The sequence below is a fragment of the Cnephaeus nilssonii genome (genome assembly GCF_951640355.1).
Source record: "Cnephaeus nilssonii genome assembly, chromosome: 2".
NCBI lineage: Eukaryota > Metazoa > Chordata > Mammalia > Chiroptera > Vespertilionidae > Cnephaeus > Cnephaeus nilssonii.
Window position 1 is genome coordinate 13006243 of NC_137073.1, and position 246441 is coordinate 13252683.

The 246441-nt window shown below is 56.5% G+C and overlaps 21 protein-coding genes and 1 pseudogene across 46 annotated transcripts; 12 read left to right on the forward strand and 10 right to left on the reverse strand.

Annotated features, from left to right (window-relative positions):
- Nucleotides 1–3553: 3553 nt before the first annotated feature.
- On the forward strand, nucleotides 3554–32251 carry RAB40C (RAB40C, member RAS oncogene family). Of its 3 annotated transcripts, none has more exons than XM_079799559.1 (7): nucleotides 3554–3754; nucleotides 4507–4732; nucleotides 22851–22911; nucleotides 23502–23562; nucleotides 29026–29103; nucleotides 29394–29616; nucleotides 30470–32251. In XM_079799559.1, the coding sequence occupies exons 2-7, from the start codon at nucleotides 4591–4593 to the stop codon at nucleotides 30748–30750; spliced, it is 846 nt and encodes a 281-aa protein (XP_079655685.1). In that variant the 5' UTR covers nucleotides 3554–3754; nucleotides 4507–4590; the 3' UTR covers nucleotides 30751–32251. The 3 variants fall into 3 exon arrangements, with proteins under 3 accessions (XP_079655685.1, XP_079655683.1, XP_079655684.1); XM_079799557.1 differs by lacking the exon at nucleotides 3554–3754 and adding an exon at nucleotides 4319–4366; XM_079799558.1 differs by lacking the exon at nucleotides 3554–3754 and adding an exon at nucleotides 4338–4386.
- A 1076-nt stretch (nucleotides 32252–33327) lies between these two features.
- On the forward strand, nucleotides 33328–35932 carry WFIKKN1 (WAP, follistatin/kazal, immunoglobulin, kunitz and netrin domain containing 1). The gene is made up of 2 exons (XM_079798491.1): nucleotides 33328–33681; nucleotides 34254–35932. Exons 1-2 carry the CDS (start codon nucleotides 33511–33513, stop codon nucleotides 35724–35726), a joined length of 1644 nt encoding a protein of 547 aa, XP_079654617.1. The 5' UTR covers nucleotides 33328–33510; the 3' UTR covers nucleotides 35727–35932.
- A 310-nt stretch (nucleotides 35933–36242) lies between these two features.
- METTL26 (methyltransferase like 26) lies at nucleotides 36243–37851 on the reverse strand. Of its 3 annotated transcripts, XM_079799994.1 has the most exons (6): nucleotides 37609–37851; nucleotides 37316–37478; nucleotides 37058–37117; nucleotides 36695–36762; nucleotides 36534–36612; nucleotides 36250–36460 (listed from the first exon to the last, which is right to left on the reverse strand). In XM_079799994.1, the coding sequence occupies exons 1-6, from the start codon at nucleotides 37803–37805 to the stop codon at nucleotides 36413–36415; spliced, it is 615 nt and encodes a 204-aa protein (XP_079656120.1). In that variant the 5' UTR covers nucleotides 37806–37851; the 3' UTR covers nucleotides 36250–36412. The 3 variants fall into 3 exon arrangements, with proteins under 3 accessions (XP_079656121.1, XP_079656120.1, XP_079656122.1); XM_079799995.1 differs by lacking the exons at nucleotides 36695–36762; nucleotides 37058–37117 and having other exon boundaries at nucleotides 36243–36460; XM_079799996.1 differs by lacking the exons at nucleotides 36695–36762; nucleotides 37058–37117; nucleotides 37316–37478.
- Nucleotides 37852–58709: 20858 nt separating this feature from the next.
- Nucleotides 58710–63866, forward strand: MCRIP2 (MAPK regulated corepressor interacting protein 2). The gene is made up of 5 exons (XM_079783545.1): nucleotides 58710–58872; nucleotides 58982–59099; nucleotides 62795–62922; nucleotides 63152–63253; nucleotides 63486–63866. The coding sequence occupies exons 1-5, from the start codon at nucleotides 58821–58823 to the stop codon at nucleotides 63554–63556; spliced, it is 471 nt and encodes a 156-aa protein (XP_079639671.1). The 5' UTR covers nucleotides 58710–58820; the 3' UTR covers nucleotides 63557–63866.
- Nucleotides 63867–64665: 799 nt separating this feature from the next.
- WDR90 (WD repeat domain 90) lies at nucleotides 64666–81424 on the forward strand. 7 transcript variants are annotated; one of them, XM_079783043.1, is made up of 42 exons: nucleotides 64668–64767; nucleotides 65040–65131; nucleotides 65258–65434; nucleotides 65525–65630; nucleotides 65885–66055; nucleotides 66327–66441; nucleotides 66524–66591; nucleotides 66912–67015; nucleotides 67090–67302; nucleotides 67738–67806; nucleotides 68643–68753; nucleotides 68828–68973; nucleotides 69042–69099; nucleotides 69735–69853; nucleotides 70026–70169; nucleotides 70251–70381; nucleotides 70448–70564; nucleotides 70839–71074; nucleotides 71301–71440; nucleotides 71634–71764; nucleotides 72239–72369; nucleotides 72745–72906; nucleotides 73094–73222; nucleotides 73391–73521; nucleotides 73601–73665; nucleotides 73827–74024; nucleotides 74110–74274; nucleotides 74560–74657; nucleotides 75240–75342; nucleotides 75467–75588; nucleotides 75753–75912; nucleotides 76016–76206; nucleotides 76295–76463; nucleotides 76603–76714; nucleotides 76881–77052; nucleotides 79467–79589; nucleotides 79777–79951; nucleotides 80060–80190; nucleotides 80287–80430; nucleotides 80506–80625; nucleotides 80712–80796; nucleotides 81131–81424. In XM_079783043.1, the coding sequence occupies exons 1-42, from the start codon at nucleotides 64758–64760 to the stop codon at nucleotides 81286–81288; spliced, it is 5502 nt and encodes a 1833-aa protein (XP_079639169.1). In that variant the 5' UTR covers nucleotides 64668–64757; the 3' UTR covers nucleotides 81289–81424. The 7 variants fall into 7 exon arrangements, with proteins under 7 accessions (XP_079639164.1, XP_079639165.1, XP_079639166.1 ...); XM_079783044.1 differs by having other exon boundaries at nucleotides 73827–73958; nucleotides 74092–74274; XM_079783038.1 differs by having other exon boundaries at nucleotides 64666–64767; nucleotides 80287–80625.
- A 486-nt stretch (nucleotides 81425–81910) lies between these two features.
- On the forward strand, nucleotides 81911–88044 carry RHOT2 (ras homolog family member T2). 2 transcript variants are annotated; one of them, XM_079791972.1, is made up of 19 exons: nucleotides 81911–82004; nucleotides 82127–82185; nucleotides 82298–82379; nucleotides 82473–82516; nucleotides 83436–83489; nucleotides 83966–84018; nucleotides 84095–84203; nucleotides 84434–84535; nucleotides 84609–84707; nucleotides 84837–84945; nucleotides 85030–85150; nucleotides 85434–85518; nucleotides 85607–85749; nucleotides 85837–85937; nucleotides 86019–86149; nucleotides 86273–86353; nucleotides 86473–86595; nucleotides 86712–86914; nucleotides 87470–87746. In XM_079791972.1, the coding sequence occupies exons 1-19, from the start codon at nucleotides 81968–81970 to the stop codon at nucleotides 87594–87596; spliced, it is 1863 nt and encodes a 620-aa protein (XP_079648098.1). In that variant the 5' UTR covers nucleotides 81911–81967; the 3' UTR covers nucleotides 87597–87746. The 2 variants fall into 2 exon arrangements, with proteins under 2 accessions (XP_079648098.1, XP_079648099.1); XM_079791973.1 differs by lacking the exons at nucleotides 81911–82004; nucleotides 82127–82185 and having other exon boundaries at nucleotides 86712–86918; nucleotides 87470–88044.
- Nucleotides 88045–88149: 105 nt separating this feature from the next.
- On the forward strand, nucleotides 88150–93827 carry RHBDL1 (rhomboid like 1). 3 transcript variants are annotated; one of them, XM_079791995.1, is made up of 8 exons: nucleotides 88150–89921; nucleotides 90356–90529; nucleotides 90730–90954; nucleotides 91023–91171; nucleotides 91276–91388; nucleotides 91464–91564; nucleotides 91639–91699; nucleotides 91784–93827. In XM_079791995.1, exons 1-8 carry the CDS (start codon nucleotides 89508–89510, stop codon nucleotides 92053–92055), a joined length of 1509 nt encoding a protein of 502 aa, XP_079648121.1. In that variant the 5' UTR covers nucleotides 88150–89507; the 3' UTR covers nucleotides 92056–93827. The 3 variants fall into 3 exon arrangements, with proteins under 3 accessions (XP_079648121.1, XP_079648122.1, XP_079648123.1); XM_079791996.1 differs by having other exon boundaries at nucleotides 90356–90517; XM_079791997.1 differs by having other exon boundaries at nucleotides 90356–90490.
- A 148-nt stretch (nucleotides 93828–93975) lies between these two features.
- STUB1 (STIP1 homology and U-box containing protein 1) lies at nucleotides 93976–96098 on the forward strand. The gene is made up of 7 exons (XM_079760596.1): nucleotides 93976–94257; nucleotides 94754–94952; nucleotides 95041–95206; nucleotides 95410–95497; nucleotides 95636–95692; nucleotides 95776–95892; nucleotides 95964–96098. The coding sequence occupies exons 1-7, from the start codon at nucleotides 94099–94101 to the stop codon at nucleotides 96087–96089; spliced, it is 912 nt and encodes a 303-aa protein (XP_079616722.1). The 5' UTR covers nucleotides 93976–94098; the 3' UTR covers nucleotides 96090–96098.
- A 266-nt stretch (nucleotides 96099–96364) lies between these two features.
- Nucleotides 96365–98032, reverse strand: JMJD8 (jumonji domain containing 8). The gene is made up of 9 exons (XM_079760605.1): nucleotides 97918–98032; nucleotides 97748–97843; nucleotides 97506–97554; nucleotides 97327–97423; nucleotides 97175–97240; nucleotides 96958–97077; nucleotides 96804–96871; nucleotides 96591–96725; nucleotides 96365–96502 (listed from the first exon to the last, which is right to left on the reverse strand). Exons 1-9 carry the CDS (start codon nucleotides 98010–98012, stop codon nucleotides 96422–96424), a joined length of 807 nt encoding a protein of 268 aa, XP_079616731.1. The 5' UTR covers nucleotides 98013–98032; the 3' UTR covers nucleotides 96365–96421.
- A 248-nt stretch (nucleotides 98033–98280) lies between these two features.
- On the reverse strand, nucleotides 98281–103886 carry WDR24 (WD repeat domain 24). Of its 3 annotated transcripts, none has more exons than XM_079760568.1 (9): nucleotides 103600–103886; nucleotides 102737–103219; nucleotides 101075–101252; nucleotides 100255–100927; nucleotides 99602–99720; nucleotides 99403–99524; nucleotides 99203–99307; nucleotides 98782–99122; nucleotides 98281–98654 (listed from the first exon to the last, which is right to left on the reverse strand). In XM_079760568.1, exons 2-9 carry the CDS (start codon nucleotides 103215–103217, stop codon nucleotides 98301–98303), a joined length of 2373 nt encoding a protein of 790 aa, XP_079616694.1. In that variant the 5' UTR covers nucleotides 103218–103219; nucleotides 103600–103886; the 3' UTR covers nucleotides 98281–98300. The 3 variants fall into 3 exon arrangements, with proteins under 3 accessions (XP_079616694.1, XP_079616692.1, XP_079616693.1); XM_079760566.1 differs by having other exon boundaries at nucleotides 103597–103886; XM_079760567.1 differs by having other exon boundaries at nucleotides 102737–103886.
- A 1902-nt stretch (nucleotides 103887–105788) lies between these two features.
- On the reverse strand, nucleotides 105789–117771 carry FBXL16 (F-box and leucine rich repeat protein 16). 4 transcript variants are annotated; one of them, XM_079792277.1, is made up of 6 exons: nucleotides 117478–117771; nucleotides 109957–110615; nucleotides 108735–109243; nucleotides 108372–108456; nucleotides 107955–108018; nucleotides 105789–107654 (listed from the first exon to the last, which is right to left on the reverse strand). In XM_079792277.1, the coding sequence occupies exons 2-6, from the start codon at nucleotides 110599–110601 to the stop codon at nucleotides 107506–107508; spliced, it is 1452 nt and encodes a 483-aa protein (XP_079648403.1). In that variant the 5' UTR covers nucleotides 110602–110615; nucleotides 117478–117771; the 3' UTR covers nucleotides 105789–107505. The 4 variants fall into 4 exon arrangements, 3 of the variants coding, with proteins under 3 accessions (XP_079648403.1, XP_079648404.1, XP_079648405.1); XM_079792278.1 differs by having other exon boundaries at nucleotides 117473–117771; XR_013814652.1 differs by having other exon boundaries at nucleotides 107571–107654; nucleotides 107955–108263.
- A 6213-nt stretch (nucleotides 117772–123984) lies between these two features.
- On the forward strand, nucleotides 123985–128577 carry METRN (meteorin, glial cell differentiation regulator; the record flags this gene model as incomplete). The annotated part of the gene is given in 5 exon segments (XM_079780580.1): nucleotides 123985–124077; nucleotides 124328–124565; nucleotides 124568–124741; nucleotides 125625–125684; nucleotides 125776–128577. Coding segments are annotated over 5 exon segments (882 nt in total). The 3' UTR covers nucleotides 126093–128577.
- A 739-nt stretch (nucleotides 128578–129316) lies between these two features.
- On the reverse strand, nucleotides 129317–134331 carry LOC307110234 (SET domain-containing protein 9-like; annotated as a pseudogene). The gene is made up of 3 exons: nucleotides 134292–134331; nucleotides 130054–130285; nucleotides 129317–129828 (listed from the first exon to the last, which is right to left on the reverse strand). The product of its transcript is annotated as an SET domain-containing protein 9-like (transcript).
- Nucleotides 134198–136459, forward strand: ANTKMT (adenine nucleotide translocase lysine methyltransferase). The gene is made up of 5 exons (XM_079797172.1): nucleotides 134198–135142; nucleotides 135449–135553; nucleotides 135648–135788; nucleotides 135996–136046; nucleotides 136174–136459. Exons 1-5 carry the CDS (start codon nucleotides 134981–134983, stop codon nucleotides 136393–136395), a joined length of 681 nt encoding a protein of 226 aa, XP_079653298.1. The 5' UTR covers nucleotides 134198–134980; the 3' UTR covers nucleotides 136396–136459.
- Nucleotides 136443–140247, reverse strand: CCDC78 (coiled-coil domain containing 78). Its single transcript, XM_079789241.1, has 11 exons — nucleotides 140104–140247; nucleotides 139782–139901; nucleotides 139607–139693; nucleotides 139223–139375; nucleotides 139070–139126; nucleotides 138880–138941; nucleotides 138697–138775; nucleotides 138079–138590; nucleotides 137902–138020; nucleotides 136760–136940; nucleotides 136443–136660 (listed from the first exon to the last, which is right to left on the reverse strand). Exons 1-11 carry the CDS (start codon nucleotides 140161–140163, stop codon nucleotides 136549–136551), a joined length of 1542 nt encoding a protein of 513 aa, XP_079645367.1. The 5' UTR covers nucleotides 140164–140247; the 3' UTR covers nucleotides 136443–136548.
- A 1187-nt stretch (nucleotides 140248–141434) lies between these two features.
- On the forward strand, nucleotides 141435–143498 carry HAGHL (hydroxyacylglutathione hydrolase like; the record flags this gene model as incomplete). The annotated part of the gene is given in 6 exon segments (XM_079789254.1): nucleotides 141435–141481; nucleotides 141729–141851; nucleotides 141939–141973; nucleotides 142250–142348; nucleotides 142435–142865; nucleotides 142867–143498. Coding segments are annotated over 6 exon segments (885 nt in total). The 3' UTR covers nucleotides 143017–143498.
- A 190-nt stretch (nucleotides 143499–143688) lies between these two features.
- CIAO3 (cytosolic iron-sulfur assembly component 3) lies at nucleotides 143689–153000 on the reverse strand. Of its 3 annotated transcripts, none has more exons than XM_079760220.1 (11): nucleotides 152657–153000; nucleotides 150941–151036; nucleotides 149045–149188; nucleotides 148593–148725; nucleotides 147888–148022; nucleotides 147467–147585; nucleotides 147128–147257; nucleotides 145768–145840; nucleotides 145191–145328; nucleotides 144516–144673; nucleotides 143689–144396 (listed from the first exon to the last, which is right to left on the reverse strand). In XM_079760220.1, exons 2-11 carry the CDS (start codon nucleotides 151019–151021, stop codon nucleotides 144158–144160), a joined length of 1350 nt encoding a protein of 449 aa, XP_079616346.1. In that variant the 5' UTR covers nucleotides 151022–151036; nucleotides 152657–153000; the 3' UTR covers nucleotides 143689–144157. The 3 variants fall into 3 exon arrangements, with proteins under 3 accessions (XP_079616346.1, XP_079616347.1, XP_079616345.1); XM_079760221.1 differs by having other exon boundaries at nucleotides 152646–153000; XM_079760219.1 differs by lacking the exon at nucleotides 152657–153000 and adding an exon at nucleotides 152291–152401 and having other exon boundaries at nucleotides 143690–144396.
- A 127-nt stretch (nucleotides 153001–153127) lies between these two features.
- Nucleotides 153128–176221, forward strand: MSLN (mesothelin). 4 transcript variants are annotated; one of them, XM_079760183.1, is made up of 11 exons: nucleotides 153128–153366; nucleotides 172939–173023; nucleotides 173628–173671; nucleotides 173774–173873; nucleotides 174146–174324; nucleotides 174422–174577; nucleotides 174679–174821; nucleotides 174900–175027; nucleotides 175440–175493; nucleotides 175754–175940; nucleotides 176014–176221. In XM_079760183.1, the coding sequence occupies exons 1-11, from the start codon at nucleotides 153217–153219 to the stop codon at nucleotides 176204–176206; spliced, it is 1419 nt and encodes a 472-aa protein (XP_079616309.1). In that variant the 5' UTR covers nucleotides 153128–153216; the 3' UTR covers nucleotides 176207–176221. The 4 variants fall into 4 exon arrangements, with proteins under 4 accessions (XP_079616309.1, XP_079616310.1, XP_079616307.1 ...); XM_079760184.1 differs by lacking the exon at nucleotides 153128–153366 and adding an exon at nucleotides 170389–170528; XM_079760181.1 differs by lacking the exon at nucleotides 153128–153366 and adding an exon at nucleotides 171974–172487.
- Nucleotides 176222–176400: 179 nt separating this feature from the next.
- Nucleotides 176401–187695, reverse strand: LOC307092735 (mesothelin-like protein). 2 transcript variants are annotated; one of them, XM_079760154.1, is made up of 16 exons: nucleotides 186462–187693; nucleotides 185650–185721; nucleotides 184703–184823; nucleotides 183613–183733; nucleotides 181425–181510; nucleotides 181136–181262; nucleotides 180870–181063; nucleotides 180442–180532; nucleotides 180082–180235; nucleotides 179606–179799; nucleotides 179376–179531; nucleotides 179142–179269; nucleotides 178109–178239; nucleotides 177940–178034; nucleotides 177456–177696; nucleotides 176407–177013 (listed from the first exon to the last, which is right to left on the reverse strand). In XM_079760154.1, the coding sequence occupies exons 1-16, from the start codon at nucleotides 186508–186510 to the stop codon at nucleotides 176898–176900; spliced, it is 2076 nt and encodes a 691-aa protein (XP_079616280.1). In that variant the 5' UTR covers nucleotides 186511–187693; the 3' UTR covers nucleotides 176407–176897. The 2 variants fall into 2 exon arrangements, with proteins under 2 accessions (XP_079616281.1, XP_079616280.1); XM_079760155.1 differs by lacking the exon at nucleotides 177456–177696 and having other exon boundaries at nucleotides 176401–177013; nucleotides 186462–187695.
- A 1093-nt stretch (nucleotides 187696–188788) lies between these two features.
- On the reverse strand, nucleotides 188789–191264 carry RPUSD1 (RNA pseudouridine synthase domain containing 1; the record flags this gene model as incomplete). The annotated part of the gene is made up of 5 exons (XM_079760252.1): nucleotides 188789–189757; nucleotides 190268–190369; nucleotides 190507–190609; nucleotides 190702–190825; nucleotides 190924–191264. 5 exons carry the CDS (start codon nucleotides 191262–191264, stop codon nucleotides 189336–189338), a joined length of 1092 nt encoding a protein of 363 aa, XP_079616378.1. The 3' UTR covers nucleotides 188789–189335.
- A 380-nt stretch (nucleotides 191265–191644) lies between these two features.
- CHTF18 (chromosome transmission fidelity factor 18) lies at nucleotides 191645–200871 on the forward strand (the record flags this gene model as incomplete). The annotated part of the gene is made up of 22 exons (XM_079760141.1): nucleotides 191645–192245; nucleotides 192429–192602; nucleotides 192686–192836; nucleotides 193013–193181; nucleotides 193577–193669; nucleotides 193763–193815; nucleotides 193949–194078; nucleotides 194538–194747; nucleotides 195269–195366; nucleotides 195604–195727; nucleotides 195812–195963; nucleotides 196143–196236; nucleotides 196656–196754; nucleotides 196831–196961; nucleotides 197241–197412; nucleotides 198277–198501; nucleotides 198598–198747; nucleotides 198842–198972; nucleotides 199560–199704; nucleotides 199808–199939; nucleotides 200347–200404; nucleotides 200478–200871. The coding sequence occupies 22 exons, from the start codon at nucleotides 191645–191647 to the stop codon at nucleotides 200612–200614; spliced, it is 3429 nt and encodes a 1142-aa protein (XP_079616267.1). The 3' UTR covers nucleotides 200615–200871.
- A 150-nt stretch (nucleotides 200872–201021) lies between these two features.
- Nucleotides 201022–202455, reverse strand: GNG13 (G protein subunit gamma 13). Its single transcript, XM_079760268.1, has 2 exons — nucleotides 201470–202455; nucleotides 201022–201288 (listed from the first exon to the last, which is right to left on the reverse strand). The coding sequence occupies exons 1-2, from the start codon at nucleotides 201679–201681 to the stop codon at nucleotides 201183–201185; spliced, it is 318 nt and encodes a 105-aa protein (XP_079616394.1). The 5' UTR covers nucleotides 201682–202455; the 3' UTR covers nucleotides 201022–201182.
- Between the last annotated feature and the right edge of the window lie 43986 nt (nucleotides 202456–246441).

A 246441-nucleotide genomic window follows, 5' to 3' on the forward strand; every position in this document is an offset into this window, starting at 1 on the left:
GCTTCATCCTTGGCCTGAGGTCCCTCAATGGTTGGGATGCTGTCCTGTCCCTTCCTCAGTCCCCTAGGCCAGGCCTGGCACCCAGTGGGCCCCAGATGTCCATGCACAAAAGTATGCCGCTGAGGGGGAAGCCAGCTACTCTGTCCACAAGGCCTCCTGGGCACCAGATAGTGGGATCTCTCTGGCAATCCTTCCTCAACTGGGCCCTGCTGCCCCAGACCCTATGGATACCTTTTTGCTCTGAGGCTGGGGTTCTGAGGTGCAGGATCTCAGCAAAGGACCTGAAGCCCCTGACAGGAGGTTGCCTAGGCCTGCTTCCAGAATCACCCTGTGGAGAGGCTCCCAACCTACAAAGCAGGAATGGCTGCACCTGCTCCACAGGCCTCGCTGGGGAAGGTCAAGTCAGAAAATGTGCATGCTGAGCCCACCTCCTCATTTGTCCTGGTGGAGAACAGGCAGCAGAGCCTGCAGCTGCTGGAGCCCCTTCAGGGAGTTCCTGAGAGGTAAGGAAGGCGCTTTTGATTTAAATTCTCTGGAAAGATGATAATAGCTTCTCATCTACAAAGCATCCAGTCTCTGGAGAGGGGACTGGGTGACTTCAGAGCAGGAAGTGGGCAGGCAAGGGAGAGGCAGGCTCAAGGCTGGGCACAGTGACTCCTGGCCTGTTGACCCCAAGGGCCCTCCCTGTCCTGCCAGGTGGAGGTCAAGGGTGAACAAGCACTAGCTGCTGGGTCCCCCTGTGCTGCAACAGTCAGTGCTCAGTCCCTGGCCCCTCTGGCGACTCAGTCCCCCACCTCTGACCAGCTCAGGGCCAGTAAGACCGCCTGCTGGCTGTTTCTGTAAACATTGTGTGTGTGGGTGGATGTGCCTTTTTCATAAACATGGGAGGCTGTGTCTGCTGTAATCCAGGGACAGCCATTTCTGGGGGAGGGGACATGGCCTGAAGAAGCGCACAAGCAGGACCATCAGGGTTCCTAGTGGCCCTGCCCAACCCTGGCTAGCCTCTACCATCAAGTGTCCTAGCTTCCTGCTTCCCCAGAGAGCCAGGAGGACACCTGGAGAGCCTCTCACTGAAGGCAGGTGAGGAAGGCCCAGGCACTCATCAGGGGCTGCCCACCAAACAGAGGGACCTGCTCCTTAGGAAGCCTCCCCAGGCACCAGCCAAAATAAAAGGCAGCATCCACATGGCTCACAGTCCAGGAAAGGCTGTGCAGCTTTGGGGTGGGGGTGGGGGGTCACTCAGTGTGGTGCTGCCCATGAAAGGGTTTGCTCTCTGTGAAGTCCACCTGCTATTGAAGGCATGGCATGGATGCGGTGACCCCTTGGGAGGAAAGTTCTTACTGCCCCTTCCTCGCCTGCTGGAAGGACATGCTAGCCAGGCTGCCCTCGGTGCAACACACTGGGGCCTGTTTGCTGTGTTGCTCCCTCTGCACAGTTCTGCTTAGGAAGCTCTAACTCCCATGTGGCTTCTCCCTAGCCCACACCACTCGGCCTGATCTAGTAAGGGCTGCACTTGGCTCCGTTTTGACAACTTTTATTATTTTTTTCAACATGTATTAAGGGGTATTTTACATATAAAGTTCACCCATTTTGAGTGCACAATTGAATTATTTGTAACTTTACAAAGTAGTACAACTATCACCAATTTTATTATTTTTAATGTTTATATTGGTTTCAGAGAAGAAGGAAGAGAGAGAGAGAAATAGTAACATCAATAATGAGAGAGAATCCTCAATCAGCTGCCTCCTGCACACCCCCTACTGGGGATCTAGCCGGAAACCTGGGCATGGGCATTCCTTTTTATAAATGAATATAGACATTGTGTGGATAATACCACATTTTGTTTATCCGTTGATCTGTTAATGGTTGTTTTGGTTGTTTCCACCTTTTGATGATTGTGAATAATGCTGCTGTTGAACATTCATATACAAATTTCTGTGGACATGTTTTCATTTCTCTAGAAGTGGAATTGCTACATTGTAAGGTACTTTTATGCTTAACTTTTTGAGTTATAAATTACATATCATATGTGAATATGGTCTCATAAAATGGTCATCATTTGTAGGTTGGGGGCCTGTCTATGGTGTGGCTCAGTTGGATGGAACATCATCCTGTAGACCGAAAGGTTGTGGGTTGGTTCCCCAGTCAGGGCACATACGGAAGACCAATTGATGTTTCTCTGTCAGATTGATGTTTCTCTCTCTTTCTCGCCTTTCCTCTCTCTCTAAAAATCAATAAAAACATTATCCAGCCCTAGCTGATTTGGCTCAGTGGATAGAGTGTTGGCCTGAAGACTGAAGGGTCCCGGTTCGATTGTGGTCAAGGGTTTGTACCTCGGTTGCAGGCTCAATCCCTGACCCTGGTGGGGGCATGTAGTGGGAGGCAACCAATCAATGTATCTCTCTCACAGGGATGTTTCTGTCTCTCCCCCTCCCTTCCTCTTTCTAAAAATCAATGGAAAAATATCCTCAGGTGAGGATTAACCAAACACACACACACACACACACACACACACACACACACACACACACACACAAACATATCCTCTGGTGAGGATTTTAAAAATGTCATAAATGAAGAGAAAGTCACCCCAGAGGAAACAATGCTGTCCCTTTGTTGAGTATCCTTCCAGACCTAATCCTACACAAGCATTCCATTTATCTAGAGTGAAAACGATTTGTTAGGTTTTATTAATCACAAATGTTGAAATTACACTGGGCATACTGTAGTAATTTGCTTTCTTCTCTTCTGCACCTTATGTTGCTTACCTGGTTAATCTAACAGTTCCCTGTCAGTTTCCTGACTTTCAATCATCACTACAATGCTGCAGTGAAATTCTCTGAGCTCCTTTCCGAGGTTTTCTCCATGCTAAATCAGACATAGAATTATTAGCCAGTCCAACCTCCCTCCCTGAGGGCTGTTCCCCAAGATTACTTGTTTATTCTCACATCCATATCCTGGCCCACAAACGATGTTGCCAATCTGGTGGGTGAAAAGGGTATTGTTTTACTTTAATTTTCATTTCGAAGAGTGAAAACATCTTCACACATGTTCACAGGCTTCTCATACTTCCTTGCCCATTAGGAAAATTACCCATCTATCCTGTAAACAATCCCAAAGTCACTTCCTCCTGGAAGCCTCCGTAGTCGTGGGCCCTCCAGAATCCCCTCACCTGGGCTGACCCGAACTCAGCTGGGCATCTAGGCTCGGGCACGTGGAGGCAGAGTCTTGTCAGTCCGCTGCTGGAGCCTGTGCTGCTATCGCCTCTGACGGCTGAAGAGTCACCCGCCCGCGGAGCCCCCGAGTTCTGGAACGTTAGACCTTCACAGCCACGCGCTGTGACCTACGACCTTGCGAAGGGCAGACGCCCCGGACAGAACCAGCCGTCAGCTCTCAGAACCCACTCGGAAGGGCCGCGCCCACCTCCCGGGCCCGGCCACCGCCCCCACCTCGGGCCCACCCACTTTGGCAGCGGAAGTCCCACCTCTCTAGAGTCCCCAGTGCTGATTGGACGCTTTTGCCCGCCCAGGCCACGCCCCCACCACGGGAGGGCGGCTTCCGCGAGCGCAATTCCAGGGGGCCAACCCGCGCTCTGTGGGATCTCTGCGGCAGCAGCCCGCCGCAGCTTACTAGGGGGTTTAGTCCTCCCGGACCCAGCCGCGTCACCTCAGCCCGGGGACCGCCACCATCCAGCTCCGGTCCATTGGAAGAAGGGGGCGTATGCAAACAACCTGCTGTCCCAAGCTCCTCATTGGTGAGTGTGTAGTGAAGAGAACGGGAAGCAGAGGGTGGGCTTAGAGGAACGTGATTGACGTGCTGTTGGTCCAGTGGCTCTGGGAGGATAGGCAGAGGTGGCCAATGACGACGTGGAGGGGCGGGACAGATGTGAGGTGTGGGCAGTGGGCGGGATTGCGGGTGGTTCCATGACGCTCCAGCTCTGTAGTGATGCTGACTGACGTGCAGGTGGACCAGTGGTTCTGGGAAAGAGGGAGGCGAGTGCCCAATGGCGACAGCGAGAAGGCGAGGCGGCTGAAATCTCCGCAACTCTGTATGGGGAACGGTAGGGGAGGGGGGAGCGGGCAGCCATGACAGACGTGTACAGAGACCAATGATATCAGGAAAGGGTCGGTGGGCGACCAATGGAGATCGCAGAGAGGTGGGATGGGGCGGTGATGGGGCGGAGTGACCGGAGGCTTTGGTACACTGTGTGGGAAATGGTGGGGGCGGGCGTACGTGAAAGACGTGCATGCACACCAATGGATGAGGGCGGGCAGGAGGCGGGTGGCCAATGGCGGCGCGTGGTCTGGGGGCGGGGCGGGGCTGCTCGGCGCGGTGCGGGAAGCGGCGGGGCGGCGGCATCGCTGAGGTGAGGCGGCCGCGGAGCAGGTGCGGGTGGCGGGTGCGCTTGGGCTCTGCGCCCTGGGCGGTCGGTGAGGCAGTGGGGTGGTCGGGCCCTCGCAGACCGTGCCTCGCCTTTCCCCACTCACCCACGCCCGATCCCCGCAGATCTGTCGAAGGCCTCCTCCCCGCCGTGCTCCCGCGGCCGGCGCCGTGGGCATGCGGGCGCGGCCTGCGCGCGCGTGAGCGAGGATGGGGACGCAGGGCAGTCCGGTCAAAAGCTACGACTACCTCCTCAAGTTCCTGCTGGTGGGCGACAGCGATGTGGGCAAGGGCGAGATCCTGGAAAGCCTACAGGACGGCGCGGCCGAATCCCCGTACGCCTACAGCAACGGTAAGGAGGCCCGCCGCTGGCCTGTCCTCGGGGAGCCGCTCCTTGTCCCCTCCCGGGAAGGGCTCAGGGTATTCGGCAGGGCTCGCCCTGCTGGGCCCAGTGCTGCTTGGAGGCGGCGTGAGCACCACGCAGCCCCCCCAGCAGTTAGCTGGCCTGGGAGGCGGACTTGATCTGCCACCTCCTGTCACGTAGGGTCTGTAATGAGAACTGCGCCAGCCAGCCATTTGCCCTACCCGGTTAGACTGCAATTAGGAGCCAGGCATCAGCGCCTTGCCTTTCTTCATCTCTTCACTGTGGTTAAAGCCTAACACTGTCTGGCAAGGAGCAGGCCTGTGGCAATTTGCAATCTGTTTTCTTTCTCACCATTTTCAACTCTAATGGAGGCCCGAGGCTGGGAGAAAGCAGCTGGATCCTGAGCTTACAGCTTGGCACCTTTAAGAATCAGCTTGAGGCCTTTTCAGAGGCTAAGGGCTTAATGGGAGGCTGAGATTTTGCTGTGAGCCTTCGGAGAAGGGCTTTCATGACCGAGTAGCTTTGTGGCTTCTGGGTGACAACTGACCTAGGAAGTGTGTGGAAAAAAAATGTGCAGGAGCTGGAGGAAGGATGTAAGGGGGCGAGCATCCAGTGCTGGAGGTCTCACGAGGGCCGGGGTTCTCTGCGGTCCGGGTGGAGGACCTATGACAAGGTGTGCCAGGTATGGCCAGGGTTTTCTCAACAACCCTGTGGAGTGTGTGCACAGATGGGGCAGGGGTGGGGCGAACGGGTGGGACTCAAAGGCAGGCTTTTCAGTGTTTACTCAGTGCTCAGGGAATCAACACCTTGTTGCAGAAGAAAATGCATTATTAAATTTTCTTTTAAAATTTCTGGTTGCGTAACTAAAATACACATCGCCAGCACTTGTCTGAGCTCCCCTTAATTTACATATTTAACAAAGTTATTTTGGCCAAGAAGCCCTGTAGCCAGTTCCACCTCTGCAATGGGGGCCTTGTCCCAGGCCACACAGGGTGTTTCTGTAGGAGAACCAGGGACTCTGCTTATAGTATGTCATCATCCAGTCTCTTCAAGGTCCTTTTGTGCTTCAGGAAGTTCTGTCTTGTCTAACTAATTTGACTTCAAGTCCTTGCTCTCCACACTCTGTTGCTTTATTTCTTGGGTTCTTGTCAGTCCTGTCTGACTGCTCTGAGCATTTGCTCTTTGCTAAATTGCTTGCCTGTGGGCAGCGGAGAGTGTGGACCCAGCTTTTCCCACCCTTTCGATTTAGGACTTGTCAAGATTGGATTACCTGGGCTGGCTGAATGCCCTTCCTGCTGTAACAGCTTCAGCAGTGGGCAGCTGTGCCAGATTCATGCTGTGCCACCTCCCGAAGCACATGCTTTCAGCCCTAGAGGAGACATCTGGAAGGGCAAGAAAGGAGGAACTCTGGGTTTGTTTTTAGGTGAGGGAGCAAAAGTGTGAGGCCCAGCAGGGGTGGGAGAGGGAGGGCCTTGGTTGGGGCTTTAGCAGGCCCCTTCACCAGCCACTGCCACCTTAATGGACACTTGGCAGCTACTGTTGAGGTGCTTTTCCATTGGTAGTGTTGCTTCCTGGAGCCCTGCGCCTGGGCTGCTGGTATATGAGAAGGGTGTGAGAGGGTTTGGGCTTCATTAGGGGCAGCAGTATTTTCCTGGGACATAGGTTTGCACTTCTGAGGGTCAACTTAGCTCCACCATCAGGTACTCCAGCCGGTGCAGTGAGCATTCAGAGAACACAGAGCCACTAGCTGGAGAGATAGGAACTGCCTTCTGTCCCCTCTGTCAAGTTGCAGGGCATTGCCACATTTCCTATGACATGCTGACTGAGTAAAGAGTGGAGACCTGCCTGAGGTAGCAGGGATGTTTGGTCCAGTGTAGGGCCATCTGCCAGAAAAGAAGAAGAAAGCCCACTTTTAGAAAGGTTCTATGTCCTGTTAGGGCCAGGGCACACTCATAGGTTACCGTGGGTCCCCCATAGCATTAAGCGGAGAAGGCAGAGCACCTGTCCCCTGTTTCTAGGGGCCCTCGAGGTGAAGACATGCACAGTGGGTCTTTGTGGTCAGTGCATTGGCTCACTGACCCCAGGGCCTACTGTTCGTTATCAGGGTGAAGGTGGTGACCTGAGCACACTTCTTTCTGCTCCCCTGAAGGCTTCCTAAGGGGGAGTGTTGGGAGTTTTGGAAGCTCTGGAGCCGCTGGTTCTCAGGATTCAGCATCATGGGAATTTTTCCTTTGAAAAATTTGTAGTATTCAGGAGTTGTGTGTTTTTTTATTTCTGGCCCTCTTACAAAGGATATACATGTATTTCTTTTTCCCCTTTGTTGTTAAAAGCCCTCAGCATATTTCTAGGCTTCTTGTTTTTAGCCTAAACGTTTATGGTTCTTCTGTCTAGGAGCAGATGACACATGGCATGTGACAGGTGTGTAACTAAACCCTTTCCTTGGGCCACCCAGATGATTTACCCACATTGAAGTCTTGTCTAGCTTGTTCCTCCGACATGTATGTGATTGCACGTCGCTCTCAGCAGCTTCATAAACATGTGAGTCATCAAGACAGTCTTTTCTAGCGCTGGCACCTGAAGTAGTGATGAGCCCTATGTGCCAACATGCCAACCCCTGCAAGAGCCCACAGTGGCTCTTGGACTCTGGTGATGCTAATGTGCACTGTGCTTACAGGTTTCCGTAGAATTAGAAACCTTCTTCTCAGGAGGTTTACGTTTTTCTTAATACATAGCAGCAGTTTTAGGGGAGAGTCTGTGCTCTCCTTGGACAGAGCAGAACACTTTGCATAGAGGTTCTACCAGGCCATCTGCTGGGGAAATATGCGCCAGAGCATAAGCGACAAGGAGTCTGGGTTGTGGAAGTTGGCAGGAAGAAAGTAGAGCGTTCCATGAGCAGCTTCTATTCCTGAGTGCACTGCCTGATCTGACTCTGCTGCAAGGCTGTGGGCCCCCAAGGCAGTGTGCTGGGTGCACCCCGGTGCATAGCCCACCCGTCTTATCTAGGGTGATGAAGGTCCTGGTCAAGACACTTGTGTCCTCTGCGCCTTCGCTCTCACGGATCTTTATGTTGAGGGTCAATAGGAAGATGCGATATAGTTGATATGTCTGCATCTTGAAAGACTTGAAAATAGGAATAACTCCATCTCTCTCTGTCTGCTAATCGGGGGGTCAGTGTTGTGGGAGCTGCTGAGTATATAGGATGCTCATGTCCTTTGAGCCCAGGGCACACAGAGAGGGAAGAAGGAGGTCCGATGAACAGGAGGAGTGAGACAGTTGTGACAGGTATGGATAAAGTCGGGCAAGCACTGAGATCTGCCACTAATATTTGAGTCTGCTGGTTTGTTCGTCCGTCCTTCCTTCCTTCCTTCCTTCCTTCCTTCCTTCCTCTCTCTCTCTCTCTCTCTCTCTCTAAAATATGGGTCTTAATAAGCTTTTAAAGGTTTTCTTTTTTTAAAATATATTTTTATTGATTTCAGAGAGGAAGGGAGAGGGAGAGATAGAAACATCAATGATGAGAAAGAATCATTGATTGGCTGCCTCCTGCATGCCCCCCACTGGGGATTGAGCCCACCACCCGGGCATGTGCCCTTGACCGGAAGCAAACCTGGGACCCTTCAGTCTGCAAGCTGATGTTCTATCCACTGAGCCAAACTGGCTAGGGCCCTACTGGTTATTTCTATGTTAGTACTGTGCCTGTGGGGGGAGGCTGCTGTGTGCCTGCACCCCTACGGTGCCAGAGTGTGGGCTATGGCCCATGTCAGCAACCCAGCAGCTGGGCCTGAGCTCGCCCTGTCCCCCGCTCCATGGCTTTTCACTGGACAATTCCAAATGTCTCTTTTCACCTGGCTGCAAGTGGGTTTCAGTCCTCAGTTCAAATTTCAGAGTACATGGTGTCTTCAAACACTTCTCCATACCGTTCCCTGAGTCAGGACGTGCCTCTGGCCTGTACACCCTGGTCCTCAACAGTAGCATGGGAACTGCACACCAGAGGCACTAACTAGATGTGTGTTCTAAATGAAAGAGCAGCCTGTATGCAGCATCCCCATTCTGACGGGCACCTCACAACCCCTCCCAGTCCCTCTCTCCCTCCTACTTGGTTGGGTTCTCAAGTCTGGCTTTTGCCCACTTTCTGGGTCATTTATTGGGGTTTGCCTTCTCTCTGTCTGATGCCAGATTCTGAGGTGGGTGTTGGCCTGAGTGATATGTGTTAGGCCCAGGGCTGAGCTCCTCGGCGCTGCTCCTCATCTAGTCTTCACTGCCATCCTGTGATGCAGGTACCATCACCATCTCATTTTACAAATGAGGAACTAAGGCTCAGACCGGCTGAGAGCCTGCAGCTATCAGGCAGCATGGGGCCTGGCACCACTGTCTTATGTGCTGGCTGTGTGACCCCCTCCTTCAGGAGTCTGGCACTTAGATTGGTGGGAGTGACCTTCTTCTCACTAGGTACTCTTGTGCTCTTGCCCTCACCTCCACCCTGGGCCTGACTCCTCTCTCCGGTGACCCTCCTCTAGTGCTTCCCTGTGCGTTTGGCTTACTTGTTCTTAGTGCATCCCAACCTGTACGCCTTCCTTCTACTGGTACCTCTGTCCCTGGTCCTGGGGCTGCCTTCTTCCTCTGATTAGAATTAGAAACCTTCTTCTCAGGACCAGTCACTGAGGCCCATTTTTTCCCTTCACTACATTGCTCCTGCCCTGCTGCCTCCCTCCTGTCTGCATCCAACAGAGCAGCAGAAGCCCGAGAGCTTCCAGGTCACCCGCCAACCACAGGTTTACAGAGAGGTTTCCAGAAGGCCACAAAGGGCCACACATAGACCCATCTGTGCCTGTCTACCCCTTTGCCAGAGGCACTCACCCGCTGTGTGTGATGTACTAGTAAAGATCAGCCCGAGGGGGGAGGGGGAACAGGTTACCTTATCTGCTTCAGATTATGCTAACTTGGCTGATTTGAAAGTTGGACTGGTGTGGCCTTTCCTAAATTTTCAGAAAACGGTTGCGTAGGCAGAATATTTTTAGTGTTTAAGTTTTTCCCCAATCTTTAGCACTTTCTGTAAGCTAAGCAGTTAATAGAGCAAATGTTCTACTGTGCAGAGCTGGGTCCCTCACTCAAGGTTGTGTGGTAATAGCGACACTGCTGTGTCGTGTTGTGTATATGTAATGTCATTGTTCCCATTAACAAGAGTATTTATGTCTTGTATGATGAACTAAGTGGAAATATGTTACAGGAAGTGGGGAAGACGATGAGAAAGTCTTGTAGGCACTTTTGCCTCCTGTTCTGTATGAATTGCAGTTGGCAAAGTGTGAAGTTGGTGGTCCCTGAGAAGCTAGCCACTTACTTGGTCTGGGGCATGGGTGAGGAGGAGGAGGAGAAGGGATGGAGTTGTAGTTAGGCCTGCGTAGTGGGCAGCACTTATAATGGGGGTGGCATGCCTCTTGATGGGTTGTTGTGGGACCTGGGGCCACATCAGTCAGGGCGTCCTTCGTTGGGTGTTTGGAGAGGTCTTCTCAATGTCTAGCACCCTGGCTTGGAGCAAATTGCCGAAAAAAATGGGAGAAGGGAGGGGAGATGGCTTGTGGGGCAGAATTTAGTGCCCTGGGCCCTAAGGAGCAGATGTTGAGACTGTGAGTGCAGACATCAGAGACCACTAGGTGTGTGGGGTCATCATTAGGATGGGAAGTGAGGGTAAATACAGTGAATAAAGTGAACTTGAACTTTGAGGAAGTAACCGAGGGAATATTGCCAAGATGGGAATATTGAGTATCTCATTGACTGTGGACATGTGCCCTTCAGAGGGTAGAGGAGGGATGGGGGACAGGTAAACTCGACACTGATGGAGAAGGTGAAGACCCAAGGACCTAAGCAGGATGGTGGGCATGACCAGATAAGTTTTGGCCCCTCAAGGCATTAGGTGTTGATGTCCCAGAGGGGTATGGCACTTTAGTTAGACTCACAAGAGGGAGGTGATTCATGCCTGGGGCGGGCAGTGCTAGGAAAGACGTCTTCAGGATGGTAAAGAGGGAGGCAAGGTGAGGAGTGGTCTAAACAAGGGAAGCAAGGGGCGTAGTGTCAGGAGGCCAACATTCCGAGAGAGGGAGTCCTCCACTACAGAGAAGGTGTCCCAGCATCTTTAAGGAAGAACAGAGAATGGAAGAAGGCCCAAGTGCTGGAAAGGCAAGCACTCCACAGATTTTGAAGTGTCACAGTGTGGACAGCTGGGTGCCAGATCTCTGGGCAGGTGAATAAATGTCAACCCTAGACCGATCTAAGCTGGGTGATGAGCAGGTGTTTGTGAGCCCAGGAAGCCACCAGGTGGTTCCTAGCTTGAGTAGCAACACTGTGGCTGAGGCGGGTCTGTGTTCCTTCTGGCAGTTCTTGGGGTCATTAGCTGGTTCATTACCAGCCTGGACCTTCCCAGGCAGCAGTTGTCTGTCAACTAGGCCAAGGCAGGGTGAGTGCCTGCTACTCAGGTCTCCGCTGGGAGAGATGGGTGACAGCTTGTTATCAGGACTTAGTTGCTTTGTACAGCCTTGAGTGACTGAAGGAACATGATGATATCTAACAGGGTGCTGAGGTTCTGTGTTTAGGTCCAAGAATCACTGCAGAGGAATTGGGAGCTCTAACTTGGCAGCAGCAGTGACTGTCCCCCCCCCCCCCCCCCCCCCCTGCCCAGGAACCATTGCTGGTATCCATCCCAAAGCCTCTGGGGATGCACCACTTAGCACTTGTTCAGTGCGTCTCCTCTAGTTACCTAATCATTTTGTGTTGATTTCTGTTTCCTATTTGGTCCCCTCTCTTCCTGGATCCAGTGTTGGCAGGCCTCAAACTGTTGGAAGGCTTTAGGAGCTGAGTCTGGTTTTCTTAAAGACTCAAGGTGTGGCCCTAACCGGTTTGGCTCAGTGGATAGAGCGTCGGCTTGCAGACTGAAAGGTTCCGGGTTCGATTTCAGTCAAGGGCATGTACCTTGGTTGCGGGCACATCCCTTGTAGGAGGTGTGCAGGAGGCAGCTGATCGATGTTTCTCTCTCATCCATGTTTCTAACTCTCTATCTTTCTCCCTTCCTCTCTGTAAAAAATCAATAAAATATATTATTAAAAAAAAAAAAAAGACTCAAGGTGTGCAAGGCACAGATCTCAGGAGTAGTGTGGCAGATAGTCCTCATCAGCCTGCAGAAGCTGCCACACTGTCTTGAGGCACAGATCTCCCACAAGAGTCGACGGTCTTGAGTTCATGCTCACACTCATGCTTGCATGCACACATGTACATGCATACTGCTCTCTTGGTTACTGGGGCTGCAGTGACTTGATTTGGTCCAGAGCAGCAGTGATCAGGCCCCTTGATGGATAGGAACAACTTGGTGACAGTGTCATCAGTGGGAGTATTTTTCTTATTTTAAGTCACTTGGCCAGGGCCATACAAAGAGTCACAGGAGATTCTAATGAAACAGTGATTTTCAACCTTTTTCATCTCATGGACACATAAAGTAATTACTAAAATTCTGCAGCACACCAAAAAATGTATTTTTTGCTGATCTGACCAAAAAAAAAAAAAAAGGTATAGTTTTTATTTATTTGCACTGGACAGCTATTGTGAAATTCTTGCAGCTCACCGGTTGAAAATTGCTGTAATGAAAAATACATGGAAAGATGTTTAACCTTAAAATCAAATAGGATGAAACACTCACCTGTAAGTCTATCACAGAGTTAAGTCTGATAACACTCAACACTAAAAGTGCACAGGGGCGTGTGTGTGGTGCTCTGTAAGGGACTCTGCAACATATCCAGAGCCTTAAAGCAGCCTTCCCTTTTACTTCCCAAGTAATTAGAAATGTCTCCTGGAGAATAATAAGGGACACAACTAGAGGAAATCAAGGTTTTGTATTTGTTTATTAAAAAAAATAAATAAATAAAAACTGCAATAGCCAAAGGGTCCAACAGAAGAAATATTCATAGGATGAGATTATTATACAGCCTTTAAAAGTGTTGGTTTGGAGGAATATTTAATGAATATTCAATAATATGGGGTAATCTCTGATATTTTAAGTGGGGAAAATGTATGCTTAATTATATAGTATATCTATGGGTGTCAAATGAAAGAGATTTGTGGAGTGAAATACATGAAAACATTAACAGTGGTTATCTCTGTTTGGGGGTTATGAATAATTTTTTTAAATGTCCTGTATTTCGCCTGTTTCTGTGTGTGGATGTGCTTGTGTGTTTTTATTATGGACAGCAGGAAGCTTTGGTTTGGTTTGGTCTGGTGTGGTTTTTAAGGCAAAGGAAAAGCTCTTCCTTCACAGGAAACCAGTCCACAAACTGCTCTAGTGTTTCTCCCAAAACCCGGCATGCCAGTGCAGACACAAAGGCATTTTGAAATGTATTAGGTAACTTCTGCTTTCTTTTCGTCCCTCACCAGGCAGCTCCGCCTTTCTTCTCTGTCCTTAGTGACAGACTTGTTCATGCGCCTGTGGTGGTAAACTTGGCCCAGAGAAGGGCAGGCATCAGAGACCTGAAGATCATCCTTGTTCCCAGAATATCTGTGCAGTCAGCACGGTATGGATTGGGTGTTCACACCTGGCTTTGATCTGTATTCAGCACTATCTTGTAGGGTAATTCAGGTCCTCGTGGTCAAAAGCCCTACTAATCTAACTCTGAGCAGGTCAACATGCTGTGGGTTTACTTTTAAAAAAATAATAAATGTTATTGACATATACTTGATATACAAGAAAATACACCCATTTTTAAGTATATATTTAAGTTAGATGAGTTTGACAAGTGTATATTCTATAATAATCTATAATAATAAAAGCATAATATGCTAATTAGACCAGACAGCCGAACGACCTTCCAGACGTCATTCCAGATGTCTGCGGTGAGGGCTGAGGCAGAGGCAGTTAAGGGCGATGAGGCAGGCAGACAAAGTGGTTAGGGGTGATTAGGCAGGCAGGCAGATGAGCAGTTAGGAGCCAGCGAGTCCTGGATTGCGAGAGGGATGTCCTGGATTGCAAGAGGGTGCAGGCCGGGCTGAGGAACCCCCTACACACACACTGTGCATGAATTTCGTGCACTGGGCCTCTAATATCTGTATGACTATTGCTGTAATTGAGACCTAGAACATTTTCACCACTCCTAAAAGTTCTCTCCTGCCCCTTGGAAGTCAGTCCCATAGCCCCAGCCCCCATGGTCTGCTTCCTGTCACTCTAGGGTACTTTTGCCTCTCCAGAACTTCCTGTAAATTGAATCATACAGTATAGTCTTCCTTACTTTGGTTTGTTTCACTCAGGATAATGTATGTGAAATTCGTTCATACCCCTGGTATTTATTTCTTTTTGTTCCCAAATAGCATTCCTTTGCACGAACATACCTTAATTTGTTTACCTATTGATACAGTTTTGGTTATTTACTGACTTTGGCTATTGTGAATAATGCTGCTATAAACACTCTTATACAAATCTTTTAAACATTTTTTAAATTTTTATTTTTTTTGGTAAAATATACATATTTATCATACGTTTCTAAGTGTATGGTTCAAGTGGCATGAAGCGCATTCTCAATGCACAAGTCCTTGTGTGTCTGCTTAACTTACAAGAACTTGCGTCCTAAACTGTGTCCTAAAGTGACTCTGTCATTTTGAGTTCCCACCAGCAACATGTGAGAGTTCCATGCTCTACACCTTGGCCAATGTTTGATGTTGTCAGTCTTTCCTTCTTTTGATCAACTTTATTGAGGTATCATTTATGCACCAAAAGCCTGTATCCATTTTAAAATTTGAAGTTTAATGAGTTTGACAGGCGTGCACACTTGAGAAACCATGGCCACATTCAGTCTTGTGCTCTTAGCATACCAACCCCCTTTGCCCCCAGACCTGGCAACCACTGACCTTTATGTTATAGACTAGTTTGCATTTCTAGGTTTTCTATAAATAGAATCACACCATATGTACTCTTGTGTCTCTGTCTTCTTTATTTCTCCATTTTTTTGTGAGGTTCAGCCATGCTATTGTGTGTAGTTGTAGTTCACTCCTTTGTTTTGTATAGATTTCACTGTGAGTACTGCCATGTGTTTATTCTTCTGCAGGTGGGCTTTTGGATAGTTTCTATGTTTGAGTTATTCTGAATAGTGTTCCTATGAAAATGATCATACAGTAAGGTGACCAGATTTTAACATTGGTAAAGCGGGACACCATTGACCCGGGGGCCGGGGGGGGGGGGGGGGGGCGGGAGGGATAGAGAGTTAGAAACATCGATGAGAGAGAAACATCGATCAGCTGCCTCTTGCACACACCCTACTGGGGATGTGCCCGCAACCAAGGTACATGCTCTTGACCGGAATCGAACCTGGGACCCTTGACTCCGCAGGCTGACGCTCTATCCACTGAGCCAGACCGGTTTCGGCCCGGGGGGGGGGGGGGGGAGTTCTTGATTAAAAATTTGGTCTATATTGGTTTTTTTAATAAAAGGAAATTCACTTCTTAGATCATCGTTGAATTTGCATCCTCTTTTCTTACTCATTGTGTTAAAAATCTAAAAAAAATAATTTAAAATTATATTATAAATTATTATATACATATTGCTTAAAAACACAGTAAGTAGGTACATAATTACATGAACATATTGTATTGTTAGTTTATAATTTAAATTAATTTGATTGTTATAAAGTAACTATATTTTAAAAATTATTTTAATCCTATATTTCTTTCTAAATAATAACAATACTAACTTGTATTATTTTTCCTCTGAATTTGCCGTAACGTAAGTCGTAAGTGTCACTTTCAAGGCCGGCGCTAGACTTTTTGCCGCCACTATAAAATATAAATAATACGAGTACTGTCTGCTAAATTCAAGAAAATTTATGTATTTATGAAATAAACAAATTACTTACCTAAATTATCTGAATAGCTGATTTGTAATGACATCACTTGTTTAACTAGCTTACTAGCATGCAGTACGATGTGTATCATCTGAGAGACAGTTACAAAATGTTTTTGTCGTTGCCAATCCCAAAAAATGCCATTGTTCATTAAGTCCTAACAATGGTGGTCGAATTCTAACAACTGATCAACAATGCGAACTTTGATAAGCAGTTCTCGATAATCAGTTCTCAACAATTATTTGTTATTATTAAAGTTTAACATTATAAAATTAACAAAAATAATATAAAACTCATATCCTGGCTAAATAGCCACATGGCCGCCGAAAACCGTATATTCCCTTCCCGTTCTCCTGCCGTTCCCTAGCTTGTCGTGCATTCTTTCCAAAAATCGGGACTTTTTTAAAACGCCGTGGGACAAATTGTTAAAAATCGGGACTGTCCCGCCAAAAGCGGGACGTCTGGTCACCTTATCATACAGGCACACCTCGGAAATATTGTGAGTTCGGTTCCAGATCACCTTAGTAAAGCGAGTTGTAATCTTTTTGCTGGTGAAGGGTCTTACCTTCAATTTGTAAAAAATGCACACTTGTATAGAGCAATAAAATGAAGTCTGCCTGTACATGTTTTTGGTCCACATATGCATGCATTTCTGTCAGGGATACCATGGAGTAGGATTTCTGGGTTGTTGGGTATTCATATATTCAGCCTTATTAAATATCACCATACAATTTTCCAAAGCAGTTGAACAGTTTCTATCCCATCAGGAGGGTATAAAATTTCCGTTTGCTCCACATTCTGCTTTCATTTCAGTAGATGCCTGTTTCTTTTTTTTTTTTTTAACATTTAAAAAAAATGTATCTTTATTGATTTTAGAGAGGAAGGGAGAGGGGAAGAGAGATAGAAACATCAATGATGAGAGAGAATCATTGATTGGCTGCCTCCTGCATGTCCCCTACTGAGGATCAAGCCCACAACCGAGGCATGTGCCCTTTACCAGAATCAAACCTGGGACCCTTTAGTCCGCAGGCTGACACTATCCACTGAGCCAAACCAGCTAGGGCAGATGCCTGTTTCTTTATAACAGCCATATAACCTCCATTTTGTGGATCATCTTCTGTTATTTAACCATCTACAGTAGATAGATTTTTTTTAGTTTGTATCCAGTTTATTTGTAATAAAAAATATAAGTAGTAAATAGCCTTTAATTACGTTTATACTTGGATATTTCTTTTTTTGTTACTGCTATAACATTATCTTAGAGTTTTGCATGTAGGTCATAAGTCAACAGTCAAGTTGCTTTCTGCAGGTTCTATGGGAGGTCTCTTTCCTTGCTCTTTTAGTTGCTGGCAGAATTCAGTTCTTTGCATTATAGGACTAAAGTCCCTTTTCTTTGGTAGCTGTAAACTGAGGGCCATGCCAACTTCTAGAGATTATTCTTCACTTGTGTTCCCCTTCCTCCATCTTCTAAGTGATGTTAAGATCCCTCCCAGTCTTTGAGTCTCTCTTTTCTCTCTCCTTCCATCTCATCTCCCTGACTCATCCAGGAAAGGGTCCCCACCTTTAAGGACTCAAGTAATGACATTGGGTCCACCAGGATAACTCAGAATCCTCTTCCTTCTCAAGGCCCATGACCCCAGTCACATCTGCAAAGTCCCTTGGCCCAGTAGGAAGCATGTTCACAGATTCCAGGAATTAGGATGTGGGCATCTCCGGGCCGTTACTCTGTTACCACACCTTTATAAAAAGTTCTCTTGTTGTTTTGATAGATTTTTATAGCTACAGTGGCTGGTCAGAGGAGTGTATGTTTTCTATAATTGGTATTAGTTATTGCTGTGGACCGAATGTGTCTCCCCACCCCCTAAACTTCATATGTACAAACCTAATCCTCAAGGCAATGGTATTAGGAGATAGGGGCTTAGGGAAGTGACTAGTTCTTGAGGGTGGGACCTCATGAATTGAATAGTGCCTTATAAAAGACTCCACAGAGTTCCCTTGCCCCTTCTGCCTTGTGAGGACACAGCAAGAGGTCAGCCGTCTGTGAACAAGGAAGTGGGCTCTCACTAGACATCAACTTTGCTAGAACCTTATCTTGGACATCCAGTCTTCAGAACTGTGAGAAATAAATTTCTGTTGTTTATAAGCTCCCCACTCTGTAATATTCTGTTATAGCATCCAAGAAATTACCACAAACTGAGCATCTTAAAGGAGCACCCAGCCCTAACCGATTTGGTTCAGTGGATAGAGCAGACTGAAGGGTCCCGGGTTTGATTCTGGTCAAGGGCATGTACATTGGTTGCGGGCACATCCCCGGTAGGGGGTGTGCAGGAGGCAGCTGGTCGATGTTTCTCTCTCATCGATGTTTCTAGCTCTCTATCCCTCTCCCTTCCTCTCTGTAAAAAATCAATAAAAATATATTTTAAAAAAATAAAATAAAATAAAACATCCAGCAATCTTGATTTATGCACCCAAAACAAAGCTGATGGTGGATCTCAGACAGTTGAGCAGACCTCTGAGAATTTTTGGTTTTTGTTCATGTGTCTTTGTTCCCTTGCCCTGATTACCTTGTAATTTCCTAGGGCTTTAGTGAGGGTGGGTTTACTTGGGGGTCAGTTGTCCTGTGTCAGTGCTAACAGATATGCGAGCATTGTGAACCTCTGAAGGAAGGGACGTAGAGGAGGAAATTGTGACTTCCAGCTTGCTCTGTCCCAAGACTCCTGATGGAACACTGTGCCTTGACTTCAGCCAGCAGAGTGGCTGCTGTGCTGTGCAGATTAGCTGGCCCAAGAAGAGTGGATTGTGCAGATTATTTTTTATAGTCTGGCCACATGACCATGGATGTCCCACTCATGTGGTCTGTGTCCCGGTCTGGAGTATGGCAGGGCAGGTGAAGACAGAGCTGATGTCCTGTTTGTCAGTGCCACCCAGCCCAAAGCCTTCTTCCCATGTGTCCCCACGACTCTGCTTACAGCTCCTGATGAAGTGGGTCTCAGTGGGCAGGAGGGGTGCCCTGGTGAACTCTCCTAATCACCAGGTCAAGGGTGACTGTCAGAAAATAAAGTGACTTTCTAGAAAATTGAGACTTTAATGATAATTTTTGTACCATTCCTCCTTCCTCCTCCACCTCTTTTCTCTGAAATTGTACTTTGAAATACCTCTTCGAAGGACAGCAGTCAGCAGACAGATAATTATAATGTTCCTGCAACTTCAGCCTCCGTCAGCATTTTTCTGGAGCCAGTGATCTGCTTTGTGCTCCTCCCTGCCTTGGCTGTTGTCAAGGGACAAATAGGGTCATGAGGGATATCACTGGGACATGAGGCCAGTGATGCAGGGACATGGTGTGGAGAGGACGCCAGCATGTGCCATACTGAGCCCAGGCATGTCCTTCTGGCCCATTGCTTTGCAGCATCCCCTTTACTGTTCTTAAAAGAAATGAAATTCATAGATAATGTATTCTACTTATAGTCAAAACTAAAATAGACATGTGCACATATACATATACCTGTAATATAAAGGGGAAAGAAAGGGTGCAAGGTGTTGTAAGTCATTTGTATTTCAGTAGGTCAGTGCTGGGATACAGTTGTGCTAAATGCTGAGAAGATGACCGTTACAATGTACCTGCTGTAGGTGTCACTATGGGTGATGAGACTTCTCTTGGTAAATTTATGAACAAAACCCTGTCTCCTGTGATTTGCAAGGTGGTGGCAGCCCTGCAAAACATGGCACAGGCAGCTTGGCATCATGAGTCCATTAGCTCCTGGAACAATGCCTGCTGTATAATAGAAATTTAGAAGGTAATTCGTGTCAGGTATTCACTCCCTTTAGAAACCCCATGAAACAATAGAAAATGCATTCTTAAAAACTTGCCATCAGGTTAGAGAAGTTGACAATTTGGGAAGCAGGTGCCATTGCCACAGCTGAGTGCAGAGAACTAAAGCCTGGGCTGTGAGGGGCCGGCATGGATCCTGTAGCTCTGGACCTTGCACCCCATGTCTCCAGGCCCCTTGAACTTTCAAGGAGGACAGGCTGAAATAAGGGCAGGGGCTGAATGGCTGGGTGGCCCACAGCAAGGACACAGAGGTCTACCCTCTGAGAGAATCAGGCACGGTGGAGGCCAAGTGTAAGTCTGTTCCAAATGAGGAGACCCTGGCTGCCCCTCATCCTTAGTGCTCAGGTAGGAGCCCTGTGGCAGCAGACAGTCTTTGTTGGAATAGTCATCAGTCCAAGTGACATGAGCGTCACGCTCCTCAAAGTTCCTGGCAGCTTTACTAGTATTGTAAGCCCAGGTCACAAGGCAGAGTCACTTAGAACTTCCCATGGTTTTTTTTTTTTTGGTTTTTTTTCCCCCCATGGGTTTTTAATCCTCACCCAAGTATATGTTTTTTATTGATTTGAGAGAGAGAGAAACATTGATTGGTTGCTTCCAGTACACAGCCCAACCAGGGATTGAACCTGTAACCGGGCATGTGCCCTGACCAGGAATCAAACCTGCATGGGACGACACTCCAACCAACTGAGCCACACCAGCCAGGGCTCCTAAAGGTTTTTAGGATCTCTGAGGAGTGAACGGACAGCCAAGGGCCACCGCAGGTGAGGAAGACATTCGAGAACCTTAACCTTGTAATTAATGTTGTCTGACATAAAGAATTACTGCATCCAAGAACAGGATCCTGTTAGAAAGGAACATTCCAGAAAACCAGAAAGAGCTTTTAAAATAACAGAATTTTAAAAAATATCTTAGAAGGGCTGGAAGATTAAGTTGAAGGCATTTTCCAGAAAATGGAACAAAACGATAACGATGGGGGAATAGAGGAGAAAACTGACCATTAGCCCAGGTGTCACTCCCTGGCTAATGGGAGGCCAGGATGTGGGACAGAGGAGCATGTGGTTAGAGGGGTGAACTGGGGGCCTGAAGGGCTCCTGGGTTCCCTGCACAGAGAGTGAAAAATACCCCCCAGAACACTGGACAGATAAAGCCCTGAAAGCTTTCATAGTAAGAAGGTCATATGAGAAGGGCTAGGAATCAGAACTACTCTTTTCCCCTAAGAGCCTCTGGTCACCTGCTGGTGGCCTCCCCTGTGTCCATCCAGGGAGTGTCTGCAGTCCTAGGGTCTGAGACCTGGTCATCCCATGTGTGAGCTGCTTCCGTCCCCAAGAAGCCTGCTCAACCCCTGTGCACCAGCAGTGGTTCTAGGCCCATAGCTGATTTCTGTTCTGAATGGTCATGACTGTGCTGTACAGGGCATTAAATTTTTTTCTACTATGTTTTTATTGATTTTAGACAGAGGAAGGGAGAGAAAGAGAAATAGCACTGGCTGCCTCTTGCATGCCCCCTATTGGGGCATACTGTTTTCTGGGTAAGTGCCCTGACTGGGAAATTGGACCTGTGACTTCTTGGTGTATGGAATGATGCTCAACCAACAGCCATGCCGGCCAGGGCAGGATTAAATGTTTTGAATGAAGCCTCTGGTCATCGTTTTTCAAAGTGGGTGATTGAAATTCTTCAGCAACAAATCTTCAGACCAAAGAATTGTCAGAGCTGATTCGTAGTGAAGTTTGGTTGGCGCCTATCTTTGTTTACAGCAGGGAGATTCTGTCTTCCTACCTGCCTCTCTCTTTGGACTTGCTATGTTTATATTTTCTATTAATTTATAAAGCACACTGTTATTTTTTATCCAGATTTGGGACGTGGTGGGGTGGGGGGCAGAATAAGCTTGAAGAATATACTTGAATTTTAATTTTTCAATATCCAAGTGAGTATGTCAGCCGAGGAGTTCTCCATGCATACCATCTCCCTCTCCCCTTCCTCCCCCACCCGCCCCACCACACTTTGACTTCCTGGACTTACTGCCCACTTGACTCACACAGGTGCTCAGCCTTCCTGGGAGTGCGCATGCTGGAGCCAGGCATGGAGTCCACCTTTCCTTAGAGGCCCGGGCTGGCACCAGAGGGCTCCAGAGAGCACAGTCACTCTGAGACCAAATCACTTTAATGGTGTCGTTGCTCAGCCATCAAACTGAACTTCAGCTTTTCCTCTGCTGTGTTCCCTGAGAATCTTGTTCTCTAATGAGCCCTCTGACCCAGTGTAGGTGGGTAGCTCTGCAGCAGAAGGGGTGTTGGGAGGACAGCGGCCCCTCCTTGTTACCAGTTCCCACTCTGAGTAACTGTCCCCACTGGTGCCATGTGTGTGTTTGGCAGTGTTGAGCAGAGCTGTGGGAGAGTAGGGATGGGGTGTCCTTTCTGACACAGACCACAATTAATGACCTGATGTGCTGGGTGGAACTCAGGTACATGGGTCTGCAAAGTGCTGGATGTGGGAGGGAGCCCAGAGGTGGGAGGAGTGTGGGAGCCTTCTCCCTGTACCCTGTCACCTCCTGAGTTCTGAGCCTGTATTGCCTAGAAGATGGGCACCCACACCCAGCCTCCCTGGAAATTACCCTCATGGGGTCCATCTCACAGAAGCTGTGGAGACAGGATTGAGAGGAGGCAAGTCCTGGCCAAATCTGTGCTTCCTGTTTGACAGAATTCCAGGAGCTTCCACCCAAAGAATCTGGTTATCAGGAGATGAGAGCTGGGGGAGGGGCAAATGCTGAGACGGTATGGTGGAGGCAGGCCTGAGTTTTGTTTCTTCCTGAAGAATAGTTCTTTCACATGAAACTATGTGCCAGAGAATCTCCTCTCACTTTAAAAAATATTGTGGTAAAATATACATAACATGAAATCAGTTGAAGATCTTACATGTAATGTAACATGTCCAGCACTGTCCCTGATCCTACCAACTTCTCTTGGACTGACTTTTTCCCATAAAAGTAAAAAATATTAAAAGCTAACGATATGGCATGCATAGGTTCTGCAGAGAGCTCTCCAGAGAAATGGATTTAGAAATTACTTTACCCTTAATAATATTCTAGGCACACTCCAATTGTCAGTACTTAGGGGCTATGGTGAATCCAAGAACTCGGAAATTTCTCTACTTGTGATCCACATAAAGTAGGTCAGTTGGAGATGAGCCGTCCTCCTGCAGGCCTGCTGAGCTCTACTCCTGTGCCATCCTCCCTTTGACTGCCGCTGTAGTGCCCAGCACGTCTGGGTCCCGGGGCTGGAGCCACAAGAAGGCTCCAACTGGTCGTCTGTTCTCCGTGACTGACTCCACTAGCCTGTAGAGACTGAGTGCTGGCAAGGCGGATCCTGGCCGGCTCCTCTCCAGGCGTCCCCTTCAGCCGCCCTTTGCTTTCTTGCAGGGATCGACTACAAGACGACTACCATCCTGCTGGATGGCCGGCGGGTCAAGCTGGAGCTCTGGTGAGTCGGGCTGTGTGGGATTGCGGTGCCTGGGGCTGGGGGACAGCACTTCAGCGTTTTAGCTGGAGCCTCAGAAGCTAAATGAAGTAAGTCAAGAATCCTTAAAGGAACAGGAAGGAAGGAGTCCTGTTAACATTTTAAGTGGAATAGCTGTTAAAGAGGTCCTGTGTAAACATGGAATGGGTTCTGCTCTGTGATGTAGAAACCAAAAGGTCCAGAGCTGTTTGTTCTGATAGAGCCCAGCTCCCTTTACCCATACTCATTTCCACGGTAGCCACAGCCCCCCTTCGCTCCCTTTTACTGGGCTATACATCTTCCAGAGCCTTGAAGTTGAGATGTGAATTCCCATAGGTGTGGGGTTCTCCAGCCTGGCAGGGTGGTCTCCTAGAGCAGCGTCTCCAACCGGTGGTCCGCGGACACTGGTGGTCCATGAGGTCCGAAAGGTTGGCGACAGCTGTCCTAGAGCACTCAGGCCCACAGAGGTTGGCCAGTGTAAGCTGTGGAGGGGGCGGGAGAGCACCTTGTAGGGATCACGCTGCGCATGCCAGGGTCCCACAGGACACATCCCACTGACTCCCCCTGTGTTTCAGGGACACGTCGGGCCAAGGCAGGTTCTGCACCATCTTCAGGTCCTACTCCAGGGGCGCACAGGTAAGACCAGCAATACTGCCAGTGTTGCTCTCCAGAGGGGCAAGGCATACTTCTGTGCTGTCAGACCCCATGTGTGTGACTCTTAACAGGTTTTTATGTTGGGGCCTCAGCTGTCAGAGGGCACTAGGTCCCGTCCCTCCCCTCCCCCCCCCCCCTTGTTCCTACTCTGAGTTCCACCCAGTACTGTGGAGACTCCACTTAGTCACCTGGTTCACTAGGAATCAAAAGTGACTTCCCTGTCACCCAGGACCTCCATGTATGGAGCGAGGAGGCTGCTGGGGCAGCCAGTCCATCACAGGGCTAGGGGCTCCCAGGGCGGGCTGGGCTGTGTTCCTAATCAGGACTGTGGGGACTGAGATTTGGAGCCACTCTGGGAAGGGCTGCTCATAGAGACAGGGTGTTAGCAAAGAGCAGGAGATGGAGGCTATCCAGGGTTGCCATGGAAGTATACCCAAGTTTGGGTCAGTGTATGGGGGTGCAAGGGCACCCTGAGAGCTGTACAGGGCCATTCTGGGGGTGGGGGATGTGGGGGCTCGCTTATCCTCTGGACTCCCCGAGAGTGTTCTAAGGAGAGGGGAGAAGTAGTTGCAAGAACCGGCCAATTAAAGGCTGTTGCTGCTGTGTCAATGTGAGGAGTCTGATCAGTTCTGTCTGTAATTCAGAGCAGGCCATGACCCACCCCCACAGACTTCTGGAATTGCCAAGGAGACCCCCCAAGTTTAAACCTGCTCTACACACCAGGCAGGGTCCTCTACCGGGAGCAGCACTCCTGTGAGAGGGGGCACTTGGGCAGGTTTTGGGGCCTCTCACTGTGTGGGGCATGAACTCCAGGTGGGTCTGCACTCAGCAGAAGCAGGGGCTTTCTGTCACCCCCTCACTCTGGCTTGGGCTCATGGGGAGCGCCATGGGATGTCCTTTTAGCTTTGTTAGTCAGAATTGATGAAGACTGCAGCTACCTATTTGGCACTCTGCACTCCTGCTGATCTTGGTGCTGCATGAGACCCGAGGAGGCTGAGAGGGAGAGAAGTCTGTGGCAGGGGTCTGGCTGAATCTGCTTAGGTGTTGTTAGGGACCCCCCGACCTGTGCCTTCCTCCAGGGTCTTCCTCAGTAGGGGCCTTTTAGACATGGTGGGAGGCAGGGAGATACTGGATGTGGCCTTCTCTCCTCAATGGGGGTGCCGAGGACCCCCAAGCTGGGCTTGGCAGCACTTGTCCTGGGAGCATCTACAGAGGTGTGGGTGATAGCACCTGGAGCCTTAGCCTGATGGTCCCCCAGTGTGTGTGGTGTTGGGGGCCGGTAGGGGTGGTGCTTCATCTAGCAGTTCCACCTGGAGCAGCTAATCCTAAACAATCAAGGTGTGGATCACAGCTTGGGGACGTTTGTCAGCACCAGAGGTGAGGTTGAATAGCCAGAACTGCCTGCAGAACCCAGTGCCTTTAGATGAAAGCATCCCATGGGTCCCTTTCTCTTTTTAAATAAGTGACTGCATATGTAATTTTATACATACAAGATTAGAAAGCTGTGTTCCAGCGGTGCTGTTAGCCCGAATGACGGGATGGCTGAGTTCTGTTGTCTGCCTTATGCTTTTGAGCATCTCCTAATTGTCTACAATAAACACATACTACTTTTGAAATAAAAAAGAAAATGAAAGGATAAGGGGGTAGTTCTTGGGTTGTGATAATGAAGGGCATTTGGGAAACCTCAGGAAGGCGCTGAGATTAAACCTGAGAGGGCTCAACTGATCTGCGCACTCTGGCTATGAACGTGGAACAGTCTGAATACAGTTGTTTCTGTTCAGCTAATTGAGGACACCTAACAAGCTTGGGCATTTGTCAGCATATACAGTATTTCAGGGAAGCAAGCACTGAGTCACTTTCGGTTCTCTCCAAAGCATCCAGTCCAGTTGGTTGTGTATTTGTTGTTGCTCTTGCTTTAATTCTGGAGGTTCTTGTCAATTCTGGGCTGAAGGAGCCAATTGCACATTTCGGGCCTGAGTGGTGAGTAGTGGGGTCTGAGCTCAACTCTGCCCTCCTGTGCTCTTATTGTGGTGGCTTGTTCTGCTCTGTCCCATTTCCATCCTACCTGATGGTGGCAGCACAGATGTGAAGGCAGCATCCAGAGTAGACCGCCTGGTTTTGCTGCTGTGTGGCCCCTGATGGTACATTGAGTTGCAGGACCGTCCTTCCCAGTCAAGTTTTATATTTCCAGTCACTTTCCCACTCTTGGTTAAGACTGGAGAGACCTTATGGGGTCCCTCAGGGCCCACGTTACAAAAGCCACCACCGCCCTAACTGGTTTGGCTCAGTGAATAGAGTGTCGGCCTGCGGACTGAAAGGTCCCGGGTTCGATTCCAGTCAAGGGCATGTACCTTGGTTGTGGGCACATCCCCTGTGGGAGGTGTGCAGGAGGCAGCTGATCGATGTTTCTAACTCTCTATCCCTCTCCCTTTCTCTCTGTAAAAAATCAATAAAATATATTTAAAAAAAAAAAAAAAGCCACCACCAACCCGACTGCTGTCATCTGTTCTGCAACAGGACAGTCTTGTAGTTCTTACCATGAGAAATAACCTTTCTTAAAAGTTTTTTTTTAATTTCAGAGAGGAAGGGAAAGGGGGGGGGGGGAGAGAGAGAGAGAGAGAGAGAGAGAGAGAGAGAGAGAGAGAGAGAGAGAGAGAACACGCGCAGAGACATCAATGATGAGAGAGAATCATTGATCAGCTGCCTCCTGAACATCTCCTACTGGGGAACAAGCCTGCAACCCAGGCTTGTGCCCTGACCGGGAAGGGAATCAAACCTTCCTGGTTCATAGGCTCAACCACTGAGCAACACCAGCTGAACAAGAAATAACCTTTCTGTCCCTGACCTCCTGTATGCATGACCCTTGTTTTGTGTTGCCGAGATCTGATGTGGCCACTCATGTCCCTGGGAGGCTAGTGCCTCTGCTACTGAAGAGAGCAGGTCCCCGGGGCGCAGTGTGCTAAGAGAGCTGGAGACGGGGGTGGGGTGGGTGTCCTGTTTAGTTGAGGGTTTGGGGGTCAGCTGGAAGCGCAGGTCTCCTTCTGGATAGAGATGAGTTTGTCCACACAAAAAGGGGTTTCAAGGTGTGGGGTGTGCATTTAACCATGCAGTGAGTGCTGGTTAGGCCGATCAGGTGGGTGGGCATATGGCTCAGGAACCATGTAACAGTTGCTCCTCATTTTCAGTACGTCACTCTGGGCAGAGCCTAAGTGCTTGTGGGGCTGGGGCAGAGGCTTCCACTTGCAGTCTGAGTTCCTTGGGAGCTCCACCGTACAAATGCATGACACACGCCAAAACTGGATTGAATTGTTTTTGTTTTTTTTTGTTAATCCTCACCTGAGGATATTTTTTTGTTTATTTTTTATTTTGAGAGAGAGTAGAAGGGAGAGAGAGACATCAATATGAGAGAGACACATCAATTGGTTGCCTCCTACACATACCCTGACCAGAGCCGGAGATCAAACCTGCAACTCAAATATGTGCCCCTTGAACCTGAGACCCTTCAGTGTGTGAGCCGATGCTCTAACCACTGAGCTACCGGCCAAGCTAGTTTAAGCTTTTCAATGTTACATAGATAAGCAAAAGCAAGAGGATAAGCCCTCATCCAGCTTTTCAAAATGTGGTTACATCCTAGGAAACATTTTCTGTGTGGTGTGCTCTATGTTTATATTTCTATTTTTAAATACCATACTGCCCTGGCCAGTGTGGTTCATTGGATAGAGCATCAGCCTATGCACTGAACGGTAGCAGGCTCGAATCTGGTCAGGGGCACATACTTGGGTTGCAGGCCCTTGTTGGGATATGTGCAGGTGGCAACCAATAGATGTATCTCTCTTACATTGTATCTCTCTCTCTCCCCCTACCTCCCCTCCCATTCTCTTTAAAAATCAATGGAAGAATATCCTCAGGGGAGGATTAACAAAAAACAAACACCATATTATACATATTATCTGGGATCCCTGCTGCTCACTATGCAGTCTGTTGTGCACCTGCCCGGGATCAGCATGTGTGCACCTCACCTTATTCAGCAGCCCCCACTGCGTAGGCAGTTTGTTTCCTGCTGTGCTGACCATCTGTGAGGGCTGATCTTGGGGCACATTCTCAGTCATTTCTTAGGAGGGGATTTGGAGGGTCGATGGCACGTCTCCATCCAACCCCAGACCAGAGGGCTTTGTTCCCTGTTCCCCAAGCAGCAGGACTCACTCCCGCTACCCCATGGTTCCCTTCCAGTTTTATTCTCTGTCCCCAACAAACTGGTTTGTGCAAGTGGGCTCAAGGTAGGGGGATCTTTCCTTCTAATCATAGCCCTTCCACCTGGGGAGGTAGGCAGCTGTTTGTTCTATACGAAGCTTTCCGTCCAGAGGGCCACTGGATGGGCGTTCAGTAATTTCTACATTCCTCTTAACAGGACCTAGGGGCTACATTTAAGTCTTCCAAAATTTGAAGAACATTTTTTAAGGAGAAAGGCTTTAAAATCACCCAATTTGAGGTGGAAATATCCTGTGCCTTCCATCTCAGGTGCACTCTTTTCCTGTCTCTGTGTGTTGGGAACATAGGCTGAATGAAGACACGGTGGGGCAGGGAGGGTTGTGAGCCTGCTTCAGAGCCTGCTCCAGATGGGCGGTGTGAGGGTCTGGGGCACTCTCGGGAGTCACTCTCCTAAGGCCTATGAGAGGTCACTGCTGAGACATTCAGAGCAGATGGAGACAGCCTAGAGCTGAGCTCTGAGTAATTAGTCTCTAAGGGATGTGACAGGAAAGTCTGTAGCAAGCCCTCTGCTGGCCAGTGGAGCTGCACATGCAGCTGCTGGAGTAACTCATGTCCTGCTCTGCAAGTTTGGGCTGGAAAACTCAGGAACACCTTTGCTCAGCTCCCCTGGGGCCCCAAGGAAGAGTGCACTGTTAGAGTGTCAGGCACGTCGTCCACATCTGCCTACCAGGATTACCCACAGGGTCTACCCCACACTGTAGATCTGCATGCATCTGCTTTAGCTCCCATGACTTTCAAATGGTCACAGGATAGTGCTTCCTGTGTGCTTGGAGGAAAGGAGTTGAAAAAATGCCACTTCTGCCCTAGCCAAGTCCCCAAGGGGAGGGAGAGGGCAGCATTGAGCCTATGAGATCCTTGACCATGGATGACATTGCTGCCACCCCACATAAGGGTGTCCACGGCCACATGGACCTGGCCAAGGCGAGAAGACACAGTGTCCAACACCAGAGACCCCTCTTAAATATGACAGGGTGTCTCACAGTACATTGTCCACACTGCCATGTGTTAAGTAACCTGTACAATCCCCTGAAAGATATCTGGCTGTGCCAAGTGTCCCTGCCCTGCCCTGCCTGTCCTAGGAGGAAGGGTGCATGTCCATGCCGGGGCCCATGCCAAAACAAGAGGCCTCCATCTGGCCGACCCCTCAGCCTTGTGACACCCTTGTCTTCCTTACAGGGGATCCTCCTGGTATATGATATCACCAACCGCTGGTCCTTTGATGGCATTGACCGGTGGATCAAGGAGATTGATGAGGTAGGTGTGCACCTGTGGACACCCCCTTCCATGGTATTCCTCCCCAGGGCACGTGTGCTCCCATCCCCACAAGAGCCTTTGTGGCCCCCATTTGCTGCTTCTCCCGTGGCCCCAGGTCTGTGCGTCCTTTCTTGCATCCATGGCACTTGAAGGTCGGGGTCTCATGCCTCAAGAGGCCATGGCTCATGGGTCTGAGCCTCACCTCATCATAGAATTGGGATGGGGACAGCCAAGAGGGGGGCATCCTGGGTTCATACCTGTGCTGAGTCTTCTGCCCCGCCCCCCCCCAGCATGCACCTGGGGTCCCCCGGATCCTGGTTGGGAACCGGCTGCACCTGGCTTTCAAGCGGCAAGTCCCAACAGAGCAGGCACGCGCCTACGCAGAAAAGAACTGCATGACCTTCTTTGAGGTCAGCCCGTTGTGCAACTTCAATGTCACCGAGTCCTTCACTGAGCTGTCCCGCATCGTGCTCATGCGGCATGGCATGGAGAAGATCTGGAGGCCCAACCGAGGTGAGGTGCGGCTAGTGGGGCCACCAGGGCCTGAGACCTGAGTGTAGAGTGCAGTGGACAGGCGACCCTTCGGAGGTCGTGGTCCCTCCCAAGTGTCCAGGCTCCCCAGTTGCAGAACTTCCACAACGTGCTGCAACTAAACCAACTTGCATCCTGCGTGTGCTTTATTTGGGGGTCCCAGAGTTATGGGAGAGGACTGTGCCTTACATTCCGATGATGCCCTCATGCTGGGGGTGGTGACGTGTCTCAGAACAAGCAGGGGAACGGTTCTAATCCTGTGTCCTTCCCTGTCCTTCAGCTGCTCACTCCCTGTCCACCCAGAGCTGCCAGGGATAGCTAGTGTTCCCAGAAGCTTCAGTCTCCTGCGGTGCTGGGGGCAGAGCTGGCTAAGCCCTCAGAAGTGGGGTCCCCAAGGACATTTCTCGGTATGCAGCTGTAGGGAGAAAGCAGGAGCAGGGTGCCATCCAGGGACTGCACTCCACCTTGGTGCCAGCCTCAAGTGGTGCCTGGCACCAAGTAGGGTAGTGGAGCATCCAGGGTCCTGGTTTGGAAACCTCCATCCCCCACGAGTGTCACTTGTGCTCATCTGGCCAGATGACAGCTTGTCCCTTCGTGTCCCCCCACTCAGGTCCTTAGGCTCCAAGATCTCTCAGCACCTCACTGTCTTTCTCTTCACTCTGAACGTCCCCATCATCTAACCGCCCTGCCCATGGTCTGACCCTCTCCATGGCCTGCCCCTGCCATAATCTGATCCTCCTCCCATCTGACACCTCCCCCCCCCCACTGATCCCTTTCCCCTATGGTTCGTTTTGACCCCTGTCATCTGACTCCCCCTCTCTGACCACCCCCGCAGTGTTCAGCCTGCAGGACCTCTGCTGCCGCGCCATCGTCTCCTGCACTCCCGTGCACCTCATCGACAAGCTCCCACTGCCTGTCACCATCAAGAGCCACCTCAAGTCCTTCTCGATGGCCAATGGCATGAACGCTGTGATGATGCATGGGCGTTCCTACTCGCTGGCCAGTGGGGCGGGGGGTGGCGGCAGCAAGGGCAACAGCCTCAAGAGGTCTAAGTCCATCCGTCCCCCCCAGAGCCCACCCCAGAACTGCTCCAGGAGCAACTGCAAGATCTCCTAGCAGGGGAGGCAGGCACCGCCCATCCGGACACGCTTGGGGAGTGAGGTCTCAGGCTTGGGGAAGCTCCTTGCTGGGCGCTCGGGCGGCACCATGTGCAGCGAAGACTTTGGCCACATGACCCCTCCTGGGAGCGTGGGGCACACCTAGTAGGCAGGTGGTCTCAGCCAGAGGAGTCCTGTAGGACAGCAGAGGCTGGGCCTCTAAACAAGCCCAAGTCCCCACATGCTGTTCCTGGTCCCACCTCGAGGGAACTGTCCTGGGGTCCCATGGGGCCTGGCTCACTTATTTATATAGAAGACATTTCACCACTTTTATACCTTTTTAAAGGGCCGACAGGGAAGCCTTAATGCAGCCATGGGGTGAGCTCATGTCTGCTCGTGGGGATGACCTTTGGGACATTGGAGAGGGTGGAACTGGAGGCAAAGATGGGAAGGAATCTGCCGTCACTTACACTTCACGTGGGGTGTGGACTGTGCAAGGCCCAGTGGGGACACATGCAGCTCTGGGCAGCACTCTTGGACCCCGCTACCTGTGCCAGCCTTTCTGAGTATTGTGCCTACCACAAGTACTGGTCAGTGGTGCGGGTGTGGGCCCGGCAGTCTGCACAGTGGGGTGATGTTCCTGTGTGTCATGGAGCCGTGGACTTCAAGCAGAATGTCAATGTTTCTGGGAGAAGAGAAGTGGGGTGCACCTCCCTCCCTGCGAGGAGACACTTTTACACGTGTTGTACGTGAGATGGGCTCTGCATCTGTGTGTGTGTGAAGGTGCAGAGCTGTCTGTAGGCGATGAATACTTGAGGGGTTGCCGGGTGCTCTGCAGGTTTGGACTGAGTCTTGGCCCACTCGCCTCTGGGCGCCTGGACCCCACTCTCGCCAGCTTCTGTTCCCTGACCTTGGTGATCACCCCATAGCTGCTCCTCACCTGGCATCGCCCCTTTGAGGTCACATGTCACCAGAACCCAGTTCTTCGTGATGCCACCCGGAGCAGTCACAGCAGTGGACCTCCTCCATGATCTGGCAGCCACCCCTGAGCTGGAGGCCTTCATTCCTTCCACCTGCCTGGCTGGTGACATGACCACCAGTCACACTGGTGCTCAACTCTACCTCCTGCTGGGCTCCCCTGGGCCTGAGATCCCCTGGGACTCCTCTGTGGAGGGAGCCCTATGCCTGCTGTTCTGGGAGGCAGTTGGGCAGGGGTCTGTGGCCCTTGTGAGCAGAGGTGCCTGGGGGCCCTGCCCAAGGCCTAGCCACCAGCAGGGTCAGGCAGAGGAGGCCCTGCCTGTCCTGTCCTGCCAACGGAGCCCCTTTCTTTGTATTTTGAACCAAATAACATGGACTTTGTTGTGAGGGTGTGGACGGTCCTGCGTTCACCACATAAACACTACCCTTTGCTGCTGACACTCGCACCATTCCTGAGCTCATTTTGGACGGTTTTTGTTTCTTTGTACAGTAAATGTAAGCTCTGACCTCCAGGCTACGTTTTATGTGAATTAAAGTCTCTGGTTTTAACTGGCTGGTCAGTTGGAGGTGTGAGGTGGGGTGGGTCTGCACTCTGACACATGATGGGCCCAGGGCTGCTTTGTCGATCCCACCACCCCCATGACTCGTCTTGTTGACTGGTACACATCCTGGCCCCTGGGGCCAAGTGTGGCTGCATCAGCCTCCCTGGATACGGGATGAGCTGTGTTTCTCTGGGTTAGGCAGGCAGCCCTCCCCAGCCTGTCCTCCCTATGCAGCAGTAAGATGGCTGGCGGGATCACCTGTTCCCCGCTGCCCCCAAAGGCTGGAGTCTGGGATCCTGAACCTGAGAAACCGAACCCTCCCTGGGGGCTTTGGCGGGGCATAACCACTCGAGTTCACTGCTGCCTGGGAGGGCAGTAAGCATGGAGCAGGGATGTGGTGGAGACGGTGGGCTGTCCCCCGACACACACTCCAGCCCAGGACCATCACACTGCACATTACCCCCACCTCAGGCTGCAGCTTTGGGGGAGGGTTCTGGGCCTTGAGCCCCGTCCAAAGTCTGGCCCACTGGCCCCCCATGCCTGAGGCTCCCTCCCAGGGCAGATCAATGGCGTCCTCTGCACCTGGGATGTCTTTTGGTCTCACTCTGACCAGACCAGGCTCTTATTACCCTGCCTCCTGGGTCAGAAGGTCAGACGCAGGGTCATGGGACGTTTTCCATCCAGTCTTAAAGCAGATGCTCCTGGGGCCCCAGACCCCAGGGAAGGGTTTGGGAGGGCAGATTCTGGCGGTCCCTGTGTTTGATCTCCCTTCCCCCTCCTTCCGGGTCCTGAATCCAAGCTGGGAGGGTCTGTGAGGCTGCTTTGATCCCCTGAGCCCAGAGCCTGGAGGGAGGAGGGCCTCCGGTTACAGTGTCCCCTCCCCTCCCCACTCTGACCAGAGCCAGCCCTTCTCCGCCCCTCAGTTACCCTGGTGGCCAGTGTCTCCTGGCTCCTGGGCCTCAGCCCCTCCCCCACCACGCCCCCTGCCCTCTTAACCACAGAGGGCCAGGCTGGGAAGGGGTCTTGCCAGAGCTCAGATCTGGAATCCACCCAGTCCTTTGCACCGGAGTGTTGAGAGGGAGCGTCTGCTGTGGGCTCAGACCTTGGGGGCCAACGAGGAGCCCAGAGAACCGGTCAGGGGCCCAAGGTCAGGGTGCTGACCACAGGCCTGGAAGGGTGGATGCCTGAAGGGATCAGGGCAAAGCAGGGCCTGAAGGGCTGGCAGCCACACACCCCCGCCCTCTGGGCCGGTGGTCCCCATGTCAGCCCAGAGGCTGCTTCTACCGCTACTCCTCATGGTTGGGCTGACCTCGGGGGCCAGCCTGCTGCAGGGGCCCAGAAGCCACTCAGGCGTGTGCCCCAACCAGCTCAGCCCCAACTTGTGGGTGGACGCCCAGAGTACCTGTGAGCGCGAGTGCATCGGGGACCAGGTGAGTGTGGGCACCATCCCCACCCAACCCTGTGGGAGTCCCAGGGAATTAGGGTGGCCTGAGAGGAGCCCAGACCCTATCCCCTGACCCCCAGCCCTTGGAGTCTCCTTATTCTTCTCCCACATGGGGTTTCAGGCCATGCTCCCATGAGGGTCTTAAGAAATACTCCATCTTGACCCTCATCCACCCCACCCTGGGGCTGGTTGTTCTCAGGACCAGCAGGGGCCACATTTGGATGCCCCTTTGCAGCCTGGCCATGCATCCTCTGAAGTGGCCTTGAGCGTGCTGCCCATCTTCCCTGGGCCTCAGTTTCTTCATCTGTACTATGGGAATAATAATTAAACCTGCTTTGAGGGGTGGGGGGGTCTGAGGATTCAGTGAGATGACAGGACTTACCAGTGAGGCAACTGTAATAGCACTGGATGGAAATTTGTGCACGCCTGCTTGACTTTCCAGAGGGAAAACAGGCTCAGGAGATGCAGTAGGGCACCCCAACCTAGCAATGCCAGAGCCCTGGGTGAGGCTGGGGCGTGTTCGGTTGCCTACTGAGCTGCCCCTCACTCCGCCCCCAGGACTGCCTGGCCACTGAGAAGTGCTGCACCAACGTGTGTGGGCTGCAGAGCTGTGTGGCTGCCCGATTCCCTGAGGGTGGCCTGGCCACACCTGCACTGGTGGCCTCGTGCGAGGGCTTCTCATGCCCACAGCAGGGCTCAGACTGCGACATCTGGGACGGGCAGCCTGTGTGCCGCTGCCGTGACCGTTGTGAGAAGGAACCCAGCTTCACCTGTGCCTCGGATGGCCTCACCTACTACAATCGCTGCTACATGGACGCGGAGGCCTGCCTGCGGGGCCTCCACCTGCACGTCGTGCCCTGCAAACACATCCTCACCTGGCCGCCCAGCAGCCCAGGGCCACCTGAGACCACCGCCCGCCCGACACCCGGGGACACCCCGGTGCCACCTGCCCTCTACAGCAACCCTTCCCCACAGGTGGTGTATGTGGGGGGCACCGCCAGCCTCCACTGCGACGTCAGTGGCCGCCCGCCACCCGCTGTGACCTGGGAGAAGCAGAGTGAGCAGCGGGAGAACCTAATCATGCGGCCAGACCAGATGTATGGCAATGTGGTGGTCACCAGCATTGGGCAGCTGGTGCTTTACAATGCCCGGCCTGAGGATGCCGGCCTCTATACCTGCACTGCACGCAACACTGCTGGCCTGCTGCGGGCTGACTTCCCACTCTCTGTGGTCCAGAGGGATCCAGCCAGGGACAGGGCCCCCAGCGCCCCTGCTGAGTGCCTGCCCAAAGCGCAGGCCTGTGCCAGCCCCCCCTCCAGCCATGTCCTCTGGCACTTTGACCCACAGCGGGGTGGTTGCATGACCTTCCAAGTTAGCAGCTGTGATGGAGGCACCCAGGGCTTTGAGACCTACGAGGAGTGCCAGCAGGCCTGTGCCCGCGGACCAGGGGATAACTGTGTGCTGCCAGCCGTGCAGGGCCCCTGCCAAGGCTGGGAGCCACGCTGGGCCTATAGCCCACTGCTACAGCAGTGCCACCCCTTCGTGTATGGTGGCTGTGAAGGCAACAGCAACAACTTTGAGAGCCAAGAGAGCTGTGAGGATGCCTGCCCTGTGCCGCGCATGCCGCCCTGCCGGGCCTGCCGCCTCAGGAGCAAGCTGGCGCTGAGCTTGTGCCGCAGTGACTTTGCTATTGTGGGGCGACTCACAGAAGTGCTAGAGGAGTCTGAGGCTGGCGGCGGCAGCATTGCCCGTGTGGCTCTAGACGATGTGCTCAAGGATGACAAGATGGGCCTCAGGTTCTTGGGCACCAAGTACCTGGAGGTGACACTGAGTGGCATGGACTGGGCCTGCCCCTGCCCCAATGTGACAGCAGGTGATGGTCCGCTGGTCATTATGGGTGAAGTGCGGGACGGTGTGGCTGTCCTGGATGCTGGCAGCTATGTCCGTATCGCCAGCGAGAAGCGCATCAAGAAGATCTCAGAGCTGCTGGAGAAGAGGGCCTGCGAGCTGCTCAACCGCTTCCAGGACTAGCCCCACCTACCTAGAGCACTGCCTGTCCCTGTCCTCCAGTCCTCCCACTCCCTGCCCGCCCCCCCCCCAATAAAAGCATTTCCCAGGAGGGACATCATGGCCTGCTGGTGCTGAGCCTCCCAGGGTTACCATCCTTCCCCCATCCAGCCTGTAATCCAGCTGGGTCCTGTCACCACACTCATGTTTAGGCTCTAGTCCACGGTCACCATGGAGCACCAGTTCCCTCCTGGGGAGCCTCCTGTCTCCCTCCAAGAGCACAAGCCAGGACTAGGTCCAGCGGTGAGTGCCACCTGTGGTGGCAGGAGGGCCATGCAGCCAGTTTAGTCCTGCCTCAGCAGCCTTCTCCCTTCTCCGCTGTGCAAGTTGAACAGCAGGGTCTAGGACGTCCATTAGCCCTGACCCCATAAGCCAGACCTCTCCTGCCCCCAGGAATGGAGCCCTTGGAGACAGCCTGCACACCCAGCACCACCTAGGGTGCTCCCAGGAAGCGGCGTAGTGGACACCAGCAATAGGGTAGCAGGAAACACTTTATTCCCAGGCTCTCCGCAGCCCTGTGGCCACTGACCAAGAGCCCCCAGAATGGGCAAGGCCAGTCTGCATGAGCTGGTCCAGGGAGGCAGGGGCTGGCTATCTGGGTTTGTCCCAGAAGAGGCCTCACTGGGGACATAGGCATGCAGGAAGAAGGGTTACTCTTTCCGGAAAATCAGGCATTTGTTGTTGGCTGGCATATCCACCTAGGAGAAGAGATGCTTTAGCTGGAGAAGCTGCCCAGGGAGGCCACCCAGACCCCCAGGCCTTCCCACCTACCATCTTCTCCAAGAGAAGGCCGTTGGCCTGGCCCAGGTCCTCCAAGAAGGCCGTGTCCCGCAGCCCCCACTCTGGGTTCCTGCAGGGGAAAGAGGTAGAGTTAGGAGTCACCCAGCTAACCTGCCTTCCCAAGTAGGCCCACGCACCCACCCAGCTCTAACCTGCATCTGAGAGTCAGGTCAAAGTCCACATTACTCTGGGGAGAGATCTTCCCATTGACAGCGTAGGGCTGTGGAGACAGAGGGACACAGCTCTGCCCATAGCCCCTGGGTCAGCCACTGGGCAGACCTGCAGGCTGTGCCCAGAGGATGAAAAGGACGCACTTCTCCCTGCTCCCATGAGCCTAGGAGGTGTGGGGAGACAGAGGGGAAGGTCTGGGCTCTGTTTCAATGGTGGCAGGTAGCGGGGGAGAGGGCAAAGGAAAATCTTGAGACAGGAGGGAAGGAGACTAGAAAAGAGGGGATGGCTGAGGCTGGTTGGGATCATAGGGCCAGGGGAACTCCATCTCGTGCAGGAGCACTCACCCCATAGGTGATGAGCAGCGCCTTGGGTTTGAGCAGGTGTCCTGCTGCTCTGAAGAGCCCCTAGGGAGGGGAGAGGCAGGATGGCAGTGAGGAACTTTACCCAGGCCTCCAAAAGAGCTCTGGGCTGGAGACTCAACCTGAACTCCCCAGGCCTCAGTGCCTTATGAAATGGGGCAAACCTGGCACCCAATGCAGGGGGAAGGGTGCCCCCTGGGGCAGGTATTGGTCCTGGGGTGGCTCGCTTGCGCTCCCACAGACCTCGGTGCAGTTCAGGGGGCTGATGTGGATCATGTTGATGCAGAGCAGCAGGTCCAGCGACTGCGGCAGGATCCCGCCCCATTTCTCCCAACCCCAGGTCACGTCCAGGTACAGCGGAGCCTTCACGTTGGACAATCCCTGGGCTTGAGTGGTGGCCGAGATGCTGTCGGAGGGGCAGCCCGTGAGTGGGGGTGGCCTGTGCAACCGCGCTCACAGCAGTCACATTGGCTCGAGAAGCCGGGGTGGCAGGGCGAGGCCCACTTTCATCACCCGGGGTCCCGTCTTCCCCGCACCTGTCCAAGCAGCGCTGGTCCACGTCAGACGGCTGCCACTCTGCAAGGGGGAAGGCCCGCGCGAAGTGGGCCGCATGCTGGCCGGAGCCCGAGGCCACTTCAAGCACGCGAATGCCGCGCTGAGCCGGGTCCACATACTGCCGCAGAACGCGCAAAATTGGTTCCTTGTTCCGCTCGGCGGCCGCGGCCAAAAGCATCACGACGCCACAGCTAGTCCTCCCAGAGCGGTAGTACGGCCGCTGCGAGGGCCGCCGGGAGTTGTAGTCAGGCCGTCGGGAAGCCCGCACCCCGCGAAGCCCTCCCCCACGGACTACAGTTCCCAGGAGGACGGGTGCAGCAGTTTAAAGGGCCCGCATCATCTGGAGGCGCCTAGGGAGCGGCTGCCCCTGCGGTGCATCCGGCGGAGAGTTTGGGTCGCTGGTGTGTAGGTGCTCCTCAGTTCAGCACTCTGTCGCCATGGCTGCCCTAACATTTTCATAGCACTTGTGACTCTGAAATGGTCCCGTTCGTGCTTGCACCGGTTTTCTCTCGTCTTGAAATTTCTGCTGTCACCGACAGTTTTTTGAGATGGGGAGGGGAAAAAAAAAAACTAAAAAGAGTATGTGCGCCGCCCGGGAATCGAACCCGGGTCGCAAGAATGGGAATCTTGCATGATACCACTACACCAGCGGCGCTTGTTGGGTTCCTCTCGGCTCTCGAGACCTAGGAGCTTGTGACGCAACCTCCCCCTCCGCCCAAAAGTGTCATAATGCACGCGCCGCGCCACCCCCACGGCCGCAGCTTGGGAGAGGCGGGTCTAGCGGCTGCAGCCGGCAGCTAGGGTAGGAATGCCGCCTGGACCGGGTCCGCGATGGTGGGAGGTCTCACTGTTGTCGCTTGGAAGCTGGAACCAGGGACCGGAGTTTGTGGACCGCCGCGACTGGGGCCTGCGCCGTGGAAGCCATGGCAACCGCGGGTTTTCCCGAGCGGAAGCGTGCGCGGGAGCTTCAGGTCGGCGGGCTGGTCCCAGCCTGCGGGAACTGACCGGGCAAGCCGGAGAGAAGGGGACTCGGTGATGCTCCGGGCCTGTCTGTGACACGGAAATGACCAGCGCTAGCCCGGGGTCCGCGGATGGTGGGAGGAATCGGTGACCCCTGAATCAGATCAGAAGCCGATTTGTATCCAAGGTGTTTCCCCAGTTGTCCGTTTGGGGCCCATGCTTCAGAGGGGCCCTTTTTCGCAGGCTGAGAGCCGGTGCCCTGCAGTCAAGACTAGCTTATCTCCTTTGCTGGCAATTTTTCACGAGTGAGACCCCAGTAACCTAGGGCACTCAGACTCTAACCCAGGCTTTAGCCTGGCATTGCCCGCCAGGGGCCAGGGGTCGTGCGGGGTGGGACCAGTGGCCAGGGGGTGTGGGTCTAGTCAGGTGTGGAGGGCAGTGAACTTCCTGAGCGGTGCAGGGTTGGCCGGTCCGCACAGCCTCCCTGGGGAAGTCCCACTCAGTGGGCGGGCCTCCCCCCTCCAGGAAGAGCCATTGGCATTCTGCATTGTGACCGCCCGGCTTCCTTCAACGTCATTTCACAGCCCCGAGCTTTTCTTAATCTGACTCGCTTTTGCTTCACTTTCTCCTGGTTTGCCAGCTGAACATTTTCCGTATCTCGGGGGTGGAGGAGAGGTCTCTCTCAATGAACTTCCGTGCCCCTGACCCGCCTGTGACCAGCGATGGTCACCTGAGATCTCACTGCCTACGCCCCTCACCTCCCAAGCCCCTCACCACTCCTAGCCCACCTAGAGCCGGGGTGGGGAACCTTTTATCTGCCAAGGGCCATTTGGATATTTATAACTTCATTTGCTTAATATAATTCACTTAATATAAATTTATGTTGCTATAAAAAAAACGGGCCATACAAAATGACCACATTAAAAATTAGCCTGCTATATTTGGCCCTTTAATTAACTCACCCCTAATGCCTTGGCAGGGCCAGACCAAATGATTTCGTGGCCCTTATACGCTCCCCCTCCCCCCCGACCTAGAGGCACCTGTTTCCTGCTTGCTTCACCTGGGATTCCCTGGGCACAGGGCACCCTGTGGTATTGTCCGATAATAAATATATATTCTGTCTTTGTTCCAGTTCCTGTCACAGGGCTCCTACAACACTGGAATTTCCTGAATGATGGGGAGAGAGGAGCATTTGCTGTTATTAACAAGCCCCTTTCAGGCTTACCTGGGTTTACACCAATGAGGTGACTCTTGGAGGATGAGGGCTGGTTGCCAGAGGAACTCACCCTGTGATTACAGAGAGCTTGGAACTTTCTTCCCTGCTCCTGACTTCCTTGGAGGTTGAGGGGCTGGAGACTGAGCTAGTCACCAACGCACAATGACTTAATCAACCAGCCTGTGTAATGGAACTTCCATAAAAACCCTAAATGAAAGGGTTTGGAAACCCGGGTTGGTGAACGTGTGGAGGTGCTGGGAAGGTGGTGCTCCTGGAGAGGGCATGGAAGCCCCAAATCCTCCCCACCTCTCCCCATGCATCTCTTCTATCTGCTAGTCCCGCCTGTGTTCTTTATAGTAAACCAGTAAACATAAATAAAGCATTTCCCTGAGTTCCGTGAGCCTTTCTAATTATGGAATCCAAGGAGGTCAGTCATGGGAACTCCCATTTATAGCTGGCCTCCTGGACTTGTGAGTTGGGTCTGAAATTGAGTGGTCTTGTGGGACTGAGCCCTTAGCCTATGGGTATGCCCTAATGCCGGGCAGTTAGTGTCAGAATTGAGTTACAGGACAACCAGTTGGTGTCTGCAGAGAACTGGAGAATTACTTGGTGATGAAAATGTATACATTTGGTGTCAGGCATTATAAATATAGAAAAGTAAGTTTTCCTTTACACCCTGTGTCCATTCAGAGGGGAGGAGCCCGTGACTGACCCATCGGCCTGTGTCCCCCGTATCATATGGGCTGCTTTAAGGAACTGCCCAAATGCCCAGCAGCGATGCCTGTTTAATAGCACTGACCTCAGGTTGATAACTACCTGCCACATCCACCCCTTTAGGCTGGATGCCGTGAGCCAACATCCACCCTCAGCACCCACCAAGCTCAGAACCTGGCACAGAAGCAGCGGACATGGCTGAGTGGCAGCCTTTGCTGCAGTGTGTGTGTGAATGTGTGCATGAACGAGCTTGTGTGAATACGTGTGAGCACATGAAAGAACACCGGAGCTTATGTGAGTGCCCATTTTCTGCAACATCTTGGATGTGTGTCAGCCTCTGGAGGACCCCCAGGAGTGCCCACACTGCATACCTCCCTCTGGTCCTGACCGTAGGCCTCCGTCCAGGGCCCCGCTGCTTCCTCCTTTGAGGGAGGCACATCCCCTACTGCACTTCCCCCTCCAGGTTCGTCTTGGGGTCAGGAAATGCCTGGTGAGGGAGGGGCTCCTGGACAAGGTCCCCCACCTCCTCCCAGTCATGTTTACCTACAGAAGGGCTGTGAAGCAAACCTCCCTGAGTGCCTGCCCCAAGACAACCAGAGCCGAGAGCAGGGTCCAGGCCCATGTACCCACCATTCACTGAACCCCCTTCCCACCCCAGTAGGGGTCCTCACTTCCTCCCAGGTCCTCCACACACCCTGGATGCTTCGCCTTCAGTTCCCTCACCCACAACTATTCCCCTTGGTATGTTTGCTGTAACAAATGACAGCCAAACTTCATTTCTTGAATGTCTCCCATCTCGAGCAATTGTGTTCTTGACCAAATTGTTCACAGAAAAAAATGTTCACAGAAAAAAAACTTTAGTTTTCGACTTGACAACCCTTTCATGCGGATACCTCAGCATGACAAAAAGTGTCTCTAAGGCAACAAGCTTTTATTGCTGGCGAAATCCAGGATTAGCACAATTTTAAAACAAAAAGAGGCATCAAAAATGCTAATGTTGCTAAACGTGTAAAAGTGCTCACAAAACAGCAATCACAGGCAATTGAATAGGTAGAAAAACTGTTGTTGATTGGATAAAGGAACAGCAGCCGGTGATAGCATTTCAGAGGCAGTGATATATGAAAAATTTAAGGCTAGTAGGGGTGGTTCTATAAATTTAAGAAAAGAAGTGTTTATTTATAAATTAAACAGTACATTAAACATGTACTGTATATAAGAAAGGTTGAAACGGAATCATTTGGGGATCTGGAACGGATTAATTCAATTTATTGCTATGGGAAAACATAACTCAATTTTCGAACAAATCATTTCACAAACAGCCTTCTGGAACGAGGTTTGAGAAATGAGGTTCCACTGTACCCTAAAACTTGGTGGCTTAAAACAACAGAAATTCATTTTCTCATTTGTGGAGGCCAGAAATCCAAACTAAAGGTGTCAGCTCCCTCAAAGCCCAAGGAGGCTTTCTGGGGGCTCCAGGCATTCCCGGGCTTGTGGCCACATCACTCCAGTTCGTCTCCATCTTCCCTGTTCTGTCTCCTCTGCATGTCCCTGTGACCAAATAGCTCTCTCCTTTCTCTTACAAGGACACTCATCATTGGGTTTAGGGCCCACCCTAATCCAGGGTGCCTTATCTCAAAGTCTTTGCCTTACTTATTCCACACTAGAGGCCCCGTGCACGAAATTCATGCACAAGGGTGGGGGGTCCCTCAGCCCGGCCTGCATCCTCTCCGATCCGGGACCCCTCAGGGGATGTCAGACTGCCTCTCACAATCGGGAACCGCTGGCTCCTAACCACTTGCCTGCCTGCCTGCCTGATCGCCCCTAACTGCTCCCCTGCTGGCCTGATCGCCTCTAACCGCCTCTGCCTCGCCCTGCCCTCGGAACCCAGGATTTCCTCCTCCGGCTGGTCACAGACACCTGGGACCTGGGCTTCCCTCCCTCTGGCTGGCCACAGGCATCCAGGACCCAGGCCAGCTTCAGCCAGGCCGGCCGCAGCCACAGGGGACCGTGTGGGCAGCTTTGCCTGGGCCACAGCCGCAGGTGCCCGGGACCACGGGGTGGGCAGCTTGTCCTTCTCCCAGGCCACAGGCGCAGGCACAGCCATTGGCACCCGGGACTGCAGGGCGGCCAGCTTGTCCCTCTCCCAGACCGCAGCCTGGTGGTCCCCATTCCTCTCTCGCGAGCTCATTTGTGCCTGGCTGGTCCCCATTCCTCTCTCGTGAGCTCATTTGTGCCTGGCTGGTCCCCATTCCTCTCTCCCCAGTGTTGAGTGTCTGAGCTTTTATGGCATGAGGGCATAAAGGCATGAGGATGTACTGACCATTTGCATATTAGCTCTTTATCATATAGGATAAGGTCACAATCTGAAGTTTGAAGCACATGTGTCTTTTGGGGACCACCATTCAACCCACTGCACTTGGGTTTGGGAATGGGCTGGGCACTCGCTAGAAGCTGGGCAGTGGAGGTGGAACATTTAGCCAGAGCCTTTTTCTGGGGGCTACTGGCCACCCCTCCCCTGGCAGAAGCCCAGCTTCCTGTCTGGGTTGGTGAGGGCATGGATCTCAGTTCTGGAGAGTGATTGAGGATGACTGAAAATGCAAGCTCCCTTCATCCTTTTCATAACATTTTATTTAGTATTGCACCTAGAACCTTTTTTAAAAGATATTTTTTATGGATTTTAGAGAGAGAGGAAGGGAAAGGGAGAGAGACAGAAACATCCATGAGAGAGAAACATGGATTGGCTGCCTCCTGCACGCCCCCTGACTGGAAATTGAACCAGGGACCTCTTGGTGCACGGGACGTTGCTCACCCAACTGAGCCCCAGCAGCCGGACTAGAACTTTTTTTAGGGCAGAAGGAGCAACGGGAGAGAGCTTAGGTGGTGCTCTGCTTTAGCTCTCTAGAAGCATTATAGGAACCAGCTGAGCCACACTGGCCAGGGCGAGGTTAACAGTTCTTTTATTTCTCTGTTTTTTTAGGTTGACAGTTCTTAATGTGACAGGGGTTAGGGGTTATATAGTACATAGGACGGTGTAAAATGGATGGGGGTTCTGGGGTGTAATCCACCCCAGATAAGGGGGAAGTGCTTTACATGCTTGCCTGGGGAGGGCGACGGCCTGTCCAGGAGGCAGCACAAAGCAGCACGCCTGGGGCACAGGGCAGGGCTCTATGTACAGCCTCTGAGGGGGTTTGGGGGAGCAGTCTCTCTTCTGGCTAGACCTAATCTGAGGGCCCGCAGCAGTGAGATTCCTGGGGTTCCTGCTGGGTCAAGAGAAAGAAGCTGAGTTTTGGGGGGGCTCTGGCTGGGCCCATCCCACGCCCCTTGGATGCCAACCTTTGTCCCCAAGCCAGGGTGAGTCTGTGTTCACAGTTGTGTCCTGGGAGCAGTGAGGCTGGCAGCTGCCCCTACGACCTGGCCTTCATCCTTCCTCAGCTCCCCCTGCTCCCTTGTCTCTCACCCTCACACCCCTGCAGCCCCTGCTTGACCTGTGCCTCCTCCCCGCCCACTTGTCAGGACCATTCCAACTGGGCTGGTATCCCGGGGCCCTTCTCAGGTCTCTGGACCCAACCTTTGACCTCAGAGTAGGCCTGTGGGCAGGGCCCTGCAGGATATTACAGCCGTGGGGCCTTGGCCACCAGAGGGCTTAAGCAGAGGCTGGGCCTGTCTGCCAGTTAATGGGCCCCATCCTTCCCCCTTATCCAGGCCAGCCAGAGGGGGTTCCTGGGGATGAGGGGCTCTCGGAAAGCTTGTGCCAGCTTCGGGGGTGAGGGTGAGGAGGTACTCCAGGACCTAGCTCCCTCTGCCGGCTCACAGACGCTCAGGACACAGGCCCTCCTCAGCCACCTCACCCTGCGGTGTCTCCCCAGTGTGAGTGAGCAGCATGCTCAAGGCCACCAGAAAGGCCAGGACAGCCAGCACAGCTGGTGCAGGAACACGCTGGCCTTGATGCTGCTGGGGGTAGGGGTAGGCACCGCAGCGTGGAAAGAATCCTGGACTCCCGGACATGTTCTTGCCTGGGGCCCAGCCCTCCTCTTGCCTCTCAGGGTCACAGGCCCAGTCCAGCCTGAGGAGGTAGCTGGGAGGAAGGCATTTGACCTTGAACCTTGCTTAGGACAGGGTGCAGAGCTAAAGGGCTGTGTGTGAGGCACGTGAGAGGAAAGACAGCCCACCCACCACCGGGATGCAAGCTTCCTCGAGGGTCCGAACAGGCCTGTCACCTACACAGGTGCATAGGGTGGCCTGGGAGGGACTCAGCACAGAGCAGGTGGGGTGAGGGGTTCCTCCTGCTGGTCTGTTCCCTCTACACCCCTCACTCCTCTCCCCTCTGCTTATTGTCTGCCCTGCCTGGGTGGGTGGCTTCAGACCACTGTGCTCTGGGGTGTGGGGGTGTCACCAGAAAGGGGACCAAGCCTGAGCGGATCTGCCTCGGGCCTGCCTGTGGTGTGTGGGCTCTCAGTTTTGTGCAGGAAAGACGTCACAACTCGAGTCCAGGGGATTGTGAGAGTGTGTGTATTAAAGCTGGGGACAGTGAAACAAAAGAAGGGATTAAGGCGGAAGAGGCAACAGGAGAGAGAAGTCAGCGAAAAGGGGGCCTTGGAGACAGGTTCAGATGGTTAGCCTGGACAATCTGCCGCTGCCCGCTGCTCCCCTGAATGCAAGTATCATGGGGTCCCTTAGAGTCAGGAGAAAAATAGCAAAGATACAAGGCATGGGCGTGCTCTTGAGAGAACTCACTTTGTGTCTTTGTCTTCAGTCTTTTTAGCTTTCTTGGAATCCTGGGGGAGGTCTCCGGGGAGGGTCTCAACAGAATATCAGTGGGTCAGACCCGAGAAAGGGACTGCCAGAGGTGATTGTTACTGAAAGCAAAGCAATATGTTGACTCATCAAAATGTGTGAATAGAGGGGTCAGGGTAATTTTTTGTTAGCTTTATTTTTAAAGAACATTATTGAACCTGGCCAGTGTGGTTCAGTTGGTTGAGCATTGCCACGCACAAGGAGGTTGCTGGTTTGATTCCTGGTAGGGGCACATGTCTGGGTTGCAAGCTCGGTCCCCACTGGGGCTCGTGCAGGAGGCAGCCGATGGATGTTTGAGCTCTCTCATGGATGTTTCTCTCCCTTCCTCTCTCTGAAATCAATAAAAGCATACTGAAAGAAAGAAAGAAAGAAAGAAAGAAAGAAAGAAAGAAAGAAAGAAAGAAAGAAAGAAAGAAAGAAAGAAAATATTGAAGAGGGACTGGGACCAAGGCTGCTCTGTCCCAGGACGGTCTGGAATGTGTAAACCATTTGCTCCTAAGTGTCCTTGGTTAGGGAAGATAAAACATTGTGATTCATTAGCTGACTATAAATTGCTCAAATAATTTGGCCTTAATTATTTTGTCTCAGTTTCCCTTATTCCACTTGTCAAGAAAATTCCCTAGCTTCTTACTATCCTGCTTCATCCCCCCGACCCCCCACCCCTCAGAGACTTCCATCTCTAAAATCTTTTCAAGTTGATGAGGGAGGACGGTCCATTTTCAGTAACTCCTGCTGACAGTGGTCATAGTCCCTGCCCATGTGGGGTATGGATGTCTCTCCCTGCCTGATCCAGGGGGGACAAGGGAATGGGGTCTGGGACTGGAACAGAGAGGCCGTTAGCTGATTCTTCTAAAGTGAAGGGTTAGGCTGGAATCTCTGAAGTGTCATCTTGACATGGAATTGTTGTACCTTAGAAGTGACAGATTTGACAAGAAGGTTAGTACATGGAGGAGCTGGGACTTTATCTGACAAGGGTTAAATCCAACAGAGACAGAAAAATTCCTTTCCAGGGAGAAGGCTGAGCATATTGACAGGCGGGTAGAAAGAGTGTTAGAAATAAGAGAAAGAGTATGCTTGCATATAAGCACAACCAATGGACACAAGACACTGGAGGGGTGGGGGAGGGGGGGACGAGGGCATGCAACAGCGGGAAGGGGAGGCGGGGGAAGGTCAATGGGGGGAAAAAAGGAGATATATGTACTACTATATGTAATATTTTAAACAATGATAATAATAAAAAATAAATAAGAGAAAGAACGTTCTATGAAGGCCCGGCCTTGATGTCACTTATCTGTAACAGGTTCTTGTTTCTTGAAGAGGAACTTGATGGGTTCAGAGGAGTAGGTCTCAGTTTGTGGTTCCTGTGGGGACTCACAAGAAACGGGTTTAATTCTTAATTCGGGATAAAGTGAACCCAGCAAGGTATCCCTCTGCAGTTGGGGTGCTTCGTGGGACCTGACAGGGGCCCTTCTATTTGGGTTGTAGTTGGGACTCAGGAGAGTTGTCTCCAGGTTTTAAACTAGACCATATCTCCCGGTTTAACGTGTTTATGTTGGTAGTCTTTATCAGCGGCACATAGAATTTTGTTTCCATATTCCTATAGTGCTTGTTGTTCCTGTCCTAGATTAATGGCGTAAGACAACAGCTGGAGGGTTTCCTCATTTATTAGGGGTCAGACCTGAGAAAGGGACTGCCAGAGGTGATTGTTCCTGATTGGGGTTACCAGCTGGCACCTCGGGTCTTTTCGGGTCTTTTCGTTGTCGCGGAAAAGATTTTAAGGTCAACAAATATGAAATAAAGCAAAGTGGGATTTATTGAAGATACACTCCAAGCAAGGAGTGGGCCAATTGAGAGAGACAATGGCCCCAAATTCCTGGGTTATATGGGTTAAAACAAAAGATGTTACTGGGGAGAGGAGACCTCCATTCTTGTCTTCTTGAGGGAAAGATTTCAAAGAGACAAAGTGTAGAAAAGCAAGCAAGAATCTATTGACCGCAGCAAAAATACACTTAGGAGAGTGAAACAAGGAAGGGCATAGGAGCGCCTAGGCTGGGCTGCCTTGGCTCGCTGGGAAGTCAGAGAATAGGGGGCCTTGGAGACAGGTTCAGGGGGTAAGCCCGGGAGGAGCTGACACTGCCCATTGCTTCCCTGGTTGCAAATCTTATGGGGTCCCTTAGAGGTTAGGGGATACCTGGAGATGGGGAGGGGAAACAGGAGAGGGGGAAGCACCTTGCTTCTTATTATTCCACTAGAGGCCCGGTGCATAAGATTCGTGCACTGGGGGGAGGGGGGGTCCCTCTTGCAGTCGGGAGCCCTCAGGGGATGTCCGACTAAGCTGTCAGTAGGACATCCTTAGCGCTGCCATGGAGGCGGGAGAGGCTCCCACTACCACTGCTGCCCTGGCCAGCCTTGAGCCCGACTCCCTGTGGGAGCACACTGACCACCAGGGAGCAGTTCCTGTGTTGAGCATCTTCCCCTGGTGGTCAGTGCACGTCATAGCGACCGGTTGTTCCGCTGTTCAGTCGATTTGCATATTAGCCTTTTATTATATAGGATAACAAGTTCAAAGGGGCTAACTTGTGATTTGTCTTTAGGTGCAGCTCTCATTCGCACGAGGCCTATGGGTAACACTGACACCCAGGTTTATAGACATCCTGAAGTTCTTGGCATAGCTTGGCTAGAGTCCCTTTTAGGGTTTGGTTAGCTCTTTGTACCTTATCTGAGGATTAAGGTCTCCATAATTGATGTAAGTGATAGTTGATTCCTAAAGCTTGAGCCAGCCATTGTGTAATCTTAGCTACAAAAGAGGGTCCATTGTCACTCTGTAAGCTTTTTGGTAGTCCAAACCTGGGTAAGATTTCTTTTTTTAAAAATATATTTTATTGATTTTTTACAGAGAGGAAAGGAGAGGGATAGAGAGTTAGAAACATTGATGAGAGAGAAACAATCGATCAGCTGCCTGCTGCACACTCCCTACTGGGGATGTGCCCGCAACCAAGGTACATGCCCTTGACTGGAATCGAACCTTGAGTCCGCAGACCGACGCTCTATCCACTGAGCCAAACCGGTTAGGGCAGGGTAAGATTTCTTTTAGTAGCTTTTTCTGTTCTGGTAGAAAAGCCTTCGATCCATCCTGTAAAGGTGTCTACAAATACTAGCAAATATTTAAATCTAGCTTTGGGGGACATATGAATGACATCAGTTTGCCAATCCTCCCAGGGTATGTGCCCCAGTGTATTGGGGTCAGGAGGTGACTCGGGGTGATTTTTGGAGTAGAGCACACGCTGTTGGGTCACTTCCTTTAGTTTTATGGAGCCCTTCTATCACAAACAGTTGGGAGACAAGGGTGGTGTTAAGGTAAAAACATTCAAACCTGTAAAGAACTTTTGTGAGTTTATTTGAGCCAAACTGTTGATAATTGCTGGGAAGCAGGATCTCAACAGATTGGGATAATGTTCCAGAGAATGGCGGGTTTTCATCAAATTTTTTTACATTACAATCAAAGGAGGGGACATAGGTGGGTTGCATAAAATTCATCGGTGGTAGATTAGAGAGGTGGAAAGAAAAGCGGGGAGACCCTGGGATTGGATAAAAACTAAAATGATAGACACGTATTAGGTGGGTGCAGGAACAATTAACATGATAACAGTGAAGGAGTTTGTGGTGTCTGTCCCGGCACATTAGGTTGTGCCCCAAGGGGTCCGGAAAAAGGGAAGTTAAAGTTACCCAGACACTTCAAGGGTATGTTATCATAGATGCGAAGAGACAGATAGGCTCAGTTAAGGTAAAGATTGACCTTGTCAGTGAAGATATGGGCCTAGGAAGTGATTACCCACCATAACTGCTTTTAGTCAAAGTTTAATTTCAGACCCTCCTTTGTGGTTACTTTAGGTCTCTGAGGTTTTTTTTGTTTGGTTTGTTTTGTCTCTAAGTTTGCAAGGCCGCCATGCAGGCCTCCCCTGAGCTTGTTAGGTCAATCTTTACCTTAACTGAGCTTATTGTCTTTTTGCATCTATCATTGAAATGTCAGGGTAACTTGTAACTTCCCCTTTTTTTCTGGACCCCTCAGGGCACAACCAAATGCCCCGGGCACCAGGACAGACACCACAAATTTCTTCATTGTTATTACTATCACTAGAGGCCTGGTGCATGAAATTCATGCACTTGGGGGGAGATGGGTCTCGCAGTTTGAGAGCCCTTGGGGGATGACCGACTGCTGTGGAGGTGGGAAAGGCTCCTGCCACCGCCACTGCGCTCGCCAGCCGTGAGCCCAGCTTCTGGCTGAGTGGCGCTCCCCCTGTGGGAGCACACTGACCACCAGGGGACAGCTCCTGCATTGAGTGTCTGCCCCCTGGTGGTCAGTGTGCATCATAGTGACTGGTCATTCCACCACTCAGTTGATTTGCATATTAGCCTTTTATTATATAGGATGTTAATTGTTGACTGTTAACTATCCTGTACCCCCTGAGTAAAAGAAGTGTGTGTCTATCATTTTACTCTTTATTCAATCCCAGAGGTTTCCACGCTTTGCTTTCTCCTGCCTCTCTAGTCTATCACCAATAGATTTCATGTAACCCACCTACGTCTCCTCCTTTGATTGTAATGTATAAAAATAGGTGAAAAACCACCGCCATTCTCTGGAACATTATCCCAATCTGTTGAGATCCTGCTTCCCAGCCATTGTCGACAATCTGGCTCAAATAAACTCACAAAAATTCTTCACAGGTTTGAATGTTTTACGTTAACAGAGGTTTAGCAATTCGCCCCAAATCTGGTGTCTACGGCAGCAGAAGCCCGCTATTCCTAAATGTCCCTGAAGCTGTCATTTACTGTATGGACCGGAGAGCCACTATGGCCTGTTTGGTTTGGGGTGACAAGGTCTGGGCTCCTGGGGTAAGTAAATACCCTAAGGTATTGGACCTGCTGAGAGGTTAATTTGGGCCTTTTTGGGAGGAATTTTAAACATTTTTATTTTTACTTATTTATTTGTTAATATATTTTTATTGATTTCAGAGAGAAAGGGAGAGGGAGAGAGAGATAGAAACATCAATGATGAGAGAGAATCATTGATTGGCCGCCTCCTGCACGCCCCCTACTGGGGATTGAGCCCACAACCCAGGCATGTGCCCTTGACCAAAATCAAACCCGGACCCTTCACTCTGTAGGCCAATGCTCTATCCACTGAGCCAAACTGGCTAGGACCTTTTTAAATATATCCTATATAATAAAATCCTAATATGCAAATTGACCGAACAGCAGAACAACTGGTGGAATGACCAGTCGCTATGACATGCACTGACCACCAGGGGGAAGACACTCAATGCAGGGGCTGCCCGCAGGCCCCAGGCCAGCCAAGGTGGGTGCCAGCAGGGGGCCCCCTGATCGCCCTGCCAGTCGGGCCCTGATCACCGGCCAGGCCTAGGGATCCTACCCGTGCACGAATTTCGTGCACCAGGCCTCTAGTATATATATATTTATTTATTGAAGAAACTTTATATCCTCTATCTGCAAGGAAGTTTAATACCAGAATGGAATTTTTACCTGAGTCATATTAGTACTGGAAATTAATAAGGCATCAGCATTGTAGGAGGGTACCACTGGTCAATTACAGTGCTCTTAATTCTTTGGCCAAAGCTTTTCCAAACAAATGGGGCCTGTCCCTAAAGCCTGAGGGCACACAGTCCATGTGTATTAGCAAATTTTCCTGGTTTGGGAGTTAGTCCATTCACATGCAGATAAGTACTGGGGGGGCAGGATGATGGGGAATGCAGAAAAAGGAATTCTTTAAATCTTATATAGTAAAATATTTGGCTCTTCCTGGGATTTGAGTTAAGATAGTGTAGGGGGGCCAGGCCAGCGTGGCTCAGTAGTTGAGCATCAACCATGAGCCAGGAGGTCACGGTTCGATTCCCGGTCAAGGCACATGCCCAGGTTGTGGGCTGGATCCCCAGTGAGGGGTGTGCAGGAGGCAGCAGATCAACGTTTCCTCTCATCATTGATGTTTCTATCTCTCTCTCCTTCTCCCTCTATATGAAATCAATAAAAAAATATATAGTTTTTAAAAAGATAGCATAGAGGTTTGACTCTATAGGATGTACCAGAATTACAGCCTCATTTACTGCGCTTAGGTCTTGTACAAACCAGTATTCTCCATTTGGCTTCTGTACTAGAATAGGAGTATTGCTTGGGGACCCGCAGGGCCTGAGACGCCCATGCTTTAAGTATTTTTCAATGAGAGTTTTGATCCCTTTTTGTGGCCTCAGGTTTTAGGGGGTATTGTCTTTGGTTAGGGTAGGGTATCCTGGTTTTAGAGATATCTTGACGGGGGGTCGGGGGGGGGGGGTGATAAATTTGTTGCCCTGCCTGGTGTTCTAGTTCCCATGCCTTGGGGTTGACTTGGACGAGGACAGATCCTGGAATTTATTAATTTCTGGTTCAGGGTGAGAAGTTAGATTGGCCATCAGGCCTAACAATGAGGGTCCATTGTCTTCCATGGCTAATGCTCCCAGGGTACATGAGTTCCTAGACTAGACAAGATGTCCCTCCCTAATAAGGGAATGGGGCACCCTGGAACCACAGAAAGGCCTGACTAAAAGTGAGATTCCCGAGGCGGCAGCCAAAGGGTTAAGTAAAACGGGTAGCGTTGAGAATGCCCATTTACCCCGGTGATCAAACAGGTTTTGGGAGAAAGAGGCCCCGGGGAATGAGTCAGAGCAGAGTAAGCAGCCCCATGTCTAATAAAAATGTAATGGGCTTACCTGTCACAGCAAGGGTTACCCAAGGCTCCCTGGCATGGTGGGCAGATGTTTGGTGGGAGCGGGAGGAGGCCTCAGACACGTCAGTTCTCAGGTGCTTCGGCCGCCATTGGTTTGGAGACATCGGGTTCCCTTTGGAGCCCAGGGCACTCGCTTTTCCAGTGGCCTCCCCTCTGGCAAAGGGCACATCCTACAGGCAGGAGAGCCAGAGTTAGTTGTGGGCACTTCTCTTTATATTTTTCTTCTTCTCCTTTAAAAAAAAAAAAAATTTTTTTTAATTGATTTCAGAGAGAAAGGGAGAGGGAGAGAGAGATAGAAACATCAATGATGAGAGAAAATCATTGATCGGCCGCCTTCTGCACGCCCCCTATTGGGAATCGAGCCCACAACCTGGGCATGTGCCCTGACAGGAATGGAGCCTGGGATCCTTCTGTCCACAGGCCCACGCTCTAGCCACTGAGCCAAACCTTGACCCTTTGCTGTCCCTTGCAGTCTGGGGGCTGGGTGACCCTGAGGGGGCATCGGACTTAGAGCTGAGCCTAACAAGGGAGCCTCTTGCTGAAACCGGTTTGGCTCAGTGGATAGAGCGTTAGTCTGCGGACTGTAAAGGTCCCAGGTTCGATTCCGGTCAAGGGCATGTACCTTGGTTGCGGGCACATCCCCGGTGGGGGGTGTGCAGGAGGCAGCTGGTCGATGTCTCTCTCATCGATGTTTCTAGCTCTCTGTCCCTCTCCCTTCCTCTCTGTGAAAAATCAATAAAATATATTAAAAAACAACAACAAGGGAGCCTCTTGTTCCCATCAGGTGGCTTTTCGCTCTTTCTCTGCGCGGTCTCCATTGTTAAAACACTGAAAGCTATGGCTTCCCGTTGCTTAGTGGGGTCTGGGGTCCCAAGGCTAGCTTTTGTAACTTCTTCCCGGTGTCTGGGGCCGCCTGCTGGATAAAATGCATCCCCAGAGGTCCTCAGCCCTCAGGGTTAATGTTCGTGTTCTTTTGACTAAGAAATTAATTAGTTTGTTCCCTATTGTCAGTTGTACCTGGGGTTCCTGTGGGGAAATAACAATTGGTTTTGAAAAATTAAAGGGAGCGTCCCGACCTTTTAATTTGTTATTAAAATTATCACTCTGTTTTATCATCTATGTGCCTTTTTTTCTTTCTTATTTCCCATTTTCATTTTCCTTCTTGAGTATTCCTTCTCCAATGTCTTTTCTTCCTGTGATATGTCCTTTTTTAAAAAAATCTTTTCTCACCCCTGCCCTAACCGGTTTGGCTCAGTGGATAGAGCGTTGGCCTGCGGACTGAAGGGTCCCGGGTTCGATTCCGGTCAAGGGCATGTACCTTGGTTGCGGGCACATCCCCAGTTGGGGGTGTGCAGGAGGTGGCTGATCGGTGTTTCTCTCTCATCGATGTTTCTGACTCTCTGTCCCTCTCCCTTCCTCTCTGTAAAAAATCAATAAAATATGTTTTTAAAAAAATCTTTTCTCACCCCTTTTCCCTTCTCTTTTTGCTTCTTCCCTCTACACAGTCCCCCTGCGGCTTACACAGACCTTCTGCGACTTTCCTAGTCCCGTTTAGCTTGTCTTTTCTTAAAAAACCAACTTTAGAACAACCTACTTTTCCCCTATTTTCTTAAAAATATATTACCATAACGTATATCTTTTATTACCAAAATCATATTTCCCCCCAGTTTGATCAGAATTCTTAATTCTTAGAAATTTTAATTTTTAGTGACAACTAAAAGTAAGTAGCATTCTTTAGATTGGCAAATATATGAACATGTCTCATAATTTTTAAATATATATATTTTAATCCTCACCTGAGGATATGTTTTTATTGATTTGAGAGAGAGAGAAAGAGAGAGAGACAGCAATGTATGTGCCCCGACCTGGGATTGAACCTGCAACCCAGCCATGTGCCCTGACTGGCAATCGAACCCACAACCCTGTGGTGTATGGGACAATGCTCCAACCAATTGAGCCACCTGGCCAGAGCACATTTTCAAGCGGTATAATAGAAATAATATGAACTTTTTGTAAAGCCGAGCAAAAACAAACATGTATTTTATGTTAGTCATTTTATTATTTTTTAAAGTATATTTTTATTGATTTTTTTTATAGAGAGGAAGGGAGAGGGATAGAGAAGTTAGAAACATGAGAAAGAAACATCTATTGGCTGCCTCCTGCACTCTCCCTGCTGGGAATCAACTGAGGTATGTGCCCTTGACTAGAATCAAACCCGGGACCCTTCAGTCTGCAGCCCGATGCGCTATCCACTGAGCCAAACCAGCAGGGCTTTATGTTAATCATTTAAAAAGACATTAACCAAATGTAAACTAACCATTTGGATTCTTGGTGATCATTGCATTCCTTTAGTGTGCTCAAAGGTGAGCTGTTTAATTATCTAGTGGCCTTGACCACTTTCAGTTGGCTGGAGAAGAGGAGAGGGTGAGATCAGGCTTGGGTGGCCTAGCAGCTGGAGGGGTTTTTGCTTGTTTGTTTGTTTTAATACCAGTTTCCCCTCGTCCCCCCTTCACATTGAGGTGAGGCAGTTGCTACTGCTGTTCCCACAACCTGCACAGGACGTGGGGGAGGTATTAATTCCCCTATTGTTCTGAGGACTGAAGCCACGCAACTCTCCAGCCTCCAGGAGGAGGATTTAGGGTGTTTAAGGGCTCATTATTTTCCTTCAGTTACCTTAGCCTTGTTTACTTTTCTTTTTTCCTTTTAATCCTCACCCAAGGAGGGAGGATTTTTATTTTATTTTATTTTTTAGAGAGTGTGGAAGGGAGGGGGGAGGGCAGAGAGAGAGAGAGAGAGAGAGAGAGAGAGAGAAGCAGCTCTATGAGAGAGACACATCAACTGGTTGCCTCCTGCTTGTGCCCCATTGGAGCTGGTGATTGAACCTGCAACCAAAGTATGTGACCTTGACTGGGAACTGAACCCCCCTCCCCACCCACATACACACTTTAACCACTGAGCAAACCTGCCAGGCCTTGTTTACATTTCTAATCACCCAGTAGGAAGACTCGTTGAGACTCTCAGTGAAATCTGTGCTGAGCTGTAGAAACAAAGCCTTGACCCAAGATAAGGCATTACATATGTAGTGTCCCAAAGAGTGGTTTAAACAGGAGAAAGAGAAACCAGGTGATAGAGGATAAGGTGTGGCATGACACGAATGAAGTTGTTAAAACTGCTGTAATAAATGACCAGGATTTATATAATACTAGAGGACCGGTGCACGAATTCGGGGTCCCTTGGCCTGGGCTGAGGGATCGGGCTGAAACTGGCTTGCCGACATCCCCCAAGGTGTCTCGGATTGCAAGAGGGCACAGGCCAGGTCGAGGGACCCCACAGGCACACTATCGGGCCAGGGAGGGATGCAGGAGGTTGGCCACCCTGGGAGGGACCTTGGGAGGGCTCCAGGGCCTGTCTGGCCAGTCTTGCTCAGACCCGAACATCGGCTAGACCCCAGCAGCAAGCTAACCTACCGGTTGGAGTGTCTGCCCCCTGGTAGTTGGTGCACATCATAGCGAGTGGTTGAGCGGCCTTAGCATATCATTAGCATATTATGCTTTGATTGGTTGAATGAAAGATCGGATGACCGGACACTTAGCATATTAGGCTTTTATTATATAGGATGAGCCGAGAAAAGTGCAGAAAGGGAAATACAAAGAGAAAGCATGTTTACCCTCTGCCCTGAGGGTGGCTTTACCAACCACCTATACATTTGCCAGATGCTTCTCGGGATGGATTTACCCCACTCACACAGGGGACTCAACTCCATGCCAGCCAAACAGGGGGGGAGGAAAAGGGTCTTTTTGGACATCAGGGGTGATCCAGTCCTGATTCACCAGACCCAGTCACCCAGGTATCACCTGGGGATGGTTGTCGGGGTGGGTGGCTCTGTGTCCAGAGGGCAGGCTTACCTTCCATTTCAGCATTGATGAGGCAAGTTTTAAAAAAATATTTTTTTATTGATTTCAGAGAGGAAGGGAGATAGAGATAGAAACATCAATGATGAATCATTGATTGGCTGTCTCCTGCACACCCCCTACTGGGGATTGAGCCCGCAACCCGGGCATGTACCCCTGATCAGAATTGAACCCGGGACCCTTCAGTCCACAGGCAATGCTCTATCCACTGAGCCAAACTGGCTACAGCTGATGAGGCAAGTTTTGATGAAAGATTTACTCCACAGCTGATAGGTAGGTTTCCCCCACACCAATGATGAGAAGTGACAAAAAAGATGAATCAGAGCCTGGCCATCATGGCTCAGTGGTTGAGCATTGACCCACGAATCAAGAGGTTGCTGGTTTGATTCCCAGTCAGGGTACATTCCTGGGTTTCAGGCTTGATCCCCAGTAGGGGGTGTGCAGGAGGCAGCTGATGGATGCTCTCATCAATATTTCATATATATATATATATATATATATATATATATATATATATATGTATATATATTATTGACTTCAGAGAGGAAGGGAGAGGGAGAGATAGAAACATCAATGATTGGAGAGAATCATTGATCGGCTGCCTCCTGCACAGCCCCAACTGGGAATCGAACCTCGACCTCCTGGTTCATAGGTCGATGCTCAACCACTGAGCCATGCTGGCAGGTCTCTCGTCAATGTTACTATCTCTCTATCCCTCTCCCTTTCTCTCTCTCTAAAAAATCAATAAAAACATATTTAAAAAAAAAGACATATTAAAAAAAAAAAAAGAAAACAACTTTGTTCCCCCTATTGGGCAACAGAATGTACCAGATGGGGTCTGGGCCTGGAGTGGGTGTGTCTAGGGCCCCCAGGTAGTGTATGGGTTCTTGACTTTAGGTAGGAAAGATTTCACAACATGAGGTGATTTTGAGAGTATGTTTATTAAAGTCGGGGACAGTGAAACAAAGGCTTAAGGTAGAGGAAGCAACAGGAGAAAGTCAGAGAAAAAGGGGCCCTTGGAGACAGGTAAGGGAGTGAGCCCAGGATGAGCTGCTGCTGCCCACTGCTCCCCTTCTTGCAAGTCTCATGGGGTCCCTTAGAGTTTAGGAGAAAAACAGCAAAGATACAAAGTGTGGGCTTGCTCTAGCAGAGCGGGCCTTGTATCCTTTGTCTTGAGTCTTTTTAAAAAAATATATATTTTATTGATTTTTTAAAGAGAGGAAGGGAGAGGGAGAGACAGTTAGAAACATCGATGAGAGAGAAACATCGATCAGCTGCCTCCTGCACACCCCCTACTGGGGATGTGCCCGAAACCAAGGTACATGCCCTTGACCGGAATCGAACCCGGGACCTTTGAGTCCACAGGCTGACGCTCTATCCACTGAGCCAAACCGATTAGGGCATTGAGTCTTTTTTTTTTAAATCTTTCTTGGAATCCTGGGGGAGGTCTCAGGGAAGGGTCTCAATAGAATATTCATTAGCTTTGTGTCCTTCAATATGTTGATTTACCAAAATGTATGTATATAGAGGCCAGGGTAATTTTTGGTTAGTTTTATTTATTTATTTTTAAAATGTTTTTATTGATTTTTAGGGAGAGAGGAAGGGAGACAGATAGAAACATGGATGAGAGAGAAAAATCATTGATCTGCTGCCTCCAGCACGCCCCCTACTGGGGATAGAGCCAGCAACCTGGGCATGTGCCCTGACTGGGAGTTGAACTAGTGACCTCTTGGTTCATAAGTCACACTCAAACACTGAGCCACACCAGCTGGGCTGGGCTGGTTAATTTTAAAGAACATTCTTGCAGAGAGGGACAGGGCCACGGTCTGGACTGTGTAAACCATTTGCTCCTAAGTGTCCTTGGTTAGGAAAAACAAAACCTCGTGATTCATTAGCTGACCATAAATTGTTCAAATCTTTGGCCTTGTTTAATTATTTTGTCTGTTTCCCTTATTCCACTTGTCAAGGAATTTCCCTAACTTCGTATTGACCTGCCTCAAAATAACATAAGCAAGCGGGGCCACCTCACCGTCTCCCTCCCCACATCCCATTCCCCACAGGTCTCCGGGATTGTTAAATGCTCGCTCCCTGCCCTGGGGCTGGCTGGCAGTGCGCATGGGCATGGGAGGCTGAGACACGCAGCAGAATGCGGCTCCTGTCTCCTGGGGTGGAAGGAAGATTCCCAGGGTGTCTGTCAACTACCCAAACCCTGAGGACCTATCCCCTATTCTCATCTCTGACGCCCTCAGTCCAATACCCAGGCCGAGAGGGTCGGACCCCGCACACTGTCCTAGCCCACCCAAGCACCTTGGCTGAGGCCTTCGACAAGAGTAGGAGCGCTCTCTTTTCCAGGGTGCACACAGAGTACCCCAGCGCCTCCTGGGACAGCACTGCTGACCCAGCAAAGGTCTTGGGCGAGAGCCTCGCGCACGGTGTGGGTGCCCCTTGGCTCCCCTGGCCCCCGGGCAGCGCGGGGGACTGGCGTCTCAGGTCCCACCACGCTACCGCTGCCTTGGCTTGGAGCCGCGTGGGGCGGGACGCTGTTCTCGCCCGCCGGCCCCGCCTTGGCCTCGCCAGATCGGGTTAATTTCCCCAGGAGCCTGAGCACCGCCTCCGCCTCGTGCCCCTGGGCCGGTCCGCGTAGCGCGAGCCCTTTAAGAGCCGGGGGCGTGTAGCGGGCCCGCCCCCTCCCGCCGCCCGTTAAAGGGGCCGTGCCCACGGCACCAGCCTAGCGCGAGCTCGGGTGGAGGGCACCGGACCTGCCCGCGGGCCGGGGAGGCGAGGGCGTGCGTCCGAGCATTGCGCGGAGCGGCCCTCCGCACCATGTACACCATCACCAAGGGGCCCAGCAAGCTGGTCGCGCAGCGCCGCACAGGTGCGCAGAGGCGGGCGGGTGGCGGGCAGGGCTGGGTAGGGGTCCGCGCGCCTGGCCCGCCCCAGGTCCTGGCGCAGCGGCGGCTGACGCGCCCTCCCTGTACCCGCAGGGCCCACACAGCAGCAAGTGGAGAGCAGGCTCGGCGAGCTCCTGAAATGCCGGCAGCCCGCGCCGCCCACTCCGCCGCCCCCGCGGGCGCAGCCACCCGGACCCTGGCCCCTGCTGAGGTAAGACGCGCGCGGCCCCGGCTGGAGCCCGGTCCTCCCATCCCCCGCCGGCCGTCTCGGGGGCCCGGAGAGTGACCTTGGGGAAAGGTTAGCGGAGACTGGGCCACGTGCTCGAGGTGGGCGGGCGCGGAGGGGCGGGGCGCGCCTACCCCACCCGCCTCGCCCTGCCCGCGCGGGCAGCTCTGGTTCCCACTCAGCGCTAATGCCTCACCTGGCACCTGGCTGGGTCGGATGGGGCTAGGCCCGAAGTGCTAGACACCCCCACTAGGAGTCCTGTGGGACCCCGGAAGAAAGTCGACTAGCTCCAAGGTCGGAGGGGCTCCAGGCATCTGAGTCAAATGTCCGGGCGACCTTGAGCTTCAGAGGCCAAGGTTTAAGGCCAGCTGCTCTGGACTCCCGCGGGTGCATGATGGCCCAGGGCGCTGGCCCTCAAGGATCCTGTCTGGCTGCCAACTCCTTGCTTGCAGAGCTAGCTGGGGGAGAGGGGCACGTGGTTCCCTCTGGTGTTGCCATGCCACTGCCCTCCTCTGCCCTTCACCCCAAACACCCTGGCTGGGCCCTGGAGGCCCCCAAAGATGCCCAGGGCTCTCTGGAGACTGCAGTTTTTCGCCTTTTCTGACCAGCAGTTTTGCTGGTGCCAAGAGCCTAAGACCAGCCACAGTAGGCTCAGTCCTGGACACTTGGGCCTCACACTACCATGAACTGGTGGTCAGATTCTCCTCCCCCAGAGCTCAAGCCCTGGCCTTGGCTTTGGTCTAGGCGCACACAGGCTGAGGGCTCCTGGCCTAGGCTGTGGGTGAGGGCAGCAGACTCGGGGCCCCCAGAGGCAGTGCTGAGGAGGGCCTGAGGAGGAGGGTGCTGGCAAGGGGGACTTCCCAAGTTGAGGACAGACAGCCTCTAAAGTTGGTCAGGAGGTCAGGGATGTATGTGTGTGTATGTGTGTGGGGAAGACAGAGGGGGGATTATCCGTCAGCCTGCCCCTCTCCCTCAGTTACAGGCCTCAAATGCCACACGTGGAGGCATCCTTCTGATGGGGGACCCTTCTGAGCTGAGTAGTGATGTATACAGGGTGAGATAGAGGGTGCCATGGTCCTCATGGGTGCCATGGTCCTCTCTGTATACCCTTTGGGGGACCCTTCTGAGCTGAGTTGACACTTTGGGGCTCTGTCCTAGTGAGGAAAATGTTCTAGGCCAGTCACAGGGGCCTCCTGGGGAGGGAAGTGAGCAGGCTTTCAGGGCTGTGCTGACACTGCCTTGTCACCTGGACCTTGGTCTTCACAGCGCCCCTACCTCCCAGGGGAAGGAAGTAGGCATAGGTGTGTAGCTACCACTGGTCACCCAGTCAGGTAGCTTGGGGCTGGAATGGACCACGGTGCTCCCCAACCTCTTATCTAGAGAAACTTATCACCTTCTTCTCCATGTCCCGCCTGCTGGGGAAGGATGTGGGAAAGATAGTACAGAGCCCTTAAAACTCCCAGGAGGCCTCACCTCCGCCTTCAGCATGCCCTGAGCCAGTGGGCACAGGCAGCCTGCTAAGTCCCGGGTCAGAAGGGTGCTGACAGGCTGGACCTGAGGGAGCTGGGCCGCCCACACAGCGTGCAGAGGAGGGATGAGCAGGAAGAGAGTGTGCTGGCTGTGCTGGTTGCCCTTCTCTCCGAGGTCACTCCCCCTCCCCTGAACTTCCCGCTATAGTCCCTGTGGCCTTCAAGAGCCCCCACTGGGAGGTCAGACAGCCAGCTGTCCTATACATGGAGGAGCCCCGACCTCTACTGCACCTTCTCTAAAATGGCTCTACCCTGACTTCCTGCCCACCTTCCCTGCTTTTTCCCTCTGCGGAGCCTTTTCACTACGCCCCATCCTTGCCCCAACTTGCCCAGGAGGGAGGGGGCGTTGCATCCATCCTGCAGGCCTGGTGCTCTGCAGATGTTCACAGTGTCTGACCCGCTAAATGGACAGGCTTGGGTTCTAGCTGGTCATGGGTCAGGGTGGTGAACAGGCCACAGGGGTCTGTACCTCTGACAAGCTCTCCCTCCCAGCCAGAGACAGACAGGAGAGAGGCTATATAAACTGTTGGGAAGAAGATAAAATGGGGGCCTGTGACCACCAAGAGGTCTAGGGGCAGACCATCAGGCAGGTGGGGAGGGGGCTTGGGACCTGAGCTGTAGGCTGTGGGGTTAGAGAGATGTGCAGTTAAGGCCTGATGCTGCTACCCGTCACGGCAGGTGACCTTGGACAGGTCACTTCATTTGAGCCCAGATTCTGGGCTGAAAACCGGTGGGAGGTCTACCTTGGGGGCCTTGGAAGGGATTAGGTGAGAAGATGCCCCTGTGGGTGCTAAGCAGAGACTTGGGTGCTGTGGGCGGGAGCTTGCCTGTTGCCAGTGTCCCTGGGAGCAGGCACAGGGCGGCCTTCATCCACAGGAGCACATGGGAGCCCGTGCCCTTTCCCCCAGAGGGCCTGTGTAGTGGCTTTATGTAACCACACCAACTGCCCACAGAGGACAGGGGGTGGCCAGGCTGGTGCCAGCCACCACCACCTTGGTCCCTGTGGTTTGAAGCCCAGGGCTGCAATTCCCTTTATTTATTCCTTGTTCATTAGCCAGCCTGCAAACGTTCCTGAAGTCTGCAGTCATGTGTGTGTGTGCGTGCATGTATGGGGCAGGTGAGGGGCTGTCCAAGTCACACCCTCTGGTTTTGCAGCTCAGACTGGGAGGAGCCCCATCCCTGTAGATTCCCTGTAGCCCAGAGCTGGTGGGACCGGTGCCCCTCAAGACGCTCCTCTTTATTTTAGTGCTCCTCTCGGCTGAGGAGGAAGTCCGAGCAGCGGTGGGGCACCTGAGCCCAGGATGGCGAGCAGGAGAGTGCCTGGCGGAGTGGCACGTGCAGCCCAGGACTCCCGGCTCCCACTTCCTGCTTTAGGTGCGGCCCTGCTCCCTCCATGGCCCATCACAGCCCTGGGTCCAGCTGGCCAGGATGGGCCCAGCGGCCCCCTGGACATAGCATGCCCACTGGGCCGGACTCCAGCACCCGGAGGCCATCCCCGCATTCAGCATTCCCACCCCTGTGAGCAAGAGCCTTGCCCTTGTCTGGGGCTGGCAGGGATTGGCCAGGGTGCAGGCACACCTCCACAAGAAGAACAGCCCACCCCATACTGCGCGCCATTCCTTGGGGCTCATCCCTATGGGGCCTGGAGCAGAGGCCATTGGGCTCTTGTTTGGGTTCTTCTTCCCACCCTGGGGCATTGATGAGATGGAGAAGCTTCTGTGGAGAGAAATGGCCAAGAACTGTACCCGGTGGGTGGGGTTGGGACAGAGTGACCTGGGCACAACTAGTCAGAACCCAGGCTGTTGGAGGCCTGGCCAGTCCATGGGAGGTGGGAGGCAGGTGGTAGGCGGGGTGCCTGAGAGATCCTTGGAGGGGTGCCTGTGTGCCTTGAGTATGGAGCCCTGCTGGGGAACTGGGCCAAAGGTATGCCTCAGGGCCAGGGGTTGCAGGTGTGCACTGAGCTGCTGCGGGGCTCAGGCCTGCAGGAAAGAGGCCTTGGCCACTGGCTGTAGGAAGGCTGTGGTTCAGGGAAGGGCTGAGGCTGTGCTTGGCCTGGGGGTGGTGGGTGTGGCCTGAGCCTGAGCCTGGAACTCCACCAGGCAGCCCCTAGGCTTGGGACAATCACCAATCACCTCCTCCCTCTTCCCACAGTCCAGGGCCAAGGCTTGTGTTCAATCGAGTGAATGGCCGGAGGCCCCCTACCACATCCCCATCCATCGAGGCGACCCAGGAGACCTACACACTGGCCCACGAAGAGAATGTCCGCTTTGTGTCCGAAGGTAGTTTGGAGGCTCAAGGGTATGGCCTGGGCCACTGGTCCTCTTCCCCACTGTAACCTGACTTGCAGCTGCGAGAGCGCTGGGTTCTTCCTGGGCTCGCAGCTTGTTTGTCCTGCGACAGTCCAGAAGGCTGCCTACTTCCACTTCTGGGCTGTGGTCCAGAGTGGCCCGGGGGTCGGGGGGTGGGGACAGGGAGGCCTGGTTCAGCCTGACTGTCCTCTCCCTACAGCCTGGCAGCAAGTGGAGCAGCAGCTGGGTGGTGGCCCAGCCGGTGAGAGCAGTCCGAGGCCTGTGCAGTATGTCGAGAGGACCCCCAACCCCAGACTGCAAAGTGAGCCCTCCCCCACCCTCAGGGAGACCCCTCCACTCCCTGCCACAGTGACCTGGGCCCTGCCAGGTTCTAGTCCCAGGGCATAGCAGAGGGGACTTGAACCTGACCCACATCTTCACAGTTGCCTGCCACATTTGGGGTCTGAGTGAAGGGCTTGTGGTCGGCTTGAGGGGGAGAGATGCTGACAGGTTGGGAGGCGACATCACTGCCCAGCCTTCTGCTCTGCCCACAGACTTCGTGCCCATCGACCTGGATGAGTGGTGGGCACAGCAGTTCCTGGCCAGAATCACTAACTGCTCCTAGCCGCTGCTTTGGAAGGAACGTTGCCTGCGCGGGCCTGGCCCTGCCACACGGCAGACCCTCTGCTAGGAGAGGACCATGGCACCCTGTATACCCACTGCAGCAGGTCGTGTTTCCCTCTGGGCCAGGCTGGATGCCAGCCACACCTGAAGTGCCAGCATTTGGACTTTTGTACCTTCTAACCCCTTGGCCCAGCTGTGCCAGGCTGCCAGGGGCTGAACCTGTCTGACCTCAATCCTGCTCACTGTGCCTGGGCACCAGCCCCTGGGGCTGGTATGGCAGAGCTCCAGGTTAATAAAGTCAAGAAACTGCCTTTTCAGAGTGGCCTTTATTTGGTGTGTGTGTGTGGGGGGGGGGGCGGGTAGAAGGGGTCCTCTCAGCTCTGCGTAGCTGCTCTCCTGTGTCCTGACAGAGGTGCTGGGGCCAGCTCATCTTCCTTGGAAGTCTGTGAACCTCACCCTGCCCCACCTGACACCCACTCCTGCTTCCTCTCCCTGTTGGAGTTGGCAGGTGCCTGAGCCCAGCTTGGAGGCCCATAAATGTTCTGTAACTGGATCTGGGATGGGGTCTCAGAGCCCCAGGCTTGGGGCCGGGTCTCAGGATCCCTGGTCCTCTTTCCCAGACATGGCATGGGACAGTGAAGGAAGATGTCCCACAGGTTTTGGGGGAACCCTGGCAGATGACTATGGGAGCTGGGGTTGCTCAGCCCTAGACTCTTGTGGGACACTGTTAGCTTGTTGGGCAGGTGACCTCATGGCTGACAGGATGAAGTGGGAGTACCCGGGTGTGCACCCTCCCTCCAGAGGGCTGGGCTGTCTGTGGGTGTGGACCGCTCCTGGGGGTGCGTGTCATTCTGGAAATGGAGATGGACCCCAGAAGAGTCAGGAACCTCCCTGGATCCCATAGCTGGTGGCGCTAGAGCCCCCCTATTGGGTCCTGGCTTGAAAGTGCCCGCAGGAACCTGGGGACAAAGGCTCCTGCCCCAGGTTGCGACAGCGAAAGAGTGGCCAGAGCAGACTGGGCAAGAGACCATACCGCGAACTCAGCGCCCCTAAGGTGGAAGTTGCGGCCCGAGGTCACGTGGTCCACAAGGCGGAAGTGACGCCGTTGCCAGGCGGCCGTTGCTAGGCGCGCGCTGCGTGCCCTGCGTGGGGCGCGCGGCGGCCGAGGCGGGAAGTGCAAGCGAAGTGCAAGCGGCTGCGCCATGGCGCGAGGTAGGCTCGCGGCCCGCAGACCCGGGGGGCAAGCGGTCCGGGATCCTGAGGGGGGGCGGGCAGGGTCCGGTGCCCGGTGCGCACTGAGCCTGCGGCCTGGCTTCGTCAGCGCCAATCGCAGGCCCTCGGGCGGGTTGGTGCGGATCTTGGGCCCGAACCCAGTACTCGCGCTTTGATTGCTGTCACTACTGAGGAGCGTGCAGACCCAGACTCCGGCCCCGCCCTGGGTCTGGCCCGTGGGGCAGGTCCCCCACACCTCCCTGTCCCCCCAGTGTGGCAGCACCCATTCCTCAACGTCTTCAGACAATTCAAGGTGGACGAGTGGAAGCGGTCCACTAAGGAGGGTGACGTGGCCACAGTGATGGTAAGGGAGCCAGAAGACCTGGCCGCAGGGTGGGTGGGGTCCTCTTCTCTGCCTGGGACTCAAGCGGGCAGCGCCTCTCCTGGTGCTCCCTGGCTCTGTGGGGCACACTCCCATCTCTTTCTCCAGGACAAGACCCTAAAGTGCACTGTGTATCGTATTAGAGGCACTGTCTCCGCCAGCAATTACATCCAGCTCCCCAAAACCAGCACGCAGTCCCTGGGGCTGACAGGACGATACCTGTACTTGCTTTTCCGACCGCTGTCCACCAAGCACTTCGTCATCCACCTGGACTTGTCCACCGAGGTGCTGAGCTTGGGAGCGGGGTCTGTGGTGGGGGCTCTGCACCCCTGGTGCCACCTCTTGTCTCCTTACAGCCACCCTTTGTCCCTGCAGGAGAGCCAGGTCATCCGCGTATCCCTTTCCAACCTCTTCAAGGAATTCAAGTCTACAGCCACGTGGCTTCAGTTCCCCTTTATTTGTGAAGGGACATCCGGGAAAGGTGACACAGAGATGGGACATGAATGGGACAGGGATAGTCCAGGAGAAGCAGCCTGAGGGCAGACTGGGAAGTAGGGCAGGCCCAGGGGCAGGTGGGACAGGCCCAGTCAGGCTCCTTTGTGGCCTGGAGTGGGGCAGCCTGAGCGGGGGGCACATGGTTTTGGCCCTGGGAATGGGGTCAGGCCGAGGACAGAAGGCACTGTGGGCTGGCTGGTGAGAGGATGAGCACTGCTGACGCTGGCTTGCCTCCTGCAGACCTGGCAGGTGTGGCGCCCCCTGGTGCCCGCTGGACCTGCCTGCAGCTGGACCTGCACGACATCCTCCTTGTGTACCTGAACCGGCGCTACAACCATCTCAAGGGTGTCCGGCTGTGTGCCAGCCTGCTGGTCCGAAGCCTCTACACCAGCGATCTGTGCTTCGACCCAGGTGAGGGCCGTGCCCCGCGCCCTGCACTTAGCCTACAGGTGGGCTGCTCCACACCCATCCCTCCCCCCAGATGCTCTGCCCAGGAGAGGCCTTGGCACCTGATGAAGGTGCCCTTGCTGCCCTAGCTCCCAAGACACCGATAGGAGGCGGTGGTGGCTGGGCAGATGTTCAGGCGATACTCTGCAAGCACCTGGTGTGCGGAGTCTCGCCTGGGCCGGGAGAGGTTGCCGGATGGGCTTCCTTAGACCTGGAGCAACTCTACTCTTTGTAGCTGTCACTGTCGCCGAGGCCCGGCGGGCAAAGCTGCCTGTCACCCCCATGCCTCGAGAAATGGCATTTCCAGTGCCAAAGGGGGAGAACTGGCACGACCACTACATTCACATCCGGTGAGCAGTTCTGCCTGTCCCAGGGCGGCTGGCAGGGGAGGGCAGGTGGCCGCTATGCTGATTCTCCCTCTGCCCCACTGAGGTTTCCAAGCGACAGCCCAGCAGCGCCCTCCAAGCTGGTTCAGAGGAACGGTTCCCCTCCTGAGGCAGGTGGGCCTGTGGGGCGTGCACAGATCGGCGGGAGACGGGGTCCTGGCGTTGTGTCTGGGTGGTGAACTCAGGTGTGGTGCCTGCAGGGGCCTGGGCCAGCCTGGAGGTCATCCTGAGGTCCCAGTTCATTTGGGAGGCTGCTTGTAGGGTGCCTGGGGGCCCCCAGCTCTCCAGCTGGGAGGGGTGCTGGAGCCTGGGTGCAGTGGTGGGCTGCAGCTGACGAGGTGGCTTCTCTCTGCTGCCCTGCCCGGTGCCTTCGGCCACATCCTTCTCAGGCCTCTTCCCTCTGCTCAGTGGGTCTGCCCTTTGCTTCATTGCAGACTTCCCGAGACATGTGCCACAGCTTCTCCCTCGCCCAGTGCCCTTCGGCAAGTCCAGACAGGACAGCGTGTCCCCTGGGGTGCAGGTGCTGGGCCCCACAGCTGTGAGTGCCTGTGCCGTTAGAGATGGGGCTAAGGAAGGTAGCCCCAGGGTCTGACAGACACTGTCCCTCCACAGTCTGGGCAGGCCTCCTTGGGGCTCCCTCCAGAGGATGGCCTGTCCTCGGAATGCTCGGAAGTCTCCATCGGGGGTGGCTCCAGGGTCCATAGACGAGAGCCGTCAGCCAGCACGAAGGCCACTGACAAGCATGCTGCTGGCAGTGGCCTCCCGGCGTCTGTTTGTAACTTGGCTCTGGTGCCCAAGGCCCCAGAGGATGCGACCAAGCATGAGGTGAGTGCATGTCTTGAGGAAGGCAGGGGAGTCTAAGCCATAGAGGTGGGTGGGGCCTTGGTGAGGTGTGGGTAGCGGGATCTTGGGCCTTTGCTCATCACAAGCCATGCTTGGGGTAGTTGGGACTCTGGGGGTCCCTTCTCATCAGCCCCCCTGGCAGAAAGCAGAGTAGGCAGGAAGCAGCTTTGGGCAAAAACCCCTTTCAACAAAGAGGTCTGGTGCCTGGCTCCCAACTCCCAGCCCCAGGTGCCTCGGGGGCAGCACCTGGAGGGTCTGGCAGTGTGGCAGGAATCCTGACTTCCTGCCCCAGAGCAGTCAGAAGAAGCCACCCAGTCCTAAGCAGCTTGTTGGGAGGAAGGAACCAGCCCAGCTGGGCAGCCCTGGCTGGACCAGGTCTTGCTTTCTGGGGTCTCACAGTGAGTTTGTCTGTTTCAGAGCCTCCTGCCAGATCCTGTCCTGAAGCTCAAGAGAGTCATTGGCTTCGGGGGCCACAGCACTAAATGGGTGAGGGGTCCCATGCTCTCGTTGGGTTGGACGAGTGTCAGGAAAGGCCTTATATCCCCCGAGGTTGCTGTGTGCATTCCCTTTCTTGCTCACGTCTGCTCTGTGGCTCGGCGCTTTCTCAGTGACCGTCACTCACAGGCTCCCTTTGTTCTCATGAGTGCTGGCTGGTCAGTGTTGGCTTAAGTGTTTGAGCTTCCAGAGACCAGTGAGCTCTTACCCTTTAAAGCTTTTTTTTTTTAAAAATATATTTTATTGATTCCCCACAGAGAGGAAGGGAGAGAGAGAGAGAGCCAGAAACATAAATGAGAGAGAAACATCAATCAGCCGCCTCCCGCACACCACCCACTGGGGATGTGCCCACAACCAAGGTACATGCCCTTGACCGGAATCGAACCCGGGACCCCCCGAGTTCGCAGGCCGACGCTCCATCCACCGAGCCAAACCGGCCAGGGCGCCCTTTAAAGCTTTGATGCAGCCGTGTGGGGCTGGTGTGGGCATGACTGGTGGGTCCCTGTGGGGTGCGGTCCCTGTGGGGACAGTGGGAGAGGAGGCCCTGGCTTGTCAGGCCCTCCTGGACACAAGCTCCAAGTCTTTGAGGGCTCTCTGGTCTTTCATGGCATGAACTCCAAAGTTTCTTGCATTGCAGACAGGGCTCAGAGGAACGTGTGTGTGTGTGTGAGTGTGCATGCACGTGCATTCACGTGTCTGTCAGTTTCCTGTTTCTTTGGTGTGTGCATCCCATTGACTCCTGTGCACATTACGTGGGGAAAGGTATAGCAGGGTGGGGAGACGAGGCCCCCCAGCCTGCGACCTCAGCCTCCGACCCCCGTGCACAGGCCCTGTGGACCAAGGACGGGGCTGCTGTCGTGTACCCTTGCCACGCGGTCATTGTGGTCCTGTGCATTGACACCCGGGAGCAGTGCTTCTTCCTCGGCCACACAGACAAGGTGGGTACTGCCTGGCCCAGGGGTGGCTTGCACCCAAAGGCTGCACACCTTCCCTCAACCTGCCGCCTCCCCAGGTCTCTGCCCTGGCGTTGGATGGGAGCAACTCTCTGCTGGCCTCAGCCCAGGCACGCCCCCACAGCATGCTGCGCCTCTGGGACTTCCAGACCAGGAGCTGCCTGTCCCTGTTCCGGAGCCCTGTCCACACTGTCTGCTCCCTCAGGTGGGTGAGGGGCCTCTGAGGTGGGTGGGGGCAGCCCTGGTGACACTGACTGTCTTCCACGTCCACAGCTTCTCCGACAGTGGGGCCCTACTCTGCTGCATTGGCAAGGACCACCACGGGAAGATGGTAACAGGGCGGGCTGAGGACGTGGGGCCGTGCCCAAGTCACTTAGGAAGCACCCTTCCCCTGCTGGCCTTCCCCGGCCCCACTGGGAGGCCCCCCGCCTCCCACACACTACAGAGTATCTTCTGTTTTACACCCCTTGTGGGTGGGGTCAACTTTTATTTTACTTGTTTATTTTTATTTTTAAAATATATTTTTATTGATTTCAGAGAGGAAGGGAGAGGGAGAGAGAGAGAGAAACATCAACGATGAAAGAGAATCATTGATCAGCTGCCTCCTGCACGCCCCACACTGGGGATCGAGCTGCAACCCAGGCATGTGCCCTGACTGGGAATCAAACTGTGACCTCCTGGTTCATAGTTTGATGCTCAACCACTGAGCCACGCCGGCCGGGCTAGAGTCAACATTTAAATAACTCGCCTCACTCTCTTTGGTGGCATCTTCTGGAGTCATAGGGCAGCTGAGTTTTGTGTCTGAAGCCGGGTTGGGCAAGTGGAGGTCCCTCTGGGTAGTGAGGCTGCCCTCCCCACGCTCTGACCAGCTGAGGGCTCGGGCCGGCTCCCATAGGAGAGAAGAGCTTAGTGGAGGCCCAGCAGGGCAGGCTGGTGCCACAGGCGCTCAGCAGGGACTTGTTGCAGATGGTGGTGGCGTGGGGCACTGACCAGGTGGGGCAAGGCGGTGAGGCCGTCATTCTCGCAAAGGCAAACACCGACGTTGACATCCAGGCTTTTGAGATTGCCTTTTTTAATGAAACCAGGTAACTGGGCCTCCTGCCCACCTGCAGTGCTGGGATGGGGGTCTGGCAGCCCATGGGCCTGGATGGGGCTGAACCACTGAGCCTGTCTCCCCTTCCCCACTCAGGGCCCTTGTCCACAGCAGCCTCATCTCCCTGTGGGGATTGGATAACTCACCCTCATACACTTTTGCAGGATGGCATCATGTGGGCGGGGCAATGTGCGGCTGTGGCGGCTTCGAGGTGGGGGCCTGTGCTCCTGCCCTGTGGACCTGGGGGAGCATCACGCACTAGAGTTCACTGACCTGGCCTTTGGGAAGGCCCAGGATGGCCGCACGCTGTGAGTACTGCCCTTGTCCGCTGACTGGCCCAGTCCCGTCTGTCTGGCCCTTCGACCCTCACCTGTTGCCTCTCCGGGCAGCTACGTTTGCAGCCGTAGTGGTCACATCCTGGAGATCGACCGCCAGCGCATGGCTGTGCGGCGCGCTCGCTACCTCCTGCCCACGGAAACGCCCAGTAGCCCCCTCCCACAGAAGCAGGCCTTCAGCTTGGGTAGGTAGTCCCTGCTGTGTGGGTGGAGCAGCCCTGATGCTTCTGCTGACGCTGCCTGCCCCCCAGGCCCCGGCATCGCCATCAGCAGCCTCAGCGTCTCCCAGGCTGAGTGTGCGGTGGGCTCGGAGGACGGCTGCCTGCGCCTCTGGCCCCTGGACTTCTCCTCTGTGCTCCTGGAGGCAGGTAGGACAAGACAGCAGCTCGCCATCAGGGTCCATCCCTGGGCTAGATGGCCGTCAGGACTCTGAGAAGCTTCATCCTGACCCTGGGACCCACCACTGCTGAGCCAGGAGTGGGTGGCCACGGGGGAGCTGCCTGATCTGTCCACAGGAAGGCAGCAAGGAAACGAGTTTGTGTTGGGGGGCTGGGAGGGAGGTGCATCCTGGATGTGGCCAGCCTGCCCTGGTGCCGGCCCATCCTGCCTGGGAGGTCACCCAGCCACCCTGCCTGCCTGCAGAGCATGAGGGCCCCATCAGCTCAGTCCGACTCAGCCCCGATGGCTTGCGTGTGCTGTCCACCACCTCCTCGGGCCATCTGGGCTTCCTGGACATCCCCTCCCGGGAGTATAATGTGCTGGTGCGCTCCCACACTGCCCTGGTGCTGGGCCTCGCCACCGAGTGCAACCGGGGACAGCTGGCCACCGTGTCCCAGGACCACACTGTCCGAGTCTGGGATCTGGCGACCCTGCAGCAGGTAGAGTGCTGCCGGGAGGGAAAGACTAGAGAGCCACAGACCATGTTGAGGCCTGGGGGGCAGGGCCCAGGCAGGTGGGGGGCTGGGGAGGACCTTTGGTGCCCTTTGTCCTGTGGCCTGTGTTGGGGATCCTCCGGTTCAGGCCACCTGAAGAGAGACTAGCTCTCAGGTTCTGACCAGCTGCTAGCGACCACCCTGCCTGCCCTCACATGGCCCCGCCCTTCAGCTCTATGACTTCACGTCGCCTGAGGAAGCGCCATGTGCAGTCGCCTTCCATCCCACGCAGCCAGTCTTCTTCTGCGGCTTCAGCAGTGGGGCCGTCCGCTCCTTCAGCCTGGAGGCCACCAGGGTCCTGGTGGAACACAGGTGGGTGCCCAGCTGGCCCCTGGCTCCACAGATGCCTATGGTGGCTACTTGTGGGGTCCCCTGGGGTAGGTGGGTGGCCGGGAAGAGCAGGGGAGGGCCGTCTACAGGAACCTCCCGCTCTGCTGCCCCTTGGGGACGTGGTCAGGGATGGTACAACTCGGGGCCAAGGCAGCGGGCATCCCTGTGTGGGCAGGTGTCACCAAGGAGCTATCACCAGCCTGGTCACCAGCCCCGATGGCAGCCTCTTGTTCAGTGCCTGCTCTCAGGGCACCCTGGCCCAGTACCACTGCGCTGCCACTTGCTGCCGCGTCCTGCGTGTTGCAGGTTAGACACCACCCCACCGCCTCCCCCGCACCTGCACGGCTCCACCGCAGCCTCCCAGCCTTCCCCTCCTCTGGTTCCTGTGGGGGTGGGGCTTGCCTAGTGTCCACTGCCGGCAGAAAACTGCCTTCGGTGGCCTCACTACCTAGACCCCCAGGGCAAGTGTGGTTTTAGGACACACCAAGCCCTCAAAACAGAAGGTCTATGAGGGTCTGTTTCCGCCCCACCCCAGAACAGCCTGAGCACCAGGCTGGCAGAGGGTAGACCCACCAAGGGCATCTGTCCCTCAGATGGTCACTTGGGGGGTCACGTGGCCCAGGAGAAGCCCAGCTATATTCTGGCAGACCTGGGCCCTGGGTGTTCTGGCGCTCTGATGCTCAGGCCCTGGGCTGGTTTCTGCACTTGTGGGCAGGTTTTGTGCCTGCTCTGGGCACCCCTTCCCTCCTAGCCAACCACCTGCCCCCGTGATTCCGGCAGCTAACGTGGTGTGCCGGGATGCCCTCCCACGTCCCAACGCCTTGGCAGTCAGTGGGGACAACCGCTTGCTGGCCTTCATGGGTCCCTTTAAGTACATGGTGACCATCATGGACGCAGCCTCACTGGATGAGGTGAGTCAGCCAGAACCTTCCGTGTGCCCAGTGTGGGCGGGCCTGCACCAGCCTGGCCGGCAGACCCCAGGGGTGTTTCAACTATCTGCCATATGCCTCCCCTGGGCTCCGCCAGGACCTGGGGCTCGGGGAGGCAGGGCTTCTCCGTGGCCCTGTGTGGAGTGCGACGCACCAAGGGAGCAGGTGGGAGGCCACACTCACTTCAGAGAGGACCTGGCCCTCACTCACAGGCACAGAGGACAGGATGTGCCCAGGGCGGGCCAGCCAGGGAAGGGTGTGGGGCTTGCCCCAGGCTGCCTGCCTCCTGTGCCCTGGCTCTGGGAGCGTAAGCTCTGCCCAGAGGCCATGGCTGATGACTAGTTGCTGCTCTCCCAGCTGCTACGGATTGATGTCAGTGCCCTGGACCTGGCCAGCAGCGGCCTGGACTCAGCTGTGGCTGTCTGCTTCAGCCCCGCCCCCCGCAGCCACCTGCTGGTGTCCTTGTCATCCAACAAGGTGGTGGTGCTAGACGCCATATCGGGCCGCATGGTTCGAGAGGTGAGTCCAGGCTCGTGGCCGGTGGCTTGGTCTCCCCTGGGCTCCCATCTTGGTGCCCCCCGTGCCTGAGGAGGGGCGCTGCTGGGCTGCCTTCCACTCCTGAGAGGTACATTCTTTGAGAAGGGAGGTTTCCCGGGTTCAGGGACTCCTGTGCTCTGATCTTCTCCCCACGAGAATGTTCTCTCAGTTTTGTGATGTGCACCCCGTGGCCTGCTCCGCCCTGGCTCTCAGCGGGGATGCCCGCTTGCTGCTGACAGCTGCCGACCGTGCCATCAAGGTGTGGGACTACTTAACGCAGTCCAACCCCAGCTGCCAGGTGTGTGCTGCAGAGGATGTGGGTCGGGGTAGGCAGGCGGGTGAGAAGGAGGGTGGACGATGACCCGTAGGGCCTGACACCACGAGACCTCTTGCCTGGCCACCATTCTGTCAGGCCTGGCTGTGGGAGAACAGCGGGGTCTCTGTATGTGAAATGTGCTGCCCCTAGGTGTACATTGGCCACTCAGAGCCCGTGCAGGCTGTGGCCTTCACCCCTGACCAGCAGCATCTCCTCAGCGTGGGAGATGCCATCTTCCTCTGGGACATCCTGGCCTCCCCTGAGAGGTCGCCCCCCGAAAGGCAAGTGCCCTTGACCCGTATCTGCTAGGCCTCCTGCCTCATCCTCCCCGCCTGACACCCTCTCTTGTTGCCTCTGCAGCGTCCCAGGCTCCCCCGGGCCCCCACCAACCAATGAGGCTGTGAGTGGTCGCACCACAGTGGAAGGTCTGTGGTGACATCTCGTGTTGGCACTGCAGCCACTGGGAGTGGCATGGTGCTGCTTCGGTCCTGAGGGTCCCAGTGCATGAGGGGTGGGGGACTAGGCACCCCTCCCCCTCTGCTCTCTGTCCTCCTCAGTCACTAAGCACAGCCTCTTCCATCCCCAGGCCCAAATGCAAGACAGCAGGAGGATGTGTTGTCCGGGACCGATGGGCTCCCTCGGTGTCAGGTGCCCGTGCCATCCCAGGCAGCCCCACCCCAGCTGAGCATCTGTGCTGGGCCCTTAGAGGCCGGCGATGGTAAGGCCAGCAGCCCCGGAGCACCTGGGCAGGCCTGTTTGTCGGCGTGTTTGGGTGCTGCTCCAGGTCTGTGGGGAGAGGGGGGGTGTAGGGGGCCCTGTGCCCTCCTTTCACTGCCCCCCAACTCCCCTAGGCACTTTCTCTGTGTCAGATGAAGGACCCTCTGAGGAGAGCCACAGCCCTGAGGGGCTCTGCCAGGCCCCAGGCCCACCCATGCTGGTGCAGAAGGAGGCCTGTGGGGCTGGAGACGGGGCCGCAGGGGGCCCTTGGGACCTCAGCGTGCTGCCCCACCCCCATGGCCAGCCTAGTAAGCAAGGTAGGGCAGGGATACTCATGACTGGCTTCGGTCAGAAGGGCCCCCATGGGCCCCAGATTGGGGTTCACCCCATGAGCTAAGGCCTGCACTTAAAGGGCAAGTGGATCAGCCTGAGGCTGCTGTGAGGCCTGGCGCTAGGATGTGGCTCGTATGCATCCTCTGACCCTGAGTGTCTCCTGGTTTGGATGCTCTTGTCCAGCCGGGGCCAGGTGACTGTGTGAGGGAGGGGTCTCTGAATGCTGTGGGTGGTTTGCCTTCCTGTGGCCTCTTCCTCCTCTCCGCCAGGTGCCTGGAGCATCAGGAGAGCCAGGACCCAGCCCACTGCCCGCCCGGACGCCTACAAACACTTCACAGCACGCTACAAAGCCTCCCCGATGGCCAAGGTTGTACGGGGGTGGGATCCTCTGCCACACATGGACACCCCAGAGGGTCAGGGGTGAGGTGGCACCCTGTGGTTTCTGGGAGTGCTCCTTCTTCCTAATACGTGGGTTCCCCGGGTCTCCCTGGGGCTGCTGCCAAAGTTGACGGCAGTCCAGGCCTTGACAGCAGTCACTTCACAGGTACCGTTTTACCGTGCTCTTGTGCTTTCACTCTCACGCTGACACTCAGTGTCCTGCTAAGCCCACTATCTCCACCGGATGGGCCTACCTTCTTGCGTGTCCTGTCCTTGAGAGCCCCTGGGTCTTGCTATCCCTGTTTGCCCTGTCTGCCCTCCCTGGACTCCAGGGACCACCCACATCTCCCACTCCTGCCTCCCTGTCCGCACCGCCAGCTTCCATCCCCAGTTGGCCTCTCATGTGTAGGCTTTTGGGCCCAGGCTCTTGCCATTTGTCCCATCCGGGCATGTTCCTCCCATAGCTTCGTCCCAGGCCCCAGCCTGATGGGACACAACCTGAGGTGGCGGGCGGTAAGTGGGGTGGCTGGGTGCTGTGCCATACGTAAGCATCCTGACCGCTTTCTCACAGAATGTTTCCTCCCCCCCTGCCGGGGGCGAGTGGCTGCACCTGAAGGCTGTTGTGGGCTACAACGGGAATGGGCGGGCCAACGTGATCTGGAGGCCAGACACAGGTAGGGACCACAGACACCCCGCCCCCCCTCCGCCCTCCGGCGCCCCAGCCCCCACCCAGCCCAGAGCTGCAGGGAGGATGACAGGGCCACAGCAGACCAGCTCTGGGCTCCCTCCCTGCCACAGGCTTCTTTGCCTACACCTGCGGCTGCCTGGTGGTAGTGGAGGACCTGCACTCCGGCTCCCAGCAGCACTGGCTCGGCCACTCCGAGGAGATCTCCACACTGGCTCTCAGCCACGACGCCCAGGTGCTCCTCCCACGCCCAGGTCGTGGTGCACATCATAGTGTGCCTCCTGTAGGGCCTCCAGAGCAGCACAGGGGACGACCTTCTGGCCTCCCGTCCACCCAGAGCCAGTACCCCCCTGGACTGCCCCACCCCACTAACCACCTCCCCCTCGCCCATCCTGCCAGGTCCTGGCCTCTGCCTCGGGGAGTAGTGGTGCCGCCTCGGGCTGCCAGATCCGCATCTGGGATGTGCCTGGGGGTTCCTGCCAGCAGCTCCTTTCTCACCACTGCACCGCTGTGCAAGCCCTAGCTTTCTCACGGGATGATCGGCTCCTTGTCACACTAGGTCGGCTGGGGGGAGGGGGTGTGCAGAGGGCAGTGGCCTCTGGACTCCCCTGACAGTCCTGGGACCCCCTGGCAGCTGGTGTGACCACCATGCATCTCCCTAGGGGACTACGGTGACCGAACCCTGGCCCTGTGGAGCATGGCCACCTATGAGCTCGTTTCGTCTACCCACCTCCCTGAGCCGGTACACGACATGGCCTTCAACCCCTGGGGTGCCGGTGAGCTCGCCTGCGTGGGCCAGGGCGCCCTTACCTTGTGGCTCCTGCAGCAGCGCGGGCCCGACATCAGCCTCCAGGTGCCAGGGGTCAGAGGCAGTTGTGGAGGCTGGGGTCTAGCCGGGCCCTGGGGCATTACTGACCCACACTGCCCTTGTGTCCCTCCAGGTGCACCGAGAGCCCGTCCCCGAGACGGTGGGGGCGGGTGAGCTGACGTCCCTGTGCTACGGGGCCGAGCCCCTGCTGTACTGCGGCTCCAACGCCGGCCAGGTCTGTGTCTGGGACACGAGTGCCAGCCGTTGCTTCCTGGCCTGGGAGGCTGACGACGGTGAGATCGGTGGGTGCCTGAGGAGCCCCTGTGGCCCCCCCAAGCTAGGGGCTTGGCCTCTCCCCGGGAGCCCCAATGCTGGGGCAGTAGGACCCTGTCGAGTCCTGGGCAGCTGGGGAAGCAGCTCCTGCCACATCCTGCCCCCTAGGAGTGCTGCTGTGCTCGGGGTCGCGGCTGGTCAGTGGCAGCAACACCAGGCGCCTGCGCCTGTGGGCCGTGGGAGCCGTGCCAGAGCTGAGGCGCAAGGGCTCCGGAGCCAGGTGAGCCTTGGCCAGGGCTGTAAGCCAGCACTCTCGCCAGCTGGGCCTGCCCTCTGGGGGGACATGCTTGGGTGAGGCCAGAGCTCAAGAACGTGGACGCACCCCAGAAGCACCAGGCTCCCTGGGCTCTCATTGCCACCACTCGGGACCCTCTGCTTCCCCCCAGGTCCAGCTCTGTGTTCCTGGAGCGCGAGCTGACCCTGGACGGGGCCATCGTGAGCGCTGTCTTCCACGATAGCATGGACATGGGTGTGGTGGGCACCACAGCGGGCACGCTCTGGTATGTCAGCTGGGCCGAGGGCACCAGTACCCGCCTCATCAGCGGCCACAGAAGCAAGGTGAGGCTGCTGGGCCACCAGCTGTCTGTCAGAGATGTCTGAGGTGGACACAGGCAGGGCTGTGAGCCCCACATTCACCCTCCCCTGTCTGTGTTGTGTCCCCAACCCCCAGTTGTTCTGAGTCAGGCCCAGCTGTGGGATTAGTTCACGCGTGAATATTTCAGGATAAGGATTCCACACACGTAGCACTGCACGTCATCTTGTGTTGACACAGTCCACGTAGTGTCCACTCGTGCCGCACCACAGGCCTGGCTCTTCTCCTTCCTCTTCCCTCTGTTGCTTTTTCCCCTTGTAATTTACTTGGCAAAGAAACCAGGTCATCCATCCCTGGGCCTCCCACCGACCAGGGTTCCACCGGCCGTTCTGCTCCCATGTTCCCTGGGGTCCGAGAACCTGGAGGCTAGGCCAGCACCTGGTCAGGCCGGTCAGTCCCACAGCTCCTCCTGGGTGAGCTGTGTCCCACCAGGCAGCACCTGGGGCCGCCTGCCTTTCAGTGCTGCCCTTGTCCAGAGTGACCGTCACCTTGGTGGGGTTGGGTTTCCTGAGGCAGAGCGGGGGCAGGAGCTGCAGGATCGCTGGTTCTCTCCCTTATGGACCAGGTTTCCAAGCCTTGGGTTGATGCCGCAGCAACAGCCAGTGTATTCCTTTCCGAGTCTGTAAGAGCTGGTGGGTGTACCTGGAGGCTGGGCTCCCCGTGGTCACTGCTCACGGAGCCCGGGCTTCGGCCAGGCACAGGTTCTTTGGGTTGGCTACTGAGTTCTTTTTTAAATCTATTTATTTGTTCGGAACTAATGATATCCACAGAAGAAATTAAGTCTGAGAGGAGTAAGGATTATATGCCTTCTCTAATTTTTGGTAACAGTTCTATACTGAGGTATAATTTACACGCCATACGCTTCAGCCATTCAAACTCAGTGGTTTCAGTCTATGTACAACTATCACAGCAGTCCATTTTTGAGCATTTTCATCATCACCCCAAAAGGAAACCCATGCCCATCAAGCACTCGCCTCCCCTCCCCTGACGACCACTAACCATGGATTTACCTGTCCTGAACTTCCCACGTCCATGAATCACGCTGTGTGGTCCTACCCGTCTGGCTTCTCTCGCTGAGCATCACAGCCTCAGGGTTCATCTGGGCCAGCGTGTGGCAGGGCCTCTTTCCTTACTGCCAAGTACTGTCCGTGTGCAGGCAGAGCACACTGTGTCCACCCCCCGGCAGGAGCACTGGGGTCCTGGGTGCTGACCTAAGCCCAAGGTCCCTCTCACTGGAGTGACAGTGCCCAGGCTCTCCCCCTGCAGCTCCCTCAGAGGGCCCGCCATTTCTCAGCCAGACAGAGCCAAATTATTATTTTTAGAGATAAAGTATATCACGAGTTCATACTTACATTGGAAATTTAAATGCAGGACTAGGCCATTTCATTTTACCTCACTGGTGTATGGCGTCTGTATCCCCTTTTTCCCACACCAAAAATCCTGATTCGCAGTGATCACATGCCTGCGTTCTCCCTCGGTGCACACGTGACAGTCTCAGGAAAAGCCACGCCACCAGCACCAGTGGTGAGGCCCCTGCAGTGGCCGGGAGTGTGTGTCGTGCTTCCTTTACCTTTAGTCTGCAGTCCTCTGTGGATGTGTTGTCCCATCACCACGTTTCATTCATTTTTTGTTTGTTTATTTTATTTTTTAAAATATATTTTATTGATTTTAGAGAGGAAGGAAGAGGGAGAGAGAGATAGAAACATCAATGATGAGAGAGAATCATCGATTGGCTGCCTCCTGCATGCCCCTACTGGGGATCAAGCCCGCAACCCAGGCATGTGCCCTTGGCCGGAATCGAACCTGGGACCCTTCAGTCCGCAGGCCGACGCTCTATCCATTGAGCCAAACCAGCTAGGGCTGTTTATTTTGTTAATCCTCACTCGAGGATATTTTTCCATTGGTTTTTAGAGAGAGTGGAAGGGAGGGGGAGAGACGGAGAGAGAGAAACATCAATGTGAGAGAGACATCAATTGGTTGCCTCCTGCACGAGCCCTGACCCTGGCCGGGGATTGAACCTGCAACCAAGGTACGTGCCCTTGACCTGAATTGAACCCAGGACCCTTCTGTCTGTGGGCTGATGCTCTATCCATGGAGCCAAAATGGCTAGGGCCCTTCACCACATTTTAGGTTCTTCCAGAACACTTCTCTGGTGTTTCAGTCAGGTTCAATGGCAGATGGGCTCCTTGCAATTTGAATTCTACTTAGGTCTTGTGTGGGGCACTCAGAAGGGAGGTCAGGACAGTTTCTTTACTCCACGTGGAGGTGACCTTGGCCAGGCGGGCTTGGGAAGGACGCATGCTTTCATAGGAATGACCTGGCCCCATTGTGTCCTCTGCCCGAGGGCCAAGTGGCCTCAGGGCTGGCTGGCTACCTGCAGGTGAACGAGGTGGTCTTCAGCCCCAGCGAGTCCCACTGTGCCACATGTGGAGATGATGGGAGTGTGAGGGTGTGGTCCTTGTCCAGCATGGAGCTGGTAATCCAGTTCCAGGTGCTGAACCAGGTATTCAGGGCACCAGGGGCTGGGTGTGTGTGTGTGCGCGCGCGCTTGGGGTGGGACCCTGCCTCTCCACTGAAGGGCTCTGGGAGCTCCACCTTCCCTTCAGCCTCAGTGTCTGTCCTCAGCCTTGGGGTTGGGCCCCATCTTGCTCCCCAGGGGAGTGCTGATGTTTCCCCACTGGGGTCCCCAGAGTTGCCTCTGCTTGGCTTGGAGTCCCCCGTCCTGTGGGCGCCCAGAACAGCAGCACGTGGCGGCAGGTTATAGTGATGGCACATTGCGTGTGTTCAACATCTCCCGAATCTCCATGGAGCTCAAGATGCATCCACACCTGGCTGCATTGACGGCCATCGCCTTCTCTGCTGATGGTGAGGGGCTGGGGGCTCACAGGGTAATCCCATGGCCCCTGCCTGGCCCAAGTCACACCTTTGGGCTGGGAGCTCACAAGGTAACAGAGTGGCTCCTGCCTGGCCCAGGTCAGACCATCATCTCTGGAGACAAGGATGGGCTTGTGGCTGTGAGCCAGCCACGCACAGGTCTGACCTTCCGAATACTGAGTGACCACCGGGGCGCTCCCATCTCTACCATCCAGAGCACGAGCAAGGAGGTGAAGTGGCCAGCAGGGCCTCATCTGGGGGGTGCTGGCAGAGAAGGGGCTTGGGCAAAGTGGGCAGGAGGTACTCACCTGCCCTTACCCGCCCAGAATGGAGCCTTCGGGGTGGAGGGGACAGACTTGTGGTTGGCCGCCAGCGGGGACCAGCGGGTCAGCATCTGGGCCTCCAACTGGCTGCGGGACTGCTGTGAGCTTGTGGACTGGCTGAGCTTCCCGGCACCGATCCTCATGGAGGTGAGGGTCCTGGTGGCACCTCAGGTGGGGACGGTGCCTGCCCATCCTGCCACAGCACGTTGTGCCTTTCCTCAGGCTTCAGACTGCTCTCCACCCTCCCTCGCTGCCTTCTGTCCCTGGGATAGGACGCTGCTGGTGTGCGCAGGCCTCGGCCCACATCCAGAGGTGGTCTTTTACGGCCTCTGCCAGAAGCAGGCATGTGCACGCCCCCTGTGACCCTGGGAGGGGAGGGTCCTGGGCATGTGAACCCCTGCGAACTGCCTTATGCTCGATGCCCACAGGTGGTGAAGAAGATCCCACTGCCTTTCTTTGCTGTGTCCCTGAGTCTGTCCCCCAGGGCCCACTTCATGGCCATTGGCTTTGCTGGTGAGTACTGGTGGGTATGGCCTCAGCCTATCTTAGTGGGACTTAGTGGACATGCCCCTCAGTCTGCACCCTCATCTCTGAAGTGGGGTCCTGAGTCCAGCACCAAATAGAGGGACTCAGCGGCCCAGTTTGGGGCCTTAGAAGCCCCATGTTGTTAGACACCCTGACAATGACAGGCTCTTTCTTGGCCGTGGGTGTGGAAGACAGGCCATTTAGCACAGATTCTCTGGTGTTTCAACATCCAGCTGGAGGCAGCCAGGGTGGGTTGGGGAACCCCTGGGCCCTGGAGTTGCAGACATGGGCACAGGGCCCACCCCACACCATTTGCCCGCAGAGCGTGTGCTGAGGCTGGTGGACTGTGTGTCAGGGGCCGCGCAAGACTTTGCTGGCCACGACGACTGGGTGCAGCTCTGTAGGTTTGCCCCATCTGCCAGCCTGCTCTTCACGGCGGCCCACAACGAGATCTTGGTGTGGGAGGTCACAGACTGCTGAGCTGCACTGGGGACCTTGGCGTCAGCTGTGCTGTCCCGGTCACACTGGGCACCTGGCCTGGCCAGAGGCTCTCCTGAGAAGCCGGGTTAGTGGAGAACCCCGTGCTAGGCAGGATGGCTGGGTAGGCTCAGTCCCTTCACACTGGATGGGCTCAGGACTCTCTGTATGTAAATTACCAAGACCCCAAACATGTGTAAAGCGCTTGTTGGCACCTGAGTGCTTTTCTATGTTTCTACCTGTACAGTTGAAATAAACGTGGGTGTTGCAGTGTCGCATTGTCTGCTGGTCACTCCAGGCTCCTACTGCCCTGGGCCTGGCTCTCCTGCCTGGCCTGAAATCAGCCTCTGCCCAAATCCCTGTCCGCCTGTTCCCTGTCCAGCACTGAGGCCCTGGCCAGTCCACCTGCAAGGGCTATGCTGCCCAGGGTGGGCTGGTCCTGGCCCAGAGGGAAACTGCTATGGCTGAGTGGCACCCGAGGCCGTGGCCCCGCCCCCTGGCCGGTGTAGCGCCAGCAATGCCGGATGCGCCCACGCGGTGGCACTGCCGCGCAACCCGGCCTCTCTGGCCCGCCGGGCTCGCTAGTGCGGCCGTGCGGGCGGGGCCGGAAGTGCGGGCTGGGGGGCGGGCGGCGTGGGCAGAGGACTCGGAAAGTGCTCCGGCTGGAGTTGGGTCGGCTGCTATGAAGCGGGACGTCCGCATCCTGCTGCTGGGCGAGGGTAGGCGCCCGGGCAGGGGTCGGGCTGGGCGAGGGTAGGCGCCGGGGCGGGGCCGGGCCTGTCCTATGGGAGGGGGGGCGCCGCGACCTTGGCCGCCGCGCTGACCGCGCCGTCCCGCGCAGCCCAGGTGGGGAAGACGTCTCTGATCTTGTCGCTGGTGGGCGAGGAGTTCCCTGAAGAGGTGAGGATGGCGGTGTTGAGCGCCCCTGCCGTGGTCGCGCAGAGGAAGGGACTGAGGCCCCAGGGCGGTCCTCCCTCCGCCCCGGGCCACCCTCACGGCCCGTGTGCTTCAGGTCCCTCCCCGGGCGGAAGAGATCACCATTCCCGCGGACGTCACCCCAGAGAAGGTGCCCACTCACATCGTGGATTCCTCAGGTAGAGCCGCCCCCACCCCACCCCACCCCACGTCCTGCCCAGGAGCCGCATTTCGGGCAGGAGGTCTGTAGTGCCGTCTCTTCTTCCATCCAGAAGCTGAGCAGACGGTGGAGGAGCTCCAGGACGAGATTAACAAGGTGCAGTGTGTTCTGAGGCTCAGGGAGGGTCCCCCACTCCCTGGGGGCGAGGGGGGCGGGGGCGGGGAGAGGGATGGGTTCAGGGCTCAGGCTCTGGGGGACGGGAGGCTGCTGCCTAGTTCTGATCGGCTTCTCTCTCTGAGGGACTGGATTAAAGTGCTCAGAGCGTCTTCAGCCTCGCTAATTCTCCCATGACCTCTCAGTACTAAGTTGTTGGGGTTACTGGGATGCACCCTGCTGGGAGTTGGGGAGACAAGGGATCATCCCTTCCTCCTCCTACCCACATGGCTGGCCAACCCCATGGCTCTCTCCGCCCAGCATTCACTCTTCAGTGGACACTGGGGGACAGATCTCATTAAATGACCCCTGAAACAGCTCTGTGCCCCGGCCACCTACCCCCCACCCTGTAGTGCAACCCACTACTCTGGGCCTTTGAGCCGTGGCGCAGTGACCAGGGCTGCAGGCTGCACAGCCCTCTGTTCACCTGTTACCAGGAGGACATGTGTCTGGGCCAAGCTCCTGGGAGGAAGCTGCCCCCTGCAGCCTTGCCCTGTTCCTCTGCGGCTTCTACTGGGGTGCTGTTCTCGGCATCTTTTCTGCCCAAAGTAACACGGAGTGAAGGACCAAGGCCAGATCTGGGGTACCAAGTTTCTGGGGTGGCTGTGTCTGCCCTGAGCCCTTCATGGGACTCACTGACCAGAGTTGCAGTGCCGGGACCTGGAAGTGCGCAGGGAAGGGCTGTCTGAGATCGGCACAGCAGACGACCATCCCGGTGGCACCACCGAGGAGCACTGGCTGAGGAGCCCCAGTGAAGGATGGCTTCCTGGGTCTCTGAGCCATGCCTTGCCCTGCCTGTGAGTGCCGGGTGGTGTGGACAGGAAGCCTCTGGTAATGCTGTGCCACGTGCCCTCCCCCACAGGCAAATGTGGTGTGTGTGGTGTACGACGTGTCCGAGGAGGCCACCATTGAGAAGGTGAGCGAGAGAGTGAGTGTTCGTCCTGGGTCCCTGCCGCTGGCACCCAGCTGGTCGTCATTCTGTTCTCTGCTCGGACCCCAGGGGGATGCCCAGCTGATGCAGGCGCTGGGGTGACTCACACCCGTGGCCAACCCCATCTCTAATGGGTGCTTCGGGGAGCTTCTTCACCACAGGCCCCCACAACTTCCCCAGGGAGCTCCCTGTGACCCCGTCCTCCTGCAGAAAGCATGAACAGCCATGAGTCTAAACCACTTAGGCTTGCAGAAGGGGCTATCCTGAGCTGCTGACCCCAGGTCCCTTGGGGGTGTTAGGATCAGATAAGGTCACACCTGCAAGGTGCATTCTCCACTTGTTCCCAGTGACCGTGACCGTGGCCCTCAACTTCCCCCATCTCTCTCGGCTCAGGTTTAAGTTCCATCTGAGAGGTGTGGGCTGGGCGGCTCCCTCACCTCATGCCAGGCCTTGCCTTTCAGATCCGAACCAAATGGATCCCACTGGTGAATGGAGGGACAGAGAAGGGGCCCAGGTAATGGGCAGTGCCCAGGGGGTTGGTCGGTCTCCTCCAGCTCCCTCATCCCTGGTGACCGTGGGCCTCTCTCCAGGGTCCCCATCATCCTGGTGGGCAACAAGTCGGACTTGCAGCCAGGGAGCTCCATGGAGGCTGTGCTGCCCATCATGAGTCAGTTCCCTGAGATTGAGACCTGTGTGGAGGTAAGCAGGCGTGCACAGTGGGGCCAGGCAGGGGGCACTGGGGTGGAGAAGAGAAGGGCCAGGCCAGGGCCCTGCAGCAAGCACTCAAGTGCTGGTGGCCTGGGACCTTAGACAGGCAAGCTTTCTTATTGAGGACTTCCTTGGGACGGGGGCTGCCGACCACCCTGGGTCTGCACCTTTGAGTCTCCCAGCATCGGGCACCTCTCTGAGTCTGTCCCGGTGGTTCTCAGTGCTCGGCCAAGAACCTGAGGAACATCTCAGAGCTGTTCTACTATGCACAGAAGGCCGTGCTGCACCCCACAGCTCCGCTCTATGACCCTGAGACCAAGCAGGTGAGCAGCTGGCATGGGTGGGACTGGCTAGCAGGTGGAGTTGGGGAACATGCTGAGCTGGCTGTCCCCACAGCTGAAGCCTGCGTGCACCCAGGCCCTCACACGCATCTTCAGGCTCTCGGACCAGGATCTGGACCAGGCGCTCAGTGATGAGGAGCTCAATGCTTTCCAGGTGGGACCCCTCCACCTCTTGGCAGTGCCCACCCTTTTTTGGCTGCAGCCGGGCTCCATGCCATTAGTGACCAGGCCCAGCTGTCAATAGGACAGCTGCTTACTAGCAGCAACTTTCTCTTGGAGGCAGAAATCCTGTTTTGGGCATCCCCTGGCCCCACAAGCCCTGGAGGATGTAAAGATGGTGGTGCGCAAGAACGTGGCAGGAGGGGTGCGGGATGACCGGCTGACCCTGGACGGTGAGCCCTGGCCCCTGCCCGTCCTCCTGGTGTGGGGAGAGGCTCAGGTAATACCCAGTGTCACCTCTGCTTCTTCCTGAACAGGCTTCCTCTTCCTGAACACACTCTTCATCCAGCGCGGCCGCCATGAGACCACGTGGACCATCCTGCGGCGCTTCGGCTATGGCGACACACTCGAGCTGACCACCGACTACCTCTTTCCTCCGTGAGTGGTGGGTGGGCTCTCAGTGTTAGACGGTGCCAGGGTGGGGTTGGAGCCCTTGCTCAGGCGGAGGGTGGCCTGTGGAGGAGGCACCTTGCTGTGGGCAGGCAGACTGGGACTTAATGCTGAGCAGGTGGCCCCTGGCCCCAGCCACATCCCTGCCTGCTTCTCTGCTGTGGTGCTCATCAAGGAAGAGAGTCGGAGGAACTCTGGGGTTCAGTCAGACTCGCAGGGAGGGTCGGACTGCACCCTGTGAGCATGGTGGAAACGGATGGCAACCCCACAGGCTCCATGTGCCCCCTGGCTGCAGCACAGAGCTCAACCACTTTGGCTACCAGTTTGTGCAGAGGGTGTTTGAGAAGCATGACCAGGTGAGGGCGCTGTCACCCTGCTGTGCTGCCTGACTTGGTTTCCAATCCTGGCCCCCAGCCAGTGTCACCACAGCCCCTCTGCCTGCAGGACCATGATGGAGCCCTCTCCCTGGCGCAGCTGCAGGACCTATTCAGTGTGTCCCCAGCACCCCCTTGGGGCCCTCAGTTCCTGCAAGAAGTCCGAACCGAAGCAGGGCGGCTGCCCCTGCACGGGTACCTCTGCCAGTGGACGTAAGTGCAGCCCCCACCTGCCCCACTTAGCAAGCAGTGTTGCCTTGTCATGATGCTGACCGCTCCCCCTGCCCCCTTATGCCCCAGTCTGGTGACTTACCTGGATGTCCGGCGCTGTCTGGAGCACCTTGGCTACCTGGGCTACCCCACCCTCTGCAATCAGGACTCCCAGACCCATGCCATCACAGGTGGGCGCCCACCCTCGCAGGGGTCTGGCCAGCTCCTCCCTGGCAGCCGCTTACTCTTGTTTGTCTTTTCCATCCTCTCAGTCACCCGTGAGAAGAGGCTGGACCAGGAGAAGGGACAAACGCACAGGAATGTCTTCCTGTGCAAGGTGGTGGGAGCGCGTGGCGTGGGCAAGTCTGCCTTCCTGCAGGCCTTCCTTGGCCGTGGCCTAGGGGTGAGCATCACTGTGTGTCGGGTGAGGGGACCCTGCTCCCATCTAGGGCCTTGGGTGTTGGGGTAGGGGCTTTGGGGAGCATCAGGGCCAGCGAGTTTCAGGTACCTCCCTCCTCAACATTAGGACACCAGGGAGCTCCACAAGACACCTGCCATCTATGCCATCAACACGGTGCAGGTCAACGGGCAGGAAAAGTACCTGATAGTGAGTGTTGGGGTCGGGGGTCCCTGCAGTAGATCCCAGGTGCATGCTGGGCAGTGCCGTCCCAATGTGGCCTGGGGAATTGAGCTCCCTGCGTCTCCCTGAGGCCACCCTCTGTCCAGCTATGTGAGGTGGATGCAGACAGCCTGCTGTCCACTGCGTCTGATGCTGCCTGTGATGTCGCCTGCTTGATGTTTGATGGCAGTGACCCCCAGTCCTTTGCACTCTGCACCAGCATCTACAAGGCAAGCCTCCACCTACCCCACCATCCTGTGGGCAGCATGGCTGTGAGTGGTAGTCCCCCAGCACCCTCACCTTGCCTGCTCTGGGACCGTGCATCACGTGGCCCCTTCCCCCGCAGCGCCATTACATGGATGGGCAGACCCCCTGCCTCTTCGTCTCCTCCAAGGCCGACCTGCCTGAAGGTGTTGCACTGCCTGGGCTGTCTCCAGCTGAGTTCTGCCGCAGGCACCGGCTGCATGCCCCTGCCCCGTTCTCCTGCGCTGGCCCAGGAGAGCCAAGCACAGCTGTCTTCACCCGGCTTGCCACCATGGCCACCTTCCCGTGGGTACCAGCACCACAGCCCCTGTGGTGGGAGGCCTGTCCCTGTCCCAGGGTACTGATGGTCCCTGTCACAGGAGAGTGGAACAGCTGTGGTGTCAGACTGGAGTCATTCAGGGTTGCAGGGTGGGCTTTGGTCAGGTGCTGAGGTCCTGGCAGGGCCCTCTGGGGCCTGGTCTCACCAGCTGCCCTGTGGTCTGGGAGTTCTGTGCTAGACACTGACAGGTAGCAGCTCTGTGACTTTCCAGGAGGTTGGGGTGGTGATGGTGAGGGGGGTACAGCAGCAAGCATCTAGACCAGTGATGGCGAACCTATGACACGCGTGTCAGCACTGACACGCGTAACCATTTCTGATGACACGCGGCCGCCGAGGATGAAACATTTGCTGCTCCTGAGGATGAAACATTTGCGAAATAATGTTTTTTCCTCAAAGTGACATACTACCCGAGTTATGCTCAGTTTTTTGGCGAAGTTTGATACACCAAGCTCAAAAGGTTGCCCATCACTGGTCTAGACAGTACCCTGAGGGTGTCTCCAACCAGCCTCTCTCTCCTGCAGGTACCTGGCCCATGGGGAGCTGCACACCACCTCCTTCTGGCTCCGGGTGACACTGGGGGCTTTTGGGGCTGCTGTTGCTGCCATCCTCAGCTTCTCACTCTACAGGGTCCTGGTGAAGAGCCGATGAGGCCCTGGTGCCTGCAGTCTGATCTCAGGGCCCCAGGGTGCTGTTGTTGGGCTACCCACTTGGTGGAGCTTCCTTCTATCTACACTTTGCTTCTGAGGACAGCCTACTCACTGCCCAACCCCAAAGGTGGGCCCCTAGGTCCTGCCAGCCTGTGTCCTGCCCAGCATCACCTGCCTGGGTGGGCATCACGTTGGAGAGACTGTGGGGTATAGGTGAGAAGCCAGTGATCCAAGATCTGAATTCTCAGGGCTCCACCCATTCCTGGTCCCAGGCAGCCAGTGGGTATGAGGGGAGTCAGAGGGCAGAGCTTTGGGCCACAGGCCGGGGGTGGGGGCAGAAAGTGCTGCTCCCCGCTCCATCAATGGGAGACTGGTCCAGGGCTGCACCCCTCATGGAAGATGTGAGGTTGGGTTTCCTGATTAAACTTCAGTGTCTTTTCCATCTTGGACCCTACTTTCTGAAGGTGGCTTTTCTTAATCATGTCCTTTGTCTCTGTGGACTGGAAACTTCACTCCCGACCCCCCACACCTCCCCTGCAGGCCTGAGGCCGCAAACAGGCCCACATGAGGTTCCAGTTGTGGTTCAGCTGCAGCCTGGGAGCCTCCACATTGAGGTCCAGGCTTTCCTGAGGTGGCCTGCCTCCTCCCAAACCTCAGCATCCATCCCGGCAGCCTGCCTGAGCTGTGGGGAGGAGCTGGGATTCTGAGGTGGAACTGGGGCGCAGGGTGGCTGCTGGTGTCGGGGAGCTGCCCTGTCCGGAGGCCTGACACTCACTGGGTGGGGGACAGGGAGAGATGCCAGCCTAAGGGGAGGGGGCTTCTTGGGATTATGTCTCAACACCTGTCCCAAGTGCTTACTTGGCCAGTGTTCTGGCACCTGGAGCAGAGGCAGCCCATGGTGGGACTGGGTGGAAGACCCTGGTTACCCAGGCAGGTGCCCCTCCTGCCATCAGTCATTCCATGCAAGACACAGCTTCCACACCAAGGTTTCTCCCAGAGCATCGAAGTGCTGTTCCTAGGAGGTGTGGGGAGTTACCTGCCCTGCTCAGGCCTGACCCAGAAGGGTCTGGGGTCAGACTAAAAAATATATATATTTTTATTGATTTCAGAAAGAAAGGGAGTAGGGGGAGTGAGATAGAAACATCAGTGATTGATGAGGGAATCATTGATCGGCTACCTCCTGCACTCCCCACACTGGGGATCAAGCCCCCAACCCTGGGCATGTGCCCTGACCGGGAATCAAAACTGGTACCTCCTGGTTCATAGGTCATGCTCAACCACTGAGTCACACCAGCCAGGGGAGGGGTAAGACTCTTGAAGTCTTCCCACCACCATCCTGCTGTTCTCCCAGCTGCAGCTGCTGAGGTGTGGTTCTCACCTGGGCTGTATCCTGAGGCCCGGCTGCTAGGATTGATGGCTCCATGGCATTGGGGTTCTGAGTGGTTCCCTAAGGGGCTGCTGTGGTAACACATTCCTAGTCTGTAACCTCTGTTGTTGGAGGGCTCTACCTCCCCTCCCCAGGAAATGGAGCCCTTCCTATCTCCGCTGCAGCCTTGTCCCTTGCGGGCTCTGCCCCAATAGCTTCCACTCTGCCGGGCTCCCCAGTGCCCTCCTGGGGTTGTAGTCTGCACTGTCACTATCCAGCATGTGGCTGCAGGGGCCTCCAGTCGAAGATGTGTCTGGGGTTGGTCTGCAAAGAGCATGCAGGAGCCTCTCCCCTTCACTAATAGCCCTGGTAGTCTTGGCACCCATCTGTGGGGCCTGGGGCCTTTTTGCTGCAGATGGACCAGCGCTCTGGCAGGCAGACGCTTTCAAGGAGCCCCGGCCTGGGGAATCACAGGTAGTGGGGTGGTCCGGGGAGGCTTCCCCAAGGAGGTGGTGTGGGCGCTGAGGCCCCATCTCCGGAGAAGGGATGTGCCCGGGGCTTGGTTGCCGCCTGTGGCTCAGTTTTCCACTACTGTCCCCTCAGGAGGAGCAGCCGCGGCTTCGTAGTAGAGAGCTCTGCCAGGGTGCGGGGGCGAGGTTGGGGAAACCCGCATGTGGTGAGCTGGTGAGGAGGAAGGTGCACTGGTCGGGCCATCACCATCCTGGAGCGCGTCCGTGTGCGGGGCACGCGCGTGTTCCGGCCACGCGTGCGGCGGGGCCGGGGGGGGGGGGGGGGGGCGGGCGGCTCGGTGACGCGGCGCCAGGCAGAGTGGGCGGAGCGCACGGGCCGGGGCGGAGCGGAGTCATCCGCAGAGCAGCCCCTCCCGGCCGTGGCCGACGACCCCGGACCCGGCCCGGCTCTATGGACAGGAGCTCGCTGCTGCAGCTTATCCAGGAGCAGGTGCGTTGGGGTAGAGGGGCGCCGGCACCGCCCCTGCCGTTGGGTTGGGCTGGGGAAATGGAACTCGCAGAGCCTCAGCCCAGCCCCCGCTCATGTCCATTCCCCAAACCCTCTCATGCACGACCTTGGCCCACTGCCTGAGACCCCAGGAGAGGGTGAGCCAGACCAGGGCGCCTGAGGAGGGGCAAGGGGCGGGGGGTGACTGTCCTCAGACTTTAGCCCTACCCTTCCAGGATGGACAGAGCCAAAATGAGGTGAGGAGACCCCTAGAGGCTTGGGACTCAGGAACCGATTCCCTGGCAGCTCCTGAGACCACGTGGGCACAGGGTGTTGGGAGACTGCCTTTTCCAGCTGGCTTGGGCAGCCCTTTGGTCTGTGGGTCTGGTCCACCCTCAGGCCTTGGCCAGCATCACCTCCTCCACCCCCCACCCCAGCAGCTGGACCCTGAGAACACGGGCTTCATCGGTGCAGACACCTTCACTGGCTTGGTGCACAGCCATGAGCTACCCCTGGATCCAGCCAAGCTGGACATGCTGGTGGCCCTGGCCCAGAGCAACGAGCGGGGCCAGGTCTGCTACCAGGAGCTGGTGGACCTGGTCAGTGCTAAAGTGGGTGGGCAACAGGGGCGGGGGACCCCAGGCCTTGGCCCGCATAGTGCCTGGTTGGAGTTGGGTGGGCAGGTGGCCCCTCTTTCCTTACCTCCTCACTGGAGCAGGGCTTCAAACCCTGTGAGGAGCTGGGCAGACCAGCTGGGCATGGAGGTTGTGTGGGTAGTACGATGTCCCATGCTTAGGCCCTGCTCCCCCAGATCAGCAGCAAGCGCTCAAGCAGCTTTAAGCGGGCCATCGCCAATGGACAGCGGGCACTGCCCCGGGATGGGCTGCTAGATGAACCGGGCCTGGGTGTGTATAAGCGGTTTGTGCGCTACGTGGCCTACGAGATCTTGCCCCGAGAGGTGGACCGCCACTGGTACTTCTACCGGCACCGAAGCTGCCCACCCCCTGTGTTTATGGCCTCGGTCACTCTGGCCCAGGTGAGCCTACCCCCCGTCTGCCACCCACATCCCTGGCCTGGCCCAGTCCTAATGCCCTTCTCTCCTAGATCATCGTGTTCCTGTGCTATGGGGCCCGCCTCAACAAGTGGGTGCTGCAGACCTACCACCCTGAGTACATGAAGAGCCCTCTTGTATACCACCCCGGGCACCGAGCACGGGCCTGGCGCTTCCTCACCTACATGTTCATGCACGTTGGGTGAGTGAGGGCCCACTTCTGGCACCCCTGAGTTCAGAGTGGCTGGGGCTGGGAGCCTGATGACCGATCACACCCCTCCTACCCATTTGCCTCTACGTGACCAGGCTGGAGCAGCTGGGGTTCAACGCACTCCTACAGCTGATGATTGGGGTGCCCCTGGAAATGGTGCACGGCCTGCTCCGCATCAGCCTGCTCTACCTGGCTGGCGTGCTGGCAGGTGAGGCAGGCGCATAGCCCCTGGCCACCTCACTGAAATGCCTCATCCTCACAGCCGTCCCCTTGCTTCACACAGGCTCCCTGACTGTCTCCATTACTGACATGCGGGCCCCTGTGGTGGGGGGCTCTGGCGGAGTCTACGCCCTGTGCTCTGCACACCTGGCCAATGTCGTCATGGTAATGAAACAACCTGGGTGGGCTTGGGAGGGGCCCACGAGGCTTGCCTCACTGCCTGTCTCATGTCTCATCAGAACTGGGCTGGGATGAGGTGTCCCTACAAGCTGCTGAGAATGGTGCTGGCCCTGGTGTGCAGTAAGTAGGATGAAAGGTGCCGGAGGCGGGCGGGGAACGGAGCCCAGGGCCAGGGTGCCTCCCATGTGTCAACTCCCTCTGCAGTGAGCTCGGAGGTGGGCCGGGCTGTGTGGCTGCGCTTCTCCCCGCCACTGCCTGCCTCGGGCCCACAGCCCAGCTTCATGGCGCACTTGGCTGGAGCAGTGGTGGGGGTCAGCATGGGCCTGACCATCCTGCGCAGTTACGAGGAACGCCTTCGGGACCAGTGCGGCTGGTGGGTGGTGCTGCTTGCCTACGGCACCTTCCTGCTCTTCGCCATCTTCTGGAACATCTTCGCCTATGACCTGCTGGGTGCCCACATTCCTCCACCACCCTGAGGGGCTCCTGGGGGCCACATGGGCCAGGGCGTGTCCACCTTCTGTGAAAGTATGTCTTAAGGCTGCTTCTCCCGTGAGGGCAGGTGGCCCCTGTGGCCTACTGAGTCCAAACCAAGCCTTACACCAGCCCTGGCCCCCCTCCGGCCTGGGGGGGTTAGGACTGCTGGGCCAGGCTGGGTGGTGGAGGTCCCAAGGGTGGTCCCAGAGGAACCCTATCCTGGTCTCCCTCCAACACTTGCAGTCTGAGCCTTTTTGGAGAATAAATAAATATTTTACGCAACACCAGGTAGCTGTATTGGGGCTCTGGGGGCTGGGCTGGCCTCCCCCCCACTCACTGAGCCAACTATGAGGGCTCTTCCCTCCATGTGGGCAGCCTGGATTCCCCCTTGCTCCTCTGCAGGCGTATGCGGTATGTCTGTGTGGGAAGTGGGAGCCCCTGGAGAGGGGCTGTGGACCTCGTGGTCTGGAGTGAGTTCAGAAAGCATTTATTGAGCTCCTACAGTCACCTGGCAGGTGGGCAGGCCATAGTCAAGTTCAGTTGAACTGGGTCCTATACTTCCCGGCCGGCCTGGTATCCTCAGCGACGGCTAGGCTAGGGCTGAGGTCAGGAAGCAGGTTGGGGCACAGCTTCTACCCCACGGCCCAGGTCCATGGTGCTATCTCCACAACCCTGAGGCACTGCCTGGGAGGTGCACAGGGAGTCGGGCCCAGGGCACCCTGTCCTGCCAACAGCTCTGTGCACTCCATCCTGACCAGAGGCCTGGATGTCCTCCTAGCCTACCAACAGTCCCTCACCTCGGCTCAGGGCTGTGGCATGCTTCCACACCTGGCCCAGGTACAGCTGGCAGTACCTGAAGTATACTGCAGGGCCGGCAGGCCAGGTTCGGGGTCCACTGCCTCATTGGACATGAAGGCTGCCCCCTCAGGAGCTGCAACAGCTAAGACTGCGGGGGGAGTGAAAGGCCAGCATTCAGACCCCGCCAGTGTCAGAACAACCTCGGTGGGGGCGGCCATTATCAATGACCCTCCATGTCATGGATGTGACCATCGGTTCATCTCGAAAAGTCACTAACTGGTCCCTCCTGTGACCCGCCCATATAACCAGCTCTCCCCACTAACCTTGAGGCCGTGGAGGGAGGCGGCGGCCCAGCGCTTTACTACCAGCTCTGGGGGTCACCAACTGCTGCAGGCGCAGGTGGCAGCGGCCCTGTGCAGCAGAGTTGGGGGAGGCGGAATGGTCACTGGTGGTGGACCTCGACAGGAGGGCATGCCCCACAACAAGAAGACTCACTCCCAGGAGGAAGCCCCGCCCCACGGCGCAAGGGGGGGCCGCCAAAAGGAAGCCCCAACACCAGGAGGCGGGCCCGCCCGCAGAGGTTCTGCCACCCACGTGGAAGCCCCTCACCGCCAGCTTCCACGCCAGCAGCAGCGCCAGCTCGTCTCGTGCTCCGCTCCGCCCTCGATGCCCACGGGCAAATCCTCTGGATACCTGGGGAAGGGCGGTGACGGGAGTCTGGGCAACGAGGCCCCACTGCCCTACCATAGGTCCAGGGCTTCCAGTCACCCCGCGCGAGGCCGCGGCACCTCTCCGTGGTGCGCCAGGATGGCTGCTCAGCAGCCCGGGTCCTCTCGGTCCCACAGCCCGCGGGCAGCCGCCAATTTCACGCGCCAGGCGGGGCCTCGATGGGCGTGGGCGGCCGTGGGGAGTGGGAGGGGCCGTCTTCTGGAAGGACGACCCCCGAACGCGAGGGGCGGAGCTGCCTGGTGCAAACCAAGGCGCTTCTCCAGACTTACGACGTCGCGACTCACGTAGCTCCGCCCCACGAGCCCATCGGCCCCGCCCCCCCACAGAGCGACGCGCGCAGGCGCGGCCCCGCCCACCTGCTTGCACGGTTCCGCCCTGTTCACTCCGCCCCACGCGGCCGGAAGTTCCGGTGGCGAATCGCTGGACCGGGCCCGAGCGGATCTCGGGCTCGGGCTGCGGGCTTGGGCGACCCGGGCGCTGAGTCTGGGAGCGGGTCCCAGGCCGTGCCGCGCGGCGCCATGAAGGGCAAGGAGGAGAAGGAGGGCGGCGCGCGGCTGGGCGCAGCCGGCGGAAGCCCGGAGAAGAGCCCGAGCGCGCAGGAGCTCAAGGAGCAGGGCAACCGGCTCTTCGTGGGCCGCAAGTACCCGGAGGCGGCGGCCTGCTACGGCCGCGCCATCGTGAGTGCACCGGCGCCGGGGGAGGGGACCGGCGTCCGGGCCAGAGGAGGGGGTGGGGCCGGGCCTGCCCGGCCGCCCTTTTCGGACCTTAGGAGGGCCTTGGTTCTGACGGGGAAGGTGCACTTACGCTCTGAGGACTCGATGATCTCGTTGCAAAGGTGCCAAGGCCGAGATTCTTGAACCCAGTGCTGGTTGCCGGAGACCTAAGTCGGGTGGGAGCTTCAGGGCGCTTGAGGCCGGCAGGGCCAGGGACCCCAGTCCAAAGCTGGGGACCTCCAGAGTCTGGTAAACTTACCTTTACAAAACCTACTGGAGTTGAGAGGGCTCAGGCAGGCCTCACCACCCTCCACCCATCCTCAGGCCTCAAAGGCTTTGAAGCTGTAAAACCTCTAGTGTCTTGATTTCAACCATGGACCCCAAGGCAGGACAAGACCTGGGACAGAGGGGGCAGGCTGAGTTCACTCCCTCCTGCTGACTGGCCTGCCTTGGTCCCCAGACCCGGAATCCCCTGGTGGCAGTGTATTACACCAACCGGGCACTGTGCTACCTGAAGATGCAGCAGCACGAGCAGGCCCTGGCTGACTGCCGGCGCGCCTTGGAGCTGGATGGGCAGTCTGTGAAGGCACACTTTTTCCTGGGGCAATGCCAGTTGGAGATGGAGAGCTATGATGAGGCAATTGCCAACTTGCAGCGAGGTGGGTCTACAGGCTGGCTGGTTAGGGGGTACTTGGGACCAGGTGGGTGGACTGGCCAAAGGGTGACCTGAAGCCTCTGTTCCCCCAGCCTACAACCTGGCTAAGGAGCAGCGACTCAACTTTGGGGACGACATCCCCAGTGCTCTGCGCATCGCCAAGAAGAAGCGCTGGAATAGCATTGAGGAGCGGCGCATCCACCAGGAGAATGAGCTGCACTCCTACCTCACAAGACTCATTGTGGCCGAGCGTGAGAGGTGGGCTGTGATGACAGACCCTGGGACCCCCCCCCCCCCGCCCCCAACAAGTCACCACTTTGTTATGAACACAAGTGTTTATTGAAGGCTAACCCTGGTGAACAGAAGACAGGGGGACAAGGCCTGAACAAGCCTGAGGTTGGGGTGGAGTCTGACCTTTCCTGGCCAGATCTGTCTCTGACCAGCTCCTGGTCAACCCCCAGGGAGCTGGAAGAGTGTCAGCGGAACCATGAGGGTGATGAGGATGATGGCCACGTCCGGGCCCAGCAGGCCTGCATCGAGGCCAAGCACGTGAGGGTGCCCCGGCCCACGTGTGGGTCTTGTGTTTGTGTGCACATTTTGTGAGGGTGCCCCTGGCTCCTGTGTGTGTCTGTGTCGGGAAGGGAGAAGGGAAGTCTGGCCCATGCATGGCTGCTTGGTTATTTGCAGGACAAGTACTTAGCAGACATGGATGACCTCTTCTCCCAGGTGGATGAGAAGAGAAAGGTGAGTTGCCTGTTCTCTAGGGCCTATAGGTAGCAGGAACCGTAGTAGTGTCCCCTTCCTGATCCCTGACCCTTGTGATGCAGAAGCGAGACATCCCTGACTATCTGTGTGGCAAAATCAGCTTCGAGCTGATGCGGGAGCCGTGCATCACACCCAGTGGCATCACCTATGACCGTAAGGACATTGAGGAGCACCTGCAGGTGAGGGTCCATGGGTGCTGGGGGCAGGGCCCCAGCCCACCAAACACTTTCTGACTCTGTTGTCACTGCAGCGTGTGGGCCACTTTGACCCTGTGACCCGGAGCCCTCTGACCCAGGAACAGCTCATTCCCAACCTGGCCATGAAAGAGGTCATCGATGCATTCATCTCTGAGAATGGCTGGGTGGAGGACTACTGAGGCACAGCAAGTGGGAGGGCAACTTGTCCCACCTTGCCTGGCACACCCTGGCCCAGGAGGGCCTTGGGGCAGTACCCCCCCTCTGCTCCTGTATATAGTTTGTGTCCCTGGATCCCTACTTTGGTGTCCCCATCCCATCTTCTACCAGTTCTGCTGGTAGGCCATGAGCCCCCCCACTCCCTATCCCCCATTTCCCTTCTGGGCCTGAAACAGCAGGCTATGGTGGTTTGGGCAGAGCCTGCTGCCACTACCACTATCCTTGTAATAAAACCTGTGAGCAGTATAGGGATGTGTGCTGGTGTGAGACTGGGCTCGCCAGCTGCCCGCTCTGGCTAGCTGAGGAAGGTAGAGATGAAAACACTGGTTTCGAGGTTGAGTGTGGCATGCCACCATCGGTCAGGGAAATACAGAACCTGGATTGGGTGGGGCACAGAGATTAGCAGGGGTGGGGGTGGGAGGAGCCTCAGTCCAGCCCAGCCTGACCCCCTACCAACCACTGACCTCACCAGCCTGGATGGTGCACTCCAAGGGCCGTGCAGATGGTGTCAGGGCTGGGTAGGTGTCCTGGAGCCAGGCCAGAGTGGTCTTATTGGGGTGGAACTCGGGTGTCTTCTCAGGGGGATACAGGAACCAGCGCTGGGGGTGGGAGCAGCAAGGTCACTCTTTGTATTGTGGTCAATGAGCCAGAAGTCTCAGTCATAACCCTATGCTGACCTTTCGTCCGTAGATCACTTCTGAGAACCCAGGCCCATGCCAGTGGAAGGGCACCCCAGAGCCAGTTCCTGTGGGGTTAGTTATGAGCAGCAAGTGACCAAACCCAGCCTGCACTCCCCATCCCCCAAATCCCCTGGTCCTGTAAGGCACCCACCTGCGATCCCAAAGCTGTAAGCAGGAGTGGTACCTAGCAGACCAAATGGGGGTGGGATGTAATGCTGAAAAAGTGATGCCCATTCAGTGAAGTTGTTGTCCCCAAAGAAGTACAGAGTGTCTGTCAGCAAAGAACACAGAAGGAAGCAGGGATCCTGGCACCTGGGCACTCCCAAGTGCCACCTCCCCAACCCACCGCCTCCAGCCCAAGTGCTCACCATTGCCTAGGGAGGTGGGGTCCTGGGGGTGCAGCTGCTCCACATACTCCTGGAAGAGGAGGTCCACTGCGGGAAAAGGGCTGGTCAGGACTGGTTGATGCGGCCTCCAGGATGCTGTCAAGCAGGCTGGGCTGTGAGGTGGGGCAACTCACCTTTCTGGTAGGAGTAGGTGTTGGCAGTGCTCAGCCGAATCACGTTGTCCCCAAATGATGCCAGCAGCCTTTTGCGGGAGCACAGAGCCCGGAACCTCTGGGGGTTGAGGGTGGAGACAGTATTTAAGGGCCCGGCCCCACACGGGGGAGAGGTGGCCAGGAGAGGAACCAGTACTCACTGAATTGTCTGTGAGTCCCTGCAGAATGACAGGTCTGGAGAAGGCATAGCTAGAAGGAACGGCAGAGTCAAAGTCAGGCCTGACCCATCCCTGTTCCCGTCCCCACACACTCGCTCGAGGAGGAGCTCAAGAGGAGGCAGTCTTGGGGGTCCCGGTGCGCGGCAGGCAAATAAGGGCGTGACAGCGCTCCTGGACGGGTTTCGGGCGTGGGAGGCGGGGCAGCATTGGGAGGGCGCACGTACTGCTGAACGAACTCCGCGTAGCTGAGGTCGGCCCTGCGCTCCACGGTGCAGTGCTCCTCTTCCGCCACCGCCGCCAGGGCGGCTCCGCGCCGCTGCCTGTGGGCACAGCGGGTCAGCGACCCAGGCCGCCCCGCTGTGCGCCCCCTCCCCAATCGGCCAGCGCCGCTCACCACCCTCCATCGCCCTCTTCTTCGGGGCCGGGCCGGGCGGGAGCCGTCAGCGTCCAGAGCACCAGCAGCAGGAGACTGTGCACCCTCGGCGCCATGAGCCCGCCGCCGCGAGGCACGCCGGGAACTCCGTAGTTGTGGCAACAGCCTAGCGTTGGGAGGGCTCCCGGAAGCGGCCTCCTTTGGCCCGCCCCAGAAGGGGCGTTATCTCCGGAAAGCAGGGGGAAGACAGAACTGCTAGCGACTTCTACCAGTTCCCAGGGGGACACTGCCCTCCCGCCCCATATAGTTGCTCAACGAGAGGACAGAGCAGCCTCAGACTGTGGTTCCGTTTCCTTTATTTGGTTCACAAGCTCCAGGCTCGTCTCCTCCCTCCCCGGACCAGATCAGGAGTACTCGCACAGGTGGCCGCAGCCAGCAGGACAGTGGGAGCTGCCCTCCAGCCACTTCATGATGTGCTGCAGGTGGCCCCCGTGACTGCAGCCCTGGCACCACACGAACAAACCCTTGACCACGTGGTGGCAGACCGCGCACATGCTGGCGCAGCGGTGGCACCTGTCGCAGACCCAGCCCCGGCTGCTCATGGGCCGCTTGCAGTGGCTGCAGTTGACATGCAGAGTGGTGGAGGCCTGGTTGAGGCAGCTGATAGCGCGGCTGGTGCTGAGCTTGACCACCTGGTTGGACACGTTCCAGAGGCAGAAGCGCTGCAGCAGGTCGATGTAGGACGCGTACCAGTGCTCCTAGTGGTGCGGGGAGGGCAGAGGGAGGCGAGAGACCAGGGTCGTGGGCCCGGGTTTCACCCCAGCATGCTGGGTACAAGCCCAGGCAGGTGTGCAGGGAGGCCCTCCTTCCGGCCCGCTCACCAACCTGCGTCTGCTCATCTATGTCCTTCCGCACGCGTTCACCCAGCACGATGAGGACGGATACAGCCATCTGCACATCGCCCTGCTCCGCATAAAAGCGTAGCATGTCGCACACCAGGGCGCTGAAGAAGTCGGGTGGCAGGCGGCTGTCGTAGAGTGCGTGTGAAACAGAGACCAGCGAGAAGGAGGAGTCCATGGGCGCCAGGGAGGCCACATCTGCCTCGCTGCCGCTCACATGCGGTGAGTCTGCCTTGTCCTGGAGGTTCTCAGGGCCCGGTGGCGTGTCCACAATCTCATGGCGCAGTGGGAAGGCCTCCTGGGGCAGCACGTACTCAGGCTCCTCAGCTGTGAGGCAGGGGCCGGGAAGGCAAGGTCTGAGCCTCTGGCCCTGACTCCCAGCTGTGCCCCTCCCAGCCCCCACTCACTGTGGGCGTGATCTGGATCCAGCAGGTATAACTCATCTTCCTCGCCCTCTACATCGCCCAGCAGGTAGTCAGCAGGCACATCACTACCCTCGGTCTCCTCGTTATCTGCCCATGAGGAAGGGAGGGATTTACACAGATGGCTTGCTTTGGGATGCCCCAGCCCTACTCCCAACAATACCCTGTGTTGCCCTCTGGCCTACCCTCATTGGTGATGAGTGTAGCCGAAGAGTCAAGCAGCACCGTGTCGCTCCGTGTGTCACCTTTGCTGCGGTCCAGCCGGGTCTCACTGCCCAGTCCTTGGGCCATATCCTTCAGGTTGAAACTGGGGGCAGGGAGGGCTAATAGGTGGGTAGGCTCCAGCAGTCCCACCCTCTGAGAGAGCCGCCGCCAGGGATCTACCTGTTCATGAGTGGCAGGCCACAGGAACTGCCCTTGCCCACACTGTGATTGAGATTGGTAGTGGGCACCAGGCCAGGGCTACAGTAGATGATCCGTAGCATGGTCCAAGTCTGTGCCACCTAGGAGGGGGCACTGGTCACTCACGGGTCCTGCGTCCCTGGTGTCCCATGCAGGCCCTCCCTTTGCCTGGATGGAACTACAAACTCTCTGCGTTCAGCTGTCCAGGGACCCAGTGTCCTGACCCACCTCAGGTAGGGACACCAAGGCCCATGGGAAAGACAAAAAATCCCAGTCCCCATCCTGCAGGGAACAGAAGAAAGCAGATGTGGGAGGTGGCTGATGAGGAAATAAGGCTCATCTCCCATGGAGATGATGAGAGAGGCAGTGTGGACTTCTACAGGGCCAGGCACCTTAGGAAGTCTGAAGCAAGAATGAGCCAGAATAGGGGGCTTAAGCCCCATGATGCCCCAAAATTGTACCCCCAGGATGGCACTAGTATTTGCTCTGCTCTGGGGCCCTGAGCACCCTCAGTTACTGGGGCAGGTGAGGGTTGGTGAACTGAACTCAGGGCAGGGGCTGGGTGCAGCAGTTAAAGGAGTCCCCTGACCTTGCCCCAAGGTCATGGTCCCTCAGTCCCCCTCAGCCCCACCTACCTGGTTTCGGCCAAGCTCCCGAGCCACTTTTGAATTGTGGTCACAGAGCTCAGCCAGTGGCCGGCCAGCTAGGGCATAACGCTCAGCAGTGTCCACAAACCAGCTCATGCTGCCACTGCCAGGTTCCATCTCAAAGACGCTGAGGGCACTGGAGGCGAGACCTGCGAACGGCTCAGCAGGGTCCAGCTTGCGCTTGAAGAAAATGGGGTGGCGCCGATCACCAGCATAGGGCTTGCGCCCTGACTCAGCGGCCACTAGGCTCTCCTTAGCGGCAAAGGCCAGGTCGCCAAAGAGACCATAGCAGAGGCCCTCAGGATTGGCACGCTCTACAGGTTGGCTAGCGTCACGGAACAGGTGCTGGCACAGTGTGCTGTCCTTGGAGCCAGAGAGCAGGAAGGAGGGGTCATGCGGATGGCGCCAGGCGATGCCTGTTGTGACATCGCGGTGCTCCTCAAACATGGCTGCTGGTACAAAGGGCCTGCGCACATCCCACACGTAGATGTTGTGGTCCACCATCATGGAGCATGTAGCCAGGTGGTGGCGGCACTCGGGTCGCCACTTAACTCTGGCCACTGAGGCAATGGTTTGCACGCAGTGCACCTCCTTGGCACGTTGGGTAGTCATGTCCCAGACCTTCACCATCTTGTCACGCCCACCTGTGGCCAGCCAGCCCCTATGGAAGGCCCATGAAGCCCTCAGTTTCTTCTCTTGGGGTGGGAGGGTTCCCCACTCTCTGACTTACAGGGCTTGAGGCAGTGAGAGAGAGAATCCTTCCATGAGTGCCACCCATCCCGTGCCCTTGCCCCAGCCCGCCCTATACCTGTCCTCGGGGTGCCAGTCACAGCAGAAGACAGGCCCGTTGTGGGCTGTGAACATCCTCTCACAACGGTCAGGCCGCCGAATGTCCCAGAGCTGCACATTGCCGTTCTCAAAGGTGGAGGCGAAAGTGAAGTAGTCCCGGATGCTGAACTGGACGTCCCGCACACTCTCAGACTGGCCTATAGGTAGGATGTCAATGGAAGAGGGTGAGGGGGTGAAGCCCACAGGGGGTTCCAGAAGAGAGCGTGGCCAAGAGGGGAATCCTTGGAGTGGCTGTGGACCCTTTGAGTCCTGCCTAGAACAGACAAGAGGAGAGGCCTCACAGACACCACAGCCCGGGCTGGAGAGCAGGACACCAGGCATCAGGTGGCTTCTTTCGTTTTGTTGGTCCTCACCTGAGGACATTTTCCCATTGATTTCAGAACATACCCCAACTGGGGCTGGGGATGGGACCTGCAATGCAGGTGTGTGCCCTTGACCAGGAATTGAACCCAAGATCCTTCAGTGCACAGGCCGATGCTCTAACCACTGTTCCACACCATCCAGGGTGGCATCGGGTGGTTTCTGATATAAACTCCTGGACCTTGCTTTTCCCTGGATTCTTCTCTGATGTCAGTCCTTGTACAAAGCTGTGGCCTAGCTTCAGGACTGGGTGGCAGAACATTGGGTGAACAGGAGCCTCACTGGACCACCTGTTTACACTCCCCAACGAGTTCTGAGGCCCAGAAGGAGGCATGGATGAGGGTGCCTCAGCCTCTGCCCAGTCCCTCCACCTTGAACTGAAGTTCCGGGTCAATTCCAGAGGACTGGAGGCTTTGAGGGTCCATGTCCTCCACCATAAACCACCACACCAAGAGCCTTTGAGCGCAGTGTCCAGCTTTTACCCCAGCACAGGTAGCTCAGGGTCTGTCTTAAGGGAACCCCACCCTCAACTCTGCCCTGTGCTTCACTTGGTTTCATTGAGATGGACAAGGGAGAACTGTCTCAAGACCACTGTCAGGGGGTTGGGCCTGCTAGGAAAAGAACCGTAGTGGGACCAGGCAGTGCACCCCACCTCTGCATCCCTGGGCTGAGGACTCTGAGGGTCCCAGTGGATTTCCTGCAATGAGGCAGCCTGGGGCTCTGAGGGAAGAGGAGGCAGTGAAACAACAATCTCCTCAACCACTGAGGTTGGCTGTAGGTCTGCTCAGGTTCTGCCCTTCCATACAATACTCAGCTGTCTTTTCAGATGCATCAGAGCTGCAGCCACACTCCAGCTACTCCTCACACTTCAACTAGGCCTGCCTTGTCCCTTCCCTGCTGACCACCACCTACTCCTTCAGTCTGCTAAGCTGGCCCCTCCCCCAGGAAGCCCTCTGGGAGCATATATCTGAAGGCCTTTTTTATTTTTTAAACCTCACCTGAGGATGTTTTTATCTGTTATAGAAAGAGAGAAGGGGAGAGAGAAACACCAATCAATTGTCTCCAGTATGTGCCCCTATGGGGGAGGGACTGGGTCCGTGCTCTGACTGGGAATCGAACCACAACTTTTTGGTGTACGGGACAACGCTTCGACCAACTGAGCCACCAGGCCAGGGGTCCATGCAGCACGTCTTAACCTGCCTGGATAGTCCAGCCACCTGCAAAGATGCACACCTGCCCAACCCACCTTCGAGGGCCTCACCTGAGAAGGTGCTAACAGAGTCCTTCTTACGGAGGTCGAAGCACTTCATGAAGCCATCCTGGGAGCCACTGAGCAGTACATGGGCCTCTGAGGGGTGGAAGCAGACTTTATTCACCGTGCGCTTATGCTCTGTGAACAGCTGGTCCTGCTTGTTGCGGGATGGACGGCCCAGGTTCCATGTGACTACCACACCATTGGTGGCTGCTGTGGCCAGCAGGTTCTCATCCATCTGGTGCCAGACAACATCAGCACAGCTCAGGTTGAGCGAAGGCTTGCGACCCACACGCAGGTTCAGCTTCTCCACAAACTGCTCCTCCTCAATGGCATAGATCTTGAAGATGCTACGGCCTGCCACAACCACTTGGGCTGCATCACGACACACACTGATGGCATTGGCTGGAGCATCCAGGTGGCAATGCATAGTATGGCCTGTTAGTGCACTGCTACTCAGGGCTGTGGTCACACGGGACATCTTCTCCATGGCTGTACAGGTAGTGGAGACAGGAGGTCAGTGAAGTTGGCTGGCCGGATCACCATAAGGGAAGGAGATCTGTCAGTTCAAACCCTTCACCCTAGTTGGATCCCCCAAATCTGCTTACACCTGAGCTAGTCTTGGTGAGCCAGTCCAGAGCAGTCCATCATTGGTCAGTCAGTCTGATTGACAAGTTCCACCACTGTGGCGGGGCGGTCAGAAGGTGCCACAGCTGCCCTGAAGCTGGTCAGTCCCATGTCTGACTTGTGGGAAAGATCCTACCTGGTCAGTCCCAGCCCAGACCACCTTTCCATCCCCTTAACAGTCAGATCTAGGCAGTCACTGGACCTTTAGTCAGTCAATCCCAACAGAAAAGTGAGGTCGTTACCACCATTCACACAGTCGGCTCCCGGGCTTCCGGGGGACGGAGTGGAGGGCTAGAGGGGGCCTTGGAAGGACAGAGGCGCGGGGCACCCAGAGGAACTTCAAGCTGAGATTTTTAAGGAGCCTGAAGGGTCTGGCGGGACGGGAGGCAGGAGACGCCGGCGGCTCGGAGGTTGCGGTGGCGTGGGGGAGCGAAGGCAGCGGGAACAGAGCCAGAGGAACTGATGAAACCTCTTCCTCCGTGAGTACCCGAACCATTTATTAAAGCTGCCCGGCTGGGCCGGAAGTGACGTACAGGAAATAGCCCGTCTCTTTCCTGCCCCCTGTCGGAAACGAGCTCCCACACCACAAAAGTTCCGGGTGAGGAATAGGCGCTGGTGGAGGCGGAGGTTTGGTCCAGGACTGAGGTAGAGGGGTTCCCCCGGTTTCGCCTCAGTGGTTGTCTTTTTTTTCTTTCCTTTTCTTTTCTTCTTTTCTTTTCTTTTTAATTCAGGCCGAAACCGGTTTGGCTCAGTAGATAGAGCGTCGGCCTGTGGACTGAAGGGTCCCAGGTTCGATTCTGGTCAAGGGCATGTACCTTGGTTGCGGGCTAATTCAGTATTTGTTACCAGTGCTCATCTTTCCCTCTTGGTCCGTCAACAAGTCCATGCATCATCCCTAAACGAGTCCCGAATTCCTTCAGTGCTCTCCACCTCCTTCCTCATTTCCCCGGAATCCCAGGAGTAGGTTTTCTTAAAGGCTTCCCGGGCTGCTGTTCCCCATGATCTGAACTCCGTACAGCAGCTACGTACCATTCTTCGGACTAAGGCGCCCCATAGCTCCCCATCACGTGGTGAATAAATCCCAAACCCCTGACCTCTTTCTCTCCCTGTGTACCTCTATCCACAGCGACTTCCATTCTTTTTTTTTTTTTAATTTAAATATTTTTATTGATTTCAGAGAGGAAGGGAGAAGGAGAGAGAGATAGAAACATCAATGATGAGAGAGAATCATTGATTGGCTGCCTCCTGCACACCCCCTACTGGGGAATGAGCCTGCAACCTGGGCATATGCCCTTGACCGGAATCGAACCCGGGACCCTTCAGTCTGCAGGCTGACTCTCTATCCACTGAGCAAAACCGGCCAGGGCGCGACTTCCATTCTTTATTCCAGCCCGCCAAGTTCCTGCCTCTCAGTCACCGGTGCTAGACTCTCCTCTCCAGAACGCGCCTTCTTCCCACCCTTGAGTGTTCAGCTTAAGGTCCCGTTCTTAGAGGCCTTCTCTGACCACCTTATCTAACACCAGGAAGCTACGGTTCCCAGTGAGGGCACATGCTCCGGTTGCACACATGCTTGGGTTGCGGGCTTGATTCCCCGTGTGGGGTGTGCAGAAGGTAGCCGAATCACTGTCACCTCCACTTACCACAACCCGTTTCTCTGTTTACTGATTATTGTCTGTTGCATGCGAATGTGACTCCATCAGGCAGAGATCACGTCTGACTTGGTCTCCACAAACTCCAGTGCCTGAGCGCCTGTTCACACAACCCTGTTAAGTGACCTTCTATGAGCCTCCCTTTCTCTCCTGGGTGGGAGTTCTGGTCTGTCCTTGCTGCATTGTGTGACCTTTTAGGACATCCTGCCCCTCTCTTTTAAAAATATATATATTTTTATTGATTTCAGAGAGGAAGGGAGAGAGATACAGAAACATCAATGAGAGAGAATCATAGATGGGCTACCTTCTGCACACCCCACACGGGGAATCAAGCCCACAACCTGAGTATGTGTGCAACCTGACCATGTGCCCTCGTGCCCTCACCAGGAACCGTGGCTTCCTGGTTCCTTGGTCAACACTCAACCACTGAGCCACGCCAGCCGGGCCTGCCCCTCTCTTAACCTCATTTACTTTGTGCATAAAACAAGGTTCATTTTTGCCCTTCTGAAACGATGGACTAGATCCTAGATATTTTGGAGGGAATATTAGGTGTAATGACTTTAGTGCCTGTCTCTTCCCCCTGAACCAAAGAGAGCTTAGGGACCTTCCCTATTGGTCAGTACTGGGTTTTCTGTCCGGCACCATGGCATCCAGCCTTTATATTTGTTGAAAGAACCAACAAGTTTGATAAGTTGCGAAGTGCACAAGAATTCAGAGACGTAGGCCCCTCAGGCAGATATACCTTCCCCATCATAGCCCGATTACCTAAAAACAACTCAGACACATGTTTTTACAACCTTTTTAATATATATTTTTATAAACAGGTCACGTGATAAAATAGCACAAGAAACACTTACCAAATATAAGGTTATATCTTCCGCATATACAGGAGAATGAGGTCATTATGTACAATAAGAAAATGATTTTAGGGGTTGGTTGGTTTTGTTTTCCTCTCTCCCCTTAATCTTTCCTTCTACAGTCGTTGGAAATATCACAGCTTCAGTTGCATTAATACTTTGGACAAATGGACAGCTGCCACCTCCCACTAAAGAGCTGTGGGAGGGGCTGAAGAAACGGGCTCCTCACCACTTCAGCCCAGGAGCCTCCTGTGAGCACTCCAGGGGCAGAAAGATCTTTGGGCTGTTGAACTGTTTCTATGCTTCAATAGTATCTCTTGTTCTCTCTCTCTCTCTAGAACTGGTTACTCTCTTCCAACCAGATGGGGGGCAGGATGTCCCAAGATTAGGTGTGGGCACTGTAGCTCCTGGGGTTCAAGGTTGGGATGGAAAGGGGTCCCAGCCCCCTCCTCAGCAATTGCCATGATGTGCCAGCATCCCCTAGGACTTCCAAGTCTTGGAATGACAGATCATGGTCAGAGCCCAATAGGGCAAGCAAAAGTTTGGGCAGCTGGGGAGGGGTGGGGGGTGGCTAGAAATGAGCCCTCCCTCCTCTGGGTCTAAGGGTGTGCTGGCCACTGGAAGCTGGCTGCTGCTGACCCTGAGCCTTGACTGGGGCCCACTTTTCCAGTTTCTAATGTATAGAGACCTGCCCAAGGTGAAGTGTGTCACTGAGAGGCCTGGGCCCAGCTAGCTACAGGGGCTGCAGTGCAGGGTCCACCCAGGACTGCTCCCAAGGCCTGTGGGCCCTGAGGCTTGCTCCAGCTTGGGGTCTCTCAAGGTAGCTGTACCACCTCTGGGTTGAGATGGACAGAGCTGGCTGGGCTAATGTTGATTGTGCCAAGGTCATTGTCACCCATTCTGCACCACTCCCAACCTAATTCAGCCCCAGTCTGGCCAGGGCCTAGGGACTTGTAGGCCTGGGGGTAGGGATGGGCAAGCAGGGGACTGTCTCACACAGTGCCAAAGAAGAGGGGAGGTGGCTTAGGTCAGGCTGGAATGAAGTGGGGGAAGGGCGGGTGGGACTTGGGCTCCGCGGAGGGCCATGGCTTTGGCGGCAGCCTGTTTCCCCTCGTACCCCCTGGAGGGCTCCAGGTGAGGTGCGGTGGAAGATGCAGGCAGCCCATGGGGCTCTTCCGGGCCCCTGTGTCCTGGGAGACCCAGCCCCCCTCAATTCCACTGGGCCCTTCCCCAGACGGGGAGGACAGCCCGGGGAGACAGAGGGGAGTGAGGTGGGGAAGGCGATAAGGACGGCTGTCTGAGAGCTTAAAACGCCTCCCAGGCCCACGCCCCGCCCCCACCCCCAGTGGGCGTGCGATTTAAGGGAAGTGGCTGCGGAGGGCGGGCGTGCAGGGCGGGCACGAGGGGCATGCACAAATCCCCGAGTGTGCGTGCGTGCGTGGGGCGGGCACCACCCGTTACCCCCGTTCTCCCGGCCTGGGCGGGTCCAGGAGCGGAGCGGAGGGGCCGCGGGGCAGGGCTTCCCCTTGCTTCGCTGGACCTCCCGTGCTGGACAAGGAAGTGCGGGGAGAGGGGTCTGAGTAGCGCCCTCGGGTCCCCGCCCAGAGCCAGGCGGGTTCCAGCGACGGGGCGAGGAGACCCCAAGCTATTCGATGACGAGGCAGCGGGGCAGATGCTGCGAGAAGTACTTGAAGAGTTCGGGGGTGGCCCCGGGGCAGTTAGTCAGCTCCAGTTCCTCCAGCTCCTGCAGCTGCACTAGGCCCGACAGCCCGGTGGTGGTCAGCAGTGGGCATCCTGCGGGGGACCAGGCGGTGGCTAAGTGGGCGGGGCCGGAGAAGGGGCGGGGCCAGCCTGAGCTGGGCGGGGCTAGAGCCTGCCCGGTATCTCCCTCTTACGACCTGGACCTAAATCCGCACAAGGGACCCCGCAGGTTTGGTGGAGGCGGACAAAGTGTGTGTGTGTGTGTGTGTGATCACTGTCCAGGAGGGCGGCCGGGGTGTGTGTGTGTGTGTGTGTGTGACCAGGAGGGAGGCCGGGGTGTGTGTGTGTGTGTGTGTGATCACTGTCCAGGAGGGCGGCCGGGGGTAGTCTCACCTGCCAGAGACAGGAGACGCAAACTCCTCATGGCCAGGAGGTGCTTCAGCCCGAAGTCCTGCACCTGGGCGGGAGGGCGGAGCGAGTTAACTATTTCCGCTCGCGCCCTGTAGGAGCCCCACTCCTGGGGTCAGGCCGCTGGCCTGGAGCTGCTGGAGGGGCAGGGAGCGGGGTTCAAAACGGGGGTTTCTCAGCTCCCCGCGGAGCCAGGAGGCAGCTGGGGAATGTCGTTGAGGGCCCTGGGGACTCCGCACATTCCGCTTACGTCGGCCGCTGGGTGTGGAGGGATCCCAGACTTCCTTACAGGATCTGAGTGGGCCGGGAGCAGATCAGAGGACTGTCTGGGCGGGGGCATTCCCCGCGCCCCCCACCTCCCCTGCCTACTTCCCAATATCCAGAGGCGTAGAGGGCCGGTACCTGGCAGCACCATCGCAGGTAGAGGCTGCGGAGGGACGACATGGTAGATAAATAGCTGAGGCCAGTGTCCGTGATGCGTACACACCTGTGGTTGCAACAGAGCGGGGCTGTCCACCTTCAGACACTCCTCTTCCCTCAGCTCCAATCCCTTACTCCTTTTCCTGGGGTCCCCTGGTGTGAACTCACCCCGGCCCCACTCATAATAGCCTTCCTTTCCATAGCCCCCATCTCACCCACACCAGGCCCGAGTTTTGAAGACCCCACCCCTCATCCCCGCTCCCAACCCAGCTGCAGCCCCACCCTATTTACAGACCTACCCCGCCCTCCATGGCCTGGGGGTGGGGGGGGGGAGGATGCACACACCTGTCCAGCACCAGCTCCTCCAGCCGGTGCAGGTCGCAGGCCACATACTCCAGCGCCATGTCAGTGATGCGTGGGCACCACGAGAGGTCGAGGCTGCGCAGCTTGCGCAGGTTCTCGGCCACGAGCTCTACACCGTCATCAGTGACCTTAGAACAGCCGGAGAGGCTGAGCGCTGTGAGGTTGGGCAGGCTGTGCACCACATTGACCACACCATGGTTGGTGATCTCCCAGCAGGAGAGCAGGCGCAGAGTGTGGGTGCTGTGGCCCTGGCGCGCTGTGAAGTAGGCCAGCGCTGTGTCCGTCACGTGGTAGGCCTGCAAGCTCAGCTCGGCCAGGTTGGGCAGCAGCTGCGAGATGGCTGCGATGGCGTCGTCCGCCACGTTGATGCAGTCACTCACGCTCAGCGAGGTGATGCGGGCACTCAGGCTGGACCACAGCCCCGCCTCGGTGAAGTCGTTGCAGCCGGACAGCTCAAGGCGCACCACGCCCTGCATCTGCTCCAGCATCACCTGTGGGTGGGTCAGGAGGTATGACTTTTCAAACTCACCTAGGTTCCCTGGGTGCGCCCCTCCCCACGGGCCATGGTGAGGAGAATAGGAGATAGGGAAGAAGGAACCCTGTCCTTGGTGTAAACATACATGGAGCTGTACTCTTGGACAAGTGCACTTTGTCGTGTTTCTGTCACACCTCAACCACACTAAAAGAGGAGGCAGGGTAGAGGGAACTGGGAGCCCATGGCCTGGCTAGAGCATGTGCCCAGAGCAGTTGATGTTAATGATTTGATGATTCGAGTCCAGATCCCAAGGAAGGCGCCACCTGCACCTCTGCCCTTTGCCCCGCTCCCCACATTACCTCTAGAATCCTCCCCCCATTACCTCTAGAATCCTCCCCACTGGCATGCAGGGCCGGTGTTCAGAAGGACCTTCCACTTAATGAACTGCTTTTCTGTCACTGTCTTGAAATTCTAAATCATCTATGAACAAGGCACTTGCATTTCCATTTTGGACTGGGTTGCTCAAATTATGTAACTAGTCCTGCTTTCACCTATCCCAGAGCCATGCTCCCCCTCAGGGCATGGGCTCAGCCCTCAGCTACCTTGCTCCTGTGTGCCTGAGCTTCCTCTGGGTCCACTCCCCACCTCTCCTCCCCCTCACACCTGCTCCATTGCTGCTGCCCAGCCCTGCCCCCTCCCTGTCCCTTCTGAGCCAGCAGCAGGACACACCTCCAAGCCTGCATCAGTGATGGTGGAGCGCTTGAGGCTCATGGCCTTGACGCCCTTCTTGGACAGGGCGTAGTTATCGATGAACTCACAGATATCCAGGTCGGAGACTCCCACTAGGCAGAAGCCTTCAAAGCCGCGTGCCGCAAAGCCCTGCAGGTTCACGAACTCCTTTTCACCACCAGGCAGCATGTTGTAGAGCTCCTTGGCGTGCAGCACAGGTGTGAGGCCCGCCCAGAACTTGGGCTGGTAGAGCACGCGTCGCCAGGTCTTGCACACCTGGGCCAGCACACACTTCTCGCAGGCCGAGAAGTACCAGAAGAGGCCATTGAGGATCTTCTCATCTGTGGCCAGTGGCGGCCGCTCCACGGGGGGCCCAGGTGCAGGGGCTGAGGCTGGTCCACCAAGGGGGATCCCTGCTGGGGGGCATAGGCCCCCAGCCAGGGCAGCCCGGGGCAGCGGGGCAGCCAGGCTGGGTGGTGGGAGAGTGGGTGGGGGCAGTGGTTGGCAGGGGCGGTTCCTGGCAGCGGGTGTACCCTTGGTGATACTGGCTGCACCCAGACCGTTGGGCTGGCCTGGCAACTTCACCAGGCCATTTCGAGGCAAGCACGGGGGCTTGGGGTCGCCGTCGACTCCGGGGCTGGACATCTTCCTCCGTCACTCTGCAGATAGGGCCCGGAGTGAGGAGTGAATTTCATGCTCTCTCTGGGAGGGCAGAAAGAGCCGGGCCCTTTCCTGTCCCCGGGTGTCCCCTCCCAGGACACTCCTAGAACCACCAGACAAAGAGGATCTAAGTGCAAGCCTCCCTCCCAGACAGAGCAGCAACAGGACAGGGCCAGTCTCTGAGCGCCTAGTGTGTGCACTGAGCTCAACCTGCACCCACTCACAGAGCTTTCCACATCCAGGCACAACGGCTCTCATTTTACAGAGGAGAGAACAGAGGTGGAGAGAGACAAGTCGCTCACCCGTTACTGTTCTCTTCCCCTTTGCTGCTCTGATGCCCACCCTCAGTGCCTGCCAGGCCTACCTCCACTGCACAGGGGCTGCATAACTAAGGGAGAGGATTTAGGGCAGCCTCTGGCCTCTCCACCGTGGGCGCTGGCATGGCTCTCTGGAGTAGTTCCAGTACTCTGCGATTCACACACCAGCCCCTGAGAATCTCAGTGGCCACAGGAGGTTCTGTAGCTCAGAATCTACCCAAAGAAAGGGCAGGTGGCTTCCCAGAGATTGCTGTGATGCCAGCACAGTGAGCCCTTTCCGTACTATCTCTTTTTTGTTGTTGTTAATCCTCACCCGAGGGTATTTTTCCATTGATCTTTTAGAGAGAGAGTGGAAGAGAGAGGGAAAGACAGAGAGAAACATCGATATGAGAGAAACACATCGATTGGTTGCCTCCTGCACGCACCGGGGGAGAAGCCTGCAACCAAGGTATGTGCCCTTGACCAGAATCAAACCTGGGACCCTTCGGTCCACAGGCCAACACTCTATATCCACTGACCCAAACTGGTCAGGGCACATACTATATCTTTAATCCTCCACCTAGTTCATTGAGGATGATGCTTGGTGACTAACCATTGACCAGACGAGGAAGCCAAGCTGAGGCAGTGTGAATTGCTTGCACAAGGTCACAGTGGTGGAGCAGAGCTGGTTATGGAAGGCTATGTGAAGGGGGCTCTCCTCAGAGTGGGGCTGAGACCACCCTGGCTCCCCTTCTTAGGCCTCCAAGTCTGTGAGTGGGTGTCAGAGGGCACAGGCCACAGATGGCCCTTGAGAGATGGGGCAGCGGGACTCTCACAGTGGACATCCAGTGAGGAGGCTGTCAAGAGCACTGTGTTCATCCAAATGGTCACACACACTGGACTCAAAACAGGCCCCACCGTGGCTGTGTGGCCTGGGCAAGGCCTTCTCTTCTCCAAGCCTCACTTTCCTCACTCAGAAGCCAGAGAGGTGACAATACCTCCTCCATTGGACAGCATGTGCAAAGGGCTACGCATAGTGCATGGCTTACAATGCGCACTTAGAAAACGACACGGAAATTGCTTCTGAACCCCACGGCCTGCTCGAGTGGAAGGGGACAGGAGCCATTAGGAACGAGGGAGATAAGTGGGCAGTCCTACCCTGCTCTTTCCAGCGCCACACCCTCTATTGCTTCCACGCCCTGGACAGGACAACCCTTGCTAGCATTCCATGTCTGGAGAGGGTGCACAGACCTGGGACACATGGCCCTCATAACTGCCAAACCAGCTTTGGGCCCCTAAAGCCTTCCTGACCTGGCAGCCATGAGCCCCTAGGCTAGAGTCCACCCTGCCCCCCCCCCTCCCCAGAAGAGGCTCCCACACCTTGGCTAGCCCCTCACTGGCTCATGACCAGGTAGCTCATGACTTCACACAGGTTGATACATGACATCTATAATTTATGCCAATTACCCACTGGAATAATCATGGGTTTCAGCCTTAGAGAAGCTTGGGGGGAGGGGGCTTAGATTAGGATCCAAGGAGTTAGTTCGCCCACAGTGGCGGCGGTGGTGTGACATGAGGGCTGCCCTTAATGCCAGTACAGGAGGAGGGAGCCATCGTGGCCAGCAGTGTTTCATGGAGTTACAGGATGGAGGCCACAACTGGCCCCCACTCCTGGGTCCAGGGGAGAGGATATCCCGGTAACTCCCACCTTTGGGCTGCTGGGTGCAGAGAAGCAGCCCCAGCCTGAATACCTTCTGTGTTCCGGGAGCAGGGCTCCATTATTTCATCCCTCAGGGCGCGCCGCCCACCCCGCCTTGGCCGCTTCCCACAGTCGAGGCGGGGCCGGCTTGGCCCTCGGCGTGCAGCACCATGGACAGCGCCCCAAGCAGCCGCTGTGCGCGTGCTCGAAGGCGAGGCCCGGCCGCCTCCACCGCGGACAGCGGCTGGTGGTGTGGTGGTGTGTGGGAGATGGATCCGGCAAACCCAGCTTAGCAGGGAGGGGCCCTGGAGGCGGAGGGGGTGCAGGAGAGAGGAAAGAAGCCGCCCGGTTCGTCTAAGATCCCAAGGAGGCAGCGGAGGCGGCACTAGGGGAGAAATAACTCAAGAGCAGATTTAGACTGAAAATGCTTCCAGCCATGGGTGTGCACGTGGAGTGCCTGAGTTGGGGGATGCACGTGGATGCCCCCCGCAACTGTGAGGCTCCCTTCCTGTCCCCCACTGGAGCTCACATTTGCACACGTCCGTAGTCCTATCTCCACCCTCGGGGCCTCAGGGCCAAGCTGGGGAAACAAACTTGCCTCTGGGAGAGAGCCTTCAGAAGGAGTGGCCAGGCCCAGGTTGACAGCAGCCTGGGGAGGGGGGAGGGAGGTGTCTGAGGCCTGGCTGCCCCTCATCCCACCCCTCGACCCCCACCCCTGGCCAGAGGGTACTGCCTTGCCTGTCAGTCAGCCCTCCCAACCCCTACCCCCATGCCCTGGATCAGAACTGCCTCCCTAACAGAGGCAGCCCTGCTGCTCCTCAACTTTGTCCATGGTCCTGCTGTGTTCCAGCTGTTCCTCACACTCCAGCCTCATTGACCCAGCCTGAGAAACCCCCCTTCTGTAGCTCAAAATTGGAAACAGCCACACTTTGGCCCAGGGGTCAGGGCTTTGGAGAAAGGTGAGCTTAGGGTCAGAGATTGGTCTTCCTGCCAGTTAGGTCCATGCAGGGCTAGGACGAGGAGGGCCCCTTTGCCTGGCCCAAGCCCCATCCACCTAGCCAGATGGGTTGCAGTGCCCCTACCTTCCCGGTACCTGTGGCTGCACCCAGTGTGGCTTGAAGGTCCTGCTTGGAGTTTCCTGCCAGGAGGGGGTAGGGACAGCTGCCAGTCTCCCGGGGGCTGCCTCCCCATTTAGGGATAAATACCAGGAGCTAATGCTGGGAAAAGAGGCTTTTCAAAAAGATGGCCACACTTGCACTATTACTAGCCTCAGCACTGGTGGGTTGTTCCTCAGTGTGGAGTAGAATTACAGGGGAGGTCCCCAGAGCTTGAGGCTCCTGGGGTCACCCCAGGGGAAGGAGGAAGATGGTGGCCATTACTTTAGTTGTCTTGTCCCCCTCAGCCTCAAACCAGAGCTGGATCAGGGTGCCACTTGGGAGAGCCTCTGTGTTCCCCCAGCAGACTTACAGTGAAGCATGGTAGCCAGAGTGGACTTAGGAACATAGTGAGGTCCCGGGGACTCCTGGGAGTACTCCAGAACTTTGTGACTTCCAGGCTGACAGTCTGCAGATAGCCATGCTGGGATTCATAAGGAGCTGCCTCTTTTGCAGATCATCACTAGGCTCTGAGACCCAGGTCAACACTAGGCCCGAAGACCCCAGCCCTGAGGAAGCATCTCCAGGGTCTCAGTCATCAGCTGGGCTATCATCACTGTCTACCTACTGGCCTCTCCCCTTGGCTGGGGGCTCCTTGAGGAAAGATGGCACCAGGGCTTAGGGGCCTCTCAGTGCTTGCTTGCTTGCTGAATGAATGAATGAACGAGGACTGGCAATCAGTTAGCAGGGTCATGCAGAAAGGGGTGTGGCTACCTAAAGCCCATGAGGCTTGATGGAGGACAGGTTAGATTAAGAGGAGGGCAGTCAGAGGGGGAGCCGCAACTCAATTCATTAATCCCGGTCATGACAGAGGCCAGTGTCCACAGAGGAGCGAGGCCACTGGTTGGGTCGGTACCAGAGTTTCTGAGAAGGCCCCCAAGACCCTGGGGCTTGAGGTGGGCCTTGCAGTTATTCAGACCCTTGGGAAGAGGATGACTCATGGCTCCTTTTTGGCTGAGACTCCCCTTGGGAACTGCAGGGTTAAGGAAGCTGGCTGCCTCTCCCCCATAATCTGGCCAGACCCAACGAGAAGGGGACAGGCACCATCAGGAGGGAGGGAGGCTAGTGGTCCTGCTCTTCCCAGCACCACACCCCTCACTGCTGCTCCGAGTCCTTCACACACTGCCTAGCCATCTGACTTAGTGGGGAAAGCAGGGCTCGGAGAGTAAACTTTCAGAAGTTGTACAAATCTGGGATTTGACGCCAAGATCCCCATCTGTCTGACTCCCTAAACCCAGGCCAGGCACAACCCAGGGCCCCCAGCCAGCCTGTCACTGGCCAGGCACACCTCCTGTGGCCTCTTTTCTCTACCCTGTTCTGCTTACGTACCTGTGCCCTCCCAATCAGAACCCTGGGCTGGTGGTCTCTCCCACCATTGTCCCTGTCACACCCGAATCTCCTTCCAGAGGCTGCAAGCTGCATGTCCACCACTGGGACACGGTTCTTTTGGATTGTTCATTCCCGGGAAACTCTCCACCCCTCATGACCCCCGCCTTGAAGGACTCTTCCTCCATCTCTGATACCCCCATCTGACAGAGCCTGCCCTGAATACCGGAGGGCCTGGCCCCAGTAACACCTGCACTGACTGGTTCCCCCTGCCTGCTGAGAGCCACGAAGCTGGGCAGGGCATGGGTAGCCAGAAAAACTCACATAGACCGATCTGCGGTGGTAACCCCAGGGGCTGGGTGACAACCAGGGCAGTTTGGGATTGGGGGTGTGGTGCAGGCTGACACATTCCATGACAAACCCCGTGACTCAGGCACATTCACATCCCTGTCACTTTGCACATGTCCTAGCCGCAGCGCTCCCCTCCCGCCCCCAGCTTAGAGATGCTTCTGGGGTGCAGGCTGCCCCTCCCATGCACCAGGGCTCTGAGAAGGGAGCACGTGGCCTCAAGAGGGATTGGAGTTCATGCTCCAACCGTCTTCTGGCCAAGCTCAGGGCAGCTCAGCCATGTGAGACTGGGTGGCTTGGGGAGTGGATGTGGGATTTCAGGCCTCATCTAAGCCCCTGTGCTCAGAAGCACCTGAGCACCCAGGGCCCAGGCCTGGGGTGTTTAGTGCCTGCTCCTTTGGGCGGCTGCCTCAATCCCTCCCCCTCTTTCCTGCCAAGCAGGGGAAGGTGGCCCAAGCCCACCCTCTGTGGCTGTTCTGGTTGAAGTTCCTCCAGTCCACGTGTAGAAAGGATTCTGAGCCACCCACTGACCCCACAAACCTTCCTTCACTGCCACCTGCACTCCTCCCATGCCAGCCTCCGAGTCCCATGTCACAAAACGGGGCTGCGGGAGCAGAGGCCAGCCCAGGAGCTCCTTCCCCTGCCCCCAGGGGAGATGTCTCCCTGGCTTTCAGCAGTGCAGGCCTTCCTGCCTGGGCCCAGCTGTCTGGAGGCACCAGGTCCCCCAACCTCAGGTTCTCCTGTTTTCTTCTCATCAGTGGGAGATAGGACTCGCTCAAGTGCCCAGGAAGTGGGTGTGAGCTGGAGGGTGGCAAATGTCTCATGACCCTCCCCAGCATTAGAGGTGCTCATAGGCCTGGCCCAAGGTGAGGGGTGGTGGAAGTGGGGAGCCAGAGAGTGGAGGCGGCAAGCACTGGGGGAGCTAGTCCTGGGGTCCCGAACAGCCCACCCTGCACTGCCCATGTTTATGACTGGGACATGCCTTTTGCTCCTCTCCAGACAGCTCTAGTCCAGCCCTGTGGCCACTTCCTGCTGAACCCAGGGGTCTCCATCAGGCTTCTGACCTGGCCTGTGGGACCCCAGACTTCTCAGGCCTTCTGCACCCAGGCTGCTGTCCAGCAGCCTTCAAGGGAGTCTGGTGGAAGAAGGGGCCCAGTGCCTGCCTGGCACCAGGGAGGCCTGAACTGACTCTGGTCACTGGGCCCTAGGAGGTGGTGGTATGGGGAGGGGCATGCTGGAGGGGGCAGGTGAGGTGGCATCCACCATCTGCTCTCTCCACGGAGGGGAGGCTGCCTGTGCAGAGGAAGGGAGGGGCTGGAGGAGTGGCCACTGGGCCTTTGGCTCCTTGAGGTTCCAATAGCCAGGACTTCTCTCCCTCTGGGGTGATTGGTGCTCCATTCTCCCCACCTGCTCAAACTCCAGGAGGACAGGCCCCCTCCCCAGCAAGTCTCAGGGTACTCATTTCCCCTTCTGAGGCCCTCCAGCTTTGGCTAAGGCCTGACCCCTCCTCCAGAACCAGGCATGTGCTCAGTCCCCTCCTGTCCCCTCCTCTCACTGTGCCAGCTCCATACAGGCCCAGGGCCAGAAGGTGTCCAGAGGCAGATAGGCCCTCAGGCGAGGCATCCACCTGGAGTGTAACGTATCTAACACCTCTCTCAGCCCAAGGGGCTGGTGGTGCTGAGGCCGGGAACACAGAGCTCAGCCGTGGTCCAGGACCTCACCCAATCAGGCGAGGTGGGGGCCTGCCATTCCGCTTCCAGGGGACACTGTCATGTAGCACCGACCCACAGTCTTGGTCCAGTTGCCATGGGGAGTGGGCCTCAACCAGGCCATCCATGGGGTAAGGGGCTGTGGGGAGGTCTGACAGGGCCCGACGCCCAGCAGCCAAGGCCAGGGAAGGGGATGTGGTTACGTAAGCCTTCAGGGGTGACAGAGACACCGTCTCAAGCCCCCTCCCCACCCTCGCATCGTGGTCGCCTCCGCTGCGTAGCCTGCCCCCCACCCCACCCCGCAGCCAGTCCGGGAGCACACACCTTACCTCGGCCCGGGCTCCTGGCTCATGCCACGCTGTTCGCCGGGCTTCCTCCCGTCATTGGGAGCCCGGCATGAGAGCCGGCGAAGCGGGAAGGCGGCGGAGGTGCTGGCCTGGCCGGCAGGGCCCGGCCGCACCCCGCGCCCGGTGCCCCGGCCTGGCTGGCCACTTCGGCCTCACCCCAGAAGAGCTCCCCGGTGGGAGAGGATCGGCCTCCCCAAGCCTCCCACCGGGGAGGCTGAGGCTGTGCCCAGATAAATAAGGCCGCTTTGCAGGGAGCCAGGCGGGCGCCTTCTCCCTCCCCTCGCCCTCCTCCCCGCGCTCCTCCTCCCCCCTCCTCCCTACGCTCCTCCGCGGTCGCCGGCGGCGCCGCGCGCGCGACCCCCCTGCCCCCGCCCGGCCCTACGCGCCGCGCCTTCGCGCGCTCCCGGTTCCGGGAGCCAATCCGGGTTGGGGAGCCCGGCGGGAGGGCCGAGGATGCCGAGCCCCGCCCCGCCCCGCCGCGCACACAGCGCGCTCCCGCCGCCGCGCCCACGGGCACGCGCCAGTTCCGGCGGCACCCCGCCCCCACCTTCGCCGCGGGCGCCCTCACAATAACAAACACGGGCGCGCGGCTGCGCGGGGACAGCAGGGAAGGGCAAGAGGAGGGCAAGAGAGGGAAGGAGGGGAAGGGAGGCCAGGGCACGAGGCTGGAGAGCGGCTCTGGAGCTAGCCATGCCTGCGCGGAGCGGTGGGGACCCCAAATCCTGCGGTGCAAAGGAGACTCGAGCCCTTAGGTGCTAGCGGTTAGCCCAGGGGTGCGCGGTTGGTCCTATGGGGTTCCGGGCCGGCCCCGTGCGTCCTAACCCTTGGCTGCCACCTGCGGGGGCTAGGATGGTCCAACCCTTCCCCTTCCCTACCTTGACCCCCCACCTCCTGCGGAGCGGTCAGCCAGTCCCCCTTTAAGGCCCTGACGTCTCCTGCGCACCTGCTGAGTGTCAGGTCCAGGAGCCCCCCTCAGTGGGAGACACCCCCCACTTCAGAGCTGAAGAACAACAGATCATTTCAAAGAGGGACTATTTTGAGTGCAATGCACGTTGAACAGGGCCACGTGATGGTGACCCCTCCAGGGTGGGGGTGGTAGGGCTCCTGAGGACAGGACGCTTGAGCTGAGACCCCAAGAGTGAGATGGTGAAGTGGTCCCGGGTGCAAAGGTCCTAAGGCCTATGGAGCCTGGCAAGTTCCCTTTGGAGTAGACTGGAGGCTCTGGCGGTGGCTGCTTTTTAGGGACCGGGCTGGGAGAGATGGGGGAGGAGATGGAATGTGGCAGGTAGGTGTGGCGGGCTGTCTGTGCCACGGGAGATGCCAGGGCTCCCTGCTGGCTCAGGGAGGAGGACGAAAGCTAACAGTGTCCAGCCTGAGGTTTCTGCTCCGGGCGGGACCAAATGGGGTCTTTGCGTCCGGGAGAGCCTCAGGGCTGGGATATGAAGCCGGCTGGTGTTTGGTGTTTGCAGCTTAATGACTGGAAGCAGGACCCAGTGAAGATGGGGGCGGCGGGAGGGGGCACCAGGCTGGCTGGACCCTGGCTGGTTTTGGGTGTGGGTGCTGTTCTTGCTGTGTGGGACACTGGCTTGGGTGAAGGCAGCTCCCTGGTGTGACAGGGACTGAAGAATCCGTCTTGCTCCTGTACCGACAATGAATCAAGGAGGAGGCTTGGTGTGGGCACGCAGGGTGCGACACGTGAAGACATTTTGAGTGACTGAGAAAAGAGTTGTCCAGCCCATCCAGTCACCTCCGGTGTTGGAGTCTGGCAGGCTGGCCTTCCAGTTCAGCTTCCACCCCATACGCACAGGCACAAGCTGGTGTGGACCCCGATGTGGACGTTGTCCTGACTGGCAGGCAGGGTTTCATGTCAGGCTTGGCGGGGAGGAGCTCATGCCCCCCAGCAGGTGTGAGGGCCTCAGGGAGAGGGCAAGCTGTGCCCTCTCGGGGACCCGAGAAGCCTGCCTGCCTTGGGAGAATCTGAATGAAGAGCAAAAGGGATCTGAAACACACGGTGGAAGGCCTGCCTCCTGAGCACCTGTGGAGACTTGCCTCTCTACCTTCATCACCTCTTCCTGTGCCAGGTGTCTCTCTCCTCCATGGCTGATGGTACCTACCGCCTCCCTGGTCTAACCCTGCTGCTACCCACCCGTTCCCTCCGGTGCAGAGGGATCCCTTTATAGTGCAGATATGGTCCCCACCCTCCCCGGGCTCCGTCCTGCAGCCTGCGAAGCCCCCTGACTCCAGGACTGTCCGCCCACAGCCTGGCCCATTATTCTTGGAGCTTCTGCTACACTGGCCTTCTTGTAGGGCCAGGAGGGTACTAAGTCCATCACCTGGAGCATCTCTCACCTGGAGTACCCCTCCCTTGTCTTCATGCCTGGGCCCAAAGGAATCTCCCCAGTCCAGGCTGCTGGGGGATTCCAGCTCCAGAGTCAGGGGGAGTGAGGCTGTTGGTGCATCCTGGGGTTAAGAGAGAGGAAGCCACTGTCACATCAGGGAATGGGCATGCCTATCAAGGCCTGAGGCAGTGGCTCTGAAACACCCTGATTCTCCTCACAGGAGGTCATCAGGCCTTCCCTTGGGGGCTCTGGAGTGGTATGTGTGCCCTGGAGCCATCTGCCTAGGCCCAAATACTCCCTCCCTATGTGGAGCCTCAGGCAAGTACTTCCCCTCCTTGGAAATGGGTCTGGGGTCCCAGCGGTGCCCTGAAGGTCCTAGCAGAGCACAGGTGGTAAGCGCCTCATGCCCGAAGTGATTACGCTAGCTCTGAAGCCTCCTGCCATGGAGCCATGAGATGGACGCGGTGCCCCTCATTGCCTCAGGCCCCACCCAGAGGCAGGGGTCCTTGTGGGGGGGGCGGGCAGGCCACAGATGTGTTTGGCTCCTCAACACTCCACAGCCAGAATAGATGCCCACAGGAATGAGAACCTCTCAGCCTGGGGTGGCCATGGTGGCCAACTGCAGGTGGTGGGTCTCTGCTGTCTTGTAGCTTCTGCTCCCTGCTCTCCCTCCTCCTGGGACCCAGGCCCAACCTACCGGAAGCACTGGGTTGGGGGAGTGGAGTAGCCAGGGCTGAGGATGACTCAGGACCTAGCTGTCTCCAAGGCAACCCTGTCGCCTAGCAATGGCAGTCTCCTGGTAACGGTTGTCTCCTAGCAATGGGATATTTTCCCAGTCCTGGCTGGAGTCTGGCAGTTATTTTTAGTTCAACTGCAAATCAGTCGCAACTGCATTTTTGGCTCCTGGAGAAGATGCAAGGTGTGTATGTGTGTATTTCTTGTCAAAGGGAGGAAAATATCCCGGCTACAGGAAACTTGCCCCACGTCCCAAGGTGCAGGCTCATCATAGGTGGCAAGGCCAGATTCTGCCTGGGGTGGGGGTGGGGGTGAGGGAGTGGGGTGCAGGTGAAGGGGAGCCAGAGGTTGTACAGGCTGCCTGGAAGAGTTGGCAGATATGACCATCTCCCTGATGGGGTCTCTGGGAGGGCTGGTCACTTCAGCACCCTGGGGCTCCCTAGGTCAGGCTGGACAGCGGTGATCCAGGCCCGTGTTCATGGCACCATCAGAGCACATCATTGGGTGACCCAGTTTCTGGAGAGTTCCTGGCACCCCCTGGCCCTCAGTTGTGGAAACTGTACCTGCTGTCCCTGGCCCCCAGGCCCACCCAGGAGTGCAGGTGGCCCTGGCTTCTGGGGTCTGGGTGACCGTAGTCTCAGCTGGTGACATGGGTGGGGCTGGCCTCTGCTCTGCCCACATCTCTCCCTCTTTCCTGCTTTTGCTGAAGTGGGAGTCCAGGTGGGAGGTCTTGGGCAAGTGGAAGGCTTGACCTCTCTCCCTGGGCTTCCTCACCATTTCCACAGGGGCTCTGTTCGCTGTCCCCAAACTCCTCTAGCCCAGCGGCTAATCTGGGTGGCAGAGCTGCAGGAGGCGGGGTGGGCGGGCGATTGGCAGATATGACCATCTTATGGCTGGCTCGTCACTGGGTCACTAGCCTCTTTCCACAGGGTCCGAAAGGTTGGCGACCGCTGCTCTAGCCGATGGGCTTGGGGCTGGCCCTGACTGCCTCCCACTGGCCACCTTCCTGGCCTTGGGGCCCTTACCCTGTGTTCCCCGAACTTGGGGTACTCTTCTTTGGCTTTTGTGTTGCTCCCCCAGGCCCCTATCCAGGCCAGACCCTGCCTTGTTCCTTGCCTGTGTCCGCAGCACTGCAGGCTTCCTCCCCTGCTGGAGGTCAGTGCCACCTGTCCCAGGCACTGGTCAGGGCAGGGCTCACCTCAGACACTGCTCTTTGTCCCAGCATCAGCTCCAGCCACTTACCAGGATCTAGGTTTTATGTGGGAATGGAGGGAAGTCCTTTTTGAAGAGTCAGGGCACTGAGGGTCTGGAACTGGGAGATGCAAAGGAGCTCCCAAACTGAACATAGACATCAGGGGATTTTCCTGAGGTTTGGGATATCATTCACTCACTCATTCATTCACTCACTCGTTTACTCATTGGCACACACACTCATTCTCCAGATATTTACTGGGCACCTGCAGTGAGTCTGGTCCTGCACACACAGCAATCAAGGCCACACATGGCCTTCTGGGCTCCCAGTCCCACAGGCAGCAGAACGCCCACGGCTAACAACACCAAAGTGAGGACAGGTGGCTCCTGTCTGAGTCTTCTGTAGGCGACATCATCGCCTGACCCCTCAAAGAAGAGGCTGGGGTAGGGGAAGGGGAAGCCTGGGGAAGGAAGATACAGCTCATGGCTAGGCATGTGCCCCTTCTGGAACAGGCTGCCTCCCAGGAACCTCTCCCTTGCACCCACAGACTGACCCATTCTGGGGGGAGAGAGGATTGAGGTGGGGAGCCAGGGGCCCTAGGCTGGCTGAGGGTGGGTCTGAGGCTGTTTCTTCATACTGCCACTGGAGGGCGCCTGGAGCCCACTCTCTGCCTCAGAGGCCAGGGGGACAGGCCGATGACCCAGCGACTAGCCAGCCATAAGCGGACCCACGACCTTGGCAAGGGCAGCCCTAGCAGCTAATCTGGTGCTCTCCCCCTTCCATCGACAGCACCTCTTTTGCCTAATAGTGTCCAGCCTGAGGCCTTGACTACCCTTTTTAATTTTTAATTGGGTAAAATACACATAACATAAAACGTAACCATCTTAACCATTTTTAGGTGTACAGTTCAGTAGTGTTTAAGTACCATCACCACCGTCCATCTCCAAAATGTTTCATCTTTCCGAACTGAAACTCTGTCCCCGTCAAGCAGTTAAGTACTAACTCCCCATCCATATGGTAGTGTATGTCATAATTTTCTTCCTTTTTAAGGCTAAATCAAGTTCTACTGTACGGACGGGTCACATTTTGTTTATCTGTTCATCCATTGATGGATACTGTGTTGTGTGCACCTTTTGGCTATTGTGTAGTGATAGGTGGTGGTTCTCATCCCACCAGCTGCGCCCTGTAGGTGTCTCGCCCTTCTTTGGCCTGGGAGGGCCCTGGGACCAGGGGAAAGGGCAGTGGTATGTTCATTTTGGTAGCTGCTCCAACCTCCCCCTTCCCCTTGGGCCATTTGCCCTCATCTGTCCGGCCCAGGGGTAGCAGGAGGGCTGGGGTTTGGGGACAGTAGGGGTGGAGAGCTCACACCACAGATGACAGAGTCTATGCTGGTTCCCAAAGATCCTGCTAAAGCTCTCAGTGACCCCAAGGGATTGGGCATGAGTTTTGAGTTCTGGCTTTGTGGCTAAGGCCTCTCTGAGCTGACCCTGAGGGTTTCCAGGGCTTTTGAAGGCCCCCACATCAGGGTCTTTGCCAGGCCTGGAATCTCTCCAGTCCCCATTGGCCAGCAACTCCCCAGACCCTCCCCTGAGAGGAAATCCTGGCTGTGGGAAATCTCTGTGCCCCGCCCCCCACTCCTCTGGTTTCATTTTAAGAGTGGTCCCCATTTCAAGGTCCCATGTCAGGTCCTCCTGGGCCTGATTCTGTGACTCAGGACTGCCCCTCGGCTCCTGCAACAGGTGCCAGGAGCCCAAGCACCTGGCCACACCTCCCTTGGGTATCTGTCGCCTCCTGGGGTTGGTTGGGTCCTGATTGGGGCGGGATGGGGGCTGAGAGCCCAGGTCCCAATCTTGGAAAGGGTCACCCGTGATGAAACGACCCCACCCCACCGTTCCAGTGGGCATCAAACCCACCCCCACCCTGGCCAAGGGCTCAAAGGACAGCAGGCTAACCCGGACGGTGCACGGGGGCGGGGCACCTCGAGGGGGCGACTCAGAGCAAGCAGAGCTAAGCTAAGACCCTTTCCCGGGGTCTCCGCTCAGGCGACCGCCGCTGCGATTGGCGGAAAGTTCCGGGGCCGCTGCGATTGGCCGCCCGCCCAGCCCGCCTCCTGCAGCTCCGCCGCCCCGCACGGCCCTAGCGGCCAGCGGCACGGGCTGCGCGCGGCCGGGCCGGGGCCGGGGCCGGGGATCCCGGCGGCTCCCGCCGCTCTGTCCCGGCGTCATGCCGCCCCATGCGCTGCTCTGCGCGCTCTGCTGCGGCCTCTGGGCCGCGGCCGCCCGCGCCGGCTTCCCGGAGGACCGCCGCAGCTGGAGGGCAGGGACTGCCCCCGCGGCCAGCCCTGGCGCCGCGCTCTTCTCTAGCCGGGGCCTGCGGGGTGGTGTAGCCCGCCCTGTGGGTTTGGGGCGGGGGCGCTCCTTCCCCGCACTGAATCCCGGCCCTCCCTTCGGGGTGCAGAGGACACCAGGCCTCCGTTTCCGTCACAGAGCGCACGCAGCTGTGTGGCCGCGGGTAGCGGCCGCCGGGGCGGGGCTGCGCTGGGCGTGGACGCCGGACCTCGGCTCAGTCCCGAGCATCTGTCCCCAGCGGCCCGACTCAGGAGCCCGGCAGCGCGGGGCAGCTGACCCTGGCCTGTGCGGAGGGCGGGATCGAGTGGCTCCACCCGGCCGGCGCGCTGCGCCTGACCCTGGGCGGCTCGGACCCCGGCGCGCGGCCCCGCATCGCCTGCCCGCAGCCTGTGAGGCCCGCGGCGGGCGTGCAGGTCTTCGCTGAGCGGGCGGGCGGCGCCCTGGAGCTGCTGCTGACTGAGGGCCCGGTCCGGGCCGATGCGTGCGCTGGGGTCCTCGCGAGCGTGGGGCCCCCTTCCTGCAGGCCACCCCGCACCGCGACATCAGCCGCCGCGTGGCCTCCTTCCGCTTCGAGCTGCGCGAGGACCGGCGTCCAGAGCTGCCTCCGCAGGCCCACAGTCTGGGCGCGGGTGGTGAGTGACGGACCGGGCGGGAGTCAGTGAAGTCGCACCCTACCCGGGCCACGTGGGAAATGCCTGTCGTCCCCACCTCACGGGGAGGAACCGAGGCGCTTTTCAGAGGCCACACAGCTAGAGCAGCGCCGGAACAGGCCAGCGGGGGGAGGGGCAATGACTCCTCTTAGGGAAAGAGCCGGCAGGTGACAGAATAGGGGGAAGGGGAGGCCAGTCTGGGCAACCCAGGTCCCTAGCCCCTAAGGGGTTGGGGTTGATGGTCGGGCGGGGGAGGGATCAAAACCTCCAGTGGCGACCTCCCTCCCCTCCCCCATCCCAATATAACAAAAGTCCAGTGTGAGCCTGTCACCATGGAGATGCCCCACCTCCCTGCAGGGCAGCAGGCCCAGCTCTTTGCTCTCCTGGAACTTGGAGCCTGACCCCATAGCGGGTGGAGTGTCTCTGTTCTGCCTCCTGGCTCCGTGCCCACCATCCTACTGCTGCCCCCCCAACCCCCACCCCACCTCCCACGCTGGTGACTGGGCCCTGGAGACAGCTGGGAGCCCATAGGGGTTACTGCATATGCAAGATTGGTGAGCCAGAGCATGCATCAGGACACTGAGCTTCAGGTGGGGTGTGCTAGGCACAACCCTCAGGCCTGTGTCTATGCACGTGTGTGGGTGCATGCATGAGCCTGCAAGCATCACCCCGAATGCAGGGGGTCTTCAGGGTTGGGGGTCTTCAGGGTTTGTACACGTGTGCTCCCTGGGATCCCAACTGCCTCATGGCCCTGAGCGGGTGTCTGGTCATTTGCTGTGGCCCTCCTGCCTCTGGTTGGTGGGAGGAGGCCTTGGGTGGTCCAGAAGAGGGCAGGACCTACACTGACCATCTTCCCTGCACGCAGGTGCCTGCAGGCCCGGTAATGACACCCAGCTCCTCCTGGCCTTGTGCACTAGCGACTTTGGTGAGAGAGTCTGCCACGCCAATGGGGCGGAGGGGGAAGCCTGGGCCTCCCCTCCCCTATATGCGAGCCACTGGCCAATGTCTCCCTGCAGTGATCCATGGGACCATCCACAGGATTGCCCACGACACAGAGCTGCAGGAGTCTGTTATCACTGTGGCAGCTGTCCGTGTCCTCCGCCAGACACTGCCGCTGTTCCAGGCAGGGGGCTCTGGGGGCCCAGTGCAGGCCTCCATTCGCACCCCACTGCGCTGTGGTGTCCGCTCTGGCCATGGCACTTTCCTCTTCATGAGCTGGAGCCATTTTGGTGTGGCCTGGCTTGGCTGTGCACCCCGCTTTCAGGAATTCAGCCGTGCCTATGCAGCTGCCCATACCAACCACCTCTGCCCCTTTGAAGTGGCGCTGGACTGAGGGGTGTGGGAGCAGGGCTCTGGAGAGAGGCCAGGAGGAGGGTGGGTGGGGAGGGGGAGGTCTCCAAAGGGCATCACAGTACCAACTGCTTCTGAGGGAGTGGCAATACCAATAAGAATATTGATTTCAGTGGTCAATGTAGGTCGAGTGTCCTGTACCTGAGCCCAGCCTACTTTACACATGGCCATGGAGAGGGGACGCTGCTGGGTGGGGTGTGTATGGACTGCCCGCCCACATGAGCTTCGGCTCTGCTGCTCCTGCCCCCAATGTCAGGTGCTTCCGAGGCTCAGAGTGGGAGTGGACAAGGGGACCTAACTCCCAGGGTCTGAGGCAGGTTGTGTCCCTTGGGGCAGGAAGGTCAACATCACTCCCAGCCTGGGAGGAAGGGGGCTGCAGTTTGACTGGGTGCCTGCTTCTCTCTGGTTCAACGGGAGCCCAGCAGAGTCCTCCTGGCTCCCTCCTGCCCGCAGGCCCCTGCAGCTGGCTGAGCATCTTGATGTGGTGTAGAGCCCATGGGATCTCCCTTGTGGGGTCCTGCTTGTTGCTGTTCCTCTAAGGAGCATTTCCCACCACTGGCCCCATTTTTTTTATAAAGTTATTTTAATTGTTCATTTGCTCATTGATGTGGTAGTCACACGCTCATTTTTTTTAAACCAATTTTTGTTTGTTTTTAAAAATATTTTTATTGATTTCAGAGAGGAAGGGGAAGAGAGAGATAGAAACATCAATGATGAGAGAGAATCCTTGAGAGGCTGCCTCCTGCACGCCCCCTACGGGGGATTGAGCCCGCAACCCCGGGCATGTGACCTTGACTGGAATCAAACCCCGGACCCTTCAGTCTGCAGGCGGACGCTCCATCCACTGAGCCAAACTGGCCAGGGTTGGCCCCATTGTTGTTGCCCCTGCCTTCCTCCAGCTTCAGCCACATAAAGGGTCAGCGATGTTGGACAAAGCTGGCAGCCCTGAGGCTGACGAACGGGGGCTGAAGCCTGGAGTGCGGGGGCTTCTGACCCCTGAATGAGCTTACTCTGCTCACCCCAACCCCATCATTCCCAGGAAAGAAAAGCTCAAGTCTGGGGAGATGCCTGGGCTGAACCCTAGAAATAGCTTCCCATCCTCACCTGCCTTCCCCGCTGGGGAAGAAGCCAAGGGTGCGGGTGGGAGCCAGGGGTCCTGCCATGTTTCAGACAGAAACCGAGTCTGGAAGAAGGACAAGGCTGTGTCCATACACAGGACCCCTTTCTCCAGGTTCAGGGGACACCGAGCTTTCCATGGAGAGCTGCCTGGAAGCTGTGTATGCATGGGAGGGGGGTTGTCTTTTCACTCACTGTGGGGCTGATGAGAGTTTCAGGGTGGGAGGGGAGTACAGCCACCCTGGAAGGCAGGCCTCATGGGGCTTCCTCCCACCTCTGCCCTTCCTCCCCTCCTGAGGCTTCTTGCCATCCTCACCTCCCCAAGCTCATGGCTTCACTAGTAAATACCACCAATGTGCTGAGGACCCCTGCATTTTGGTCTCCAGCCTGGACCTCTCTCATGGACTGCAGACCAGGCATCCTACAGACTCCCCCCCCCCCCCCGTCCCCGCCCCCAACCAGAGAGTATCTTAACAAAGGCCAGAGGAGGAAGAAGTGAGGGTGCCCTGACCGGCCTCCTCCTCCCTGACTTGGGCAGGCCCCAAGGAGGGCTCCCCCACAAGGCTGAGCTGCACCCTTACCCTTGGCCCTGCCCTGTTCTTGGGCCAGCTCCCCACAGCTGCTCATTTAGAAGGAGGCCCTGGCCCATCCACTGGTGACTGGACTGCCTCTGACCACCTGTCCACAATAATGGGCAGCTGCTCTGGAGTGAGCCCTAGGTGGACACTGGCAACTAACCCCTGCCCCACGCCTTGCCTGAGCTTCCCATGACCACCCCCTTTTATAGGTGCACAAAGGGCAGGAGTGGGTGTGGCTAGCAGGGCCACTGGAGCCCTGGAATTTTAAAAAATATATATTTTTATTGATTTCAGAGAGGAAGGGAGAGAGAAATAGAAACATCAATGATGAGAGAGAATCATTGATTGGCCGTCTCCTGTGCACTCCTCACTAGGGATCAAGCCTGCAACCTGGGCATGTGCCCTGACTGGGAATCAAACCCTGACCTCCTGGTTTAAAGGTCAATGCTCAACCCCTGAGCCACACCAGGCAGGCTGGAGCCCTGGAAGTCTTGGGCCAGGGGCTTTGCTTGCCCTGGGGAAGTGGCCAAGGGGAACCAGTGTGGTGAGCACGTGGGCTGGCCCTATGGAAGCTGGCCTTTGGGGCACCTGTGAAATACTTCAGGGTGTGTGCATTCACATGGACACACACACACACACACACACACACACACACACACACACGGCTGCCCAGTTGCCCAGAGGCGGAGGAGCAGAGTGTCAGATGTGAACTAGAGAGAGTTGGGTATGGATGATGGGGAAGCCAATTAGATGCCTACATTTAGTCAACAAGCTTTTTCCCCCCGTGATTTAGTTATAATATATTTTTATTGATTTCAGAGAAGAAGGGAGAGAGAGAGAGAGAGAGAGAGAGAGAGAGAGAGAGAGAGAGAGAGAGAACATCAACCCCTGCATTTTGGTCTCTAGCCAGGACCTCTCTCATGGACTACAGACCTGGCATCCTACAGACACACCCCAGCCCCCGCCCCCCTCCCTCCCCCCGCCGCAACCAGAGAGTATCTTAACAAAGACCAGAGAATCATTGATAGGCTGCCTCCTGCACGCCCCCTACGGGGGATCGAGCTCACAACCTTGGCATGTGCCCTTGACTGGAATAGAACCCGGGACCCTTCAGTCCACTCTATCCACTGAGCAAAACCAGCTAGGGCTATTCAGTGATTTATGAGTTTAAGTTCTATGTTTCAACCCCTATCAGTTTTACATTTATCTAAACCTTTGGTCGGCAAACTGTGGCTCTTGAGCCACATGCGGCTCTTTGGCCCCTTGAGAGTGGCTTTTCCACAAAATACCACGGCCTGAGCAAGTCTATTTTGAAGAAGTGGCGTTAGAAGAAGTTGAAGTTTAAAAAATTTGGCTCTCAAAAGAAATTTCAATCGTTGTACTGTTGATATTTGGCTCTGTTGACTAATGAGTTTGCCGACCACTGATCTAAACCAAACTGGCTTGTTCTCTAGTGCTTTCTAAGTAACAAGTCTGATCAAAGCAGGCCATACCATATTCTCCTAAATTTAAACATTGAGTAGAAAAATTTCCTTAAAAGAAGAGTGCATGTATCCCAACAAATACGCATGGATACTCTCTAACATGAGATAATTTACAAGCAGTTAATTTCCAAACTGGGATTCAAAAATCTGTGGAAATCTGAGTTTCCAATGCAAATTCTCATGGTAAGGATTACAGGGCTAGTTATTTTTTTTGAACTTATACTTATCAGTATATAAGAACGTCTTGGCAAAGTACTAGTGCCATTACCAGGGTACATGGAGACAATGGCGCCTTTTGGTGCCAGTCTGTTAGTAATGAAGACACCTTTTCCGGCAGAAACCAATGAGCTGGCTGCTCGGGCAACACTGAAACCCAATATCTTATAAAGAATTTCTTCTGGCTTAAAGATATTTTGCTGATGATGTCTGTGTTCAAGCACGTTCACCCTTGGATGTTGAACTGACAAGCAGGTCTTGATATTTCGATTGCACGGGTTCTGGAAGCACAGTCAAGATACCCAACGGGCCGAAACCGGTTTGGCTCAGTGGATAGAGTGTTGGTCTGCGGACTGAAAGGTCCCAGGTTCGATTCCAGTCAAGGGCATGTACCTTGGTTGCGGGCACATCCCTGGTGGGGGGTGTGCAGGAGGCAGCTGGTCGATGTTTCTCTCTCATCGATGTTTCTAGCTCTCTGTCCCTCTTTCTCTCCCTTTCTCTCTGTAAAAAAATCAATAAAATATATTAAAAAAAAAAAAAGATAGCCAACGCGTGATTGAAATCATTTATGAATAGGGCCTGGAAAACGTGCAGTCATGTTCCTAGGACATCTTCATTGGAGATAACGTTGTCTTTACATTCCTCTGGAACATACCGGAGGGTCCTGGGGTTGTGATTCATGTTCCGCGCGATCCAAGGTACGAAGCGGTACCTGTGACGGTGCCGCCACTGCCACAGGCCCCGAGGCAACCGGATGAGGGTGTGCCCAGCGGGGGCGGAGCCTAGTCAACAAGCTTTCACTGAGTGCCTTCTGGGGCTGTGGCACTGGGGATAATGCTAGAAAAGAGACAAGTGCTGTGTAAGACTTCCCCAGCCTAGAGCCTCGGGCACACCCTTCCTTTCTGGGGAGGGCACAGTGACAGCCCCTAGGAGACAGGATTCTCTGAGCAGGTGGAGGGGCCCTCCTCCCCAGGGCTCAGGTCTTCCGAGCAGGGCGAATCGGTTTCTTGCCACACTGGGACTTTCAGCTGTGTGAGGGAGCCCAGAGCGTATCCAGTCAACTGCTCCTAGGTTTGGCTTGCTTTGGGGTGTTCTGATCGACAGAGCCCCCCACCAGTTTCCCTGAGACAGTTGTAAAGGGCCTGGCTGTGACCCAGTATGTCCAGGCCTAGATGTTGGCCACCCCCAGTGAGCCCATTTCCCACTGTCAACCTTAAAAATTAAAAATAGCTATTTTACCAGCCAAAAACTAGTTTATTTGGGAATGGCAGAGGAATTGCAATTTGGGGCTTGCAAACTATGGTGAATCACAGGCAAGTCTGGAGAACAAAGGTGACTGTTATTGTATAGAGAAAAAGGAAGTTGAGAGAGGTAGTTGTAAGCAAAAGTCCATTGGAGTAGAGCAAGAGTAGAGGGCGGTGGTGGCTTCTCATTGGCTGGGCTGTTGCTGGGTAAGGAGAAAATGTTCCTCATGCTGGAATAACAAAGTAGGCTTCCTTGTTTGAGTCTGCAAGGCGAATGCAGGAGAGCTTCCCCTTCAAGGTTTCCTGAGTCCAGTTTTATAAGGTTTCCTTCATTCTTTTTTACGTTTTCCCCTTTGCTCAAGATCTTTCTCTGGGTAGCAGGGATGTCGGGGTTGGATGTAGGAGGGAAAGCGCGTAGAGATTGGAAATGATTAACAAGGAAGGCCATGCCCATCTGAAGTCTGTCTTATCAGTGTTATAAGCATTGCAGATCATCTCGGAACCACGAGCCAGCATCATTTAGGGCATCGTTTCCACAGAATCTTGACAGGTAACAGGTACAAAGTTTGAAAATTATACCAACAGCCCTGGCCGGTGTTCTCAGTGGTTAGAGCATCGCCCTGGGCACCAAAAGGTCACGGGTTTGATTTCCAGTCAGGGCACATACCCAGGTTGCAGGTTCAATCCCCAGTCAGCGTTTGTTCATGAGGAACCAATTGATTGATGTTTCCCTCTCCCTCTCTCCATAGAATCAATGAAAAACATATCCTCGGATGAGGATTTAAAAAAAGAAAGAAAATTATACAAAAACCAAATGAGCAGAATATAATCCAGTTTGTATAATGGTCCTCAATCAGGCTCAAACCTGAGGTAACCAGCTAAATAGGTCAAAGGACCATGGAGAATCAGGTGAAATTTGCTGTAACCAGTGGACTCATCCCCTAAATTTTGTGTAATTGGGTTTCTACTTGTCCAGAAGAATTTATCCATGTGCAGCAGATGGTGTTTGCTACTGCAATAAAAAACATGGTTATTTTCTTTTTTGTTTATCCTCACCTGAGGATATTTTCCCATTGCTTTTCAGAGAGAGTGGAAGGGAGGGAGAGGGGGAAAGAGAGAGAACTATCTATGTGAGAGAGGCAACCAATTGGTTGCCTCTCGAACAAGCCCTAACTGGGGGCGAGCAAACCCACAAGCCAGATATGTGCCCTTAACTGGAAATTGAACCAGAGACCCTTTGGTGTGTGGACCAGCGCTCTGGCCAGTGAGCCACACTGGCCATGGCAAACATGGTTCTTTTCTTTGTAAAAAAATAATAATAGTAATAAAACACACACACACACACACACACACACACACACACACACACACACATATATATATATGTAGTTGATTTCAGAGAGGAAGGGAGAGAGATAGAGAGGCAGAAACATCAATGATGAGAGAGAATCATTGATCGGCTGCCTCCTGCACGCCCCCAGGGGATTGAGCTCACAACCTGGCATGTGCCGTTGGTCGGAATCGAACCTGGGACCCTTCAGTCTGCAGGCTGACGCTCTATCCACTGAGCCAAACTGGCTAGGGCCAAACATGGTTAATCTCAATGGACATACAAGTAATAGACTTTTGGAATATTGAAATGTACCTCTTTTATTAGCTGTAGATCAAAAGAGGTAGGGGCTAGGTGAATCAGGCACCCTATGACTATTTCAAAGGTTAAGAGTTTGATGAGTTCTAAAGGGGGTGGATCTGAGATTTAGAAGCACCAATGGCAATGCTTTCAGCCAAGGTATTTGGAGAGTTTCCACAAATTTTGCCCATGGGGAAAACACAAATTTTTTCCGAGACATACTTGTACCCATGAGATGGGTGTAGATGAATCAAGTCCATTTGCCAAACCTTGAATGATCCATTAGGCAATTTAAAATGTCTGGGGGTGGTGTGGACAGTTTCTTCTGGATTATTTCTTGGGCAGGTGGGGCAAGAAAAGTAGATGCTTTTTGTGGCCTTATGAACATTTCCACACCAGTATTGGTTCATAACGGTTATAATTTTATCAGTGACCAACAATTCAATGCATGCACAGTAATGGGGATATAGACTTTCTGGCAGGAGTGGATTGTTATTTGGCTCAAGCCAGAGTTCTCTCTTTTCATCAAACCAATAATGATTACAGTTCCAGTATTGTTTTTCTTTTAATGGGGCCAATTTTAGAGCATTCCTAGTCAGTTTTTCTAAATTATCATTTGGGGAACATCCCTTTGTACCATGACAGACGTTTGGCTCTTGGTTCCTTTGAGAGCAGTGTTGTTGTTGGAAATATATGAGTGAGGTTGTTTGCTTTAGCCTCCAGGGAGTCAAGCAGGGAATGGCCAAGTATCTTAATAGCCAAGGTGGCTGGTGGGAGTATGGCATCTATTAGTTTTTGGTCTTAAGAGCCATACTTAGTTGTATCCCCATTAGAGGTAAGGAAACCTTGTGGTTTGCATAGCGTTCCAAGCTCACAAGCTACCCCAAAGGCATAGCAACTATTGATATAAATGGTTGGTTTTGCCGTTGGCAAGAGCACAAACTGGAGTAAGTGTATGATCCAGTCAGCTGGGCAGAGGTAGCCAGAGGCAAGGTGCTGCCTTGATGACTTTAAAAGTAGCTACAATAGCATACCCTGTGTGGCTCAGTGGCTTGAGCATCAACCCATGCACCAAGAGGTCACTGGTTTGATTCTAGGTCAGGGTACATGCCGGGGTTGCAGTCTCAATCCCCAGTAGAGGGTGTGTAGGAGGCAGTCGATGGATGTTTCTATCTCCCTATCTCTCTTTCTCTCTCTAAAATCAATAAAAACATATTTTAAAAAATAGCATACCCAGTGCTCGCTTCGGCAGCACATATACTAAAATTGGAATGATACAGAGAAGATTGGCATGGCCCCTGCGCAAGGATGACACGCAAATTCGTGAAAAAAATCATAAAAAAATAGCTTGCCCAGCCCAATATTTACCATTTATATGAGAACAATCAGCTCTAGCCAGTTGTTTGGAGTATCTGGTACACTGAAAGGTCATGGGTTCAATTCCCAGTCAGGGCACATACCTAGGTTGTGGGTTCTGGTCCCCAGTTGGGGTGTGTATAAGAGGCAACAAATCTGTTTCTCTCTCACATCCATGTTTCTCTCTTTCCTTTCCTCTCTCTCTAAAAGCAATGAACATACCTTCGGGTGAGGATTGAAAAAAAGAAAAAGAAAATTATTTAAATAAGAACGAGGAACTTCCTGTAAGTTATCATGGGGAGTCAAAGGTGATCTGTCAGCATCAAGCAGTCCTGGGGTTTTGTCAGTGAAGAGGTGATAATAGCCAGGTCAATTTCATAGGTGAGACAGCTGGCAGGAAAGTATTGCGTGTGATGAGAATGCAGGAGGACTTCAACCGCTTGGGTACCAGATGATGGGGCGGGGACGGGAATCCCATGACGATTTCTTCAGTGTCTTTAACTAAAAGGACAGGGGCTCTGAGGCAAGAGGAGTTACCCTTGTGCCGCCAGGTCTAGCTGTTGGCTGTGGAGTCCTCTGTGGTGATGGCGATCTCCATGCTTTAGGGCAGCAATTATCAACCTTTTTCACTCATGACACACATAAATTAATTACTAAAATTCTGGGACACACCAAAAAGTATATTTTCGACGATCTGACGAAAAAGAGGCATAATTTTGATCCATTCACAACAGATGGCTTATTGTTGGGTTGGTTTGTCATTTTTTAAAATGCATTCTTATTGATTTCAGGGAGAGGAATGGAGAGGGAGAGATAGAAATATCAATGATGGGAGAGAATCATTGATCCGCTGCCTCCTGCACGCCCCCCCACCCCCACCCCACGGGGATCGAGCCGGCAACCTGGGCATGTGCCCTGACTGGGAATCAAAGCTCCTTACAACCGAGCCACACAGGCTGGGCTGGTTTGTCATTGTTAAAATTTGATAGTCAAGGTCCCTGACTAAAGAGGTGCTGCATGTTTTAAAAATTCTTGCGGCACACCAGTTGAAAATCGCTGCTTTAGGGCGAGCGCCAGAGAGGGAGGGACCCTGGGTCCCGGCAGAGCAGAACGCGAAAGGACAAGTCGCGTGTCCTGTCGGTCCCTTCCGGCGTCACCCTCTTTCCGGCCACTTCCGGCGTCGCCTCGGGCCGGTGCGATGGTGTCAGACCTGCGAAGGACACCTCTGAGCAGCGCGTTCCACAGCCATGGAGCAGGACGACCCGGCCGAGGCGCTGACGGAGCTGCGGGAGCGTAGGCTGAGCCCGTTTGAGCTGCTGCAGGTGGCGGCGGGCTCGGGTCTGGCCGCCTACGCCGTGTGGGCGCTGCTCCTGCAGCCGGGCTTTCGCCGGGTGCCCCTGCGGCTGCAGGTGAGGGGCGGGGCCTACGGAGGGACGCGGCTCCGGCAGAGGGGCGGGGCCAGGGATGGGGGCGGGGCCTGAATTGAGGCGCCGCGTCCGGTTGTGGTGAAGCCGAGTGGGTGCTGCATAAGGGCCAGCCGGGCTGTGGGTTGGGACCTGTGTCGGGTAGCGCAGGACAGCTCACGCTAAGAAAGAAGCCCAGGAGGCAGGCCCCGCCCCGCGACCAGTCTGATTCCGATTTGGGGACCAGGCGTGTGAAGAGCCTGAGTGGCTAAGGGGACTCGAGCCCTCCCAGCCACATGTCTCCTTGCCCAGGTCCCTTATGTTGGGGCGAGTGTGCGGCAGGTGGAGCACGTGTTGTCGCTGCTGCGAGGCCGTTCTGGAAAGCTGGTGGACCTGGGCTCTGGCGATGGCCGGATTGTAAGCAGTGGGGGGGGGGGGGGGGGGGGGAGGGGGGGGCCACCCTCACTGCTCTCTCGCAACCTGCTGGTTCTGAGGCTGTTGGTGCGCACAGGTGCTGGCTGCCCACAGATGCGGTCTCCGCCCAGCTGTGGGCTATGAGCTGAACCCGTGGCTGGTGGGGCTGGCAAGGCTGTATGCCTGGAGGGCAGGCTGTGCCGGCAGTGTCTGCTACCACCGTGAGGATCTCTGGAAGGTAACCTGGGGAGTCTTGGACTCCTTCAGACCCCACACCTGATCTCCACGCTTCATTTCCGGCTTGGCTACCTTGCTGACAGCCCCAGGTGTCCCTGCCTCCTGGGCATGCTGGGGCTTGCACTCAGAAGTTGAGGTAACCCCATGCCCACTAGACCGCTTCCAGGGCTGGAGTTCCATTCCCTACTGGGGTGACCTCTTCCCACAGGTGAGCCTGAGGGACTGCTACAATGTGTCTGTGTTCCTGGCGCCCAGCGTGGTAGGTCTAGGGTTTGCTAGCCCCAGGGGAGGCCCAGGCCACCAGTGTATGTGCTGGGCCTGGAGGAGCTGGGAGGGGGCACTGGTGTTCTGCCCTGCCCACCCCCCTCTCCTGCTCTCTCCCACAGCTCCCACTGCTGGAGGGAAAGCTACAGGCAGAACTACCTGAGGGGGCCCGCGTGGTGTCGGGGCGCTACCCCCTCCCCACCTGGCAGCCTGTGGCTGTGGTGGGTGAGGGCCTGGACCGTGTCTGGGCCTATGACTTCCACGGTGGTGGGCCAGGTGGGCAGGCTGCCCCAGCACCCAGTTCTGCCTGGGTCCCTAGGGCCCCTGATCCTCAGGCTGGCTGACCATTGCATTGTGGATACAATAAAGACTCGGTGGGCTCCACCCTGACTCTTGTTGTGTGGAGGGTTGCATTCAATGACATCCCAAGGTGGGGCTGTGGGGAGGGTTCCCTGCTGGCCGGGGAGAGTTGTACTCCGAGTTTATCTGATGACTGGTTAGCGGCTGCGGGTCCTTGGGCGCTGAGGCTTGGCTGGAGGTACGGCCCTCACTTTCTGTGGGTCTCCTGGACCCACCAGCTTCCTCAGCCTCAGGATCTCCTGCTTGTACCTGCTCAGAGGGACCAGCCTTAGTCATCTGCCAGGCCGTGGACAAGCCCTGCCTCTAGAGTTTGAGATCCACACCCATCCCACTTTTCTGAAAGCTCACCTGCCTAAGTGCTGGTCCACATACTCCTGAAGCTCAGAAAGTTGTGCCTCAGCCATCGTGGCTCTGACTAGCAGCTGTGCCCGCTCGCGTTCCAGCTTTGCCTGGCATGGGAGGTGCATAAGCCATGAGCCAGACAGAGTAGGAGGACAGAATCTCTGGCCACGCCTCGCCCCCTCACTACCTGGGTGCCATGATAGAAGTCCCGGAGTTTCTGGTGGATCTGGGCCCAGGATTCAGCTTCCAGGTTTCTGTGAGAGAAGAAGGGGGGTGGACATGAGGGCAGGTGTTGGCCAAGAGCTAATCAGTGGCACTGCTCAAGTCGGGGCACCTAAATACTTGAGGTGCCGGCTGGGGGCAAGTTCAGGACAGCAAGGGCCGCCCCCTGCCACTATGGGAGCCATCTGTGCATGGGGGGAAAGCGACCCCAGTGTCTGTAAGGGTGCTGATGGGGGACTCCCCCTAGGCTGGGGGTTTGTTTCCCAAAACCCTGCGAGGTGGGCCTGCATAACCCCTGCTCATTGCAGTTGGAAGCATGGGGGCCCAGAAGCAAGGCTGTGAAGGGCACCAGGTAACCTGCTCCTGTCCTGTCCCCTGGCTCAACTGAAGCATCTTTTCCTGGGCTCTCCCTAACCTCCCACTTGAGGACAGCCCTTCTCCCGTCAGGGCCCCTCTTCACCCGGGCACGTGGCCTTTCTGTAATCACTAGTGTCTCCCATGCAGACCTGAGGGAGGGCGCAGACCCACCGCTTTCACTGCTGCAACCAGAACCCCACCCAGCAGTTAAGACTTGTTAGAATAAATGAATAACCCCCTTGCAGGTCCCCCCAACACCCACATCAGGGCACTCACTGTGGCTCTGATGTGCTCCCCTGGGAGGCTGCGTCAGGCCTCTTCTGTGGGAAAAAGAACAATGCGCTGAGCCCTCTGTGATAAGGCTGCGTGGTAGGGATTCTGTCAGCTGAACAAGGCGGGCTGCTCAGAGGCCCTGGAGTGGGGGCTCTGCTGAGCCTGGGATGGGCTGCAGGGTGCGTTCTGGGCTCTGGGCCCCAAGGCCAGTGTGGAGCAGCCGTGATGGGTCACCTGGACGTGGAGCTGCTGGAGCTGTGTCTCCGGCCTTGCCTGGTCCTCCCTAAGGTGGCCACGTTCTGTGACCAGGCGCAGAGGCAGTGGCTCCAGGTTTGAGGTGACTTCATCAGAGGTGGCCTTGGGTTTCCCAGGTGTTCCTTTGGGCTCCGCCAGCACCTGCTGCACACTAAGCCACCTGGGGGGTCATGTAGAGCCACCCCACCCCAGACGCCCATCTCCGGGGAAGGGCCTACCTGTGGGCACCTAACAGTTCCTCATGTCTCCGGCTCAGGTCTGCCAGGTGCTTACGGTAGACGTGAGCAGCTCGGGCCAGCTGTTGCTCACGGCTGTGGTGTGCTGCTCGGATGTCCTCCAGAGTGGTCTCCAGGAACGTCCGGAGGGCTACGGCTGTAGGTGCCTGGCTTGTGCCATCTGCGTATTCCTGGAGGAGATGGGGTGCGGCCTGAGCTTGGTAGGGCCCATACCCCTCCCCACAACTCCTGTGTGGAGCAGGTTCTGCCGTGCAGTAGGTGAGGCCCAGTGGGTCCCTGAAACAGTTCAGCAAATCCAGGCCAGGCTTGGGCTCCCCAGGACCCGGGGGCCTCTCACCCACAACAGTGCCGCCCTGCCCAGTGCTCACCACCAGGGCTCGGGAGTAGCGCTGCAACCGAATGGTGTACTCCTCATTCATCTTCTTGAGTTGCAACTGCAACCTGGCATTCTCCGCCTCAGCCTGGCGGAGCTGGCCCTGGCAGGTGGACAACACCTGGGGGTGGGGGCAGCCTTGAGCCTATGCTCCCTGAGGTGGTCCTTCACGAGGCTTATAGGACCCCTATCCTCCAGATCTCAAAGTGGGTGTAACTGGGCCTCACCACAGCTTGTGCAGCCAGTCGCTGCCCAGCTGTCCTGGCCTCCTCTTGGGCTCCCTGCAGCTGCTGGCCCAGGGCCGCCCTGCAGACATGGGTGTGAGGCTCAGTGAGGCCCAGGATAGGGACTCTCTCTGCCCCTTTGGAACAGCTGCTCCGTGCACTGTGCCAGGTAAGGCAGCCACTCACACGCGCATCTCCAGTGCTTGCTGGCGGGCCCTGTGCTGCTCCAGCGTCCGCTTCACGTCCCCCTGTAGCTGTGGAGTACATAGAGCTGGATGGATGAGAACCCAAGCTCTGGCTCCCCTGCACTGCCCCACCCCAACCCTGGGCTGGGAGAAACATGGGCAGGCGCCGGGCTAGGTGACTGCCCACTAACGCCATTTCCCAGCTTCTGCAGTTCGTTCTCGGGAGTCTGGAAGTCCTTGGGCTGTGCCTGTGCAGGGGAGTGGGTCCCAATGCCTCACTGCACCCCTGCTGCACCCCCTACTTGGCTCCCACCCAGTCAGGCCCTCCATGTGCTCATGGTGACCTGAAGAATGTGATGGTTGCAGTGTTCCTGACCCCTGGCCTTTTGCTCAAGCTCCTGTGCAAATGCCTGGAGGTGCCCTGGATCAGTCTTTGCTGGGGCTGCGTGATCTCCGTGCAGCTCCAGCTCCAGCACCCGGTTCTCCAGCCGCAGGACCTGTGGGGTGACCAGGGTGAGCAGGTGCAGCTGCCTGCTGGGCCAGATCAACATCCATCTGGGCACACATGGACACACAGTGGGTGCGGGACATTCAGGGATTCAGATACTCTGTGAGAACCCTGTCACCTGTCACGAGGGGCACACCTGCAACCCCCCATAGCACTGGTCCTAGGTTTGCATCCCGCCAAGGACTTGGGCTGGTGTATGTGGGCACACATCAGCACCCACCTCACTCTTCAGCTCAAAGATTTCAGTCTCATGCTGCTCCCGCAGACGATGGGTTGTGATCTGCAGGTCGACCAGCTCCTTGGAGATCTGTGGGTGGCCGGGGTGAGAGGTGGTGCCTGTGGGATCCTGTGGGCACCTCCCACCCCCGCTAGTTACTCAGGGCCCCTATACTCACTAGCAGCCGTTGCTCCTCACTCAGTTCTAGATCTGAGGGAAGCTCTGTCTTAAGACTGGTGACCCAGGCTGGGGCGTCCCTGGGGACTCCTGGCAGCAAATCCTCAGTCAGTGGTAGAACCTGGGGAAGAACCACCACCCATCCCACAGGTGGGTCTCAGGCCTAGGCTGTGGCCCCCACACACCCACATCTACCCCCACATACCCAGCCTAGCTGATGGGGAAGCCAGGTCCGTGCAAGGATCAGGCCCAGGACATGTTCCTGAGGGGTCAGGGAGGACCCCAACCACATGTAGAAGCAGCAGCATCCTGGGAAGACTCACATTCTTAATGGCCTGAGATGGGGCCCCTGGCCTGGGGCCTGAGGCTGCTGCTCGCTCCATAGTCAAAAGGAACTCTGGCTGCCCCTAGCCCAGTGCAGCTTCGTTTACTGGCCTGCTGTTGCTACACTAGGCTTGTGTTGCTAAGGCCTCCAGGGCCCCTCCCCCACAAAAGGGCACACAGAGTTCAGTGGCTGGGGAGGCGGGGAGAACTCAGCTCCTTCATATATTGCATGCCTTTTTTTTCTGGCTTTAGTTGCCTCAGCTGGGAAATGCAGACCTGCACCCCAGCATTTTCCGGGGCGTGGATGGAACCAGGAGTGCTTGCAAGCGTCGTCTGGACAGGTGTGAGGCAGCGCGCACCAAAAGGAGCTGCCACTGCTGTAGGAGGTGCCCTGCCCTACCAGATGGTTCGCACACCCATTAGGAGCCTTCTTTGTGCCTCCCAGTGATGGCTGAGCGCTGAGACGGCAGAACAAACTGGACAGATCCCCACACTCCCCAGCCCGAGGGAAGGGGGCGCAGATGTCCTGATTAGGGGCGGGGGAGATCAGGAAGGTTCTGTCCAGCGCACGCGCGCTCCCAGTGCGGGGTTTGGGGCCCCTCCGCACGCAGGTTCTGGGCCGGGCGGGTTGGGGGCCATTGGTGGCGGCCAGGCTGAGCACTGCGCTCTGTCCAGGTCCGTGAGCAGCGCCCGAAAACCGCCTGTCGGGTGCCCTTCAGGCCGTCGGCACAGCCGGCGGACGCAGCCCGCGCGAATAATTAGGCTGCCCGGGAAAGGGGCTGTGGGACACCGGTCCTGCTCCGGCGGGAGTGCGGGGGACGGAGGGGCGGCCGGGAGGGCGGGACGGGTCTCGATAGGGGCGCGGGGGGGGGGGGGGGGGGGTAGGCGGTCTGTCGAAGGAGGCGTGGCCTATTGGGACCGCGCCCCGGGATGGGGCGGAGCCTGGGCGAAGGCGTGGCTGAGAAACCGCGCTGGGGGCGTGGCTCAAGGGGGCGCGGCCTGCAGCGAGCGGTGGTTTGGCTGCGAGCTGGCGTCCGCAGCAGCCGGTCAGCTTGAGCCTGAAGCGAGGGATTCCATCCGGGCCCTCCGGGTAGTCCCTGGAGCAGGGAGCAGAGCTCCTTATCTGGCCCCCAGTGTGTGTGGAGCTGACCCCTCCCGCCCACAGCCCTGCCTACGGTCCAGAGAGGGAAGCCGTACTGTGAGGAAGGAGCTCAGAACGCTGGGAGCCTGTTTTGCAGGAGGCACGGAGTGGCTGAACTCCGAAACCCTAAAGGTCAGTGCTTGAAGACAACTACATGATCTAGTCATCGAGGAGCACACGCGGAAGACCATGGCTGTGGCCGTGCTCAAGAGGGTGCGGGCAGAATGCGTGCCCAGGTGTCTTGGGCTGCGACTGGCCAGTCCCCCTTCAAAGAGGCGCCCCACCACCCTGGTTGGAGCAGATCCTTCCTCTGCTCTCTCATCTCTGGTGGTTTGGCATTTAGGGTTCCTTAATTGTATCTTGGGTCTCCCCTGGGGTTAGGACCACCCCTGCCTCCTCTTTTCCCTTCTTCTGGTGCCTAACTGTTCCATACACTCTGGGAGCTCAGTAATTGCTGGATCTCCCCACCCCCCACCTGTAAAGGCCTGCCTGGGGCGGGCACCTGGAGCATTTGCAACTCCCTAACTCCCATCCCTTTCACCTGCTAGAGATCATGGGCCATGAGGGTGTATCACTGACCACCGTACTGACCATCCACCACCAATGGTGAGTGTGGTTGGGGCCGGCAGAGGCTTAAGGATATTGGCCCTACTCGGCCCCCGCCCCTGTGATCCAGCTCCCGCCTGTCTGCAGGAACCATGCTGGCATATCAGTGGTCCAGGCTGGTGGTACTGAGTGACAATGAGCACCATTTGCGTGCTGACCCACAGACTGGCGCATGGCAAAGAGCTTCTGGTGAGCATGCGCCTGGGCTGCCCATCTCACCCAGCTGATCCTCTGCAGCAGTTTGGGGCCATCCATGTGTGCTGCCTCTTGAGGCCCAGCCAACCTCCAGCCATCTGACCTACTTCCTGTGGGCAGATGAGTGTCCCAATCCGACCGCGGTGTGCTCCAGTACAGCTGCCCTGCACCCACCGCCTTCTCTGACCTGCTGTCCTCCTCAGGGAACTTGCTGTCTGTGGCTAGCTGCAGTTGGCACCTGGAGAGCACAGCTCAGATGTACCAGAAACTGGTGGAGACCCTGGGCACACTGCTCCCTGACAGTGAACCGTCCCTTCCCCTTCCTTGGGGCCCGGCCTCCCTGCACAAACCACAGGCTGTGCACATACCTTGTTCCAGGGTGTTGAATGAGTACTTGCCCGCCAGGACAGGACAGGCTGGGTGTGGTGGGTGCTTGGGTCTGGGGAGGGGCCTGGCCAGGCCAGCCAGGTTGAGTGCCTCCCCCATATCTGCTTGTGGCAGTGTTGTGTACAAGTGCCTCCTTTCGGGGAGGTCCTGTGCTCTCCCCAGGGGCTGCACTTCACAGCAGGCCGACTCAGGGCCAACCCACTGTTCGTGGGGCCTCCCTGCAGTCATTTGGGAGGTGTCCAGGGACCGGTTGTTACTGGGCTGACTGGCACTGGGGAGAAGCTGATGGATAATAGTCTTCCAGCACATGCCCAGCAGTTCCCCTTTGAGCCCCCATGGTGCCCCATTCCTGCAGAGGAGCCTTTGCTCACGTTGTCTGGGAAAGTGGTGCTGGAGGCACTCTGCAGGGAGTGGGAGAGCTTTGAGCGGGCGGGAAGCTGAGCCATTGTGGCCACAGTTCCAGGCGCTTCTCACGCTGCAGTGGGGGGTCCTGATCATTTTTTTTAAAAATGGAACACTTCTTGAATTTGCGTGTCATCTTTGCGCAGGGGCCATGCTGATCTCTGTATCGCTCCAATTTTAATGCATGTGCTGCCAAAGTGAGCATTCCTGATCACACTTTAACCAGTGAGTCCTGCACGGACCTGCTGTGGAGTCAGGCAGCATGTCCAGGTCCCACCCAACTGGCTGCCCAGCCTCGGAGAGTGGGAACTCTGGTGCTTCCTGGTGATGGACATGCGGGCCCCTCTCTGGGGTGCACTTGAGCCCTGAGATCTGAATGTTTGGGAAAAAGTCTAGCAGGGTGTACAGGGCTTTTGAAAAAAAATTTTTCAATGTTGGCAGAAGCTCTTAGCTGTTTTCCGAGGGAAGTCCTTTATTGTAGTGGGGACGGGCCTGCAGGCAGAGCCCAGTGTGTTTTCTCCCTCCCTCCCTTCCTTCCCCCTTTAAGTGGGGATCCAGCAGTGGGGAACATAGGTTCCCAGGGCCTAGAGGCCACAGCTTCCTTAAAATAAACACCCAGGTCCAGGTGGAGTGGGCACCGCTTCCCCAGCATGGGGTGTCACGGGCTGGGTGCTGCTCTCCTGCCAGTGTACTTTGCTGCCCAGTGCAATAGGGTCCCCATGCTGGGCTGTAAGCTTAACCTGGGCAGGCCTGGCCCATCCCTACCTGAGCTTCAGGAGTAGCTCTAGAAATGGGGGAAAGGAACCCCACTTTAAAAAATATATATTTTTATTGATTTCAGAGAAGGAGAGTGAGAGATAGAAACATCAATGATGAGAATCACTGACTGGCTGCCTTCTGCATGCCCCCTACTGGGGATCGATCCTGCAACCTGGGCATGCGCCCTGACCGGAATCAAACCATGATCATTGGTTCATAGGTTGATGCTCAACAGCTGAGCCACATGGGTCAGGTGGAACCCCACTTTTACTCTGTCTTAAGCTCCTCATGGGACTGGCTGAAACCATCACACACTTGGCTCCCCACAACCAGGAAGAGCAAGGGCACTGCCCGTAGACATGGGCCTGTGGAGAGGTTCAGTACCCTATGGAGGCTGGCCTGCGCTGGGGAGTCCAGGTGAGTGCAGGCTGGAAGTCATCTTTACTGGCTGTGGGTCCTGAGTCCCATCTCTATGTGGGTTCCAGTACATCCTCGCAGCTCCCCCACCATTTTGGGGGCAAGCCCTGGGTCCTGAGGTCCTGGCACTGGCTATGGTGAGCCCTCTACCACCTGATGCTGAGGCCAGAGCTGGCCTTCTCCACTGCGTGATAGCTCGTGTGCAACAGGCTGCTAGCACGCTCCGAGCCCTCACCATGCAGCCAGTGCTCGTACAGCTCCTGGACCCCAGGCACATCCTCTGGTGCCTCCGTCCTGACCATGCTGTACAGCCTCTCAACATGCTGGAGGAGCTCCTTGCTGGGCATCTCGGGGGCCTTGAGCTGGCCTCCGCCGTTCAAGCAACCTGTGGCAGAACAGGATGGCGAGGGTGAGGGCATGGTCATGGGGAGGGTGCTCGCACCAGGACTAAAGGACCCCACAAAGGGCCCCTGCACCATCCGTGAGTGGGCCTGCTGAGAATACCTGAGGGGCAGGCCATGACCTCCACATAATGATATGGGCAGCGCCCTCGCTTGAGCTTCTGCACCAGGTTCTGGATGTTACGAAAGCCATAGGCCGCAGCGAAGTGCAGCAGGACTCGGCCTTCACTCTCCAGCGTCACCTCCTGGAAATCCTTGTTCCTGGGGGCCAGAGACCACCACACTCAACCTCACCCACAGGCATGATTGTCAACCTTACCAGCTCCCAGTGAAGGACAGTGACGGAGAGGGAGGGCAGAAAGCTTAATTCCACAAGTCAGCAGGTGACCCCACCCCAGCCTCGGTTTCCTGATCTGTAGAATGGGAACCCCGCTTCCCAAGGATGGCCATGTGGTGAAGTGAGGTCAGACACAAAGCCCTACCCGCCTTCTGTGAGATGGGATGTCCCAATAGGACATCCTGTGCTGGGTCCACCACCCTGCCACTACTAGCTTCTCGGGTCTCTGGACTGCCATGGGGTGGGCAGGACACCGACCTTTACAATAGGAAGATCAAGGCCTGGAGAGTTCCGGCCACTCAGGGGAGCCAGAGAGGAGGATCAGCTCCTGTCCAGTGACTCGGGATCTGTGCCAAACCCAGCTCACTGTCTTCCGCCAAGCCCACCTCAGCAAGGGGACCCAGGGCCGAGGCTGCCCCAACCTTAGCCCTTCCCACTGACCTCAGGGGTTTGTAGGTGACCTCATCTACATGGATTCCAAAGAGCTCTTGGGCTGCATGCCGGAACACGTGCTCCAGGTAGCCCCCGGAGCCCCCACCTCGATGGCTGGTGGGCTCCTGCACAGACACGCTGCTGAACCTAGGGAGGAGAGTCAGGCCTCAGGGGGCAGCAGGGCTGCTATCTGCTGCGGCTTCCAGGTGACCTCTGTCTCTCATGGTTGAGGGGGTTTGCTTTCTAAGTGGAACTGAGTCACAGACCCCTGGGGGCTCTGTTGGTGTGTCAGGAGGTGGGAGAACACTGGCCCCCTCCACTGAGTCACCTGGGTCTGGTGAGCTCAGACCTATATCAAGTTGGTGTCATTTCTGATGACAGCCACCTTTGTGGACACCAAGACAGACCATGGGGCAGGCATGGAACCAACCAGAAGGAAGCTATAGTGGAAAGAGGGGGGGAGGGGGACACTGCCCATTACCACGTGCTTTTGCTGCCTGCCAGGACACCTGTGACCCCCAATGTCGACAGTGCCCCGACACCGAATGTCTGTTCATCCCTTCCACGATGGTAGGTAGTGACTTACACACTGTCCAGGGGGGCTGGCTCCAGTTCTGACAGTGAGACCCCTTCTTCTTCCAGCAACTTGAAAACTTCTCCTGCAACAGAATCACAGCACAGATGCTCATCAGCTTGGATTTCAGTAAAAACAGAGAATGTCAAAGAACACCACATGATCTGCATCCCTAGCAACCTGTAATTTGTCACCTAGGCCTGGATGTCCACCTGCTGGCTTGTGGGTAGAGGACAAACCTGGGCACAGGGGTGAAGACGACTCCACTTCTGAAGACCATCAGGAGGGCCCGGAACTGCACCACCCTCAGTGACTGGGTGGGGCTCAGAATGCCCCGTTCCCAGGTGCTCCACAGTCGTGTGCCATCTGGGCATGTGCTTATGCATGGAGACCTTCCTGTTTGAGTTCTCCAGCATTTATTTATTTTTCTTCTTTTTTTTCTCTCTCTCTTTTTAAATTAAAAAAAAAGTACTTGGAGACACTGCGAGACTGCTCAACTCAGAAATGGGATAATCAATGTGAGCCAGAAGGCTGACAAAACTCTCCACCCATCTCCTTGTACAGATTTTATATATATATATATATATATACTAGAGGCCCGATGCATGAAAATTCATGCATGGGTAGGGTCCCTAGGCCTGGCTGGTGATCAGGGCTGATCTGTGGGGCAACTGGCGGGGCAATTGGAGGGGCCCCTCTGGCACCCACCTTGGCTGGCCTGGGGTCTGTGGGCTGGGGGCAGCTCCTGCGTTGAGCATCTGCCCCCTAGTGGTCAGTACACAGCATAGCTACCAGTCATCCTGCCTGTCATTCTGCTATTCAGTCTATTTGCATTTTAGGCTTTTATTATATAGGAGATATATATATATATATATATATATATATATATATATATATATATATATATATATATATATAATTTCAGAGAGGAAGGAAGGGGGGGGGGAGAGAGAGAGAGAGAAACATCAATGATGAGAATCACCAATCAACTGCCTCTTACACAGCCCACACTGGGGATCGAGCCTGCAACCCAGGCATGTGCCCTGACCGGGAATCGAACTGTCACCTTCAGGTTCATAGGTCGACGCTCAAGTGCTGAGTCACGCTGACTGGGCTGTACAGACTATTTTAGAGCAGACACTGGTGGTGCTGGGAGACCAGTCTGCTTTAGGTCCCTAAGACAGGACAGCTGTAAACACCAATCAGGCTCTGAGGGAGGGCCCCTGCCTCATGCTAGGCCCTGAGGTGCTCTGCACACAGGACGACAGCTCTAGCCAGAGCCTGGGGGCAGTCCTAGGCAATGCCAGCCTGTGCCCTGGGCTTGGGGAACCACACCTGGAGGTGCAGGGGCTCAGGGTGGCAGGACCCACACCTGTCGTGATGACACAATCCACATCTCGCGTCTGGTGTTCCTGGCTAAAAAAGTCAGGTCTGGACGCTTCCAGCTTTTTGTCATAGCAGGGCATCACTGTCACGTGGTAGATCTTGTCGGGGGTCACATGCTGTACGGAGGGAAGTGGAAACGTGGAGTCACTGCCTGACCCCAGCAGCAAAGGAGTCCTATTAGGGTGGAACAGGGTGACCCCACAGGCACAGCCTGAAACAGCCAGGGAGTGGCCACAAGTCTGTGAGTGGGTCCTTGGACACTGCAGGTCTTAGCTCATCTTTCAAGACAATGACACCAACTCACTCACCGCTGGATGTCCGTTACCTGCTGCTGGGCGAAGAAGTCCTTGACCAGGGAGCCCATGACCTGCTGTGGGGACCTGGCGGTGCTGATGTAGGGGATGATGGCGTTCCCATGGGTCTTCTCGGCATAGCAGATCCAGCCTGAGGCCAATTTGGAACAAATGGGGGTGGCTCATAGCTCACCTCTCACTGTGGGCTGTGACATGACATTCTGGGGGTGGACCTACTTGTACAAGGAGTGCCATCCCATTAAAGAACATCCCACTCTATTTCTAGCATCCACGTGATTACTGTCTTGGGGGAACTGAAGTGACTACACGTGACTCTCAGAGCAGAGCAGCTCCTGCCAAAGAGGCCGTTCTGGGCTGACAGAACCTCCTCGCGCCCCCTCCAGCATTCCCACTTCCCACATCCAACTGATCTGGTCAGCAGTGTGAGCACACCTGGGCAGGCAGATGCCAGCATGGGCAAGGCCTGCTTGGAGTTGGCCTGTTCTCGGAATCGCTGCACAAACTCTCGCTGGCTCTCCAGGAGACTGAAGTTCCTCGAGAAGGCGGTATCAAACACATAGTGCGCCCCTGCAAGGTGAGCACCCTTTAGTCCCATGAAGGATGGCCAAGTGTGGGGTGCTGTTGACCATGCCGCCAGGAGCAGGGGGTCTGCCTCCCACAGTGGCCACAGGAAGCACACAGTTCTAGTGTCACAGGACATGCTGTGCTGTGGACAGCCTGTGCTGCTATCTGGGAAGCTTGCGTTTGACAACTGGCTTCCTTCATCTGCACTTAGCATCTGCCTAGGTCATCAGTCTGCACCAGGCTCACCCCAACCTCCTCCCTGCTCCCGGCATACAAAGAGGTCAGCCATTCGATCTGAGCCAGACCCAGAACGGGCCTGGGAAATATGCCTTGATGATAATATTCAGAAACAATACAAAGAGTGGGCGAATTTCAGATCTGGCAGAGTGCAGTCAGGATTCAGATGGCTTCCTCTTAAATGGCACTGCTTCCAAACATCAAGCAAAAACTTCAAGTTAAAGTCAAACGCATAATAGCTTCTGATATTTAAGTTCAGTGATTTGGAGGCGTGAAGAGCCCCCTCTCCATGCCTGTGTTCCAAACCGTAGCACTCACACAAGGTTCCTCACCTACCTAGTTTTTTAAAGAATGCAGTTAACTTCTTGGCCGTGTCTGTAGGATTCAACTGAAGTCTTGCAGCCAGCGATGCGCTGGACTGGGGTGAGACTGAAATGACAACCAGCTTCTGCTGACCAGGAGCCGCTATCTGCAAAGCAAAGGACACACCATTCACGTTGCAAATTTTAAACTGATTCCGTGTGCCAGAGCTGGCGAGAGGGCCCGGCTCCATCGGGGCATGCCATTTTTATGTACACAGAACCCAAAGTTCAGGGCCTGACACTTCACTGTTGAAAGACTGACAAGTAATTCTTTGAGATCCCACTGAGTAGACTGAAAAATGTGGGGGTCACTGGAGACGCAGGACAAACAGTGCCAGGAGAGGAGCTGTCCTGGACAGCATGAATGAAGGATGCTGGGGCTGATGTTGGGTTACATCAGAGTCTCGAAGACTGTCCACCACTTACCTTATTGGCATCTAGAATCTTCCGCAGCTCCTCATGGCTCTGCTGAGTGATGAGCACGGTCTCTGCTGAGGTGACACAGCCACTGCATGCCAGACAGTCGTCCAGTGAGATTCTGGCCCTTTCCAGCTTCCGTGTCCCTCCGTCCTGGAAGCACAAGAACCGGTAAGCAAAGGGCCCCTCAGCATGAGGAAAGAGAGCTCTGAGGACAGCGGGGCCTCCGGGAAACCTCGATTCTCTTGCTCACAACACTGACAACCAATATGACAGTTAGCTGGCTTTATGTGCCAATAAATTTTTAAAAGTTACTTATTTCAGGAGTACTTATACACATTCTAGATTTAAAGAGCACCATCGAATTCTGACTGGTACAAACTCAGCTGGAGGCTGGCGACTCTCCACAGGGCTCCCGAGGGGTTGCTGGTCCCCAGGCTGCATTCATGGGACCATGAGGACAGGAAAATGCCAAAGGCCAGGCTCTGAAAGAGGAAGAGCATGGCAAGGGAGAGGAAAGGAAGAAGGAAAGAGGGCAGAAGGAGGAGATGGTGGAGCCTGTGCAGCGGGCTATACCTGCCCAGTGCCAGCACCTGGAGTTGAGAAAGACACAATGGACAGCAACAAATCAGACTTTGCCAAGCAGAGAACTTGGTATTTGAGTCCAGTATCCAGGCTGAAACTCAGTGACTTTTCTTAGATGCAGATTATCCCAGCTGTGCCCCTTCACTCCTTTTGCAAAAGCAGGCATGGTCTGAACCAAGGCCAGGTGAGCCACAGAGGCCAAGACTGGAACTCTCAGCTAAGTTCACTAGGCCTGCGCTTTGCACAAAGCCACAATTTGATCTCAATACGTATTTTTAGAGTCATATCAGTCTAAAGGCCCGGGATGCAATGCAGTACCAAGCAGGAGGCTGATGAGCTTCCCAACTTACCTCCATATCAAGCACTGCTATTCTGGACAGCAGGACACACTGGCACCCCCACCTCAATTGGGTCCCCTCATTCATGGGACCCCTCCTGAGGTGTCTTTTCCCTAAAAAGAACCCAGTCCCCTGTGCTGCAATAGGTGGGAGCCCTGATGTGTTCACCCTCCTGCACCAAGTTAATAGCCAGCTTTTCCCCTGTAAAGGCTTGATCCACTGTCCATCCCCACCAGGAGTTACCCTGGGGCTCCTCCCCCTGCTTGGAAGGGGTTCCTGGGCCCAGTACACTTGGTGCCTATAGTCCACAGGATGGCACAGAGTTCAAATGGCAGATAGGCGGGGTGGAAATTTTGTTGTTGTTGTTGTTAATCCTCACCTGAGGATATTTTTTTCCATTCATTTTTTAAGAAAGAGTGAAAGGGAGGGAGGGAGAGAGAGAAACATCAGTGTGAGAGACACATCAATTGGTTGCCTCTCTCACGTGCCCAGACCCAGGCAGGAGTTGGAACCTGCAACCCAGTTACATCATGTGCCCTTCACTGTGAATGGAACCCGGGACCCTTCTGAGCATGGGCCGTCACTCTAACTACTGAGCAACATTAGCTAGAGCAGCGGGGTGAATTTTAACACCATTAGATCAGGATTTTGTCATTGTTAATTATACAGGAAGTAGGTACTCACTAAGAACAAGGGGTCTAAATAGGAAAATCTTATGCAATTAGAACTTAGAAACAGAGGCAGAGAGAGGGGAAGATGGGAACTACCATCTCTGCAAAAAGAACCCCCTCTGCAGAACAAATCAAGCTCCATATTCAGCTTCTATGCCCCCGGCCCCTCCCATTCCTGTTCTCTCAGGCTCCCTGACAGTGAGTTTGAAGCGTGAAAAAGGACTGGCAGGAGTGGACGGTCTCGTGGTCACTGCGCTTGTGACTGGGTGGAATGGTGAAACGAGTTTCAGGTCATCCGAGCCAGAACTTACCTGACTCACTTGGAAGTAACTCCCATCATCTTCAATGTGGATCTTAGCCACGCCACTTCCCAGCTTCTTATCTATCTTCATGGGCTTGATGCAGTCCTGTACCAGGAAGAGACCCCAAACCAGGCCTGAGTGGGCAGAGGCTCCTACAGAAGAGGGGTGGGCTCTCATCACTGGGCACATGTTCTAACACCCTGCTGGCACTGAGGGTCACTCTGCAGGTCGCAGTCAATGTAAGGCTGGTGCTAACTGGGCCTGCATGCTAACCTGTCAGCACACACTGCCAACTTTGACCTTTACTCTTCTCAGTGTGACCAGGAGGCGTGCCTCCCACCCCCCCCACCCCCGCCCGAGAGCCAGTGTTACATTGGCTACTAAGAGGAAGCCTAGGAATTGGCAGGAATGCTCTGTCTGTCTGTCACCTCCCTACCTAGTACCCTAGAAAAAAGTTCATTTCTCTCCTCACCTTCCTATCTGTCACATTATCACTAGGAGAACCTCGTTGGCCATGACCTTCCTAAACATGACCAGCCCCAGAAAGACCGGGCAGGAGGCCTGTCCCAGCTCACCCTGCCTTCCCCTCCTCCTCTTGGGACTCAACTATGCGCACCCTCCACCCCCACAAGTCCTGGGCCTGCACAGCTGGTGGCAGTAGATAGGCAGGTACACCAGATAGGAACAAGATCCCTTTCCAAGTGTAGCTGCTGGTCTCCTTTAGGGGCAAGCTCTCTCCTCCTGGAGGGCAATGCCAGTGACCACACACCCTGACATTTACTGGGCAGTCACGTGTGAGATTCCAGCGGACCAGCTCCCCTGCTCTGGCGACTGGGGTGGGATGTCTCACCTGTTTACACAGAAGAAGCTGTGGCTCAGAGAAGCTTGGCAGGGTCTTCCCAACCCCAGTCCTGAGCCCGCCACTCCCAGCTGGGTGACTGGCGGCTGCCCTATACCCATCTGTGAAGCTCCAAGTGCAGCTTCTATGTCCCCGGGCCCTCCCATCCCTGTTCCAGGTTCCCTGACAGTCAGTGCATGTGAACCGTGAGAAAGGACTGGAGGATGTGGAAGGACTGGCTGACCCCGCACTCCCCTAACCCGGTCACCCTGAGGGCAACATGATAACTGGCTCCTACTTGTCTCTTTGGGCGGGACGGCGAGCCTCCGGCCCCCAAACCCGCGGACTTGGCCTGGGGGGCACAGTAATCCGGTGGGGGCACCGCCCTCCCTGGCTTCGGTTCCCCCCGTAGGTAGGAAGCTGGCCCGAGTGCCGGAGGCCCGATCCCGTTTCTCAGCGGGAGAAACAGACAGGAGACTCTCCCCGCCGCGCACGGCCTCCGCCTATCCGGGCCGACCCACCTGAGACGGCCCTATGAAGTCATCCAGGTCCGTCAGCTGCAGCGCCCCGCTGAAGGGCGACGCCATGGCGGCCATACTACCGTCCGGCGCTGCGCGCAGACGTCACCAAACGGCGCGAAACTACGGGGTGGTTCCGCCACGCTGCCGGAAAGCAACTCGCGCGGCGCGTGCGCGTCTGGCCCTGCGGTCGGACGCCTGGAGGGCGCGCGCCCCCTGCTGGCGGACCAAGTGCCAGACGCGCACGCGCCGCGCGAGTTGCTTTCCGGAGGAGCCAACTTCTTACCCGGCACCTTCCCCGCCCACCGGGCAGGGGCTGAGGGCCCGCGTGGACACGAATGACATGTCCCTCACTCACCCCGTGCTCACCTGCCCGCCAGGTGTGCGGCCCGGGGCCCCCGCCCCGGGAGCTCGCGGAGGCAGCCGCCTTGCTCTACTCGGTCAAGCCTCGCCTGCAGCCCAAGAACTCGGAGGCGCCTGGCACACAGGGCGCCCGTGCCTGAAGCAAAAGAAAGTGACAGCGATAGGGAGCGGGTCCGCCCACTCCGCTGCTCGGGGCAGAGCCTTGGGTCTGGGAGGGGGCCCACGGGGCTCCTTTGAGGGCCTCCACACCCTCTTCTGTTATTTTGGAGACCAGCCTGAGAAGACCCCATTTGCCTGTATGATTTTAAAACCCGGAACACGACTGCTGCTGTCGGGCTCAATTCTTAAACCACTTATTAAACGTGCCAAGTACAGTTATACATTTACTTATCACTTTTTGTTAGGGCTTTTCAGAAAACTCCAGTGGTCGAGCCGTCCCTGGGCCCCAGCTGGGCTGAGCCCTATGGGTGCCCTGCCAGGCTCAGCCCCGAGTATTGGTGGTAATCTCGAATGTCTGAGGGGCCAGCCCAGGCTGGGCACCTGCTCTTCTTGGAGTTCTTGCCTTGATGTCAACACCACCTGGTCACCCCTGCACCTGCCTATGGGTTTACTTCATGATCCAGGGAGCCGAGACCACCTGCTGGTGCGACCTCTTCAAGCCCTGCAGCCACTCCTTTGGGCTCCCAGGAGAGGACATTTGCCAGCAGCTGCCCCAGGTAGGCTTCCCAGCAACACCTGTCCCCCTGTCCTGGCTGTACCTGAGCAAGGTCTGAGACGTGATGCCTGAAACCTAAACAATCCCACTAGTTATCATAACCAGTGGAGCACAAAATAAACTTAGTTTCACCGAAATGCCCCAGAGTAGGTTTGAAAAAAATTTGTGATGGTATCAAGTGCTGTTGGGATTGGGGGCAGGACATGGATCAGTTACACTGGTGTGATGGAAAGGATTTACAGTGGAGGGGGCTTCGGCTTTGACTATGGGGCAAAGGATGGTCTCCATTTGGTGACGGAGGTTATAATTCCCCCAACGCTGGAGGGCAGGATTTGACATGTAGATACGCAAGATAGATCTTAGTTTTTATGGGAAAATTTTATAATATGTGAACTGATATTTCAGTAAAACTATTTAGAAAATGGGGGGGCTAGTCCTGGTTGGGTGGCTCAGTTGGTTGAGGTTGTGGGTTTCATCCCCAGTCTGGGCGCACATGGGAGGCAGCTGATCAATGTTTCTCTCTCACATTGATGTTTCTCCCCTTGTCTTTCTCCCTTCCTCTTTCTCCAAGAACCAATAAAAATGTATCTTTGGGGACTAGCGGGTTTGGCTCAGTGGATAGAACGTCTGCCTATGGACTGAAGGGTCCCAGGTTTGGTTCTGGTTGTGTGCTTGATACCCAGTAGGGGGCGTGCAGGAGGCAGCTGATCAATGATGCTCTCTCATCATTGGTGTTTTTATCTCTCCCTCTCCCTTCTTCTCTGAAATCAATAAAAATATACTAACACACACACACACACACACACACACACAAAAAAAAAAAAAAAACTTATCTTCGGGTGAGGATTTAAAAAAACGAGGGGGCTAGAGGCTGGCGCTCAACTTGGCTGCCCCAAGGTGGTCCCAAGAGGCCAGGCAGTAAGTACATTTTGGTCTGTCCAGGCTCGAACCCTTGGTCCAGCCATCCCTGTAGGAGTGCCTGCGTGACTGGGTCCCCAAGCTCTAGTGCCAACATTATGCCTCGCCTCTTGTGTACCTGCTCGCACATTTTGCACATTGTTTCATCATCATCATTAGCGAGTATTTACCGTGCGTTTCCCATGTGCAATACCAGAGTTTGCACGCCTTGGGTGGGGGTCGGTACTCAAGGGCCAGCTGAGGACCCATGGAGGCCAGGTTAGCCGGCTGGCCCGTGCAGCTGCTGTGACGCTGTGACTGTGTGGGGGCACCCATTTACCTGAGCTGGAACAGGGGCAGAGCCCGGCCTCTGCTCTGATGTGCCCACAGGTTTGCCCAAATCAACCAGCTGCCATTGCGTGGGGGCAAGTGTGGTTCCCACCAAGCGTATAGAGCTGCGTAACCCCTCCTGTGGGTTGGTGTCAGTTTCACCCTCCAAGCGCTTGGCCCTGTGTTAGTGTCCTGGAGCTGCTGCCACAAAGGACCACAAACTGGGGTGGAGGGTGGGGTGTTAAAACAGCAGAAATTCGTTCTCTCCGTTCTGGAGGCCAGCAGTCTGAAGTCATGGTGTGGGCAGATTTGTGCCCCCTCCAGAGCCTCCAGGGAGGGATGCCTCTCCGCGTCCGGCTTCTGGAGGCTCCAGGGGGTCCTAGGCTTGGGGCGGTATCGCTCTTGTTTCTGCCTTCGTGGTCATACAGCTCCCGTGTGTCTCCCCCCATCTCTTACAAGGACAGTTGGATTCAGGGACCACCTTAATCCAGATGACCTCATCTAGAGATTCTTAACTTAATTACATCTACACAAACTTTTTTCCAAATAACTCCCATTCATAGGTTCTGTTGGACATATTTGAGGCCACCATTCAGCCCACCACAGCCACATGTCTAGGTTTTTATGGGATCCTCAGGGGCTGGAGGACAGCTACATAATGGGGTACATCTCACCAGGTTGTAGCTCACCTCCCACCTGGGCTGGGCTGGCCCTCAGGGGACTGGTGGGATGGAGGGGACACGGTCCAGGCCATGCCCACATGGCTGTGCTGCAGAGCCTTTCTGGGGCAGTTAGCCTGTGTAACATGACCCAGGGTGGGGACAAGTAACACCTCTTTTGTACTTTCCAAAATAAATGTAAATTTTTCCTAAACATGGGATTTCAAAACACTTACTGCATTCTCCAGGGTTACTGTGTTGTGGGTCTAGGACCCCAAAGAAAGTGGACAGAAGTGGGGTTTGCTCCTCCCCTGCTCTGCATGGCTGAACTGAAGGAGGAGGACTGTGCATCCAGGGTGAGGCCCACAGGACCCACCGAGAGGCCCCCCATCAGGCACAGCCAGGGACCATGGGGGGGGTCTTCCTTCTGCTGCCCCAGCACTTTGGGATCCGCTGCTGAGAACTGCCCACACTAAGTTTGGGGGCCCAGGAACAGCCAGATGGGAGGAGTGGGGAGGGGACTGGGTCCATGAGCTCCTGCCTGTGTGGACAGTCGGGTGGAACAGAGGACGGGTGTTCCAGGGGCCTGCTCAGGCAACCCTCTGAGCACAGGGCTGGCCTCCTACCCAACCTAGTGGCCCTCACCTTTCAAAACCCACCATATATATATATATATATATATATATATATATATTTTTTTTTTTTTTTTGTAAATCAGGAGCTATTTAGTTTGTTAGTGTGGGTGGCCAGCTAGGGGTCTCCTGCAACAAGAGGATCTTCACTCTCAGGTCTTCTGGACGATTTGGCCCTGAGTCTGAGCTACCATTGTTCCCCTCCCCCACTATGACCACTCACCCCCCCCCCCCCCCCGGTTTTATAAGCAAAATTTGCATCCCAGACACAGTGTTTTATTTGGGGAATTACTGAGGGCAATGAGCACATCATTAGCACCATAATCAACACCGGACACCTTCCCACCGGGGCTGCCACATCTTGTCAACAGGTGTGATCGGGCAACGGCCCTGGGAGGCCTGGCACAGAGCACAATTAGCAGCTAATGAGGAGGCTCGCACCGGCCCGGAGCTGGGAGGGGAGGAAGGTCAGAGAGAGCTCCGCGGCCCTTCAGTGGTCCTCCCTCTGCTCCTGCCCAGGCGGGGCTGCAGGAAGCAGCAGAAAGAGCAGATCTCTGCCGAAACCGGTTTGGCTCAGTGGATAGAGCGTCGGCCTGCGGACTGAGAGGTCCCAGGTTCGATTCCAGTCAAGGGCATGTACATTGATTGCGGGCACATCCCTGGTGGGGGGTGTGCAGGAGGCAGCTGGTCGATGTATCTCTCTCATCGATGTTTCTAGCTCTCTATCCCTCTCCCTTTCCTCTCTGTGAAAAATCAATAAAATATATTTAAAAAAGAAAAGAAAAAAAAGAAAGAGCAGGTCACGGAGCGGGCCTCTGTGCGTTGGGCATGTCCAAGATGTTTGGGAGAGCAGGTGCTCTGCCCAGCTGTTCACAGGCATGCGAGATTGGCCCGGCCCTGGCCCCTCGGGGCCTAAGCAGGGGACACAGAGACTTCACCTCTGTGGGGACAGTGGACCAAGCAGGACCAGCGGGCAGGCTGAGAGCGAAGCCTCCTTCTTTGCCTAACTATGTGATGGAGGGTCTCTGCCCATGAGCCACCTGGGCTGCTTTCCTGGGAGAGCAGGCGCAGAGCTGGTCAGGGCTGAGCCCCAGTCACACATCAGCAGGCTTGTGCAGGGCGACTCTCTCCAGGGGACTTGCTCAACCTGCCTGTCTGGGGTGAGTGGCAGCAGGCTCACTGTTCTGGGGCGTTTCCCAGCCCGTGGTGTTAGAACACCACGGTCATGGCTGCCCTATCAGAGCATCAGGGCTGGGCTCGCCAGTGGTCCCCGCGGTGCCTCTGCACTCACACTTGGTACTCAGCCCTCAGGTCACCGAGGGGGCCATTTGGGCATCTGAGGGAACATGTGTCTTGTGACAGAATCGTGGGGTGGCTGGGTGGGGCAGGCAGCCCCCATGGGAGCCACCCCCCTCCCCCCCCCCCCCCCCCCGCTCCAGGGCCTCCACCCAGGTCCGGGAACCTGGGTGCGACTCGGTTACTGGAAGCCTGGCTGGTTTCCTCTGTGGTATTTTTACTGGTTGTGAAGGTCACGCCTGGCCTGCTGTCAGTGAGAGGTCACCCTGGAAATGGGTGCATTTAGGCCCCAGCAGCCTAGCCTCGGGGGCTCCCAGCTTGTGAGATCATGGGCTCTCCCCAGGGGGCCCCTCCCCAGGCTTCCTTCTCTTTACCTGACAGTCTCCTTAGGGCTGCCCCCCCAGCTCACCCAGTTCAGCCGCAGCAGCTGGGAGGTGGCTAGGGGCCCCCTGTGCCCTGCGGAAGAGGAGGTCTTTCTCGTGCTGGGGCTCTGGGAACTCCAGGGGGAGCCAACTGCCTTGCTGTGGGCAGGGGTCAGGAAGCCACTCTGTGTGCGGGGTGCTGTCCTCCCATTGCTCCGGCCCCACATCTCTGGTCTGTGTTTCCCATGGTAGGTGTTGAGCTGGCGGCCTGGCAGTCCTCACACACCTCCTGGGTCAGCCCCTGCACTCCAGTCCTGACCTCCCCGGGGACCTACGTGCCACAGCAGGTGGTCAGGGCAGTGAGGTGGGTGTGTTTGTGTGTGTATGGCATGCATTGTCTCAGAGGTGGCAGCATGCCAGGAGCCAGAGGACACTGGGGAAGCAAAGTCACCCTCCGATGACCACCAGGGCCAGCCCTGGCGAGGCCTGGTCATGCACTCTCTGAAGCTGACCTGGAGCTAAGTAAGGTCATCATGGGCATCAAGGGGGCTTAAGAAGGATCAGCCACATGGGGTTGGCAGTGCAAAATGGGGTACAGGCCAAGCCTGGGGGGCAGGGTGGGAGGAGCTGGGAGAGCCACCGCAGGTGCCCTGGCCCAAGTGGCCTCAGACCACCCCAAGGAACCTGCCAGGGGTCAGCTGGGCAAACGGCAGCCCTCTCTCCCTGTACCCATGCCAAGGCCAGGGGCCACTTCTGAGGCCCCCCAGGGGAGCTCCATGGAGAGCCAATCCAGGACTGGCCATGTCCAGCTCCCCGAGGCTATGGGGCTGGCGGCCAGCTGGGCTGGCACGAGTCTATCCAGGACCTCGGGCAGGTACTGCCCCACCAGCTTGGCCATAGCCCAACCCTGACACCTGGCATCTGTCCTCCCAGCAGTCAGTGAGCCACCTGTCCCACTCCCAGGCACCAACCCCTGCCAAGTCTCCCCTCCCCTCGCTGTTCCCTCCCTTGGCTCACACCGCTGAGCCCCCGGTTCCAGTGCAGCAGAGGGCGGGTTGGTGAACAGTTTCCCAGGTGCTGACCCAGCCACGGGGGGAAGTTTGTACCGCTGGGCACACGGACATGGGTGAGCGTGAAGGCCCTTGGGGGCCCCTTCCCAGCCCACTGCGGTTCAGATCTATGGGGAGAGACAGCCTCCAAGCCTGGGGCCTTGGACCAGGGCCTTCGGGGTCCAAGCCTGATTTCTGACCCCATCTGTGCCCCTGAGCCCTCTACATCTGCTGCCCCCAGCGACTGTCCTAGGACTCCAGACTGTAGGGGGGGCGGTCAGAGAGTTAGGGTGTCCCTACTCATCTGCTTTCACCCCTAGATGCCTTGTAGGTCAGGAAGTTTCTGCAGCCCCTCACTCTGGGGTTGGAGCATGTGAGTGGAGTCATTGGGAAGTCCTGTCCAGACCCAGCTCCAGGGTCGCCCCCCCTCACTCCTACACTGATGGAAGGTGTCACAGGAGTTGTCCACTGGGACCTGGGCCAGGAAGGCACTGCCCACAGACAGCAGGAAGAGCCCTATGCAAGCCTGGAACCAGAGCTCGATGCCCTGACTGCACTGCCTGGGAGGCAGGGCCCCGGATGTGAGGGAGAGCTCCAGCAGGAGGCAGCTGGGCAGCATCGGGAGCTGGGCCTATGAGACAGGGGTCAGCTGGGCAAATGGCAGCCCTCTCTCCCTGTACCCAACAACTCAGGACAGCCACTCATGTCATCAGCATTTCTGAGAAGCAGGCCAGGGCACTGAGGAGTGTCTGGGGGTGGGGGGAAGCCCCTCCTGGGCCAGCTGGGTCAGTGGCCCTCAGAACCAGCCCCTGAGGTCAGTGGTGGCCATGGCCATGGTGAGGTGGAATCTGACATAAGGCAGTGGAACATGGCCTCCAGGATGATGGTGCAGGCCCTGGGGAGGAGGGGAGAAGGGCTGACCTAGAGTTGGGAAGACGAGGCTTCCTGGAAGAGGCAATTTGGAGCAGAGATCCAACGACAGGTCTTCTTCAGGCTCCAGGACAGTGGACTCTCGTCTCCTTTTCTATTTTGCCTACATTGGGGGGCAGATTTTTTTTTCAGAAACCAGAGCAGGAGCCCGTCTACTGAGCTTGAGGCACAGCTCCTGCCCTCTGAGAGCGTGGTCCTGCTGGGAGCTGGCTGGTCACCCTTGGCCTCCTGGGGATTATCACATTAGAGTTAAATTGTATCCACATCAGCAATCAAACTGGCAAAGCCAGATTTCTTAGGCATGAGGTATTCTGATGAGGAACAGATTTAGCCATGCGAAAATAAAAGAAAAAAAGTTAAAAAAAATGTGCAGTATAAACAGCCTCAAAGTTGTTTTGTTCACACAGAGTGAAAAGGCCAACAATCGCTTGGGGGCAGGTCCTTGTAGCCAACCTCTGACAGAGAGCAAGGACAAATAAGGATCGTGTATGAGGGAGGAAAGGTGTGTAAGAAGCCAGCTGTGCCCGGCCTGTGTGGCTCAGTGGTTGAGCATCGACCTATGAACCAGGAGGTCACAGTTCTATTCCTGGTCAGGCCACATGGCGGGTTGAGGGCTTGATCCCTGGTGCGGGGCATGCAGGAGGCAGCTGATCAATAATTCTCTCTCATCATTGATGTTTCTATCTCTATCTCCCTTCTTCTCTGTAATCAATAATAATCTATATAATGAAAGGCTAATATGCAAATTGACCGAATGGTGGAACAACCGGTTGCTGTGATGCACACTGACCACCAGGGGGCAGACACTCAATGCAGGAGCTGCCCCTGGTGGTCAGTGCGCTCCCACAGGGGGAGCACTGCTCAGCCAGAAGCCAGGCTCACCGCTGGCGAGCGCAGTGGCAGAAGTGGAAGCCTCTCAGGAGTCCTAGACTGCGAGAGGGCGCAGGTCAGGCTGAGGGACTGCCCCTCCTCCCTGCCCCGCAGTGCACGAATGTTGTGCACCAGGCCTCTAGTAATAATAATAAAAAGCCAGCTGTGTTCCTGAGTGCATCCTGCAAAATGCTAAACCAAGACCAGAAGGAAGCTCACCTCCAGGCTGCAAAGTTGCTGGAGTGAGAGGTGGGAACCAGGGCAACTGTCTTCTTTCCATAGTCCAAAATTTCACCCCTCCTTTCATGATTATCACTTACTTTTGCTTATTAAACCTATTGTTGGATCTGTCTCTCCACACAGTCAACACCTGTTAATACCCACCTTTCTAATTTTGTAAATCTCCTTCTTTGAATCTGAATTTCTGTGGTTACTACAAAGGTTGAGCCTGTCTCCATAAACTACTAGCCATCCAGTCTTCTTATGAGAATTCCTGCTTGTTTCCTTGGCCCCCTTTCTATCGGTTTCCTGGTTTTTTGTTGTTATTGATTTGCTTGTTTTCTCACTTACCAAGCCATGAGCGCTTTTAGGCAATGGACATCTCTTCTCCCTGCTAGCTGCCAATTTGTCTATCGAATAGAAATCTTAAGTTCTGACAAAGTCAAATTTACCCACACTTGGCAGTGTTGTGTCTGTATTGGCACCTTTCTTCATTCCACCATGTCTTTTTCTATCCATAGAGTTTCCTCTATCATACGTAGACCTTTAATGCATTTGGTATCGACCTATACATGATGTCAGCCAGGGGTCTGCTTTAGTTTTCTTGACACACTGAGTCATATTTTTCAACACCATCTGCCCCACAGATCTGCCCCTCCTGGCACCCCATCATTGTTCCATGGAACCATCCTTCTCATGTATGAGGTCCCCACATGCACATGGGCATTTTTTTATTTTTTTTTGCTTGAAATCTCTTGTCTGCCCCTTTGTCTGTTCCTATGTTAATTACAGTGGCTTTGTCTTAATATCTGGGAGCTTGCTACTTCTTTTTAGATCATAGATATTTCTTCTCTTTATCTTTTGAATGAATTTGTTGTGTTCCTGGGGAAAAAACACACAACACCCTCTGAAGGTTTTTTTTATTGGGATTGAATTGAATTTTTAGAATAATTTTAGGAGCACCGTCCTCTTTATCATGCCGGGTTGTTCCATATAAAGGTATTCTGCATTATTAGTTGAGTAGAGTTCTAGGACTTTGTGCATTTCACTTGTTATTGGAAATGACATGTTTTCTATTTGTTATTACTGTTGAATAAAGAAATACTACTATGTTTTATGGTGGTAAAATATACACATATTAAAATTTATCATTTTAATAATTTTAAAGTGTATAATTCAGTGGCATAAGCACATTCACAATGTTGTACAACTGTCACCACCATCCATCTCCAGAACTTTTATACCTTCTCAAACAGAAACTCTCCCTCATTAAACATGGGCTCCCTCTTTTCCCTTGCCTCCCCAGACCCTGGTAGCCTCTGTTATACTTCCTGTCCGTATGGATTTCCCTAACCTGGACATTTCATATAAATGGAATTACACGATATTTGTCCTTTTGTGTCTGGCTTTTTCCACTGAGCATAATGTTTTCAAGATTCATCCAGGTAGTAGCAGGTATTAGAATTTCATTCCTTTTTATGGCTGAATAATAAATATTCCATTGGATGTATATGCCATATTTTGTTTACCCAGTCAACTTGGGTTGTTTCCCCATTTGGCTATTGTGAATAACACTGCTATGAACATGGGTGTACAAGTATCTGTTGAGTCCCTGCTTTCAGATCTTTCAACCATCTAAAATTGCTGCGTCATGTGGTAATTCTGTGTTTAAATGTTTGAGGAGCTCTGGCCGGTTTGGCTCAGTGGATAGATCGTCAGCCTGGGGATTCCGGTCAAGGGCACATGCCTGGGTTGTGGGCTGGATCCCCAGTGGGGGATGTGCAGGAGGCAGCTGATCAATCTCTTATCATTGATGTTCCTATCTCTCTCTCCCTCTCCCTTCCTCTATGAAATCAATAAAAATATATTTTAAAAAAATAAAAATAAAAATAAATGTTTGAGGAACCACCAAACTATTTTTAGTGGTTGAAACTTTTCACATTCCCACCAGCAATGCACAAGGGCTTAACTTTCTCCATATCCTCACCAAGACTTGTTATGCTATTGATTTTGAAATCAATTTTATTGTCATTTAATTTATGTGCAATAAAGACATCCATTTAAAATGAAAAATCCAGGAGCATTTGAGATCTTGTTTCTAGGCATATGTCATCAGTTTGGCTCAAATAAACTCTAGTGAAAATTCTCTACAGGTTTGGATGTTTCTTTTTTAAAAATTTTATTTTATCGTTTAAAGTATTACAAATAGCAGTACATATGTCTCCTTCCCCCCCCCCCCCCCATTGTCAGGTCAACACCTGGTATTACCCACCTTTCTAATTTTGTAAATCTCCTTCTTTGAATCTGAATTTGACCTTCCCCCGGCCTCCCCTCCCCCGACCCCAGCACATGCCCCCCTCCCCCCCACAGTGTCTTGCATCCAGTGGTTATGCTTGTATGCATGCATACAAGTCCTTCGGTTGATCTCTTACCTCCCCCGCTCCAACCCTCCCAGCGTTCCCGCTGTAGTTTGACAGTCTGTTTGATGCTTCTCTGCCTCTGTATCTATTTTTGTTCATCAGTTGATAATGTTCTTTGGATGTTCAGTATGCCGCAGTTTACTTGGCGTAGTACAGCAATGTTTGGAAGTAGCCCACGCAGGACCACCCTGTGGACCTGGACCCGGTGCCAGGTACCAGCGGGGGCCCATTGTGTTCCACTGGTTCCCTGCTGTGCATCAAGTGAACTTGGCTGACTTTCTCCTGGAACTGCAGCCTTCTTAGCTTCAAGCAGCAGGCCACGACTGTGAGCTGTTCTTAGAAAATCCTTGAGGTGGATAGGGTTGAAATAACCCAGGGAGAGGGGAAAAAATGGGTAGCTGCTTTTAATGTTGGCTTTTATATTTTTTATTGATTTCAGAGAGGAAGGGAGAGGGACAGAGAGATAGAAACATCAATGATGAGAGAGAACCACTGGTTGGCTGCCTCCTGCACGCCCCCTACTGGGGATCGAGCCCACAACCTGGGCATGTGCCGCGCCCCCCCCCCCCCCCCCCCCCCAATCAAACTTGGGACCCTTCAATCCACAGGCCAACGCTCTATCCACTGAAACAAACCAGCCAGGACTTTAATTTTGGCTTTTTAATAGAATTACTCACTAAGAGTCTGAACAAAATATTTGCTGGTAAATGAGAGACTGAACTCTCTTTAGCTCAGAAAGAGAAAGGACGCTTGTTTCCCCAGCCCAGATAGCCAATGGAGTGATGATAATTGTTCAGACCCCCAAATTCGGGGTGGCAGAGATGGGGGCTAGGAGTTGTCCTGCACAGTAGCACAGTCGAACCCAGAGAAGCTGGTGGGAGCCCTAGGGAGAAGGGCAGGGTACCCTGGAGTGGGTGCATCCTGAGAGAGGGGCCCTGCCTGGGAAAGCATCGGGGTTTGGGGGGCAGCTGGTAAGCTCTTGCTCGGGTATTCTTAGGTGACTAAGAATCATTGTGAGTTGTTTGAGGAAAAATCTCCTCTGGGGCGCAGAGCAGTCCTTGGGGATGTTCACTGCATTGGCTCATCCGGAGATGTGCACGTAAGGGCTGGTTTTCCCTAGTAGTTTATTCAGACTCTACAGTTCTCAGGGGAAGTCGTGCCCAGCAGGGCCCACAAGCCAGCCTCCCATTAATATTAAGTTGGCCAAGGTGAGGATCCTTCGATACTTCTCCATTAATCTTTTGTGCACACAATTAGAAAAAGCCAGCTATAAAATTAGGCACAATGACTGGAAAACATATTCAATTGGTCTCGAAAAGCTTCAGAAAGAGGATTAGATACGTGGATCAACTTATGATGTCCTTTAGGTGTCAACCCAATTCTTTGAGGTATTAAAAATGGCTGCCCTTATTTATTTATTTATTTATTTATTTATTTATTTATTTATTTATTCCTCACTCAAGGATATTTTTTTCCCATTGATTTTTTAAAGTATGTTTTTTTATTAATTTGTAGAGAGAGAGAGGAAGGGAGAGAGAGATGGGAACATCGATGAGAGAGGAACATCATTGATGGGCTGCATCCTGCACAACCCCTGACCGGGAATGGAACCGTGACCTCCTGGTTCATAGGTCGAAGCTCAACCACTGAGCCACTCTGGTCAGGCCACTGTCCTTATTTTAAAAGGGGGAAGGTCATTTGGTGCTCGACTTATCAAGGACAGATATAAATTGTATATGTCTGCAAAACAAAATTTGGATCCAGCTATTCTGTTTGTGTCTGTCTGTGTATGTCTATTAATGTATGTTGTAGATGTGAGATAATTTTTAACCTGTAGATGATATTGTTAAAATTAATTTAAAGGCAAGCACTTGTAAGGATTGAATATCCTAAAATTCTCAGTAATATAGAAAGTAACTCAAATGCTTTTCAAGTTCATGTGATCTAAGATTAATCCTTAGTAAATAAAAGCTAGCTTAAGTTTGTTGGTTGAAATAAACCAGACTTGTCTTTATTTTGCTTGGGTTTTACAGAAATAACCCATGTTAATACTGACTTTGATGTTATTAACATATTTCTAGATGTTATAAAATGCCTCTATAAGTCTGCCAAGCTAAAGAATGCTAACTGATTATTTCTTAGCTTTCATTAGACATTGAGGTTTTAAGGATTAAAATCTCAACATATATGTGAATAACTGCAGTGTTTCCGAAGGGCCCCTGGAGCATTGTAAGATTTGTTTTATAAACATTGGAAAGTAAGTGATGAAAACGCCTAGGATAGGTCCACAGTGGTTGTAAATTAAACGAATGAGTCAGGGCGATGGGAAACCCATGACTGCTGCTTGGATCTTCCTGGCTCTGTGGCATTATCATGGACTTAAGCTGGACTTAGGAGCTGACATTATTTTTAAAAAATATTTTCTGCCCTGGCCAGTTTGGTTTAGTGGATAGAGCGTTGACCTATAGACCGAAGGGTCCTGGGTTCGATTCCAGTCAAGGGCACATACCTCGGTTATAGGCACCTTGGCCCTCAACAGGGGCATGTGGGAGGCAACCAATCGATGTGTCTCTCTCACATTGGTGTTTCTCTCTGTCTTTCCCTCTCCCTTCCTCTCTCTAATGGATAGTTTAGAGAGAGAGGAAGGGAGAGGGAGAGACAGAGAGAAACATCAATGTGAGAATGAAACATTGATCATTCCCCCTACACATTTTGATGAATCAACATATTGAAGGACACATCTGAAAAGCTAATGAATATTCTGTCAAGACCCTCCTCTGAGTCCTCCTATAGGATTCCAGCAGCCAACGAAAGATAAAAGAGCCTCAAGACAAAAGGTCCACAGCTTGATCTCCCTCCTGGGAGCACACCCACATCTTTCCCTTCCCTCACTTCTTCCCCCACAGGCATGCATCTTCTAAACACTAGGGGACCCTACGAGACTTGCAACCAGGGGAGCAGTGGGCAGCAGTTGGTCATCCCGGGCTACCCCCTGAACCTGTCTCCAAGGCTCCCTTTCTCTGACTTTCTCTCTTTGGTTGCTTCTTCTACGTTAAGCTCTTCCTTTGTTTCACACCCCTGGCTGTAAACATACTCACAAAAATCACCTGGACTTGTGTTGTGAAATCTTTCCTACACAATGTCAAGAACGCATATACTACCATCAGACCCTACGCAGACCGCCCTGGGCCCAGACCCCATTCGGTAATAATACAATTCAACACCGCCCCCCCCCAAACAATCTAATTAAAAAATGGGCAGAGGATCTGAATAGATACTTCTCCAAAGAAAACATACAGATGGCCAATAGACATGAAAAGATGCTCAATATCACTATCATCAGAGAGATGTAAATTACAACCACAATGAGATATCACCTCACACCTGGTTAGAATGGTACTCGACTTATCAAGGACAGATACTTGACTTTTCAAGGACAGGTATAAATTGTATATGTCTGCAAAACAAAATTTGGATCCAGCTATTCTGTTTGTGTCTGTCTGTGTATGTCTATTAATGAATAACTGCAGTGTTTCCGAAGAATGGCTACCATCAATAAGTGCTGGTGAGGATGTGGAGAAAAGGGAACCCTGGTGCACTGTTGGTGGGAATGCACATGGGTGCAGCCACTGTGGAGAACAGTATGGAGGTTCCTAAAAAAATTAAAATTGGAAGTACTTTATGACCCAGCAATTCCACTTCTGGGTAATGTACCTGAAGAAACCCAAAACACTAATTCAAAAGAATATATGCACCCCTATGTTCATTGCAGTGTTGTTCACAATAGCCAAGAAATGGGAGCACCCCGAGTTCCCGTTAATAGACGAGTGAATAAAAGAGTCGTGGTTCATATATACAATGGAATATTACTCGGCCAAGAAAAAAAGAAAAAAGAAATCTTACCATTTTCAACAGCATGGATGGACCCAGAGGGTATTAATGCTAAGTGAAATAAGTCAGAGAAAAAGAAATACTATTTGGTTTCACTTATATGTGGAAACTAAAGAGCAAAGTAAATGAACAAACAAAATAGAAACCAACTCATAGACACAGAGATCAGACTGATAGTTGCCAGAGGGGAGGGGAGATGGAGGAGCTGGGTGAGAAAGGTAAAGGGATTAAGATGTACAAATTGGAAGGCACAAAATAGTCACGGGTCTGTAAAGTACTGCATAGGGAATCTTGTCAATAATGTAATAAATATGTATGGTGCCAGGTGGGTACTTGAAATATTGGGGGGACCGCTTTATAAAGTGTATGATTGTCTAGCCAGTATGCTGTACACCTGAAACTAATACAAAATAATATTGAATGAAAACTAATTTAAAAAGAAAAAAAGAAAATGCCATACAAAACTGATCATATTAATTTGTACTCCCACCAGCTGTATTTGAGAGTTCCAGTTGTTCCACATTCGTGTCAACACTTGTCATTGTCAGTCCTTTTACATTTAGTCATGTTGGTGGGGTGTAGTGGTATTTCCCTGTGGATTTGATTTGCATTTCCCTAAGGAGTGATGATGATGTTGGGCATCTTTTCATGTGCTGATTGGTCATCCACATGTCATCTTTTGTGAAGTGTCTGTTCAAATCTTTGGCCTGTTTTTAAAAACAGCTTTTCTGAGCCCTAGCCAATTTTGCTCAATGGATTGTGCATTGGCCTGTGGACTGAAGGGTCCAGGTTCAATTCCAGCCAAGGTCACATGCCCGGGTTGTGGGCTCAATCCCCAGTAGAGGGCGGGCAGGAGGCAGCCAATCAATGATTCTCTCTCATCATTGGTGTTTCCATCTATCTCTCCCTCGCCCTCTCCTTTCCTCTCTGAAATCAATAAAAATATATTAAACAAACAAACGACTTTACTGAGATAGTCACATAACATACAACTCACCCACTTAAAGTGTACAATTCAATGTTTGTCAGTATATTCACAGAGAAGACCCTCTTTTAATCTGACTTATCGAACCCTGATTATCTTTGGGATTTAACATTTGCTTCAGACTTGATAATGTTTTTTAATGAAGTCAACCTAAAATTACCAGGGAAAACAGCACTTATATGCAAAACACGTAATGTACTGCTGTCATATTAACAACGCGTGCTCTGTGAATCACCAGTAACATGCTTTATACACTTCCTGAGCTGTCAGAGTTAAAACAAGTGAACTCTTCATTCCCATGCCCGTCTGCAGAGGCTGTATCTTTTGAGCTCAAACAATTGTTCTTGATGCAAGCACAAAGGAAATTTCCACATTTTAAAATCCATTTAACTGTGCAGTTGAGAAGCTCCCACCTAACCCTCAATTAGAAGCAATTTATCCTGTTATTAAGACCATCCAGTGAATTTTTAAAATTCTAGATTTTAAATTTTTGATTCCTAAAATTTCCTATTTGGTCCTTTAAAAAATATTTTCCTTTCCCCCTACCTCTCCCTTCATAAACGCTGATTTTCCATGATCTCTGTGGGTGTGGTTGCAATAGGTGTAGTTGCAATAGCTTCTTTAAACTCCTTGTCTGGTAATAACTGGCCCGCCTTGGCATTGGCCCCCGTCGATTCCTTTCCCTTGAGGATGGGTCACAATCTCCTGGCTTTTCCTGTGCTGAGTACTTTTGGATTTTCTCATGAACATTGTGACTATGATGTTGTATAGACACTGAATTGTTATATTCCTGTGAAGACTATTCCTGCTTCTGCTTTGTTCTGGTGGGCCATATCTTTAACTGTGAATTCTGCCACTCCCGAGGTGGGCGGAGGTCAGTCTCGGCCCATTTTCCATCTTTGCCTGAGCTGTTTCCAGTCCGCCTGTGCGCACATGACTCAGGGGTCAGCAAGAGGCGCAGGTAAATCTGAGCACTCATACCACGGTGGCCACCCCTCTGGCTGTCTTCCTGGCAAAGCCACGCCTCACACAGAGAACCACTCCATGCTGGCATCTTTCCCCAAATATCAATCCCCCTCAGCATCTGACTTTTGTTCACTCCCGAGGGCCCTTGGGAAACTGTTCTTTCACAGTTTGTCCAGAACCTTTCAGTTGTTGTTTGTGAACAGGACTTGAAGGCACTTACTCCTCTATGGACTTCGTAAGTTGATTCTTGTACTGGGCAGCCTGGTTGAATTTTGTACAGCTGTACCTTGGAGATATTGAGGGCTCAGTTCCAGACCACCACAATAAAGCAAGTCATAACATTTTTGCTGGGGAAGGGTCTTGCCCTCAATATATATATACTAGTAGCCCATTTGCAGGAAGAATCCTGCAAGCGGCCGCCCGGGCTTTCCCTCTTGCAGCCACCTTGCTTTCCGCTTTTCCGCTTTTCCTCCCTCTTCCTTCTAAGTTGTCTTCAGTCTTCACTCCTCCCTCCCTCAGCATATGCAAATTAACCGCCATCTTTGTTGGGTAATTTGCATACTCGCCCTAATTGGCTGGTGGGCATGGCTTGGTCGTAGCGAAGGTGCGGTCAATTTGCATATTACTATTTTATTAGGTAGGCTAAAATAGCGGCATCTGTGAAGCAAAATACAACGAGGCATGCCTGTTTAGTTAGCATGTGGTTTAACTGCATGTGTAGAAAACCCAGCCCATGGAAAAGGTCAGGGACGGGGCAGCTGCACATACTCAGCTCAGCAAAAAGAAGCCTCTGCAGGTCTGTAACCCAGAGAAGTCCCGCACAGGGAGTTCCTGTTCACAAAACCATCGGCGGGGTTGGAGGGGAAGCAAGGGAGTCGCCAGTGACTTCGGCATCAAGGCCACACGACTGAGGCTGTGGTCTAAAGTCAGGAATATGTGAGCAGTCACTGGAGTCCAGCTAGCACAGAGGTGCACATTGTCCATACCCACTGGCCAGCAGCCACAGCATCCGGAAGGCGCCTTCCTCCCCACATCTGGCGACAGTCCCCCCAGTGCCGGGCTCGCTGGAGCTGGTCGGGTTGGATTTGTCTCCCCCAACCCCTGGACCCTTGTAGCTCCCCCCTCCCCTCCCAACCACCTCACTGCACTACCAAGAGCCCAGAACTCATTAGAAAGAAGCCGCACTGCGGCCAATACTCTGGGAGTCACATCCTGGCTGAGTGGCCACCACCTAGAATGGCTTGGTGGGTGGCCTGTGGAGACTCTGCCAGGGCCCCCTGGGACACAGATCCCACCCTGGCCATGCAGTGTAGTTTTGGCCATTCACTGAGCCTCGGTTTCTTCACCTGAGCAATAGGAGGGTAAGAGCCCATGGAGCAAGGCCGTGGCTCCCGACACATGCCTGGGACATGAAGGTCCGCCCGGAGCTCCCACCCACACCCACCCAGGGAAGGGCCGAGGCAGCTCTCCACCCCGCACCTCTCCTCCTGGGGCGGCCCCTCCGCAGGCTCCCCACCCACACATTCCTGGAGCATGAGCGGTGCTGCTCCCGGCTGCACCGGTAATGCCTCATTTGCTTCCCCGACAGACCCAGGAGGCTGCTGGCCTCTTGACCGCCCACTTCCCAGTTGAGAAAACCACGGCCAAGGAGGCTCAGGTTTGGTCCATCACTCTGGAACTCCAGAGTCACTACGGGCAGGCCCTACCCGGGCCCTGGGGAGGGCATGGGGTTTTGCCAGGGTCACCTGGTACCCAGCTCAGTGTTCAGGCTCTGGAGGGGCTGGCTACAGCCTCAGCGTGGGGGTTGGGGGTGGATAGCGGCTCGGTCAGGGTGTGGGTGGTGTGTGGGCAGGCCTGCGAGGTGAGAGCCGGGAAACGTATCATCAGCGCCTCCTGGAACTTCCAGCCAAGCTGCTCGGGTGGGAGCAGGGAGTAAGCAGAGGCTGGTACTGGGACCCACCCAGGAGGGGCACCTGGCCAGCCCCAAACAAACAGGCTGGGGGAGGGGGGCAGCCTTTGCCTCTGCCACCGCGAATGCCCATCCCCGGTCCTCATTGCACTTGGGGAGCAGCGCCATGCCCCACCCCACCTCTCATGCTCCACTCAGAGGTGGTACCCCGAGGGTCCGCTCTGTCCTAGCACCAGCTGCTCCCCACACGCTGTGTGACCTGGGCTGGCTGCACAGCATCTCCATCTGAGACCTCTCCTAAGCCTGTCAGCTGCTCTCCTGCCCACCCTCTCCGGGGAATGTGGTCTGACTTCATATTCCGTCACTTAAGGGCCAGACCTTGGGGACTGAGGTTGGGCTGAGGTGGGAGATTCTGCAGGTGGGTGGGACAGGTGGGGCAGGAGAGAGCCTCTGCCAGTGTCCTGCAGCCAGGCACCTGCCAGAGGCTGTGAGCGCATGACTCTCAGGGTGGGGGGAGGAGTTGGCCATTCCTCCATCACAGTCACCTCCACCTCACACTCTGCTCTGAGGAGCTTGTGGTCCACTCAGACCCCAGGTGGCGGTTGCTCTGGTAGCAGGGGCAGGGGCTGGAGGGCGAGGGCAGAGCCAGCCTCTCTGTGGCCAGGTCCCACACCCAGGATCGTGGACAGGGCCTGAATCTTCCTTGCTTCCAGGGCTCACATGCAGAGGGTATCAAGCGAGTATGTAGGAGGCTCTTGAGTAACAGGTGACCAGGAGGATGCTGGGCTTAGAGGACTCGTAGGACCATGTTCGGTTCTACCCTGTCGCGCCCCCGCTGGGGCCCTTGTCACACACAAATACCTATGCCTGGACTGGCTGCAACACCGTGATTCCTGCTTGTGGCATCCTGGCCAGTTTGGAAGCTGCAGCCTTAAGACAGCTGAGATGAGAGACAGCTGAGATGTCTCTGTGGCCCCAACCTGACCTTGGGTGGGGAGGGCAGGATGCTGATTCCAGGGCCCATGGTGGCTGGCAGAGGCTCCCAGGGTGGCCCACCCGGGGTGCTGGGGGCTCCTGGTTACATGGGGTTGGGTGGGGGCCGAGGGGAGAAGCAGGGGGAGGTGCAGCTCTTGCCTGGTCCCACCCACTGCCCATTTTCTGGTCTGGGGTCTGGTGTTCTCCCACCTCCTCTGGGGCCTGGTGGGGGAGGCAGAGGGATTCCCTGGGGCCTTGCCACTCCTCAGGACACTCCCTGCAGGCTGGCTCTTTGCACAGCTGAAAGGGGTTGCTGAAGCATGAATGTGCCTCCCCCCACCCCCCATTTATGAGCCAAGGGTGGGGCTGACACAGGCCTGGACAAAGGTTTGGGGGAGGGGATGGCTCCACTCCACTGGGCCACAGGCAGCCTCCAGCCCTGGGCCTCCCTGGGCAAGTACAGCGGTGGTTTGGTCTCCTTCAGGCCCCACCCTACCCTGGGACCACCCTCCTCACCCACCTCCTCACTCTAGAACCTGCAAGGGGATCTCCCACCCCCACAGGAAGGCCTACCCACTCACTGCCCCACCCAAGGGGCTGGAAGGTGGGAGGTGGCATCGCCCTTTGGCACCCACCCAGGCCTCTGTTTTGAGTGGGACTTCAGAAGAGAAACCGCCAGCCTCGTCCACCTGTCGGGGCCCTGGGTTTGCACAAAGCCCAGCACCTGTGGCTGTGGGTGTGGCAGGGTGTGGAGGGGGCAGATGGCCATGCCCCAGGTTGAGGGGGTAGTCAGCAGGACCCCCAGTCCTGAACTGCTTAGTTCCCCTGGTGCAAATGGGGAAACGGAGGCCAGCCTGAGCCAGAGGCGGCCCTACCTCCTTCTGCCCGCCCTGCACTGCAGGGAGAGAGGATGGGCCAGTTTGCCTGCCCCTGGAGGCAGGGTTACAGCTGGGGGCAGGGTTGACTCAGACCCCACACCCCTGGCAGGAGGGGCCCGTTTTTCGGAGAGGGGCGGGCCAGGCGGGCCAGGTGACTGCTTGGTCCCTAGAGTGGGCCTGGAGGCAGCCCAGACACTGCTGCAGGGGCCTGAGAGGTTCCACCTGGAGCGCCAGGGGCTCGGAGACCCCTTCACTGGCTGTGGGTGGGTGAGCGGTGGGGACATCAGCGTGGCTGTCCTCCACAGACCATGGCCTTGCAGAGTGCTCCACCCACCCTGGGGCTCTTCAGGACCCCCGCCCACGGCCTCCTGCTCCTGCTTCTCAGCCTCGGTGAGTACCGGGGTGGGAGAGCGCTGGAGGGCAGCCAAGGATTCTTAGGGGATCGGGATCTCAGGAAAGGCTCTCTCTGTCGCATGCCTCCTCCCCAGTCTCTGGACAGTGCCCCCCATCCTCGGCAGGTGCCTCAGGTCCCAGGCAGATGTCTCAAATCTCAGCAAGTGCTCTGAGTTCAGGCGGCGTCCTGAATCTCAGCGGTGCCGAGTGCCCGGCAGGCTGTCAGCTGTGGCTTTTCCCGTGGTGCCCCACAGGGTTGGAGGCTGAACCAGGGCGGTGATGTTATGGGGACTCAGGCCAAAGTGAGGGTGTTTGGGGGATAGGTGTCTGACTGCACAGAGCAGTGGAGTCCCAGGAAGAGGATGTGGGAGGCCTGGGCTCCCTGGTGCGGTGCTGGACCTGGCCTGGGGTGGGGTGTGGTGGCTGTGACCTCATGGGGTACAGGAGCCTGACCTCCCGTTTCCACACCTGTGGGGTGTATTCAGGGCTGGGGGTCAGGGAAGGGATGGCTTTGCCTCCTTCCTTCCCAGGGTAGGGCCTGTAGCAGGCACACCCAGAAGCCCCCGGCCATCCCCTCGAACCTTGTGTCCCTGCCCTGCAGGGTGGGTGCAACTTTCCTGGGCCCAGACTGCAGACTCAGGACAGGTAAGGACTCTCTGGGGAGACAGGGGAGGGTTCTCTGGCCCTAGGCGGGTGTCCTTCGATGCTGGGTTGTGTGGCTCAGCCAGAATCCTGCTCTGTCCTCAGGGTGTCATGACCCCACGGCTGCAACGCACCTCCCAGGACCTGTCCTGGCAGCAGTCTGAACCGACCGTCATTCTCCCGAGGGCTCTGCAGGGCACAGAGAGTGAGCCCAGGGCCCGGCCCGTCAAGGGTCAAGAGACCTGAGGGTGGGGGCTGGCATGTGGGCTCACCTGCTGGTGCTGTGGCCCTTTCTGGCTGCCCCGCTCGTTCAATTGTGACAATTTTGGAGAACGAGCAGAATCTCCCCATTGAGCCAATGGTCAAACGGAGGCCTGGAGAGGGTCATGTGTTGCCCAGGGTCTCAGCGTGGGTGTGGGAGGAAGAGGAGGTTGACTGGAAAAGCCCAGCCCCCTGACCCCCTTACCTGCCCCTTAGAGAAGGCCTGTCCCCCGGGGAAAGAGGTCCACGTGGTGGATGAAAACCTCGTCTTCTACACGGAGCAGGAGCTGGAGGCCTGCGTGGACGGGGCCCTGCTGGCTGAGCATATGGAGCGGGTGAATGCGATTCCCTTCACCTACCAGCAGCTTGACATTTTGAAGCACAAATTGGACCAGGTAGTTCCTGACTTGGGTTCCCGCCTGCTTGCGGTGCCAAAGCCTTTTCCAGCCACCTGGGACTGGCTGTGGCCCTCACGGTCAATTTCCCGGGCAGGTCTACCCACAGGGGTACCCCGAGTCCCTGATCCAGCACCTGAGTTACTTCTTCCTTGAGGTCACCCCCGAGGACATCCACAAGTGGAATGTAACATCCCTGGAGACTGTGAAATCTCTGCTTAAAATCAGCACGGGGCGAAAAATGGATGCGCAGGTGACCACCTATTGGGAGGGGAGCACCGCGGGTGGGTTGTGCAGGCCCGAGAGGATATGTCTCTTCCTGCCCCCAGGCATCTCACTGGGATCCTCCCACAGGTGGCTGCCCTGATTGCCCGCTATGTGGCGGGAGGGGGCCAGCTGGACAAGGTCACCCTGGACTTGCTGGCCAGCTTTCACCCTGCCTACCTCTGCTCCCTCAGTCCCGAGCAGCTGGCCTACGTGCAACAAGATGTGGTTTGGTGAGTCCCTGGGGCCTGCTGGTGTGGCGGGTGTGCTGTGCTCCCAGCTCACTTCTTGGCCCCACACTGCCTCCCCAGGGTGGTCAGGCCTCAGGACCTGGATGCGTGCCGTGCACTGCAGATGGATGTTCTCTATCACAAGGCCCGCGTCGCTTTCCAGAACATGAGCGGTTCTGCGTATTTTGCAAGGATCAAGCCCTTCCTGGGTGAGCCAGGAGGACATGGGGTGGGGGTGGAGGGGATGCCTGAGGTCCCCATCGGTGCTGCCAGCTTCTCACCTCCCTGGGCTTCCCCTTGGTGGTGTGACCAGGGGTCAGAGTGCCCTCCATCCCTCTAAGCACATACAGGCTGAGGCCCTGTGCGTTCTGACCCCTGCTCAGGCACTTGACCAGCTCCAGCCTCTACCCTGACTGGGAGAGTCAGGTGGGCACCAGGCAAATCAGCGTTTTCCCAGAAATTCCGCAGGAAAAGGGAGTCCCAGTAAAGGAAGGGGGCTTCTCCTAGCTTGTGGTCAGAGGGTGAGAGTGGGGGGAATGTTGTGAGGTCTTATGCGTAGGGCCCTTCTCCCTGGGCACAGGTGGGGCCTCCACGGAGGACTTGCGGGCTCTCATTCTGCAGAACGTAAGCATGGACATGGCCACATTCAAGAAGCTGAGGAAAGAGGCCTTGCTGGTATGGCCCGCAGAGGGGTGGGGCCATGGGAAGGGAGGGACCACGGAGAAGGGCTTGTCCTGGATGGGGGGTCTTGCGAAGGCAGGGCACTGAGAGGGTGGGGTCTTGGGAGGGGCAGCTATTGAGCCAAGGCCGACTCCGAAGTCTGGAGGTGCTGAGGCAGAGTCTGGGGAAGCATGGGGTGGATTGGACACAGCAGAGTCCAGCGGCCTCTGGACAGAGGTGGGGAGACCCTGACGGTCTCCTGGGGACTCTGGCAGCCGCTGACCATTGCCGAGGTGCAAAAACTTCTGGGTCCACACCTGGAGGGCCTGAAGGCAGAGGAGGGGAACAGCCCTGTGCGGGACTGGATCTTGCGGCAGCGGCAGAACGACCTGGACAGCCTGGGGCTGGGGCTCCGCGGTGGCACCCCCAACGGCTACCTGGTCCTAGACCTCAACTTTCGAGGTGGGCGGGGAGGCCGGCGGGGAGGGCTGGGGCAGATGAGGTGGAGGGTCTGAGTCGCGCCCTCTCTGTGCAGAGGCCCTCTTGGGGGGCTCCCACCTCCTTGGACCTGGGTCTGCGTTCACTGTGACCCCAGCTCTGCTCCTGGCTTTGCTGCTGAACTGAGCACGCTGCTCTGGATGCTGAACGGGGCCCTGCTGTGGAGATTCCTGCTGGTGGGAGCGGCCTGGGTGGTCCCTGCTCCATCCCGGGGGGTTGGGGCTCAATAAAAGAGAACCCCTTCCCCCTCCAAAGAGGTGACCTGTGGTGCTCTGGGGACAGGGTGGGAGGCCCTTCCGGCTATGGTGTTCTGCGGGGCAGGGTGGGGTTGACAGCGGTGGTGTCCTGGGCCCTCGTGGCTGTGGTGTTTGGAGGAGGAGGGGCTGACTGGCTGTGGTGTTCTCAGGGGGGCGGGGCCTGCAGGCTGGAACCTGTGGACGCGACTCCCTGAGTTGCAGCCCTTCTATTTGTACTTGGAAAGGAGGGGAAGCAGGGCAGGGGCTCCAAGCAGGAGTAGGGGAGTGTGAGGTGGGGATTTGGGGCTTTCCTGACGCTGTTCCATTGCCCCGTCTCTCCTGAGGCAAGGCCAACAAACCCAGGGTGGCCTTGGTGACTCCTCCGGAGATAGCTAAGAGGGTCTCTGTGCCCCTCCTCAGGGCCAGAGGAAAGGGACACACGCAGGAAGATCACCTTGTCCTTTATTCAAGTCAGCAAAGTAAAAAAAGAGACATATAGCCAGCGAAGTAGGTGCCCTGGAGCCCGCTCCCCAGCCCCAGTTCTTTGTCCTGAAGACCAGAGGGCGGGGGCATGTCTCCCTCAGCTGGCAGGGGCTGGTGACCCGTGCAGCTCCAGGGCCTGGGAGCCGGGCATGCACCTTAGCCTGGGCTGGCGTCCAGTCCACCTACCAGCACAGCGCTGTCTTCAGAGGACATTGTGAGTCCCCACAGGCCCCAGGGCACCCCAATACAGCAGCCACAGGAGGCTGGAGGGCAGGGCCACAGCAAGTGGCAGGTGCCCCAGGTGGGCTGGTGGGCTGCCTGAAGGTGCAACATGGAGAGAATACCCATCAGTCCTCGCTGGGAGCCACACCCAGGACCATCCCGCGGCTCTCGGGCAGCCCCTCCCTCTGGGCTCCAGGCTCACACTATCCCTGTGGGCGGGGAAGACCATGTGTGGCCACTCTTCTGGGCCCCAACAGATCTCAAAGCTTCCCCCTCCCCGGGTTTTGGCCTCTGCTTTCTGCACACCAGTGGGTTTTGGAGGAGGTGATTGTATCCTGCGATAACTCAGTGGGTGATACAGGGTGAAGCCAGTGTCACCCAAATGTCAACGGAGAGGCAAATGGAAAAACGGTTGGCCAACAGAGTATGAGATTGGGCACAAGTAGCCATTTGGGGTCCATAGAGGCCCTGGGCAGACAAGGCCAAGTAGAGGCAGGGGAAGGCCTGCCAGGGGGGAGGGCTGGATGTGGGGCTGCACCTGAGGAGGGGGCGTCCTTCCCAGGCCCTTCCCATGTGGAAGTCAGATGGGATGTCCAGGGGGTGTTGTGAGTCCTGGTGGGGCTGGTGGGGCTGGCGGGGTCCCTGTCCAGGCCCAGCTCGCCCAGGGCCGACTTGTTCAGGCTGCGGAGCCAGGAGCTGATGGCTGGGTGGCTGCGTGCCTTCTGCAGGTCCCCCACGTTCTGGCCCAGCAGTGTTCTCACATTGTCAACACTTAGGTTCTTCAAGGGAAGTGGGGGCCAGGGGAGGAGGGACCGAGAGTCATGAAGGGGCCCAGCTTTAGGACCAAGGGGAGACCCGGCAGGGCAGTGCTTCCCCAAGGAGTGAGCAGGGGTGAGATGTGGCAGAACCAGCCCGGAGGATTGACCTGGGGCCCACTCTGGGGTGCCTTTGGACCTGTGGCCTAGGACTCCCTGGGTTGGCCAGCCTGCCCACACCCCCCAAGGACAGCCCCCAGGGCCCACCTGCAGCACGCGGGGGTTCAGGTTGGTGAAGGTGTGGATGTCCATGGAGATGTTGGCCCGGGCCAGGCGCTGCAGCTCCTCTGTGGGGGCACCGCCTGAGGAAGGGAGGTGCTGAGGAGGGGGCGGGGCTTCTGGAGGAAGGGTGTCTGCTCACAGGGCGGGGTCTCACCGAGGAAGGGGCGGATGAAGTCGTAGTAGGCATCTGTGATCCTGTTGCTGCTGAAGGCCTCTCTGGCCTTGAAGAAGAGCTCGTTCTTCCGGCTCTGAGGGCAGGAGGAGGTATCCAGGGCCCCGGCCAGCCTGGGGAGGGGAGACGGACGGGCAGGCTGGGAGCCCCTCCTCCTAGGGTTGGCTGGGCCTGGCCCTCTCTCCCTAAACCACAGGTGTCCTTTTGCCCGCTCTACTGGGCTGATCGTGTCTCCCCAGAATTTGTCCACCCCAAACCTCAGAATGTGATCTTATTTGGAAAGAGGCTCTTTGCTACGTAGAGATGTAATCAAAGTAAGATGAGGTCCTACTGGATTAGGGTGCGCCCTAAGACCTAATGGCTGGTGTCATAAAAGAAGGAAATTTAGACACAGACACGGGCGGGAGACAGCCACGCGATGATGACGGAGGCAGAGAGAGGGTGATGGGGTCATAAGCCGAGAGAGGCCAAGGGCTGCCAGCAGCACTAGAAGCTGGAGGAGGCACGGGGTTTCAGAGGGGAGCCTGGCCCTCTTGACACCTTAATTCCAGACTCCTGGCCTCCAGGCTGTGAGAGAATGCATCTCTGTTCTCTTAAAACGCAGTTTGAGCTCTGGTGGGTGTGGCTCAGTGGTTGGAGCACTGGCCTGTGCACCGAAGGATTGCTGATTCCATTCCTTGTCAAGGGCACATACCTGGGTGGTGGGGCGAGTGCAGGAGGCAACCAATGGATATGTCTCTCTCACATTAATGTTTCTCTCTCTCTCTCCCTCTCTTCCCTCCTCCTCCCTCCTTGCCTTCCACTCTCTCTGAAAATCAATGGAAAAAGTATCCTTGGGTGAGGATTAACCAAAAACAAATTTTAAAGAACTCAGTTTGGCAGCTGTAGGAAACTAACACACCTGTGGTGGCCTGGCCCAGACCCCTCCTGAGCCTCAGTCTCCCCCCTCTAATTCTGCTTGGTGAGGCGTTGAGCTGACCCAGGGTGCAGCGAGCGTGTCGCTGGTCGGGCTCACCGGAACTCCGAGGGCCGGATGGCCTGGATCTGCTGGGGGCTCATCCAGCAGAGGCGGGAGCCCCCAATGGCCACAAGCAGGGCGCTAGTGATGTTGCCTTTGTGGTCCAGGAACTTCTGCAGGATGGCCTGGGGGCAATGCTGGGGTCAGTGGGACTGGGATTGCTGGCATCAGGGTCAGGGGGTGCCCCCGACTCCCAGCCTCACCACCCTCCCTCACCCGTCCTGCCCTCACCTCCGTCTGGTTCTCCAGGGCCACGTCCGAGGCCAGCAGGGCCATGACGGTGTCCCTAGATGTGATGTTCCACTGGCTGATCTCCACCACAGAGTACAGGTAGACCAGCGAGGTGATGAGCTGAAGCTGCTCCTCTGGGATGCCACTTGGGTAGATCTGAGGCAGGCAAGAGGATCAGGCCCACCCCTAGCGCCCACCACCCACCTGCCTCCACCCAGTCTCCAGTGTACCCGAGCCAACTTGGCCTTGACGACACGCTGACACTCAGCAGGTAGTGGGTGCTGCAGCAAGGGGTCCAGGTTGGCCCTGAGCACGCGGCTGCCCAAGCAAGACTCGAGCTGTGAGCAGTCGTAGTGTACCAGGAAGAGGTCATCCTGCAGTGTGGCCGCCGTGATGTTGCCTTGGATGCAGGGTCGCCCTGTGGCTGGGGGTGGGGTTGACTGCAGGCTCCAACCCTGACCCACCCGTGACTCTCTCCCCAAGCTTGACCCCTAGCCAAGAACTTGGCTCAGGGTAGACCAAGTCAAGCCTGACCTTGACCTCCAACCCAGCCCTGGCCCAGAAGTCCAGCCTCACTGCTTCTGACTGGCCTATGCTGGACACAAGCTCAGGAGGTTGGGCGGCAGGTGTGGCTGTGTATTGGGTGCCCCCACCCAAGGATCAGGAGTCCAGAGTAGTGTCCCCAGACCATAGTGGCCACACTGACCTGTGCCCCGCTTGGGTCGTGAGGACATCAACTTGGCCTTGGCCTTGGCCTTGGCCTCAAGGAAGCTGGTGACAAAGCGCCTGGTGTCACGCTGGCTGAGCCGCCCTGCCCGACATGCAGCCACCATGCTGCCAAAGAAGCCCAGGCCCACGGCCTGGCAGGAGGTGCTGAAGACTCCCGGCACCTGGTTCCTCCTCCCATCCCACAGATAGAAACTCTGTGATGGCAGCAACTGGGGACACCTCTCAGGCACTGGATGGCTGTGTGGTCAACCCTCAGGCCTAGAGGGTCTGCTGGACAGCCCTCTCTGTGTCCAGGGCCAGTTCAATTCCCGCTCCTCGCCCCAGGGCACCATCCTACCTCCTGCACCTGCATCCACAGGCTGGAGCTGATGTAGGTGGCCAGCGGTCCCAGAGCCTGCAGCCCCTCCAGGTTCCAGGAGATAGGGGGCCTGGTGTGCGGGAAGGGGGTGCTTGGTCTGGAGCAGCACCCCGGCCCTTGGAGGCTGCCTGCCTGTCCCTGAGTGCTCAGTTCCCAGGGCCTGCCCTGCTGGGGACACCTTGCCTGCCCAGACACTCTCCCACCCAGGCTTCAGGGCAGGGGATTGAGGGGCCCAGTGGGTGTTGGCAGCACCCCCAAACCTGTATGCCCCAAAGGCTGTGAGCGACGTTAGAAGAGGGAAATCAGCAGGGCTATGGAATTCAGTGAACTCTCGGGCCCAAACCCCACGCTGCCTCCTGTCTCATCTCCAGGAGGGAGGCCTCGCAGAGGGGATGGGCCCCACCCACCCAAGCACGGTCCTCCCACTGGTCAGTAGTGTGTTGAGAGCAGCCTGCTGGGCAGGGGTCAGCCGGGGGCAGCACTGCAGGTTCTGCAGCACGTGGGGGTCCGAGGCCACGATGCTGGATGCCTCCATGTCGCACACCAGGACCCCGAGGAGCAGCAGATCTGAGGCGCTGAGCCGTGGTGGGTGGGACACCCCCTGCAGGACAGCAGGTCAGCGAGGGCCAGGCCCATGTCCCTTCCACCCTTCCTGTCCCGCCCCAGGGCCTACCAGGCAGGCCAAGGCGGAGTGCTGCAGGGCGGCCCTCTGGTCAGGCAGGTTGGCCAGCAGCTCAGTGTCCCCCTGGGCGGCACGGCGGGTGAAGGCCTGACAGTCGGCTTCCCTTACTTGCCCCAGGCTGCAGGCAGGTGGGGGACTGTTGGGAGGGCGGGGCCAGCCAGGGGTCCTCTGGGGTGGCCCAGGTGCCCCTGGGGAGCTGGGGTCCCCAGGACCCAGAGGAAGCATGCTCAGTCTGCTGGATGTTGGGAGGGGCTGGGAGTGGAGGGGGCGGGACACTCACTTGTAGAAGAGCAACAGGTCAGGTGGGTGCAGCGGAAAGTCACTCTGGAGGCCATGCAGGGCGGCCAGGTTGGCCAGGCAGCTGAGCTGGGTAGGGCAAATGATGCTTCATTCCCTCGCCAGCCCCTTCCTCTCTGCCATGTCACACTCCCCCTTTGGGACCAAGACCCCTGTGTCCGGCCCCATGTCCATCCAGTTCCCTCTGCCCAACTGCCTGCTCTGTGCCACCTGGACTTGATGTCTTCCTCTGCCTGCCTCAACCTCCACATCAGAATGGCCTCAGATGGGTCAAACCCAGCCTGAACATTACTGTCCCCCCCCACCCCAAACCCAGGCCAGTATTCAGGCCCTGTCCACCCCTGCCCACTGCACCATGGAGGCTCATCCCAATGCCACCCCTGCCCTGACTCCCTGTCTGGCCTGGCCTCCTTTGAGATTGTTTCAAATTTATTGCTAGTTGTTTTTCTTCTTTTATTTTTGTGTGTGTTTCTTCCTTTTATTACTAGACTAGAGGCCCAGTGCACAAAATTCGTGCATGGGCAGGGGGTGTCCCTCAGCCTGGCCTACACCCTCTCCAATCTGGGACCCCTTGAAGGATATCCTACTGCCGGTTTACAGGGATTGGGCCTAAACCGGCAGTCGGACATCCCTCTCGAAATCCAGGACTGCTGGCTCCTAATTGCTCACCTGCCTGTCTGCCTGCTTGATTGCTCCTAACCACTCTGTCTGCTGGCCTGCTCATCCCCAACTGCCGCCTGCCGCCGGCCTGCTCGCCCCCAAATGCAACCCCCGCCAACCTGATCACCCCCAACTGCTCCCCATGCCAGTACGCTCATCCCCAACTGCCTCCCCTGCTGGCCTTCTCACCCCAACTACTCCCCCTGGTGGCCTGCTTGCCCCCACTTTCCCTCCCCACTGGCCTGCTCACCCCCAACTGCTCCCCTGCTGGCCTGCTCACTCCAAACTGCCCCCCCCCACTGTCCTGATCACCTCCAACTGACCCCCACTGACGGGGCGAGGGGCTGAGGGCTGTTTTCAGGCTGGCCATGCCCCCTGGCGATCCAGGCTCCCAGCCCCTCCTTTTTTTTCTTTTCTTTCTTTTTTTTCAGTGCCTCCTTGAGCGGAGGCCAGGGTGGGCTGGAAGCAGGTATCTGGGATTTATTTATCTTCTATAATTGAAACTTTGTAGCCTTGAGCGGAGGCCAGGGCTGGTCAGGGTGGGCGGGAAGATTGGCTTCCTCCATCACCGGGGGCAACCCAAGCCTCCTGCTTGATCCAGCTCCGTGGCTGCCGCCATCTTAGTTGGGCTAATTTGCATATTCACTCCTGATTGGCTGTGGGTGTAGTGGAGTGATGGTCAATTTGCATTAGTCTCTTCTATTAGTGTAGATTTATATTAACTTTATAATGAGAATGATGGATATCCTTCCTTCCTTCCTTCCCCCCTTCCTTCCTTCCTTTCTTCCAACTCAGGGCAGGCCATGCTTAGGTGAGCTGTAAGTTGAGGTGGGCTCAGCCAGCCCCCTCTCATGGCCCAGGTGGGGGAAAGGCCAGCAGGCTGGAAGATCTACCCCAAGGGCCCGAGGGAAGATCTACCTCAAGGAGGCAGCATGAGCCAGAAGGAGGCAGAAAGAGGCCAGCGCAGCCCAGTGAACAAGCCCTCACCCAGCCAAAAACAGGCTGGGTCTGTGGGCAACTGGCTGAAGAGTCCTGGCAACAACCCAAAGCGGGCCACACTGGGGGTGGGCAGGCTTCTGTCACCTCGGAGTCAGCCTAAGACAGTGGTTGGCAAACCGCGGCTCGCGAGCCACATGCGGATCTTTGGCCCCTTGAGTGTGGCTCTTCCACAAAATACCACGGCCTGGGCCAGTCTATTTTGAAGAAGTGGCGTTAGAAGAAGTTTAAGTTTAAAAAATTTGGCTCTCAAAAGAAATTTCAATCATTGTACTGTTGATATTTGGCCCTGTTGACTAATGAGTTTGCCGACCACTGACCTAAGAGATGCCTCTTAGGTGGCTGTGAAATTGGCAGGTTGGCATAGAGACTGTCCCGGCCGAACGGTCCTGGCCCTTACTGGCCTGTGTCCTCTGCCGGGAACACTCTCCCTTCCTACCCATCTCCAGGGCCCTTCTCCTGGGAGCCTGTTCTTGCCCTCGACACTCCAGTCCATGCCAACCAGGGCTTCTTACCTGCCAGGCTTTGAGGAGCACCTGCTGCGATGCCATCCTCCTGATCAGAGCTGAAAGCTGGTCCCGGGACAGCTGGCTGGCTGCCTGGCACCGGAAGCCTTGTAGGAGGGAGGTGTTGGCACTGAGCAGAAGGAGGCAGGTGGTGAGGGTGGAGGTGGGGGTGGGAGGGGCAGCCCAGACGGCAACATGCAGGATGGAGGTTAGACTCACAACACCAAAGGAATGAGACACAGGAAGTGTGGCAGGCAGGGCCTTGACACAGGCAAGACTCCTGCATCTCCCCCCGCCCCCCTTCCCCCGCCCCACTCGCCCCACTCCTCCTGTGAGCGCCCAGTTCAGGTTCTGAGCTGTGAGCAGGGGAGGCCCCTGCCCAGATGCTGGGTTTTTGCTTCCTCCCAAGGCCGGTCCCACCGATGGCTGAGGGTTTGGAGGAGATGTAGCCTGGGCACCTGCTGGGCCACCACAGCCAGTTCCTCTCCTGGCGGAGCCTTCCTCACGTGTGAGTAATAAAACTCGTGCGCCAGGAAGGGGTCTCTGGGGCTTTAACCTGGGTCCAGTGGTCCAACTGGGCCTCCAGCCTTGTCTGGTCAGTCAACTGATTGATCAATTGATGGCTAATCAATGACCTCCAACTCCCCAGGGAAGGAGAGGACAGCCGAGCCTAAGCACGAACCCCCCGGAAAGTGCACGGAAACAATGCAGGGTCTGTTTGGGGCCTGAGGGGGCAGCAAAGCCTCGGGGTAGAAGGAAGGAAGTATGAGGACTCAGGAGGAGCAGTGATCACCTGCCAGGCCGAGGGTGGGAGCAGTGGGGGGCTCAGGAGGGACCCTAGCTGCAGCCAGCTTTGATGGCCTGGGCGCCTGACTCTGATGTAGGACACTGAACTCTGGGCCATTTGAGGGCAAGGTGGATGAGTGACCTGGACCTGGGTGGGTGATGGCCAGGCCCCCGGTTCAGAGCCAGAAGTCGGGGGCCCAGCCACAGCCATGCCTGGTCATCGTCTGCAGCCCCTGGAGGTGGTCCCTCCTTCTTACCCACCCCCTCCTCCAGGCCTGCCAGGGGATCAGCTGCAGGAGGGGAGGGCACTCACCTGGCCCACAGGTCGGCCCTGCTGGCAGCCCGCCCTTCCTGGGAGAAGCCCTCAGCGTGGGGACCAGCGCAGTGAGTAGTGAGCCACATGCAGAGGACGAGGCCCCGGCTCACCAGGGCGCCTGGAACAGAATAGGCCGTAAGCAGCCTCTAGCCCTCGGAAGGCTGAGCCCTGCTAAGGGGAGCACGTGAGGGAGGTCCAGCGCGGGTCGGCCCCGGGATCCTGTGTCCCGGGTGGATCTCTGACTACCCCAACATGGAGACCTCCGACGCCATGTGGCCCTGATCACCTGTGTGTAGCAGCCTAGGCCTGAGCGTGGTGTGTGTGTCTGACTATACATGTATCTGTCTGACACTGCACGTGTGTGTTCCCAATGGCATGTACATGTGATGTGCACATGTGTATGGTGGCGTATACATGCCTGTGGTGGCATGTATGCCCCAATACAATGCATATCTGGTGGTATGGCAGTTTACATGAGTGTGATGATGTGTACCTATGTGCAGCTGGTGGCGTGTGTCTTTTTTGTGTCTGGAAGCATGTGTACATATATGTGATGGACTGTACATGTGCCCGCCAATGTTCACACATGTGTGATGAGATATACACATGTGGACTGTGTGTACCAATGCACTTGTACTTTCTATCCTTGTGGCTCTGTCCTCACAGTTTGAGACCCAAGACCCTCAAACAGAGGGAATGGGGTCGACCACTACCTCCGGAGCCCCTTCTAGCCGTGACCTCTCCCTGTCCCCTCTAGGACCCCCAGGCCCAGTGCCCTGCCTGCCTTTCTCCTTCCCTTCCCTGAGCCCCAGCCGGCCGTGGGGGCATCCTGGGGCAGGGCCCTTGATCGCAGGCTTGGGAGGACACGGTGGCCGGAGTGTGAATACTCTCCACATCTGCCGTCATGCTGCCCGGGAGCCCCTTCCCTGAGGGCGTCAGCACACCTGCTCTGGGGCCCATGGCTGTGCACGGTGCACGGCAGGTGCTGGGGTCACAAGCAGCGGGTCCAGGACAAGCTGGAGAGGAGACAGGAAGTGATGAGGCCGGCCCCACCGTCTCCCCCCACCAGCCTTGGCCGAGGGGCACAGACAAGAAGGGCTTCTGTCCAGCGTCACACAGGATGGGCGCCTTGCAGGGCAGGCAACCTGAGCCGGGCTGCAGCTGCGTCTCTGCCTTTGGGGAGGGGTACAACCCCACAAACAAGCATCTTTGGCACAAAAGGGAGCCGCTCCAGGGGGACCCAGGCCTTTCTTATCGCAAGTTGGGGCTCAGGGGACCCACCGGCTGTGGCTTGGGTTGTGGTGTCTCCAATGAACAGATCTCTTGACAGTTACAGGGGAGGGGGCAGCAGTCCTGGCGAGTCCCCACAGGTCGCTGGGGGCTTCCCAACCTGCCCGGAGCGGCCATGGCTTCGCTCCCCATCTGGGCGGCCCAGGCCTAAGTCCTGGTCACAGACACAGCCCACAGTGCAGCCCCCTTTCCCCCGCCCCGGGCAGGCCTGTCTGCGGTGGAGACCAAAGCGGTGAAGCTTGGGGACTCGGGTCCTGGGAGGTGACAGACATCTGGGAGGCTGGCCCACACTGCCCACTCCTGGGCACAGCCTTGTACAGTCTCACAGTTTGGGGTGCCAGTGGGCCTCCAGATTCCACATGGGCCAGGAGCAAGACAGGGAGGTTATTCCTCATGCTGGGGGCATAATGGAGGTTCAGCTACCTGCCCAGCTGGTGATGGCCCCCACCCCGGCCCTACCCCTCACCTGAGCACAAAGAACTTCTGGTGGAGGGTGGTGCTCTGGAGCCAGGCATCGGCTGTTGGATGCAGAGGGTTGTAACCAGGTGCCAGACACTAGCCGTCCCAGCCCGCTGAGCATGTCAGTCCTTGCAGCTGAGCCCTGGGGCACAGGGGTGGTGCAGGGTTGGAGCGCCAGGGTCCCCGCTCTCCTCCACGCCTCACCAGCACCCTGTCTGTCAGCCACCCGCTCCCGCAGTGACGCTCCCAGGCCGGTGCAGGGGAGGGGCTGGAGCTGTGCCAGGTGACGCTCCTATATTGGCCCCTGGGGCCCCAGCACAGTGGCACCTGCTCCTCAGCCCCAGGAGAGTGAGATGTTGAGCACATGGTTGGCAGCTACCCAGCGTAACCCCTTCCCATGGAGGGGTCGTGCCTCGAGGGTGGTATGTGCTTTCACACACAGGTATCTCTGCCTTCACTGTGTGTGCCAGTGTCTGCGTGTGCCTGTATGTGTGTGCCTGGGAGCATGCACATCTGTGTGCATGTGTGTCCCCTGCAGGGACATTAGGCACACGTGGACTCAATGTGGTGCCTAGGTTTGGTGCCGTGGGTGGCAGTGTTTCTGTTCCGTGGGTGCTGGAGCAGAGCCAGGCAGGAGTAGACACACAGCTGAGTACCAGGAGCAGGGAGGGCATGTGGGCACCAGGTGGGCAGCCTTGATGGTGGGGAGTGTGCCACAGCTGCTCTGGGGCCAGTAAACCAAGCAGACCTCCAAGGCTGAACAGGAGCGGTGACTACCGGAGGGACTTCCCGACCTGCCTGCAGCCCGGGTTCAGCTGCCTGATGACCGCCATCTGCATTACGGGCCGCGTGTGCCCAGCCAGCCAGCGCCATGGCCACGCAGAGGCACTGACCCGAGCCTGGGGGCTGACAGCTGGAGGGACCGCTCTTGGCTCCTGCACGGGCCCCATGGGAGACCAGGTTTTGGCTGAGGGCTCTACACAGTGAGGGATTTTTGGGGAGTGGGATGTCATATGGTGGGGGGGTCTTCTTGCTTCTGGGGCGGGAGACTCCCACAGTTCAGAGCGGGTGGGAGCAGGAAGCAGCCAGCAAGTACAGAAGGCCACCTGCTGGCCTGCCCACTGCAGGCTAAGCCTCCAGGGCAGCCCCAGGCCCAGGCCAGACAAATAACCACAGCAACAGAGCACCTGCTGGGCTGCAGAGCCACGGCCTGCCCGGCTCTTCCTTGCACTGCCTCCCTCAGCGAGTCGGCCTTGGCTCAAGAGAGGCTGAGCAACTTGCCTGTGGCCACAGAGCAGTGAGTGGGAAGCATGACCAGACCGGTGGCCAGGCTGAAAGCCTGTGTGTGCTGTCGCGGGGCCTGCGGGTATGGGTGGAGGCGGGGCAGAAGGGGAAAGGTGGGGCAGGGCTCAGCCAGGTGATGCGTCCTGAGGTTGAAGGTTCAGCAAGTGTGAAAACGAGGAAGCAGGTGTGCTGGGATGGGGACTGGGGATGCTATCCCATCGCACCCTGGCCAGTCATGCTGGGTACACCACAGTAACCACCTGTCCGTCTGGGTTACCACTGTGGCCCCTCTGGTTTGCTCCAGCCCCTCCTGTTACAGATGAGGGGACCGACGCAGGGAGCAGGGACTGGACCTGGCCTCTGCCGAGACCCTATGGTGTCTGTTTCTGGCTCCATCCCAGCCGAGACCCTGATGTGGTCACAGGTAGGTCCAGCCCAGGAACCCCATGACAGGACCTGTGTCAACTGGTGAGAGGAGGGGTCTGGTCCAGCTGGGTGCAGGGACGTGGCATGTGACCTGACTGGTTGGTGGCCCAGGCAACAGCCCTCCCATGGCATTCTGACACGGTGGAAGGGCCTAGGCCGGTGTGATGGTGGCCACGGGTAGCAGCTCTATGAGGGGCCCTGGTGAGACTAGGTGGATCCTCCCATGTGTTCGGTTGGGAGGGCCAGGGATCCTCCAGCTTTCCCCCAACCAGGGCAGGAGTGTACCCACCGCAGAGGGGTGCAGGCCAGCAGCCAGGACCTCGAGGTCAGTCCTGGGTCCTGCAGGAGGGCTTGGGACAGAGGTCTACCTGGTGCAGGAGTCTGGGCTCCCCTGTAACCCCCACATCAGAATTATTCATGGCTGTTCACAGGGTTCGTCACTGAGCCTTTATTCTAAGTCCTGGAGCCCTGTTGCGGCCGGAATGATGTGGGCGTTGTAGGGGACAGAGGAGGCGGGAGCTGGGCTGCCCTTGCTCCTAGGCTAAGGTCTCATAACCAGGGGCTGTGTGGGAGGGCCCCCCCCCCGCCCCGCAGAGCACTTACATCAGGCCAGAAGGGATGGCCCCCACCCACCCCCATGTGTGATGATTAGGATGTGGGTGGAGGTGGGAGACCCACGGGCAGAGTTCGGCAGAAGCCAAGGCACAAAGCAGGACTGGCCAGGCAGGGGACCAGTCTGGGTTTGCAGGTGGAGGGGGCTCAGCCAAGCTGGGGTGATGGCAAGAGGGTCTGAACAGAGTAAGGAGCAAGGTGCTCTGGGGGTGGACGAGGAACCCAGCAAGGGCTGGCCCGGGCAACCCCTGGGCACGTCTACAAAACAGGCCCTGGGGGCAAAGCTCTGGAGGCAGAAGGTGCTCGGGGAGGATTGGCAGGCCCTGGTTCCCTTTGGGGGGGCTGGTCCTACCACCCTGAGTTCATCCTCCATAATCGTGGCTGCCTGGCTCCCCCTGCTGGACGTGGGTCCCTCTTCAGGTTTGGCTGCTACAGTCGGGGTGGGTTTCAGTGCTCTGCGGCTGGGACACCTCCGCCTCTGGAAAAGCTTAGGGTTCTGACCCGCAGTCCCCATCCACCTGGAGGTTCCAGTCTTCACCCAGACATCAGGCCCACACTCTCAGTTGTCTGGCTCCAGTGTCCACTCTGACAGCCACTGAAGATACGAGGCCCGCTGAGCCTCTGTCTCAGGGGGATGGGGCGGTGGGGGCCGGCCTGGCCTGGGCGGGTGCGTGGAGGGGCTGCAGGGCCCAGGGCCCCCTTCTGTGGGTTCAGGGTCATGGGCAGCCCGCAGGACTTGGACAAGCTGGTCCAGCGGCTGTACCAGGGTGTGAGGGCTCCAGCAGGCGTCAAGGGTGGGCACGAAAGGGTCTGGTGTACAGGCTTCCACACACTCGGCCTGCGTGGGTATCCGCAGGTAGAAGGCATGCAGCATCATGCGGAACGGTTGGTCCTCCTGGCCCGAGGCCTGCCCGTAGGTCAGGTCCCCCACAATGGGGTGGCTGAGGGCACTGCAGTGTACACGCAGCTGGTGCGTCCGGCCTGTGTGGGGAGAAAGGGCCAGTGAGGCAGGGGTGCCACTCCACGATCACCCCCCACCGTTCATGTCACTGTCCCCAGCTGCCAACTCAGTGGCACATGCAATAACCCCTCCTGCTTCCTGCTACAGATGAGGACATAAGAGCTTAGAAGGGAAGTCAACTTCTGGGGTCACCTCTGGCAAAGGCAGGGCCAGGGTGGCACTGGGTCCCTTGGCGAACTCAGGCCAGCCTTCCCACTGCCTTCACATCCAGACCAGCGAGACCCCCTCTAGGGCAAGAGCCGTAGGTTGCGGGGTTAAGTGTGTGGGAGAGAATCAGCTTTGTCAGCAATGTTTGGAGTGGCCCCCGTCTACTCTGCCTCTGTGCCTCAGTTTCCTTTCCTATCTAACCGGGACACTGCAGTGCACGACTTGAGGAGATGCTGACACCAGGCACCACCACCCCGGGGGCAGGACACTGTCGGGGGCAGTGAGGAGCCTGGGGAGCTTCCTGGCCCCGCTCCTGAATGTACCTGTGAGGGGCTGCAGCAGCACCTTGGAGACGGGGTCACCCGCATAGAGCCCGTGTTCCAGAACCACCAGCTCCGTGAGGCTTGGTTTCGGGTTCTCACAGCCTGCGGGCGGGGGCGGGGGGGGGAGGAAGAGAGGCTGTGAGGGTTGACTGGGTCAGCCCCAGGCCTCAGTTCACCTCAGCACAACGTCCCCTTAGATGAAACTTGTCCCATGGCCCCTGCCTCCTTGCCCACTGTACCCTGGGTGCCCTCGATGCACATGGTGTGGGTCCGACCCTCTGTGCTGTTCCTGCCGATGGCATGGCTGATGGTTATCCGGCTCTCCTGGATGTGCCCCCGAACCTGCGGGTCAGGGGAGCCCACCGGAAACTCAGGGCCTGCTGACGTGGGGTGAGCACTGGAGTGCCCATGCCCCAGGCCTGGCCAGGCCTTACCAGCGCCAGGTAAGCCTTGGTGACCCGCCGCTCCTTGAAGCACTTGTAAGCACTGCCTGCAGCTGCTTTGTTTAGGGCCACGCAGAGTGCGCCGCTGGTGGAGAAATCCAGCTGGTGGCAGAACCTGGCACAGAGCAAAGGCACAGAAGAGGCTGGGTGAGGGGCGGCCACTTCCCCGCAGTGGAGGCTGCCTCGGGCTCCCTGTGCTGCACTCCCAGGTACCTGAACCCGTAGCAGGTGTCGGGGTCAGCCAGCTCGGGGAAGCGGTGCCGCAGCTGCTTTTGGAGGGTCAGGGTCTCCCTCCACGTCTTGCTATCAATGCGCACGTCCCAGTGCTTGTTCACCACCAGAAAGTCACGGCTCTGGTACACGATGGACAGGTTCTCCACACTGCCTGGCTCCATGGTGGGGCCTGCAGGGCAAGCATGTGGTTCATGGGGTGACCAGCCCATGTCAGGGTCATGCCCAACTGGGGAAGACAACCCCTGCTCTCCAGAGCTCTGGGTCTGAAGCCACAAACGCAATATATCAGGCAAACACATGCACCTACTATGTGCCTGCATCCACTGGGCTCCTGACTACTCTCACCCCTGAACCACGTAGGAGAGTGGCAACTGGGATGGGAGTGTGGTCAAGGTGAGGGGCGCCAGTGTTGCTTGGACGTGGGGCAGTCCCACAGTCCCGGCCGACCCAGGCCTTGGGAGAAACAGTCTTTCTCTCCAGCCCACTCCCACCGACCCTTGCCAACAGATCCGGAACCTTTTCCTGACTGGGGAGGGGGTCAAGGAGAGGGGCTGATACGGTCCTCGCAGCCGGGGGCGGCACAGGTCAGCCGGGTGCACGGGGGGGCGCTGGATGCAGGGGTGGAGTTCACCCTCACCCCCCCACCCTCCATGCAGACACCCATTCCCTACCTCCCCTCCGCGGAAGCCCCCTACGTACGATGGCCAAAGGGTTCTGGGTGGATCCCGGCTGTGAGCCCGCCCCCGCCCACTCTGGAACCGACCTGCAGTCGGGCCGCGCCGTCCGGATCCCCGATGCCGCTGACCCTCCCCGATCCAGCTCCCGTGTTCCCGCACCTCGCGACCCACGACCCCCGGACTTTTCGTTCGGGCCACGGAACCACTTCTTTCCAGGTCCGGCCTGCCCGCAGAGCCCCGCCCACACCCGGTCACTCCCCGCCCACGCCCCCAGACGGGCAGCCGGGTGGACCAATAGCGAGCTCTTGGGACGTGCCTTTCGGACTCCAAGCCTTGACTCGGCCCCACCCTGCCTGCGCGCGCAGCCCCGCCCCCGCCCTGCCCTGCCTGCCGACCAATGGCTGAGCGCCGCCGGGCACGCCGACTGTACATTGGCGGCGCCGGGACGCTGGGGGCGGGAGCGGCGCGCAGCTGTGGCGCGGGAGCTTCGGAGCCGGCGGCGACTCCGGCGGGCTCGGCGGGTCCGCGTGGCCATGGAGGACTATGAGCGGGAGCTGCACGGCATCGAGGACGACTTCCACAGCCAGTTTGCGGACGAGCTCGAGGTGCTGGCGGAGCTGGAAGGTGGGCGCGGTTCCGGTCGCGGCCTTGTCACTTGTAGCTGGGCCGGGCCCCGGCCTGCCCCGGGAGTTCGGGAGGGCCGCTCGGGGTCGGGGAGCGCAGGCTGCAGGCAGCGCGACCTGCGGCGGGAGCTAGTCCTGGCGGGACGGCTGCCCTGAGGCGGTTGCTGTGCATCTTCTCTCCCAGCAGGGACAGAGGCCCTGTCACCCTGCAGGGACCGGGTCCGGCCGTCGTTTGAGGAGGCCATTGCTGGAGGGGACGCTGCGGCGCCCTGTTCTCCAGATGGACCCTCAGGGAACCGCAGGGGTGCTAGGAGGAGGCAGCTGGACACCGACGCCGAGAGGGACAGACTCCTCCTGAGTACGTCCGTCGTGGCCCCCACAGGGGTGGGAGGCAAGGCGGGGGAAGCACCGTGTTTCTTCCCAGAGTGTGTGTTTCCCCAGCTCCCGGGGTCAAGCGGCCCAGGCTGGAGGCGGTCAAGAGGCTGAACTTCGGGCAGGATGAGATGGAAGAGCTACAGCTTCCCGACTCCCCTCCTCGGGACATCACCCCCCCACCGAGTCCTGAGGTCCCCGCTGAGCTGTGGGGCGAGGGGTGTGTGGCTTGCGTGTCCTAGAGTCTTGGAATCGGAAGGGTCTCGTTTTTTCTGACCAGGTCCCAAGGCCTGGGGCCGTGGGCCTGTGGGAGGGTGGGCAGCAGAGGGTGAACCTGGGCTCCTTGCCTGAGGGGTAACAGGAAGCAAAGTGCAAGACGGCCTGGTCCTTTCTCAGGACTGCGGACCCTGGTGCTGACCTGGGGCTCAAACGGGCCTCACCAGCCCCTCGCAATCCGGTCCTGAGGCGACCCCCTGTCCTGGAGGACTACGTCAACGTGACCTCCACGGGCGGTGACCGGGCCTTTCTGGTGCTACGGGCTGACCCCGTGGGCACTGGGGTGCAGGTGGGTGCTGTGTGGCCATGGGGGGGGAGGTGTCTAGGCTGGCCACAGCCTCCCTGTGGGGTTGGCAGGCTTGGCACAGCCCAGGAAATCATATCCATAGGAGGACTCTGGGGACTCCTCAGGAAGTTCACTGGGCTTCCAGTCATCTCTTCAGGAGGGACTCTTCCTCTCTTTCCCTTCTTCCCCCTCCGCTTTTCTTCTCCTTCCTAGAGCTGCCCCCTTCCTAGTGGCTTTTCCTCTTCCAGTCCTTAGTTAGAGAGGGGACTCCTCCGTCTCTAGGCCTGCTGGTGCTGGGGGATGCCACCTAGGCCTCTGAGCATTGTTGGGAGGGGGTCGTGGGTAACCCCATGACCTAGGAGGGTGTCCAGAGGTGACTACTGCTCTCTCCCCCACAGAGCCCTTCCTTGGGCACCCACTGGCGTGGACATGGCCGCCTGGACCTGCTGGGTGTGTCTTTCACTTCTCTGAAGGAGCAGGTTGACAGTGAGGTGGGGTCTGCTGGGGTTTGCTGGGAGGAGAGGGGTAGCTCTGGGGCGACTGGCTGTCTGAGCCATCCTGATCCCAACCCCTGTTGTGCACAGCGGCGGCAGCGATTGCTCGAAGAGGCCCAGCGGCTCTCAGATACACTGCACAGGTGCTGTAGTAGGCCCTTTTGCTCCTGGAACCTTCAGCAGTTCTTGAACTACTGACCCCCAGCCTGAATTCTGGGCAGGGAGTAATCCCCGCTGGGGTGAAGGCCAGGCGGCTCAGGGCACAATGCTCTTCAGCCTCAGGACAGAGGAGATGGAGGAGGAGGCCCCTGAGGAGGTGCCGGCCGACCGCCAAGAAGACTCCCAGCACAGCCTCTGGGTGGATGAGTTTGCACCCCGGCACTACACGGAGCTGCTCAGTGACGATGTGAGGCCTTACACTTGCTCACGTGTGCCTGGCTTTCTTGTTGCCAGGAGGGGGGAATTCAGGACCCAGCCAAATAACGTATCACCAGCTCACAGACCTGTTGGAAGGGAAAGCAGGGCTCTGGTGTGCCTTGCTGAGTTGTAGATGGGGAAACTGAGGCAAGTACAGGGCCGGCATGCTGCTGGTCACCTCTGATGTGGGCTGAGGATCCAGAGCACCCCGTGTCTGTAGCCTTTGTTTCCTTTCCTCTCAGCAACTCATGCCCCTGGGTGGGTGCCCCTGGGGCTCCTGGAGGGGTCAGGGCCAGGGCATGGGAATGGAGGCCCCTGTGTGAGCCTTGCTGCCGCTCACCAGTAGGATGAGTGGGGGTCACTTGTTACTCAGCCTCAGCATCCCTGTGTGTGTCCTCGGAGTCCTTGGCACTGGTGGTCCTCCCAGGCAATACCTCCCTTCCCACAGTTCACCAACCGCTGCCTCCTCAAGTGGCTGAAGCTGTGGGACCTGGTGGTGTTCGGCCGAGAGAGGCCGGCCCGGAAGCCCAGGCCCAGTGTGGAGCCGGCCCGGGCTGGCAAGGAGGCCACAGCTTCCAGCAAGTGGAAAAGCCACGAGCAGGTGTTGGAGGAGATGCTCGAGGCTGAGCTGGACCTGAGCCGGCGGCCCCGGCAGAAAGTGAGCCCCACCTCTGTGCCCTGCATGTATCTCTGAGCCCAGGGGTTATACTCACTGGCTGGTGCCTTTGTACCTCTGGGGACCACAAGGCATGCACGGTGTGCTCCGCAGCATGGCTGAGGGCATGATGACGTGTTGGTGTGGGGAGTCAGTGATGTGAATGGGAGTTGGTTGGTCTAATGACTTAGGTAAGGTCAGTGTCCCTCAAGGGGCCCAGTACCTCCCGAAGGATATTGTGGTAGACAGTGAGTGGTTTTGAGGGGTCAGTCATGTCAGTAACGGCTGTGGCCCTGTCAGGTCTCCCCATCACCGTCTTTATTCAGGGTTTTCTCTCATTCTGAAGTGCTCCTTCTGAGCCATGGGCATGCTGGGGTTCTCATTTGATGACTAGGTGGGTGTGGGGTGATATGGACATTCCCTGGCACCAAGCCTCATGGGACAGGATTAGCAGCCTTGGTGGTTGGGTCAGATGCTCCCCAACGTGGTGCAGGTTGCAGCCTGTCTTTATGTCTTGGTTGCAGGTAGCGTTGCTATGTGGACCCCCTGGGCTGGGCAAGACCACTCTGGCCCACGTGATTGCAAGGCATGCTGGGTACTGTGTGGTGGAAATGAATGCAAGGTGAGTGGGAGGGAAGGCCTGACCTCTGGGCCTCTTGTCTGTCCTGATATGTCTGGTTGAATCTGGGTCACTGGGTCCTGGGGGCATTGGGATTTGGAGCAGTCATGTCGCAGGGTAGCCTCGAGGTGTAAGTGTAGCAGCTTGGCCCTGGGAGACCATCCTGCCAGGGACACCGGCTGCTGCCCTGGCCGAGGCCACAGCTGCCCTGATGGCCCCTCGCCTGCTTTATGGTTACAGTGACGACCGCAGCCCTGAGGCCTTCCGCACGCACATTGAGGCGGCCACGCAGATGGAGTCGGTGCTGGGCATTGGTGGGAAGCCCAACTGCCTGGTTATCGATGAGATTGATGGGGCCCCCACGGTGGGCCTCCTGGGTGCCTGGCCAGTGGGTGGGTGGGTGGCAATCTGGGCTGTGGCTCATTGCACCCACTGCATGTCCCCCCAGGCTGCCATCAACGTGCTCCTCAGCATCATTGACCGCAAGGGCCCGAAGGAGGCAGAGCCGGGGGGCCGGGCCATGTTGGTGGGTGAGGGGCGGCGGCCGCGGGCAGACGGGGGTCTCTTGATGAGGCCAGTCATCTGCATCTGTAATGACCAGTGAGTTGGGTGGGGCAGGGTTTTGAAGGTGAGGGCCTGAGGGTGCTCCACTGGGCGGGGTCCACAGGAGGGCTGAGGGCCCCTGGGATGGCACATGGTAGCCCCACCTGGCCACCCAGTGGATTTGAGGCTGGGATTTGGATGAGGGTTTGCCCCCACACCCTGTGCCCATCCTGCAGGTTCGCGCCCTCTCTCCGGCAGCTGAAGCAGCAGGCTTTCCTGCTCCACTTCCCACCTACACTCCCCTCCAGACTCATACAGCGGCTGCAGGAGGTCAGTGGGGGTGTGGAGGTGGGGCATAGGGCTGGGGCTGCATGGCTGACGACAGGGTGGGGGGACGTGACTCCTGTCATGGTCTCATTTGCCCCTCCCCACCTCTCTACACCCCTCCCCACCACTCTACACCCCTCCCCTCTGCCATCCAGGGCACTACCCTCTCTGCCGTGTTGGGGGTGTTCCCTTGTCCCCACTCCCTTCTCCCCATCCCAGGTCCTGGGGTGAGGGTGACTGGATCACTTTGATCTCTGGTGGTGGGTGGTCCCTAGTGGGGACCGAGTTCAGTTTACAGTATCTATAGTTTTTGTCTCCTGTAGGATGAGAGCAGCTACTCACCTGTTTCTAGGGAGGAGGTGGCTACAGGGTGGAACTCGGAGAGGGGAGGGGATGGATACCCATGCTCTTGCCTCCTGCAGATCTCCCTACGGCAGGGCCTGCAGGCCGACCCGGGTGCCCTGGCAGCCCTCTGTGAGAAGACAGACAATGATATCCGAGCCTGCATCAACACCCTGCAGGTGGGCGGGGAGGAAGCTGGCTGTGGGGGGGTGGGACAGGGGGCAGCTGCCTCTCAACCCCACACCCTGTGTCCAGTTCCTGCACGGGCGAGGCCAGCGGGAGCTGAGTGTTCAGGCCGTGCAGACCACACGAGTCGGCCTCAAGGACCAGCGCAGGGGGCTCTTCTCTGTGTGGCAGGAGGTCTTCCAGCTGCCCCGGGCCCAGAGGTAGGTGGGGTGGCAGAAGGAGGGGTGGGCCAGGCTCAGCCTGGATATCTGTGGTGCCCCCGCCCTGGACCTAAACCCTGCGTGTGCAGCCGGTCCCCGCTTTTGCCAACAGAAACCAAGGCTGCTTGGGCCCTGCTTTCAAGGCTGTGCCTCAGCCTCCCTCACTGCCGCCTCCTTGGGGCTGCCTCGAGTCGGGAGGGCTGCCTTGAGTCGGGAGGGTGCTGCCACCAGGAATAAAGTGGGTGGGGGCTCTACTCCAGCTTCAGCAACCCTCTGCAGGCGACGTGTGGGCCAGGACCCAACTCTGCCTACCCACAAGCTCCTACTGGGCGATGGGCTCATGGGGTTGGGGCACCAGGCTGCCGAGGCACCCCTGACCATGGCTGCACAGCGGTTCTACCACATCCTGCATGTGGCTGCCTCCTCGGGCGAGCATGAGAAGGTAGTCCAGGTAACTACACTCTACCTGAACCTTTTTTCCAGGCGCCGTGTTGGGGGTGTTCCCTTGTCCCCAGACAATGAACAGGAGACAATTCAGATAGTGCCAAGCTCTAGAAGAAGCAGGTGGGATGGGAATGAGGTGGGGCAGACGGCATCAGAGAGGCCTCGGGATATGAGCAGCACAGAGGGCCCGAGGAGAGGCTGGCTGGTGCTAGGAGGGGGGTGGCCACCAGCATGGCAGAGGGCTGGGTGTGGGGATGGGGGGTCGTTTTGATTGATGGGATCACTGGCTATCAGTTGGGAGCCAATGTGCAGTGTGGCAGCAGCAGGGGAGCCTGATCCAGTGGCTGGAGGGGGGCTTGATTCTGGACCTGAGCTGTGGGAGTGGGGATGTGGGTTAGAGAGCAGGTAGGGATTTTGGCCTGAGCAGGTGGCAGAGATGCACCCCCAACCTTGAAAGCCCGGCCTAAGCTGTCTCCCTAACTAAGCCTCTTTGGGTTAGTGGTTAGGGATCTGTGCAAATCCAGAAACGCCTGGTTGCAGAGGGCAGAGCAAGTGCGGGAGGGGATGGGACATCTACATAGAAGGAGAGTGGGGGCTCTGCCCTCAATTCTGGTGGACAGGCTCCCTTTAGGGAGGGGTGGAGGTGGGGGGTTCTCTCCTGCACATCCCAGGATCTTGGTCAAACCAGAGTGGGGACAGCAGATGGGCCTTCCTGGCACCCTCTCAGGGCCCTGTGGCCACTCACTGGTGCTTGGTGCTATCCTGAGTCCCCGGACTTGGCAGGGCAGATGGGCAGTGAAGGGTCCCTTGTGCTGTGGGGGGCGGGGGGCGGTCATGATGCTGGAGGGACTCAGAGACCCACTACTCACAGGGCCTGTTTGACAACTTCCTGCGGCTGCGGCTGCGGGACTCCAGCCTGGGCACCGTGTGTACAGCCCTCGACTGGCTAGCCTTTGAGGACATGCTGGGCCAGGCCGCCCACCACAGCCAGAGCTTCCAGTTGCTGCGCTACCAGCCCTTCCTGCTTGTGGCCTTCCACTTGCTGTTCGCCTCCAGCCACGTGCCTAGGATCGCCTTCCCGAGTAGCCAGCAGGAGGTGTGCCCTGCACCCTGCCCCTTGCCCCTGTCTAGGCCGGGCCTGGGATCCTAGGGGGTCCTGGCTGACCTGGTTCTGGTTTACCCTCCACCCCAGGCCCAGAACCGGACAAGTCAGGTGCAGAACCTGATCCAGACACTGGTGTCCGGTATTGCTCCGGCCACTCGCAACCAAACAGCGCCCCAGGCCCTCGTCCTGGACACCCTCTGCCTGCTCCTGGACATCCTCGTGCCTAAGCTTCGCCCTGTGAGTGCCTCCCCCAGAAGGAGGGTGTGGCTTCCGGCTGGACTGGGTTCCTGGCTGTGCTCAGTGTCCCTACCTGTTGCCTACCTGCCCGCAGGTGAGCACGCAGCTGTACAGCACCCGTGAGAAGCTGCAGTTGAGCAGCCTTGTGGGCACCATGCTTGCCTACAGCCTAACCTACCGCCAGGAGCACACGCCCGACGGGCAGTATGTCTACAGGCTGGAGCCGTGAGTCTGCAGCACCTGGAATGAGGGTAGTGGGGGGCTGGGCTGGGAGTGGAAAAGCATGGCCTTGGTGAGGCGTGTGAGACTCAGTTTCCCCATTTGTCAGAGGTTGGCGGGAGTGTCGGTTCTAGCTCAGCTCCTGCCCACATGTGACTGAAGTGGGCCCCCAGGTTGGGCATAGATAGCCCCAGGACCTGAGGCTTTTACTGCAGACCCTCTGCCCCAGTGTTCCCCAGGAGCCCACCAGAGGTCCTCGAGCTCCCTAGGGCTGTTCCCCTGTCCTGAGATGGCTGTGGGGATGGAGCGCGGGCCCTAGGGTCCTGCTGCCCGGTCAGGGCCCCAGTGTCTGGGATGCAGGTGTTTCTCTGTGCCGATGGCAAGGAGGCAGTAATGGCGGTTTCTGAGCACGAAGCCCAGCCTGAGCCCCAGCCCTGCCATGTTGTCTCATTCCCTCCCTTTGTAGCCCTAGGGAGGTCCCTGTCCTGCAGCTTTCTCATTCTGGCATTTGGAGTCATTGTGGTGGGGTGCCCCCTGCTGCTATCACCACTGAGCAGGTGCCCAGCTGTCTTGCCCCCCCCCCTCCCGAGCAGGAACTTGGAGGAGGTCTGCCGCTTTCCTGAACTGCCTGCCCGAAAGCCCCTCACCTACCAGGCCAAGCAGCTTATTGCCCGTGAGATCGAAGTGGAGAAGATGCGGCGGGCAGAGGCCTTGGCCCGAGATGGGGACAGCCCCCAGGTGAGCCCACCTCTGGCTTGGGGCAGAGCAGGGCCTCATAGGATGGATACTGCCCTTGGAATGGCCCTGCCCAGTCAGCTCTCATCGCATCCACTTCCTGCAGGTGGATGGCAGTCCTCCCAAGGCCAAGGGCCCACAGGGGACTACTGGGGGGAAAGGGGCACAGCCACCCACCCCACGCAGCCACGAGCAGCGGCTGGAGCGCATCCTGAAGAGAGCAGCCCTGGAGGACCAGGTTTGGGGGCTGGAAGGGGGCATGGGGGTGGGGCTGTGTTACCTTGGTACAGGCTGGTTCTAAGCTCTGAGGGACTCCTAAATGTCCAGTTCCCTGCTGCTCAGCAGGGTAGGGCTTCACCTGGGCTCAGTTTGCCATTGGGCAGGAGGCTGGGTTCTGTTGGCACCTCCTGCCCTGGCCCTGACGGACCAGGCAGCTGTGAGGGTGGTAAGGGGCAGAGGGGACACTTGCTGAGTAGGTCAGCCCAGGATGAGGGGAGGGGGCTGGGAGAGGTGCCTACTCCTCAGCCCTGGGCCACGGTTCAGAGGTGCCATGAGACCCATCCTCCTGGGGAGAGTTTTTCCCTCATGGCAGGGAGTGTCCTGGATGTGTCTGTCCTCATGAATCTGACCGCCCACCCTCTGCAGACCGAGAGGGATTTCTTCGGCCGTGTGGTCGTCAGGAGAGCAGCAGCCCTGAGCGCAGGTGTGTGTGGGTGTGGGAGCTGTGGAGGGAGGGGCTGGGGTCGGGCAGAGGATCAACCCTGTGGTCCCCACAGAGGACACAGCCCCTGAGACGGACGCGGTTGAGCACCGCATGGGCACGGCGGTGGGCAGGAGCGATGTCTGGTTCCGCTTCAAGGAGGGCGTCTCCAACGCTGTGCGACGCAACCTGCACATCAGGGACCTGCTGTAGCTGGGTCACACCAGACACCCAGGGTTATGCCAGATGCACGTCCCACTCCTCCGTGGTACCCCAGATCCATGCTGGATGCTCTGATTTACACCGGATGCCCCAGAATCCACACCAGATACCCCAATGTTCATGACTGACACCCAGGCCTACACCAGCACCCCAACGTCATGCTGGATGTCCTCAGATCCACACTGGACACCTTGGTGTTGCTTTCTCTGTTATTTTTTATTTCAATTTTGAGAGTACATTTATTAAAGCTGGGGACAGTGACAAGGAATGGCTTAGGACTTAAGAAGCAGCAGGAGGGAGCCTAGGCAGGGCTGCTTGGCTCACTGAGAACTAAGTGACAGAGGTGAGCAGAGGCCCAGCTGCTGCCAGCTCACTGCAAAGTCCAGGAAAAGCGGGCCTTGGGGACAGGTTCAGGGGTTAGCCCCCGGCCCTTGTTCCCCTGGCTGAGTCTCCTGGGGCCCCTTAGGTTAAGAGAAGGAGGGGGAGGGGAAGTCTTTATAAAAGTCACACCTTCACAGAGTTGTCCTCTTCACAAAGGCATGAGCCTGGGGCTGTGGGGTCACAGGATGGCACACTTGCCTTTCTCCACCCACGGGTTGTTCTTCATGAGGTCAGGGTTCAGGAAGGGGTCTTTGGGGATCCCATCCTCGATCCACTTGAGGAGCCTGTGGGTGGGGAGATTGGGGTGATCAGGTGGGCACCTTGCCCCTCAAGTGCTGCTCAGTGTTACACATGAGGGTCTGATCTTAGCTTATGCAAATGAGCACAGGGCAGGGAAATGAGATGCAAATCAACAGCTGGCCCTGGGTGGGGTGAGGCTGAGGCTCTGGGGTCCTGGGGACTCACTCAGGGATGCTCTTGGATGACATCTCCCTTTTGAAGGCCAGCTGGTACTTGAGGCTCTCGACCTCCTTCTTCATCTGGGGCACGTCCCACTCCTCCATGCCGTCGGGGGCTTCGGAAGTGGCCAGCCTGGGGCTGGAGGACATGAAGAGGCAATAGAGATTCCAGCCTGCAATAGCCCCCAGATGGTCCCTCCCGCCGATGAGACCCCACATGAAAGGAGGGACCCTGTCCTTGCACACTGACAACCCACTGCCTGGGGAGGTCCCTAGGGGCTGCTTCCCCAGATCCACACAGGCAGTACTGGGGTGCAGGGCCTGGATCTGAGGCTCCACTAATGAGGTTCCATTAGACTGCCCTGCCCCAGGGGCTAATTAACTGCAGAGGAAACTTTCCACCCTTAGCTCTGCGTCCCCACCCAATCAAAGCCTCACCACGGCTGGGCCTCAGGGTTGGAGACATGGGGCACTGTCCCTGCTGGGAGATAACAGGGCCAGCACACCGCAAAGGTTCCCAAGAGCCCACAGCAACCCCGCCCCGCTGTGAGGCCTGCTTCCCACTCCTGGTTGCAGAGGTGTAGCCCAGGCCCCAGACCATGTAAAGGGCAGGACCCTGCCTGTGCCTTCCCCTGCTTTGCATGGACAAAGCCCCCACTGAGGGCACGGGAATCCTGGGGCTAGGAGGATTTGACTGCATTTTGCATCTCTGGCTGGGGGTTGGGGTGCTGAGGATCTTGGAGGTCAGAGGCTGTCCAGTAGGTCAGGACTCAGAACAGCTGCAGCCTCCCGCTGCCCAGTGTCTCCCCTGGAACTTGACAAACATCGTGGCCCAGTTTCTGCTTGTGAAACAACTGGCAGAGTCACAGGTTGAGACCTCTCAGGAGATCCAGCAGTTGGGGGCACATGAGGGCAAGTTGCTCTGTAAGCCCCACCCAGTTCACTCCAGGGGCTCAGGGAGTCCCTTGTTGCCCCTACTCCCCGCCCCGCCCTCCCCCCACCCCCGCCACTACCCCATCACTGAGGCTGGGAGCCAAGGGACTGGCTTTCTTGACTTTGGGAGGGTGGGCAGGTGGTCCGCAGGCTGACAGGAGTATGACCCTGTGGCCTCAGGCTGTCTCCATGGAGACGGAAGTGTGTGTGTGTGTGTGTGTGTGTGTGTGTGTGTGTGTGTGTGTGGCGGTGGGAGGGGGTGGGTCCTGGTCCTTGTGGTCGTTTGGGAGAGTGCACAGACTGGGAGGGGCTTGTGGGGTGGTCATCCAGGAGTGAGGATGAGAGCCCAGGGGAGCAGGGTATCTCTGAGGAACAGTCAAGGAGGGGGTTTGCAGGCTCCTCTCCCAGAGACCCCAAGTTCCAGCACGCCAGCCCCCCACAGCAGGCTCTCACGCAGACAGACATGGGGGCATCCCCATCGCGGGACTGCAGTGGCCCTGTCCACAGCCCCCTCCTCCGTCTGGCCCTACCTGTGTGAAGCCGCTGCTGAGCCCAGCCTCAGTCCCAAACACTGCCCACCCCACAGCCCGCCCTGCCCCCAACAGTGCTTGGTGGGCCCTGCGGGGCGGGGAGCACGGTGCACGGAGGGAACTGGCTCCCCTTCCTGTAGGCTGCTCTGCCCCACCCGCCTGCAGACAGGGTCTTCCCCACCAGGCCTGGGCCCTGGGGACACTCAGGGCGGCTATCCTCCACTGCAAGACAGGCAGGCGGGGGCGTCTCGTCTCTGGTTAGGTCTGTCCAGGTCCGCCCAGCGGGACATGGCCAAGTCTCAGAACCCTGGGCTTCAGTTCCCTGCTCAGCCTAAGGGACCAGTTCATCAGACTTACCTTGGGCGGTGATGGCGAGGGAGAAGTGATGACAAAGTGACTGAAGACTAAGTGATGGGCAAGTGAGCCTGGCACACAGGCAGGCAGAGCCCAGCAGGTGCCCGCCCACTCCTGCCACCCGGGGCCAGTCCCTGGCACCGCCCCCACCCTCCACCCGCCCTCCTCAGGGCTGAGCTGACCCTGGGGACTTGGCCTAGCTTGGCCAGCCTCCAGGGGTGGGAGATGCAGTTCCAGGTCAGCTTTGGTCCTGGGTGATGAAGTCCTGTCCTGCCTTTCAATCTTCAGGGCAGACGCCGTCAGGGCCAAGACTGCACCCCCTTCTCTGACAATGCCCTGGGTGTGCCCAGGGGGCCTGCTGCTCTGCTCCACTCTCGGAGAAGTTGTTTCCCCCGGGGTCATTGGGTGATGCAGGTGCCAGGCTGTATCCTGGGTGGGCCCCCAGGTAGCAGGGCCCAGCTCCCTAATCAGGGTCCTTAAGGAGGCCAGAGCCCAAGGCTCCCCAGGCCCTTTGCAGGTGCTCCTGTGGCCTCTCCTGGGCCAGATCCCCTGCGGCTGGTCACTGCCCCATCTGGAAGGCGGGACGCGGTGCCCCCTGCCCCTTTTAGACACCTGGGTCCTTTCTGTTGTGGTTTTGTAAAAGGGGTCAGTGGTGCCTCAGCCCCTGGAGCAGGCACATGACAGCTCAGGCGGCACTCTGGAACTGGGGCAAATCAGGGAAATTAGGGATTATTTTTATTACGGATTTGGGCGTGTGGGGAGCTTAGAGCAAGGGCATCCGTGTTCTCAGGGCAGATGGCTACAGTGCTGGCCTCTCTCCATCCCCACCTCCACCCCACCCCCATCTCATCCCCCAGGGCCTGTGCTCATCTGCCTGTCAGGCCCCTCAGGTACCCTGACTGGGCTGCCTGGGCTCTCCTGGGGCTGGGGCCCTGCTCACACTGGTGGGAGGCTCAGGGCAGGGGTCCTGGTCGGCCCCCAAAGACTGGCTCAAGGTTGGGACTGAGACCCAGGCCCCACTACCCAGTCATGCCTTGCCCTCAGGGGGCCTGGGTAGAACTGGGCACCCAGGACAGGCTCTGGCCCGACAACGCCCCAAGAATCTCCTGAGAGAAGCCCTGGTGTGACTTGGTTAGGTGTGGACCCCGTGGTCGGCTCCAGGAGCCTGCTTGCAGGTGCTGTTTGGAATTCTCAGTGGAATCAGAAAGCTCAACGTGGTCACAGCTGAAATCCACTGAGAAGCACCGCAGGGCTCAGAGGCCCAGACCGGAGTTCACCTGGGCGTCCTCAGCACACAGGGCTGGCCTATAGGCGGGAGCTTGTGGGCACAGATTCTGCGCTTCCCCAGTGCTGTGCTGAAACAGTCTCTGGGCGGCTGTGGGGACACTTGGGGTTCAGAAGCGGTCATGGTGCTGCCTCAGGCAGGCCCGTATGAAGAAGGCCACAGCTGTGCTTGGTGGCCAAGCTGAAGAGCGTCTGCTTGTGTGAGCCGAAGCCCACCCCCTTGGTGAGAGTTGGGGAACCTGTGACTCCTATTTCTCACCTTCCTGTGGGTCCCAAACGTGTCCAGGCCCTCTCACGAGCCTCCTGGGGGTGGCAGGTCCAGAAGGCTCAGAGGCCCAAGGATACACTCTGGGAGGGGGACACTCGAGAGGCAGTGGCAGCTTGCCCTCCAGCTGGGCGCCGACTTGCAGGCTCCCAGAGTGGGCCCACGGGGACCAAACACCTTTCTGAAATTAGCTCCACTAACGGGGCTGCTGGTGCAGCCCACAGCTCCTCCCTGGCCTAGAAACTGCTGCCCGAGCCCCACGCCTGCAGGGGCCCCTCCTGGGACCGGGCGATTGAGGCCAGGCCTCCCAGGGGACATGCAGGCACAGGGGGCAGGGGCGGCGAGACCCTGGCAGTGCTGCTGTCAGTGTTCGGAAGAATAAAAAGGGTGTGTGGGTCGCTCTGACACCTTCCAGGTAGGGTCTCCGAGGAGGGCTCCGAGATGAAGGGGAGGAAATGCCCAAACAGACAGGACCCACGGATGGGTGCTGTCCCTGCCTGTTCCCAATGTGGCTCTGACCTTTGGCCTGTCCTCACCAGGTCACCTCTGAGCAACCCGGTGTCACCCCCGGCTGCTATCAGCTCCAGCTCCATGTGGGGGGGACAGTGCCACTTGGCTTCTCCAGAGACTGAGACTCCTCTGCATGGTTCCCCACTGAGAGGGCAGGCAGCCGGGCAGAGGTGGGCAGAGGTGAGGAGGCCGCCAGCAGCAGAGCCACCTCACCTGGTTAAACAGCTCCTGGAAACCTATAGGCAGTGTTTACATTATCTTTGAAAGTTTGAAGACGATTTGCAAAAATAATGTAAGCTCCTAGACCCACAAGTGCAGGACTCCTGTTGTCTGCCGGGGGACAGGGGTCTCTATGGGGGCCATGGACTTTCACCCCCACCCTAGCCTGGGCCTGGGTTCAGTGTGGGGCTCCCTCCGCCTGCCTGGACCCTGTCTGCTGCCTTCCTGGGTGCAGAACTTGGTCTCAGAGGCAGACACTGGATTTACAGGAATCTGGACATCATTCTCCACTTCTTCCCCCTCCCCCAATTAAATCTCCCAGGGGTGGGTCTGTCTGACAGAGGAGGGAATGAAGCTGACCAGTGTCCAAAGGCACTGTCCTGATTGGCCAGAATGGAGCCACTCTGACTGGTAGGTGAAGAAGCTGATTGGGTGGGGTGGGGGTGGGGTGGGGAAATATAGCTATACAGCTCTGATGGGATGGGGAAAGCCTCATGCTATTGGTTGAAATAGGATTCCGGGAACTCCTTTATAAGGGCTGGCTCAGAAGGCAGAGCTGCAGTGCAGGCAGGCGGCTCAGTGCAGGCTTCCCCTGCCCTGCAGTTTGCATGAGGGGCTCCTGTGTAGAAATGGCCGCCAGGCTCTATTTTAAGAAATGTGAGCCCAGTCAGCTACTGGGAGCCCTTTCAGTAGGTATCTTCCCTCTCCGGTTATTGTCAACACCACCCTCTACAAATGTACAAATCAGCTCAAAGGCCCAACTACCACAGGCCCCGCCCCGCTCCAGCGAGAGGATGTTTAGAAAAGGGGCCAACGCTGGAGAAGTGGGAGGTAAAGGGTCTGTGTGGCTCCGTCCACGCTGCAAATGTTGGCAAATGACCTTTGAGGGGGCCACACACTTCCACTAGCGGCCTTGGTGGGCAAGTCGGGCTGTGAGACTCCGCGTTAAACAGGGCTGTGTTGGAGAGAGGTGACAGCTGGGCCAGGCCACACCCAGCTCTCCTGCTCAGGCCTCCCCACCCCAGGGTCCCACCACAGGTCTCCTCAGACCGGGTCTCCTCACTCAGAATCCCTCATCCCAGGTTCCTCCACCCCAGGTCTCCTCACTCAGGTGTCCCCACCCCAGGTCTCCTCACCCAGGTGTCCCCTTCCCAGGTGTCCCCACCCCAGGTCTCCCCACCCCAGGTCTCCTCACCCAGGTGTCCCCACCCCAGGTCTCCTCACCCAGGTGTCCCCACCCCAGGTCTCCTCACCCAGGTGTTCCCACCCCAGGTGTCCCCACCCAGGTGTCCCCACTCCAGGTCTCCTCACCCAGGTGTTCCCACCCCAGGTCTCCTCACTCAGGTGTCCCCACCCCAGGTCTCCTCACCCAGGTGTCCCCACCCCAGGTCTCCTCACTCAGGTGTCCCCACCCCAGGTCTCCTCACTCAGGTGTCCCCACCCCAGGTCTCCTCACCCAGGTGTCCCCACCCCAGGTCTCCTCACCCAGGTGTCCCCATCCCAGGTATCCCCACCCAGGTGTCCCCACCCCAGGTCTCCTCACTCAGGTGTCCCCACCCCAGGTCTCCTCACCCAGGTGACCCCAGCCCAGGTCTCCTCACTCAGGTGTCCCCATCCCAGGTGTCCCCACCCAGGTGTCCCCATCCCAGGTGTCCCCACCCCAGGTCTCCTCACCCAGGTGTTCCCACCCCAGGTCTCCTCACTCAGGTGTCCCCACCCCAGGTCTCCTCACCCAGGTGTCCCCACCCCAGGTCTCCTCACCCAGGTGTCCCCACCCCAGGTCTCCTCACCCAGGTGTCCCCATCCCAGGTATCCCCACCCAGGTGTCCCCACCCCAGGTCTCCTCACTCAGGTGTCCCCACCCCAGGTCTCCTCACCCAGGTGACCCCAGCCCAGGTCTCCTCACTCAGGTGTCCCCATCCCAGGTGTCCCCACCCAGGTGTCCCCATCCCAGGTGTCCCCACCCCAGGTCTCCTCACCCAGGTGTTCCCACCCCAGGTCTCCTCACTCAGGTGTCCCCACCCCAGGTCTCCTCACCCAGGTGTCCCCACCCCAGGTCTCCTCACCCAGGTGTCCCCATCCCAGGTATCCCCACCCAGGTGTCCCCACCCCAGGTCTCCTCACTCAGGTGTCCCCACCCCAGGTCTCCTCACCCAGGTGACCCCAGCCCAGGTCTCCTCACTCAGGTGTCCCCATCCCAGGTGTCCCCACCCAGGTGTCCCCATCCCAGGTGTCCCCACCCCAGGTCTCCTCACCCAGGTGTCCCCACCCCAGGTCTCCTCACCCAGGTGACCCCAGCCCAGGTCTCCTCACCCAGGTCTTCCCATCCAGATCCCCACCCCAGGCCTCCTCACCCAGATCTCCTCACTCAGATCCCCTCACCCCAAATCTCGCCCCACGTTGCCTCTCCAGCGGCAAAGCCATGAGCACTCCTCTGTTCTCTTAAAGGAGTGTTCTAGAAACCTAAGCGAGCTACACAGTTATTGCTCACAATTTTTGGAAGGTTTGCCTCAGAGACAACAGGCACTCGAGTGCAAAATGCCAGGCTGGTCAGGGGGGTGGCAGAAGGCAAAGCTTGTCCTCCAACATGACACCACCCAAGGATTCAGGCGATGCCCCTGAGGGTCCGAGGAGGCGGGTGTGGGGGCAAGAGGGGAGGGGCGGCTTGGAGACAGAATAGCCTAGTCAGGCATTTGCACCCTGTGAAGCCTGGTCTCCCCAACCCACACCCCATCCTGCCCCACCACCATCTGCCACGATGTCGCTGGTGATCTGGTCCACACGGGACCCTGGGCAATGTCTGCATGCATCTCTGCTTCTCATGACTGAGGTGCTGCTGCATCTAGGGGTGGAGGCTGGGCTGCTGTCCCCACCACTGTCCCATCCTGGACAATCCCGCGTCCCTCTGTCCCCACCGTCGGCACGCCTGCCTTCCCTCCTAGAGCCCCCGGCCCAGCCCTGTGCGAGGCAGGGACGTGCACGTCCCACCTTCTGGGGGTCCCTGTGTAACGGGCAGATGCGCCAACAGCAGCGCAGGGTGGAAAATGCTCTCCCCAATGTCTGGAGGACCCTGAGCTAGGCCTCGGGCCTAGGGGTGCGGGGCTGGATCTTGGAGGAGGGTCCCAGCAGCCGTCAGGACGGCATCTGATTTTACGGCTCACCTGTCCCCCAAAGGGCACTTCTTGAGGACTTTCTGTGGGCACTTACTTACCTCGGGGAAGACAGAAGCCGGGAGGTGGTGTGATGGATGGTGTCTGCCGTCAGCCGGTGCCCCAGGCCTGCTCTGGCCTCTAGGGGGAGCCACAGGCCCACACGGTGCGCACGCACGCACGGCTCCGGGTTGGAAGGGCTGCAGCCGCTGGCAGTGAAATTCAGGGCCCTTACCTCTCCTCCACATTCCAAGCTTCTGTTACGTGCTGACATCTAGGGGCACTTACTGTGCGAGGAATGAAAATGGAGGAACCTGTTACATTCTGCTTTTCACTTAAAACCAGCAATCGGAAGTCCACTCCACGCGAACATTACCTTTTAACACAAACAGCCATCTTTTCCCTTAACAAATTTAGAGGCATCATTCGACATTTGTGTAGATCTCTTAAAGGAAGGCATTCTGCGCTCTGTTCTGCCTTCAGTCTGTCACTACGTTGCCCGTTGCCGCCCTGTGGCCTGGGAGCAGGATGCGCTTTCAAAGGGATGGGAGTGCGGCTCTGAGAACCATGTCGGCCGCGCAGACCTCCCTCTCCTAGACCCACCCGGAGACCCAGCCTGGCCGTCTCACGCCCTTTTCTGTGGTTCTGTCCACACTGATTGGATGCCTTTGCTGAAGACATGGAGGGTCAGGTGTAAAGTATTTCATGTAATTTTGTGGGAGGAAAGAGCTTGAGGAACCTGGATTTGTAATCAAGGTTACAGTGTGAAGCTGCCCCCGTCAGTCTGCTGAGGCCCAGGTTGTTCGGGGTTCCCAGCAAACACTGGAGAAACCCCGAAGGCACGCGGGTGAGTTGGGTTGACCTGGGAGCTGCCCTCAAATCCTGCAGGAAGTCTGTGAGAGGGACCTGGCGGACCAGTCACCAAGGTCTCGGTCCTTTTACCTTTCGGGGTCTGTGGGGAGACCTCGCTGGCATGCGTATGGAGGAATCTTACTGCTTTTTAAAAATGATGACTAGACTTCTTTTCTAGAGAAGTTTTAGGTTTACAGGAAAACTGAACAGCGAGGACAGTTTTCCCTAATTCCCTGCCCTGCTAGCCGTGTGCACGCTGCGGTACATTTGTCACAATTAATGACCTGGCACTGCCGGGGCTGTGACTGAAGCTGGCACTTGCTCCAGATTTCTTTAGTTTTTACCCAGTGTCCTCTTCTGTCCCGGGACCCACGTGATGTTTGGCCCTCACGTCTCCTCCGGGCTGGGGCCATGCCCCTCGGCCTTGACTGCTCGGAGGTGTGCTGGCCAGGGAGCCTGCAGGGGCCCCTGAGTTGGGGTTTGAAAAGTGTTTTGCTCCAGACCAGGCGGGAGATGGTGACTGCTTCCTGGGCCGTGGCCTCTCTGTAGGTCCCGCTTCCCGCCCCTGAGGGGAGTGGGGCCGGGCAGGGGGCAGTGTCCTTTCTGTCCCCGAGAGGAGAGGGAGGGCGTGGAGGAGCCAGTGGGGCCAGCAGCCCCGGGCTGGGGAGCACGGGTGTCACAGGAGCGGCTGAGGGAAATGGGGCCACAGCCTACGCCCCTGTGGGAGCCCCGGTGGCCGAGCCTCCTGAGTGAACCTGGCTGAAGGCCCTGTGGGAGCCCTGATGGCCGAGCCTCCTGAGTGAACCTGGCTGAAGCCCCAGTGGGACCACCTGGCAGGGACCACCTGGAGGGGAGCCCTGTAGCCCGGCCAGCCGGGGGCCTCAGCTCGGCGGGAGCAGAGGCTCTGCTTTGGCAGGGACTGTCCAGGCCCCAGCGACCAGGCTCAGCCCACCAGTCCCCCAGGATCCAGTGGGCACCCAGCCAGCCGCCATCTCCCACTGGGCTTGCTCTTCGGGCAAGCTCATGCCAATGTGCATCAGGCCCCTGTCTCCCCGAATCCTTTGGCTTTTCTAGGGGCTTCACTCTTGCTGTGGGCGTTTCTCGGGGCCTCGAGGTGCTGCTTCACCTGCTGACCTCTCGGGCCCCGGTTGACTCTGCTGGTGCGGAACCAGCGCGGGGCGGCTCTGCTCACAGCCACCGCTGCGCGTGGAGGCTGCTCCCGTGGGGCTGGCTCGGCAGGAGCAGGGGGAGGGAGGGAGGGGAGGGAGGGAGGGGGTGTACGTGCAGGGACCAGGTGACACTCTGGGCTGAGTGGCTTGAGTTGGACTTGGAGGTGGGGAAGGTGCTGGGGACCTGACACTTTTGGAACCCACTTCCCGGCTTAGCACTTGGGCGGGGCGGGGGGGGGGGGCAGCCTGGAACCCCGTGGCCGCCTGGGCCCGACATCTCGCTGCTGCTGCTGCAGCTGGTTTGTGAAAAGCCATTTTATTCCCAGAAAAAGTGCGTTTGGTTCCACTGCCGCGGACACGTCTTCAGCCGAGGGACGGCGGAGGTTCCTGGCTTTTGATAGATGCTCCCTATGGGCCTCCGTTGCCTGTTGTCCCGCAGACGGGCTGAGGGACGGTTTTACAGCCCCGACTGCAGGCCCTACAGCCGAGGCGCCTCCGTGGGCCTGGTGGGAGGTGAGCACGGCGGTTCTCGCTGCGTTTGGTGAGAGCGTGTCTTGACCCTTCATTTCTGTCAAGTCCCAGCCTGTCCCAGACCCCGCCTTCCTGCGCCCCCTGCCCCACGGCCTCCCCAGCGGAGCTTCCCTAAACCTTTAAAGCAGAACAGAGCCTGCTCCCCAGGAATCGGACTTTCGTGGTTTGTCTTCAGAAAAGCAGACCAAATGCTGAGGGGGCTCTTGTGAATTCTCCATCGATGGATGAACAGCCAGATCTTCCCATTTCAACCCCCACACCTCCTTTCTTCCTCCCCGGGGGGCGGGGGGCGGGAGACACGGCGGCGGCGGGGGGAGAAGTAAGAGGCAGGAAGCAGGTTGCCCCCTGCTCACCATGTACCCATGCACCTCCTGTGCCTGGGGGTGGGGCTCACCAACCGTCTGGTGTTTCAGGGACGGGCCTGCATTTTTTGGAAGCGGGGGTGAGGGGGAGGGGGGATTTATTGACCTTATTCCAAGTGGAAGAACTCGGGTGTGTCAGGACAGAAAGAGTGACTTTTGCTAATGTCACGATAATTTATCAGGTGCCCTAACACACAACCATGGTTTCACTGAGCGAACCAAGCCCTGGCCGGGTGGCTCGGTTGGTGGAGCGTTGTCCAGTACACCGAAAGGTTGTGGGTTCGATCCCCGGTTGGGGCGTGTATGGGAGGCAACCGATCCATGTCTCTCTCTCTCCCTCCCTTTCTCTAAGAGTCAATCAAACACATCCTCAGGTGAGGATTAGGAAAAAGAGTGAAGCAAGGAGAGGTTGGGAGCGGGGTGCGGGGAAGGCAGCCCACGGCGGCAGTGGGATGCTGCGTGTCATCGTGTGGCTGGGGCTCCAGGAGGCGGCAGCTGAACAGCTTCGATCCTGGGATATTCTTGTGACTGTCACTGAGGGTCTGGTCTTAGAGGAGAGCGGAGGGAGTCCACCCAACAGCGCCGCCTGGTGGCCAGGAGGAGTTGGTGACAGCGCTGGGTCACGGGGTGAATGTGTCATCAGGATCCGACACCCCAAAACATACCACTTTGGCGTGAGGGTTCGTTTGAGCTGAAGACAATTGAGAATCAACAGACGCAGAAAGAAACCTTTTTGGAGCTTCCCTTGTCTGAGGAAAGCCGAGCTCCTGGGACATGGGCTGTGGTAAATTCCTCCGGCAGGGAGCCCCCGCCCAGAGGAGGGCCCGAAACAGCCCTCTCCGATCCCTCCTGGGGGGGGGGGGGAGCTGTGTGCCCTGGAGGAGAGGGGAGCCCCTACACTCACCGGTCCAGGCGGACGTCGTCACAAACCTTCTTACCTCTGTTGTTGTCCTAAAACTTACTGTCTTTCCTAAAGAAAAGCATGTTTTTCCCATAAGCACTCCTTTCTCCCTTCCATTCCCCCTCCCCCTGCTAATGTGTATAAGCATCTGATTGACACCATTTACTCAGCCAGCTGCTTTTGTTGGCTACCACGTGCACATGAATAGACTTTTTTTCCTGTTAATTTGTTGTTTGTCTGTTTAATCCACAGGCCCCAGTCACTGAACCTAAGAGGGTATAGGAAAAGGTTTTTCTTCCCCTGTAGCCCTCTTTCACCACAGAGGCGCCTGACCTGGCTAGAAATGGAGGAGGTGTGTGACATCATGTTCGTAAAACTCACCAGAATGAGTGGCCGCGCTGCCTGCCTCCTGCCAGGTGGACGACAGCCAGGGCAGGACTGGCTGGGGCCTTCGGGGGCTCTGGCCCACAGCTCTGGAGGGTTAGGGAGCTGCCGAGGGCAGGGAGGAGGGGCAGGTGTTTCTTGTGCGAGGATTTGGGGTGGGAGGGACACACTGGGTCCCAAATCCACAAGGACTGTGGAGGCTGGGAAGGGTGAAATTGGGAAATTTCTTCAGTTGATGCAATTGTTCTGGTCTCTGAGGGAACATGATGGAACCGGACAGAACCCGATGGACCCAGACATGATGGAATCGGACAGGGCCTGAGGAGACATGGTGGAACGGACAGAACCCAGCCTGGTGCCTCCCTCCTGTGGGCGTCCCCAGAAAGGAAATGACGCTTTTCCCCAGGAAAAGAGCATTCTCATGTGAAGGTGAGAAAGGTCCCCAGTGAAGGCGAGAGGGGGCTGTGGAGAAGGGACAGGACACGTCCACGGGGCCGGTGACTCAAGAGGATAAACGTTTTTTTAAAAATTAGGTTTTTCTTGTTTTTGGTATTAATTGGGTTCAAATGTCCCAGGCAGGAAATGAAAGGGGGATGTGCCGTGTGCCACGCGGCACCCACACTTGTCAGAGGGAAGCATGAACCTGGGCTTCATTGCCTGGGCCCCCCGGAGAGGCCAGGCAGGGCTCAGGGAGCTGCCTCCCAGGCCCGGAGGCCGGGCAGCCCTGCACACAGGCAGCCTCTGGCGCCCCCTCCTGGCCGCAGGCTGCCCTCCGTACCTTGGAGGTGTGCTGACAGGGCTCTGTCGTTAGAAACTGCGTTTTTAGGTCGCTGCTGTGAGGACCCAGATTTCCATGTAGATGCAGAAAAACAGGGCTTCGGGATTTTGGGCAGCTGCTTGGAAATCAGGCTGGCTTTCCAGGGAGAGACACTTTAGATCGAAAATGCAAAGTGTTGGACGTGGCTCTTTAACATCTCGCGTGCCGAGAGGGCATCTGTTGAGAATTACATGGGCCCTGCTTTGGTGGAAATGAGTCCAAAATGGCCTGTTTAACCCCGGGCAGAAAATTAAAGCAATAGTGAGCCCGCCGGGCCTTCGGGAACAGACTTGGTGTCTCAACTTTGAAACGGTCGAAGGCGTCTTTCGCATTTGCCATTTGCTGCTGTCTTGTGTCCTGGTGACATCTGGTGTCGCTCCATGTCGCCCGGCGTAGGCCGTGACCTTTCGCCCTCCGCATGAGGGTGCATGTCGGTTCTTACCAGGAAGCCCCTCTCCAGGGTTTGAGGTTGCAGTGGGCTTGCATTCTTTTTTTTTTTTTTTTTAAATATATTTTATTGATTTTTTTACAGAGAGGAAGAGGGATAGAGAGCTAGAAACACTGATGAGAGAGAAACATCGATCAGCTGCCTCTTGCACAACTCCACTGGGGATGTGCCCGCAACCAAGGCACATGCCCTTGACCGGAATCGAACCTGGGACCTTTCAGTCTGCAGGCCGACGCTCTATCCACTGAGCCAAACCGGTCAGGGCTGGGCTTGCGTTCTGATGGGTGGGAAGCACTGGCTGGCGCTGTTTTACTGGCTCGAGGTCTCCACCTGGCCCTGGGTCCTTCCTTATGCTCTGTGACAATTGGGACCCTTTTCTCAGAAAATGAAACGTGCCGGACAGTAATGTCCTTTGATCAGGTGATCTTAACAAGGGGCTGCCCAAGAGCATGGGGAAAGGCTGAGGCCCGCCCCCCCCCCCCCGTTTTCCAACATCCCCCAAAGGTGGGTGCCCCTCAGGCAGCCGGCAGGCTTCCCGGGGTGGGCTCTGTGGGGGCCCTGCGAGCCCCTCACTGAACCCTGGCGGTCCCCCCACATCCGGACCCTGGGAGGGGCTGCCCGGAGCCTGTGCTTTTCAAGGAAGACGAGTGGAAACAACAAGAAGACCAACCCCCCAATGAGAAACTTCACCAAGGACTTGGACAGACACTTCCCTGAAGAAGATGGACAGACAGATGGCCAACAAGCACCTGGGAAGACACTCCCAAATGCAGATCAAGACTATCACCAGATACCGCTTCACACCCACTGCGGTGATCATAACACAACACGCCACATACAAGTGCTGGTGAGGACCCGGGGACACGAACCCCCGTGTGGGAATGCAAAACAGAGCCGCTGCGGTGGAAACAGCCTGGCAGTTCCTCAAAAAGTTAAACGGGAACCACCATAGGACCCAGCAACTCCGCGTGTAGGTCACGCCCGAGAGGATTGAAAACGGGGACTTGAACGGATGCTTGCGTGCCATGTTCGTTTCAGCAGTGTTGGCGGTTGCTAAAGGCAGACACAGCCCAGTGTCTCTGGGTGGATGAATGGATGAGCAGGATGTGGCACCCCGTGACGTGGAATATTACTCAGCGGGGAAAGAAGGAAGCGCTGACACAGGCTACAATGTGGACGGACCTCGAAGACATTAAGTGAAATAATCCAGTGTTTGTCTGAGTCCACTTATACGGACTGTCCAGAACAGGCCGGCGCATAGAGATGAAAGTACATTAGTGGTTTCCAGAGGCTGGGGGAGGGGGGTGGGGACTGCTAATGGGCACGGGCGTCATTTTGGGGTGGAAGTGTTTGGGACTAGGGAGCAGTGGTGATAGAGAGACGTAGTTACCCATCGGAGAAGCGCAAGCCTCCTTCCCCAGCTTTGCTGAGTGAGGGTGCTGACGGTGGTGTCACGGGTGACAGTGGATGGCTTTGAGGGGCCACGCCAAGAATTGGCCTCTCTCTGTCCCCCCTTCCCACCCGGCTCCACAGACTGAGAGTTGTAAACTGAGGTCTGGGAGGAGACCCCATCCCCCCAGGCCAGGAGGATGCCGGGAGACGTAGATGTGAGTGCATCCTGGCCTGTCTTTCAGGGATGTTTCTTGCGACGACAAGGGGCCCCGAGGCCAGAGCCATATCGCAGCCTCCGGCCGCACACGCAGCCCTGCTCTCGGCAGGCTCGGCTGGAGTTAGTTCTGCGAGGCTGCTAGACATCTTCCCGGCAGAACCCCCGGAGAATTCTAAATTTCAGTCACACTCTCTGAATTTTCATTAAGAGCTTTCACCCGGAGAAAATGATGGATTCGACTTTCTTGTTGGAAAGGAGCCAGATAACATTAGCTGCCTCTCAGGCCCCTCCGCCCACCCGCATCCTCAGCTCTGCTCTGCAGCCCCCACGTCTCTCGTTCGCGGCACAGGCCCCGGGCCGTCTGTGCATTGAGAGCCGTGGCGTGCTCCCGCCTCCTCGGAGCCTCTGCTTGGACTGCTCGTGTGACTCTGCGCCCACTTTCAAGTCAGGACGGCTTCGGGCCTCGGGCTCTGCGTCCGGCGTGTGGTTTTCTGTTCTTCCTAGAGCTCGTTAGGATTTAGGGCTGTAAGCTGGTAGAACAAAAGGAATTAATCTGTCTCTTCTGGTCTCTCCCAAGTTCTCACTCTTCTTGGCAAAGTTAGCTGGCCGTCCCTTCCATCGAGATAAGAATTACGAGTCTGTCTCTCACCAGCCACATTTTAGCAAGGCCACGCTTTGATAGGCGTCGTCTCCTGCCACTGTGCATGGACACTCAATTTTAATACAGTTGTTGCTTCTTTTCTTTTTTTTGCAAACAATAAAGTCCTATTTTTAATTTTTATTATTTTTAAAATTTAAATTCTTTATTGTTTAAAGTATTACATATATCTCCTTCCCCCTCATTGACCTCTCCCGGCCACCCCCACCCCCAGCACATGCCCTACTGTCTGTGTCCATTGGTTATGCTCATGTGTAGGCATACAAGTCCTTTGGTTGATCTCTTACCCCTTCCCTCCTCCCACCCCCCGCCTTCCCTCTGAGGTTGGACGTTCTGTTCGATGCTTCTCTGTCTCTGGATCTATTACCATAATGCTCTCCAGATCCATCCATGCTGTTACAAATGGTAAGAATTCCTTCTTTTTTATAGCAGCGTAGTATTCCATTGTGTAGATGTACCCCAGTTTTTTAATCCACTCATCTGCTGATGGGCACTTAGGCTGTTTCCAAATCTTAGCTATTGTAAATTGTGCTGCTATGAACATAGGGGTGCATATGATTGGTGTTTCTGATGTCATGGGATATATTCCTAGAAGTGGGATCACTGGGTCAAATGGGAGTTCCATTTTTAGCTTTTTGAGGAAACTCCATACTGTTCTCCACAGTGGCTGCACCAGTCTGCATTCCCACCAGCAGTGCACGAGGGTTCCTTTTTCTCCGAATCCTCGCCAGCACTTGTCATTTGTTGATTTGTTGATGATAGCCATTTTGACAGGTGTGAGATGGTACCGCATTGTCGTTTTGATTTGCATCTCTCGGATGATTAGTGACTTTGAGCATGTTTTCATATGTCTCTTGGCCTTCTGTATGTCCTCTTTTGACAAGTGTCTGTTTAGGTCCTTTGCCCATTTTTTTTTTAAAATATATTTTTTATTGATTTTTTACAGAGAGGAAGAGAGGGATAGAGAGTTAGAAACATCGATGAGAGAGAAACATCCATCAGCTGCCTCTTGCACACCCCCTACTGGGGATGTGCCCGCAACCAAGGTACATGCCCTTGACCGGAATCGAACCTGGGACCCTTGAGTCCGCAGGCTGACGCTCTATCCACTGAGCCAAACCGGTTTCGGCCCTTTGCCCATTTTTTGATTGGGTTGTTTATCTTCCTTTTGTTAAGTTGTATGAGTTCCCTGTGAATGTTGGAGATTACACCCTTATCGGAGATACCGTTGGCAAATGTGTTCTCCCATGCAGTGGGCTCTCTTGTGGTTTGTTGATGGGTTCTCTTGCTGTGCAGACAGTTGTTACTTCTTATTGCCTCCCAGCAAGAAAGGAGAGGTTACTCTGTGCGAAAACGGGCTCAGATCCATCGGAGGAGCCTGCTGAGGCCGTCACTGGCTGCCGTGGGTGCCGGAGCCGCTGATGTCTGCGTTATTCACGTGAGGGCCGCGGTGTCTTTGAATTAAATTCCATGTGGAATGCAGCAGAAACCGGAAGCAACTTTCAGACAGCCTCACCCCCACATGGCGAGCGGGTTAAGTGAATCGCGTTTAAAGCTCAGCATCGCCGAGGCAGGAGGAGCCGCCGGCTGCAGGGGGATTGCTGTGCTGCATTCAGACGGCCGGCAGACGCCTTCTGCAGGCAGATCTGAGGGCGCGCTCCCCCGGAGTGGAGAGGAATGTGCGGTCGGGGGCGCGTTGTGGTCAGATGACCTGGTCATACACGAGCTGACTTTCCCAGGGACGGAGCCCTGGTCGGTTCTCTCTGAGCCGTCTTCCTCCCGCGGCACGGCGGCGGGCGGCTTGGCAGCGGCTGCAGACACAGACGCCCCCTGCGAAGGCGCTCCTTCCACCCCCTCCCCGAACTTTAATGTCCCAAAGGGTGTCGCTTGGCAGCGGAGGGAAAGCTTAATGGGCAGTTTCGCTGGTTTCTTGGTGCTGCTGCCCAAATACCGTAGACATTTTTGGGCGCAGGGGGCCCTGGGGGAACCCCCGGGGCGGAGGCCCTGGACCGCGGAACTTGGCCGGTGACGTGTGGTCGGCCCGGCTGCCCCGGGGGCTCCGGGTGAGACCATGATGGCCATTCCTTTCTTTCTTCTTTTTTTTTGACTTTAAAGAGAAACCCTCTTTTATTTCCTTGTTTCACAAATAAAGCTGGCGGAACTGGCTGCTTTTTGGTGGTTCGTCAGAGGCCTAGTCCCTTATCCTTGTCCGACTCCTCCGACTCTTCCTCTGGTCCGACCTTGGCTGGGCTGCGGGGCAGCCGGACCCGCCAAGGAGGCCCGACCTCGGCAGGGTGGGAGGTGGGATCCGTCTCCACAGACAACGCCAGGGCCCGTGTACCCGCTGAGGGTAGAAGGGGCACGGGTGCCACAGCTGGGTAACCAATCAGCAGACACCGCTGGCAACGTGGCGGACGCCTCCAGGAAGCGGGGTTCCTCTGAGATGCCAAGCTCTTCGGGCTGTGGATGCGCCATTGTCAAGCACCTGCTGGATGATCCGACCAGGGAGAGGGAGCGGCTCGGCACGTCCGGCAGCGTGGCTTCGTCCCCAGGCGCGATCAGCTGGTCACTCGGGTTTCCGTGGTGCCCTGACGCCTGCAGGGAGGAGCCCGCTCGGCCCGGCCGGGCGGCGCAGTGACTCCCGGGCGCCGCGGGCACCTTATTGGCGGCAGCATGTTCCTGATGTCAGGGAGGCGCTCTTGGAGGCCACGCAGCCCGCCTTCCCCGGGGCAGCAGCAGTTCCTCCAGAGCCGGCTGCTGCCCGGAGTCCTGCCCATCAGCGCCACCGCCTCCCCCGCGGGGCGTGTGGCTCTGCGGCTCCTGCTCAGAGCCCGCCTTGGCGCTCCCACAGTGAAGCATTTCGAGGATCACCCGGCAGTCGGGGCTCCTAAGTTCGCAGTGGGACTCCCGGGTCGCCTGTCTTCCCTGCTGCATCGGGGTGGCCACCCAGGGCTGGAGGGGGTGGCTCTCACGAGGACCTGCCCAGAGCCCCGGCGGCCGATGCAGTTATTGGTCGTTCACAGTGCCGGCACCTTCACCTTCGGGGCAGTGCTGGCCGCGGCTGACTCGCTGGGTTGTTGGCCGACTTGCTGACCGCTCTCCCTGTGCCAGGCCTGGCAGGAGGAGCTGGGCACGAGGCAGTGAGTGGTGGTGGGCTGCCTCCCGGAGCCACGCTGCCCCCGCGGCCCCACTGGCCGCTCACGGCCTCCGAGCCCCTGAGACGCAGCTGGCCCGGACGGAGGCGCTCTGAGTGCAGAACACACCCCTGGTGGGAAGACTTAGCACAAAATGATGGCGAGTTCGTGCATTTTATCTTCCTCACGGGGCGGATATGCCCCTTAAATGAAATGCGTTATGAAGGTGATTTCCTCTGCTTCCTTTTCCTTCTTGAGTGTGTGGCTCCTAGAAAACTTAAAGTAGAACTGGGCTCGCGTCATAGTTCCTTTGGACAAGCCCACCTTCTAGGAGCACACATGCACAGTCACATGCAAACACGTGCACATGCATGTGAACACACAGGTATGCACATCCGTGAACACACGCACAGACCCCCACACGCGAGCACACACAGGGGCAGGGCCTCCTGCCCCGAGCCCTTCATTCCTCTCCCAGTGCCTTCCCCGGGCCCGGGCGCGCCCACCCCTCGCCTTCCCCCCGCGCCCCCCTCGGTCAGGACAGGCCGCTTCCAGCGGACGCTGGGCGGGAGGCTCAGCGCCAGGAGGGCAGGGAGTGTGATGTGCAGCCTCACAGGGCGGAGGGGCCGTCCCCTCCTGATGGTCTCAGTGAGTCGTGTCCTGACAACCTGCCTGCGGAGCGGGAAACCTGTGTGTGCGAGGCTCACCTTCCCCGGCGGGGCCGCAGGGAGGACGGGAGACACGCCAGCCCCGCCCCACCCCCCCTCCCTCTGCTGCCTCTTTCCTGATTCAAAACAAATGGATTTTCACCAGGTTCTTTTCTTTTCTAAAGAAATTGAGATGCATCCATTTATGCGCACACCATAAAATTAACCATTTTAAATCCAACGATCCAGTGGCATTTAGCACATTTAGAATGTTGTGCACCCACCAGCACCATCTGATTCCAGACTGTTTTCATCATCCCCAAACGACACCACATACCCATTAGCACCAGCGCCCCCCTCCCCTCCCCCAGCCAGCACTGTTCTCCTGTCTGCGGACCCGCCTGTCCTGGACAAGTCAGCCACACGCTACATGGCCGCTGTGTCTATCTTCTCTCGCTCAGCATCACATGTTCAGGGGTCATCTGTGTTGTAGCGTGTTTCAGGGCCTCACTCCTCTTTTTATTCCCATCCCCCAACCCCTCCCCTTGGGCAAACAGCAGCTTGCTCACTATATCGATGCGTCTGTTTCCATTTTGTTGTGTTTAGATTCCACATGTAAGTGAAGCCATATGGTGTCTGTCTTCCTCTGTCTGACCTGTTTCACTCAGCATAATGCCCTCTAGGTTCATCCACGTTGTCACAAATGGGAAGATTTCATTCTCTTATGGCTGAGCGATAGTCCAGTGTGTGTGTGTGTGTATGTGTGTGTGTGTGTGTGTGTGTGTGTGTCACATTTTCTTTGTCCATTCATCTATCGATGGACACCTAGGTTGCTTCCATATCCTGGCTATTATTAGCAATGCTGTAATGAACAGAAGGGTGCATATATTTTCTTTGAATAAATACCCAGAGGTGGAATGCTGGGTCATAAGGTAGTTCTATGTTTAATTTTTTGAGGGACCTCCGTGCTGCTTTCCACAGTGGCCGCACCAAGTGACAGTCCCACCAACAGTGCACGCGGGTTCCCCCTCCTCCACATCCTCGCCAGCACTTGTTTGTTGATGGATGGATGTGGCCGTTCTGACAGGTGTGAGGTGATACCTCACGGGGGTCTTTTTTTCTTTCTTTCGTACAAGGAGTTATATCTGTGGTGCCAGGAGCGGGCTGCCTGGCTCCCCCGAAGGTCCTGGCTCCATTAGGAATGTCCGTTTCACGACTCCCGCTCCAGTTCTCCTGAGAGGGAGAGGGCCCAGGCCGATGCTCAGGGCACTGCGGAGGCTGCGCACCTTCGGGCTCCGGTTAAGCCCCTGGGAGGGAGGAGAGGTGCGGGGCAGCGGGTGCTGCTGCCTGGTCCTGCGCGGCCCCTCACGCCGCTGGCTCAGGAGTGCGAGCCGGCAGCGGGAGGCAGCTCCCCTGGGTCTCCGTGTGCCTTTCCCTGGGATGAGCGAGGGGAGCGCCTTCCTGTACGTAACCAGAGGTCCTCTGTGGAGAAACACCTGTTGGGTCCTCTGCCTATTTTAAACGGACTAGTTTGCTTTTTAAAAAGATGCTGCCCCTTCCTCTTGGTGGCAGTGACGCTCGGTGTGCGGATGAGCCGTTTGTTCGTCGGGTCACCCGCCGGTGCACTGGGTCACGCTGCTGTGAATGTGGGACCTGAGGTGTCTGGACACCTGCCTTCGCTTCTTTAAGGTCTGCGCCCAGGAGGGGGGCACGCGCTTCGTTTCTCTCCAAGACGGGCTCCGGCTCCTCTCCCGCAACCCCCTCCGGTCCGTCGAGGACTTGCTTTTGCCTCCAGACCCTACACGCTGAGCCCCGCTCAGGCCCACCGAGGGCCCAGGGGAGCCTTCGGAGCCGCCCCCAGGCCTCGGGCCCAGGGAAAGCCAGATGCGTTAATGCGCCACGGTGCCTGGGGCTCAGGGGGCAGGAGCCAAAGCTTGTTCAAGTGCAGAGCTAGCCTCTGCCCACAGGGGGCCTTTAAAGGTAGATTTAAATGCCCGGGGCCTTTAGGGTAAGACGGATCCAGATTCCCTTTTCTGGCCCCGCTGAGAGCAGGCCTGGGTGCTCCTGGCGCCTGGGACCTTCTCTTTCACCTGAAAGGGGCCGGCACTCCACATCCCGGGGTGGGGCCAGGCCCAGCCTCAAATGTGCCAATTGGGGTGTGCAGAGGGGTGGGGGGGAGGAGAGGGGAGTGTAAGGAAAGAAGAGCCCTAGCCAGTTGGCTCAGTGGATAGAGCGTCAGCCTGCCAACTGAAGGGTCCTGGGTTTGATTCCGGCCAAGGGCATGGACCTGGGTTGCGGGCTGGATCCCCAGCCCTGGTTGGGCATGTGCAGGAGGCAGCCAATCCATGTGTCTCTCTCACATGGATGTTTCTCTCTCTGTCTCTCCCCCTCCCTTCCACTCTCTCTAAAAATCAATGGAAAAATACCCTCAGCTGAGGATGAATAACAACAAAAATAATAAAATAAAATTTCCTAAGAAAGAAGAAGAGAGGAAAAAGGGCTTGTTCAGGGAGGAGGCCGTGGGGTCTGCGGGGGACCCTGACGGGAGCGGGGGGTGGGGGTGGGTAGGGGTAGGCGCCGGGCCGGGGTGCCTGTCTGCCTGCTGGGAGGCTCCGTCTGGAGCTGGGCCGGGCTGTGGTCTCTCTCAGCAGCGTTTGGTACACTCACAATGTGCTTTTTTGGTTGGTTTATTTATTTTTACGTTTTTATGGAATTTATCAGGGTGACATTAGTAAAATTACTTAGGTTTCAGGCGTACAATTCTGTAACACATCACCTGTGTATTACACTCACAGTGTTGTGCAACCAGCACCTATGTCTGGTTCCAGAACATTTCACCCCCCAAATGAAACCCCAAGTTCGTTAGCAGTCCCTCCTTCCCCTCCCCCAGCCCCTGGTACCTCCGACCTGCTTCCCGGCACTGCGGGTCTGACTGCCCTGGGTGTGGGGGCGGGCGGGGGACCTCACAGAAGGGAGCCTACGGCTGTTCCTCTGTGTCTGCCGTTTTCCTGAGCTTCTCCAGGGCTCAGCCTGTGCTGCCTGTGCGGAGGCTCCTCACAGCTGGGCCGGGCTCCTGCGCTGTGTGGGGGACGCCTCTGGCCGTTGTGACGTGACCCCGGCCGGTGGACCTTCGTGTACAAGTGCCGGGGTGGACAGGACTTTGCGTGTCACCGGGTCCCGGGAGCAGAAGTGCTGGGCCATGTGGCGCGTCTGTGTTTGACTTTCCGAGGGGCCCCTTCTGTGAAGTGCGGGTGCCCCCCTTGGGATACGGAGCGGCCGCGCCCCCGGGTCCGTGCGCTGGGAGGTGGCGGGCTCGGCCGCGGTTCCAGGCGGAGCATCGTGCACGGTCTCTGTGGGGTCGCGCTCCCCACCTGTAGGTGCTCAGTGTGCGTGGACCCGGCCGTCACAAACGCGGCGGGATGTGCGTCGGGAGGTGACTGTGGGATAAAATACGTTTCCGGTCTTTGTCCCGTTCTGGCGCCCACTCCTCAAACCCGGGGCGCGGGGCGTGAGAGGCTCTTGTGCGCCAATGAGATGGGGGCGCGGGGCTCCTAGGCTCCAGGCATGAGCGGAGGGCTGGCTCTTACAGCCCCACCTTTGACCCCCCGCGACCCAAAGGGGCTGAGACTGAGCTGACCACCAAGGACCTATGGCTTCACCAGCGTGCACTGAACCTCCATAAACCCTGAAGGAAGGGGTGAGACGTGGGCTGGTGAGCTGGGAGGTGCCGGGAGGGGTGCTCCCGGAGGGCATGGGAGCCCGCACCCTTCCCACCCCCCTGGGCACCTCTTCCATGGCTGTGGCATCCTATAGAGCAGACCAGTAGGCGTCAGTGTCTCCCTGAGTTCCGGGAGCCCCTCTAGCCCATTGTGGAACCCGAGGAGGGCTCAGGGACCCGGACTTACAGCTGGTCAGTCAGAAGCACAGGCGACAGCCTGGACGGTGACCGGGGCCTGAATGGGCCTGAGCCTGTGGGACCGAGCCCTCTGCCCGTGGCCGTGCGCCGGGCGGTCTCTGCCAGGACTGGGTGGAGTAGCAGGACACCCAGCTGGTGTCTAGTCAGAGGTGGTTGGTGTCCGGAGAAACACGTCCGTTCGGTATCAGAGAGCTGGGAGTAAACGCACGCACTGCCTTCCCCCCGGGCTGAGTGGGACTGGGGGTGGGAGGAGGCGAAGGCGTGGGCCCCAAACATCAGTCAGGAGGAGGGATTTGGACCCACGAGGAGAGGAAGGAGGAAGAGCCTGGCCTTGGTAAATGGGACCCCCCCTCCCCCGTGTCCGCTGTGGGGTGCGTTCCTCTCGGCTGAGGGGGGCGTGTGAGGACCCCGTTAGGAAGAACCTCCAGGGGCAGGAGAATTGGGTTTCGCCGCCCCGTGGCCCGGCCTGGGCTCCCCCGAGGCCTGCAGGCCTGACCCGTCTGGAGCGGAGGCCCCGGGCCCAGCCCTGGGCTCCGGCTGCTGCTGACTCCACGCATTTCAGAGAAGCAGGAAGTGCGGAGAGCAAAGCCGCAGCTTTATTTTTATTTAATTCCAGCCATTCTGCGGTTTTTGGAGATGGCCTTCAAAGATTTGTTTTTGATTTTTATCTCAAAGAGAATGCAGAGGAGCCCGTGGGTCGGCTCCAGAGAAAATACGGACGAAGGAGAGGAGGGAGCTGGTACCTCACCAGGCAGCTGCACGGGGCCAGGAGGAGCCTGGGGTGGGGCTGGTCCCGGGAGGAGCGGGCTTGGCTGCCCGCCTAGCCCAGAGCCCAGCACCTGCTCCTGGAAGCCCGGCCTGGCCGGCAGGGCCGTCCCCACAGGCAGCCAGGCTGTGCGGGTTTAGGGGCGCAGCCAGGCTGTGCGGGTTTAGGGGCGCAGCCAGGCTGGGCGGGTTTAGGGGCGCAGTCTTTCGGTTGGCACCGCGGGCTGGGAAGTGCGACTGAGTCCGTGCCCTGCTCTGGCTGCGGCGAGGGTGCTGGGGTCTCAGGGGTCCTGTTCGATGCCCCCGGGAATCCGCGTGGAGAAATCGCTTCCCAGAAAACACCGTGAGAAGCGCCCGCTGTGGGCAGGTCGGGGGCGGGGAGAGAGGGAGGACGCTCTCCTGGGCGCGGGAGCTGACAGTCCCCCCAGAACCCGCTCTTCCTCCGGGAGAGGGTCAGGCCGGACGCAGACCAGCCCTGATCTCGCCCGGGCCCCAACCCCCCATGCTGTGCGCAGGCCCCGCTGAGAGCAATGCTCCAGCCCCGAGCGCGGGGGTCAGAGGGGCCCTTCCTCGGGCCAGGGCACCACGTGGACGCTGAGATGAGCCTCTGTGCCAAGAGGAGGCCACTAAGTTCTTGGGAGAAACTGGTCGCATGGAAGCTGATCTGTGCTGCAGGTCCTCGGGGAAGGAGAGGGCAGGCAGGTCCGCCCCCACGCCCCCAAGAGGGGACTCGGGAGGCCTCGATGGGTGCGCTGTGGGCTCCGGGGCCAGGCCAGTGTGTGAGCCCACCCTCTGGACCAGCTCCCACAGGCGTAGACGTGGGACAGCCAGCTTCCGGAGGGCGCAGGCCCTGGCCGTGGGCGCCCCTGGTCTGTCTGATGTTGTGCCGGGATGGGCGGCGCATCTTGGTGCATCTGGGCAGTCCCGTCGGGAGCGCACGCTGTGCGTGGGGCTCGCGCCCTCGGTGCTCACGTTGGTCACTCCATCGGCGTGTGTCCGCTCTTCCCCTTGGTTACCTTGAAACGTCCCGCTCCTCGTCAAGGATGCCTTTCCTTCACCTCGTTTCCTAGTTTATTTTCACGCTCTGGCTGTCCAGCCTTGTCTGGTGGGGGCCCCTGGTTCTCGGGGGCCTTCCAGGACCCAAAACTGCGGTCCCCGCCCACCCTGGAACCCCCCAGTTCTCCAGGGAGCCTGGTGCTTTTATTTTATTTATTTATTTTTATTTTCAAAATATATTTTATTGATTTTTACAGAGAGGAAGAGAGAGGGATAGAGAGTTAGAAACATCGATGAGAGAGAAACATCGATCAGCTGCCTCCTGCACACCCCCCCCCCCCCCCCTGCACTGGGAATGTGCCCGCAACCAAGGCACATGCCCTTGACCGGAATCAAACCCGGTACCCTTCAGTCCGCAGGCCGACGCTCTATCCACTGAGCCAAACCGGTCAGAGCAAGCCTGGTGCTTTTAGTGAATGAAGCTTTGGGGTGTCACTGCTACTAGGCCCTCTGCCTCCATGTCTGTAACTTGTGATCTCAACAGTGAGAGTCTGTTCCCATGGCTCAGACACGTATGTTCTCCGTCCTCCATTCATAACTGCCCCTCGCTCTGCCCCCAGGACCCGCCGTCACCAGGAGGACCCCTGCCTTGTTTGTCCCTCCGGTGGTGGCAGGGTTGTGCCCTCAGAAAGGGGCAGAGCTGCGCTGGCCCTGGACTCTGCTCAGAGCGAGTCAGAAGCAGAAGGGACCCAGGAGGACGAAGGTGTGGCTCCCAACGGGGACCGTGGTGCCCCCACCGGCGGCTGTGCAGCCACACCCCGTGCCTCCGCCTCCTCCTTCAGGAATCGGCTAACACATTGCCCCTCTCACTGAATAAGGTCATGTATGTAAAGGCATAACGTGCTGCCTGGCAAGCCTCAGAGTTGGGGTGTGTGTTGGGCATGCGCATAGGTGCACCCGAGGCTGCGTTTACAGAAGCAGGGGGAGCCGTTTGCCGTGGGCATTGCTCTGCGCCTGCCGCCCAGGCAGAGCCCTGCCTGTTACACACACACACACACACACACACACACACACATGCACGCACACACACACACACGTCAGAAGCCATTCGACACCCTCCGCGGGACCCTCGGTGCCAGTGTAGGTGCTCCCGCTGTGGCGCTGGCTGTCCTCGCTCCTGTCGCCTCGTTGCTGAGCTCTCTGGCCAGCAAACCCTCCGGTTTGCCCCGTGTGCGCCGTCTGCAGGGGCGCTGGGCACGCGGGCGCGGCACTGCCTGGCAGGCCCTCTGGCAGCCTGCAGCCTCTGAGCCTCCCGTCTCCCTTCCAGTCTCCCTTCCAGGCCCTCACCTCCCCTTCCTCTCAGGCACAGGCCTTGCTGCCTATCAGTCACTTTCTTCTCTGGAGCCCCCTGTGCGTCCCGATGAGCACTGACAGAATCCACGTGTGCACTGAGCGCAGCGGTGGCTCTGAGCTGCTGGGGTTGGACAGACTCCACACCCGGGCGAGAGGACCATGACTATACCCAGTCCTGTGCCCACGTGGGACTCAGGTGTTTGTGCTTGCTTGTAGAGTCCGTGTTCCTCTCCTGGGGCCGCTCCAACACAGAACCACTCCTCCCCTCGCTGGAGGCCAGGAGTCCCAAACCGAGGTCTCAGGGCCCCGCTCAGACCTGCGGGCGGGCTGCCTGCCCCTCCCAGCAGCCCTGTGCTCCGGGCTCGTGGCCTCATCACCCCGTCCCTGCCTCCGTGGTCACCGGCTGTCTCTTCTGTGTCTCCTCTTCTTACGGGGACACCAGCCATCGGATTCAGGGCCCTCCCTGCTCCAAGATGAGCTCATTTTGACTAATTAACCCGCAATGAGTTGACCCTGTTCCCAAGTCAGACCACACCTGGGGACACTGGGTGTTAGGACTCCCACCTGTCTTTCAGGGGACACATTTCAACCCACAGCAGGGTCCCAGCTGTTTATTGTTGTGTATTTGACAGTAGCAAATGCCATTTATGTTTTTTTTAAAAATATACTTTATTGATTGCCGAAACCGGTTTGGCTCAGTGGATAGAGCGTCGGCCTGGGGACTCAAGGGTCTCAGGTTCGATTCCGGTCAAGGGCATGTACCTTGGTTGCGGGCACATTCCCAGTAGGGGGTGTGCAGGAGGCAACTGATCGATGTTTCTAACTCTCTATCCCTCTCTCTTCCTCTCTGTAAAAAATCAATAAAATATATTAAAAAAATATATATACTTTATTGATTTTTTACAGAGAGGAAGGGAGAAGGACAGAGAGCCAGAAACATCGATGAGAGAGAAACATCGACCAGCTGCCTCCTGCACACCTCCCACTGGGGACGTGCCCGCAACCAAGGTACATGCCCTTGACCGCAATCGAACCCAGGACCTTTCAGTCCGCAGGCTGATACTCTATCCACTGAGCCAAACCGGTCAGGGAGCCATTTACGTTTTAAAAATTAACTTTTAGAGAGAGGCACTGAAACATGAGTTCCCCCCCCCAGTGCTCCCAGCTCCACCCGGGAGACGGCCACCTTCGCGCCTCCTGGGTGCCCTGGAAGCTCTGCGAGCCCCTTGCACACACGTCCACTCTCTGCACCTTCTTCTGTTTCTCCGCCCAGACACACGCAGGGTTCGACGGCAGCGCCTGGGGACCTGCCCAGCTCGTTGGGTGCACCCTGCCAGGCCACCGCCCGGAAGCAGGTGACTGAGCCGTGGGCCGACCTTCAGAAGGACCGGAGTGGCAAAGGCTGGGGACTCGCTGTCTCTGTGGAAGCCGCACTCCCAGCCCCGGGAGGAAGTGCCAGCTCACAGGACGGGCACCACGAACCCATTCCTTAATCTTTCATTTTGAAGTCATCTCACATTTAGAGAAAAGCTGCAAAAATAGCACAAGTATCCGTACCCCCTTCTCCCCGATGGCCCCCGCCAGCACTTGGGCGTGTTTGCCCCTTCAGAGGCGAGGGTGCGGGAGGGTCGCCTCACCCCAAACACCTCCGGGCGTTTCCTAAACACGGAGGCTCTCCTGCAGCGAGGTGGACGGGCTCGCCCGGCGCTGACATCCACTCCGTGCCCGTAGCCTCTAGCCTGCAAGTCACCTTCAGGTTTCCACGTTGGTGCCATTCATGACTTCTGCACACCCTGTCGGCTTCATCCCTGCGTGCTTTATCTTCCTGGTTTCCGTTGTTGATGGTGGATTCTCTCTGGCCCATCCTCCCGCTACTTACTGTGTGTGCGTATCAAGGCTCCTGACGTGTGTGTGTTAATTTTGTACCTTTTTCATTTATTTTTTTGAGTTCCCTTTCCCCTCCTGAGCCTCTAGGGCTGGGCTTGCTGTCTAACACGGCTGCCATGTTTATGTACATAAAACAGAAGGAAATGGGTCCAAACACTCGGGTCCGCAGTCACATTAGCCCCTTTAACAGTTACTTATCTTGTTAGTTGATGTGTTTAACTAACCCATGTACAACTACTTGTCTTCTGGTTTGTGGAAGCAATAGGCCAGACCACATTTGCCACAATGCACCTGTCCAAGTGGCTGGCCGGCCCATGTGGCTCAGTGGTTGAGCATGACCCACGAACCAGGAGGTCATGGTTCAATTCCTCGTCGGGCACATGGCCCAGTTGTGGGCTCCATCCCCAGGGGGCGTGTAGGAGGCAGCTGATAGATGATTCTCATCATTGATGTTTCTCACTCTTTCTCCCTTTCCTTTCCTTTCTCTGAAATCAACAAAAATATATGAAAAAACAACAACAACCCAACCTCCTCAAAAAACAAACAAGAAAAAAAAACAAAAAACACCTCGCAGCAAAGGCGACTGATTTTGCCGTTTTCGCCCACTGTGCAGCGTTTCAGGGCAGCCAGCTTACCCCCCTCTCTCCTGCGCCTCGTGGGGCGGGGTAGGCCTCTTCCTTTGTTAGCACCACCACGGAGCCTCACACAAGTGACGAGCGGGCTCCTTCTGAATGTGGTAGGCAGACCAAGTCCGTCCGTCCGTCCGTCTTCCCGGTGCTGACAGGAGGCCTTCCTGGCTCATCCCGGATCTTGTCTTTACGTTTGCCGTTGGATCCGAGGGCTCGACCTGGAAAGCGATGGTCTTCCCCAGAAGGGTTTCAGGAAACTCTGCACCTTGGCGGGATCCCGCCGCAGAGGGCGATCGGAAAAGCACGTCAGCCCCACTTACTGCTCAGCGGCCGGGCCTGTGCTGGACACGGAGGCTCCGGGAGGTTCCGTCATCACAGGTTTAACAGGCAGCCCCGGGCATGGCGGCGTGGCCTCTGCCCACGGCGACAGTGTTGCTTCTTCCCCAGCCTGTGACCCTCACGTTCCTCCGGCCGGACCCAGGGCCGCTGCCTCCGGGACAGGGCGGCGTGGCGGCGGGCAGCAGGCGGCCTGGCCCTGGTCTTGATTTTAGGGGACATGACACCAGCGCTTCCTAGTTCAGTGCAGTGATGGGCTTAGGAAAAGGCAGTGCATTGCATTATACCAGGACAATATCAGTTCCTATTTCCCTTACTGGTTATATTTTTACCAGAAACTGACATTAGATTGTTGTCAGGACGGAGAGGACCGTAGGACTTTCCTCCTTAGGTTTGCTCATGTGCTGCAGTCGGTGAGTGGATTTCCCAATAGCGAAGCAACCTGGGACTCTTGGAGCAAATCCCCTCGTTCATGGTGTATTGTTTTCCTTCTGCAGGAGAGGTTTGCCAGGAGCCAGGAGGGCTGGTGCAGGGGACTGTGGTCAGGCATGTGTGTGCGGTGGATGGGGCTTCAGGGTGTGTGGGGTAGACGTGACGGGCAGCAGCACACAGGTGGGGGGCTTGCAGCTGGGCCCCCCCCAGCTCTGAGCGGGGTTGGTGCTGCTCTTGGGCACCAGGAGTGACCAGGGCTTGGGGGTGGCCCTGAGCTGGGTGGGCACCAGGGGGCGCTGCAGCCCGCAGGTTGGGTGGGGCCTGGGCTGCAATTAGTAGGGGCTCATCCTCCCTCCTCTGGAACCCCATCTCATACCCACTTCCCACTCGCTGACCCCCTTCGCAGCCTACCCTCCCTCCCCCCCCCGAACCTGCGCCTGTGCCGATGTTGCCCAGGGGCGGGTGGGCCCAGTCCTGGCTGAGCGCCCGTGTCGGAGGTGAGAGGCGCACACAGGGAGCACCTGTGGGTGTCGGGAGGCTGCGGGCCATTTCACACCGATTGGGCCCTCCTGTGGTTTCTGCAGCCGTTAAGTCCAAGTGGCGGACGCTGTGCTTCCGAGTCTCCTGGACGGAGGGAAAACAGGGTGAACCCGTGCGAATTCAAGGGCCTCTGTGCTGGCAGGTGCAGGGAAGTCTCACCCAGAAGCCGACGGACGTGGTGAGTAGGGGGTCCAGGGTAGCAGGAGCTTCGGGCAGAGGCCCGAGGGGGAGCGAGGGCGGTGTTTTCGGGGTGCCACAAGGAGTGGGGGAATGAGGTGGGTGAGGCCAGTGGGGCCGGGCGGGTCTCCCTCTAGACGGCCCTGGAGACGTGGGGGCGGTGGGGGCAGCTGAAGCTGTGGTTGGGGATGTGCTTTGTGGTGGAGTCTGTGGCAGCTACAGGAGAGGGTTGTGGGGTGAGGGGAGAGCTGGGGGGACTGGGGCGTCAGGCATTTGGAGGTGATGTGCAGGGGTCACTGGACAGCGGGATGTGTCGGCAGGAGGGGGTCTGCCTGGGGGGCGTGGGCTGGCCACTCCCGGCGCCACGTGGGCTCAGTCAGGCCGCCCGGGAGCCTGGGTTCAGAGCCCAGTGTGAGTGGGGGTGGGGGGACGTTTCTTCTGTCCAGAGAGTTGCTGCTGGGACTCCAGGCGTCTGCAGGAGCCGAGGGGCCCTGACTTGGTTGCCAGAGGTGGAGCGTGTGTTCACCCCACAGGCACCCCAACTGTCATTAGACTGCACCCCCAGGGAGCCATCAGCTGCCTTTTCCCAGGGGTGACCGCACCCAGTAGTCAGACTGGCACTGGTGACCTTCCCGGTTTGGAGTGTCCCCGACAGGACAGACACGCACCCCCGTTGCCACGAGCAGCAAACCGGCTCTGGAGAGGGGCCCGCGAAGTCCTTGCTGCAAAGTCCTCCCCCCACACCTGTTTGGGACGACTCATCCCGGAGAGAGGGAGTTTGAGCCACAATCAGGAAACAGCCAGGAATGAGGCCGCTGCCTTCTCTCGGCGCGTAGGCCGGACCAGGAGCTGCCGAAGGAGGCCTTGCATCTGTGTGGCTTTTGTTCCTTTACCTTTGTCTTTTCTCACTGTGAGGAGCCCACTTTAGCTTGAAGATGCCGGAGCGGCCCCACCTGTGTAGGTGCGCCCTCCCTGTGTGCGCCCTCCGCCTGGAACCCGCGGTTCCTGCTTCCTGAGCTCCCTTTATCCTGGGGCAGGGCTGGTCCTGTCTTCCCGAAGATGGTGGGGCTTCCTCCCCGCACCCCCCAAAAGCTGGAAACAAATGCCCGTCACTCTTTCCCTGAAATACCCGTCGCTCTGGGGCCAGGCTCATGTGCAATTCCTCTGCATTTCCTGGGCTTTCCAACTTCTCCACGCCAGCGCACACTGCCTTGATAATTTAAAAAAATTAGTGAAACACTAGAAAGAAGGAAATGAATAAATAAATTCGAAGCAAGGCCTAGGGCGAGAGGGCCCCGTTTGTATGTGCAAACGACCAGGATGTTGCTGCCTTTCTCGGAGTGACAGCCTAGAAGGCGAGCACCACCTGTGCTGCCTGCAGTGTCTTAAGAACCTGACAAGACGATACAGCTGGGACTGCTGCTCAGCTCGTTTGCATGCCTGCGCCCCTCCCCCTCTCCTCCCCCCCAACCCCCCCTCCGCCGCCCGCCGCCCTGTGGCAGGTTACCATGGGGACAAGGTGAGATGGATGGCAGAGTGGGAATGTCCTTGGGGATTTGAACATGCCCCTCTAAGAAGCTGAGAGAACAGGCAGAGAAAAGTAAGCAAAGATAAAGAAAATCACAATGCCATTCTTAATAAACTGAATTTTATTTATGAATATTTATAATTTAGAAATGTGAATTTATAAATATGCATATCATTATTTAATAAGTTGTTATTTCAGGGATTTAACAATGTAGTTTTATATAAAAAATTGATTAGTACTACTTCCGGTCAATATGGTGGCAATGACCCTGATAGGCTTGGCTCAGTGGTTAGAGCGGCATGTAAAACTCATGGCCAGCGCCAGCTGCGAGTTTGACATGCTTGGGTTAGAGTGTTGGCCCTCAGACCCAAGGGTCGTGGGTTCGATTCCCGGTCAAGGGCACGTACCTCTGTTGCAGGTTCAATCCTGTCCCTAGTTGGGGCGTGTGGGAGAGGCAACCAGTGGATGTGTCTCTTTCACGTTGATGTTTCTCTCTCTCTCTCTCCCCTCCCCACTCTTCCCTCCCTTCCACTCTCTAAAAATCAATAGGAAAAATATCCTCAGGTGAGGATTAAAAAAAAAAAAAGAAGATGGCGGCATAGGTAAATGTAATACTTGAATCCTCCCACAGCCACATCAAAATTACAACTAAACTACAGAACAACCATCACTCAGAAACACCCCAAATTTGGCTGAATGGAAGTCCTACAACTAGGGAATTGAAGAAGCTACATTAAGACTCATAGGAAGGGGTGGAGACATGGAACGTATGGTGGATAAAAACTGGGAGGGATATCTTGGCTATGGAGGTCCCCCCTGAGGAGAGGGGTCCCAGCCCCATACTAGGCCCCTCCAGCCCAGGGTTCCAGTGCCAGGAAGAGAAGTCCTCATAACTTCCAGCTGCAAAAACCAGCGGGGATTGAGGCTGAGGGAGATGGAGGGCTGTTGGAGACCCAGGCAGTTCCTCTTAAAGGGCCCACACAGGGACTTACTTTGAGTCACTCCCTCTGAGCTTTAGGGCTGGGGCAACAGCTCGAAAGGCACCAGAGACATAAGGGGGGTGGGACTGAATTGTCTGGCATCAGGTGAGAGCTGAGGGAGGGGGGCAGCTTTCTCCCAGACAGAAGTGCTGGCAGAGGCCATTGTTCCTTTGATAAACTCTCCCCCCACAGAGCTAGCAGGTGGGTGCCATATCTGAGTCTCCATCAACCTGGCTAAAACTGTTTGTTCTGCCCTGGTAATTCCCTGAGACCCCACTCCACCCAACTTTAAGGCCCACCTAAGCTGTTTCCAATGGCTTTTCCATACAAATGGCCTGTCTTGGCTCATGCTTCCTAAAATCTCTCAAATAAGAAGCATCTGGCTTTAGTGTGCCCTGTACCTATCATTATGTGGTCCCAGGCCCAGTACTAGCAGCAGCTAGCTTTGGTTCACAGCTTGGCCTCTTCTGGGTACCTCCAAGTCCAGGATAAGTAGCAGCAATCTGCAGATTGCTTTGTAGCTCATGGCAAGTGGCCCTGGGCAGAACATAGGCAATGGCTGACCTTGGCCTGCACTTCCTAGGAGGCCCCAGAGCCAGCACACCCAGTGGACAGCTTCAGAGCACCTCAATGCACCACCACCCAACCACCTCCATAAGCAATACACTTAAGGAATGGACTAAGGGGGCACCAGAGTCCTGCTGAAGGAAGTCCTGCTATGTGGGGTGGGCCCCTCACAGTTGATCCTCTAGGGTGGTCAGAGATTGGTGATCGATGGTCATAGCCAGTCCTTGAAGCTGGTCAGCCTGGGGGTAAATCCATCCCATTGACGTGCCAATAGCAATCAAAGCTCAACTACAAGAGGAGGCTGTACACAGCCCACACGGGGGCTGGCGGGGGAGGGGGCACACCTGGAGTGCAGTTTGGGTGAAAGGAGAGGCTGTGCCACTGGACCCTGCAGGACACCTATTACATCAGGCCACTCCACCACGCCTGGGAAACGCAGCAGCTCTACCTAATACATAGAAACAAACACAGGGAGGCTGCCAAAATGAGGAGACAAAAAAACATGTCCCAAATGAAAGAACAGAACAGAACTCCAGAAAAAGAACTGAACAAAATGGAAACAAGCAATCTACTAGATGTAGAGTTCAAAACACTGATTGTAAGGATACTCAATGAACTTAGTGGAAATTTCAACAGCATAAAAAAGGACCAGTCAGAAATGAAAGATACACTAACTGAAATGAAGAATAATTTACAGGGAATCAATAGCAGAGTAGATGAGAATTGAATCAGTGATTTGGAATATAAGGAAACAAAAAATACCAAATCAGAACAACAAAAAGAAAAAAGAATAAACAAAAAATGAGGATAGCATAAGGAACTTCTGGGACAACTTCAAGTGCACCAACATTTACATAGTGAGGGTACAAGAAGGGGAGGAGAGAGAGCAAGAAATTGAAAACCTACTTGAAAAAACAAACAGAAAACTTCCCTAACTTGGTGAAGGAAACAGACATACAAGTCTAGGAAGTACAGAGAGTCTCAAATAAGGTGAACCCAAAGAGGCTGACACCAAGACACATCATAATTAAAATGCCAAGGATTAAAGACAAAGAGAGAATCTTAAAAGCAGTAAGAGAAAAGCAGTTAGTTACCTAGAAGGCAGCTCCCATCAGACTGTCAGCTGATTTCTCAACAGAAACTTTGCAGGACAGAAGGGAGTGGCAAGAAATATTCAAAGTCATGAACAAGGACCTACAACCAAGACTACTCTACCCAGCAAAGTTATCATTTAGAATAAAAGGACATATAAAGAGCTTCCCAGACAAGAAAAAGCTAAAGGAGTTAGTCACCACCAAACCAGTATTATATGAAATGTTAAAGGGTCTTCTTGAAGAAGAAGAAGAAGAAGAAGAAGAAGAAGAAGAAGAAGAAGAAGAAGAAGAAGGAGAACCACCAAAAACTTGAACAATAGAATGGTGATAAAATACATATTATCAATAATTGAATCTAAAAAACAATAAACAAACAAGCAGAAAGGAAACAGACTCATAGATACAGAGAACATTTTGACGGTTGCTAGATGGGAGGTGGTTTGGGGGGGATGGGTGAAAAAGGTGAAGGGATTAAGAAGTACAAATTAGCTTGGCCAGCCAGTGTGGCTAGTGGTTGAGCATTGACCCAGGAACCAAGAGGTCACTGGTTTGATCCCTGGTCAGGTCACATGCCTGGGTTCAAGCTTGATCCCAATAGGAGGCAGCCAATCAGTGATGTTCCTTTCTCATTGATGTTTCTATCTTTCTTTTTTTTAAAAAAATATATTTTATTGATTTTTTACAGAGAGGAAGAGAGAGGGATAGAGAGCTAGAAACATTGATCAGCTGCCTCTTGCACACCCCCTACTGGGGATGTGCCCGCAACCAAGGTACATGCCCGCCCTTGACCAGAATCGAACCCGGGACCCTTGAGTCCGCAGGCCGACGCTCTATCCACTGAGCCAAACTGGTTTTGGCAGATGTTTCTATCTTTCTATCCATCTCCCTCTCACTCTAAAAATCAATAAAAACATTTAAAAATGTACAAATTGGTTGTTACAGAATAGTCATGGGGATGTAAAATACAGCATAGGAAATATAGTTAATAAGTCAATAATTTTCTTTATTTTTGTTGTTAATCCTCCCCAAGGGTATTTTACTATTGATTTTTAGAGAGAGTAGAAGGGATGGAGAGAGGGGGGAGGGAAGGAAGGAGGGAGGGAGGGAGGGAGAGAGAAAGAGAGAGAGAGAGAGAGAGAGAGAGAGAGAGAGAGAGAAAGAGAAACACATCGATGTGACAGAGACACATTGTTTGGTTGCCTCCCTCACATGCCCTGATCAGGGCCAAGGATTGAACCTGCAACTCAGGTACATGCCTTTGACCTGGAATCGAACTCACTACCTTTTGGTGTGTGGGCTGATGCTCTAACCATTAAGTAACACCAGCTGGGGAATATTATTTTTTTTAAATCCTCACATGAGGATATGTTTTCATTGATTTTGAGAGAGAGAGAGAGAGAGCGAGCGCATCAATGTGAGAGAGAAACATCAATCAGCTGACTCCCTTATGCACTCTGACCAGGGATCGAACCTACAATCTGGAGAGGAGTATGTGCCTTTACTGAGAATTGAACTCTCAACGTTTGGTATATGGGATGATGCTTCAACCAAATGAGCCACTCGGCCAGGGCTAGTCCATAATATTCTAATAACTATGTATGGTGTCAGGTGGGTTAGAATTTTATCGGGATGATCAGTTAGTAAGTTATCGAATGTCTAATTACTGGGGTGTACACTGAAACTAATATACTGTATGTCAACTGTAATTGAAAAATAAAAATAAAAAGATTTAAAAACAAATGAGTACACAACTGTGGAAAATGGTATGGTGTTTCCTCAAAAAATTAAAAATGGAACTCCCATTTGACCCAGTAATCCCACTTCTAGGACTATATCCCAAGAAACCAGAAACACCAATCAGAAAGGACATATGCACCCCTATGTTCATAGCAGCACAATTTACAATAGCTAAGATTTGGAAACAGCTCAAGTGCCCATCAGCAGATGAGTGGATTAGAAAACTGTGGTACATCTACACAATGGAATACTACGCCGCTATAAAAAAGAAGGAACTTTTACCATTTGAAACAGCATGGATGGAACTGGAGGGCATTATGCTAAGCGAAATAAGCCAATTGGAGAAAGATAAATAACTATAAACACCAATTTATGATAAAAATGCTTAGAGAATTGGAAATGGCATGTCATTAATTTGAAGTGGGTGTGTCACAAAAATTGCACATCTGATGTTACATGTGATGGTGGAAACTGAACTCCCTTTGCTGTGAGACTAAAAATAGAATCCCTATTAAAATACCAATGGCATATTTCACAGAGCTAGAACAAATACTCCCAAAATTTATATGGAATCAAAAAAGACCCTGAATAACTACAGCAATTTTGAGAAAGAAAAAGTTGGAGGAATCACAATAGCAGATTTCAAGCTATACTACAAAGCCACCATAATCAAAACAGCCTGGTACTGGCACAAGAACAGGCATAGAGGTCAATGGAACAGAACAGAGACCCCAGAAATCAACCCAAGCCATTACGCTCAATTAATACTTGATAAAGGAGCTAAGAGCACACAATGGAGTCAAGAGAGTCTCTTCAATAAATGGTGTATGGATTAGATAGATACATGCAAAAAAATGAAATTAGACCACTAACTTACACCATACACAAGAATAAACTCAAAATGGATAAAAGACTTAAATATAAGTCATGAAACCATAAAAATCCTAGAAGAAACCATAGGCAGCAAAATCTCAGACATCTCTCGTAGCAACATGTTTATGGATATATCTCCTAGGGCAAAGGAAACTAAGGAGAAAATATACAAATGGGACTACATCAAAATAAAGAGCTTCTGCACAGCAAAAGAAACCATCAACAAAACGAAAAGAGAGCCCACTGTATGGGAGAACATATTTGGCAAGGATACATCTGATAAAGGGAAAATATCCAAAATATATAAGGAACTCATACAACTTAATAAAAGGAAGACAACCGAATAAAGAAATGGGCAAAGGACCTAAACAGTCACTTCTCCAAAGAGGACATACAGAAGGCCAAGAGACATATGAAAAAATGCTCAGTCACTGATCATCAGAGAGATGCAAGTTAAAACTACAATGAGGTATCACCTCACACTTGCCAGAATGGCTACCATCAATGAATCAACAAACAAGAGGTGGTGAGGATTGGAGAAAAGGGAACCCTAGCACACTGGTGGTGGGAATGCAGACTGGTGCAGCCTTTATGGAAAACAGTATGGAGCTTCCTCAAATAATTAAATATGGAGCTGCCATTTGACCCAGTGATCCCACTTCTAGGAATATATCCTAAGAAACCCGAGACACCAATCAGAAAGAATGTATGCACCCCTATGTTCATAGCAGCACAATTTACAATAGCTAAGATCAGGAAACAGCTCAAGTGCCCATCAGTAGATGAGTAGATAAAAAAGCTGTGGTACATTTATACCATGAAATACTATGCAGCATAAGAAGAAGAATCTCTTACCCTTTGAGACAGCATGGAGGGACCTGGAGAGTATCATGCTAAGTGAAATAAGTCAGTCAGAGAAAGACAAGGATCACATGATTACACTCATATGTGGAGTCTAAGTAACAAAATGAACCGATGAATGGAGTGGATCCAGAGACATGGAAACATGGAACAGAGTGCAGAATCTCAGAGGGAAGGCGGGGGAGGGTGGTTGGGTGGGAGGTAATCAACCAAAGACCTTGAATGCTTATATGCATGGCCCATGGACAGACAATGGGGCAGCGAGGGCCTGGGGCGGGGGTAGGGAGCAGGGGTGGTCTAGAGGGGGCCGATAGAAAAAAAAAAAGGGACCTATGTAATACTTTCAACAATAAAGAATTATTTTAAAAAGAAAAAGAAAAAGACTAAGAACAGGCCTGGCGCCTCTCATGGTTTCTGGGACTGCTGTCCTGGTGGCTGTCAGCCCTGCGTCGCTGCCACTTTTGGAAATGAGCAGGGCTCACGAGGGATGCGGTGAAAATTGCAGGCAGCAGACAGATGGCAGATAAAATGGGTCATGCCCAGAGACACACATGACCAAAACTGACTCAAGAAGAAACAGACAACCTGAACAGACTTGTAAGGAATAGAGAGATTAAAGGAGTAATTTACAAATCTACCAGAGTAATTACACATCTGCTCAGGCCCAGGCCGCGTCACAGTGACTGTATTAAACGTTTAAGGAATGTCAGGCCATGAGCTGGGACAGCGGCTCCATAGGCCAGGGGAGGACAGTGCTCTCGGGAAAGCCCTGTCTGTGAGTGCTGCCCTGGGGGGCAGGCGGCAGTCCCTGGTGAGTCCATGGTCTGGTGCTGGTCAAGGCCCTTCTGCTTGGGTGGCTCCAAGGGATGCCCTGTGTGAGGCACAGGCCTTGTCAAGGTTGTGCCTTCACAAGGACTAAAATCTCTGCAAAAATGTCAAAATGTTAGAATGGCCCTAGCCGGTTTGGCCCAGTGGATAGAGCGTCGGCCTGTGGACTCAAGAGTCCTGGGTTCAATTCTGGTCAAGGGCACATGCCCGGGTTGCGGGCTCGATCCCCAGTAGGGGGCGTGCAGGAGGCAGCCAATCAATGATTCTCTCTCATCATCGATGTTTCTATCTCTCTCTCCCTCTCCCTTCCTCTCTGAAATCAATGAAAATATATTAAAAAAAAAGTTAGGCTGATACATGAGGAGGCCGCCTGGCCAGAGCCTTGCAGCCTAACCAGCCAGTCAAGGGGCCTTGGGATCTAGGCCAGCCTCTCTCGCCTCTAGCTGTCATGGATGATGGTCCCCCTAAATCACGCCCATGTGGTGATGTCCCTCTGAGGGTCCCCAAACCAAGAGTCCTTACTTGGCTGAGCCTGGATCGGGGGAGACCACACTGGGGACTGCAGCCTCTTTAGGGGAAAGTTCGGAGTCGGAGGCCCTGTCCTCACTGTGGGCGGTCCCAGAAGGGGCACAATGAGGGATGGGCCTGGGGGTGCCCTTGGGGTCACAGGCTGTGTGTGAATATGCAGGCTGGGTGGTGGCAGCCAGGGCACAGCAGGGACCGGGCACGGCCTGGGGACCTCTGGGCTCAGGCTGTGCTAGCTGTGGTGCCCGCCCCCTCCCCGCCCCCCAACGATATGCTCTCCAGACCCGTGAACGTGACCTTGTTTGGAGACAGGATCGTCACAGACCCTAAGTGAAGGGTGAGGGGTCAGGCTATGGGGTGGGACCCTCGAGGCCTTAGCGCTCACCGGGGCTGTGCCCTCAGGAGGAAACCGAGGCCTACAGGGGACCAGAGACAGCGGGGGCCCCCACACTCCTGCCGTTTGCTCCTTACAGGACCCAAGGTGTCTTGCTCATCATGAAGCAATTACCCTACAATTTGGTGGCTTTGGACAAATGGTCCCTCAGTAGTGATCCTGCGTGTCTGTCCCATCACCTGAAAGTTCCGCCAGCCCCTCCGTGAGCCGGGAGGAGCCCCCGTAGATGACACCCACCTGTTCTACAACGGCGTGTGCGTGCAACCGGCCGCCCGTGTCTCCCTCGGTGCGATGCCTGTGACCCTTGTCCCTGTTGCTTTGGTTCCCTTTGCTCCCCTGGTTGCTCTGAGGCCCAGCCTGGTGCTGACAGGATGGCGAGCGGGATGGCGGGGCGCAGGTGGCGAGCGCGGGTCTTACCGGAAGCTGTCGGTCCTTCCCCATGGCCTGTGAGGACGGCTGTGGGTTTCCGCACGTGCCTTTATCAGGTGAAGGAAGTTCCCTCCTATCTAGTTTACAGAGTTTAAACAAAAATGATAAATGCATGTTGAATTTTTTTCCTGTATCTATTGATATGATCATATGGTTTTTCTTATTTAGCCTTTTAATTGGTTTTGAAATGTTGAAGTCGGCTTGCATTCCTGGGGGAAGCCTAGGCCACGCGTGTAACTCCCTGTATGTGCTGCTGGCTCCGTGGCTGAGGTTCTTCCTGTCTGTGCTCACGAGGATGCAGTTTGCCGTGCCGTCCCTTCCCGGTTGGCCGCAGGGTGCCCTCTGGCGTGGGGAGTGCGCCCTCCTGGCCCCTCCCTGGAAGAGGCTGGGTTGAGCTGGTGTTATTTCTTCTTTAAATGTTAGGAGGTATCACCAGTGAAACCACCTGGGCCTGGACGTTCCTCTCACATTTTTAACTGCAGATTCAGTGTCTTTGATGGTGACAGGACTCCTCGGTCCCGACCACATTTCAGGAGAGCGTGGGTGTTTGGGGTGCGGAGGAATTGGTCCGTCTCCTCTGTTATCAGGGGAGATGTCTGCATCTGACTCTGGGGGTGTCCAGTGCAGCCAGAGGCCAAGGGCGAGCCTTGATGGGCCGCGAGGAGCAGGTGCGCCATCAGGGCTGACGGAGGGGTCGGGGAGGCCTGGGCCGTGGGGCCGCCCCCATCACACCCACCCATGCGGGCTGCGGGGCGGCGGGCCTGCCGTGTCCTGTGACCGCATAGCAAGCCGGCACCGACTGGGTGGCTTAAAACAACGGAAACGAACTTTCTCCCTTTGGGGGGCAGAGGTCTGAGGTCAAGGTGTCCGGGGCTGTGCTCGCCCCCAAGGCTCTAGGGGAGGCTCCCCGTCCCAGCGTCTAGTAGCTTCAGGCATCCCTCGGGTTGTGGCTGCGTCACCCCGATCCCTGCCGCCACCTCACGCAGCTTCTTCTCTGTGTCTGTCTCCTCTTTGGTCTCCTGAAAGGACACTTGTCGTTGGATTTAGGACCCATCCTGGTAAGCCAGGATGATCTCATCGAAAGATCCTTAATTTGATTAAAATGCAAATTCCCAAATAAGGTCATATCCACAGGTTTTGGGAATCAGGACAGGGACACATCTTCGGGGTACACTGCTGAGCCCACCTGGTTGCGGCCTCCTGCAGCCGTCCGAGGGCTGCTCTCTGTGCAGTGCACACGGCTCGTGTTGGGACGGGGGTGCCCCCCCTTCTGGCCCAATTTGGACTCTGCAAGGGCAGAGCTGGAAGCTCTTCGAACCCTCTGGCTGCAGGGTCATCAGGCTCCCGGCCCATCTGGGAGGCGGGCCCGGGTCCCCACCCACAGGCTGGTGAGGGCAGCTCAGCGCCGACCCGTCCGTCAGCCCTCGCCTGTGCCAGGGCTCTTTCCTGCGCCCACTGGGGCCCCAGAGGCTGCGCGGGGGTGGCGGGGTCTCCAGGCGCCTCTCAGGAAGGGACAGGGACCTGGGCTCGGAGCCCCGCCTGTGCGGGGTCCCATAGGAGCTCCCGGTGTCCGCCCTGGCCCAGGGTGGGCGCTGCCAGCCGTGCCGCCCTGGAGGCCCGCCTCTGGCTCTTGCCAGCAGCGTGTGGCACCGATTGGAATTCCGAGCACGGCGTGGGCACTTTGTTCTCCTGGATCAGAGTCTGGGCTCTTGCTGTCGGCACAGCTGTGGGGCCTGAGCCCTGACAGGTGATGGGCCAGCTGTCCTCGGCCCTGGGGTGGGGTGTTGTCCCTCTCACTGCGCTTAACCCTCGCCTGCCAGGCTCGCCCCGGACAGAGGGGCCGCTGCGTGCCAGCTCCTTGCTCCCCCACCTCCCCGCCAGCCTGCCTGGGAAGACAAGTTTCATTTCCATCTTATTCCCTCGGGACCTGAGTGGCCCAAATCTGCTCTTGTGGCAGCTCTGTCCCCTTGTCCTGAAGGGCAAGGCAGGGCTGGGGAGAGCTGACTCAGGAAGCTGAGTCCCTCCAAGGCCCCCTTTTACCAGCTCTGGGACACGAGGAGGGAAATACGAAATCGCTGTGTCTCAGGGGCGTCAGCTGACAGCTGCCTCGCGGCCGGCAGAGTTGCTGCCTCCACCTGGAGGCCCTCCAGGCTTTGCCGCTATTCCGGCCCCAGCTCTCAAGGACAACAGAGGCGAGTCCCCCTTGGTATTTGTGTCCCACCACCAGGACCCTGTGACACCAGCTAATGTGGGACGAGCCAGTGGGCTGCACGCAGTGGGGCCTTGGGCTCCTGCGTAGGCTCACTGCTGTCACAGCTGCCCTGGCGGGCCAGTCAGCGCAGCTCCAGGTGGGGCAGGGGCTCCTGCAGGACCTGCCGCAGCTGTGAGCAGGGGGCTGGGGACCCTGCAGCCAGATGGTGTCCTGGTGCCGTCTCGGCTCCTGAGAGGGCCTGGGGGACACAGCGCGGCCAGGAGTCCTTGGGGAGAACGGGAGGACAGGTCAGCAAGACTGAGGGGGTAGGTGCCAGGCTGGCTGAGGGCGGCCCTCCCTCTGGGATGCTCTGTGGGGAACATTTAATGAAGTCCTCTCTCTAGACCTGCCCTTTGTTGGTGGTTCTGAGAGCAGAATCCTGCCATCGTGAGCACAGGACCAGGGCAGGGCGGTGCTGGGGGCCTGGGGCCCGCCCCCTCCCCAGGTAGAGGCTGGTCCCTTGGGCCGTCAGTGTCCACCCTCCTCTAGGGACTTATTACAGCAGCGATCCTTGTGCAGTGAGGACAACACGCCCCTGGGCAGGTGCCGCGGGACCCAGTGGCTCTGGCTGGGCGTGAAGGGCTCGAAGGGGGAGCCAGGACTCCCAGGGCCACGTGAGCATCAAGGGTACAGACAGTGTTTGGGGGTGCTGTGTGGGCGGACAGGGGTCCTGCTGCCTTGCACCTCTGATCCTCTCAGGTGGGGCCACTGCTCCAGGAGGTACCCAGCCACCTGCCCCCCCCCCCCCCCCCCCCCGCCACACTCTGCACAGCCCAAACCGGGCAGGCAAGGCTCCTGCCCTCCTGGGGGGTGAGTGTTCCGGGGCCAGTAGCGCAGGACCACGAGGGAGCTGAGAAAGCAGGAAGGCACCCTCGCTGGAGGCCGGAGGCTGAGATCGAGGTGTCTCGGGCCTCGCTCCCTCTGGGGCTCCAGGGGGTCCTCTGCCTTCCAGCTCCTGGCGGCTCTGCATCTCTTGGGCTGTGGCCGTATCACCCATCTCTGCCTGTTGTCACATGGCTTTTCCCGGTGCCTGTGTCTCCTCTTCTAAGGACATTGGACTTAGGTCCCACCCTTATCCTGCATGACCTTTTAAGTAGTTACATTCCAAAGGTCACGTGCTGAGGTTCAGGTGGATGGGACTTAGGGGACACTATTCAACCCACTACAACTGACCCCCAGGCCCTCCCTGGGGGAGCTGATGCTCTATGAGGGGACCGAGGCAGCAGGAAGCACCAGGCCCGTGACACCTGCCCAGGGAAGGGCAGTGGAAGGATGCCCTGGGGTGGCCGGAGCAGGCCTCTCAGGAGGGCCTGTGAGCCGAGACCCAGGGGATGAGGAGCCACCCTGCCAGGGGTCGTCAGTGAGGGGAGGGCTCTGCACGGGTGGCCTGACTTGATTGACAAGAACCACTCGTCCTCCCCAGGGTAGCTGGCTTGGGACAGTTTGGGGGAGGATCGGGACCCCTGGGGGCTGTGCAGCCAGCCAGGAGGGACAGCAGTGAGGGGGCTCTGAGGGTGGGGTGGGGTGTTGGCTGGGCTCGTCCCCTCAGGCCTATGCATGAGCTCTGAACGCGGTGTCCACTTCCGCTTGGCGGCTCAGGGAAAGGGCACGGTGGATGCGGTGCCCGATGACCTCGGACAGACGGAGGGATGGAGCCCAGCCCGGCGGCTTGCTCAGCGCTAGCCCTGCAGCTGCGCGGCGGCCACAATGGACTGAGGGGCATTGATGGGGACACAGTTGGTCCCTGATAACTTGCTAATAGCGCTTCATATTTTTTTTTTTTCATTTAGAAGAATTGTGTGTGAAAACCGAGTGGGGAGATGAGGCCACTTGATGAAGAGCCTGGAGCCCACCCCTTAAAGGAACAAGGCGTGTTTTTTCCCCATTTTTTTCATGTGGCTCAGACAGCTGGCTCCTTAAATATTAATCAGGGGTTATTGAGATGCAAATGCGTGCCCACCACTGAAAGCCTGCAGCTGCAGGGCTGGCGCTGAATGCCCTCGGGCCCAGGTGCAGTGCCTGGCCAGAGCCAGCGCAGGAGGAGGTGACTTGTGGCCGACCCTCCCTGAGGACAAACCGAGTTGGTTTACCCTTGACAGGAGACAAGGAGAGGAGAGAGGCATCGTCTTGTCTTGTTGACTTTGCCGTCACAGCTTTCATGGTTTTTAGCCTTGACAATAAGGTGACCTTACAGGTGGACGTGGGGTGAGTGGGGCCTCCGCTCCTCTGAGTGAGGCTTTGTGGAGCTCGCTCACGTTGCTGGGTTCCAATGACTTTAGAAGCTACACTCACAGGAGAAACTACGCCAGCCTGAGCAGAGGCCCGGGGCCCCGCCTGGGCCCCAGCAGGTCAGACTTAGAAACTTAGGGGACAGAAAACCTTTCCAAAGAGTGAACAGGGAGGGTGGGGAGGGGTTGCAATAACCAGGAACATGCAGTCAAAACACAAAATAAGTTGGACGAAATCTGGGTCATATCTGGGGTTTCAGTGGACACAGATCTGCTTACACTTTCCTACACATGCCTGTGAAGACAGACCCAGCCCAAGGCTCTCTGTAATAAACACATCGGAAAGGAAGCAGGATCTAACATTCGACAATGAAACAGATTTTTCTGCTTTAAAACATTTCGTTGTGAATCAGAACACATACAAGTCCACCCCACGTGTGAGCTCAGAAAATGCTCACAATCTGAATGTCCGCGTGGCCACCACCAGCTCAAGAACTCGAACCTCGTGGCCCTTGATGTGTCCCCAGCAGAACCACGGCCCTGGTCCTTAGCACTGGCCTGGTCCGTATGCCTGTTAGGTGCTGAGCGACCTCCTGTGGCACACACGTCCTTGTGTCATGATTTGATTTCTATTGCGTCTCACTTTCTACGCAGCTGCACGTCTGGGACATTCACCCCGTTTCCCACGTTGTTGATTCTCTTGGCTGTGAGATATTCCATCAGGGAAGCACATGAACGTCATTTGATCATTTGTCCATCCTACTCTTGATGGACTTTGGGTTGTTTGCTGTTTTTGTCTTGAACAGGCTGCTGTGAACTTTAGCACATGCCTCCTGGGGACATCTGTCCCTGCATGTTTGCACCCCCCCCCCCCCCCCGCCTCCCAGGGATGGGCTG

Excerpts from the sequence above, each read along its gene's own strand:
- RAB40C (XM_079799559.1), top strand. The coding sequence starts at position 4,591 with ATGGGGACGCAGGGCAGTCCGGTCAAAAGCTACGACTACCTCCTCAAG. Across the intron at positions 23,563-29,025 it reads CCTACTCCAGGGGCGCACAG|GGGATCCTCCTGGTATATGA; the intron begins GTAAGACCAGCA and ends TCTTCCTTACAG. Across the intron at positions 29,617-30,469 it reads GATCTGGAGGCCCAACCGAG|TGTTCAGCCTGCAGGACCTC; the intron begins GTGAGGTGCGGC and ends CCACCCCCGCAG.
- WFIKKN1 (XM_079798491.1), top strand. The coding sequence starts at position 33,511 with ATGTCAGCCCAGAGGCTGCTTCTACCGCTACTCCTCATGGTTGGGCTG. Across the intron at positions 33,682-34,253 it reads GCGAGTGCATCGGGGACCAG|GACTGCCTGGCCACTGAGAA; the intron begins GTGAGTGTGGGC and ends CTCCGCCCCCAG.
- METTL26 (XM_079799994.1), bottom strand. The coding sequence starts at position 37,805 with ATGCTTTTGGCCGCGGCCGCCGAGCGGAACAAGGAACCAATTTTGCGC. Across the intron at positions 37,479-37,608 it reads GACCAGCGCTGCTTGGACAG|CATCTCGGCCACCACTCAAG; the intron begins GTGCGGGGAAGA and ends CCCCTCCGACAG. Across the intron at positions 36,461-36,533 it reads GCCTTCTCTTGGAGAAGATG|GTGGATATGCCAGCCAACAA; the intron begins GTAGGTGGGAAG and ends CTCTTCTCCTAG.
- MCRIP2 (XM_079783545.1), top strand. The coding sequence starts at position 58,821 with ATGTACACCATCACCAAGGGGCCCAGCAAGCTGGTCGCGCAGCGCCGC. Across the intron at positions 59,100-62,794 it reads GGACCCTGGCCCCTGCTGAG|TCCAGGGCCAAGGCTTGTGT; the intron begins GTAAGACGCGCG and ends CTCTTCCCACAG. Across the intron at positions 62,923-63,151 it reads TGTCCGCTTTGTGTCCGAAG|CCTGGCAGCAAGTGGAGCAG; the intron begins GTAGTTTGGAGG and ends CTCTCCCTACAG.
- WDR90 (XM_079783038.1), top strand. Across the intron at positions 76,715-76,880 it reads CGCAAGGGCTCCGGAGCCAG|GTCCAGCTCTGTGTTCCTGG; the intron begins GTGAGCCTTGGC and ends GCTTCCCCCCAG. Across the intron at positions 77,053-79,466 it reads TCAGCGGCCACAGAAGCAAG|GTGAACGAGGTGGTCTTCAG; the intron begins GTGAGGCTGCTG and ends GGCTACCTGCAG.
- RHOT2 (XM_079791972.1), top strand. The coding sequence starts at position 81,968 with ATGAAGCGGGACGTCCGCATCCTGCTGCTGGGCGAGG. Across the intron at positions 82,005-82,126 it reads CATCCTGCTGCTGGGCGAGG|CCCAGGTGGGGAAGACGTCT; the intron begins GTAGGCGCCCGG and ends CGTCCCGCGCAG. Across the intron at positions 84,019-84,094 it reads GGGACAGAGAAGGGGCCCAG|GGTCCCCATCATCCTGGTGG; the intron begins GTAATGGGCAGT and ends GCCTCTCTCCAG.
- RHBDL1 (XM_079791995.1), top strand. The coding sequence starts at position 89,508 with ATGTGCCCGGGGCTTGGTTGCCGCCTGTGGCTCAGTTTTCCACTACTG. Across the intron at positions 91,565-91,638 it reads ACCTGGCCAATGTCGTCATG|AACTGGGCTGGGATGAGGTG; the intron begins GTAATGAAACAA and ends ATGTCTCATCAG. Across the intron at positions 91,700-91,783 it reads GGTGCTGGCCCTGGTGTGCA|TGAGCTCGGAGGTGGGCCGG; the intron begins GTAAGTAGGATG and ends CTCCCTCTGCAG.
- STUB1 (XM_079760596.1), top strand. The coding sequence starts at position 94,099 with ATGAAGGGCAAGGAGGAGAAGGAGGGCGGCGCGCGGCTGGGCGCAGCC. Across the intron at positions 95,207-95,409 it reads ATTGTGGCCGAGCGTGAGAG|GGAGCTGGAAGAGTGTCAGC; the intron begins GTGGGCTGTGAT and ends GTCAACCCCCAG. Across the intron at positions 95,893-95,963 it reads ACATTGAGGAGCACCTGCAG|CGTGTGGGCCACTTTGACCC; the intron begins GTGAGGGTCCAT and ends TTGTCACTGCAG.
- JMJD8 (XM_079760605.1), bottom strand. The coding sequence starts at position 98,012 with ATGGCGCCGAGGGTGCACAGTCTCCTGCTGCTGGTGCTCTGGACGCTG. Across the intron at positions 97,424-97,505 it reads AGGGACTCACAGACAATTCA|AGGTTCCGGGCTCTGTGCTC; the intron begins GTGAGTACTGGT and ends CTCAACCCCCAG. Across the intron at positions 96,726-96,803 it reads AAGTGATCTACGGACGAAAG|CGCTGGTTCCTGTATCCCCC; the intron begins GTCAGCATAGGG and ends TCCCACCCCCAG.
- WDR24 (XM_079760568.1), bottom strand. The coding sequence starts at position 103,217 with ATGGAGAAGATGTCCCGTGTGACCACAGCCCTGAGTAGCAGTGCACTA. Across the intron at positions 99,721-100,254 it reads GGGAGCTTGGCCGAAACCAG|GTGGCACAGACTTGGACCAT; the intron begins GTAGGTGGGGCT and ends GCCCCCTCCTAG. Across the intron at positions 98,655-98,781 it reads ACATAGATGAGCAGACGCAG|GAGCACTGGTACGCGTCCTA; the intron begins GTTGGTGAGCGG and ends CCGCACCACTAG.
- FBXL16 (XM_079792277.1), bottom strand. The coding sequence starts at position 110,601 with ATGTCCAGCCCCGGAGTCGACGGCGACCCCAAGCCCCCGTGCTTGCCT. Across the intron at positions 108,019-108,371 it reads ACCTGCGATGGTGCTGCCAG|GTGCAGGACTTCGGGCTGAA; the intron begins GTACCGGCCCTC and ends CCTCCCGCCCAG. Across the intron at positions 107,655-107,954 it reads GCGTCTCCTGTCTCTGGCAG|GATGCCCACTGCTGACCACC; the intron begins GTGAGACTACCC and ends GGTCCCCCGCAG.
- ANTKMT (XM_079797172.1), top strand. The coding sequence starts at position 134,981 with ATGGAGCAGGACGACCCGGCCGAGGCGCTGACGGAGCTGCGGGAGCGT. Across the intron at positions 135,143-135,448 it reads GGGTGCCCCTGCGGCTGCAG|GTCCCTTATGTTGGGGCGAG; the intron begins GTGAGGGGCGGG and ends CTCCTTGCCCAG. Across the intron at positions 136,047-136,173 it reads TGTTCCTGGCGCCCAGCGTG|CTCCCACTGCTGGAGGGAAA; the intron begins GTAGGTCTAGGG and ends TCTCTCCCACAG.
- CCDC78 (XM_079789241.1), bottom strand. The coding sequence starts at position 140,163 with ATGGAGCGAGCAGCAGCCTCAGGCCCCAGGCCAGGGGCCCCATCTCAG. Across the intron at positions 139,902-140,103 it reads CATCTCAGGCCATTAAGAAT|GTTCTACCACTGACTGAGGA; the intron begins GTGAGTCTTCCC and ends GTTCTTCCCCAG. Across the intron at positions 139,127-139,222 it reads GCAACCATCACATTCTTCAG|GCACAGCCCAAGGACTTCCA; the intron begins GTCACCATGAGC and ends TCCCCTGCACAG.
- CIAO3 (XM_079760219.1), bottom strand. The coding sequence starts at position 152,365 with ATGGCCGCCATGGCGTCGCCCTTCAGCGGGGCGCTGCAGCTGACGGAC. Across the intron at positions 147,586-147,887 it reads GCTGGCATCTGCCTGCCCAG|GCTGGATCTGCTATGCCGAG; the intron begins GTGTGCTCACAC and ends AATTGGCCTCAG. Across the intron at positions 147,258-147,466 it reads ACTTCTTCGCCCAGCAGCAG|CATGTGACCCCCGACAAGAT; the intron begins GTAACGGACATC and ends CCCTCCGTACAG.
- MSLN (XM_079760181.1), top strand. The coding sequence starts at position 172,080 with ATGTGCCTCCCCCCACCCCCCATTTATGAGCCAAGGGTGGGGCTGACA. Across the intron at positions 173,874-174,145 it reads GGCTCTGCAGGGCACAGAGA|AGAAGGCCTGTCCCCCGGGG; the intron begins GTGAGCCCAGGG and ends CCTGCCCCTTAG. Across the intron at positions 174,325-174,421 it reads TGAAGCACAAATTGGACCAG|GTCTACCCACAGGGGTACCC; the intron begins GTAGTTCCTGAC and ends TTTCCCGGGCAG.
- LOC307092735 (XM_079760154.1), bottom strand. The coding sequence starts at position 186,510 with ATGCCTGGCTCCAGAGCACCACCCTCCACCAGAAGTTCTTTGTGCTCA. Across the intron at positions 185,722-186,461 it reads CAGAAGTTCTTTGTGCTCAG|CTTGTCCTGGACCCGCTGCT; the intron begins GTGAGGGGTAGG and ends TCTCCTCTCCAG. Across the intron at positions 178,035-178,108 it reads CTTCATCCGCCCCTTCCTCG|GCGGTGCCCCCACAGAGGAG; the intron begins GTGAGACCCCGC and ends TCCCTTCCTCAG.
- GNG13 (XM_079760268.1), bottom strand. The coding sequence starts at position 201,681 with ATGTGGGGTCTCATCGGCGGGAGGGACCATCTGGGGGCTATTGCAGGC. Across the intron at positions 201,289-201,469 it reads TCATCCAAGAGCATCCCTGA|GCTCCTCAAGTGGATCGAGG; the intron begins GTGAGTCCCCAG and ends CCCCACCCACAG.